General features: G+C 40.4%; 1 protein-coding gene and 1 long non-coding RNA gene across 2 annotated transcripts; both read right to left on the reverse strand.

Moving 5' to 3' along the window:
- Positions 1 to 14,746: 14,746 nt before the first annotated feature.
- LOC137145860 (unconventional myosin-XVI-like) lies at positions 14,747 to 226,765 on the reverse strand. Its single transcript, XM_067536802.1, has 16 exons — positions 226,329 to 226,765; positions 200,653 to 200,913; positions 163,233 to 163,303; positions 157,856 to 157,999; positions 121,568 to 121,676; positions 108,719 to 108,843; positions 103,345 to 103,470; positions 81,546 to 81,621; positions 74,851 to 75,004; positions 60,951 to 61,101; positions 53,300 to 53,410; positions 48,165 to 48,230; positions 43,346 to 43,473; positions 30,247 to 30,352; positions 26,146 to 26,263; positions 14,747 to 15,035 (listed from the first exon to the last, which is right to left on the reverse strand). Exons 1-16 carry the CDS (start codon positions 226,354 to 226,356, stop codon positions 14,884 to 14,886), a joined length of 1,926 nt encoding a protein of 641 aa, XP_067392903.1. The 5' UTR covers positions 226,357 to 226,765; the 3' UTR covers positions 14,747 to 14,883.
- A 23,523-nt stretch (positions 226,766 to 250,288) lies between these two features.
- Positions 250,289 to 252,594, reverse strand: LOC137145861 (uncharacterized). Its single transcript, XR_010917766.1, has 2 exons — positions 252,034 to 252,594; positions 250,289 to 250,966 (listed from the first exon to the last, which is right to left on the reverse strand). It is a non-coding gene; the product is annotated as an uncharacterized lncRNA (long non-coding RNA).
- Positions 252,595 to 288,358: the final 35,764 nt, after the last annotated feature.

Raw genomic sequence — 288,358 nt, forward strand, 5'->3', positions numbered from 1 at the left:
AATTATACAAATATTGGTTATCACTGGAATTCTTCCTGTGTTGTACCCGGGGTCCTTATAACTCACCTGAAGCCTGATTAAGGATACAAACCTCATAATCCTTTAATTAGAGCAATTGGCAAACCTATTACCCTATTCAATAAATTAATAACTATAAAATCAGGCTACACTTGACATATGGAATATTAATTACTGGTAGTCAGATGAGTCAAAGTCTTGCCACTTTCAGGGCCAGATTTTCAAAGTTGGGCACATGGAATTGGGCACATATATTTGTGTGAGAATAATTTAAAAGTATCTGTGAATACACTATGTGCAAGTGCATATCAGGGATCAACTTGTGCATATACTCAGTTAGGAGCATGACTGACCCAGTGCGTGGGTATCTTTGCAAATAAGTTATGTGTGCACACAATGACATATGCTTAATTTTGAAAAGCTGACTCATAATACCTAATGTGAAGTGTTTATGTCTTTCATAATACCTAATGTGAAGTGTTTATGTCTTTCCTCAATAATAAAGTAATGCCATGATTCATCAACATTTCTTCTAGGATTTAATCACTGAAGTGAGTGGGTGTGGCCTCCTTCTGAAACAGACAGGGAGGAACAGGCTGGGCCTGCAGGGGTGGAGCCAGAGAGCGAGAGGATGGGACAGGAAGTATAAAAGAAAGGCCCAGGAAGTCAGTTGGTGATCAGCTCCTGGAGGGGAAGGATGTCCCTCCCTGCTCTGCAGAGCTGCCTGGTACCTGGGTCTGGGCACTGGTGAATGAGTGGTGGGCAGCCTGGGGCCCAGAGATACCCCCGGAGCTGAACACCCTACTGGACCCGGTGATCCAGAGGGGGCAGAACCTGGAGGAGTTGCCAGATGAGGAGGAGGTGATCATAACGAGGCCAGACTTGGAGGAGTTGCCCTTGGAGGAGTGCCAGAGGCTGATGAGGAGGTGTGGGCCCTGATGGGGCTGGACCTGGAGGTGCTTCCCCACGCCAACCTCCCTGACAAGCTGTCCGACCTACCACCCCCCAATGATATCGAGGGGATCTGCAACCTGCCCCGGGGTGACTACCCTGATGAGGTCAACTAGACTGTGGCACACCAGGTACCCAAGGGAAAGGGGGCAGGAAGTAAGTAGCCCAGGGGAGGGGACACATGATCCAGGGACTGGGGGACCGGACAGAGTCAGCGTGTTGCAGTTGGAACCCCGCTGATTCCAGGACATACCCCTCTGCCACAGCTAGGGACCTGGGCCGGAATTCAATGGAGTCGGGTGGGCCTGCATTCCCCTCCCCCTTCCCTGACCACCCTGGGAGTGCCTGAACTATTTGCTGCCCCCCCCGTGGGGCACTGGACTATTGCCTTTGGGCTGCCCTGCCCAAGCCCGGAGACTGTTTCCCTGCCCCAGGCTGGGCCAATCCCTGCCGGATCAGGGTAGTGAGTGGGTGTGGCCTTCCTCTGAAACTGACAGGGAGGGACAGCCATCTGCTCTACAATCACCAATATGTATCTCACTTGAGAAGGTGGCCTAAGGTATATAGAGGATTATTAGGTAAATTTTCAGGGAGATATAGGTTCTTTAATTTTGTACACTAGATATTACTATCTTTTTGTTCTATGTTTGTACAGCACATAGTATAATGGGGTCCTAGTGCTATCATAATACAAATAACAAAGTGATGAGTTTACTGGAAAGTGAGCAGACAGACGGAGTCTGTGCTCATACCTGTTCCTATATAATATGTGCAAGTCATACAGGAAATGTGGGAGACCACTGAAGAAAATAATGGGCCTGCATCTCCTCTCACAGGGCCCGATTATCAGCTTCACTCAGCTGCTCCGCAGTAGCTCAAAGAGAGCCCATTAGCATCTTAGTGTATTGATCATAACTATAGTTTTAACCGCCCAAGGTATTATGCAATAAATATGGCAAACTTGTATTAGTAATGATCTGTGCAGTACTGGAAAAACAAGTTCCAGAGTTTGGTACCTAAATTTGGCACTCCAAAGCACATCCTCAAATTTACCCAGATACTGCAGCACACAAATGGAGGACTGAAAAAAGAAGAGCTGGTTAAATGCCAACTCTTGGTGAAGGTTTGGGAAGTAAATATTAAAATATTTAAACTACTTGTAAAAAAACATGCTGCTTAGGGGGGCCTGCCTGATTCTGCTCACCCTGACATCACTGGGAGTCCTTCCCTAAGACCCTGATTCGGCAAAGCATTTAAGTGTATGTTGAAGAGCTCTGTTGAATCGGAATGGAGTTAAGCACATGCTTAAGTGGGAATTTGGTGAATTGTGCACTTAAAGTAATTGCTTTCCAAAATGTCAGTATTAGGCGTGTAAATTCCAAACTTTGTTAAAATTAGTTATATTTATAGATGTCAATACACATCTAAAAATACTACTGTAAAACATTCATATTTCTGACAAATGCAGATACAATTAGTAGTGTCAATCAATAGCACTTAACGATATGAAGATATTTATTAATACAACATAAAATAGATTTTTATTGCTATATCCCCAACAATGACAAATGAGTTAATCATGATTATTGCTACACTGAATAACAAATAAATCATATCCATTAACCATTTACTTTGAAGCATTGCCTCTTAATTCATGCTTGGTGAAAGATGTAAAGCGGGAGAATCTGAGATGCTTGAGGACTAAACTCCAAGAGGTTAATGGAGACTACATTTTTAAAAAGATTGTGATAAAGAGCTACACTGGGAAAGAGAAAAAATGTTCATGCCAGTTCCATTTTATGCCAATTTTCTGAAATTTCTCTACATATTTTTTTTAAGTAAAGTTTGGCTAAGGTATTCACAAGAGCTAGGAACATATTTTTGTTTTGTTTGTTTGGTCAATCAACAAACATTTTGAGTGAGATTAACAAGGTCATTTGCCTCCTGAGAACCTCCATGTGGCCAACAATGGCTCTCTGATGCCCAGCCTCAGTTTCCATCTTCTTCAGGGCTACTTAATAAATACATTTTTCCCCCAATAATGCTCTTTCCTAGGGTCTGGATTACTTAACAAACAGTTAACCAATCCTCAGAGTAAAGTTTCAAAATAACATACTCTTCACCTTTTCTAGCTGGCCTTCTTTCTCACGGTGTCTCCAGCTCATTCCTAGGGCTTTCCCCTTTTCTTATAAGAGGATCCAAGCTTCATTCTGGTTCTTATCTGCTTTTGGCAGGCCACTCTCAGACCTTCCTGGCTGGAGTCTTTTGGTCCCTAATGTCTGAGGCCCAGATCCATATAGGGATTAAGGTATTTTGATGCTCACTGTTGTAATGCTTAACTTTTAGTTACCTAGAAAAAATTCAGGAACACTGATGCACAAAGCCTGGGTTAGGCACCTAGACTCTCTACAATGAATGGAGAAATACAGGTGCCTCAGAATGTGATCCACAAAAGTCCACACGCATCTATGCTAGCCAATGGGAGATATTAACCGGAGAGCGTAAAGGGTCCCCTGTTGTGGGTGGGGCCTGTGGCTCTCCCTCGCTGTCAGTCACAGAGAGAGGCCGCACCTCTGAGCGCCTGCGCCCTTTGGGGAGTCTACAAACAAAGGGGACCGTCTCCTGCCCATAGCAGGGCGAGTCCTGGTTTCAGGCCCTGGCCCTTAGTAGGGCGAGCCTGCAGTTCAAGGGCCTGACCTGTAGAATGGATGGACTGGCAAACGGGAATGATCTCTAGCCCTTCGTAGGGCGAGTAGGCAGTTCTGAGCCCCTGCCCTTAGGCAAGGTGGGCCTGCCAATGGGAACAGCCTCTAGCCCTTCATAGAGTGAGGAAATAGTCCAAGGCCCAGCCCTCAGGCAAGCCAGGCTGGCAATGGGGAGAACAGTCTCTAACCCCAGCAGGGTGAACAAGCTGTCCCAAAGCACTGGCCGCTAGGCAGGGTGGGGCAGACAGTGGGGAACAGGCTCTGGCCCTCAGCTGGTGATCACCCCTAGGTCAAGGTAGGAAGAGGGGAGGGGGATGCAGGCCTACCTGTCTCCACTGTGTACCAGCCCAGGGCCCTGGTAGTGACGGGGTGTCCCGTCACTGGGTCAGCAGGGCTCCAGCCGAAACATGCTGCCTTAGTATGAGTGCAAGCTCAGCAGGACTGTAGTCAGATACCCCGGGCTACTTCCTCCCATCCTCTATAGTACCTGGTCCTTGAGTCACACCCCGGTTCCTCGGGGTACTCTGTCCAAGGGAAGTTCCAGAAGCCCTCAGCCTCGTCACCTGATGGCAGGTCCGGAAACTCTTTGGAATCATCTGTGGAGGGCAGCTCCTCCAGGTCACAGGCTCCTGGAGTCTCCTCTGGCTCACAGGGGGTTGGTGGCTCAGGTATCTCCTCTAGGTCACAAGGCCCGGGGTCTCCTCCGGCTCACCAGGCTCAGGGAGATCCTCCAGGTCTTCAGGGCCCCAGGAAGTGAGGAGCTCCAGCAGCCTCTCCTCCAGGTAATGGTCAGGTGCAGGCTTAGCACCAAGGGACCTTCACCTTCTCCCCCAGAAGCCTTCCCCTGACTGAGTGGGAAGGCCTGCCTTTTATACTCCTAGCTGTGTCTACCTGCTTCCAGTCAGGTGTTCCTGGGCTCCTCTCCACAGAGGGGGTTTGGCACTCCTCCACTGTCAATTTCTGAGGGAGGCCACACCTCCTGGCTACAGAGGGATATGTCTTAAACTCCCACCCCTCTCTCAGAACTAGGTGCGTAAAGGTATGTCTACACTGCAATGAACTACCCACTACTGACTTTAGCTTGGGCTGCAGGGCTGTATCAATGCACAGTATACTTATGGGCTCCCACTTTGCAGGGTCCCAGAGCCTGGGCTCCAGCCCAAGCACAGAAGTCTCCACAGAAATGAAATAGCTCCTTAGCCTGAGTACCTGAGCCCAAGTCAGCTGTCATGGATCAGCCATGGGTGCCTAGTTGCAGTGCAGATATACCCTAAGTCTTGGTTGCAGGGAGGCACTTATCTTTGTTTGAAAGACACCATCAGGAACCCCTGGTTCTGGAGTCAGGAAGCATAGGCACTTAAGTTATTTCTTGTGAGAATGAGTTTGGCACCTGCCTCACTCCACACAAGATGGGAAATAGGAGAGGAGACCGTGGTGGTGCTGCCCACCTTTTAACTTTTAGCCCAGTGGTTACACCACTCACTTGGGATATGAGACACCCAGGTTCAATTTCCTAGGGGAAGAAACAATTTGAATGGGGGCGGAGGGTTCCCATCTCTCAGGTGAATACTCTAACCACTGAGCTATGTGATATTCTGTGGGGCTCCTTCAACCTCCTTCAACCTCTCCTGTTGAAACTATTTCACTGTGTATAAATTGGGTAATTGGGCCAGAGAGAGAGAGAGAGAGACAATGACTCTGTAGCCTGGTGGTTAGTGCACTTATCAGGGAGATGGGAGACCAATGGTCTAGTCCCCCTGCTACAATGACCCTTCATTTATCTGAAGTAGAGCAGCTTCAGTGGCAGAGATGGAGGGAGCCCTACGTCAGAATCCCAGAGATCAGTGAAAACTTACTCACTGAATGAGTTTTAGCACCTATAGGGTTAGGCGGCAGCCAAGCAGAAGCCTCCCAAGTACACTCCCACCAGCTAGCCTGTGTCACTGCCCTTGCTGCTGCACTGTTGTTACTCAAGCTAACTTTGATCTAGGAAGAACAAATGACATCACAGAATCTGAGATATTATAGTCACCGGTTAAGTACAGGGAGACTATATTTAAGAGATTGTATTTATTAACTAACTTGAAAATCATGACTGATGTAAATAATGCATATACATTGCCACCTACATTTTCATAAGTGACTAATGAATTTTAGATACCTAATCTGAGAAGTCTTAAGAAGGGCTAAGTTTTTAGAAATACACGCTCAACATTTTCTGAAAATCAGGCTCCTTTTAAATGTCTCAAATGGAGGCAACCAAAATCAGTTACTTCCAAAAATGTAGGCTGCAACTTTTAAAAAAAGTTATATTTGAAAAATATTGGTGATTTCAGGCTGTACATCGTTAGTAGCTTAAAACTGAGTTATAATGAGCTCTGTCCGAGAAACGGACTTTTGGGCAACTGGTGTACACAAAAATGCCATTTACAATGTTTTCTTATCTTTCCAGAGAGAGCACACTGCTTAGCTTGGATATGTGCAAATTACACACACCAAAAGATACTGCAAATATTAGAGATGATATGAATGATATAAACAAGTTATATGCATCTAGTACTTTGCTAGTTTTTTCTATTTAGTTAGACAGTAATTTTGCACCTTGAGTAGTATAATCTCTCTTTACATCTTTCTCTCTCTCTCTCTCTCCTTTTTAGTCTTTCCCTGAAAACACCATTACCAAGATCACTTTCCTCTTATGCATTTCTGAATACTTTCCTCCCTTTTCAAGGCTCTGCACTGGTTCCCCCTCTTCTGCATTCAGTTCAAATTTCTCATTCTCATCTATAAAGGTATTACACCATTCTGTTGCCACCTACAACTAACTCTGATCTAAATTCTTCCTTCTCTCTCCTATTATTCCCACTTAAGATGGAACCAAACAAAAACCTGGCAGCGGGAGGAGGGTCATCAGAAAAAATCTGAACTCTTCTGAACTTTGTTCTCATTATAAAGACAAATTTTCCAATGAAAGCTCCAGATCTTAATATCCCCATATGTAAGGGTGCTTGAAATCTGGATCTCGATTTTTTTCCTCTTGACTCGGGGTATGTCTACACAGCACTTGGGAGCTAGCAGGAACAAGCCTCCCTGCCATCTAAAAATAGCTGTATAGACAGCACTTGGAGGTTGCAGCACAGTCTAGAGCTCAGACTTTGAAGCCCACCCTCCTTCCTAGGCTTCAGAGCTAGAGTTCCAGCCTGAACCACAACTTCAAAGCACTGTCTATACAATTATTTTTAGAGTGCTAGCATGAGTCTCTTGAACCAAGCTGGGAGGCTAGTTCCCACTTGCTCCAAAATGTTGCATACACATACCTCTGACTTCTTCCATTGCTATCCCCAACATTTACAACATTTGCCATGCACCCTTTAAGTCATTCTTAAAACCCCACCTGTTGTGCAAAGCTTGTGTGCTAATAAACACACATCACTGTTGTAACTTGTATCACTGCACTGTAGTGTAACTGTTAATGTATTACAAACTCTTTGGGGAGAGGCTGTGTTATATGTATACGAACGATGACTGGGAAAACTCAGTTTGCCTGATTTCAGACAGAAACAAACAACTGGGGGTTTGACAGTTCAGTCAGAATTTGAATGTTTGTATTCCACTTAAGAGAAACTATGAAAAAATATCAGAGCTGGGGAAGAGACAATTCTATCAAAAATAGATGCAGCATGTATATTATATCTAGGACATATGTATATAGTATGTATACTATATATAAAACACTGTGCCAGCCTAACTTAAAGGATGTATCCACCAGCAAAATAGTAGTCTTTAGTGATCAGCAAAAACTCATGTTGCTCCTTAAACTGACCCACACGGAAGGAGAAAGAAAGAAAAAATCTGATTTTCCTTCCCAAAACACCTGTGTAAATCAGGAGTAATTCCACTAAGGACAATGAGGCTACACTGAAATGAAACCAGCATGAGTGAAAATACAGTGAGATCCTGCAGCATTAAGTTATACGAAGGAAGAACTAGCAAATTGTGAACCATATAACAGTCTCATAAAAATATCTAATTCTATGAAATACGGAACTTTCCTCCTTAATTCCACAACTGTAACACATAATGTTCATATGTAGCACTATATAAAACTCCACATAATAACAGTTTGATAAACTAATAAAGCTACATTTGTGATTAGATCCGAGTCTGAAACTCCATTTATATTGGACACAGTCAAGGAGAAGACTTTTCTAGCACAGTGCTCTAAAATAATTCTATTCAAGGTGGAATAATTGTAGAATGATTCCAGTGATACCTTACTTTTTAAATGAAATTTCTAATGGACATTTTATAGATAAAGATGCATGCTGGTTAGGGATAATGGAGGAATGATGTGATTTCAGCAGTTGCTTCTGTACATCTTGCTTACACAAGTTACATTGCTTTAAAAATAATTCTTAGTTTGGTTGAAATGTGCACTTGAGTTTATTCATGCTGTTAGTTCAAGCGAAGCCTACTAAAAGCATTGACCTTAATGGTACACACATCTGAGACAAAGACAAAGATAATAAATAGTATATTGTTGATAAAGTTCTAACGTGGGTAAAATGGCCAATTACCTAAGACTCAAATCAGGGAAGAGGGATGTGACAAATAGTGCAGACATCAATATTGGGTCCAACTGGATCATGGGACATGCAGCAAAATGGAAGAGGACGCAAAACTAGGAGGGCTGGTTGATATTCAAGTGTAGAAAAATGGATTTAAAATAATGTGGATAAAATGGGGTGGGTGAGTGATCAAGTGATTTATGCAATTTAATGCAGGAAAAAGTGGGTTGGAGAAGATTATAAAGGTATTGATTTATTTGTTTACCAAATGCTTAAAGGCAGAGTTATTAGAAAAAAAAAAGATCTTTAAGGGTGGTTCTTTGCTTTCTGTACCCTCAGCAGTTGGAAACTAAAGGATGGCCACTTTTTTTACCCTCAGAGCCCTGCATCATGGAAAGTTGAGTGGCTCCAAAAGCACTGCCTTCTAGAAGATTCCAAACTTGAGTGCCATATGGATGCACTTATCTCTCTTTCTCTGTCACCCCCTCTCCCACCATGAGTAGGGATTCTCCTGGGCAATTCTAGAATAATCACCACTTAACTTCACATTGTTCTATTATTCTTTAGAAAAGAGGAGTGCTAGATACACACAATTTCTGAGACATGAGACTGAATACTTAGTGCCTTCAGTCAGACAAGAAACTGTATTTTGAAAACTCTTTTGTGCTCATTTCTAAGCCACTCACTTTCCTTCACTGCATTTTCACTGTCCTTGTTGACAAATGAAGTTTATCATTTAAATTGGAAGAATGATATTCTTAGTGATCAAGCAAAGAGATTCTGGTCAATTCAGATTTTCATGATTAATCCAATCATTTCATTACAGTAGCTATACATGAGGTTAATGTGAGATTTTCTTACTGGCTGTAAAAAAGGTTTACACTGAAAAATCATAAAAGGAAATATTGGTTAGGCAAATGCCACATAGTGATGTCTTTTCCTGGTAGATGTTAGCCGCATAGTTACTAACGTGAGAGAGTGTAAGTTTATTTTTTCCCTTCTTTAATGCCTGTAAATTGTTTATTGCATGTGTAGTTTTTGCATAAGTAGCATAGTTGATTTTAAAAGATAAATGGTGGGTGAGAGAGCAGAACTCAGAGGGGAAGACTGAAAAACAACAGTCTACTAGACAGTCCACTGAGGCCACCAGCTCATCTCTCACACACTACTAAACAGCCATAAAACTGAAACTAGTATGGACATTACCAACCGTAAGACAGAAGCTGGTGACCTAGAGTTCAATAGCTTCAAAACCTATCATCAGTTCCGCATCCATCCAGTGTCCCTGTAATAGCTCTTCAAACTATGATTCTAATAGACATGTTTAAACTGAATGTCAATTTCTAAATGCTAATATATCTGATCACTTAAAATAGGTTGTTATTAGCATTTAATAACTGTAATAGGAAAATAAATATAATTAACCATAAATCATAGAATATTAAAGTTGGAAGGGACCTCGGGAGGTTATCTAGTCCAATCCCCTGCTCAGAGCAGGACTAACCTCTGCTATATCATCCCAGCCAGGGCTTTGTCAAGCCTCACCTTAAAAACCTCTAAAGACAGAGATTCCACCACCTCCCTAGGTAACCCATTCCAGTGCTTCACCACCCTCCTAGTGAAAAACATTTTCCTAATATCCAACCTAGACCTCCCCCACTGCAACTTGAGACTATTGCTCCTCGTTCTGTCATCTACTACCATTGAGAACAGCCTAGTTCCATCCTCCCTGGAACCCCCTTTCAGGTAGTTAAAGGCTGCTATCAAATCCCCGCCCCCCATTCTTCTCTTTTGCAGACAAAACAAGCCTAGTTCCATCAGCCTCTCCTCATAAGTCATGTGCCCTAGCCCCCTAAATGTTTAACAGTTCTCCTCTTTCTGACCACTGAGCTATAATCAGCTCTGACCCTACCTAAATCATAGTGCATGTCTATCTACACCCTGTTTCAAGCCTTTCCCCTCACCTCTCCTTGATGATTTTTTTTTGTCCATAGTGATCAAAAGACTTCACGCCTTCTTCCACAAAGTCCCTATGCTTGGAACAGTCTCTCACTGTGAGCCAAACTTCCTCCCTTCTCCCCTTAGCATTCATTTCCTTCACCAAAATTTCCCCTGCAGATCAAATACAAGCTGATCTGCCCATGTACCATGTCTTTCTTTGTTCTGCATGTATCCAATGTAGCTTTCAACTTCAAGGAAAGTACCTGTCTTAACTATGAGATTGTATAGGGTCATGCACCTATGGTGCTAGAAAAGAAACCCAGACAATAATTAGTGTATCTTTCTTTTAACTTGCATACAACTCCCTTAATAAATCTAAATTAAATCAATACCCAGCCACAAAACCAAACTCAAAGCAAGAAGACAACCTGAAATTAACCTTTAATAAACAAATTAGCATTTATTTTCATAAAATATCTTAAACTTCTATAGTTCTCTTAAAACACACAAAGCCAATAGAGAGCCTGGAAATTCCAAATACAATCTCTCCTCCCTTAACTCAAATGCATGCAAATGAATTGTTAAGGTCATTCAAACATCCTTTGTGCTACTGGTTGAATAATCTTGAGAATCTCTCTCCACTCTTGACTCTCCCCTCTGTTCAGTCTTGCATCAGCAATACTATTCCCAATATCTGACATTCTGTCCCAGTTCAAAGTTGTGGTTGAAAATTGAATTTATTTTCCCCCTTTTGTTCCTCCCTTTTCTATCACCGTCATTAGTTACACTTTCATCTCCATCTCCTAGGCTCATATTTGCTTCCTCCATTCCTTCTCTGCCCATTTTCAAGCTGTTCCCACAGTTTTGTTTTTTTCATTTCCAGAAATTGTCTTTCAGCATTCTTCCTATACAAAATTGTCCATGCCTTGGTCATCTCTGACATTGATTATGGAAGTCTTCTCAAATCTTGCCTCCCATTTCTCACTAAATTCCCACCCACCCATCCACCAATATGTGAATGCCAAAATCATCTTCCTCACTAGCTGATCAAAGCATCACTCATTTTCTAATATATTCATTAGCTTCCATTCACCTATGCTGGTTCATTCATACCCAATCTCTTCCCTAGTCATTTGGCAATAGATTCTGGCCCAGTTGAAATCAATGGCAAAACTCCCATTGATTTCAGTGGGATCAGGATTTCACCCCATGGTCTCTTGTTTCTTATAAATTAACTTCTCAGAGAAGGGACAACATGTCATCCAAGCCAGATGATGGATCTTAATAAATTACTAACAATAATAATTTTAAATATCTTTAAATAAAGACATTCATTTTTATACTGAAAACTAGGAACAAATAAGAGTTGTTTTTAAGTCTTTCCTACACAGTGTGCTTGATCAAATCTAAATGAGAACAAATATGTACCCAGTCACATTAATAAACAATGTATAATCTTAGTCTGTAACAGTTGCAAGTTTAAACAATTTAAGTTTAAACAATTTAAGAAAGGAACAAAAAATCAGACACAACCATTTCAACTTCATGCATAAAGCAGGTGAGCATGAACCAAAATTCAGTTTCAAAAGTTATTTTACCTAATTCAGTTTACTAGTATCATGCTTATACTTGTTTAAAGAAAACATGGCAGATTTAATCATTGGTCTCACCAGAATGATATGATCTCATCAAAATATTAGCCAGAAAGAAGAAATTGATGATGGGCCAAATCCTGCTTTCCTTACTCATGCAAATAGTCTTATTATGCCAGGATGAATCTGACTAATTGAAGTACTTATGTGTGTGTAAAGAAAGCATAATATGGACCAAAATGTTATTTAACAATGCAAAATACAATCTACTGTATATAACTAAAGCAAAGCATTATCGATAAAAGTAACTTTATGTAAATGTTCAGCTATAAATTATTTCTGGAACTGGAGTTATGATGTACAAGTATCTATTTAGAAATACTACTTTGTTCTTTTTGGCTATTTATCAGATATTTGAGATAATTTCTTTGTTCATATGAATCTAATTATTCAGGTTTTTGCTGAGTTGTTTCCTGTTGGAACTCCTTGCAAAGTAACTTCAAACTGTTTCATTTTCCAAATAAACTCAGTGATTCCAAACAATTTTTACTAAAGAGGAATAAATTAATGCTCTGGAGCTCAATAAAACAATTTTTTTTGTCTTCAAAGGGCTTACCAAAAAAAAAAGGAGAAAAAATTAACTGTTTTCTCCTTTGAAATGATCTTTTTACTGAAGCAATGTAGCCCCAGTTTGTTTCAAAATAGTTACAGTATCTTATTCTATCTGAATTTAAGATATTACCAAACAGAGCTACAGTAAATATTTTTGATTAAAAACAAACAAAACCAAAGCGTAGACACAGATTTTCCACCAAAAGTGAAAATTACAACATCAGCCTCTTTGCAGGCCTGAAAATCAAGGACAGCTGTTTTACTGAAGTGTCAGCCATTATGGAAGATGCATAAGCTGACAGAAAAATCCCAAGGAATCATTCTAATACTAAGACATCAAAGTATCCATTTCTGATCATTTTAATTATTATTGTTCATTTTTTTTGTTTTTATCCATTTGAAGCACTGAACAGGTGACCAATTTAAGAGGAACAAAAGGAACAGTTACTTACTCTAGAATAACTGTAGTTCTTCAAAATGTGTTGTTCACATGGATTCCACTCTTGATGTGCATGTGCCCCTTTTGCTTGAGATCAGATTATTCTGGGCAGCAGTGGTAGCTGGGGCTTTGGCTGTGTCTTAGATGTCTCTGTGCCCACTGCCCTGCCCAAGGGCATAAAGAGTAAAGGAGGCCCAACTGTTCCTCAGCTTCTTCACCAATACAGCCTCCCAGAAGAGTAGGTCTTTGTGGTAATGGAGATGGAGGATGAGTTGTGGGATCCATCTGCACAATACATCTTGATGAACTACAGTTACTGAAAAGTAAGCAATCGTTCTTTCTTCTTTGAGTGTCCACATCGATCTCACTCTTGGTGACTAGGAATCAGTTATCTGCTTCCTTGGAGTGGATATATGAAACATACTTAATGACAGCCCTACCCAAAAAAGGCATCTGATCTGAAATTATCTACTAAAAACTAGCATCTTGTAAATGTGTGGACTTAGTTCCATGTAGGTGCCCTACCAATTTCAGAAATAGGAACCTTCTTAGAACAGGCAGCAGAGGCTGCCTGAGCTGTAGTGGAATGAGCTCTACTATGGGTAGGAGGATCTAACTTGGCGATCTTGTAACGAATTCTTATACAGTGGAGACTTATTCTGGTAATCTCTGTGAGGATACTGCCTGACCCTTAACTCTATCAGCAAAAGCCATAAGCAGTCTAGGTATGTTCCTGAATATTTTTGTCCTGTTAAGGTAATCTGACAATACCCTTACTACAACAAGTGTACGAAGGTTAGCTTCCATTGAGGTTGAGTGAGGCTTGGGGAAGGAAGCTGGGAGATGAATAAATGTGTTCAAATGGGATTCTGTAACAACTTTGAGATGGAGCTTGGAATGAGGCCTGAGTGACGCTGTCTCTATGAAACACAATAGAAAGGAGACACTGCCATGAGGGCCTGAATCTCTCTTACCCCTTTGGGCTGATGTAATGGCTACTAAAAAGGCACTCTTCACTGATAGGTGATAGAGGGAATAGGTTTGCTAAGGACTCAAAGGGGGGGATCCATCAATCCTGTTAATACTATATTAAGGCGCCAAGAAGAAGGGGAATCCCAAACGGGGGGTGGAGGGGAAATCATGAATAAAGTCTGTAAGGAACCTAGTCACTGAAGATTAAGGAAAAACATATTGTGGTTCTGGATAGGAGGGGCAATGTGCAGATGTTGCTGTCAAATGACCTTAGGAACTAGCTAAGTGCAGATTGTTTTAGGGCTAAAAAAAAATAGTCCAGTATGGCTAAAATGGGTGTTATTGAGGGTAACAGATGATACTAAGATGCTCACCTGCCTATGGCTTCTCTACAAGTCAGGTTACTGCATGGCAAGACAAAATGTGACTCTACAGTGCACCAGCTTGCTGCACAATAACTTTCCCTGTGGACACTGCTACAGTGCACGAAAAGTCTTGAAGTGCAATCTGGCTTGCCACTGCACTCTGGGATGTTCAGTTGGGCAGAACAGGCAAAATGTTCAGGGTCTGTGCTGAGGGGTTCACCAGATCTGAATATCATAACTGCCTGGCACATGCTGGGACTATCATGTTCATCGAACCTGCATCTTGCCTCAGCTTCTTCAGAATTCTCGGTATCACGGGAAGGCATACATCAGTCCCAGTGTCCAGGGGATGAGAAAGGCATCTGACAGGGAGCCCTGACTGGCGGCCTCGCTGGAGCAGAACACTAGCATTTCTTGTTATGGTCTATGACAAACAGGTCTATAGATAGCTATCCCCTTTATCAAAAAATATAAGGCACAGGCTTTGCCTCCACAGAAACTTCTGACAAAAGAATTTGATCTTGTATGCATGGGTTGCAAGTACACAGAGAATGAAATCCATGTGGACAATCACTTGAGGAAGAACAGTGATTTTAGTCAAACATTTCAAAATTAGGAACTTGTGTTCAATTGAATTTGAAGGTGCTCAGTCCCTCAGAGGATCAGGCCATTAAAAAGAAAAAGAGATAGTAGTCCCATAGCAAACATGAAATTGGTCTCCTACCTGTGTGCAGACAAATTACTGAGGTACAGGCCGTACTTTTCTTCAGCAGACAGCCCATCCATCAACAAGTAAAAAACAAGAAAATTGCTCTGGTTGAGAGGCTGCATGACAAGACGGGACTTCTCCAGCATGTACATATAAATTCTTGCTGATTAAAACACAAATAAACAAGTGAATCATTAAACGGATTAGTTTAGACTTAGATTAAAAACCATTAGATATCACAAAAATGGAAGACAGACATTTACACCTTATAAAAGGATCTAATAGTACATGATGAAAGACAAACAAATCTAATGCAAGAGCCAAAGTAGAATCACTGCCAGTAAAAACCCAAAAGGTTATTTGTATAATGGATGAAATCCTGGCTCCATTGAGAGTTAATGGCAAAACTCTCTATTGGTGAGATTGGTAATATTGTTAGAGTGACCATCCATCCCTAATTGGGTGGGAAAGTCCCAAAATGTACATGTCACATCCCAGTCCCAGGCTGAATAACTCAGACAGCATTTGTCCCAGAGTCCCTGTGGTGCCACTCCACACTTGCCCAAGGCTCAGGTGCGACACCAGCCTTTTCCTGGTGGGGTGAAGGCAGGGAGGTTAAGATGGATCTTAAACCCCCCCCCCCTCGTCATAAAGCACTGCCCCTCTTCCTCCTATCCCCTCTGAGGCCCCACTCCTGGCCAGGCCAGAAGCCAGAGCCCATCCGTGTAAGAACTGCCCAGGGAACCCAGGCCGTTGTCACGGCAGGTGGATGGTCCAGGGCTCCCCACAGCAACCTGGACTCCCTGTGTGGCTCTTATCACTGCCCAGCTCCAGCTTTAGGCCTAGCCAGGGATGGGACCTCGAGGGGGGTGGGGGGGAAGAGAAGGAGCAGTGGGCTCAGAGTGCCACAGAGTGGGGCAGGACTCTTGCATGTGTCCTGTTTTTGAATTTTGAAAAGGTGGTCATCTTAAATATTGGTGGTCTTATAATGTTTGGTTTTACTGATCAGGGGAAGCAGTTGTCAAATCCTTGCAAAAGGGAGAAAGACCAACCATAATATAAACCTAACCCTTCCCTGAAACAAGAAAAACAAAAACAAAAAAAAACCCTGAAGTTAAAAATAAAATGCAGATATTAATTTTTTTTATTGATTATGCACTCAAAGGAAATACACTCAAAACCCTTAACTCTAAATTAAACATGTTTTGTACAGTATGCAGCCACTTTCAACAAAAACTTCAGTGCAGCATGAGCATTTAATAACTACTGGTAAAGTGTTTATCATAGATGGTATGGATCTCTGTCCCTAATTAACAGTTCACAACAACAGAAATTTATCATGTAAATGTGCGGTTGGAAGTTGTACTGAAGAAAACCCCATTCTGTTTGCTTGAAAAGATGGTATAGAAATTGGCTGGGGGAAAGGCACACAGACTGCTCTGTAAAATTCAGCACCTGGGCTGGATTGTTGAATCTTTAGAGGACAGCCAATGGGCATCATTAAGGGTCTTTGTGTCCTTGCTGATCCATCTCCTGGATGAACCAAGACCCTAGTGTGCATATACATAACTGGATAAGACTGGTATGGGGGCAGGTGGCAGACTTGGATGAAAGGCATCATAACTGGACACGCAAGCAGACCCAGAAGGATAGATTAGATAAAACACATGGTATCCGGTCAGCAAGCGGGCTGACTAAAGAGTGGTCAGAGGAGAGAACTGCTTTTATGAGATGTTAACTATTCATTCACTTCTGTGTCTTCTCTGTAACTAACTTGAGAATGCCTATTGATTTTGCTCATTAGAAGTGAAAACCTAGACACATTAAGCATTGTTTCTTATCTTTTAATTCCATTTGCTCTGTTTTTAATAAATCTTGTCTTGGATATGCTTAGTGGTGTATGGGTAGTTGGTTCCACACAGACATCCTTGAAGAATCTTGAAAGAGAGGTCCAGAAGAGTAAAGCTCTTTTGGAAACTACATCTCCTTCTCAGTCTCAATGAAGGGGCATAGACAGAGGTGTCTGCTCCCAGTGAGTTGGTTTGCCATTAGTCTGCAGTAGGTGAACGCATGGGTAGAAGTCAAAGGAGATGAGTTGATGGGGGTTTTGGTCACAGTGCACATTGTAGCAGATTTAAAGCTATGTATGTAACTGTTCTGACTGTTTTTTGGGGGTACTGCACTTTTACATTTCTGGAAATCTTCTGTCTCCTAGAAGCAGCCACCATTTTCTGTTCTGTTTAGATTCAACCTGTTACAGAAGATATACACATTGGACTAGTTCCTGCACTGTCTTGCACCATGTGCAGTCATTTAGTTATAAAATGCTTCCATTCTGATTTGGAAGAATTTTACACCCATTTTGCATAAGTGTAAATGACTGGAAAAAGTGAAAGGCAGTAGAGAACTGGGCCCACTGTTCTCTCATGGAAACTCCCCTCCCTCCCCCTTTGTGTTGGTTTCCTTTAATTTAACATCATTTACACTGAAAGTTTCTCACTGTATATATAAAACTTAATAGTTATAATGGTAAAGATTTTAGTGAAAAAAAATTCCCACAGGTAGTGACAGCCTTTGACCTCATCCCTAACACTGTCACTAGCAATCAAAATCATTATCACAATTTTCTTCCTAAGTAGAGAGACTGGGATAGATACATTAGGGCTGTATGGCTGCTTTGTGCCACACTTGTGACCTAATCTGGCTCTAAAGCCATTTTTACCATTCCCCAGAGGATGAACCCACTGGTGTCATACAGCCAATGCAGGACATAGAGCCAATGTGTCAGTCATCTAGGCTGCTGTTGGTAAAGCAAGAAAAACGGGACAATGCGGGAAGAAAGATGTTTCTGGGAAACTATTACGGTGATCCTGGGCTGTGTTTTGGTCCCCCTTTTGGCTGTTGCTGCACAGCATTCGTTTCAGCACTGCTACTCTAACATAGCACAGGGAAACTGGCCTGAAACAGTGCTGCCCCAGAAACAGAGTCATTACTTGATTGCTGTTCCATCAAAGTGGAATAGATAATATGAATCTGATGGATTAATAAGTTTAACATTCAGTGATGCACAACACTGGTACATGCCAACACTATCAGGCCTTATTTATGCAGACAAAACTAAAATCAACCCCATTCAACTACTTTAAGATATCCACTTAACTAAGAATGAAGTGCCTATTAATCATCTTGGTTTGCTCTTCTCCGGATATGGGAAGAATGGTTAAGAACTATCAGGTTTCTGATCAGCAGGAATCAAAAATATCATCCTCAACATTGCTTAACAGAACTCAGAAACAAAACTAACAGTGCACTATTCTTCTACAATGTGAAATGATTTTTTTTTTAAATTGGTGCATGAAATAAAATTTATAATGCTAAGAAATATAATAGAGTTCTAAACCAAAGATTTATTATTTTTGTCCAGTGGAAATTATGCCTACACACAGCAAGGAAATTTTTACTTCCCTTCATAGATCACTTGACCTACTCAGCACTTACAAAGTCAGCAAGCAGACTCTATATTGTAAGTGTGGGCAGTGGGTCCTTTTTTCAACAATTTATTCTTTGAAAATACATCTCTTTCTCAAAGACCATGCTGTCTTCAGCAGAGCTGTTGCAAAAGACAAAATAATGTTTGACAGTTTAAAGCTGAACCATTGTATGGGAATATATCAAAGAGCTGTTTTTCTTCAGTCTCTTCACTCTTCATATAACAAAAAATACTCTGAAAAGTGGTTGAGATATGAAACTTTTTTTTTAGTTAATCACCAGTACTTGTAACACACGATGTTTCCTATGCTGTATGACAAACATTTAGGGGAAAATAAATTCTTCTTCATTTCATGAATCAGGGCGTGTCTTTGTGCTTTAATACTATGGAACTTTTTCTGAGAAATGAGGGCTCTCCTTTTTGAAAGTGAGGCTTGGGAGCCGGGAGATAGGAAACTCAGAGGAAAATGAGACTGTCAGACTTGATTTCCTTTGGGCTTAACTGCTGACTTTCTTTTCAGATATTTGAGAAGCTGAATGACCTGACTTATTTCCTTATATCCATATTTCCTTATTTCCTTATATGTCAACTGACTCAAAAAAGTGGATTTCACTTTTTCCTCCAACATACTAAAATGCCCAGGTGGGTCTCAATTTACTGAAATCATCCGGTGTCCTTTTTGTGGCATCAGTCTCTTCAGTGACTGAGGAGTAAATATAAACAACTACCATAGTCTATCAGGCCAGCTGCAACTTCAACTGAACATTTAACATTTGATTTACTAGAAACTGTTGTTCTCTGAGAGTCACGTCTATGCATTCCCACATGTGGGAGTTGCCCACTGGTGGCAAATTTGCCGCCAAGTGGGAATTCTGAGGCCATTGAAGAAGAAATAGCAGTTGCTTCAGATTATAGTTAATATGCTCCCAGGAAGGTAACAGACAGAATGATGCTCTGAGAAACAACAGCAGGCCATGAGAAAAATTCAGACCTTCTCAAGATAGAGATTGAAGGGGGCAAGAAGTCTTCTCTGCAAACATTTTGGGATTGCATTTCTTTGGGGAGGTGGAATTCAGACTGAGGTCCATTAGGCAGCGATGGAATTTCAGGAGCTCAAACTGTAGTTTAAGAGTGATCCTGTACTTCTTGCTTACACTCAACTCTCACACAGAAGCATCCAGGAGTAACATTTTTTTACCATTTCCTCATGACTAGTAGACTGCTTACCATCCTGGAGGACGATGACCTGACCTTGGTTATACATGCCTGGCTGGATTGGAGCAATTCAATACACATGGCATGACCCATTAATCATTCAGAAACTCCAATGACTGCATAATGCTACAGCACATCTCCTCAACAACATGGGCTACCACGAGCACATCAAACCTGTCCTCTGCTCTTTATACTGGTTTTCTGTTGAGTCATGTTCAAGCTCTTGGTCTTTATCTTCAAGACACTCTATGGCCCAGTATATCTAAAAGATCACCTAAAACTTCGAATAACAGCCAGCATGGGTTTGTCAAGCACAAATCCTGCCAAACAAACCTAATTTCTTTCTTTGACAGAGTTACTGGCCTAGTGGATAGAGAGGAAGCAGTAGATGTGATATATTTTGATTTTAATAAAGCTTTTGACAGTCCCAAAAGATGTTCTCATAAGCAAAGTAGGGAAATATGACCTAGTTGAAATTACTATAAGGTGAGTGCACAACTGTTGAAAAACTGAACCCAAAGAGTAGCTATCAAGGGTTTGTTATCAAATTGGGAAAATGTATATAATAGGGTGCTGTCATGGTTTGTCCTGGGTCTGGTATATTCAATATGTTCATTAATAATTTGAATAATGGATTGAAGAGTATGCTTATAAAATTTGTGGATGATATCAAGCTGAGAGGGGTTGCAAGCACTTTGGAGGACAGAATAAGAATTTTAAACAATCATGGCACATTGGAGAATTGGTCTGAATTCAGAAAGTTTCTATATCATGGAACATGGGTCATTTGCAGGTTTAAACTAGTGTAAATGGTAGAATCTCTGTAACTTCTGGTCTTTAAATCATGATTTGAGGACTCCAGTAACTCAGTCAGAGGTTATGGGTTTATTACAGGAGTGGGTGGATGAGGTTCTGTAGCCAGCAATGTGCAGGAGGTCAGAGTAGATGATCATGATGATACTTTCTGGCCTTAAAGACTATGACAGGAAATGTTAAAAAAAACAGGCATGTTTAAGCTTGAGAAATGAAGACTGAATAATAGTTTTCAAATATGTTAAGGTTTGTTACAAAGAGAACGGTTATCAATTGTTCTCCATTTCCATTGGAGGTAGGACAAGAAGTAATTGGCTTAATCTGCAGCAAGAGAGATTTAGGTTAGATATTAGGAATTTTTTTCTAAATATCAGGATAATTAAGTACCAGAATAGGTTACTAAGGGAGGTTGTGGAATCCCCATTATAGGAGGTTTTTAAGGACAGGTTAGACAATCACCTGTCAGGGATGGTTTAGGTATACTTGGTCCTAGCTCAGTACTGGGGGAGGACTAAATGACCTCTCAAGGTCCCTTCCAGTCATACTTTCTATGATTCTATGTAGACTGTGGCTGACAACTCCACTTCTCAGGCAAAATGGAACTTCCTACTATAAGGGTAAACCTCATCTGTAAGCAGATGGAGCTCTTTCAGGGGCTGGCTGGTAGCTGTGGATGTTTGGATTGGATAGGGTTATTTATTATGTACATACTATGTGTTTATATTGGAGAAAGCAAGATCAAAGAAATGCACCTTGCTTTTGGAGCAGAAAGTGATGAGGTTTGTTATGGTCCTTGAATTTCCACTAAAACTAAAAACCATTACAAATCTCACCACCTTCTGCTCCAAAAGCAAAATGCATTTCTTTGGCCTGCTTTCTCTAATACAAACATATAGCAGTGTGCACATAAAAAAAGATACATTGCCTACCATACCCAAACACTCAACCACATACACCATTCTTCCCTTGGAGAGAGAATGAGAGAAAGAATAAACCACGTGTGACAGATGTTAGTCACATTGCTTAATGAACTACAAGAAGGCCATCAGATACTATGGTGATGAAGGTGGTATAAGAACCTACAAAGAAGATGAGAGGAGAAGAGAAGAGAAATCTCTTTTCTAATGTATTGTGACAAAGCTCTTTCTCTACCTCAGTGGGTCTAAGCACTTCCTTCTAGCAGTAGGTCAGAGAACTGCTTCACCACTTAGTGTTCTTCCACCCTCTAGTGGTGGGTGAGTGTAATACAGCCACTCTAAGATGGCAACTCTCTATTGGCTCCCAGGCCTGCTTCTGGTTCTTGTAGGCCCTTGCCTCTTTGCTGGGGCTCTTGCCCCTCCAGTGAATGGCCAGTGGGGTGGAGGGGGCCTGGTTCCACCCTCAACTCCTGGCCCCAACCCAGGGACCCTACAAGTAGCAGCTTCACACTGTGGCTTCAGGAAAGCTGCTAGCTTCCCCGGGACCCTTGACTTGCCAGGGAAAGCTCTTGACCTCTGACAGCCCCACTGGGTGTGGTAGTGCCAAACCCCAATGTCCAGTTTGATCTTTCCCTTCTGGCAGGGTCTCTTCCCTTAAGCCTTCTCCAGGCCTGGGAAAGGTCTTTTGCCCTCTTTGGGCAGGATTTTTCCCTACCCTAGTCTTTGTACCTGCAGGGTTCTCCCTTGCCAGCGTTCTGCTCCTTCTCCTAAACCCTTCTGGCTTCTGACAGCATGTTGCCTGCTCTCACACTCAGGTAGCTCACCTCACTCTCACAACTCCAGCCACTATTTCTCTGGAGAGGAGGCTTTTAACAGGTGGGAGGGGGGGCTTGATTGGCTTCAGGTGTGAATTAACCTGGAGTAATCCCTGCTCAGCTACCAAGGGAAAAGAGACTTGCTGAGCCTGGTGCTGATATATTGGCCTTCTAGCTCTCTCTGGTAGCCATCTAGTCTGACTCTGTTACAATATATACTTATTTTATTCACATTCAAGGAAGGAACATGAAGTAGCCTTAAAATTTGTTTCCTAGAATATTTGGTGCATGGAAACGAACAAGTTAATCCTGTTTCTTTTGTACAAAGCATAAGTGTATTAAGCAGCCAAAATGAACTTCATGTTTTACATGAACACATGCAATTCCCACCATCCAAAAGATCCAACATGGATAAGAGACATTACTGCTTGATGTAAAATTTAGGTCCTTTCTCACATGCTGAATCACTTGTGATAAACTGCAGGAAGGCTGAATATTACTTCAAAGGCTCTTACTCACTTCCTTCACATTGAATTATTTGCTATAATTTTGCAAGCATTCTGAGTTCTTGTTGCATCTTAGGGTGCATCTTCTGCGTTAAATTGTCCTGAGTCAGACCTCTGAACAAAACACCTTTTGTTGACATTTCTAAACAACCTAAAATCTTGCTGGAGGTGACCTAATATCATTTTAAGTTTTGTTTACAAACCAGCTGCATTTGGCCCCGTTTGCATAAATGCCAGTCATAAACTCACATCTCAAGAGAATCTGGTGCTTTTAATATTTACACTGTTCATTCATGTTTAAACAGTGCAAGAGACAGTAAATATTGCTGCAAATGTTCATCCACAGAGATACACAAAATCACTGAGTGGGTTTTAATCTACAGTTTAATACAATGGGCCTAATCCTCTTCTCATAGTGGTGTAAACCAGTCTAACTTCACTGCAAAAAACTGCAGTAGGCTGGCCTATTTTAGCTTATAGCTACTAATAACAATATGTTAGCCACTTTTCCTGTTACACTTCCTGTCTTCTGGCTCCTTGACATGTAAATGATGACATCTTAAACTCCCTCAGGCACAGTAAAAGTCACTGGGCCAAATTCAGAGGTGATGTGTAAATTACATATTGGTATATGTTAATGGACCTGATTCATCACTATATTATTCCAGTTACTGAAAGCTACCTTAGTGATTCAAGCGTGAATCAGAACCTGGGAGTTTAGCTGCATTAAATTTCATGTAATTCACAGGCAGAGAAAGCTGGAAAAGGTGCACATTCAATCAGCTAAGAATGTATAAAATATTCTGTGTGTCACTGTACTATCCCCATCTACAGCATCTTTCTTGTCTTGGCTGGTTGATATCTGTCAGTCCCATGAAACCTGTCTAACTGTCCTTTCCAAAAGGCTTCCATCAGAGGTTGTAGGTCTGGCCCATGCTCCACATGTTTCAGCTCCTGGGAACTTGTCCTGTCAACTAGTTCCCTCTTCCCCTTATCTGTGTAGTAGCCATTGGCCTGGCATTTCTTGGACTCTGAATCCTATAGCTGTTCCAGCTGCACTACTCTCACCTCTAAAGTAGGGAGGTTAGAGCTGTATTTGGACACCATCATATCTCCTATCTGCCTTAAACCTATATTTGTTTTCCTGAACCGGTAATACTCATTCATGCTATTGCTATGCCTCTCTTTGATTTGATCTACCCCAATCTCTGAGTCCTACTTCCTTTCTAAAATCAGAGTTCCGTGGCCTTATGTATTGGACACTCCTGTGATGGTCCCTCCTGGTCAGATGTTGTCTGGCCATTGACACCTTGTTCAGGTGTACAGTCGTTCAAAGCATGGTTTATTTTAATATCATCTGCCCTTGCAGGTGCTAGAGCTGCACTCTTAACTGTTGGCACTAACACTGGCTTTTTCCTGAGGAAGACTCTGATCCCTTTTGAACACCTCAACCAGTCCGTGCATTTGAGATCTGATTAAGTGATTTCTCTTGCCATCTGCTACTAGCCCAATTTGCCCGTTAGATAGTTGCTGGGTTTGCTTCCCTTGCTTGAATAATATTACCAGGAAAGTCCACATTTACAAAATGCAGCTCCTTTTATTTTGGCCTGCCAGGCCTAGACTGGCTTTTAGAGGACCAGATCTCAATAGCTCCCAAAATGCCTCTCTATGAAAGTATGGAGATCGAATACTAGATTTTCTTTTTCTCTCAGAGAACTATTTCCTGAGGTGGGGTGCAGCAGGGCATTGGGACCTTCAGCAGGGGCCAACAAAAGCCTGGTATACTCTGTCTCAGATCATATAGTTAAAGACTGTATTGTATAATGCACAGGCAATCTTAAGTCTGGCATTTTCTAACTTATGAGTACTTGACTTTGCAACCTAAATAATGTTATTTTAATCTAGTTGTATTTGTGCGCGTGGGTGGGTGAGTGGGTGTGGAGTAGCTCCACTGACTTCAATTAACGATATATGAAATACATCATTTTTAAAAACTGAACTCTACAGTCTTTAGCTTTAATGTTACCACGTAAAGTCAAAATGTGGTTTTGGCCCACATTGATGTTTAAATCACCTCTTTTCTTCACATCATCCTGCAGTGATTTATAAATAAAAAATCTTGCCTTACCCTTCTCAATTTTAAATAATCTTCATCAGTATCATATTCTTAATGGAAAAAAATTCTTTTGGTTACAAACATCATGATATTTTCATCATGAAGGCAAAAGAACAAACCATCTAATTTTACTAAGGTGTAATAAGCACCCCAAATGAGATGTTTGCTTATTTCTATTTACTGAAATACATCCGGAGTACATACTTAGAGTACTTCTCTGAAAGCACAAACCAATTTAGAATGTTTTAAAAAATGGATAATTTTTGAAACATGAGGACAATTCAATCTAATTTGCTCAGAAGATAGACTATAGCTTTGCCACATAGCTGTGGCATCCCAGAAGCAGTGCAAGGAATTGTGCCTCTGAGAGAGACAATTCCCTCCATGCTTACCACTTGTTCTAGCACATAGAATTTGCTGATGGCCTGTACTGCTACCAAATTACAAAACCCCCTTGATAGCCTAGCTGTGTTGGCCAATGTATTGAGAGTGAGGCCAAAATTATGCCCACTCTCCACACCCCTCACCAACCAAATCTGTGGGCAAATTAGCAAGTTCCCACTTATACGTGTGCACCCAGACATACAGTCCAAGAACCTGTAAAAGATTGAGTGGACTCTTACTTCCCATTATAACCTAAGTTAAAATCTAGTCCCAATGCTGGGGTAGTGATTTTTTGTTCAATACAAACAATTGAACTGAAAATAAAGTTCTGAAAATAAAGACTGAAAATAAAGTTCACATTATCAAAGTAAATTCATGGAGCTAATTTCTGCCAGCAGAAGAATGAATCCAGTTCCAAATGCACACAATGGGAGCCCCACAACGCCCTCTGAGATAAAGTTTAGCCCATGACGTTCACTGTGGCTCACACTTCTTCACAAATATTTAATACTTTTCTGCTCTGAAACTCTCTGTATAAAAGGAAGCCCTAAAGGGAGAGTTTTATGGGTTTAGGAGATATTAAAGTATACACTATAACCTGATTACCAATGTCGTAATCTACATTAATGATCTTTTACTTATTTTTAATTTCATAGAAAAGTAACATATCTTATTTTTTTAAAACCATAAACATATATAGAAATATAGTTTCCTTTGAAATAGAGGCTGTATTCCACAATTTTCCTTGTGTTTATCTGCCCTCTAGTGGTTAAATACAACAGATAGCTTCTTTTTAATTCTGTAATTATGCTTCTTGCTCCTGATTGCCTAAGAATTACTCACATGCTATTATTTTTATGATTTTTATCTCCCTGGCCTCGTACCACAACCCAGCTTGTCTCATCTGCCTATTACATCAGATGGTTTAGCTGATTAGCTCTTTGGGTCAGAGGCTGTCATTTTTTATATGCCTAGTGGTACGCCTCTAGATGCTACCATAATATAAATAATACTTACCTCCAGTTAATATTTTTTTCTTCTCACAGAACTGCAGCTCAAAGTATTTTATAAAACGACTGGATAAATCATTCAGGGTTGTTTTAGCATGTCCAAAAGCCTCCAAGATACAGTTTACCTGCAATAAAATATAAAGGTTGTGAAGTGACAATATGACAGAAATTAAACTGGAAAGAGTTTAAATGGGTTTCAGTGGCAACTGCTGGGTGCACAGTACTTGAAACCAGGCCATTTATTTGTGTGCCTAAATATAGCTTTTATTTCTGAAACTCTTTGCCAAGGCGCTTAGGGAAATAAGGACAGCTCAAAGGACAAAACCCTTGTTAGAGAGACTAGTTGGGTAAGGTGATATCTTTTATTGGTGAAAGAGACAAACTCAAAGGATACCTGCACAACACCTTCAAAAGATGAACTTGGAAGATTAAAATAATAACTTTGTTAGACACTAAAAATCATGGACTCAATAAAGACACTGGATTTATGGCTCATTATAACAATCTGTAACCCACTAAACCTCCTTTGTCGTAGAACTGCAGATATATTAACTGCCCACTTCACCCTCAATGGTCTCTTGCAACATGCATTAACTCCTTATGCTTAACAATCTGTTCCATCTTGTGGTTAGCTGCAAGTACCTTTCCCTGACCTGAAGAAGAGCTCAAAGGTCAAAATCTTGTCTCTCACCAACAGAAGTTGGTCCAATACAAGATATTGCCTCATCCACCTTGTTTCTCTAATATCCTTGCATCAACAAGGCTACAACACTGTAAAAAGCCTTTGTTGACAGAGAGTGGTAGAGGTAAGGAGGTAGAGCCACATCCTAGAAATAAAAAGTCAGAGGGCTTGACTCTCACCCTAGTTTTATACTAACACAACTCCATTGGGTCAGGTTTTCTGATGTACCTGGTATCTGTTGGTTGTGGCTTCCTGATCCACAGCCCAGATGTGGCCCTGGCATACTTTATAGCAGCCCAGAGCTGATCTAAAGAACACCAGCAGGCTATGGCTCCCTATGCATTAACATTTCAGCTATGTCCCCTCCCACCCCTGACATGATTGTTTAGGGGCTGCAGTAGGGGTACCACAGAAATCAGCTATGCTGGCTATGTGCCAGTTGGGGACCTCCCCAAATGGGGAAATCTAGCAGCTTCATGGCCCCTGTGCACCATTAGATTATCACAAAAGGGCTGGAATGAGGGAGAGGATCCAGGTTATTGAAGTCAAATAGAATTATTCCTGATTTATACCAGTCTAAGACAGAGATGAATCCAGCTCAGCATCTTTTTGGCAGCTCGCTCTGAAAATGCATTTCCTTGATTCAACTTACTGGGCAAATTATTTTTTTAAAGAACATATTTTGCAAAAAGAAAGCAAATTTCAGTTTCTCTCACTCAAATGAATGATTGGTACACATATATCATGCAGTGACCTTTTCAATGTGCCATTTTAACACATTTTTTACATTTATTTTTTTAAAAAGTCTTACAATAAAAGTGTATTTTCTCATTTGGTTGAGCAGGGATTTGTGTGACTCCCTGTGAATTTAGATGACTATATATAATATATTTTAGGATGGATTTTTTTTAATACACCAAGAGCCTGATTTAGCACTAACTTGTACCTTGCATTGTCATTTGCACCTTGCAAAACTTTGGTATAATACATGACTATTTTGCTATGGTAACTTTTTACACCTGCTCTGTACAGCTATAAATGACTACGCAAAAATGCAAGGCTGTAGAAAAGCATGCCCATGAAATATTAGAAATTTGATTATCTATTTGTCCAGTAGATGGCAGCAGAAAATTGGCTAATTTAGTTCTCGTGTAACTTCAGTAGAATTATATCAAGGATGAAATTGGTCCAATGAGACTAATTCAGTACTTATGTAAAAAGATACAAGTCTACTGATTTTAATGGAGTTATGCATAGCTGCAGCAGGAATTAATTTAGGTCATCATGTTTACCAATACTTCCTAAAAAGTAAATCAAAGTGAAAACCAGATTTACTCTCCTGTTTCTACATGTACTTTCATTTACTTTTTATGGAAAGCATCTTAAGTGATATGTAATGCACTTGCCTGGTTGTAGATAGATGTTTGTCCAATGACAGAGAACAAGTCAGTGATGGAGTCAGTTTAATGTTCCCTGACTCCAAAGTTTCCTGACTCCAATGCCAGTTCCTTACCCACTGGACCATATTGTCTCACTATCACCCAGCATGAATGCTGGTCATTTTCCCATTTATTTATTCTCTGATTAAATAATAAGTAAGAAGAACTGAAGTTATCTGAACTTTAGAAAAGATAAAAACCTTAGAAGATCCGATCTGGATTTTGAAATGATAACTGATTAAAAAACGCAGGAGTTGGATTTATAGGCCAGATGCTCAGCTGGAGTAAATCAGTGTTGGTTCATTGAAGCCAACAGAGCTATGTTGATGTACACCAGCTTTAGATCTGGCCCATCGTGTTTAACACAATGAACTAAGGCTTTGTTACTTGTATGTAACGAGGCTAATACAACATTAAATTGGAGAATTTAAACACACAAGACAAAAATGAAGTTACAGTTTCCACTGTAACATAAACACAGTTTCATGGATCATGTATATTAAAGTACATATTTTAAAAAGTATCACCAGTCATTCAGACCTCTCTCTGTAGTATCAGTGCAATGCAGTAAAGTTAACACTGATCTGGGAACTTTAATATTTGCATGTCCAGACTGCAGCTTTGTTTGAACGTATAGTGTCTGAAGTAAATTCAGCTGTGCTTATTTCAGTGTAATCAGATTTCAATACACATTTATAGAAATATAAATGCAGCTGTGTTTTCCAATAGACAACTAGACATCAGCAGGACTCTTAACTCATTGGCAATTTGAATGTGCACAAGATATGAATCTGCACATCTGTGGCCTCTCATCTCCAAATAATCACTGATGGAGAGATTGTCTATTTGGCCAGTGTTTTTCTATCTAGAATGTAGCATGAATATTTCAGAAAGAAAATGGCGTGTTTTGAATAACCAGTGCATCAGTTTCAAATGCTATTACATAAAAAAAGTATTTAAAATGAGCAAAGATATAATTTCTTAATGAGGATTATGCATATGACAAGTTTAAGTTCCAAAACAAGGAGAGTTCTGAGTTCAGTATAAATGGTAGTGGTGGGCGAGGGATGGACTGACAAGTTTTTAAAATCAGAACATTCAGAAATCAGAAATGGCTGCATGGATTTTTTTAAAACATTCCAAACGTTCTTACTATTACGATTTGAATTCCCATAGTGCATAGGAACCCTCATCACAGACCAGGACCCCATTGTGCTAGGGACAGTACAAACACAGAACAAAATGTCAGTCCCTGGCTGGCTCAAAGAGCTTACAATCTAAGTATAAGAGAAGAGACAACAGGTGGACACAGACAGATAAATGGGGGCATACAAGTAAACAATGAGACAATATGGGTCAGTATGGTGTCAGTGGAGCTGAGAGCAAGCATGACACGTTCAGTCCAAAAGGTAATTTTGGAAACAGTTATGAAAGTCCAAAAAGAGTCACTTAGACTGGACCAGATTTGGTTAGGAAGCATGGGAATTGGCCTGGGTATCCAATGCTAGCAGAATTTATTTCCATGACAGTAAATACTAAATAAAAAGGTGTTGCTCAGTTGGGCAGCATAACTGTTACAGCAGGAACACTACATATAAGGAACACCACAGATCTTATTTAGTTATCAGAGGCAGTTGGATGATTTTAAGACATAGACATTTCCTATATATAGAAGAAAGGATGAAAATCAAAATGACTAAACTGACTTCCACATTTTGGACCACTTTCTTTAGCTTAATATGGGCTTGATCCTGCTCCCATTCAAGTCAGTGGAAAAACTCCCATTGACTTGAATATGCAAGGCTTCAAGAAGCCTTTCATCGGTATTTTATGCAAAGCATCTACAATATTTCAGTAGCTAGGGCAGGATCAAGCCCTATGTGAGTATACCTGTGGAATTCACAATTTCTCTAGAAGTAAAAATATCTTTCCTTGGCCAAAATACATATTTATGCCACGTTCTAAAACAGCTCAAAATGCGACTTACGTGTTTTATCTTTGAATCAAAGGTACATCTGCTGGCACTGGATCTACATGTCAGGTGCTTCACTATTTGTTTGCAGGCTTCACTTTTCCCAGAACCACTTTCTCCACTGCAGAACGGGGGTGGGGGAGAGGGAGAAAAAGGCCACTGTTTAATTTTTTGTCTCACAGTTTTATACATTATTTACATCCTTTGTTATCCCTACTGGAGTGGACACTCCAGAGAAATGTTAATTCCTAATAAAGGTATTATTAGGAAATAATATTATTATTAAATAATCTGGATATTAAATAATCATGAACACAACATAAAAGACATATTGGCTTATAGTATATGATTATGGACACTGGCAGATATATGCATGATTTCTGCTTGTCCCAAGATTAGTGCAGAGACAATCAAAAGTTAAAGCTCTTATCATTTCTAGTGTCCTAATAGTAATGCTGTTACCTTCCCTTTTAATGAGCCCAACAAGGTGATAACTCCAAGTTATCTGGTGCTTTGTGTTTGAGGGGGGATGGGAGTGGCAAAGGTGAGAAGAAAAGAAAGATGGAAAATTAAAAGGAGAGTGAGGAATGGAAGAGAAAGAGAATGAAGGAAAAGAGAGCACAGCATGTAGTTAGCTGACATATGGCATTCTGACATGCCAGCACTTTTCCTTTTGCTGTGTTGCCCTGCTCTGTATGCAAGCTGCAGAGTAAAATTTACAAGCTTCCCAGTCTCTGAAGTGCTATATACTCAGACTTCAGAGATTATGACTCTTGCTTCATTTCATTCCGTGCACATGGAGAGTAAAAAACAAAGAATGAGAGGCTCTGAGGGGAGGAGGGGGCAAAGAAAACAGGCAATGGGAGGTAGGAACAAGAAGGTGGGGAGGAGACAGAAGAGAAGGGGGAGAGGAAGTGACAGCACAATATCAGCAAGGAAAGGGACACAACAGAAATAAAGGAGGTGGAAAGGAGAAAGAACAGGAGAAGAAAAACAATACAGAATTAAAAATCATTAGCTTCCATAGAATCACTAATACACCTGGACACTTAGGCAAGCCTCATTTGAAAATCTATGAAGGGACCAGTGGCATACCGAGCGGGGGGCCATGCTCCCGGGTACCAGCCTGCGGGGGGGCACTGGCTGGGCCCTCCTTCTCAGAGTGGACCCTGTTGTTGCAGGTGGCCATGAGCTGCTGGTCTTTGACATCCCTGGTGGCTGCGCCGACCCCAGCTCAGGCTTGCCAGCGGCTGAGGGCTCCCGCTGTGGAGGGAGCAGGCGTCCTCCCGGCCCCTTCCCCCCTCCCCCACTGGGTGCAACAACCAGGGGTGCCATTTAGGTAGGACGAGGGGCTTTTCCTTCACCCTGATTTTCCTAACAACAACTGGGAGTGACATTGCTTGCTTGGCTCCTTTAACCCCCTCCCCTTCCCTCACCTGCCAGGACTCAGAGCAATGCAATGACCTTACTTATTCCTCTTCCCCGCACCCTCCCCACCCTCCCTGGCCTAGTCTTTGATCAGAATGCAGCGTGGGGCAGAGCCAATAGCTGGGCTGGGAGCTTCTGCAGCACTTTTTCTATCTTGAAACAAACAGGCTCAGCTGGGTGGAAGCAAGGCAAGCTTCAGGCAGGCTCCGTGCTTTGCTTAGTCTGAAGATGCTGCAGATTTCATCATGATCTGCCCCTCACCTTCATATGTTGACATGTTACAAAGGTAGGAGCAAGCTCCTTGTGACGCCAGTAGACACAGGACTGCTCAGGTGGGTGAGGGGCTGCTGCCCCAGGCACATTCAAGGGATGATTATTCTCACAGACAGCTCAGCTTTTGGAAGTTTAATGACACCAGGGAGCCGCAGGGACCCTGGCCGTGCAGGGGACAGGCAGCCAACCCAACGGCAGGGCTTCCCCGCTGGGGCATAACCCGTTATTATCCCCCCGACCCCCATCGCTGGGTGGCTCGGGGGCATCTGCCCCAACATTCCTGCTCCCAGCCACACCCACTGCCCCCACAACGCGGGCGAGACTGGGGGAGAGCGGGAAATGGGCCTGCAGACCCCTTCTCCCCCTGCTGCCAATGGGGGGGGGCACAAATGCAATTATTGGGCTCCAGGCACCAGAGACCCACGTAAAGGACCATGTAGATCACACATTTCTCAATAGGCAATTGAATCAAGCAAAGTTCAGTGATGAGTATAGCAAGGAGAGCATCCACATATACCCTCCCGCTTTATTTATCTACCAAGCTAACTTTAAAAGACCGTTTCCAAAACAGCCTGTGAAACTTTCACAACTATTATGGTCATGGCAGATGATGAGCCTCTTACCTGTAGAGGAAACCATGTGCCCTTCAGTCTAGTTTCTTGTGTCAATGGGAGATTAACAGAGTGGATCATCAGTCAGAGGAAGTTTTTGGTATATATTACTTTTCTGTAGAATACAACCCTTCCCCCTGCTGCCAATTCAAGCCGGGAGGAGACAAGGATACAAAATGAGTGCAGAGGAAGAAGCAAGGGAGGAAGGGATAAAAGGGCTTTATAAACAGTCAGGAACTTTGATAGTGGCCTCTCAGCCAGTCTTTATGGTGCATGCACCCAGCTCTTATAAATCTGACAATCTTTGCTTGGTGAACTGCTGTCTTAGATGGCAAGATTCTATTCAGAATGAGACTGTCTTTGCTATTTATGGTTTTTGACTGATTTAAATTATTGTTGTTTTAATCTTGGAAGTTTCTATCATCATCTAGAATCTGATCCTGCATTCCTTGTATACACAACACTCCTACTGTAGTGGATGGGAGTTTTGGGTTGTGCAAGGGTTTCAGAAGCATTTACTCCATGTATATTTCATGCAAAGCACCAAAAATACTTCAATAGCTAGCATTTAAAAAAAAAATCACCATTGACATCAAGGAGTTCGCCGGCATAGTTAATTTGAGTTTAACATCCCAATGGGACAGTCTAAGAGTTGCAACATAAATGTACTACACAAGGTTCCAGTCATCAGCATTTGGTTTCCTTGAAAGTTTTTCCTGGAAAATCTGATGCTACTCAAGGCTGTTTTCTGTAATCTGCCTAGTCCCAGATAACTTAATACCTTGCAAAGGTAATAATTTCTGCATTCACTAATGCATTTGTTAGCAAGGAGGGGGACACAGAAAGTTCCTTAATCAGACAGCACTGTCTTAATTTTAATTATCTTAAAAAATCAGTCCTGCAAAAGGTTGGTGAATTTGAGCTAGTGGCACAGGCTGTATGGAAAGGTCAAAGTAGCTGCGGTGCTAAGGACATGGCAACTCATGCTTGATTACCAAGTAGTAGAAAGTAGAAAGACCAGCATGGATAGTCACTTAAATGTTTCAGTGAGACTAAATTCAACAACATGTATTCCCGTTAAAATAATAAATATCACACAAAGGGATTTTCCCTTTGCAGAAATCTCTGTAGGGGTGGAAGGGTTAACCACTGCATAAACATGTAACTGACAGAGAACAGATGAAACTTTACTATTTTTTAACTGAAAGATAGCAATAGGTGGAGCTAGTAGAACTCCAAGCTGTAGCAGGAACTGGTTCTGCAGGACAAAGCGACAAGCACAGCAGCAATAACGGCAATTTTGAAACTACATTTGCTTCAGAAGATGGGGACGAGAAGTTGCACCCAGCACCACATACAGTAGGGTATCTGGAAGCACAAAAGGTCTACAGGGAGTAAGAAAACCCCCAAACCTCTCTTTCTCCCTACACAAACACTTCCTCACAACAAAGTTCTGCCTCCTTTGAAAAAGCTCCAAAATAATCCAGACTGTTTATTTTATTTCCGTAGTGCCTAAAATGAGCTAGATGCCATACAGGCATACAAGTGACAAACGCTACCCAACCTAAAGAGCAAGGACAAATGTGGGGGAAATTATACAAAACCCTGTATAACCAAAGCAATCAGGGGGACATCTGACATGTCTTGTTAGTTTTCTACATCTATATCTATATATAAAACCCATCTCTTACTAGTGATGGTTATTTTATTCCCCCTTTCCTCTGCCTCTTTATTTGCTCCCTCTGCCATCTGTCTCTAAATCAGTCCTGTTTCACAAACTGAACTCTTCTTCTCCGATCCTTTCCCCATCCCCCCATCACAGATCTATAGCTGACCGTAAGAGGCTATCATTAGAGAACCAAAGCAACTACTCAATTAGAAGACAACCTCAATGGTTACAAACATCTATCTAAATTGTCTAAAGATACTGATGGGTTTGCTTGGGATTGGGGCAGAGCCCTCAACAGGCATGCTTGAACAATTTTTATAGTTGTGGTGCTGAGGATGCAAACAATGGAAACCATTTATTTGGTTTTTATCATTACAACTTCAAGCCAGGGAGTGTTCAAGCACCTCTGGCCCTCATGTCTTTTCCTGCCTGTCTTCCTGGAGCCCTTCAGGCTCTTCCTGCTGGTGATGGAATGTTAGTACATCATGATTCCTTTAGCCTCATCTTTGTAATAGGCATTTTCCAGCGGGTCTGTATCAGTGCTGTATCACAGTGTTCCTATGGGGTAAGAAGCAGCAGGGAGGGGTAGTGGAAAATTCTGTTTTATATTAGTCACAATTACATAGAACTGTGTGTACCTGCTGTTAGTTAGAATAGAAACCTACTTATCATAACAGTCACTTCTTTGTAAAGTTTGTTACAGAACAGGCATCACAATTTAGTGTATATGAGCACATTTAGTGCATGCTCCCCAACAGCAAAATAAAGAGACTGTGAAGTCTGGATCTGGAAGGAATCTATTCCAGTACAGAAAGATCCAGTATTTCACAATCACCATTTCTTGCTGAGGAAAGTGAGAGTAGTGGAGGGCATGCTTAGTACAGTATCTCACCCTTTTTCTCCTCCATGTCATCCTTCCATTTCTGCCTTCTTTCTTAAGAAGTAACACTATCATTCTGTCTTTATAACAGCATTACTGCCCAAATCCTCTGTCCTCCTCAATGCTATAGCCACTGGCATAAAAAACAACAACAAACCTTAGGCATTACTTGTCCTCTGTTACTATCATCTTGTTATTCTCTCCTATCAAGACAAAATACAGATCTTTTCACTTTACCGCACAGAAGATCAATCAGGTTATTGGACACTCTGCAGCCTTTTCAATAGCGGGGGACACTAGCGATCAGAGAGGTTTTCAGAAGTTCTAAACAATCATAAATCAAGTCAAGCAAAACTTCAAGTGTTAGTACCTCTGAAAATCAGGCTCCAAGTAATCTGTAATCCATCTAATCCCAAATCCTTTTTTAGGGTAATCTGGCAGCCAAATATTTGCACTCAGCAACATTTAATTCTGTCCTGACATTCGTATACACTATTCTATGAAATTATTATTGATGTTCTTTAACCTCAGAGTTCATTTCTTAATAGTAATTTCTTTGCAGAAGGGCTTTCCAAGATCAGTGGGTTTTTTCACAAAGTCTTTATTACAACTGGAGAATTCTAATAAATGTTCAAATGTAACTAACAAATACTCCACATATATTTTTCAGTTTTTACAAAAGAACCATTACAAGTCTCTGTGAATGTTTCCATGCAAGCAGTACAAAATTGCATAGTGAAGACGTTCATCATAATGATATAAGACCACAAATATATCATCCTCTAACCTTTCATACAAAAGCAGGAATGAACAGATAACCTTTGCACCATGCCCTGAAAGTTAACTAAATCAGGCTATGATGAACCTACCATCTGGTCTACAAATGTATATCCAATAGGAAGGTCTAAAGAAGAAGGGATGAATATATCAGTGTATGCACAATGTGCCCAGACATTTGATGGCGTCATCATCAGCCAGATGGAGAACCAGTAGCCCATCACTGAAATAAGTCAGTGGGCACTTATGTGGAATATGTGACATAGTCTGAAGTTGACAGCAACTGCATCACAGGTCATTAGAAAAACCCCATTTTAAAAGATTGGCTGAACAGTTGCCCCATCCTGTTCAAAAACAGTTCATAGATGACCACAGGTGCCTTGGCAGATCAAAATCTGGTGGACAGATGGTTGGGTGATGAAAGAGTGATTAACGACTGTTGTCTCTGACCACTCGTTGCGCCAAGCATATTCCTCTGTCATGTCCTGTCATGGCATAAATGACCATAAAGGGCATCTAAAGGACAGATGAGCTGGCGGGTTGTTGAAGAAGTCTGTATACAAAGGCAGGCTGCTATTCTCATGGATCTTGGCCAGCAGCCTGACAGAGGCCTTCTTATGGTGAATATGGGGTAGTGCTATATTACTAAATATCAATAGCCATGGCAATGAAGTTTCCCATAAACTCCCAGTAACAATATTCATAGCTTTGTTAAACTCTACATTCACCAGCCTCAAGTGAGATGAGTGACACCACACAGGAGCACAGTACTCTGCTATTGAATATCAGAGGGTATGGGCTGATGTTCTTAGTGGCCGGGTGCTCACACCCCAGGTTGAACCAGCCAGTTTTCAGAGCAGATTGTTCCTAGTGCTGACTTTGGCAGCTGTCTTCCTCAAGTGGTCACAGTATGTTAATGACCTATCCAGTGTCACCCTGAGGTAAACTGGGTTTGATCATTCTGCAGGGCATTGAGAAAAATATTTAACTCCTGGCTTCCACTTGCAGTCTTGGAAAAGCTTGGCTGCAGGCACCCCATTGACTACAATTGTCTGCCATGAGCTTCATATCATCATTCAAGACCTTGTCAATTTCTGAGATGGACTGAGCTTGGTAGCTGCAGCAGATGTCATCGGCATAGATAAACTTGTGCGAAAGTGTAGCTGGAAGGTCATTAATTGAACAGTATTGGTGAAAGAACTGAGCCTTGCTTGATCTGACACTTTCAAGAGCTACAGCAGTTGCCCATTGAACTCTAAACCACTTGTTCCGGAGAAAGAGCTCTACTACTATGATCACCCAATGTGGGGTGACTCGAGAGAGTTTAAACAAAAGGCCTCTGTGCCAAACTGTGTTGTATGCGGTGGTCAAATCCAAGAAGATGGCACCCATCTTTAAATTTTGTTGAAAAACTGGGCAATGGAGTAGTATTCACATCATGCTCCCCGTCAGTACCCATCCTGGGTCAGGGAAGCTAATGATCCAACCAGCAGACCAAATTCGGCAACAAATCCTAGCCACATGCTTTCTGACTGCGACCCCAATGTATCACCATCCTTTGACTTTCAAGCCATTGGACTGGCACTCCAAATTCTTCATCTTAATGTTGAGGGCCTGTCAGCAGCCAAACACAGCATCATTAGTGCCTTAGCCACTCGTCACAGTATCAATGTAATTTGTTTGAAAGAAACTCATGTTGCAATTAGTATAGCAGGATGCTATGGTATTAATGGCTTTGACCTCTTTTCACACCCCAGATGCCAAATATGGCCCTGCAACATATGTGCACTCTGACATATCCGATGTTGTTCCTTTCTCCTTCTCTAGTTTTTATGATGTGATCCAGCTTGGTGGCTTTCGGATTGCCAATGTATATAAGCCACCGAGTGTGCCCTGGGACCAGCAGGTCTTTCCAACACTTGATCATCCAGCCATCTTTGTTGGTGATTTTAACAGCCACCACTCTGAGTGGGGGGTATGCTGATTTTGATGACAATGGTGATTGGTTGATAGACAGGATGACTAACAACTTCATGCTGATTCACAATGCAAACCAATGTGACATATTTCTTTCAGCCAGATGGTTGAAAGAGTACTCACCCAACCTTTGCTGGGTCGGTTTGCTAGACTGCCGTTAACAACCAGTGAGCCATATAGTACCTGATAACTTCCCTCAGACAACATATACCATCACTTATTCGCTTTGGGATCCAGCTAACCATCATTTGAAGCTCAGTCAAGTGATGATGGAATCTGTGCAAGGCAGACTGGAAAAATTTTTGTGACACACTGGAACATAGTGTTATTACCATTCTATCACATTGTATCCCAGTGGATGAAGCCTACTGCTGATTCCAAGCAACCATTTATAAAGCCACATGCTCAGCTATACCATGGGCTGTTGACTAATTTACAATCTCTGCCTTAGTGCCGAATGCCAATCCTTGCTCAGGAAATTCTAATTATCTGGAGACTCGGACATCCCTGGCCACTTGATTGAGTCTCTGGATGTCACCAGGCTCACTTGGTGGAAGGAATCTACAAAGAAATTTGACCTCACTTATTCCAGCCAGAAGTGCGGCTGGGTGCTGCCTAAAAAATCTCCAGGTCAAAATCGCCCACTGGTTAAGTCCAGTGAGGTTGCAAGCTGTCTACTGTGGGCAGCAAAGCCCTGATGAAGAAGCAATTCAAACGCAAAGTATATGATGAATGGAGCCAACTTTGACATCAGAATGTGAGTAGGAGTCAACTAGAGCCATTCACAGTCGATGAGCTAGATAAGGCCTTTAATTCCATCAAGACCAGGCTGGGTTATGATAACATCTTGCCAGAATTTCTCAAGCATGTTGAACCAAAGGCATCACAGTGGCTTACTAACTTCTACATAGGATCATTAATGAGAAGATGTTAACACGTTCTTGGCACCAAGCAAAGATTATAGCCATTCCTAAACGGTGCAAGGACCCTTACAACGTGTTGAGTTACCACTCAATATCCTTGCTGTGAATGTGTTTCAAGGTGTTTGAGCATTTGATCCTCCAATGAATCTCTCCGGATTTGGATTATGTTTTGCAAGATCGAGCAGGCAGGGTTCAGGAAAGGATGCAGCACCTATGATCAAATCCTGGCCTTGACTACCTGTATCAAAGGGGGGAATTCTAGCCCTGATAGTTAATTTCTGTGCAAGCAGTATACTAGATACTAGCAAATCAAGAGAGTCTCTTTTAGGCCATGTGAAGCAGTTTGTTTATGTTCACAGGGATGTCCCTTGAATCCTACTGAAAGATCTTGATGAAACTTCCATGGAAGTACTCTGCAATTCTCCCCAAAGGTTTCTAGGGATGGCAGCCATATCTCTCTTCCATGAGAGAACACTTTTCCCCACTAGTCAGTGATAACTTCAGCGTGAGGGTAATATAAATTAGCCTTAGCATAAATGCAAACCAGGCCCACAATTTCTACCCATAGAGTAAAATTTGGACACAGGGTGGTATTGGATTTTTTGGTTGGTTGGTTTTTGTGGGCAGAGGTGGTAGGCAGTAGATCTCTGATTATATGGATCCACAAATTTCTCCTCTCTAGGGAGGTCAGAGGGCAGGCGCCTTGGGAGCTGCTGAAGCCTGCTGTTTACCCTCAGGCTGGATGGTAGATCCCTTTCCTCTCCATTTTATTTATTATTATGTATTTATAATATGGTATTAGTTAGAGGTTCCAGCCCCATCAAAGCTGTACAGACATATAATGAAGAGAGAGTCCCTGCTTTCAAGAGCTTGCAATCTAAATGTAAGATTAGAGACAACAGAGGATACAGTAAAGTGACATGGCTGAGGAGAAAGGGGCATTGATACACCGGGAAATATATTGGCAGTAATCTGCAATATTAAGATAATTAAGCTATCTAGAGTAAGGCTAGATTCCATTTTTGCATCCACAGCGCTCTCTGGAAGAGGTCTGGTTAAATGCAAGGCAGCAACCTTCCAGAAAGCACATCTTGAAGTGCTCGACTCCACCAGCCTGGGAGAGAATGCACCATATACTTTTGTCTGTGCGCCTCACTGGTTGTATTAGCTCACATACACAGGATGGGGTGAAGAGATAGGAGGCCATCATGCTCTGCCTGCATCCCTCTCAGAGCAAACTAGAGTAGCACACACAAGGGCACTAGTAGGGAGCAAGAATTGTACTCTTTGGGCTCGACCTTACTCTAGCCCTGAGCCAGCAAAATATTTAAACATGTGCTTAACTTTATACATGTGAACAATCCCACTGAAGTCACTGGGACAACTCATATCCAGAAAGTTAAGCACATTCTTAAGTGGTGAAAATAAAATAAGATGAAACACATTTTTAACATAATGCTAATACCAAAATGCACGCTACCTGAATGTGGCACTTGGTCATTACTATTTCTTGGGCAAACATGGAAGGAAAAACTGTATATATCAGCTCAGAAAAACTGTACCATTAATAGTTACACTGCATGCAGAATTCATTAGCTACAGTATGTGTGTCCAATGACAGAGTAATTAATGAGTCATTACTAATAGCCACTAAACCCATGGGAAATGCCTTCTTTCAAGTAATCTTTAGGCAGCACACAAATAAAAGTTGAACTAAAAAACACTACTAATAGAAGATAAACACTAACTTCACTAATAAAACAAGATGACACGCTTGATGAGCGTGATGAGGATGAGAGAGTATATAGAATGTAACATTATTTCCAGATTTCCTTAGTCTTTTAGTAGTAGGTTGTTTGATGTACTGCAGACTAAATAAAGCATTTCTGTAGAATGTGTAGTGTATTTCTTGCTTTCCATTCAGATTCCTCAGGAGGAATTCAAAAACAGGGTGATTTGGTCACAATGGTAGTGTCGCTTTATTGTTGTTTAATAGTAAGCAGTTAATGTGAGTACAACGTATTGACGATTGAAAATGCAAAGCAAAATCTAAGTGCTAAGTATTAATACTGTGGGGACTGACTAATTGTCTTATCTACACATCCCACAATTTGAACTCAAAAACAGAAGCCTCTCTTCACTTCTTAGTAAAGATTTTTATAAGAAGACCTATTACTAAAACGCCATTATTTTTATAAAACCTGTTACAAAGTTCTGTACTGACAGTATAAAGCATTGACATCAGTAATTAAAACTAGACTAGACTTATCAAACAAATGAATAGCTGTGCTTGTTTTTCTTAATACATTTCACTTCCTCATTAATTCCCTTTGCATGCGGAGACTCTTGTGCCAGCATGGAGTACCATTTAACTTCAAGAGGACTCCACATGGTGACACAGTCCATCCACGTGGATTACTTTACAGGCTCAGGGTCTAGTGTAATTTGCAATAGCTCTCCAGCTCAGTACATATTAGCAAGATTTTACTGTATTAAGCAATTACTAAAAACAGACCGAACTATGAGTAACAAGATCAACACACTCCAGACCCTGAGCTAACCACTTGCTTGTGTGGAGGGCTGATACTTTATTCTCCACTGCTACCCTGGTAGGTTGGATAGTTCAGACTAGCTATCTGAACCAGCACTATAAGAAAATATCACAGAGAGAGCAAATAAAGGATTCCTGTTACCTCAGAAGCCACTGTCTGGGTCATTTTAGAACCATATCATTGATTGTTTATTGTTATTAGTAATGTTAATGAGACTAACACAGGGATTTCTCATGACTGCCAGGAGAAACGGCCTTACAGCAACTGTGTTTAGCTTTGGTTTTGGTTTATATAAAAATAGGCATTAATCAGTCTGTGAATCTGAGCATTCAAACCGGGCTAATGATTCATAATGGGAGTTTATTACAGTTTCACATAACAGAATGTAAACTAATTTCATACAGGAGACCACTTTTGAAGTTCTCTTCAAGCACTTCAGAAAATTCTCAGTTCCCCCTAGGTCTTTCAGGGTATGTCAGCTCTGCAATTACACACTTGCAGCTGGCCCATGACACTTGATTTGGGCTTGCAGGGCTCAGATTAAGGGGGCTTTTAACTGCAGTGTAGACATTTGGGACTTTCCCACCTTGCAGGGCCCTAAAGACCAGGCTCCAACCCAAGCCAGACTGTCCACACTACAATTAAACAGCCCCTTAGCCAGAGCCCCATGAGACTGAGTCAGCTGGCACAAGCCAGCCATGGGTGTCTAATTGCAGTGTAGCCATACCCTCAGTTATTGTTACAAATAAATAAATAAATAAATAAAATAAAGAGAGAGAGAGAGAGAATTATCCAAGGACTTTAGCTTTTGATGTTAGGTTATCAAGTAAATTGCAGCTTTACAAATTCTTTTTCTCTGACCCATCAAATCTTTCTCTTCTCAACTTCCTGTTCCATACTAAACTTTGGATCCAATTACAGTCCAACTAAAAAAGGCCTGGAATATGCATATCTGTGGATTGCCTTGGAGATAACATACAGACATCTGTATGGGGCATGCTCTGCCCCACACACTATTATTGCCACCCCCCCAAAGATATTAATCTACCAGTTATGTCCCAAATGGATATGAAGTAAGAGTCCATTTTCTGTGGAACTCTTGAGTCTAAAATACTGAATGTCAGGAAATTTCTTATTTTTATCAAAATTAATTATTTCAACTGAATAAAAAATATCAGTGAAGAGAATGTGAACATAGGATAATGGTTTTCTGCTCCATGATTTGCTCTTGATCCATGGTTTGTTTCGGTCCATCAGCAGTCAGTTTTCCATAAAAATACAGGTTTTTTAAAAGTACACTGTTTTTTAAATGAACACATATTACACAAATATTTACTTACTATATTCAGTGACGCTCAGGGAATATATAGTGCTTCTACTGATCAGAAAAACCTTTATCTATTAAAGTACAATTTGATGAAAATGTATGCATGTGATTACAGTATATCTAACAACTTACCTCAACTTTCATAACCATGAGGCACTTTGGTTGGCTAGTTCTATCTCATATAAGAATGTATATGGCCCCTAGTGCCATAGCAGCAGAGAGCCCAACAATCTATAAAATGTTAATCACTACATAACCCCTGAAAAGTATTACTATCCCCATTTTACAGATGGGGAACAGAGGAACAAAAAGAAGTCTGCGGCAAAGCATGGACTTCAGCTCATGTCTTCTAAGTCCTAAGCTATGTCTGATCCTTTGGACCATCCCTCTTCTCTAGTTTGGATCCTAGTTCAGATTCAGTTTGATATGACAAAAATAAATTAGGATTGTGGCCAAATCTTTGTTATTGAAGATCAGTTGAATGAAGTTGACATTTCCCCAACAAAATGAATAACCCTTAGATTGAATGAAATCTTTTCTTTTACACTGTTATGCTGCAACGTATGAGACAGATGAGTAAATAAGAACAAATCAATTGGAGGAAAAAAATAAAAAGGAAACCTTGTCTGCAGAGTCCTTGGGGAAACATTTCAAAGGCATGAGTTATAAATCATTTAATAGAAAGATAGATTTTCACCTGAGAATAAAGCACTGAGGACGTCGCTCCTGGAAAAGCATGTGGTAAGCTCTTTCAGCACAGGAGAATATATGTGGAGGAAGTGAGGAACACAGTTTGCCAGAGTCACTTAGGTAAAGCTGCGTGACCTGAAAAAGAACTGAACCATTAACACAGGTGGCAAATTCTAAACCAATATTGTTTCATCTCTTCAATATGGGTCTTCTGTTGGGCTCCCTATATGTTATAAACATACTATTTGGGTACCTTAAACAATTTGTAAAGCATTTAATTAAGGTAAAAATATATATAAATATCATAACAAAAGTCCTATTTAAGATATACTATTTTAATAATTATACTAATAGTGGCAAATCGTGCAGATCTGGCCAATTTTTAAAAACAGATAACATATTAAGTTATATTGTTTGTACTTCATATGATAATCCTTCAATGTCCTGGTTTGAAAATGTTAAATAAAAATAGCATGGACGCCCTCTGAAACAATAAGACAGAGATCAATGAAATGAGGTTACAAGTTAATTAATTTATTATATGACACAGCAGTCCCCACTAATATTTTATTTGCAATTTAGAAACACTTCTGTAATACACATAATTAGCAGCATGCTTTATTCTCATTGGCTAAAAATGGCAAAAATCAGTAACCCTACTGTTAGCCTACATTCCTCTGAGACAAACCTGACATTTAAGTTCTGTTAACTAATTAAAATCATAGCCTTCAGCAAAATTGGCTTATAAATATCCATAGTTTAGCTCATTTAAAAATTGCTGAGCCTGGCTTAAGTAATATTGTTATTCAGTAACTGTATCTCTGTATTAGATGAGACAACACAGATCTACTCACTTACCCAAGAAAGTGAATATTTCCATACATACCCTAGGTTTTTTTTTTTTTTTTTGGTCATGAATAGCAGAATATTTCAACAAGTTACAAATTACGGACTCGCTCTTACAAAAACTTAACATGCATGAGTATTCCCATTGAACTGATGTTTTAAATATTTGCAAGGTCAGATTCCTGATTAATGAATGAGACTTTTTATTATTTCTATCCTGTCCTGGTCTTAAAGAAAAACTGCATATAGGTAACAAGATGGGACTATTATAGTACATGCTGTTATAGTACAAGGGGAATTACATACCACCCAAATGATACCTGTAGCAGCTATTATTGCTTCATTATTATAAATTGACACTGGCACCAAGTACAACAACAGAATTCTATGTTCATTGGAATGTGTTTTGAATCATCTGAGAAAGAAAAGTTTCCCATAAAATGATTTATTTTCAGTAATTAGAAGGTTACTAGAAATAAATATTGGAGGTGACTGGAGTATTTTTAAAGCTAAAGGCTTTAAAAGATAATGAAAAGTGATTTTTAAAAAGTACATCTGAAGTATTGCTGTTGTTGAGTGATACGTGTGATCATTTTTTCCATAGTTCCTCAGTGGCTATAAAAAAATACTGTCACCCCCAATGTTTCTTTCTATTTTTGACTGATGATAGTTGAAAAAATAAGGGAGCAAACTAATTAGTCACATTGTGTGGCATGCCAGCATATATAGTGGCTTATGGATTTACACAATCTATTTTCATTAAATTAATACCAACCACATTTAACAGTTATGGGATTCAATGTAATATAAGCTAAGGAGATACAGGGCATTTCACTAATCAATGCCAAACAATCATGTCGTCTTGAAATGCAATGACAAAGAATCAGAATTCGCCACTCAAAATCACCACAGTAATCATCATAAGAAAATATTTTCTCCATATTTTTAGATAAACAATGACCCCATATTTCTTGGGATTTTGAGCTCAGAAACAAGCAAACTTCAAAGACATAGCATTTGCTACTTTATTATTATTATTTATTAATTGTATTGTGGTAGTGCCTAATAGCCCCACATCAGGGATCAGAGCTCCATTGTGCTAGGTGCAGTACAAACACAAAACAAAAAGACAGTTCCTGCCTCATGAAGCTCACAGTCTAAGTAGTTATTCACCCAAACCTAATCCATAGATATTTTTATAAGGGTTAATCTTTCACGTTTTTTTTTTTATTACAGCTATCACCATGGTATTTATGAGCAAGGTCAGATCTTTCTAATGTCCTGTTTGCTCAAATGCTTTTCCTTATTTTTCTTATTGATAACAAATCCTTTTTTAAAAGGATTTATTGTCTCAAAAATTTTTGAATAATTGGTAATTTCACTTACTCCTTTATTACTGGGCCAGCTTTTTCTCTATTAATTTGTTTTTCATTGATATATTTGTAAAAGTTCTTTTTATTTCCATATGTTTGCAATTAACATGCTCTACTTTTTGACTGTCCTCCTCTTTTCCCTGAGTAGTATCCATTTTGATTGTCTTGTTCTTCTTCAGTATACCATATAGGATCTTAGAGTATTCCACCATCTGCATCAGCTACTTCTTGTTTCACACCTGACTCTTTGTTAGGGGAACTGTAGCTTGTTGCACCTGTAGTCTGCCAGGATTTCCCAGCTTTCTTTTACAGTGGTGGATTTTAATACTTCCTCCTATCTGACCTTACTCAGTAGGCTCACAATCCAAAGCCCATCAAAGCCTATGGAAAGATAGCCATTAACTTCAATGGGCTTTGGAACTGACTCCAACCAACTCCTACTGAAGTCAACTGAATAGCTCCCATTATCTGCAAAGAGAGCAATATTGGGCCTTGATTTCTTAATTCCTCCATATTTGCTTTCTTAATCCCTAATATACTGACGATGGTGCTTTCTAGTTCCTAACTGCTGAATTACAGTACTTTGTGGTCAATGATTTCCAGCTTCCTTCTTATTCTCACAATTTCAGAAAGTGTCTCTTTTGCAGGTCAGAAGTAGATCCAGGCTTCTTTCTCCTCTATGAGGAAGAGACTAGTTTATGTTATAGAACAATGTGGTTGGTTCGTACAGTTCGAGTACCGATTGTCTGAATGATTAAATCCTTTATGATAATTTTGATATCAAGGGCCAAAATCAGCTCCTGTTCATTTTTCCCTCAAAACCAGGGACAAAATAGCTCCAGCAGTGTATTTTGCCATTGTATTCTGACCAAACAAAAAATACCCGCATCATAAACAACGAACATGCAGATAGCTTACTATGGAAGTAATCCCAGTGGAAGGGTCAGAAGAGATCAGAGAGGTAGGTGCTAAAATAGACAGGCTAAACCCTGACCCCAGACCACACTCCATAATTCCAGCAGTGTGAACGTTGCAGGTTGGGGGAGAAGAGGCAGAAGATGAGGCCTGGTGTACAAATTCAATACATAACTATGGCAATGCATATGATCTTGGACATAGATGGGCAAACACTGGCCAGATTGCCGCATCTGGCCTGCCCGATCATTTTATTTGGCCCACAAACAGTTAACATGGAGGTGCAATGAAGGGGGTTGGGGGGAGCCCAATGCCATGGATACTACTACAAATTCACAGTCATGGTCTCTCCAGTGGGAGCAGAGGGGAGGGGAGAGGTCCTGGACCTGGCTTCCCGCTTCCCAGAATCCCCACCATCTTCTCATGCTTCTTCCTCTACCTCTTCTGTTTTCAGGCCCACTCTAGAAGGAGAGATGGCGGCTCAGCAAGGACATATGCAGCAATGTGACGTAGGGAGAAGAGAACCCGATGCACATGCACGTGCCTCCTGGAATGCAACTCATGCATAAAGCAGGATTCCACTCACAAGGAAATTGGAAATGAAGTGCATGCTGAGTACCTGTTTAATACCTGTGTAAGTATACGTTAACATCCACTATTGTTGCAAACATTTCTGAGTTACACAATATGTAGCCTCTAAAAACAACACATGGTCCACCAAAGGGTTTTTGTGGATTTTTTGCCCTTTTAGTACCTTAAGATTGCCCATTCTTGCTGTACAAGGAAAGGGCTTGAGGAATTCCATATTCAGACCAGGTGGGAGATTTCTAATTTAAGCACCCAACTTTTAATCTACTGCTCATGCCACCTGTATTTTGCACCATTTGTTTCCCCTAGTTTACTACTAATTCATACGTGTGACATTTTAAACAGTCATAACTACAGTCTGCTAATCATGATTCTGAATCCTACAAACTCTCTGCAAGCTCTGCAAACAAAATTACTGGGTTTTGATACAGTGCCTAGCACAAGGGCCCCCTCTCAATATAACACAAATATAATATTATAATAATAGGAAAAATTCAGTGCTTCACACTGACACTGCATACCTAAAATGCTTGGGCTAGGCTGAAGCATGTAAAAAACAATGTGAATTTATGTTATGCCCACATTGCAAGACTTCTTTTAATTTAATACCAGTGCATTGGTACTGAAGTGACAGACACCTTATGTAAAAGTCGATTGGATTTGATAAAATAAGATTAGCTTGCCCAGGCCTAATTGAACCATCACTTTTAGGTACTTTTGTTCTTTTTTATTTTTTGGGAACCAAATAATCCATGAATGAAGTATTGTTCTGCTTGTTGTCACCTCTAGCATGATTGCTGTTTCACACTAGTAGCACTCAAGGAGAACAAGATAAGTAACAGGCAACATAATAAAACAAAATAAATATGTTTGTAGCCTGAAGGAAACATTCATAAAGATATGAACAAGACACTGTGTCCCTTAGGCCAAATTAAAGTTATTGTTACTAAAAGCAAAATTCAGCTGAGATGTTCCTACTATGAAAAGGGAAGAGGTGCTTTTTATTCATTTATTTTTAGTGCTTTGGGATCCCAAATATGCTGTATGGATGAAACTCCATGGAAACAGATCTATATCATAACATTTTAAGAAGAAAATGCTTACCATAGTGGAATAAATTGGAAGTTCTTTAAATGGGTTAACAAGCAACAGTATATCTCCAAGGTAGGTCTGGAAAAAAGTTATAATTGGTTTATTAAGTGATAAATGAGATATTTCAGGAGGTTAATGATTTTTCTCCAGGAAAGATTTTTGGTGAAAACATCTGAAATGCAGCAATCAACAAACAAAATAGAAGTTCACAGTTTCACAATTCAGAACCTTTTAAATTCCTTACTCTTAAAAACTAAGATCCAAATTTACAATTCAGATTGTATTATTATAAAAAGTGTAATTAATACTAAGTGCTTCAGAAAGTAAATGATTAGCAAAAGAACTGCATTGCACATATTACTATAAGATGATCTGTTAAATAATTCAGCATTTATTAAACTTAACAAAAATGACTGACATTCCTACCACACAACCCTATTCCTCCACTACCTTATTATGGGATAGTCCCTGCTAGTAATGCTAGCAGATTTAGATAAATTGAATGGATATTTAAAAAATTGTTATTGGAATAAGAGAGAGCAATCAACATAATTATGATACAATCTATATCCATATAATTAAAATACAAAATATTGGCTCTACTAAAGTCAATGACAATTCCCAATTACTACAATGGGCCCAGGATTTCACCTGCAATATCGAAACACACACTGTATGAATCCACCCGGATGCATTCCTATCCTTACTATTTTTTGCCTCACTTCTTACTCACCTCCCAATGGGCTAGAGCTAATGTCTCCACACATATCCTGGTTCCTGGCATAGGAGGCCTGGTCAGGTTGTCTATATATTGGATTGCAATATCAGCTCTTTGAGGCCATAGACAGCCAGTACAAAGCTACTCTAGTGTGTATCAGAGAGGAGACCAGTGATGGGATGGTCTCAGGAACCAGAAAATGTAAAGGTGACTTTAAACCACCTGTCCCACCCACCTCCATCCCAGTTTTTCAGCCAGCAAAGATTGCCCATAACATAGAATCTTGACCCTTGATTTCCTGGTATTTCCTTGGTATTTCGTGTCTAACTTTGTTCAGACATGGGGACAGTTGAAGAGTAGTTTCTACTAAGAATAATAATAAAAGAACCTAAGAGCAAGCCAACTGAAACACATATTGGCCCTGAGTATTATTTTGCACTTGTGACACTGGGCCAGAAAGGGTTAAGAACAAGCAGGCTGAAATAACCTAAAATCAATCTTTAAGGATATGTTAAGAAAGTACTGAAATGGTAATTAGAGCCCTTCCTTGTTGATAGTTAGCCAAGCAATGTTAAGTAAAGCCAAGAGTTTGAAATGCAAGTGTATTGTTAGAAGTTATTTGATGTTGTTTACCTACATCTTGTTAGAGGTTAACACTGTAGATAAACTGCTTTCCTGTCTTTTACCATTGTTCTATTGATTCAGAGATTAAAATGGAATATTAACAATTAGATGAAACTTGGGTGTAATATCATCTACATTTATTTTTGAAGTTTAAGTAAACTGCCTATTAACTGCTCAATGAATAATTAACAATGTGGCCCTAGAAATATGTTACTTCAAAGCTACAATGCACCCAAGGATTACCTGCTATAATATCTGCTGTTACCTGGCTGTCATAAGCCTGCTAAAAGACTATAAAAAAAGCCTCAGACCCAATCCTGTTTATTTTAGGACTGCTTAAGCTTTGACAGGGAAGGTTTGAGTCACAAGTCTGCTTGTTCTGGTCCACCCTGCTATTTTTCATGGAAGAAATTATACAGACTCTATATATGGACTTATCTATTGGACTATAATGTGGAAACTGATCCTGAAAGAACCTTGCAACACAGTTTATCATATCTATTCTGAAACTGATCTAGGGACATTAATTTCATCTGTATGTATATGAACTTTTAACCAATATTCTCACTTTTATTTTCTTTTTTTTTAAATAAATATTAGTTTAGTTAATAAGTATTGGCTTTAAGTATTGTAATAAGTAATAAGTATTGGCTTTAAACATGAAATATTCATTGACCTGGTTGATAATGTATCCAATCCTTTGGAATTGGTAGAACATTTTTACCTATGATGGACAAAGATTTTCAGCAATCTCTATAATATTTGACTTGGCTGCCTGGCTAGAAGCCAGAGGGCTGGATGGCTTTAAAGGAACTGTAGTTTTCTCTTCTGGATAACCAATGAGGTGATAACAAGCTGTGTGTTGCTGGGTTGGTATATCTTATGGAAGAATGACCACCAGTGTGGGGTTTTGCCTGCCCCATTCTTTGCAGTTTTGCCCTAAATAAGGGATCTCAGTGTGACTTCCCTAGAGGCCAACATCACAGCATTATAGAAAAAAAAATTGAAGAATTTTTTGGTGGCAAGTGTTTTTCCAATTGGTTTATAAAATTCTAATACCGTGAGGTGCTTTGTGAAATTGGTAATGACTGAAATTATAGCAGTCGTCTTTGAGGAAAAGTAGAGTTTTGTAATACTTTTTCCCACATAGTAAAAGTAATGTGAACTTCTGTTGTTGGTTTTACATTGTTTTAGAACTGAAAAAAGTGTTTTTCAACATGCTCTACAGTTATTATCTATTCAGTTATTATTGTGCTTCAAAAAGATTCTGCTCACAAACACTGGCTTACTTCAAGAAAAATGCATTACCAAAACAAACTCACAAAACAAAACAAAGTAAACAAACAAACAAAAAAAACCCACTAATGAAAAGACAAAGAAAACAAAGAATGGCCTGAGAGAGAATTCTTCTCTACTCTCTCAGTGTCGTTTGTGTTGTCTGCTGGTGGAAAGGACCATGCCATCTTCCGTGTCTTGTACAGCACAACGGACAATCACTGCACTTAGTTTCAGTTCAGAAAGCTTTACTTTTGCATAAAAAATTAGTACATAAGAGTTTATTTTCATGGGAATATTTATCTTTCAGAACACAATCCTAGAGTTGCTTTTTATAATATTTAGATGCCTAAAGAACACAAAAACATTATTTATGTCAACTCACTGGACCCAATCCCCTGGAGTCATTCTGTGTCACTTTCTTTGTGGAAAACTGTGTTGGCAGTGTCTTAGCCAATCACCTAAGGATTCTCTCCACATAGGGTAATCCTCTGATGCTGTAGAAATGCCATAGTGTGTCCTATGCCACCCCATTACTAGCTTCCAACTGTAAGATGATGATGTTCCCAGTCAATCCCAGGACCTGGAGAGTACATGGGAGGGTTAAGGACACCTTTGCACCCATCCTTCCTCCCCCCACACAAGCTTTGCAGTGTTCCTTGACTCTAAAGCCCAGTGATTTGAAATTTTCATTGTATTAATGTTCCATATAATTGTTGATTCTTTAAAAATATTGTTTGAAGACACCTATGATTAAGCTCATTCTAAAATCTATTTACATAAATATTTTAGGTTTATCAAGGTATCCATAAAGGAATCAGTTATTCCTTTTCAAATATTCCTTACAAAGCAGCTACATTCACCCAATGTTGAGCATGGGAGTGTATAAGGTGTTTACGAAATAAAAAACTAGGCAGCACAAACCAGCGACTTGATGATATGCTGATTTAGCGTATCCCTTGAGCAACCATCACAGATGGGACTTCTGTGTTGCAACAATAAAATAAAATCTACCCTTCTACCCACCTGCCCTGCCCCACTTCACCAAACATCCTTAGGGAGCGGAGGTAGAATAAAACCACCTGCCCTCAGAGTGAAGCACTGCTTGGATCCTTTGTTGGATAGGGCAGATGTAGTTTATGCCTTTCTGCAACAGTTTCAGTGAGTATGTCAGTGTGTGTGCTGTGGTGAGGAAGATCTGGGTTTTGGAAATGGCCTCCAGGGTCTTTTCCCTTCTGAGATGGTGGAGCTCAGATAAATAAGGGATGAGAGTTTTTTCAGTTCTGATGGTGATATCAGCTCATTGCACAAATGACTGCAGTTAACCAGAACGACACTGATCAATGGCTACAACATCACCATTGTGCTCTTGAACAAAACAAAACAAAAAGATGAAATTAGGCAAGAAGGATAAATGAGAGATGGGAGCCTTAGCATCACAGGAGCAATCCTGAGAAGGAGAAGTCAGGAGAACTATTTTAAGTGTAAACCAACACTTGGCTCTGATTTTCATAGATGCTGAGCATCTTTGGCTACCATTGACTTACGTGAGAGTTGTGCATGCTCAGTACCTCTGAAAATGAGATAAAAAGAAGGATACACATAAAACAAAAAAGGCAGAAACATAAATATAATCTTAGCATCCAAACAGCATTGTTACTACCAGGCAATGTCATAGTACCTATGAATGTAGCTTCTGTATTTAATTTCAGATGTATTTAGAATAGTTAGTTTGTGACATTCTGAATCTCTGTATTTCTCTAGTCTAGCAAGACTCTGTCGATTCATTAGATTAAAGCAGATTCACTCATTTCACATTTACATGCAAATTACCTAATCAGCTGTTCAATAAACTAGAAAAGGGAAAGTAGTTATGAATAAGGATGCCAGAAATGTGAATATGCTGATTTTACTTTTGAAATAATCTACACCTGACTTGATTCTCCCTTAGTTTAACATGGTAAGAACAGAAAAATCTGATGCATATAAATCATCTTGTAATTATTTTACTGTGTCTAAATCATTAACATAACAATAGCAAGAGAATTATTCATGTAAATTATAGGAAAAAGTAATGGAAATCAAACACTGTATACTGATTTCTGAGGTTGTTATCCAAATCTCTATTCCAGTTATTGTAATAAGAAGACTACATAAAAATTATGATTACATAAGGTTAAAGAAAGAAATCTCTTGATAGTTTATGAGGAAAGAGTTCATGTGCCCTATCACATTTTACCAACACATATTTTCTGGTAAATATACATATAGGCATACCGGTGCTTTTTCCCTCTCCCCCAAATTTCAGACTTTCCCAATTAAATTTGAGTAGTTGTAGATTTAACACACACATACTCCTTAATTCATTTTAATATTAGTCAGAAATATTTGCCAGTCTATTTTCTAGTATTTTTGCTTAGCTGGAATTACTAATAGTCCAAAACCTATTTTCTTTAATTGCTCATCACTGAAAGTTGACTGTAGGTAATTGAATAAAAAAGCTGCAGTAAGCAATTTCAAACCCACTCACATATATCTGATTGTTACTGAAACGTTTCTGAATCTCATAGAGCAGACTGCTGTCTGTTAGCTCACTCAGAGTAGCCAGGTCATCATTTGGCGCTGGAGGCATTAACTTGACCTGGAAAATACAAATAATACATTCAAATAATCTAACTTCATAGCCACTCACTCTGCAGTGTAATGCCCTAGCTTCAATTATAATCTCCAAACAGTACAATTGATATAAATGTTTATTGTGCATTAGAAAACCTGAAAGTTGTCTATACTTTCCAATAACTCCTAAACCTTTATTTTAAGCAATAGAAGTAAATTAGAAAGATTATCAATTTTAAGGCATATATTCTGTATGGCTTTAAGGGGCTCTAAAGTATACAGAAATGTACTTGTATGCTATTTTGCAATCCCTAAACCTGTCAAGACTCCCAGTTCAAGTGGAACACTCTTGCTCTCTTCATTAACTGTTTATGATGAAGATGATCAAAAATTGAAAAGTAAATGCACTCGTAAATCATATATTAGCTGCCACCAAACAGAGCTCTCATATTACTGCAGCTTCATCCTTCTCAGTATATGGAAGTTAATATGCTATTGGAATTCAGCTGCACGGAACATAAGGGAGGAAAGTCAATGAGAGCATGGAGTTAAATTGTCAATGGGAGCGGAAGGTGCTCAGCATCTAATGAATGACTCATAATATTTTATTATTATTTATATCACAGTAGCACCCAAAATGAGCTTGTTTGCTTTCCAAACACAAAGGAGATACAGTACAAGGCCTAAAGAATGTACAATCTAAATACTATAGAAAAAAAATCTGTTACCAAGAAGAAAATTGCTTACATGTGATAAAAGTACAAGAAGTCAATAATAAGAGAACTGCTATAAAATAAGATAAAGACTGATATTTTGTGCAGTGAGTTCCACTATGCTCAGAGCACAGGCTGAATCATTGCTAATATCAGCTGGTAAGTTTAATGCTTCTAGATGCTATGTAAAAACAGGTAATAGACACCTGGAAGAAGTGTATTTGAAGTGAACAACTGGCAAATCTACATTTTAACAAAAATAAAAGACATTTATAATGTTATTTCATCAAGTAATTGACCAGTGTGACCAGTGCAGGAACATTGAGGGTCCAATCTTTAGAGCCCTGCAAATCTGCAGATATCTGCTTTATATCCATGGACCATGTTTGCAGATTGCAGGTTGGATAAGGATACAAATTTTGTATCAGCGCAGGGCTCTACCAGTCTTGTACCACTGAAGTCAATGGCAATTTTGCCAATTACTTTAATAGGTGCAGTGACTGGCACTGGGAGTCCAGAGTTTTGGGTTCTTTTCCTAAATTTATCACTGATTCATTGTGTAACCTTGAGTAAACCAGTTAATCTCTGTGTGCCTCAGTCTCTTAATTTGTGAAATGGGAATAATATTACTTATCTGCCTTTGTGATCATTGACCGAAAGGTACTGTCATTATATAGATACCCACACAAATATATATATCTTTCCCCAGATGTAAACCTTTGGAAATAACAGAACATTTTTTTTTTTCAATAAAAATATAAATAAACAGAAGCACTTCATAATAGATTTAAGATACCCAAAACAAGCACAAAAAGAGTAGTTGAAGGCACTCAGCCTTCATCTTTACCCCAAGCAAAAAAAAAAAAAAAAAAAAAAAACCAACTAGCTGTTGTGGTATTAGACAGGCCTACCAAATCCTGTTGGATCTTACTGTTTAAATAATTTGTCAGCTTTACTGGAAAAAAAAATACATCTGTTGGTATAATGCAACTGAACTTAAAAATATGCATCCCTTTTCTAGCATCACAAATAATTTCAGGATTATAGAATAGCAACTATGTAGCTTTTTACACTTCAGTTCACCCTAAAGATTCTCACAGGTTCAAGATTTGTGTCAAGAATGAGTGCTCTCAAGGCATCAGCACAAAAAGGAGTGACAGTTCTCTAAGTCTGGATTTAATAATAAAAGCTTTTTCTATTTTCCTCTTTATGCACTGCCGTTACTGCTTGCTTGAATCAGGACATGCCACTTATGAAAATTTTTCCTATTTTTCAAACTTATTATGCCTTTAAATATCATACCACACAATCACATGCGGTACATACAAATTACTCAAAGTAAGCTGCTCTGTTCAGTTCCTGGCCAATTCCACAACCAATCCTATTATTATCTTCACTGAAGTCCAGTTCTATTCCTAATGAATAAAGAGCCACCAATTTAAATCATACACACACTTGACAGAAACCACGAGGCAAAGCAAAAAAATAAATAAATCTGAGAAATGTTAATTAGGAAGTATTAAAGATCAGAAGGAAATAGGTACTGGGGATAATTTCATTTCAAATTAATTTTTTTTTATCATTTCCTAAAATTAAACTACTTACATTATAGAGCTCTCAAATAGAAGTATTCATATACATTTAGCTGCATGTGTGCTACATGATGACTATCATGACTTTTATAGAATGAACCAATGTAAAATTAGTAAAGATAAGTCCATATTTTCAGGGTCACTGCTGAGTAGAACTTATGACAAAATGTGACCCCAAAAATGGACACATTGTTTTTGAGCTAAACTATGCCTTTAGGAACAGTTCTGTATAAAGGGCAGTGCATAAGGTGCATGTCCCCCACAAGTAGCCCTGGGAGGGTTTATGATTCAGCGATTCACCGTTTTTTCCCTGCTTTGCTCCCCTGGGTGAGATGGGGAGAGGAGTGGAATAATGTATAGCTGCCCACAGGATTGCAGCTTAATTCCCTGCACACCATACTAGCTCTGTAGGCTGACATGTGGGAAAGGACAAAGCCATGGCTCCACCCACTCTGTCACTCCCTGGGCAGCAGACAGCAGGGTGATTTACAGGGCAGGGTGGGAGGGGTATAATGCCTCTGAGCAACCACTTTAGTACTAGTCTCACTCTGCTTCCTCATCATTTTCCCTCCATTCTTCAAAATAAAACTGTATGTGACAAGTAATATTCCAAATTTAAACATCTTTTGATGAGAAAAGAGACAATATTTCCACAAAAATGTACCTTTTTTTTTTTACCAGCATTAATAACAAACCATCAATACTGACCAATGGAACAGATTACGTCTACATCACACCCTTCTGATGACAGCACATAAGGTAAGTGTAGCCACACACAGCAATGAAAAGTAGGCTGCATCCACACTGCAGTATGTAGCTACACGTCAGTGAAAGGCTCTGACAGGGAGAGGCAGCGGTAAAGGCTCCAGGATGCAAGCGGAACACTACACTGCTAACAATAGCAGTATAGATGGGGCAGGCATTGCTTGGGAGTGCAGAGAGCTGTGTAGGCTATGTACCTACAGGTTTCAGGTGTGTCTTTACACATGTAAGCAGTCCTTACCATCTATGCTGCCATTCATGCCCATGCTAGAAGGTGTGTAGTGTATGTATGGCCAGAAGCAGCGTATAGTGTAAATATACCCATAGGCAAACCATCAGCTGCACACGATGGCATGAATTGAACCAATAGCTTTTCAACACTTGTTTCACCCAACCTAAAAGAGAAATTGCAGATATCTCACAGGTATTCTTAAAGATCTAATACAACTATTGAGCTAAATAAAATAGTTTCAAGGAAACCATACACAGTAGTAAGTCACTAAAATATACATTCTGGATAGACCAAACAAAGACACCTCAATCAAATTTTGTTGTCACATTTAACATTTTAAGATGTACATGTTAGTTATTGAACAGGGCCTGTAGGCTGTGCAACTGTTGGACCAGTTTTAACCTGCTGAGTAGAAAAAACCCTCTTATACATATGGAGCTTTAGTAAGAAATTAGACATCTGGGAGATCATCACCATTGTGGTGGGGAAAATAGACCTTGAAAAACTGTTCTCTCTTGGCCTCAGAGTCTATTTAAAATCATATGAAGACTAGAGACAGCAGATTTAATTCATTCATTCACTCTCTGCAGCCTATGGTATAATAAGGTTTAAGAATTTTTTTAAAAGCCAAATGATCTGCCAGAAAGTTTGTAGTTATCTTATATTGTGTTCCCAGAACCACAGACAGGTCATCCTTTTCTCTTATAATTGTGGAGATCAGATTCCAGAGTAAGTGTTTGATATACTTTTTCAAGTTCTTATATTTTTATATCATGATTTTGGGATTCTATGTTAGGACCTAGTTTATTTTTTCACAATGATGAGAATTCAGTAGTGTCCAACTTATTTTTAAATTATGCTTCCTGCTTTCTCTGTAAAACTTTTCAATAGATGCCTATCATCTTATTCATATCAGAACCCATTATGATCTGACATATGTCTAGGAAGAGATGACTGGCAGTGAAGAGAAAGTACCAATTTTAAAGAAGTTTTTTAAAGACTGAATTTACCAGTTTTGGCTTATATATTGAACTTCAAACAATCTCTCTCTCTACAAACACACATACATATACACACAGTTAATACATGGGAGTGATATCCATCTGCTAACTTTCAAAAACATGTGATAATCTATCTTGTACCTTTGACCAGTCACCTGCATTCTGCTCAGTGATCCATCATCCCTGGGACTTATTCTAATATTGCAAAGCTCTGAAAAACATCAAACTTATGCCATTATTATTCCCTATTTCCCCATTCTTTCGAAAAGGTGGAAATTTTCCCCTTAAACTACTTATTCTTGAGCCCAGGACAGACAATATTCAGTTTTGTATAAGTGGTACATAAAAGATTGGATATCTTGCAACCCCTCAAGTCAAGAAATGGGACTTTTACAACCCTGAAAAGAAAAGACTACCAGCTTCCTAATTGGATAAACAGCAGTTACTTCTAGCCCTGGAATGTCCCAAGGTATCAAATTATAAGGTAGTGACTGTTTTATGTGTAGAAAAGCTATTAAGACATTATCAAAGGTTTCTAAAAAATTATATATTATAACTTTTCTCTCCCAATAAGGCATATAGTATGGTAGGCAGTCTGTCTTCACGGGTGGAGGAATAAAAAAATAGAAATTCTGAAAAAACAATTCTAAGATAGTTTTATGTTAAATGTGCAGCATATAGGGCCAATTCCTGTTCCCAGTAATGTCAGTGTTTGTACCCATACAGAATAAAATGATGTTGTGGTATTTGCTCTCATTCAGGATGCCACGCATAAGTAGTGCAGCCATCCCATATTCATGCTGATAATGCTTTTATGCCATAGTACATCATCATGTACATGCATAAGCTATATATCCAGCACACTTGTGCACTGTTTTCAAAAGTAATCAAAAGTGTGTGAGGGGAAAAAAAGGATGCACCTCCCTAGAATATATCATCCAGCCAAGGTCAAGCAGAAGAATGTGATGATGTTGGCCCATTAAGCAAATACATGCTCTAAAAGCTAGATTTAAACTCTAGTAAAAAAAGATGTACATACAAGAAATTCCAGATGCATTAAGCTCACAAATGAATTGAGCTAGGTGTGAACACTGTTTACATTATTAATATCTCATTCCAGGGCACTTTCGATTTTATTTTGTTCACCTCCTTTTTCTGAGCATACAGATGAGTTTACTCTAATTTTTCCTCCCTGTCAATTGTTTCTGACTGTCAAAGTGACTTTATAGAATATTTTTTTATTATGGTACTCAATACCGTAAAATAAGGAAACAGCATTCTCAAAACTAATAATTTGAACAGTCACTGAACATTCTCAGACATGGATATATTAGAAGCTGAATGCTATATTATTTTTAATATTAACAATGAAGTTTTCTATTTGCTCATTTGACAATGTGTGTGTGTGTTTTGGGATATAATTGTTTATAATCTGTTAATATAATAACATATTATAATAACAAATCTTCAGTAATTTTCACTATGTCACCAAAAGACATTTCATTTGTACCATTTATAAAACAATACACATTCTATTTTCCATGCACAATGTTTTTCCAAACACTACTGTACTCTCCATGTGTTATCTAACGTTACATCAATAAAGAAGAAACCACAGAATGTAGTACATTAGCAGTCCACATCCCATTTTGTGGCTAGCAATATGTGGCACAAAAGTTCTATGCCAAATCTATTTTCAAAAGAAATGACTTAATCAAACAAAAAGAATATTTAACCAGTTTCGCTTGTGGAATTTAATACACAACTCCATTTCATGCCCACAGCATCAATCATATACTGGGAAAAATATCCTCTCAACTGATATGAACAGAAATTGCCAACTATGTCAAAATTCTGGTGATTATTCATACTGTCTTCTTGATCTGGCATATGGGGTACAGGAAATTAGTTGAGATAAAAAAACATATTTCACCTAGAAAAAATAATGAACGAAGAGCCCCCAAATGCTCATCTGACCCCCATTCTTAGATTTCATGACATATGAATTTTATTTTATTGGCCATGGTATTTTGTTATTTTTATATTAACATTTTATGTTATGTGTAAATCTGAGCTATTATCATTTTTTTATTCAAAACCAAAAAATAGTTTTATATCTTTTTATATTAAAAATATATGTTCCAAACCTAATACATTCAAAATCTTTCTAAGATCCCATGGGGAATGCCTAATCTATGTGCTACATTGCCTGTGAATGCATGATATCGTTGACACGCATCATATGAAATATCATGCTGATCCATTTTAATAATATATGAAGATAAAATCTGAGTAATGACTCCACATATTGTAATGAAAAATTAAACAGAACATGATTACTTCCCGTATAGGTTAGAATACAATCACTAAGGATAAATTATACTGAATCCTTGTTAGATGTATCATACATACTTACAGTCCTATGTTCAAAGCTTTTATTTTTAATGCAAATCATTCTGTCTGTTATGGAAACATTTTGCCAAGATTCCTTCAAAGCAACAGCATTCGACAGAAATTTCGGTTCTCAAGTTACACAATAATAAAAATTATGTTATTCAGAAGGGTTAGCGTTGAGTACACTATAGAAGTCATAACTACTTCATAAATACAAAGGCTTCTTTAAAATTAGTTGTGATCTATATGATGGAGACATTATTGGCAACAAATAGTTTGGAATGTACAATAAATGGCAAGAGATTCTGAACAAACTCTCTCTGTCTCTCAAGTGTGTCATGGGCAGCCCTCATTGTATTAATAAAGGAAGTAAAACCAGCTGCAGTCATATTAATGCTAATATTCAGAGTAGATACAAATTTGGTTACACAGATTTTCACAATATTGTTATGAGCTGGGTGAAACCTTGTTATGGAATGTTAAACTGTGAACTCTTCGAAAAGAAAATGTGTAGTTTATGTGTTAATAAAGCACTGTAATTATAGCAAGAGAGAGGAGAAAATATATAGTTTCTTTCTTTATCTATTATTATTATTTGCACTTTGACTCCATGCGGAGGCCCCATCTGTGAACAGGTTTTGAGTTCCCTACCAATTATTTAAAATTTCAAAACCAAATACATCTTCTGATCACAGCTGTGGTCTTTCAGGTAGGCTGGTCCCAAGACACTTAGATAAAATAATGTTGAGAATTATTACTGGAAAATGACAGTAGCAAAACTTATAGCATCAAATTGATTACATTCCTGTGTTTTCTTGTTCATCAAATTTTAAATTTCCAGACCAAGACATTTAAGAAAGTTGACATGTACCTGTTCAAGTTTGGTTGTGTCACTCATTGTGACATTGTCAGATGCGATGTCTTGAGACTGCTGCTTACATAAACCTTTTGTTGCATCTTTGAACATGGTGTCTTTCTCCAGCAAACTGTCTTGCTTGGCAATCGGCAAAGCCAGAGGATTGCTACAGAGAGAATCAATAAAGCAATTAGAGTCCTTTTGAAGATGCCTGACAAACAGAAGATTGCCAAGACTGAGAGGTATGAATGTGGAACAAAAATATAATTCATGTCTGAGACAGTTGTTCCTGAGCCAAGAAGAAAGATAAATTGGATGAGAACTGCAGACTCTTCACTCATCTTGGTTTATGCCAAAGATACATTGGTCTTGGCAAAGCACTTTGATTTCAAATTCACTTTTATGCAAGTCTGCTTCAGAAGAAAGCTAAACAACCCAAATAGAATATGCATGAGGTTGTATTTGATAGTGCTAGGTTGGCAAATCAATAAGCAATCTGAAAGCTGAATTTAAATGTATGATTAACCTCCACAATAGTATGTTGACAAATAATATATTTTAAAACAATTCAATACACAGATACTGTCATTGCATTAAATAAAATAAAAATGTATAGTTTTTAGATAAGCAGGTGCACTATATTTAATTTTATATATGCTGTTCCATAATCATAGAATCATAGAATATTAGAGTTGAAAGGGATCTCAGGAGATCATCTAGTCTAACCCCCTGCTCAAAGCAGGACTAACCTCAGCTAAATCATTGCAGCCAGGGCTTTGTCAAGCTGCAACTTAAACACCTCTAAAGATGGAGATTCCACCACCTCCCTAGGTAACCCTCATCACCCTCCTAGGGAAAATGTTTTTCCTAATATCCAACCTAGACCTCCCCCACAGCAACTTGAGTCCATTGCTCCTAGTTCTGTCATCTACTATCACTGAGAACAACCTAGTTCCATCCTCCCTGGAATCCTCTTTCAGATAATTAAAGGCTGCTATCAAATCCCCCCTCATTCTTCTCTTCTGCCGACTAAACAAGCCCAGTTCCCTCAGCCTCTCCTCATATGTCGTGTGCTCCACCCCCCTAATCATTTTTGTTGCCCTCCTCTGGACTCTTTCCAACTTGTCCACATCCTTTCTGTAGTGGGGGGCCCAAAACTGGATCTCCAATGTGGCCTCATCAGTGCCGAATAGAAGGGAATAATCACTTCCTTCAATCTGCTGGCAATGCTCTTACTAATTCAGCCCAATATGCCCTTAGTCTTCTTGGCAATAAGAGCACACTGTTGACTCAAGATAGATGAAAAGAAACTGATTGGGGTGGCAAATAGAAGCTGGCTAGAGCAGACACCTTCAGGCAGCAAAGTGAAAAACTCATTGGAGGTTAAAAAGAAAGTATTGCAATAAATTGCAAAGAACATTTTTAATTATAAGTATATACTTTGATAATTCAACACACATAAGTAGTAAGTAACCACAGGCTAGGTTCTTAAACAAAAGAGGTGTAAAATGTATTGATTTATGGTTGCAGGTGACAGAAACTTATTGGTATTTAAGAGACTTTAAAAAGTCTTTAGATAATAAAAGTGCTAGAATATAACTTGTATTTCACCAAGAACATGACATGAACTCCAACAAAGAAAAGACAGAATAACACACCGTACAAACAAATCTCTTTGATTTAGGTTCAGAAAGATACTGAGAACATTAAAACAGATAGGCATCTTAGACAGAAATACGATCTTTACAGCAAACAATGGCTTATAGTAAAATGCCTCTATGAAAATTCATTGCACAAGGTGAAATCCTATGTTAAAAAGAGTGTCACTGAAAATCCAATTATAGCACAGTGCAAAGAAGATCTTATGTTAATGCAGGTATGTGGTTTAGCATGAGCAGTCATCTCCAGCATTATCTGCTACCAGATAATTAACCACATAGGGAGTTATGTGACTTGAGGCAAAAGTGAAGACGCATACTGGACACAAAGGTCAGTTATCAAGGTTAATCTACTTGAACTAGGTAGGACTATTGTTACTGCACACATTAATGGAAAAATTCTAGTGTGCTATACAAGTAATAGTCACCTTATTTTTTTATTACATGAGCCATCTGTGTATTAAATTAATTTGCTGATTTTTATTTTTAAAATGTGCTGAAAAATATCACCCAAGTTACCAATTTCTAGTATTTTTACACAGAAAATTGTTATGTGGAGGGAAGTTTTGGAGGCTGACATTCATAGTGACATACATAATAGTGGTCTTATAGTGAGTGTCTAAATTGGTATCGCTGCTAACTATGCAGAAAGCTGTCAAGGGAGAAAACTTTCTTTAAACACAGATTTAAATGCAGAAACAGATTCTGAACTGAAATCTCTATGCTCTTATAGCTTATAACTTCTGAGGTTTGTGAGGCAATATGGCCCAAAGGCGACAGTCAGTACCACTGCTCGGGGATTGCGAGGCAGTATGGCCTCATGGCCAGAGTCAATAGTTGCCCGGGCCCTAGAGCTGACAACCCAGGCCTGCCCATAGGCACAGTCCATGTATGGACAGTTTCTATGGAAGTGCCCTCCTTGGTCACATTCCCAACACATGTCCCAGGCTCCCCTGGTTCCTGGGTCAGGCTTTGATGCGTTAGGCCCCCCGGCAGGTCTCCCTCTTTCCAAGCTTGCATCTGGCCAGTGTTTGGAGGGCTGTCCACTGGTGTTTGGAGGGCTGCGGAAGGCAGGATAGGCCCTCTGGCACCATTGAGCGGTGGCTCACTCCAGTTGACCTGTCTTTACAGCTTGGGTTTCCAGGCCTGCGAGGCCTTGGTCCAGGCCCATCCATGGCCAAGTCGTCATCTATTAAGTCTATGGCCTCCGTCACAATGGTCCGCTGGAGTCATTGTATCCATTCCTTCCCCCCGGCTGGGCACAACAATTTCTGCCACTATGCCTCTGAATTCTGGTCTGGCTCCAGCCACCACCAGGTGTTATCCCATAGGCATTGTGCCACTGCTCGTGGTCTGGCCCATGGGGGGTATTTCTCCTGATGGAACCTTTGGTGGTATGTGTCTGCATTGATACTGGTTCGGTTCAGGATGGTGGCCTTTCTGGTAATCCGAGGCACTGTGGGGGTCAAGGCTCCATATGCCGCTTGCTCCAGCCCTGTCAGATAGGGCAAACAGGCCCAATGTTCCACGGACCATCAAGTCACAGTGGCTGCCCGTTCAAAGGTTATTATGAATGCCTCTGGATCATCTCTGGGTCCCATTTTTGTTAGTCATATTGGGAGTCCGACGAGTAATGCCCCTGTGTCTTGTCCTGGAGACCGGGGGTTGGCACCCTAGCTGGTCACATCAGATCGGCCACTGGCTGCACCAGGCATTCTTGTTGGGCCTGTTGCTATGTGGCCATCTCCCTCATCATTTGTTGCTGCTGGGCCATAATTTGCTGCAGCAGCTGCATCTGGTGCTGCTGTTGCCTCCCTGTACTATTTGTAACCTGGGAAGTGGTTACAAACACCGACCAGATGCAACCTTGGAGAGAGGGAGACCTGCCAGGGGACCTAATGGTTACCTGCGCCCGCCCACTGCTAAAGGCCCCTCCCCCAGCCTAAGGAGAGGAGTCACTGAGCCCGGGATACAACTGATTATGGGGGACAACTAATGAAAAAAAACAGGAAGGGGCATGGGGGTCACAGGTTTAAACGAAGGGAACCAGAAAGGGACACCAAGCAGAGAACCCTGGACAGCGCCCACTGCTCCCGGAAGGTGTCAAGGGAGCCAGCGGATGCTGTCCAGAGGAACTTTGCCCAGATGTGTGAGCACACAAGGGAACGAAGCCTGGGCCCAAGGAAGGGTCTCGGCACCACCGCTGGGCAGAACAGGACCCTACAGGCCAAACTGCCCAGCAACAGAGGAGCAGAGCCATGGCAGGAAGAGGAACTATAAAAGACTGGCCTAGCAGCTCAGTAGGGAGGAAGCTGCTGCTGGAGGCAGATGTGTCTTCCCGGAGGCTGCGTCCTAGGCCTGACTCAGCCCTAGCAGCTGTTTGAAGTAACCACTCCACCAAGTGGAGCATCCAAAACCTGCCAGGATTGCTGGGCCCAACTAACTGGTCAGGGCCACTGAGCCCTAGTGATTGGGTGGGGCTGCCAGGGCCTAGTAGGTGGAATGAGCCACCCAAGACTCCTCAGTAGGAAATACCCCGAGGCCGGCCCTGACCTGGAGGAGCTGCCTGACGCCGGGGACTCCGGGAGCTGATGGAACCCTGTGGACCAAAGGAACCCATGGGACACTGTGACCAGAGGGACCTGCCCTCTGCTGACGACTCAGAGGAGTTCCTGGACCTGCCGCTGGTCGATGGGGAGGGACTTGTGGGACTGTGGCTCTGCTTCTACCCCAGTGACCTGGAAAGAGACTGCTTCCTGGAGGTACCTGGGGATAGGGTGGGAGGAAGTGGCCCAGGGACAGCCAACTGGCAAGTGGTTGAGTCAGGGGTTAAACCCCGTCAGCGTATTGCGGCTGGAGCCCCGCTGACTCAGTGGCAAACGGCTTTGCCACTGTTAGGGCCCTGGGCTGGGACGCAGTGGAGTCAGGGGGGGGTCGCATCCCCCTCCCTCCTTCCCTAAGCACCCCAGGAGGGAGTGCTACCCTCTGTGTGTGGGAGACAGAGGATCCCAAGCTCTACAGACCCTGCCTGCCTGCAAGGCTGCGGGCCCCAGATTATTTTACTAGCCCGCTCTGTGGGAAGGCTGGAGGCTGCTGACTGCCCACCAGCCCTGCCTGGCTTGTGGGCCAGGGACTGTAGACTGCTTGCCTGCCCCGCCCTGCCTGAGGTCCGGGGGCACCAGACTGCTTTACCAGCCGCCCCTGTGGGAAGACTGGGGTCTATAGGCTGCTTGCTTGCCCCACCTTGCCTGAGGGCCGGGGGCACCAGACTGCTTTACCAGCCCCGTCTGTGGGAAGGCTGGGGGCAACAGACTGCTTTGCCTGCCCGCCCTGCCTGAGGGCCAGGGGCACCAGACCACTTGTTAGCCCGCTCTGCTGGGGGTCAGGGCTAAAGACTTATAAATGGGCACTGGTTATTCCCCTAAAGGAAGGCGCTGTGGCCTTCCTCGGAGCCTGGGCCCAAGGAAGGGTCACAACGCCCCGGCATCCACTTTAGCAACTTGTCAGTGTCCATCTCAAGTAATGGGTCTGTAGTAGGGGAGGGGACAGGCCACTTGTCCTCATCACTCCCTTCCCCTTGGGCCCTTCAGCAAGGCCTGGTTGATGCCTGAATTCTCCACCATGTGTTGGGGTGTAGGCACTCCCATCCCTTCTTGGGGGTCTAATTGCTCAGGGAAAACAAGATAGTAAGGCCCAACAACTAGATTGAACATGACTGCCCGGGAGCTGCAGAGCAGTGTGCCCCAATGGCCAGAGTCAATAACTGTCCTGGGGTCAGGGCTACGCGGCCTAGTGGCCAGAGTCAATGGCTGCCCTGGGTTCAGGGCTACGAACAAGCAGTCTAATGCTATTGCTGGGGTTGGCGAACATCTGCGACCTGGCGCTCAAGTATGGGTTTGCTGTCACCCCATAGAGAGTGGCAGAGAGGATAAGGGAACGAGGGCCCCCCCGACTTCACCGTGTCCCAGCCCAGGGCCCTGTCCATGATGGGAGTGGTCACCACACTGGTCAGCAGGGATCCTACTGCAACACGCTGACCTGTATCAAACGGAAGATATTGTCTCTGTCTCCCTGGGCTACTTCCTACCATTTCATCAGTGGTGACACTCCACTTGCTAGGTCGATGGAAGAATTCTTCTATCAAACTAGTACTATCTAGACAGGGACGTAGGTAGGCTTAACTACGTCACTCAGGGGTGAGGATTTTTCACACCTTTGACTAATGTAGTTAAACCAACCTAATTTTCTACTATAGACCATGCTGTAATAAGAGCTTGTGACTGGGGTCCCTGAAGAGGGAATGGGGAAGGAGGATGAGAAGGAGGGAGACAGGAAAAGTGGATGGTGTAGAGCCCATTGCTATTACTTCAAATATCAATTCATCCCAGGTGATATGTTCCCAAACTTGTTGCAAATGGGAGAGGCAGTCACCAGACGGGTGGAGGTGAGCAAATAATTGCAGATGACAGTCTAGAGAAAGGGGAGGGTTTGAACTGTCAACCATCCTGTCAAACTGACGTTTTTAAGAAGAAGACTGCTGTGAATTAGTGTCATATGGGTTAAAAGTTCTCTTTCTCTGGAACCCTCGTCTCTTTCTTGGAGGATCCAAAGGCCTCTGAAACCCAGAGAATTGCATTGGGCAGCATCTGTGGGCCATTTCCTATCTACTGAATTTCCTTTTATTTCCAGGGGTGTAGATGCCCAATGAATGCAGTGTGGCTCCAGAGTCTTTTAATGTGTGGAGTGATTTATCAGTACTCTCCCCGAACAACTTCAGTCCATCAAATGGGAGATCCTCTACCATATTCTGGATTTCTCCAGGAAAACCAGACAACTGGAGCCAGGATGCCCTACACATCACCATTGCTGTGGAGACAGAACAAGCCGCAGTATCTGCAGCTTCTAAGGACACTTGAACGGCTGTCCTGGCCAGTAATGTCCCTCAGTAATAATGGCCTGGAACTGTTCCCTTTGGTCTGGAGAAAATTGTTGAATAAAAGAATAAAACCTTATATAATTTGTAAATTTGATGATTAGCATCTGGTTTTCTGATGCAGAATTGTAGGGTTGCAGATGAGTGAGTTTTTCTGGTGTCTGTCATTGGGGGTGGACTTATGTCTGTGTTATTTACCCTGTTTATTCACGTAATGGCATGGCACCCACCTCTTGTGAGTGCCCCTTCTGTTCAGCTGTGTTTGCAGTCTTTAAACAGTCCCAGCCCTGGTATCAGACTGTACTCCCAGGGCTTCCTTCCTGGAAGCAATGGTTTTTGCTCTCTAGGCCCTTCTGGCCCCAGCTCTCCAGATAGGCACCTAAATAGTTCAGCTCCCCTACTGGGGGTTTATCACTGCCCAATTGCAGGCCACTGGGAGGACCAAGGTCTGCCCCCTACTCCAAGCTCCAGCCTAGGGACCCTAAGAATAGCAGCCACACACTGCCATGTCCCTTTAATGAAACTGCTTTCAGTTCCCTTGGCCACTTCCCCACATCCCCAGACTTTACTTATGCCCTTAGCTCAGGTCTCTTCTGCATTGGGGCCAGTAGCCAGCCAAGAGCTCATTTTCACTCCCAACCATCACTGAGCTATCCATAGTGCTGAAGTTTCCTTTGGCAAGCCAGCAGCACCACTGAACTCCCCTGGCTCCAGCAAGGAACTGACTGTCTCTGGCTCTGCAGCTCCTTTGCATATGGCCCTCCTGGGCCCTGACTGGCTGCTCTCTGCAGATTCTTTGATTGGCTAGCCCTTTGTGGCTTCCCCCTGATTGGCTGCTTCCTGCGCAGACTCTCTAGGCTGCTTGGAGGACTTTGCTCCACTGTTTCTTTCCTGGGATGAGTGTGGCAGAACCCTGAGGCCTCCCGCAGGTGGCCTCTGGACCTAGCCCTCCCTGTCACAGATCACTGAGTCAAACACCAAAGAGTTGGGTGGAGGGTGGGAGAACAGGAACTCAGAGTTCTTCTGGGGAACATAATCGTCCCTTTAAACACAAGTGGTATTGTGGTCAAGGTCTGCCAAATGGTTTTTGCAGGTTCCAGTAGATCCTCATTGACAGGGACAGCAACTGGATGGAGTTGTAGAGTGAAGAATATCTGGCAATTTGTGCTGTGATTCTTTGACCTCGAGAGGTATCTGTAAGGAGTCATCCAGCCATTTGATGAGTTCTTGTTGGAACTGCTGAAAATTATCAGCCATAGAAAGAGAAGCAGGCAGTATCACCTCATCAGGTGATGGTGAGGAGATGGTAGTTTGAGAGGTAGCATCTTTGTCTGCCCTAGCTTCCTGTATCCTCCTATTGAGTGTGCATCAGGAAGGAGAAGTTTGTGTCTCCCTATCATCCCCATAGGAGAGGGCTGGGGTCCTGGAGTATTCATGGCAATAAGCTGCCATAGACACCAATATGGCCACTGAGGTCCATACAGGGAAGAAGGTGTTCTCACCAAGGATGATGTGCTCCCCAAAAACAATTCCTGTCTTTTTGGGACAGTTGATTCTTGTAATGATGTGTTGAGGAACCCTTGTTTAGATATTGAGGAGACCAAAGGAAGATCTCCATCATCATCCTCTTTTCTCTCTCACGGAGGAGCTCCAACTGAAGAGAGTGGTGAATCAGGTGGTACCGGAGGGGTGTAAGGTCTGAAGACTGAGTGGTTCTCAGTAATGGGTCATTCTCAGGACCAGCAAGCAATGGAGACTCTGGCTCAGCAGTTGCCAGTATGTCCTTTGGATACCTAAAGTCTTGTAGTACCCATGGAGATGAAACACTGAACGGACAGTATGCTGGTCCCTGCCAGCAGTAACAAATGTTTTCAGTGCTCTGAGGTAGTTACTGATGCGGATAGGGGCTTGGTCACCCATGGTACTAAAATGCCCATTAGAGGAGGTGCCAGGAGAGTGGTTATGCCTGACAGTATCAATCTTCTATGTTTATTCTGTGCATCTCTTCCAGATGGTACCGGTGCAGTCTCAGAGTCTCTTTTGCTCTTAGAGTTATGGGTCTCTCTCTGCCCCAGGACTGGAGGAACCCTTAGCCTCCTCAGTACCATGCTTCAAGATGGAATCTTCCACTGTTGACTTGTTTCGACAGTGAGTTATGTTTTCAATATAGACTCCTTAAGAAGGGAGATAGAGCTCCCCCTTGCAACCTTTATAGAAGGCCTCTGAAGCATTTCCTTTCTGGAGATATGTGAACTGAGATAAAAGTGGCAGAGACTGATGTAAAGGGGGGTTCTCTTTACCTGACCCCAAAGAAGCACAAAGGGAGTACTCCATCATTAAGTCACAGCTTGATTTCCCAGTTCTGTCTGGCCCTGGATTTGAGGGATAAACAGAAGTTACACTTCTGTGGGATGCATGACTCTGCTAAACAGTGAATGTACTTAGAATGTCCATTGATGATCAGGATGGCTTCCCAGCATGTGAGTCAGAGTTTAAAATGCAGTGAACTGGGCATGTTCCTTTCAGGGAGGAAGGGCTCCCATGAGGGAGGAAATAACAAACAATTGTCCAAATAAAAGTCAGCTAACTAATTAACTAACTGATAAAACTAAACTAATTTAAATTAAACTAAACTAAGTCAAACTGAAGTCACCAAAGGCAAAGTAACCAAGACACACTCGATGAGGATACACTAAACTCTGTCTCAGGCTGAGGTGGTTGAGAAGGAACTGAGAGCAGTTCACCTGTGCAACCCTAGATAGCCTTGGTGTGAGGCATGAGAATGTCTAGGGTACAAGCGCAAGGCGAAAGTGTACTGCTAATGAATATCTCTGATCAAAGATACATGGGGCATACACACACCTGAAGTGGAGCATCCATAGAGACTCTACTTGAAGAAGAAAAATTGGATTTCTTCTTAAGAGAACTTCACTGGTAAGATTTTTATTTTTTTAGTAAAATGGTATCAAGTATTATAAGCTATCTTGTGCCTTTTAGATAAAACAAGTAAGGATAAATATTGGACATATAAAAGTCTGACCTACAATGTGAAGTCAGCTTTTTTGGGGGGGTTATGCTCCACCGTTCTTTTTCATATTTATTCATGAGTGCTAATGCTTTATCAAAGCAATGAGAAAAACTCAGATCAAATGATAATGCAAACAGTAAAGATATACCACAAACACATTTTGTAAATCCTGAACTACCTGAGGTTCCACTTATGATCTGAAAATATGGAGAAGGAAAGAACACTTATGTATAATCGTTATTGACATTTCTTGTAATTTAGCTTCCTAATATATCTCTCGTAAGTCAGATATAATAAAGCTACTCAGTGGAAGAACAAGAAAAGAAACATATTCTAGTAAAGGAATTATTGCTTCACAATCCCAGGAGTTTAGCCAGCTGAGGCAAATGATTGCTCAACAAAATCATGTCTGCTTGGTAACCTAGCATAATACAAGCACACTGACAATGAAACTTTTTTCTTTAATTGAGCAGCACATATTGACCATCAATTCATCTGTGCATGCTGTTCTGGATGAAATCAATGCTGTAATTGAAACCAAAATGGGACAAATTGAGTTCTGTTGATAGAGCGGGAACAATTGAAAATAGGTTTTTAACATTTTTACAACTCTTTTTTTATATTGTTCAAAATGTGAATTTAACAGCTCTATTCAAGTGCACACTCTTCACCTTTTACAACAGGAGAAATATCTGTGCATTACAATTACAAAGTATAATTTCAGTTAACTCTTACAGACCACTCATCTCAATCATACTACGTTTCCTCGTATCAGAACAGCAAAAATCAATAAGGTGCAGAATTAAGCAAGCAACAAAAGGTGGAAGAGAAAGATAACATTCACCCACCTTGACTAAAGGAACAATGGCCCAGATTATTATTTATTACTTGTATTGTGGTAGCACTGAGGATATGTCTATGCAACAAAGAAAAACCCATGGCTGGTCCATGCCAGCCGACTAGGGCTCGCAGGGCTCTGGCTGTGGGGCTGTTTCTTTGCTGTGTAGACTTCCGGACTTGGGCTGCTGGCTCTGGGACCCTCCCACCCTGCAGGATCCTAGAGGCAGGGCTCCAGCCAGAGCCCAAAAGTCTACACAGCTATGAAACAGCCCCGCGAGCCCGTCAGCTGGCACAGGCCAGTTGTGCTGGTTTTTTTGCTACATACCCTGAGAGGCCTCAATCATAGATCAGGGCCATACTTGGTGTTGTACAAGCAGCCAATATCCACTCAGCATGCAAGAAGGGAGGAGGGGATATGAGAGTCAGTTACATTTCCCTGATTCTGATGGCACATATGTTCTGGTCTTGGATTTAGCACAGGTTAGGGCAATCTGGGTTCTTCTGTAACTTATGCCATCTGACAACGATTTCTTAAGGGATTGCACAGGAGGAGGTGGGGAAAGGATCTGGGTGGGCTGTGCTGCACCCTAATATGCCAGAGCCAATTGGTGCAAGGTCCAGATACCCTGATTCTGTGCCTGCTGAGAGATCTCCCCCATGAGGGGAATTCTCAGCTAGCCAGTTCCAGCTGCTTCCCTGCCCCTTTGTTCTGCAGTAGAGAATCTGACACTACTTGTGTTTGTAAATGCTGGTTTAATCCTGTGAATTTCTACCACACCAACCAAGCTATGGTATCTGGGCAAAGAATGTAGTGAGAGAACATAGGACAAACAAAAGTGTGATGTGCTGGGTCCTTCTGGGGTTTGCTTTGTTGTATTTTTGTTTAGATAAATGTAATTATCCTCATGGCTCCTGTTACTGTGGCTTGGCTTTTGCCAAAAGGTAGGTTTTGCACTGAGCTCTGAAGGAAACAGTCTAGAGCGCTATCCTCTGGTTGGGTACTTCACAGCGTAGACCACGATACCAAAAAGGACCAGCCTCTACTTCCTGTTAATTATTATTAGATCTGCTCAGAGTGAGCCTCTCAGAGTAAACATAGAGAAAGGAGGAAAGAGACTGTAAAGTCAGACAGCTTCATCTTCCACGGATGGTTCATCTTCAGAATCCGTTATTTACATTTTTCAATTAGTTTTTCCAGGTGTTTTTGGATGAAGGTCACATTCCACAACAGTTATTTTAATTATCATCATGTAAATGGTAACCACTAGAAATTTCTCAAAGAGTCGTTCTCTTCTTATACCTATTAGGAAGCAAGGGATGCAGCGAGGAGATCTCACAGCCTCTGTGCTGTGTCCCAAATACCTCTTTCAAATGTTGATAGTTTTGGAGAGCAGACTGCAATCTGTGACACATAGTCCCAGAGTAGAGGAAATTTGAAATGTATGCATAATCTAATGATTAAGCATAACAAAAACACTATTAGGAGGATAAAGAATAGGAGGATGCTGGTCGAGGGGCAGGAAGAGTCCAGGTCAAAGAGGAAAAGCTAAATTTCTGGTTCTAGTTTGCCTGTTTTTAAAAGTGCAGCTGGCCAGAAAAAGCTCAGTTCACATGCATGCACCTAGGTAGAAAAGGTAACTTCAGAATTTAACAATATACCTTCTTCTGCGTGCTCAGAATGACAATTTTTTTTCTAAAGCATTGCTCCCTTCTAATTTAGCACATCCTGCACTCCTTGTTAGAGACTATGTATGTAAGAAGTCCCAAATTTTTGTGTGTTAAGTTTTAAAATTCAGCTATTGTTCAGTTTCAGATAATCCAAATTATTATACACTGCATTTTGAGATCCTTTGGCAACTCTAGAAATTATTTGGAAAACCAAACAGCAAACACAATGCTTTGTTATCTTACAAACCTGCCTCTTTTTTTAACAAAGCAACTCCATTTTACTGTTTTTGAGAATTATACATTACATAAAACTGCAGGATCTATGTTGAAAATTGTTTGATAAAAATAATTGGTACACTTTCACTCCAGTTCTGTGTTTATTGAGGATCATTAAAGATAAAAACATCACTGGGTACCATAATAGAGTTATTAATGTTTTCACGGAAAACAAAAAAGCCTATCTTAAATTCATGGGTTTGTAATGCAAAACCCATGTTTGACTTTTGAATGGCTTTATTATTTTAAGATTTTTAAGATTACCTACTTATTGAAGACAATGTACATTTTGTATAAGAACATTTGCTTATTCAGATTATCTTCACAATGAGGATTAGACCGGATTGGTGTTCATTCCAAAGAATCAAGACTGTCCAGCATCCACTTACACTAGTGATTACTACAGACACATTCCCAAACTGGAACAAGCACTCCAGATCTACCAGGTACTAAATATACTAACTTCCCTAAATGTGAATGTGTAACATGGAACCCTGAATTTAAAGGATTAACCATTTTCTGGCAATTGTCTGTTCCTTCCTTATTCTTATATAGTCTTATGAACTCTTTATAGAAAGTAAATTGTAACTACTACTAAACACCAGTGACAATACATATATATCTAAACCTTTATTTATTTGTATTAGTCTTTGCAGAAGTGTTTTAGTTGTTTTGTGTAGGGAAAAAAATGAAAAGATTATATAAACACACAGACAAAAGTGTGTTTCAATGGAATCCTGCTAGCAACAAGAAATAATCTTACACTTTTCTTTATAAATGATCTGCACCTTTTAAAAATTCCAGACATTACATCCAGAAATGACCAATTAAGGGACCCAGCCTGCTGCTTATTGCTAAACCCCCTCACACACCACCCAGTTTACACCACCTTTCCCAAATTTAAGATTGCTCCCTCCTAACATTTGCAAGACTACACACAAATATCAAAATCCAACTTTCTGTCAAGAGAGAGAACTGAATCTCTTTTCCACCCAGTCACTGAACTCTGAGTTCATTTTATGAAATCCTACCATTCTCTCCACTTCATACCTGAACTCCCATATGCGGTTCAATTCAGACTACAAACTGTAACTACCTGAAGCCATCTTCACTTCTGTCCATAGGTAGTTCTGTTATTCTCACTCTTACGACATGACCTTTCTCCCATTGACGTCAATGATAGTTTTACCAATTCATTCCCATCTACCTTAATGGGAGTATGATTGAGTCTAAAATGGTACCTCTCAGTAATTCTGCTAAAACAACCCAGGAAGTTTTACTGACCACCATAACAATATATTCTGCTATTCTTAGCATACTTTATAGCCTATATTAATTTGCAGAATTAAAGCTAACTTAGTAGAGATTGGGGCCAAAACCAGAGAAACATACAGCAACTTTCTAAAATAAGAAATCCAATTAGCCTATCAGTTGTGTGTACAATCAACAGGATAATCTTGCCTCAGCGCTTGATCATTTTAATATTGCACTCTTAACAATAAAAACACTTACAGTTTATTGGAAAGTGCAGGCAGCTCATGGATGATCTCTTCATATGGCTCTTCTTGTGACAAAATAGAAACAGATAACGGGTCTTTCATTTTTTCCTCCCAGACAGTTTCAGCCTTCAGCAGCAGTTCCTCAATAAATTCAGAAGCTGCAATATCTAGATATTGATACAAGAAGAATATAAGGCAAAAGAAAGTAGAACAGCATTTGACTCAAAACTCCAGATCAGATTAAGATTTAACAACAGTTTATAGCAACATTTTGTCAAAAGGACAAGCATTGCTCCTGACATTTATCACAAAATAGTGTACCAGGTTATTGGGAAAAAATAAACATATGATGCTTTCAGTATGAAATTACATCATCATTGTTTACAAAACTTCAAAGCCAGTCTCATTCTACCAGGAATTAAACTATTATTCAATATTATGTGAACTGGAGGAAGAAAATAATATTTAATGCCATAGTTGAAGAATTAGAGAGACAGAGTGAGAGAGGTAATATCTTTTATTGGACCAACCTCTGTTGGTGAAAGGGACAAACTTTAGAGCTACACAGAGAAAGATACTACTTCACTCACCTTTTCTCACTAATAGCCCTGAACGAGCCCGGCTACAACAACATTGCAAACAATAATAAAACAATGTATTTGAATGAAAGTGAGCATTGAAAGCTCTTGTTATTATTTTTTATTTTCACAAACTAGTCTGACACTTAAAATTGTATATTGATTTGCACAAATTGAAGTGCTGAAAGCAACTGTGTTTGCTAGTTATTTAACCATATTGTTTTTTGTGCAATGAGGATAGTCTCAGTCAAGGTTTAAGGTTTCAGCTAGAAGACTGGCATATGTTCACTCATTGTATACTTTTCTCAAAAGGTAAGGTATTGCACTTTCACAGAAGGATTTTTAATATGAAGAACATAACAGCCATACTAGGTCTAGCCCCATATCCCGTCTTCCGACAGTGGCTAATGCCAGTTGCTACAGTGGGAATGAACAGTACAGGTAATCATCAAGTGATCCATCTTGTCGGCCATTCCCAGTCTCTGGCAAACAGCAATCCCTGCCAATCTTGGCTAATAGCCATTGATGGTCCTATCCTCCATGAACTTATTTAGTTTTTTTTTTTTGAACCCCATTATAGTCTTTGCCTTCACAACATCGTCTAGCAAGGTTCCATAGGTTGACTGTGCATTGCGTGAAGAAATACTTCCTTTTGTTCATTTTAAGCCTACTGAGTATTAATTTCATTTGGTGACCCCTAGTTTTTGTGTTAAGAGAAGGAGTAAGTAACACTTCATTATTTACTTTCTCCACACCAGTCATGATTTTATAGACCTCTATCATGTCCCCCCTTTTTTCGAAACTGAAAAATTCCAGTCTTACTAATCTCTCCTCATATGAAAGCTTTTCCATACTTTTAAATATTTTAGTTGCCCGTTTTGTACCTTTTCCAATTCCAATATATCTTTTCTGAGATGGGGCAACCAGAGCTGCATGCAGTATTCAAGATGTGGGTGTACCATGGATTTATAAAGAGGCAAAATTATATTTTCTGTCTTATTATCTATCCCTTTCCTACTGATTCCCAACATTCTGTTAGCTTTTTTGACTGATGCTGCACATTGAGTGGATGTTTTCAGAGAACTATCCACAATGACTCCAAGATCTTTCTTGAGTGGTAACAGATAATTTAGATCCCATCATTTTATATATATAGTTGGGATTATGTTTTCCAATGTGAATTACTTTGCATTTATCAATACTGAATTTCATCTGCCATTTTGTTGCCCAGTCACCTAGTTTTGTGAGATCGCTGTGTAACTCGTCTCAGGCTGCTTTGGACTTAACTATCTTGAGTAGTTTTGGATCATCTGCAAAGTTTGCCATGCCAATGTTTATCCCCTTTTCCAGATCATTTAGAAATAGGATGAACACTACTGGTTCCAGTACAGACCCCTAGGGGACACCACTATTTACTTCTCTCCATTCTGAAAATTGACCATTTATTCCTACCCTTTGTTTCCTATCTTTTAACCAGTTACTGATCCAGGAGAGAACCCTCCCTCTTATGCCATGACAGCTTATTTGCTTAAGAGCCATTGGTGAGGAACCTTGTCAAAGGCTTTCTGAAAATCTAAGTAAACCTTTACATGTGGACCACCCTTGTTCACATGCTTGTTGACCTCCTCAAAGAATTCTAGTAGACTGGTGAGGCATGATTTCCTTTTACAAAAACCATGCTGACTCTTCGCCAACAAATCGTATTCCTCTATGTGTCTGATAATTCTGTTTTTTTACTATAGTTTCAACCAGTTTTCCTGGTACTGAAGTTAGCCTTACCAGCCTGTAATTGTTGGGATTGCCTTTGGAGCCTTTTTTAAAAATTGGTGTTACATTAGCTATCCTCCAGTCATCTGCTACAGAAGCTGATTTAAATGATAGGTTACGTACCACAGTTAGTAGTTCTGCAATTTCACATTTTGAATTCCTTCAGAATTCTTATGTGGATACCATCTGATCTTGGTGACTTATTACTGTTTAATTTATCAATTTGTTTCAAAACCTCTTCTAATGACATCTCAATCTGGGACAGTTCCTCATATTTGTCACCTAAAAAGAATGACTTAGGTTTGGGAATCTCCCTCAGATCATCAACCGTGAAGACCGTTGCAAAGAATTCATTTAGTTTCTGCGCAATAGTCTTATCATCCTTTAGCATCCCAGTTGTCCAGTGGTCCAATTTGTTGTTTAGCGGGCTTCCTGCTTCTGATGTACTTAAAATTTTTTCACTGTTACTTTATGAGTCCTTGGCTAGCTGTTCTTTTTTGGCCTTCCTTAATTATATTTTTACACTTTATTTGCCAGAATTTTTGCTCCTTTCTATTTTCCTCATGAGGGTTTTACTTCCACTTTTTATAGGATGCCTTTTTGCCTCTAACTGCTTCTTTTATTTTGTTGTTTAGCCACAGTGACACTTTTTTGGGCCTCTTATTATGTTTTTTACTTCGGGGTATACATTTAAATTGAGCCTCTATTATGGTGTTTTTTAAAAGTTTCCATGCAGCTTGCAGAGATTTCACCTTTGACTCTGTACCTTTTAAACTCTGTTTAACTAACTTCCTCATTTTTGTGTAGCTCCCCTTTCTGAAATTAAAAGCTACTGTGGTGGGCTGCTTTGGTGTCCATCTGTCCCCACAGGGATGTTAAATTTTATTATGTTATGGTTACTACTACCAAGCGGTTCAGCTGAATTCAACTCTTGTACCAAATGCTGTGCTCCACTTAAGACTAAACCAAGAATTGCCTCTCCTCGTGTGGGTTCCAGACTAGCTGCTCCAATAAGCAGTCATTTAAGGTGTAAAGAAACTTTATCTCTGCATCGTGTCCTGACGTGACATGTACTGTCAATATGGGGATAGTTGAAATCCCCCATTATTATTGAGTTTTTTATTTTTATAACCTCTCTAATCTCCCTGAGCATTTCAAGGTCACTGTCATCATCCTTGTCAGGTGTTCGGTATTATATCCACACTGCTATATTCTTATTATTCAAGCATGGAATTACTATCCATAGAGATTCTACTGCACATTTGGTTCATCTAAGATTTTTATTTCATTTGATTCTATGCTTTCTTTCACATATAGTGCCACTCCCCCACCAGTCTGACCTATTCTGTCCTTCTGATATATTTTGTACCTGCTATTACTGTGGTGGTTATCCTCATTCCACCAAGTTTCTGTGATGCCTATTATATCAATATCTCATTTAATGCGAGGCACTCAAGTTCACCCACCTTAGTATTAAGACTTCTAGCATTTGTATATAAGCACTTAAAATTTGTCATTTTTTAGCTATCTGTCATTATGTGATGTAATTTAATGGGACTCTTTCATTGACTCTCTCATCAGATCCTACCCATATTTTATCTTCTTCCATCCTCTCCTCCTTACTAGGATATAGAGAATATCCATTAATAGATCCTCCCTAAGGGATGTCTCTGTCTGAATCATGTGCTTCTCCATACCTGTCGGCTTTCACCGAGGCCTTAGTTTAAAAATTGCTCTATGATCTCTTTAATTTTACGTGCCAGCAATCTGGTTCCATTTGGTTTAGGTGAAGCCCATCCTTCCTGTATAGGATTCCCCTTTCCCAAAAGGTTCCCCAGTTCCTAATAAATCTAAACTTCTCCTCCCTGCACCATCATCTTATCCATTCATTGAGACCCTGCAGTTGTGCCTGTTTAACTGGCCTGGCACATGGAACTGGAATCATTTCAGAGAATGCTACCATGGAGGTCCTGGACTTCAATCTCTTACCCAGCAGTCTAAATTTGTCCTCCACGAGATTTCTCCTATCATTCCCTACGTCATAGGGACCTACATGTACCATGACAACCAACACCTCCTCATAAGTCTGTCTGGATGTCTTGAGAGATCTGTAACCTTTGCACCTGGCAGGAAAATCACCATGCGGTTCTCCTGGTCATCACAAACCCAGCTATCTATATTTCTAATGATTGAGTCCCCCAGTACTATTACCTGCCTTTTCCTAATAACTGGAGTTCCCTCCCCCAGAAAGGTATCTGGTGCAAGAGAATACCATGATATCATCTGGAAGGATGGTCCCAATTATGTAATCCTTTCTCTTCTCTCCAGTTTGATGTTCTTCTTCCCTAAGACTTTTATCCTCCTCAACAGTACAGAGACTGTCATACCAGGGGTGGGACTGTTCTACCGTGTCTCATCTATCTACCTCTCTGTCTTCCTTAGCATCTCCAGTTCAGCCTCCCTGGTTTCCAAAGCCTGTATTTGGTCTCTGAGGCCAGGCTCTCCCTGCTACAAATGCACACATACATCACCCGCCCATAGGGCATCTAAACATACATGTTGCATTCAGTGCAATAAACTGGAGAGCCCCCACTCTGTAGCTGGACTTCTGCCTGCATTCTCTTTTTATTCTTGCAGCTCTTTCTCTTATTGTTGTTTGTTTTTTATTGGGGTGGTTATTGTCTTTAGTTTACAGAATGTTAATAAAGTGTTTCTACTACCCCACTCTCCTGCTCCCCCTCTAAATTCCCTCACAAAACTCCCCTGTTAGCTGCCACTGGTTGCTTAGGAATGGGCTTTTTAAATCCTGGTTCTCCCTGAGTAGCCTTGCCCCTGGTTAAGGGTTGATGAGTGCTAAAGGGCTTGGGGATCAAAGCCTTATTAAGATGCTTTCAACTCTGCCTCCCAGTACACGGTCCCCCAAACAAACAGACCACACAATATATTTCAGTCAAGCAGCAAGCACACCACAAACACAAACATACACACACTACAGACAACAAACTCACCCCAAGGGTCACATAATCGTTCCTCCTTCACCTGGAGAATTCCCTCGCAAAACTCCCGTTAGCTACCTCTGGTTGCTGATGCTTCATTTAATGTACTACACATTTCTTTGGTTGCTTCTCTTTTCCAAGGTATCTGCCTTCTTCACCTCTAATATTTTATTTATAAGGTGAATTATGCTGAGGAAACTCCTTCTCCTAGACTGCCAGTAAGACTGCTCAGTTTTCTATATTGCTAGAATTCCATTTCCAATTTTTATATTCAACATACAGCCCAATTTCAAAATCATTTATTTCCTCTTTTCTGCTCTGAGGAAATTTCCTTCTGAGACAATGACAATGGTGCTCTTTCAGCCTGGTGGGCTAGAGAGGTGCTTCAAAGCAGCAGTACTGTACTGTACTGGAGCAGAGTGAACTACATTTGGGACATGATTAAACAGCCAGGGTTCATCTAGCAGTTACTGCTGTGCCAAGCTATAGGAAGAGCAGCAACAGCATGCAGCCACGTACCCTCGAGGAGCAATGGGCTGGTCAGTGGGTGGAGGAAGAAGTAGTTAAAAAGGCAGACCTGCAGAGGAAGAGCAGAGGCAGTTATTGCAAAGGAGCTGCAGAGCTGACCAGGGATGGCCATCTCCACAGAAAGGAAGGACTGCAGCATATTGCATGATGTCCTGATCAGGGCTCAAAGAGTTATAGCCTGCCAATCCTCAGCATCTCTGAAAATCAGGGAAATGTGCATACAACATTGTAGTATCTAATCCTGGATATAGGGTGGTGGTAGAAAAAGACAGGAACCACTAAAACCAAGTCTCCAAAGGAATAAGAAAATCAAATAGAACTAGAAGTTATAGAAAAGTCACTTGATGCATAGATCTTTTTATATGATGTTCTTAGGTTTTTTGGATGACTTTCCATAAGAGAAAGCCCAATTACATAAAATATACAAGAAACAGTATTCTATTAAAATACATATTCTTGACTAAATCATCAGCCTGTTCTATAACTTTAAGAAGGTCCTTTAAGGCATTGGTTCTTGCATGATGCCACAGCTTCAGAATCCAGAGACAAGAAATGAAAAGCACCCTAACTGCAACAGTATCTTCTGAACACATAAGCTCTCATAACTTCTTGAATAAGTCACTTTAAAATTACATGATGAGTTCTTGTGGTAGAATTATGCAAGGGAATTTCCTTTGAGGCATTCATATGCCTCTATACAAAACAACTTGCTCTTTGCATGTTGGGCTAAGCCAACAGTCTACTGATGATGAGTAAAGGATAGCACCATTTGTGGAGGGGAAAATAAAGGACTATCACTTTTATTAGCCCATAAATAATATAAATGGGTCATCACCCACCTGAGGGCTTTTCATCATTGCAGTTGAAAAGACTGGGGTTTGCCTGATGCATCAACAGCAGTTTCACAAGGTTTGTCTAGAAAAGGACAAAAAATACTTTTGAAGTAACAGAAGTATGACATGAATTACAGTTACAATTCAGTTTAAAAGGCCCCTTTAGTCAGTACTTCCATATTATGGGAAGCCGTATGGTGATATGGTCCACCTGCTCCAACCAACCCCACAACCATTGTATAAATCTCTAAACTAAGAGGTGCACACAATGTATAATTCTTACACAAGCCTAGGATTTCTTCTACAAGTTTCAGTGTGTCCCAGGCACACATACTCTCTGCACATGCAGAGGCAATCCCCATCGGCAATGATAGATTAACAGCCCCACCAGGCATGGCCCAGATCCCAAATGTTCTTCACATTTAACCATCAGCTTCTCTACCCAGGGGTGTTAAAACAGATGAAACTGGGGAAGCTCTCGTGGCCAGTCATCGGAACAAAGCCCTTTTTCTGGACATTGCCAGACAGATGTGTAGAGAGGCACCAATCAGGATACTGACCAGTGCTACACAACGAGCAAGGGGCTCAGCAGTAAACACACTAATACGAGGCACGGAAAGAGGCCAATTTGGCACCATGTGACCTGTCCATTTCATGATGAGCTGGACAGGATCCTACACAATTACAGCATAACTCATCCAAGACAACCTATGGAGTAGGGATGTAAAAGTGTAACCACGTTTAAACGTTTAAATGGTAATCAGCTGTTTAAACTAAACAGTTTTAAAAGTTTTAAACAGCTGATTACCGTTTAAACTTGAGGGGGAGGGAAGCAGCAGCCAGGCTCAGCTCCCCACTGGTGAGAGCGTTTAAATGGATTTTTAATTACACTAATTTTTACATCCCTAATATGGAGCCTGCTGGCCGCATTTCCCCCCATAGAGGAAGACTGGAAATTCCCACCAGAAGATGAGCAGGAGGATGCTGGACAAGAGCAGCCCTCTGAGAGCTAGGATCTTTTTGGGATCCAGACCCTGTTGCAGGCCAGCTGCTGTCATATCTTGCTGCAATGCATCCTGATTCCTACCCTGTATCAGCTGAACTTGAGTCTCAGCCAGAAACCCAGACAGGAATCAAAGAGGCAGATTCCTCTACAGATTCCCCTGCATGTAAATACATAGCCTTACAATTTATTATTTTGATGCTATATTGCAGAGGTTCCCAACCTTTTTGGCTCGAGGGCCACAGATATCATTTTCATAACCCTGAAGGGCCACCAGTTTCCACCAACAGCGCCTCGCCCCACTGCAGCCAGACGGAAGGAGTCCTCGATGATTTCCCATCTCCCTGACTTCAGCAGGGAAACTGCACGTGTCCTGTAGCCCTGTGCACTCCACCTGGATCCCTAGGCAATGGCTCCCTTCTGCAGCCAGGGGGACGAGAGATCAGTGCTTCCCTCCCTCTGGCTCCAGCAGGGACCCCAACACCTAGGGACCCAGGCAGAGCGCTTTGCCATGCTCCCTGCTTCAGCCAGGGCGAGGGGAGTGCTGATCTCCCATCCCCTTGGCTGCAGCAAGGAGCCTGCACTGTTTTGTAGCCCTGTGGCAACATGCTCCACCTGGGTCTTTAGTCAGTGGCTCCCTTCTTCAGTCAGTGGGAGCGGAGCAGTGGGCCACTTTGAAAGCTCCCACGGGCCAATTTTGGCCCCCGGGCCATAGGTTGGGAATCACTGCTGTATTGTCATTCTCTCTTCTATGCCAGGTGCCCCATGGCTGCAGTCATTTTAGATGAAAGTGCACTAGGAGGCCTTCTGAGTTTCCAGCCCCCACTTGCCACCCTACATCCAATGGCCCACGCTGCCTGTTCAGCCCCCCAGTACATTTCCTAAAATGACGGCTGCTCTGTTCAGTCAATTGGCCTCTGTTTCATGCTAATGTCACGACTATCAACAGTTTTCAGGACTGTGGCATAGAGGGCATTTGCCCATCTGCCTATTTTCCTTTCCTTTTTCCTGGTCTGTCCTACCTAATGAACAAACCCAGGCCCCAACACCATTCACCAGCCCAATATGGTGGCTGGCATATGACACAGCTACAACCTCATCCCTACCCCTCATCCTGAGGCACATTCAAATAATGAAAAAAAAAAAAAACCCAGTGGCTACAGGAAAAGATGTTTGGTTCGTGTCCATATCTCCTCTATGAGGTAGACATGGACAGTGCATGTTTGGTAAAAGTACCAGTTCCCTGCTGAGGTTGAAATGCCCTGTAACACACATTCAAGTTGGCTATCTTTTTTTTTTTTTTTTTTTTTTTTTTTTGTATATTTTCTGCAGGAGAGATAAAACAGAACTTAAGACTGAAGAATTGCTCGATTTTGGTTCGCACATGGTAGGGAGTAGCCACATACCCATTCCACCCCAGTATAACTTGAAAGCCCCTTTCACCCTGCAGCACTTCTGGAGAGACTATCCTGTTGAATAACTTCACAGCATGTCTCACTGGTCTGTCTTCTGCCTTTTTAAATAAGACCATTCTCTGCCTCCTAGTCACCTGCCTCACCATAAAGTCATTGAGAGTCAGGACAGCCTAAAGGGATACAGAGGGGATAACTGTTCAGCTCATCCTTGATGTCTTCCCATTATGCCCTCACCCCCTCTGACACCATAGAATTGCCTGAAATGCACAAACAAAACTGAAAAACCAAAATGGGAGCATGATTCCAGTCCACCCCTGTCCTCCAAGCTACTAAATCACAGCAGCAAATAGCATGTACAGCAGACAGAAATCCCAGGGTACCCTGTATCAACTCACACACAGACTACTTACCATCTCTGAAGTTCCCCAAGACTGGGAAGAACCTTAGGGAGGTATAGTCACAGGTTTATACTAAAAAGTATGCTATCATGGCTTGTCTGGAAGGTGAACAATAAGCAACTTCTCTTCACCCCATATTCCCACAGCCACAAGGGCAAGGCCTCTATTTACTGCTGACAGGCTGGTCAGACTGAAGGGGGTGAAAAATGAAAGACTCAGGATGAAATCTTTGGAGAACTCATGGTAGAATCCTAGAAAAAGACTGAACTGACTGAGAGGTGGAGGCAGTACATGATGACTTAGGGAGAAAGAAATTCAGCTGTCCCAGGAGTGGCATAAAAAAGACAGAGAGATGCAGAAGCAACTCATGGATGCTATCTTGAGCCAGGATGCTCTATTACAAAACATGTTCCTGCTAGGACAGCAGGTCAAGGAGTCTTGTAAGCCAGGACCCAGCCATATCCTTTAGCCCCTAGACAAGACTGGCTACTGGGGCCAGCCGCAACTCCTCTGCATTGTACCCATGCAGCACTTGTCCCAGAGGCCATTCCCCACTCAGCTCCAACATTTTCCCACCAAGAACACTGGCTCCTGGGCGTCCAGGACTTTTGAGCTCTGTGAAACACGTGAAAATTCTGAACTGCTGCACTCAGCCCCAGAACTTCCTGTAAGAGGATAGGCAGAGGGAAGGCTTATATGCAGCTGTAACTTTAAGCCTATCCTACACAACCTTGTGATTTTTGCACTGTTTGCATTGTGGTACTTTCCGTTTGGTTTGCATTGTTCTTCTGTTCAAAGGTTTGCTTTTTGTTGGTTAGTCAGTGGATTGTTTTGGTAAATGTATTTTCAAAAAAAACAAAAACAATGTATTGTTTTGTATCCATCAGTTCAATTCAAAAACTTTTTTTTTTGTTATTGTTTTATAATAAAAACCATTTAAAATCAATTTTGGTCCATTATGACTCATCATTGCACGTAACACATAAAATCTTTTAATAAAGCTAAAATAATTCATACAATTTTACTATATAGGCAACATTCCGCTTCCATCACCCATAAACAATACTGCACTGCTCACAGTCTATCCCAACCCCCCACGCCATGGATTAGCAACAGGATGTAGCTAGACATGTTCAAGCATAAGACTCAAAATGTGAACAATAGGTCTCCCTGACAATATTCTCCCAGGTGTTAGCATTCCCTAAGAGATGCCTTGCTGGATGCTTGAACTGCTGAGCAAGTCTCTGCCCTCAGCCTCTCTCCCGTTTTAAAGGCTTTCTTCCTTGGGCTCACAAATACAGCATGCAGCTATAATGTCAAGATGGGGTTTTTTTTTGCTGCTTTCAAACATGCCATAAGCCTCCCCACCTGCCTTTGAAACAACCAAATGCACACTTGACCACCATTAGGCAACTACTCAGGCAATGATTTAAATGTTTCTTCCTTCCGTCCCAGAGGCCTGCCCCTCCACCCCCTCATTAACCAGAGCATCAAAGGATAAGTGGGGGCACCCAGAATAACCAGACCAAACATCACATTCTTAATGTCCATAGTGGTTCTGGGGGCAAACAGTCCTTTCTCCGTTAATTTAAATAGAAATGAGTTCTGAAAGATCCTCAGATGGACCCTTCCAGACCACCCTGCATTTTTGTCTCTCAACTGTTGGGGTGGTCAACCACTCCTTTGAGCACCAGCAAGCAATACCATTTTCAGTTTATAAATTCTGCACCCTGGCAGGGGCAAATGATAGGCATGGGTTCCATCAGCTTCCTCAATACAGTTTGGGAATCCCATGGGTGCAAAGCCATCAATAATCTCCTGAGCATTTATTACCCAGCTTTATAACAGAGCTAGAGAGCACCTTACTGATGACACAGCAGACCTGCACAAGAATGGCCCCTGTAGTTGATCTCCTCATGCTGAATGAGTTGGCTGCAGACAGGTAACATTCTGGCATGATCAGCTTCCAGATGGCAAAGACAAACATAAGGCTCTATAAGCACGGGCCACCATATGTTGGTATGCTATTGCTGCAGCAATAGGGGAAGCTCTGTACAGATCTCAAAAAAGGTATCCCTCCCCAACCTGAGATCCTTTTGCTACTGCTGGTCGTCTGCAGAACAATCCTCTCCTACCATTGCACACTGGTTTGCCGGGCCCATAAATAGCACTGCACACCATGTAGCTGATCCAGGAACTGGTCCTCTTGTTCCAACAGCGCAGCATCCTCATCTTGCTGCAACAGCCTCACAGCGTTCTCCTGCTGCTGGAAGAGCTGCTGATGCTGCCATTGAATATTCTCCCGCACCTGCACCATATCCTGGGCGTTGCAACAGGCAAAGGCCAATGCCGAATGTATTCAGGTCTTAATGTTGTAAAACAGCCCAAGCAGCCTTTGCCTATTCATGGTTGCCATAGTGGGGCAGTGCATTTCTAGGTCCATGGTGGCAGACAGCAATTCGAAAATAGCACTGGCCCTCCCAGAAAGGAAGCATGGGGCAGAGACAGCAGAAACTTTTTTTTTTTTAAATTGAACCCACATGGCTTCCGCTTTGCATCCACAATTCACAGAGAAAACAGTTCCATGATGCACATTGCTCAGCCATGAACCAAAGCACCATGGGAAAACACCTGAGAACTCTACTCCCTCAGCTCACATAAACTACCACCGTGTGTTCACATGATGCAAAGTGAAAGTGGATACAGGGATCCCATGTGCACGCTATTGGTGTGACTTGCATACTATGAGTTACCAGATGCACATCAAGAAGCTTCCTATTAAACCCTCTGTGCAGACATACCTTAGCTCATTCTCTGCTGTCACTGCCAAACTAGGGAATTGAATCATGGCCACTACAAAACAAGAACTGTTCTCTATAGCTCAAAGAAATTGGGATATTTGTCTTACATTTATCAGCTATCTATTGATAGCAATAGTAAAAATTATCTTGACACAATATCATACTGTCAATATAATAATTTTTCCATTCCTCTTGCAAGAATGGCATACACAAATATTTTTTGCAGTTCTTGTGGTTGTACTGTACTGTAGCCTCTTGAGATATTTGTAAAACAAACACTGTTTTTACATTGTCTGTTCTGATAAATGGAATAATTAGAAAGCAAGAAGTAAGAAATGGCACTAAGAAGGGTTGGGAATAGAGAAAGCACATGGATACTCACTGAAAAAAAGAAGAGAGATCTTTTGGGCAGTGTGAAATATATGGTAAACAGCACAATGTTTATAACATAAACACAAACAGGCAGCTGAGGACTAAAGAGCAAAGGTAGACCAGACAGAAAAGAAAACATTCTTTAGACCAAACTAAGAAGAGATCTAATGAAAAATGAGACCTGAATAGAATGCCAGTAGAGAGCTAGTAGCATAGATGCAACTTGGCACAGAAGGAACTGTATGATAGTAAAAAAGGCTAGAGATAGGGAAATTGTTCCAAAAGAAATAATACAAATACTAGGAAGACAACATTCAAAACACAGACAAAAAATAGTCTATAAAAAAAAAATAGAACAATGGGGAATTACTTGATAAATGCAAAAGTGAAATACACTGTCTATTCATACAAATCAGGCAAATATTGTTTGTGGAATACTGCTAAAATAATTTCTTTCTAAAACTACTTCAAGCTCCTCAGCTTCCTAATTCTGATTTTCCTTTCTGGTAGCAGCAGCGGGGAGTTTGATATACTGTGGCAATGGGAAGGGCAATTCTAATTGCTAATTCCAAATCCTGTTAGCCCTGCTCACCAGTTGGAACTCCTAACAAATATTTATGTGTTTTTCCATTTCAAATGACATCTAATATGCTTAGTCACTGAGCAGACTAAATCAGCAGCAATTGCATAATCTCTTGAACAGTGATTCCGGAAAGAAGTAGTGATGATACCAAAACATTTATTTTATCCTCTTTCAATTCAGAAAGAATAGGCAGCTTTTGGGGCTAGACTACATTTTGGTCTTGGGCCAGGAGAGGTTTGTTCCATGCTGTAATGTCACTGCTTCCTGCTGCTGAAATAATTCCAGCTGGAAATCCTTGATGCACATCATTAAAGCTAAGGTATTCAGGTCACTGCTAATTTCAATTATTTTATAGCTCCTACTTCTGGATAGTGAATGCCTGGGTGCTTTAGTTTTAAACTAATTTTGTTTACATGCATTAGAAACAGGAGATTAAAATCCATCTGGCAAATCTCTTCGTAGAATAAGGCTGCATCATACAATGGAAAGGATTTCTACAATAGCTACAGTATGCCAATCCTAGGTAATACAATCTTCAGAAAATGACTTTTTCTACCGGTGTGTCAATTCTATAGAGACTTATGACAAAAGTAGAGGTAATTAAGGTAACGTGAATTGTAATGTCTCATAATACATTATAAATGCTACAGACAAAAAGACAGATAACTGTGGATCTGTCCTTAGCAAATCAAATAATTTTATCTGTTGTTTTTCCAAATGTAGGCTGTGCCAAATACTATATGTGAAAAGAATAGCTGCATAAAGAATGGTTGCTAATAAATATTATTAGTAGTAAAAAGCCAGAAGTTCCTCAAGGGCATCCTCAAGTTCCTACAGGGAGGTAGCATAGAGGGTTGCTTCATTTGCTTTTGTTGGCAAATTCAGTCGGTTTTTCATTTGTCCAGAACACACCACATTTGAAAATTGCTAGCATACATTCTTATCTTACTGAATAATTGCAATATTGCATAAATGAATCACAGACACGTACTCCTGCACAGAGCCAACGTGAACAGGCTTTATGCAGGTGAATTACACATGCATGTATGTGAAACAAAATACATTCTTCAATCAGCAGTCAGGACACTTGGTAGTCCTATGACTCCAATTCCTGGACAGAAACAAGTGTAACAATCCTTGTGCAACCCTTTGTGGCCATTTGGCTACTGAATCTGAATGTAAATGTGGATTCAGTGGCCACATCCCCTAACTTTTCTCCTTGTCCACCCTCAACCCCCCACTTCATGTTAGTTTATGCACAACTAGCACAAATCTCACTTCGAGTACACAGACTGTGCATAAAGTCACCCTGTGTGCTTGCTCTACAGTGACACCTCCCTTCCCAGTACAGCGGAACAATGGGATTTCTGTTCTGCTGGGGGCCTTTATATTGATGGGCAAATTCCACCCCTTCAATAAAACCAGTTTCCAGTATCCACAGTCTTTGACCACTGCTTTGTTAAATATTACAAATGTTAAAGCCAGATTTACTCTTTTAATAATCAGCTATCACTACATACATAAAAGAACTACCAATTATATCAATGTATAACGGTATGTACATAGAGGGAAATCAGAATACCTGAGTATAGATTCATGCTGTAGATCTGAATGGATAACATTTTTCCTAAATGACTGAATATAAATATTATGGTCTTATCTATTCAGTGAATTACTCTTGTAACTGTTAGCTAGGTTGTAAATCTCCAGCCCACCAGCTTGCTGTGCAGTAACTCGCTATCTGGATACTGATACAGCACAGTGAAAGTCACTGAGTGTGGCTTAGCGTACTATGCTTTCAAGTGCTATGCTTTGTCTGAAACAGCAGTAAGTCAAAACTCACTATGGAATTTTAAATGTGCAGTCGCAGGATCCACATGGTGACTTAGGGTACGTCTACATAGAATCATAGGACTGGAAGGGACCTTGAGAGGTCATCTAGCCCAGTCCCCTGCATTTATGGTAGAATGGAGGGCTGGTCTACACTGGCGGCAGTGGTCGACGTAATATAGCTTGCATATCTCCCATTGACCTACTTACATTAACTTACCATGGCATCTTCACGGCGCTGCGTCGACAGGAGACACCCTTTGACACAGCCTTCCGCCTTTCAGAGAAGTGGACTAATTGAGTCGACCGTTGAGCGCTCTCCCATCAACTGTGCAGGTCTACACAGACCCACTCAATCGATGCTGCTGCATCGATGCTTGTCGCCACGGCAGTATAAACATAACCTAAGTAGACCATCCCTGACTGGTGTTTGTCTAACCTGCTCTTAAAAATCTCCATTGATGGAGATTCCACAACCTCCTTAGGTAATTTATTCCAGTGATTAACTATCCTGACAGTTAAGAAGTTTTTCCTAATGTTCAATCTAAACATTCCTTGCTGCAGTTTAAGCCCATTACTTCTTGTCATGGGGCTTGGGCTGTGGGGCTAAAAATTGCTGTGTTGATGTTTAGGCTTGGGCTGGAGCCCAAGCTCTGGGACCCTATACTCTCGCAAGGCCGTAGAGCTCAGGCTCTAGCCTGAGCCCAAATATCTAAAAAAACAAGCTCACGAGCTCAAATCAGCTGACCCAGGCCAGCCACAGGTTTTTTATCCCAGTGTAGGCATATCCTGCATGCATAGCAGGTTAATGTACTGTAGATTATATCTCAGCTTGATGCACACTAACTCTCCATACAGACAAGCCCTTAAAACACTTTGGAAACAATGCTGGTCCCAGAAATACTTGTTTTGTAATGGTCAGGTCTGTTCTGAAGTCCTTTGCTGGCTAAATTCTCACATAAGCATTTTTGACATTTGACAGGACTGCTGCAGTCCACTGAGTACAGATTTCATATCTATATAATATCATCTAAAACCACAGCACAGACAAGTTATATACAGAATGATTGAGAAGAGGTCTATTATTACTATTCAGATTACAATTGTGCCTAATTTCTCAAATGAAATTGGGACCTCAATGTGCTATGCACCAAACATATACATATTCCCAATGAATTTACAATCTAATCTAAATCGACCTGTCAGACAAAATGTGGAAGAAAGAAATTACTATTATCCCCATTTTAAGGATGAAGAATTGTGGCACAGAGTTTAAAAAAGTTACCCAAGGTCATACAGAAAGTTTATGGCAGTGCTGGTATTAAACCCAGATCTCCTGGATCCTAACTTTAAAACCATCCTTCCACTCAATTAAGAAAAAAAATTATTTTATTTTATTGAAAAAAGTTTCTAGGCCCACTCCACCCAATTTTTACCATATAAGACAAATCAATGAAGTACATCAGCAATCAGACCAGCTCAGCACAGACAATGATATAATTATGTTTGTAGCCAGCCCAACGTGGCATATAATATTACATTCTATTATATGAGAACACAGTATCAATGTCATTGGCTCTACTTGAAACAATTACTTGAAATATATTTATATCTTTGGTGGTGAAAAGCCTCATAGGTTAACAAGAAAATCTTTAAATAAATTCTGTATGCTAAATGTGACTTGTGCAGTGACACTGTAGTATATTTGTACTTAACCTGCATGAAAAAAACCTAGGCAACATAGTCTGGTACAGTTTAGTAATTAGTCTGCTTCACAAATCAGTAAGTAAAGCATTAAAAGAATCTAATCCAGGAGTGATAAAGGAAATAATCAACTTCTCAGTATGAGGCAGGGATAAGCACAGCATAGCAAAAGTCAAATGATATGTTTTAATCAGTTGCATGGTGAACAAAAAAAAAAACAATTATAAGAAGTCTGACAGGAGCTGAGAATAACTAAATGAATGTAATTGAAAAAAGTCCATTCTTATCTGTGACTTTAAATCCTGTCAATACAATAGTATTAAGTTATATGTAACTTAGAAGACAAACAAATCTATTATAGAAATAAAATTGAAAACCCAGTATAATGCCTATGAACAATTTCATTTCAAGGTTCCTCTAGGTCTGGATAAAGATATCAAAGGGATACTGTAATTTACAATAGTTCAGGCCTGAATTTTATGTAAAAAGTGGGAAACATTTTGAAAACCTAATACATTCATAGACATATTTAATTTGTATTGTTAATTGGAAATAGATATTCCCCTGTAGTACTTGCAATTCAAACACTATAGTAAGATGCTAGGGCTTGAATACATATTTACATAAGGAATAATTAACCTGAGGAATTCATTACTACAACATATAACTGAACCCAAGAGCTTAATCAGATTAAAAATATATATATTCCCTTATGCTTCAGGGCATAAACCAACGACCAAATTGTTGGGACTAGAACAAAGCTCCTCATGTGGGTTGGTTATTCCATAATTATCTAGCATGGGGCTTCTTGCACCTTTCTCCTTTGATCTAGCTCTAGCCTCTCTTAGGCCTGGTCGACACTAGAAAATTAGGTTGGCATAACAATGTCACTCAGGGGTGTTAAGCTGATTAAAATTCCCACGTAGACAGTGCTAGGATGATGGAAGAATTCTAGCTACCGCCTCTCAGGAGGTGGATTAACTACACTGATGGGAGAACCGTTCCTGTTGGTACAGGTAGTGTCTACATTGAAGTGCTACAGCTGTGCTGCTGTAGAGTTTTAACCTAGGCAACCTCCCTAGGCAATTTATTCCAGTACTTAACTACCCTGACAGTTAGGAATTTTTTCCTAATGTCCTGCCTAAACCGACCGTGGTGCAATTTAAGCCCGTTGCTTCTTGTCCTATCCTCAGAGGTTAACAAGAACAATTTACCTCCTTCTTCCTTATAACAACCTTTTATGTACTTGAAAACTGTTATCATATCCCCCATCAGTCTTCTCTTCTCCAGACTAATCAAGCTCAATTTTTTCAACCTTCCCTCATAGGTTATGTTTTCTAGACTTTAATCATTTTTGTTGCTCTTTTCTGTACTTTCTCCAATTTGTCTACATCTTTCCTGAAATGTGGCGCCCAGAACTGGACACAATATTACAGTTGGGGCCTAATCAGCACAAAACAGAGTGGAAGAATTAATTACTTCTTGTGCCTTGCTTGTAGAAGACAAACTTAAAATGACGTGTCACAAATGTATTATTTAGCACCAAGGCTTGGGATGAACAAGATAGAAACTACCATTTGATATGCAAACAGGCTGACTGAATCCTCATAGTAGAAAAAACATGTACTTGAAGAATTAAAGGTCCTGTAGAACTAAACTATCTGTTCTTCTAGAGTTACTATGCATCTTGTTTAATCAAAATTTATAAAGATATTGCTCTCAGGTACAGCTGGCCGGAACATTTCTGATTCAATGAAATTATGTAAAAATATGCTGTTTCTATGAAGTTTTCATTGGGACAGTTGACAGTGAGAGAGAAAACTCCCACCCTCTAGGGAGACTCAGATTCAACTCCCCGCTCTGCCTGATGCAGAGGAGAGGTTTTCATCCCAGATCATTCTGAATTAGAAAGAGCAGCCCAGGGCCCTACAACACCTGGACAGACAGCCAGTTCTTCTCTCAGGTCCATCTTCAAGGAAGGCAGCCAGGACTTCTGTTGTCCTAGATATGTGCCCTGTCCTGGGAACAGGGTGAGGAGGCTCCTGATTAGAATGAGCAGGCTCTTGTTGGAGCTGCTTTGTAATACATAGAAGAAGAACTCTCTGTAAGCTCAAAAACTCATCTCTCTCACCAACAGAAGTTGGTCCATTGAAAGATATTAGCTCACCCACCTGGTTTCTGTAATGCACAGAGACAGCAGCAAAGGAGTCAGAGAAACTACTTCCAAATGCCGACTTAGTATGTCATGGGCTCCTCCATAGTCAGACCCTTCTGCTTTCCCTTGCCTGTCAGGCCACATATAGAAGGGCCAGCACACAGCAGACTGAACCAGGGTCTGAATTCAAATGCTATCAATAATACCAAGCCAGCCTTCACCTGATGATCAAAGCCTCTATAGTTAAGGATAGAGGCTATACACACAGGTAAACTACTACATCTTGGCACACTGGCTCCCTATTGAGAGTGCAGAGCCTTCACCTGGAAAACAGTTTGCAAATTGTGAATGGAGACATTAGTCCTCCCAGGAAACTTTACAAAGAAGTCAAAAGTGACTCACTGATGGGAGAGATGTTTATGATCTAAGGAGCCAAGAAAACAGGCACACCTGGACAGGAAAAGCACAGAAGGTGGGTTGTTCACACTAAACAGCTTTACTTACAACTATGAAACAAGGGGTGAGAAACTGAAAACAGACAGTTGAAGAATAAGGCTGGATAAACAAATGAAATGTAACAAACTAATATTATAAAGCCCACCACACATTAAAAGTTAGCTGTTACATAAAGTTACATAAACCTCAGGTTATGGTGCACAAATATTGTTCAGCGTGTAGACAGGAAAGCCTGTTGCCACAGATAAGAGATTCCAATGACAGGATAGGAGACAGGATGAATGAAGCAGTGGTGGAAGGAAATTCCTTGGGTGACGTTGTGAAGTCTGCTCCAAACTGTTATCAGATCATGTTTTGGTTTCTTTGCTCTCAGCCAGGGCACTTCTGAAGAGACCAGGTTCAACTATCCTGGTAAGTGTCTCCCCTCTTCTGGTCTCTGGTCTGGTATTTTCTCAGAAAGTAGTATATGGGATCTTAAATCTCTGTGGGTATGTCTACACTGGAGGTGACAGCAAGCAGCCTGGCAAGGGTAGACAGACTCACACTACCTTAGTGCGCTAAAAATAGCACTGTGGATGTTGTGGCTGAGGCAGCAGCTCAGGCTCTCAAGCCCACTCAGCCCCTTGGCTCTGAGCTCGGGTGGCTAGCCTGAATCTTTGCCAGAACAGCAACATCCACCCTGCTGCTTTTAGGTTGAGCCCCATTAGCAGGAGTCGTGTCAACTTGAGTTGGGAGGGTCACTCCCAGCTTCAGTGTATACATATCTTCTGCAGCTGGTGACACAGGGTAAGTTACTAGCTCTGGCTGAGCCCTTTTTTTCCCACAGAGCTCCCTTACTGACTCTCCCAAGCTTTAGTGTTATTCTCCTGCAGAACTTTTTTTTCCCTCCCCCTTTGGGACTCACTTGTTAAAGCTGTAAATTCAGAAAGCTGGAGATTTCATGCAAATGATAAAATGTACTAGCTTGCATACTCAATGGGTATGCATTACCTAATTTAAATATATTCCCAACTATCAAATCCTTCCGTTCCTCACTCCTCCTCCGCATCCAAATCCAGACATCCTCCCTGTCAAACCCAACATTTTGCCCTACCCCTCTCTTTCTGACTCCCTGTTTCAAGTTTCTTCTAAGTTCCTTTGAATTCATGAATATATATTATACTATAAAATGTTAGGGACTCTGAAAACTCAGGTTCTAGATGTCTCAAACTGGGTACCCAAAATTAGTGAACACTTTTGCTTAATTTTTCTGTGCCTGAGATCTCCGTATGCAAAATAGGGATATCACCGTCCCTTCACTTCACAGGGTTTTGTGAAAATAAATTAATTAAAGTCTGTGAAATCCTCAGATACTATAATGGTGAGCTCCATAGAAAAGACAATGGAAAAAAATTGTCATCAGAGCAGGGTTGAATACCGTGCTGTAAATTAGACATGGGGCTGCCCATTGAACACTTAATAGAAAACAAAATATTGAATAATTACTCATTAAGTGAACACCATCTATTCTGTGCCCTGAATGAAGCAGGGTATCCTGTGGGAAAAATAGTATGTGATCATGTAATTAAAGTCTGTATCATAATACATAGTCCAAAGGCATTGAACAAGGAACCTTAATTTTGAAATATCCAAAATTCTGAGTGCTTGACTTTCCTAGCTTCATAATGTTCTTTTAACTGTGTGTGTGTGTGTGTGTAGGTAATTAATACATATATGTTGAAGTAGGAGTTATTATATTGAGCATAGCTCTCTTATATTGATCACTGAGATACTGTGATGGTCAAACAGCAATGTACAATGCAACCTGTGTGCTTGATAATTTAATGTCACAGAAATTAACATATTTAGTTGAAAGCCTTAAATTATTTCTTTAAAACTGTGCCTGAACATAGTCTGAATTTAAAGCACAGAAATGTATGTCTGTTTCATTGTCATCTTGTATTGTGTTAATCCCATTTTGCCTGTTTTAGTATTATATGTCTACAATTAGCATTTGAAATATGTATTGAAATCTTTTGAAAAATAGTAAAAATGAAGGAGAGAGAGAGAGAGAGAGAGAGAGAAAAAAAACAGAAACCGAACAGTGGTTTTCTTGCTTGAGGGAAATCAGTGGAATTTAATATGAAGGGAAATGCTGACACTGTATCTGAGAATCATCATGTGTGCTGAAAAGAAAAGACCAAAGGGAAGAGGGTGATCTATAGCTGGGTAAAACATTCTCTAAAAGATTTCTGACCATAAATGAAAAAGTCCAACTGCTTGACAAGGAAAATATCTATTACCTGACTGACTATACTCTTTTCAGTTTGAAATACTGAACAATTCCACCCCTGTAGGTTCAGTTCAATGAAAAATGTCTTGGAATATGTTTGCAGAAACCCTGAAATTGAATATGGGGAAAACTCTGTGGCGATATGCCAGTTTGTGGCTGTGTGAAACTGAGTATATCTTTTCCTCTTTTTTTTTTTTTAATCTGAGTCAGGTCTACTGTTACAATGTTGAAATAGGATAATTTAATGATCCATGTACATTTATTTCAATGTAGAGGTTAGCATAGAATTTAAGCAAATAGAATGAAACTACAGTTCACAGTGAAGTAGGATGATAAATCTGTATTCAGACAAAAGTAAACGTGAGCAGGTAGTACAGCAATCTGTATGGTCAGAAGTCAGTGAAAGGGATACAGTCCCTGTTGTGACCCAAAAGAAATGTTGATTTGAAAAGACTAAGTGGCAGTTCAACTTATGCAATTAGGCTAATTAATGGAAATTAATCAAAAAAAGATTTGTAGATGCAAATATACAGGAAGCAATATTTGACTCAGTAGCTTGGTGGCTAGCAGTACTCTTAATTGTTTTGCCTGGCATCTTCAAAGGTAGAAGATGGGACAGGAGCTAGATGGCACACCATGAAAGGGAGAGGACTAATAGGCCAGGAGGCAGCAGCGGGGCAAAGAGGTGGAGATCATTTAACTTTTCTGAAGAAGGTAACAATACATAGCAGATTCCAGGGGCTGGTCAGAAGTAACAGAGGAGGAGATGAAATGTTCCCTTGAGGGTTTTAGTATTTGAAACCTTAACTGTTATGTAAGCCTGCAGGGGCTAGTTTACTGCCAATCTCTCTTGAACCACCCCACAGAGTTCAGTTCACAAACACCACTGTGGAGAAAACTGCAGGATTCTCATACAGAGGTCTAGTCCTGAATTACTAAATTCTATCTTGTCAGGAAAAAAAATCTAGGTCATAATAAAGATGTCCATTCAAGGTACAGCATAGTGGTCCAAAAAGTGGAGTGAGCGATAGAAAATGATTCAGGATATATTCAAAATATTATATTAATTGACAGTGCTTCCTAATTTTTAATATGCAACTCAATTTTGGTCACTGGATCTAAAAAAAATAGAATAGGTATGGAAAAGATTATGTAGAAATAATAATAAAAAAACCAAACCAATGAATGAGAGAATAGAGCACTCCAATTTACCCTATCTCATAAAACAGGGTGAAAATTAAATTAAAAATCTACATATTTAAAAATACAAAATACTTTTAAAATAAAATGTTCAGTTAACTTGTGGAACTCACTGCTGCAGAACATTATGGAATTAAACTGCTTAGTAGCATTTAAAGATAGATTATATTGTTTTATGAATAAGAATAGCATTTGCAACCACAACAGCAAGGACAAAATTTGACAGGCTGTCAAACATTGTGACTCAAGGAATCCTATCATGACTGGATGGGGTCAGGATGATAGTCTACCATAGTAGGGTACTGCGAAATGTTGATGTTTTGTAGAGGTTTAAGGTGTTATTCTGAAGCATCCATCATTGTCCATTATCAAAGAGAGGATATGGAACTAGAAGGGCCATCTGTCTGTTCTAATATGTTACTAGAAGGCACAGTGGAAAGAAGCCTGTAAGAAGAACTTCCAAGGTAACCAGTCTATGTTGGCCTAATCCAGGTAAAAATCACATTGACTTATGCAAACATTTTTCAAAAGAGGAGAGAATCATAAATACAGAACATTGTGGACTTTTATGTGCACAGCAAAGGCATTAAAGGATTAATTGTGCACGTTGAGACTACATTTCCATATTTCAAGGCTTTTTTTTCCCCTCATTTCTAAATTGAACTGACTCATCCATTTAGATTTTAGGGTGCTATAAAATTAACTTATCACCCCCTGGAATGATACTCTCATTCTCATTGTCAACACAAATGGCAATAAACATGCATCAAGCCAGGACCAAATGTGTTTGTGCACAGATCATAAAAGAGCAGTAAGCTGCTAACACACAAAGATGTATTACTCGCATGAGTTTTCTAAGTGAGAGTTTTAAACAAAACTAAACACTCACATGTATTACAGAGCTCATTCCAAGAGGGTGGAGTTATCAAGGGCACATTTTAAAATTCATTCAGCTCATTCCAGGAAATTCCATTAATACATTTCATTGCAAATCATAAATTACTTTCCCCTCAAAATTATTTGTTGTTGAGGCATATTGATCATGGAATGCATCTTAACTGGCATAATCTGTAAACTGATATATACCTCAAAATGATATCAATGCTCATGAAGCATCACATATACAGAAGACAAACCACATTTATTTATAATAAAACACTCAGTATAGACTCTAAATATCACATGCATATAAATTCATACTGAGGGTAAAAGATGTTTCAAAATATCATTATAAGAATAAATTTTTGTTTTAAATACCCTGATTGCTTATCTACTGGATGAAATATATTCCTCCACATCTAATGAGACTTTCTTGACAAAACAATTTAAGGGTGATTTACTTATAATCTCTTATGAACGGAACCCACACTTGAAATCACCGTTATCTGTTAAGTCAAAATGGTAAGTTGTTTTATTCAGTAACCATACATGAAAAAAGTGAATGCGTTTTATTTGTTAACAGCAGTGAGTGTCTGTGCAGTATTACCTCATTTCTTCTTGTTCACAGATATCTGGGGGTGAGGACTGTTTTTTGTCATCTGTTTGGACAGTACGTAGTACAATGGGGTCTCTGGCCCCTGACTGAGACTGCTGGATGCTACAGCAATAAATAATAATAATAATAATAATTTTTTTGGCGTTTGAATGGGAATATACTGTTCCATCATCAGTGCAACTTAGAAAGAAAAAGAATCATACGGAACAGGAGGAAAAAGGAGGCCACTTGAGCTTCTAGATGGAATACCATCAGCATCAGCTATTTACAGTGATAAAATCTGCACCTGCGATCAAATTGCATGTACAAAACTATCTGATAGCAGAAAAGGTATTTAGAGACACATGTAGGCATTTTTGCAAACCGTACCCACAGAAAGATTCTTTCCTCTGCCCTTTGAAAAATAAAGCCTTCTTTTTTATTTTAACTTTTCAGGAAAAACAGCATTTAGACCCCAGGCTAGCAGAGCATTTAAACACATGCTTAATGTTAAGCATGTGACTAATCCCATTCAACAAATCACTTCATTTAAGTACATGTTAACTTTAGGCACATGCTTATGTCTCATTACATGGGACTTAAGCATGTGCTTAAAGTTAAGCATGCATGTAAATGAAGTGCTTTGCTGAACAGGAATAAGATTATTTTTGTACTTAAGTGATTTCCTGTATTGGAGCCTTAGAAACCTACCATGAAGATAGGCGTGGTATAACACCTAGTTAGATTAGATGGATAAACTCTGGGGACAAAACTTTCAAAAACATGCACATGAGTTAAGTGTGCAAAAAAGAGATTTGTGTGAGTAATTTCACCTACACATCTACATTTTTTAATTAGACCCTCTTAAGATGGTAACACCTATGCAGAGGTAGTCAATTATTTTTTGTCAAGATCTGAATTTCTTGGTCAAGGTATAGTTAAGGTCCAGACTCCAGAGAAAATATTTTTAAAAATAACAAAAATTACGATAATAAGTAAATAAAAAGATTTCAGGGTCTGTTCCAAAGCATCCAGCGGTCTGGATTTGGCCTGGAGTCCGTCTAATGACTATTCCTGATTTATGGCATCTTTAAATTTGAATGCAAATATATGTGGGCAGATTGGAGTTCCTTCCAACATGCTGTGTGTGTTCTTAAAGTTAAACAATTCATTCCCCACTTTAAGAAATTCTGGAAAACTGTTATGTTTGCATTTCTTTTCGCTGCAATGCCTCTAAATTAAATTACTGTGAGATGTATTTGACTAGTACACATTTAGAACTTGATGCCATCCACTGTACACAGCCTAAACAAATGGGCTGTGAGCTGCAGTGATCTAGACAGGGTAGAATTCTCCACCCCAGGCTGTGGGGCGGAAGTGGAGCTGCTCTGTGACTGAAGCCAACCTTCTCCCCTGAACTTCAGAGTCCGAGCGCCATCCTGAGCTTGAACATCTACACATCTGTTTTTAGCACCGGAGCATGAGTTCTTGCTGCCACGGGTTTTAAAATACAGTGTAGATGTAGCCAGGGATGCAGTAGCCGCCATAGCTGCTCCACAATGCCCTCAGTACCCTGTGCAATGCTGTTGTGTGTATACAGCGATGTAGATCAAAGGACATGCCCATCAAATTCATCTGTACGTTGGGCTTCACGGAGCCTCTGCAGAGCACTGCTTTGTGGTAAACTGGTGCGTTTCCCACAGCTAGCTCCACTCCTTCTCCCCCATGGCAGACTCCAACCATATCTAGCATGGTGGCAACTTTCTGTGACCTTTACTTGAACTGCATGATTTCTGCTTTAGAAAGGGTTCTCATTGCTTTTTCTGCACAACATCCATTAAAGCCTGGGCAAATTAAAGCACCCGAAAACACTAAATAATACAAAATGAGACAAATCAAAACTAGCACACACATCTGTCACACAAAATTCTCATTCATGCCCCATTTACTAACAAATACTTATTCAGGTGAAAAATGGCTTATTTTGAGAGTGAACATTTGACTATGAATTTACCTTACAAAAATATTCAAACATACGGCCAGCCTAGGTTCAAAGATCATTGGGATTTATGTACAGAAGTATTGAACAAAACTATCCAACTAGCAATATATATGGCCACAGAGGTGCAAGTATAATATATTTCAGAAGCAAAGGTTAATATTTTAAATTAAAAAATTAATTAGTCTCAAGTTCATTATTTTACCTGACTATTAATTTGCTTCTTTCCATAAAGGATATTTTTTGTTTGAACAAAGAACAACGAAGGAAAAGGAGATGCTAGAAGCTATTTGCATAGTGAAAATGAGAACACAAACATGCACTGTATGTTAATAAGCAACAGAATTTTAACCGCTGTGTAATTCTGAGTACCAAATTTTCTCTCTGAATGTTTCTGGAAATCTGAAGATAGATTATATATGCGAGTGGGGGCACTAATATAGGTGCACCATCTGTCAGATCAGATCTTTTATATATTTGTGATAAGTACTTGAACTGCATTTATAAAAATAATCCTGTCTTTGTAACTTTTTGGACTTGGGTAGGTGCTTAAAATGCAGTCTTAAAATCTAGTTCTGGATGTGAGGAATACTGAAACAGAAAGGGCTTTTTTAAATTAAATAGGTATCATATTCTTTCAGGCTATCTTATCTAGCTTTCCTAGCCTAGAAACCAGAAGAATATTTTTAAATACATTGAACCCATAGTAAACAGTCTTATGTCCTAAATAGTCATCTGTCCACCTTTCATATCTCATCATGTACATCTCATCACTCATAAGCCTAGCTATGTAATTACCTACAAATAATCAACATACTCATATAACTGAAACAGAAAAAAAGAGTTTACTGCTTCTATCAAACACTGGATAGAGGTTGAACTGTACTTGATGCACTGAATTATCTGCATTGACTTTTAGTAATACAATACTTGGTTTCTTTTTTTAGATTTTATATACTGCTTTATATTTTCAGTTTCTTCTACATATTTTTTGTATTAATCCTCACAATATTACCATGAGACACTTGAGTAACATTATCTCCATTTTACAGCTTGGGTAGCTGAAGAAAATTTCAAAAGTGTCTGTGAAGTACAAGCACCCAAACTAAGAGACACTTAGGTATCACAGATTGGGCTTCTATCATTAGTGGACGTTTTTGAAAATTTGGACCTAAATGTCTTTGCCAATAGTCACACAATGACTCAGTGTCTGAACCAAGATTAGAATTCAGAAGTTTCTGACTCCTAGTAGGCCATATGGATTTTTATTTATTGTTATTGAATAAATGTTATAAAAATAATAATCAGAAATTTAAACACTTCTAACTCCTGATTTATGTATGTATGTGCATGGCTCTCTCCAACCCAAAGTGATGGAACTGGACATTAGAAATGGGATAAAATATAGAAAAGAAATCTGGTTTTGCAGCTATATTTCAAACCATAATCTGACAGGCCACACCTCCCCTTTTTCCCTCTCCCCCACCCCAGACACTGCTACTACCAAGATTGCTCCACCAGAAGCAAAGTAATCTGAACAGGGATAGATGTATAGGAGTTGGCCAGGAGGATTTACACTATAAGACAGAAGACACTTCCCATGAGTCCTAAATCCAGCACAGAACACCCTTCCACATCTCAATACGTGTAGGGCTCACTGAATGTCAATTTTTGAGGCTTTGGGGAAGCCAGGCTTGGAATGCATCAATTGTGTGATTGGTCCTCTCATGCTCCTTTACTATGTTCCTTTGTCTTGACTAAACTTTAGTCCATGGCATCCAAGTAAGATATTTGCAATGAAATATAAAGCAAAAATGTATGGTTTTGGTCCCCGTCCCCCTCCCCCCCAAAAAAGGTAGTGTAAATATAATTTTTGCTGTAAACAAATACGTTATTGAAGACACAAGTTGTTTTTTAATGACCTGTATCAGGGTCAACAGTTGTATGATATTTATTTCCAAGTGATGCCTGGATTATTGTATTATTTTTGTTATTTTATGCTCTATTTACCTAACCAAGACTATGTGCTTCTTTAATATACTAAAAATATTCCAATCCCCCTGATTTTGAAATGCTCACTACTGCAAGATGAGGCTACAACATACACTGAAAAAGACATGCAGGAGGAAAAATTGAACTTTACCTGTCCATATTTTGCAGCTAAATGCAGAGGGGTCCAGTACTGATTATCCACAACATTGACATCAGCACCATGATCCAGTACCAGAGATGCCACATCCTTGTACCCATTTGCACAGGCAATGTGCAGCTGTGAGTAGTACAAAAGCAGTGTATTATTTTAAAGACTTTCACAAGACATATGCGATTAGCATGCATTTTAACTTGCCCAAAGGTCTAACTGGTGAGGAGGAGGGAATGCCCTTCTTTCAAAACAGGACAAATTATGAGAATGAAAAATACAAAACTAGTATTTGAGAACCATATGCCAAACTATGCAGAAAATCAGTTTGACGAGGTTTTCAGCGTTTAGAAATTAAAGCAGGAAAAATCAGAAGAAAGGAGAATTCCAGCCTATCATCAAGTGTTTCATTAATGATCTAGTTTGACCCAGACTCTGGTCTTATAATTTATAATTCTCACCCTTCCTTTCCTGTTTACTTCACCTTTCCTGTCCCTGCCCTCAATCCTATGGACCTGCACAGGTTCCGTGAGACTAAGCAAATTCATCCGTTTCAACAGAGTTCAGTCCATGGTCTAATTTACTTTTGACACAGTTTTAAAATCTCAATTGGCAGATGCTGCTACTTTACTGCTTCAAATTTAATTTAACAACACACAATGAAACTAAGCTTATTGGCTTTGCAGAGGTTATGCTGGGGAAATGTAGTCACAGAAGAGAACCTCTACAATTTTACTCCACTGTAATTTTTTCTTTTTCTGGTGTCACCTTAGTGCAGGTTTCATTGTTTAAAAGATTAAGACTGGGACTCTTGACCGGCCAGCTCCATGATATATTAAAGAATAAAAATTATACCTGAGCTGAGAGATGGGGATGCTAGTGAAATCACTGTTACCTTGAGCAGCCAGGAGGGTATGGGATGAGGTGTTAAAGAACGGGGAAGAAGAGGAGAGAAGCAGCTCAGAAAATAGCCTTATTTGTTAAAGGTTAATTTTGGAAACTAGAAGTTAAACTGTGCAGATTATTGTTTCAGTGCCTGGCTCCTGCATGTGTTCTGCATTTATATCTGTAAATTATTTTCATGACAGATGGAGAACAGTCATTAAAAATAATAATACAATACAAAACCAAACAAGATTTGTATATAAGGACGCACAAAAGCTAACCAACATGAAAGAGGCTGTAGGATAATACAAATACTACAAACTAAATAGATGAATAGACAAAAGTACAATAGAAGGTATTGTATCAGGGATAATCTGCCATTAGGGATTCCTCTTGAAAACTCAGTTTTTATTCATGGAGAATAACATGCATTATCATGAAGGATACACTTCAAATGTCCCAAACGATTCAGGTTAGGAAATGGTTCAGACTACAGATCAGCGATATTTGTTCTCTAGCTGATATTTTCTATGGGTTCAAACATCCACCTATGTTTACATAAGCAAATGTCAGAAATTGGAGGGCTGTCTCCAGAAGATGCATGAGGAGCAGTACATAATAACTTTCCTTTCCGCAGTCACAAGGAATAATTTCTGCCAGGCCTCTATGGAACCAGGATTTCAAAAGGTTCTGGGGAGAAAGGACTAAGAAGAAAAGGAGAGAAACTGCTATATGTTACCTTCTCCTCTCCTTAGGCAATAGATATTCAGCTGTTATATTTTTCTGAGTTATTTCTGCCTGAAGCAGCATTAAATAGGAGGAGGGGGCAGAGAGATGAGGGCTTCTCCCAGGATCAGGATGGCTGCCTACTGGCAAAAAGGCTCCTGCAGTTACCCTGGTGCTAGGGACAAGCGGGCTCAGGATAGCTGGACAGAGAGGTCAACCCTTAGAAGGGCTGGGAGTGGGTGCTCTCTTTCTCACTTATTTCTTCTTCAGCTGTGTCTATAATTTATATTGATAATTTCCATTTAAACCATTATAGTTATAGAGGTATATCAGAGCTTTTCTGTGGCAAGGTCTCCCATCAAAAAACACAGTTTTGTCAGAACAGAGGGTTTTTTTTTTTTTTTTTTTTTTTGTGGGAAAATGTCAATTCCAATGAAAAATTTTGATTTCCCCAGGGGAAATTTGAAAACAATTTAAATTTTGTTTTGGTTTAAAATATGGTTTTGACCTTTTGGTTAAAACAAAACAAAGTCATATTATATGTCAAAATGTCAATTAAGAATGAAAACTTATCATTCTGAATTGGTTTAAAACTTCATTAGGGAAAACCAACACTTTTTGACTGAAACATTTTAAGCAAAGTTTTTTCATTAGAAATTTCTCACAAGAGAAATTTCATTTTGCCAACCAGAATGCTCTTTCTCTACATATGTGAAGAAACATAGATATCTATATACCTCTATATCTATGTGGTTTGAGTCACTCCACAGAAGCCCCACCTGTGCAGACTGCCAGAGATGTGCCAAATCAGGAATTAAGTATTCAATTAATGAATATGCAGAACTACACATTATTTCTGAACGTACTAAGGTTTGCCCAGAACTTTTTTCCAGGCTTGTAGTTTTTAGATTGCTGCTGAGAAGTGTAGACTGAATATTTAAAAGAAAGTTATATCACTCTTGGGATGCTTTTATACTGGGTTGCTCTGATAAATTGGCCATGGATTTGATGGCCTGTCATCCTGGTGATAGGTTTATCTCCTTGATACGCCTAACTGTTCTGGAACAGGGAATTTATTTGTGCCCAGTTTCTAACTATGACTGACATTACAACTCCAGGCATGAAAACCATTCATTGAACATAAAATTTATTCAGTTGCTTATACACAGGAAAAAGTGAGAGCATGGGAAACAACAAAATTATAAAAAAAAAGACTTGCTGCAATCTTATTAATTCACATCCTGTAAAAGCTGTTCAGTTTTTCCTTGCATTTCATTTCCTTGCACTTCTTAGCCCTGAAATACAGAGACTTTGGATAATATCACCATGAAACAGGCTTCCTTTTGCTAGCTTGAAATGGGATTTTTGTGTTGTCTCTGTATAGATAGGTTTATCAGGTATTGCAAAAATCCCATTGCCAGAATCCTTTGAGACAGACTGACTGACTCCATGTCAATGAATGGGGAGGAAATCAGTCGAAAAAAGTCTGTTGCTGAAACGTACCTTTTGGATATTTTTTCTCTCAAATCACAAAACAAAGTCTTTGCATAACATAAATCCCCAACAAAAGGAAAATGATCCACTCTGTATCTAATTGCTGTCAGACAACAAATACAGTTCAGTCCAAATTAAAGACAGTCAGACAAAAATATCCCCTTTTGCCAAGTTTCAAGAGCTAACCAGGTTCCAGTATTTGCAACAAACTGAAAGATGTTTTCTCTAAACCTTCCCTTTTTATAGTGCATATTTGTTCTTCATAATAAAATGGAAGTTTGTTACTGTAACTGGAGTTTCTTTGAGATGTGTGGTGCCTATTTGCATTCCACACGTGGGTATGCACCTGAGTCCAGAAGTTCTTCAAAATAGTGTCTCTTGACCCACATGTGCACAGTAGCTTCTCTCGTGTTCCCAACCGAGAGTATAAGAGGTGGTGGGGCTTAACATCTCTCCAGTTCCCCTTTTTACCGCAATCCTATAGGATCTGGAGCAGAGGGGAAGGAGGGTGTGTAGTGAAATACAGACAGGGACCATACATCTCAAAGAATCTCTAGTTACAGAACATAACCTCCATTTCTTCTTCAAGTGCTTGTCCCTATATGTATTCCACATGTGGGTGACTAGCTAGCAGTGTTCAGAGTAAAGTGCGAGGAAGCCCATAGCAGAGATGTTTGTAGTACTGTCACAGCCTCATCCACGGCTGCCGCTTGAGGGAGAGTGTAACGCAAATATGTGGACAGAGGTCCAAGCTGCCACTCTACAGATGTCCTGTAGCAGAACAGCTGATGAGAATGTTGTGGAGGCCACGTGCTCAGGTGGAGTGAGCTGTGATAGCCCCAGGAGGGGGAAGGTGTGCTATTTTGTAGCATTCTAATATGCATCCCAAAACCCACTTAAGAAATCCTCTATGAGATATGGCCTGTCCATGCGACTACTCTGCTATGGCAACAAAGAATTTTGGAGATTTTCCGAACTGTTTGGTTCTTTGTGAACCTTGTTTTATTGTGTAATTGTGTAAGTGTACTTGTGTTTTAATACTTGAAGAGTGCAAATGGCGATTAAAAAAATAACATATTTAATGGAATGCCAGAGATATCTATTGAAAATGCCATTGGCCAGTCTTTGGAGCTCTCTGATATTGTGCTTCAATTCTTGAGGGCAAAGGCAAGAAAAGCAACCTTTTGAACTGAAGGACGAGGGTTAACATTCGAAGGCTGTCACGAAAGCTTAAGCCCGTAGAAATTTGTTAGTCTTTAAGGTGCTACAGGACTCTCATTGTTTTTGCGGCATACAGACTAATACGGCTACCCCTTTGGAAATAAAAAAAAAAGGTATTCAAAAGTTTAACAAATGGGGGGGAGGGAGGGCGCCAAAGACACCCTTAGGATGCTGTTTGGTCTAGGGCCAGCCCTTCTAGCACCCCTGCCAGCAACAGCAAAAGAGGCAATCCCATAACTGCCCTACAATAGCTTTGCAACCCTCTCCATGACCTCCTTTTGGGTTGGGCCCCCCACGGTTACAACACCATGAAATTTCAGATGTAAAGACCTGAAACTGTGAAACTGACTATTTTAAAATCCTATGACTGTGACATTGACCAAAATGGACTGTTAATTAGATAGGGCCCAAATCATTAGAATAATTTACATAGGAATGTGGTGGATTCTCTATCACTTGAAATCTTTAAATCAAGACTGAATATCTTTCTGAAAGACATGCTTTAGCTCAGCCAGAAGTTATGGGTAAACCAGAAGTTAATTCACTGGGTGAAATTCTACGGCCTGTGTTATGCAGCAGGTCAGATAATCATGGTTTTAAAAATCTGTGAAGTACAGTATTTTTCTGCCTCTGAATTTTTAAAGTTCCCATCACTCAACTGTCTAAGGACTGATATAGCTGCATACATGAAGTTTTCAAAATTCTGATTAGGAGTAAGAAACACTTCACTATGAAACAGATGCAATAGTACCCTACTTTGAAAGTCCAAATATTGAACAAACTAATAACAGGATCCTACAATAGCATTCAGGCACACTGATTTCAATGGTGCTTTGTGCAGGAGCATGAGTGGAGCCATCATCTCGCAGCCTGCAACTGTCTCTGTAAAGGCAGACACTTGTGCCTGCACTGAGCACCACTGAAGCCAAAAGCCCTAGACCCCAACTTGAAAATATTTATGTCCTTCATTGGGATTACCCACATGAGAAAATTGAAGCAAATGCATGTTGACAGGATTGGGATCTGAATCAACATTTACTTCCCAGCTTACCAATGTAACTCCTTTATCATTCTTCTGATTCATGCTCCCTCCAGCCAATGTAAGTTGTTTGACATCTGTGAGCATTGTCACAGGTCTCTGAATCTTCATCAGGCGCAATGAGTTCAGATCCACACCTGTGCAGAAGAAAATAAAATGTTTAAAGAAAAAAAGGCTAAAATCTTCCATTTTATTCAGACCTTCAACTATGAAGGCTTATTTTGTTTTTGTCTTTTGATTGGCAGGCACTGAATGAACAGGATGAAGGGCAGGTCTAAATGTGCACTTATAAATGCCTCTGTTGCATAATGTCAGAGAAGATTATTCTCTTCAAGTGCACGGGCCTGACTCTCTTCACATCAGTGTAAATCAGGAATAATGCCACTAAAGACAACTGAGTTGCAAAGTTTTAAAATTGGTGTAAATGAGAGGAGAATAGGCCTGGCTTTTGCCCTGAAGGGCACTCAATAGGAAAAGGACAACATTAGCGTGGAGAAAAGAGGGGAGTGACAAGGGTGAACCAGGCATTTGCTTCCCCTGGCTGGAAGCCCTGCCACTTGACACACCTATCTCAGCATTGTGGGAAAAGAAGTTGTTATTGGCTACATGCCTCTCAAGCCTCAATAAAAGTAGCAATAGTAGCAATAACGATATAACAAAGGTAGTAATCGATAAACTAGAATCACAGAAGATTAAGTTTGGAAGGGACCTCAGGAGGTCATCTAGTCCAACCCCCTTCTCAAAGCAGGACCAACCCCAACTAAATCATCCCAGGCTTTGTCAAGCTGCACCTTAAAAACCTCTAAGGATGGAGATTCCACCACCTCCCTAGGTAACCCATTCCAGTGCTTCACCACCCTCCTAGTGAAAAACTTTTCCTAATATCCAACTTTGACCTCCCCCCTGCAACTTGAGACCATTGCTCCTATTTCTGACATCTACTACCATTGAAAACAGCCTAGCTCCATCCTCCCTGGAACCCCCTTTCATGTAGTTAAAGGCTGCTATCAAATCCCCCCTCATTCTTCTCTTCTGCAGACTAAACAAGCCTAGTTCCCTCAGCCTCTCCTCATAAGGTATGTGTTCCAGCCCCCTAATCATTTTTGTGGCCCTCTTTTCTTCAATTTGTCCACATCTTTTCGGTAGTGGGGGGCCCAAAACTGGACACAATACTCCAAATGTGGCCTCACTAGTGTCGAATAGAGGGGAATAATAATTTCGCTCAATCTGCTGGCAATGCTCCTACTAATGCAGCCCAATATGCTGTTAGCCTTCTTGGCAATAAAGGCACACTGTTGACTCATATCCAGCTTCTTGTCCACTGTAACCCCCAGGTCCTTTTCTGCAGAACTGCTGCCTAGTTAGTCGGTCCCCAGTATATAGCTGTGCATGGGATTCTTCCATCCTCAGTGCAGGACTCTGCACTTGTCCTTGTTGAATCTCATTAGATTTTTTTTGGCCCAATTCACCAATCCAGCAGAATACTTATATCCCAACCACACCACCACCATTAATACTCTTGCCCCCCCCAGGAAAAAAAACATTAAGACAGTCATACTTAATTGCTATAATGCCTTTACAAATTTCATAGCTTATGTAAGGTTCAATAAGCACTAAGAAGGGTTGGAGAAAAGTCATAGAGGTTTTTTTTAATTAACTTTACAAGCACTCAGGTGAGGCTGAGTCTGCTCAGCCTTTGGAAAAACCTAATACACACTTGGCATGCTTGGAGGCTCACCACAGGCATTAGCATTTTCACTTCCATACTAATATCCATACTAATAATGCAATACCTATCCTTACACCTTACAGAGCATGCTTTGAATAATCTTGTATCTTTCATAAGGGTCCTAAGAAGAATCTTGTGGCTGCAATTTTAGCGGTGCTTTGGCTGAGGGAGGAAGCAGGAAAAGAGTACAATGGTTAGTACTGCTATACACTGTTCTATCCTATAGATATCTATATATACACTCACCAACTATACGTATTCCAAAACAGAGACACTGTGACAGACTGTACCCTATGTCCATCCTTCTCCCAAAATTATGATAAATTTGGTACAAAATATACCTTGCAAGGTATCATTTGAAAACTCAATCTGTTCAACATTATTGTTATGATAATATATGTGTGGCAACAGTGTATGCAAAGTTAGAAGATTCTGCTGCATAACATTGCTGTAACATGCTCCAAGTTTAGAAAAGCAGGCACAAACAAAACTACGATGGACGGACGGGGTGTGTGACAAAGGTGTACCAGGCATTTTCTCTGCCCTTGCTGGAAGCCCTGCCACTTTGGCACTCAGAAACAAAAGACAAACCAACACCTCAGGCAGGTGTCAACAAAGTCAAGTGAACCATCACCTAGTTAAGTGGCCATTCTTTGGCAGGAAGAAGGATGTAAACAATAAATGTACATATTTGCAATGGAAAACAGCTGGGGCTTGCCATGTAAACAGACTGGTTGTCACCTGAACTCCAACTGGAGATAATCCTCAAAGAGGGGAGAATAATATATAAATAGGGAACACACACAACAGAAATTACCTCTCTACTCCACACCTCTCTGCTCATGGCAGCAACTCCTGAAGAAACACAGAACTGGAGGAGGGGTCCTGGCTTGGGGGATTCCAGCCAGTAAAGACTGGGAAGAATATGTGGTGAAAAAAACCCTTTGCTTTGAATCCATTTAGCTTGCTAAATTAAATATTAGTTTGCATTTTATCTTTTTTTTGCAACCAATTCTGACTTTCATGCCTCATTACCTTTAATCACTTAAAATCTATCTTTCTGTAGTTAATAAATTTGTTTTATTGTTTTATCTAAACCAGTGTGTTTGGACTGAAGTGTTTGGGAACCTCCACTTGAGATAACAAGGTTTGTGCATATCATTTTCCATTGATGAAATGACAGACTTTCTGTGAGCTTGTATTGTCCAGCAGGGTGCTGGGCAGTACAAAACACACATTGCTGGGAGAAGGTCTGGGACTGGGAAATTGCTGGTGCTGTCCTGTATGTAATTCATGAGTCACTGGCCAGAGCATTCATGTAATTCAGCTGGGAGTGATTTTACACATTAGAGGCTGTGTGTGAATAGGACCAGGAGTGGTTGCTCTAACAGTGAACAGTGTAAAAGACACCCGAAGCTGGAGATTTGAGAGGACACAGCTGTCCATCTGTCCAGATTGTACCCTAGAGAATTTCACAGACACATACACAACGTATCTATTATGTATGTACGTATGGTGAGGCTGAACAGCAAAGATTGTAGTCAGCATGAGTTTGAGATGGCTACATTATAGTCACAATCAGCAAATCCACAAGCAAATTATTAAATCAAGATTGGGTGTTTTTCTAAAATATATGCTCCAGGAAACATTTTGGGAAAGTTCTATGTCTTGTATTATACAGGAAGTCACATTAGATTACCACAATGATCCATTCGAGCCTTGGAATCAATTAATTATGCAGGTTTTCACAAATGGGTATCAAGTAACCACCTGTACTACAACACACCACAATGGATTGTCGGTATATGCCACACATTACTATCTTACAAATGTTTGAGAGTTTTAAAAATGTTATTAGGACTATGGAGTGTCCCCCCAACCCCTTAGGGCCTTTGTTGTCATGAATCTGACTGTACAGAGTTAGGAAGGCTTTATTACAGGAAAAGGAAAGATAACTTACTATAGCATTTTGATTCTTAAAAACTGCAGTTTTAAGGTCCAATATTTTGGTGACTTCCAGGGCTAGGAGTAAATGCTTCCCCAGGGGGAAGCTGGGAATATCCTTTATAAAATGTAGTTGCATACACAATTCTAGGAGGTTGGGGCAATGAGACCCTCAGAGTCAATGCCTATATAAATGAATTGCTCCTCATTGATCAACCTTGTTATACAGGATAAGACTATGGTTTCCCCCTTTCACCTTTCACTTTCTTTTGCTGTGATGCCTGCAAAAAAACTTGACAACAGCTGCTGGTGTGCTGCCTATCAGACTGACCAATATTGTTTCACCATTTCTTTGTACTCCTGTCCCTTTCTGTATCTTTTGTCCATATGTATCCATCTGTTGTCTTCTGTCCAATACTTATGCTGTAAATTTTGGGGGGGTAAGGGCTGTTTTTTTGTTCTGTGTTTATACAGTACCTAGCACAATAGGGTCCTGGTTCATGACTAGGGCTTCTAAGCATTAGGGTAATAAACATAATAAATCAGAATAATAATAAAGGGAAGAACACCTGTATTACTCATACAGTAAGATTTGCTGACTGATTCACTGAATGACCTTCATGGTGCCTTTCACTGGTAAAACACAGTTTAGACATTCAGTTTGGTTGTGATGACAGTCAATGAGATTAAATAAAGGAAGAAAACAAAACTGACATTTATAGTGGAGCCAGATTCTCATCATTAATGGGACAGGTGGAAAGAACACTATACAAAGAAAGATACATCCCCAAACACACTTTTAAAAAGAGAGCTACAGAACACTTTCAATGTTGTCATGAGCTGGGTCCAACCTAGTTATGGGTTGGGTTAAAACCTCTTTCAAATGAATGTATGAATGGGTTCCCCTTTCAAGATTTGTGGCTTAGAACAACAATCTATAACCTACTAACCACCCTCTCCCCAGATTTCTCCATCCATAAAATATAAAATACATATGCATAGTGACAGACACATTCAGAATTTACCAACATTTACCTAGACCACTGCGGAGCTAGGCCTAGGAACTGAGAGAAAAGTGACTGCCTCTCCTATGCTCTGAATGCCCCCTACTCTACTGGTGTCCAGGCTTTGTGAAGAAGAATAGAGTCTGATTTGAAAGCAGAGAGCTGGACTTGAGGGGAAAGGGGGATGGTGATGGAGGGAGCAGATTGAACCAAGAAACCTGAAGGGGGAGACTACAACTGGGAGATGGAGAGTGGAGGAGACTGGGAATGACTGGTTAAGGAGACTTTTATTATTGTTATGTTGGTGGGTATTGCCAGCAACCACGTCTGATCTATGGGCATCACAGACCTCACTGAAGCTGATGGGCATGCTAGCTGTCAGGCTAAATGGAAGAAGCAATTACGCTCCTTTATGGAGTAAGATAGCTGAAACTTTAAAAGCTACTGACCAAGGCACTGGACTTCATGGAACCGGCTGAGCAAAAACTAATTCAGGGACAATAAGAGGGGTTTTCCCTTAGACTCACTGACTGCAATTGCAGGGCTGAGATATTGATTGTGGACCCGTGTGTTCAGAACCAGAAAGTCAGTATAAAGTATTGGTTACATGGCCCTGGGAGGAAGCCAAAAGAGAGAACTTCTTTTGATAAAACTGCCTCCTGTTTGTTCCTACTGCATTCAGGGAAACAGAAATCTGTACATTCTTTGTAAATAGGATTGTATCAAAGAAATAACTGACCCCATCACCAATTTGTCTCCCTAATGTGAACAACCCAGCAAGGCCCTGAATATTGGCTAACTACTTGGGCCAAGGGGCAACATTATTATTTATTATTTGTAATACCTTAGTGTCTAGGAGCCCCAGTCATGGACAAGAGCAAAAAGACTGTCCCTGCTCACAAGAACCTACAAACTAAGTATAAGACAAAAGACAACAAATGAATACAGACAAACACAAAGGAGTGTACAAGGAAACAGTGGGATAGGATTCTTCTGCTGTTAGCAAAAATCTGTGAAATCAGGCAAATCCACAGTGTCTTAGCCCCCTTCAAATGCTATTCCAGACAGAGAATGAGTCCCTACTACTGCTCTCAGTTAAAATGTTAGCTCAAGTGGCAGAGGTATGTGCTGTGGATCTAAAGGTTCTGATCATACTGATGACCCATGTGGATGTCAATATGAATCCATATGATCAAATTTCTGATTTTTTTCATTTGCTTTTTAAACACCTAGGAAATTACACACACACACACACACACACACACACACACACACACTACATTAAAAGACATTAAGGTTGCAAGGTCAAGCACTCAAAAATTAGGAAATGCCAGAATTAATGTTGCCATATCACATGCACAAAGGGGATGAATGTGCATGAACAACTTTAAGTCTAGAATTTTCTAACTTTGGTTTTGCAACCTTAACATTCTTTTAATATAATTTTCTGTTTGTATTATACTTTATACACTCCCACACCCATACACTTGCTATATTTTTTTATTATATACTAAGTGCCAGCTATCTTTATCTGCCCCTGAAGTCATAATTTATTTGCAACAGAATCACAAAAGAGGTAATTCCTGAGGAGAGTCTTGTAGGAGTGAAGTATAGTGGTCTTATTAACCATTTCAGGAGAGGTACACAGATGACTGATGAATTTTATGTGGTTAGAATAATGAACAAGGAAGATTATCTTAATTTCCCCACATAATTTTAATAGGATATTTGAGTGGCTGAGTTCTGCACTGTGGCTTGGTTTACAACACCCCTTATTATTTGCCCTTCACAAACGGGTTTTGGTTCACATAAAAATTTGAGGAATGGGCTGTCCTTAATTTAAATACTGGACCTTACATATAAACAAGGAAATTCACATGTGCGGTGTATCTTTTATTCATTATTCACTAATCATTAAATGTTAACCTCTTGTCTGGGAAGTTTTTCATCCAGTTAGAGAGCAGAAACAATACCATGTGACTTAAGTACCAATCACACACTACAAAGAACAATTAAAGTGAAGAGTTCAAGAACAACCCCATAGTTGAAAACTTTTCAGCCAAAATATTTGTGCAGAACAAATACATGATCAGAAACAAGGATCAGTTTGCAAATGATTCTCACAGAAAAAATAACCTAAATTATTAGAGACTCCATTTACAACTATGAGTCATAGTACTAATGTGGTGACATTTTACTCACTTCTAATGTATCCCAGGGAGTATTGTTAGGATTCATTTTTGTTTATAAAAAGCTCTTCAAAAGCCTCAAATGAAAGGAGCTAGAGCAGTATTATTATCAGCTGCTGAATTGCTCAACTAAATTTCTTTTCATGAAAACACTTGAGGTAATATTCTGTTTACTTTTTCTCCATATTTGAATTGCAGGAACAGGGCTTTCCAATGAGATACATTTCAGTGTTAGAACATATTGACCAGCATGACTATTTTGTTTTAAGACAACAGTTTTGAATAAAACAATATTTATTAATTAATCTATTTATCTTGAAAATGTTGTTCATAACTGGGGCTTTTGTGTGGTATCTTTCCCATAGAAGTCTTCCAGGGCTTTCAGCACAGACATCTCCATTTTTCATGAATGATTTTAAAGATCTTATTTTTGACCTTTTTCACTGTGTAAAATTGTCTCCTTTCATACTAGAGCATTTTCTAAGTCTTATGGTTCATCTGTCTTTTCTCTATTACCTTCTTCACTTCTTAACTCACTTTTCCCTGTTTATAGTACTTGCCGTGCTTTGTTCACTGCTAGTTTTAAAGAAGCCTTAATGCTTAACATGGTTATTTGTGGCTTCGCTTTTTCTGTCTGATGTCACATAGTGTCTTCAGTTTAAGTTTATATACTAACCATCAGCTTCTCTCTTTAGCATTCTACCTGCTGCTGCAAAGCAGAAAAAGAAAATAGTTCTATCTTGTCTTCTTCCTGAGGAATGGAGTTGTAAACGAATTACTACTCCAGTTTGCTAGCATAAATTTTGACAGATTATACTCTATTTTTGCAAAAACAGGACCTTATTTAGAGTTGGTGTCAGTAGAGTTAAATTATTTAAATGGAGTAGCGCTCCCAGCAGAATTTAGCCGTATACTTTTTACATTGTGATCTTTAGTGGCCTTTATTTCCAGAGTTCAGGCAGGACTTTAAACACCATCACCATAACATTCAAAGTACAAGATATATGCATTATTCACACATCTGGAGTAATAATAAAAGCCTTATTAGGTACATTAAATATCTAATGTTGGCCAAAGGCCAATATACTCAACCAATTTCTTTTAGTTTACTAACCGCATAGAAAGTTCTGTTAAAAATAAGAAAAATTTACATCATGAGACTAAAACATTTATTTTGCACAAGTACTGTGTGGAGAGGTATAAAGCAACAATAGTTTTGTCTTGAGGTAGATAAACCAATAATATAAATGTAGATATTTCTTTAAAAAAAATTCACAACAAATCCTTTCCTTTTTTGTTATATCAACTTTACTATATGTAAACTCTTCCCACTTCCCACTTATTATAAACTCTATGTACTTATTATAAACTCTCATTATACTATAAGCAGAAAGATACAAGTTTGTTTTCAGATATACAAGACAGAGTTTAAATTTGTCTTGCCAGTTCCAACAAACCAGGGCTTTGTTTTCCAAGTTTAAAGGATGATGATGATGATGATGCATTTTGGATGCACAATTCTCCTAAAGGCTCAAGTCCAAGACAGAGAAATATAAAAAGAACTCTCCTATTTTCAGAAATTACACAGCAAATGTGTAACTGTCTGCCATGTGTCAAAGATGGAACCAGCAAGTTGTGTAATAATTTGCTACTCAGTTCTAGTTTCATTTAATTGACAATGCAACAATATATCATGAAAGGAAGTAAGAAATGCAGCACTTGCCATGGTATTAATATATTTAATTCAGTCTAAGGAAGAAAATAAACATAAGGTTCATACACCATATCAGAGTTTTTCTGTCACAAATTTTACTGCAAAACATTGTATCTAAATAAACAGAAGGACCTGTATGTGCAATGTAAGTCATAATTCTGTCCCTTTGAAATCTGTGTTATCAATTAACTTTAAACCAGATATTTTTAATGTGTCACTGAAACACAAAGCTTTGCTTTAAAATCAAATGTTGACTTAATTCTTGATGAAGGTTGTGCTCAAGAAAGGGGACATATTGGCATTCCCAAAGACGGAAGTCCTCTCTCACTATAAAACAAAATGGGACATACAGTCACAGTGAAAGCTTTCACACACTTCCTAACCATGACACCTCAAACCTGTTCTGGAGTGACAGGGTAGTTCTGTCTCTGTCAGAACACACAAGCACCTCACAGACTTGTTAGCCTGTCATTCACCCTGTGCCTCAATCCTAAAAAATCAACCTGGCAATCCAACCGGCCTGGCAGTGACCGATGCTCCAAGCCACCTGTGACAGGACACAACAGCACTCCTTGGCCCAGACCCTAAGGAGTTAATGCTGCAACCAATTAAACCTGAACTACTAGATGGAGCAAGGCTATAAAGGGCTGCTATGAGGCAGCAAGGGGGAAACATCTGAATGTGAGCTGGAGCCCTGCTCACAGTTCTGTAGGTGGAAACTGCTGGTTGTAGTTGATGTTTGTGTTTTGTTATGGCTGGTTTTATTCTGTTTGGACTCTTCATAAATTCTCATACAGGAGTTCCTGAGAAGAAGGGCCTACAGCTAACCAAAGGCTGCCTGCCTGTTTTATTTCATGGGCTGGGAAATCAGTTCACCAGCCCACCCCACCAAAACCCTCATGAAGCCCCCACTGCTGAATGACATGCTTAATCCCCCTCTTAGATGACAAAGCCATCTTAAGCCTCCCTAGCTACCAAACCTTCCCTAACACCCACATATACTATCATGCTTACAGAAGTCTGCCTCAGGCCCATACATCTTGGTCTTCACTGAGAGCCCTGTAAATCTTAAGGCTGCTCTGGAATGCACCACATCCTCAATGTCACAGATGCACATTACCAAGACAGACAGCAACTAAAAGAGCTTTAATGAGAAGACAAGCAGAGAAATCAAATTATTACAGTATGTGCAAAGAACAACTGCAGCTGATACAGATGAAATAGAGGGGAACTGATGTGAACCAAGCACAGATTGTGAATGAAAAGAGAAGCAGATGGAAGGGATCTACAGAGATGACTGTAACAAGGCAACAAAATGATATAAACAGGATGAACATTTAAAGATGTGTTAGATTGCATTCATTCTTATCAGAATTGTTATATATTTTAATGACTGCTAGTGATTCATGACATTGTGCCTGGATTTTCTTCCACCACTCATGATCCTCTCCTTCCCACTTCTTATTTTTCTCCAAATCCCTCGTCAATTTCCTAAAGTGCCACAATTTTTTTCTGATTATTGTGAGAGGAGATAGAAGTCTAAGATGCACTGTACAAAAGATACAGTGATGCAGAACAAATATAGCACTGCTGATATATTACTAGGACAAGTTTCACTGGCATGCCAGGAATGGTCAAGAACACAAAGAGCTTATTGGTCTGAATTTTGTGTGGGGACAAGACACAGTGGCAGTCTCCAATCTCTCCTGAACACAAGGACTTCACAGAAGGATGGCCTCTAGGGTACTAGCTTCCCCAAATAGTCAGACTGGATGGAAAGATCATGGCCCTGTCAGTCACTATACACTAACTAATGATGGTTGCCAGACTTCAAAGAGAGCAGACATTGCACTTTCTTCAAGGATGACACAGAGTCCACATCCCACCTATGATTTTGGAGGCACTGTGCCCACTTAAATGTTTTTATCATGTTTCATTGCTTTATATGTTGTCATCACTCAATAAACTGCTATGGAGATTCTCTGAAAGCCATCCTAACTGGTTTCTCTAGCTTACTGACTACTCCAACTCTCCTGTTCATGTAATTAAGTTTCTTGTTAAAGAAGTTATTTTTTTGTCAACTTCCTCCAGGCCTGAAAAGCGTTATTCCAAAAATAGCCTTTTGTCCAGGGCATGGCGGGGATGAGAGGGATAAACTCATGCACTCTTTTCATACTAATCTTGTCATTTCATAGAAAGAGCAGAACCTGGGATCACTTTCATCTCTGGTGATTGAGCATAACTCATAGTTCCCAGATAACACTCTATCTTTTCTTGAACGTTTCCTTTTTCAGTTGTCATTTTGATAAAGCCATTGGACTGTTTATTTAGTTTGAGATGGCAATTAAAAATAAAAGATACCTAAGTGCAGAATGAGTGCACCTTGCAATTCATATATCAAAGACTGGGGCTATGTACACACTACAGGTTAAGTCGGTATAAATTATGTCGCTCAAGGGTAGGAATAATCCACACCCCTGAACGACAAATTATGCCAACCTAGGTGCCGGGGTGGACAGTGCTATGTTGGTGGGAGAGCTTCTCCTGCCAGAATAGCCATCGTTGCTCGTGGGGACTGGAGTAATTAAGTCAACAGGAGAGCTCTCTCTCCTGTCAGCTTAGAGCATCTTCACTAGCAGTGCTTCAGTGGCGTAGCTGTAAGCTCTGTAGCATAGCCATAGCCATAGATGGAGAAGCCCCATTCAAATCAATAGGAGTTTTGATTTCAGGGGGGCCAGGATTTCATCAAGAGTTGCAATCAGAGCCACATGTATCACTGTTTAATTTTCTTTTCTACAACAACCTCCCACCACTCATCCAGAACCATGGCCTTTATGATAAACACTGCCCCAGCTCTACATTTTGAAATAAAAAGACAACACTGAAATCCCTAAAGTCATACAAAGACACTATTCCATATATTTTCCTTGAATCTAGAAAAATTGTGATGCAGCTAGCAAACCTCTGAAATGAGCACCAAAATATTAACCATTTATATTCATATGTTTCCCTTTTACAAGCAAAATCACACATAACCTGACTGGGGGCAAGAGAACTTTTTAAATGAAGATCCATTGGAGCTGGTAGTATAATAAGTAGAATTCATTCTACTGTATAATATGCATGCTGAATGCAACTTTAACCAAAGTTCTTGCAGCCCCAACTGTTTGCATATTGCAGTGCAATGAGGCTTTGAGCGGCTCATGCAACTGGCAAACATGCATTAATCTAATTTTCCAACAAGAAAGTTCTAGAAATGTGAAAAATTCTCCAAGCTGCAGGCAAACAAGATGATGGAAAATATCAGGATAGGTGAGCCACTGGACACACCGCTGATTATATGTGTATAACCATGCACTGGATATCATCTTATTGTCAGTTTAACTCAGCTTTTCTCCCACATGTCCATTAGCTATGATGTATTTCTTAGTTTAAGATCAGGTTTAAGTAATGTATCTTCACATTACTTCCTTTTATTTATTTCTGTTTATCAAAAGTGTCTTATACTTTATGGCATGTCACATACAATAAATTGCTTTATACCTCACTGCAATGTGAATGAATGTAAGTAGAACAGAATTGACATATTCCAGCCAAAATGTAATGTTACAAATATCGTTGCAGATCTGATATCTAAGTTTGGAATTAAACTAGTGAATAACAAATGTCCCTGAGATACGATTGCTGTCATCTAGCATTAAAGAATACAAATCCATGAATGATATTCTATCAATGCAAAATGAAAGGTTTTGAAAATAGTAAAATTTCATATATATTATTTCCATTGAGAATAGGTGCACAATCAATATTTTACAATATGTAAAAAGGAGACAATCACAATAGCATAAAGCTATGCTCTTCGTATCTGAAATGGAAGCATAGCAACTTCAGGTAGATACTGCTGAACTTTGTATATTCAGACTGTATCTGGCCTTGACATTCCAAAACTGTTTATTTATATGGAGACACCAGAATGCTAATTCAGTGCAGAGAAGCAGCCCAGAGTACTTTAGTAGATAAACTATTTAAATAGACAAAAGATCTCAGATGGTTACCATAGGAAAAAAATCTATTGGTTTTCCAATTTCTATATACATTAATGAGATGCTGGGTGAGATTCAAACCTAGTCAGGATTATTGTGATTCCGCCCACACCCACTTCCCCTCTCCAAAAAGCTCCTTTGACTTTAGTGCTGACTTACATCAGCAGAAGATCTGGCTTCTTATGCCCTTCCTTACTCCTAAAGAAAGGGAAAAAAATCCAAAAAAAGAGCTACCTACCATTTTCCTCAAGGTATGTGAGAAGGATGCAGCTGGATTCCGTCCCTTCCATGGCATAATCAAGAGCAATGTTTCCGTTAACATCCTGCAGCAGCACATTGGCCCCAGCCTAAAAGCAAGAATTAAGAACATTTTATCTCTTTATTTCTAAAAGCTACACGTAAAGAGTTTGCAAAAGTTGTGACTACTGAGATATTAGGGTCAATTTACTGTTTTTATAGGTAACTATGTAAAACTCAAGAGGGTTGGATAGTTTCAAGAAGAAGTTAGGCAAATTTCTTTTGTTATAGACAGCATTTTATTTCAAATTGTGGGTTCATTTGAATTAGAAGCTCCACATGAAAAGTGAAGACAAAAACAAAAAATTTGTCACAATGTCCCTGTTGCACAGCGCTGTCGCCTTCCTTGGAGCCTGGGCCCTACAGGCCAAACTGCCTGGCAACAGAGGGGCGGAGCCAAGGCAGGAAGAGAAACTATAAAAGGCCGGCCTAGCAGCTCAGTAAGGGGGAAGCTGCTTCTGGAGGCAGATGTGTCTTCCTGGAGGTTGTGGCCTAGGCCTGATCCAGACACAACGGCTTTTTGGAGCAACCGCCCTACTGAGCGGAGCATCCAAAACCTGCCTGGATTAGTGACTGGAGAGAGCCACCGAGCCCTAGTGTTTGGACAAGGCTGCAAAGACCTAGTGATTGGGTGGGGCAGCTGAGCCCTAGTAGCTGGAATGAACCATCCAAGACTCCTGGGTGGGAAATACCCCGAGGCCAGCTGTGACCTGGAGGAGCTGCCTGATGCTGGGGAACCCAAGGAGCTGACTGAACCCTGTGGACCGGAGGAACCCCTGGGACCCTGGGACCTGCCCTCCGTTGGTGACACAGAGGAGTTCCCGGACCTGCCGCCAGTCGATGGGGAAGGACTTGTGGGTCTGCCACTCGCCTTCTACCCCAGCGACCCAGAGGGAGACTAATGCCTACAGGTACCCAGGGACAGGGTGGGAGGAAGTGGCCCAAGGGCAGCCGACTAGTAAGTGGCTGAGTCGGGGCTAAACCCCGTCAGCATGTTATGGTTGGATCCCTGCTGACTCAGTGGCAAACTGCCCTGCCACTGATAGGGCCCTGGGCTAGGACACAGTGGAGTCGGGTGGGCCTGCATCCCCCTTCCCGCTTCCCTAGCCACCCCAGGAGTGCCTTGACACCCTCTGAGTTTGGGAGATGGAGGATCCCAAGCTCTACCTGCCCTGCCTGCCTGCCTGCAAAGCCGGGGGCTCTAGACTATTTTACTCACCCCTCCTGTGGGAAGGCTGGGGGCTATTGACTGCCCGATCAGCCCTGCCCAGCTTGTGGGCCAGGGGCTGCAAACTGCTTGCCTGCCCCGTCCTGCTTGAGGGCGCAGGGGACCAGACTGCTTTACCAACCCCGCCTGGGGGAAGGCCGGGGGCTATAGACTGCTTGCTTGCCCCACCCTGCCTGAGGGCTAGGGGAACCAGATCTTGCCCCACCCCGCCTGTGGGAAGGCCGGGACTACAGACCCTGCATCAGCCCTGCCCTACAGGAGTGCTGGAAGGCTACAGACTAGGAAGGAAGCCTGCCCCGCTGGGGGGACGGGACTAGAGACTTGTAAATGGGCACTGTTTATTCCCCCAAAGGAAGGCGCTGTGGCCTTCCTCGGAACCTGGGCCCGAGGAAGGGTCGTGATGCACCAGCTGGGCTATGCCACCGACTTACAGTCCCAAAAAAAGTGACTTTGATGGTTTATATTGCAGTCCCTACAGGACCCATGTCCATATTACTACAAATCCCCCTCAAAATTTGGCAAAAAATTCAAACAGATTGCTTAAGAGAGGCCAGGACTGATTATCTTGGTGGTGTATGGGAAAATTATGCCAGGACCGTGAAACCACACACTTCTTAAGTATGGTAAGAACCATGGGAGAATTTCATATTCTCCATGTTAAGGAGGATTACTCACAAGTTGCAATATGGTGGCCACTCTTGTCCTATTTTTACAAGATATCTGTCCATGAAAAAATTATAATTCTATCACTTAGGAAAGTCTGATTGCAGTAAAGAATCATGTATCTTCTTTTAGAAAATATTGCTTCTACTCCGTTTAAGTATTTCTCCCAGTGGCTTTATATATAAGGCAATTGCAAAACAAGAGTGACTTCTATTACATTTAATTACTTTTCCTTGCAGCTTTCATAGAGTTTAAGGGCAGAAGGGGACCATTAGGTCATCCAGTCTGATCTTCTTTATATCACAGACATACAGAACTTCATTCAGATAATCCTATATTTAGTCCAGTGTTTTAGTTAGACTAAAACATTTCAGTCCTCAGGAAACTAAATTATTGTGTGCCACAGGCAGAGAACAGAAGAGGCCAAGGTGCCAACAATCCCTCAGGCACATGAAATGGCAGGAAATTGATGAGGTGAGAGATGCCCCGATGATGCTAGCAAGCACTCCATGCCCAACCATCGAAGATTGCTGCCAAAATGACCTGGTGGAAAATTCCTTCCCAATTCCAAATGTGGTAATCAGTTTGACCTTGAGCAAGACACACCACCCAGGCATCTAAGAAAAAGGATTTTCCACACCACCTCAGAGCACTAGTACACCCGTCTTGATATTCTATTTCCAGCTGTAGCCAATCCCTGACGTTTCAGAGGAAGGCAAACATAAAAAATAAACAGCCCAGAATACATCTGGTCAATTGTGCATCAAGGGGAAAAAATCCTTCCTTATCCCTGCAGATGACCAGCTGAAGCCTGTGTGATAAGGGTGTGGCTTATTCTTACTCTTATTAGAGCAATGGCTGCAAACTAAAGACAGCCTCTCTTAAAACCTGAATGGCAAAGGTGCCCTACTAATGAGGGATTATTATTACTAGAAGACATGATGTATGCTCTGAGGAGCTTACATGCCAAGGACCTGATTCAATGCCTGCTGAAGTGAATGGAAAAAAAAATTGACTTCAATAGACATTGGGGATCAGCTCCTGCATTAGGATAAAACATGCATGATACAAGCAAAGGCGACATTAGTTTAGTGGGTGGGAATGGTAGGGAGGTTTATACAGCATGAAATGTTTTGAGCTTTGTATACATTGGTTCTGTTAAAATCTGTATTTATATTAAACTGTCCAAAAAGTGAGAGTCAGCCCAAGAGATGCTGAAAAGGCATTCTGATGATGGATTTGAAGAACAGGATTACTTAAAAAGATTGGCTAACCATTATTTTGCTGTACTTGTTCCATTATTCAGAATAATTTTGTATTTATCACATTAGTATTGGATGGATTGTGAAGTGGGGGGGGGGTGTTGTTTTTTGGTAGAACTAATACAGGCTCTCTTATCTAAAGGATTTATTTACTACTAAAAGCACAATTTAAAGCCTGAAAGTACATATCGTTTTCTGCACAACACTAACCTCCAAACAATGTCATGCAACATTGACAAGAAAAAGAACAAACCTATGCACATTTTCTTCCTCGCTGGAACTATTAAACCAACAGCCTTCTACATATTACAATTTAGGAAATAAAGGGCACTTAAGTTAGTCTGCAGAATGTATTTCATTCCCTCTGTAAAGTGTAATTTCACAGCCTGGAGGGATAGAACATGGAATTCCTCAGATCCTAGTAAATTTTATGGGATGCACTCCATTAGTTCACCAAGTTAAGAAATGTTTCTGATAAGCCAGTCACAAACAGGAGGTCAAGCTTGGTCAAACCTGCAACTAGACAGATAAGATATGCTTCAGAACTTGGTAATGAAGTAATTCTGAATGGCAGTGCACATTTTTTAAATATGAATTTGACACAGATGTACTTTAAAAAAAAGTATTTGGATTACTGAACAATTAACATGTTTAATATAAAAATATTTATAATCTTACATTATTCCTCTGATTAGACACATTTTTATTTTATTGTAACAGCACCTTCAGCTCTGAAGGGAAGAGAAGGAGAAGGAGGTTGGGGGTGGAGAGACCAAGAGAAGCATCAATTACTGTTACCATGGTTATTATGATTGTTGCAAACCAATAAGGAAGTAGCTGCTAAAATTAGATTTAACAGTGAAGGGTTTTGCAATATAGTTTTCAAGCTAAAGACCAGAAAAATTCTAGTTGCTGCAATTTCCTAGACAATATTTTTTCTTTCAATAATCATAAGTTGTGGAAGTTTTAAACTTTAGTAAAAAATAAACCCACAGTGCACCTACTCTCATTCCTCATCTTTCATGTTTCCTTCTGCAAATGTAGGCCCCCAGTCCTGCAACTGAATCCCCTAGCATAGACCCTTATGCCAGTGCACAGTCCCATTAACTAGCAGATCTGATTACAGGATCAATTTCCACGAGGTTCTGCACTAGCACATGGGTCTGTGCTAGCAGAACCAATTGCAGGTTCAGGGACTTAAATGGTAAGCTCTCCAGAATAGAACTCATATTCCTACTTTTTCTGGTATTGCCAACAAAGTCACTTACTCGTACAGTAACTGTCGTTCTTCAAGATGTGTTATGCATGTATATACATTCCACTGCACTCAAGTCAGACTTTTTCCAACAGTACCACTAGGAGTACATGTGCCCATGCTCTCCTTGTGCTCTGAAGTGAAGGCATAAAAGGTGTGTGGCTGCCATCTTCTTCTCAGTCCCTTTGCACTGCTGCACATAATGTCCAAAATAACGGGGAAGGTGTTAGCACCATATAATGTATATACATGCACAACACATCTTGAAGAACAACAGTCACTGTATAGGGGTAAGTAACATTTTCTCCTTTGAGTGGCTGTGCACATATACATTTAATTGCAGGTGACTCATCAGCAGTTCCCTTACTGGTGGAGGGACTTCAGATCATCTAAGCAGAGATTATTTCATCAACTTGCCAAAGTTGGCATTATCACAAGAAGTTTGGGTGATGAGCAGAAAAAGTACATATAGATGACCACATTGCTGCCTTGTAGCTCTCAGCTATTGGAACGTGACTCAGAAATCCTGATGAAGTGAACTGAGCCCTGCTGCAGTAAGCCATTATTTTCAATGGAGGAGAGACCTTAGCAAGGTTGTAGCAGAACTTAATGCAGTCAGAAATCCAATGTGAGGTTGGCTGAATTGGCACTGATTGTCCTTTAACTATCTCAGCACAGACTATGAAAAGCCTGGAAGACGTTCTAGATGGTCCAAGAAGAACACCAAAGTCTAAGAACATCCAATGTGTAAAGTGTTTCTTCAGCTTTAGAAGACTGGGGTTTAGGGGAAAACACCAGCAAATTAATAGATTTATTCCGATGGAAATCTGACACTACCTTAGGCATAAATTTAGGGTGTGGCCTACAGGAAACCTCCTCTTTGTGGAAGACCATGAAAGGAGCATCAGCCAGAAGAACTTAAAGTTCAGAAACACTTCTTGCAAAAGTCATCACCACCAGAATAATGGCAATGAAGTTGTAGGGCTTGAAGGGGGTGGTCTTATGAGTTTGGAAAGAACTAGACTGAGATCCCATATAGGTACAGGATCAGACACAGGAGGGTAAATGTTGAGTAGACTTCAAAAATTGAGAAAATGAGAGCATGAGAGAAAATGCAAAATCCTTCTACGTGTGGAGGTAGGACAGAAATAGAAGCCAGATGAACTCTCACAGAACTAATTGCAAGTCCTGAGGATTTCAGATGCAACAGATAGTCCAACACATGAGACCTCTGTGTGATGAAGTGATAAATGTTGAGACTCTGCCCAAATTGAAAAATCTCTTCCACTTTGCTGTGTACATGGCTCTAGTGGATTTCTTTCTGCTGCTCACAAAAATGTTCTGAACCTCTCAAGAACATGATTTATCATGAGAATTCAGCCAAAGATCATCCATACCATGAAGTGGAGAGATTGATGTTTAGAGATTTGTCAAGATTCTGAGACATGAGATCCTCAACTAAGCTAAAGTTATCTGAGACCAGAAAGAGATGCTGGCCATGCAGGTGCTCCTGTGAAAGTTATGTGCTGTGACAGCTGTAACTGTGATTCATCCAAATTTAGTTTCAGACCTAGACCCAGAGGAGAGAACAGAGGGGAGAACAGTCTGATGATTAGAATACTCTTTTGGACCTGGTTATAGTAAAGAAAGACCTGAAGCCTGAACCTAAGTCAGGCCATACTGTCAACCAAAGTCAGGCCATGTGTCAATGCAAATGCTTTCAAGTTCATTGTCTGGTACATGAACTTGGCAACAGTATTAGTAGTGTTGCTAAAACATCAGATCTCCTTTCTGGGAAATGGTAAAGGAACACATCAACCCCAAGTAAGTCCTATGAAATTTTGAAGTCCTTCGGGGTTCAGAGGGGAACAAGGACTATGGAGCGATGGTCTCAACTGGTGAAGCCAAAGAAACATGATGAGGAAAATCTAAGGGTTCCTCCACTAATTCCCTTTCATGGGGTCCAGATCAGCAGGTTGAGGGTGATAGCAGGATGCTGAATAGAGGTTTCCTGTAGTGGATGAGTAGGAGACTTCCTCCTAGAGTGTGAGTGTGATGCAACTCTGGAGTCTGTTGGAGTAGCTCAAGACCAATAAGGTCATGGAGGTACTGCATAGACTGAGCCATACACGGCAGTGGACCCCATGCTGGGATTTCCCATTCTAGAAAGTCCAGTCCTGAACTTTAGGTCTCATAGTGATAGAAGAGTTCCAGAAGGGTAGCCATGTTAGTCTGTATACAGCAAAAACAACAAGAGTTCTGTAGCACTTTAAAGACTAACAAATTTAATTTCAGCAGGCATAAGCTTTTGTGGGCTTCAGCCCACTTCCTCAGATGCAGTTGGTAGAAATAATACAGCAAATAGTGGCAACATATATAGGAGGCAACATATACATATCGAAAGGCATAGACAACAATGGGGTTGGTGGATGAAAGCTGGGTACTTGAGACCTAATGACAACCATTGAGTAGGAGGTGAGAATGGGTGATCAGAGCAAATTACTTCTTGTAATGAGATAGCCATTCCAAATCCCTGTTTAAACCCAGTTTGAAGGTGTCAAGTCTGTAGATAATTTCTAACTCAGTGGTTTCTCTTTGAAGTCTGTTTTTGAAATTTTTTTGTAGAAGTACAGCAACTTTCAGGTCAGAGACAGTGTCCTGGGAGATTGAAGTGTTCTCCGACTGGTTTATGGATGTTATTAGATAAATATTAGTCGCCGCCATCAGATCGATTTCTCTGGATCGACTGAGCGGTCAGTGAAGACCCACTCAGGCGATCCAGAAATCGACGTACTAAGACCACCATCACAAGTGGCGTAGCGCTGCGTCTACAGGAATGCGGTTCCCGTCGGTACAGTGCAGTGAAGACAGCGCACAGAAGAGAAGCAGAGAAGTCGACGGGAGTTACGTAAGTTTTTTGCATAGCTTGCGTAACTCCCATCAACTGCCGCTGAATCTAGGAGGTAAGTGTAGACACAGTCTTAGACTTCAAGACTTTATCAGAATCGAAATGTCTGGGTCGCTTTGAGGCTGACAGGGATGATGAAGCATGACATTTGTCACTGGACTTGCATTTCAAAACAGAAAGAGTTGGAGGGCACTTCAAACTTTTCTTTGGAACAATGACTAGAACATTGTTTTAAAATGAAAGCATTCTGATGTATTCACCTGCCTCCAGGAGAATTATAATTACAGCACCCACTATGAAGCTACAGCCCTGTGAGAAGCACCATCTGCCCATGCAGATGCCTTTGCAGGATTAAGTTTGTACCTGTAATCAGGCCCTAACATTTGCTAAGCTTGGTTGCTGCTGGAGATGGCTGTTGGTTTTGTTTCTATGTTTACCTGTTCTTTTAAATAACTACCAGGGTGTGAGAGATGCACCTGTTTTGTCAATGTCTTATAAATCTAAATAAAACAAATACAAATCTCTAGTCTAGTTGATTAATTGTGTTTCAATGGTGCCTTTTCAGCTGACTGTATGGAATAACGGTTGAAACTAAGGCACACTGGGATATGAATATTCAATTTTTTTTAAATAGTAATTTTCTTTCAACTTCTCTTCTTCCCTCCACCCCCTTACATGATGTTCTGGAGGGTAAGCCCTTCTTGATAGCTGTCTGAAAACAACTGTTGCCTAATGAATGACTTTCATCAAGGAACTAAAATTAATCAATATTATATATTCCAAATCAGGTTCAGCTCATCAGCTAAATCCTAGAGCTGATGATTGAAGAGCCCTTATCAGCCTTTATTTAGTATTTGCCTTTATAATTTGAACCTTTAGACTATACTACTGCAAAGCATATCCATCTAACCATGTACATATGAGGTACTGGATATGAGTAACATTTTATAATCTTTGTTCCCAAATATCCATTACATTTAGATTTAGTAAAACAGCTATTAAATTACATAGGAATGAATATAGGATTTGCTGGATGAATCTGGTCATTGATCAAATCAAGCACTCCTCCACCAGTGGATACTGTTTGATTGCTCCAAAGGAAAATAAGTCATAATACGCCCTTCATGGCAATCAAGGGGTTTATACTGAGAACTGAAAAATTGGAAAACAAAAGGCTGACAGCTGAGATCTCATCTCTGACTCCTTCATTCCTCCACATAGGAGCTGCTACATAGGTGTTACTGTAGCTTTAGAGGTGTAGTAATTTCAGTACATGAACAGGGGGAGGAAGATGATCATCAAGAAGTCCCACATGTCCCCGGAGGGCTTGGAGACCATTTGCATGAGCTATCTAGACTCTCCAAGGTGAATCCATAGCCCCAGACCCGTCCTGTCCTTCTTCAGTATTGGTCATCCCATTGCAGAGCTGTTTTATAAAGTGGTGCAGGCATGTTAAAAAAAGACATGGGGCAAGGACGACTGGTGTAAAACCGTATTAATCCTGCACCCATACTGATGGGAAATCTATATAGCAGAAGTTGGAGGAGACAAGGCCGCTTCATTTCCCCAGTTGTGCCTTTGATTTGACAGCTGCCTGAGAATTGCATGCATCCCTCATGACTGTGTGGGTCCAGACACCTCAGGGGAAAACAGGGGGTCTGAATTCCAAAGAGTAAGTAAACTGAATCAACTGGTCGTATACAATGTTACCATATATCAACAAATTTCAGCTAAGGTCTTTTATGAAAGCTTGTAATGTTCTGAACTTGATGGTCATTATGAGATGTATACAGACTTTATTTATGAATCTATATATAATACTATGTTCATGATTTGTACTACAATTTCAAATATATCTCACATCTTGGGACACCTCCCAAACCAGATGTTTATACAAAACCAAATGCAGGTATCAATCCAAGAAAAGGCAAATGATGGCAAAGGGATAATTTAGTTGGGGTTGGTCCTGCTTTGAGCAGGGGGTTGGACTAGATAACCTCCTAAGGTCATTCCAACCCTAATATGTGAAGTGAAGGGGACAATGTTGCACTATCTATTCTCATGTTGCAGGTCACTGGTATCAAAAATCATTCTTCACTGACTCACGATGCAAAACAGAGCACTTAAAGGAATTTTCCCATGTTGATAAATCACAGTCAAAGAAAGAAAATTAAATAAAAATTACTGAGCAGCTGCCTTTCCTTTGAGTGCATGTTTTACTTCCAACACATTTCAACAACAGACTTTGGGGAGGCAGAATATTTCACAGTTATCCTTTCGTTATGAGATAGTCTGATAAAATCTACACTTTAGTGTTTACTATTTATAGAGTATTCCATTAAGATGGTACATTATAGTGACTGCCTTCTCTTTTAACCCACGTTTCCTTTCTATCAACAATAGGTTAAAATTTAACATATACTTGTGCTTTGGCAACTGTAGCCACAGTGCTTCTAATAATGTTTTTGATTTGATCTATAAAATATTTCTGTTGAAGATGGCAGAGGCTGCATCTAGTTAACATGTATTTTCCTGAAATACAGTAACTTGACCTTTTAAAATGTCTGTTGCATTTAGATTCCAATTTACATATTTATAGTTTGATGTTTTTTTTCTTTACCTCTATAGTGGTGCCCCATTTTTGTGACACTCCAGATCCTCAGAATATCATGGATACTGATAATCCCCAATTTCAGGAAAGAGAGAGCTGGTGCTTTCTCAAGTCTGATTGGTTCAGGGGAGGTGCTTGCCAGGAGCACAGAGAGACAGCTATCGTCTTCCCCAAAGCTGGCTCATCTGATATGGAACTAGCACAGTGGTCTTCAACTTGTGGTCTGCAGACCCCAGGGGTCTGAAGACCATGTCTAAGGGCTCTGTGAAAGCTTGTCATTACCATAGAACAGTGATTTTCAACCTGGGGTCCGCAACTATGTCTAAGATTTCCGAAGAAGTCCACATCTCCACATTCAAAACATTTTTAGGGGTCTCCAAATGAAAAAAAGGTTGAAAGCCATTGCACTAGAGGACTGCAATGGAGTTTCAAGTCTGCTAAATTCCACTGCTGTAATTCTCAATCTTTTCTTTCCTGGCCTTGACACAGGAACAGAACAGGTTGAAGGTTGCAAAGATGTTTATAAGCCACCTTTGAACAATTTGAATTGTCACCTTAGCCCCTGGTATAAATTACAGTAGCTCAGGGATGCTCGAATAGGCTCCTCAGCACTGTATGGCAGCCAAGAGTAGCCTGAGTATATCATGCTCTAGTCATGCTTCCCATGCTGAGGACTGGCTCTGCACCAGTTCCCTTCCATTCTTACAGCTCTACATCAGTTGGGGATATCTGTTATATAGGATGCTGTTTCCTCCCCTTTTATGCCATCAGAGTGGCATAAAAGGACTGGGGAAGAAGAGAGTATCCGGGTCTGGAGGAAACAGCTGCACAGAGGGGCCTCAGCAGTACAGATGCTTCCATCGCTGCCACCCTGGGGGGGTCTGCCTGGCCTTTGATTACCAAGGAATGTCAGTTAATCAAGTTGGATCACTGGGGCTCCAAGCTATTATATTTCATGAACAATAATTAGAATTTATTTCAGAAATGTGAATAAATATTAATGCTTTTAAACAAAATACACAGTAGCTTTCATTGTCATTCACAAGTAGTTAAACATTCCATATTAAAATAAATTATATATATATATATATATATATATATATATATATATATATATATGAAACAGCAAGGTGGGCGCACACCCCTAGAGAATAATTTCACGATCTTATTAGTCACCCTAGGCCTTCCATTACCCATTCTCCCGATTGTCACTGTCATCTATGCCAAGTCTAAAATCAGGCCTGCAAAGACATAAGAACATGAGTAATCCCATGGACTTCAATGGGACTATATGCATGCATAATAGAGTTAAGCAAGCATACAACCTTTTGTAGGTCTGGGGCCTTCGGCTGATAGCTATTTGTGGCAGAGGCCAGGTCATTTTTATTTGGTCTATAAGGGATCTAGCACCTTTGGGGGAAAATATGAATTATAAACAACCCCAGTAATATAGTGCTTGTCATATGGATATTGGTCACTGTATAGAATAGATTGTCACTAAAAAAAATAATTTTTCTACTGAATGTCAATGAGCAAGCAAAGAAAATCACTCATGGCAATGGAAGTACCATACAAAATTGTTCTTATATAATTAAAATAAAGGCATTTGGCTCATTTTTAGTTGACTAATATGTAGTTTAAAAGCTTCTATTTGCATCTGTAGTAATTTTTGAAAAAACAGCTATATTAAGAATGCCCAGTTTATTGTGTCATTGAATCAAATCCCATAAATACACTGAAAATATCAAGCAAATTATTTATTCCAGATGTGGTGCAACCTTGTATTCACAACTGTGAAAGAGGAATTCATCATGAGATAGCTCATACATAAGTACAGAATTGCCAAATTATCTAGTATCTGAGATTTTGAATTATTTTGTTTTTTTAATTGATCCCTATGCAAATCTACTGCTGTAAACAGGCTGTTTAATTCAGACATGTGTATTATGGTTCAGCTTATCAGTTTCCTATAACACTCCAAACATATTTGTCCCTTGTGATGTTTCTTCACCTTGTTTGTATTGGTATAGAAACTGCTGAGTGGAATGATGGAAAAATCTTTTCTAACTGTCTCCCTTTACATCACTTCTTACTGGAATCAAACATTTTCTTTTTTTTAAACAATGTTCACCCATAAAAAGCTCTTACAACTGATAACCTATAGCTGTCTTCAGGATAACTTAGTATGTAGTATAGGTTCCCAGACATATTACAAAGATAAGGAATGCGATTTTCATTTACCCTAAGGCCATTTTACACTACTGTGGCAGGATAAAGAGAGCCTTACAGTGGGAAGAAATAGTTAAACCCTCTTTAAAACCTCTTTCTACTACCAGGATGGCATAAAGGGAAGCCTGAATATAAATGAGAATCTGGCCTAAGTATTGACCCTGGGAAATTTTCAAGAGATGTGAGAGGATTGTGGGTTTTTTCCCCCTCTTTTTTATTGCAAATAAACAATTATATAAATAAATATAAATATGGTGTCCATTATTATATGGCATTTGTAGAATTCAGGCATCCTTTTCTTCTTCTTTTTTTTTTTTTTTTTTTCCACTTTTGAGTCCCTTTACCAAATGTAAGCTTGATTGTAAAAGTTCAGATCTTACATACCTGTTAAACAGAATTAAAATCTAGAGCATAGCTAATTAAAAACATAATCTAAAAAGATTTATAAATGTTTTCCTTGTCATTTGCTTTATAAACATAGCATAGCCCAGTTGGTGTGGTATAAAAGCATCTTATACGAGCATAACTTATCCCCCTTTCTGCTGCTTTGCCCATCTTTTCTCTCTTTATCATATCAAACATAAGCTACTTGTCTTCACTTTCAAGGCCCATCAGAGCCTGTCCCTCCTGCCTCTGATCAGTCCATGAAGTCAGCCTGCATCGCCAACTTGTTAAATTTTCAAACTAGCATCTTCGTGCTTTCGTCTATGCTGCTGTCCTGCTTGGGAGAAGCTCCCCCCAAACATCTGTCAAACTAACTCATTATCTTCCTTAAAACTCTACTTTCCTCTAAGGCCTACAAAGAAACTTGACAACAGTTAACTGCTGGTGTGTTGAGACCACTGTCTGTCATGGGTGACAAATATTGTCTCACAGTTCCCTTGTATTCCCCTGTCTGTCTATATCCATACGTTGTCTCATCTTAAAATTAGAGTGTAAGCTTTTGGGGGCAGGGGATGTCTTTTTTTCCTATGTTTATATAGTACGTAGCACAATGGGGTCTTGGTCCATGACTAGAGCTCATGGGCACTACGATAATACAAATAATAAAAATAAATCATTATAATACTGGCATTTTAAAGCAGTACAACTTTTGTGATTAGACAAGGCCTATAACTCTGTAGTACCCTTAGGTAGTACATTAAGGGAGAGAGAAGGGGAGCCAGGCATCTAATAAGATCTGCTTTAGCAATAATTTATTTTAAAAGCAAGGAAATTAACAGAAAAATCTTTGTCACCTTTAAGTTAAGATCCACATGTATATCTGTGTACGTATTGCAAAGAACATTACAGTTCAACAAACCAAAGCTTTGACAAGTATGAATCAGGACAGGTAAGAATAGATATATAAATGTTCAAATATAATAACTGTTCATACAATCTCTCCAGTAGGTATATAGGTATGTAAAATTATATTTATCTATAGAAATACCCAATTTTATTTGAAGGCACACTTCCTTTGAACTTTCTGTGGTATTAATTCCAACTAATAAAATATATTTTAAAAATAATTATTTTAAGATTGTCATTGTCCCCTTAATTTATAGGAAAGGCATTTTAAAATAAATTAATTGTAAGCAATTCCATGCATGGGAAGGATTTTGAATAGAGTGTAAAAAAAAAAAAAAAAAGACTGTCATGGCACATCCTACAGCTAGCTTGACAGGCATGGTCTGTTCCACTAATGCAGTCAAAAGATAAAAGAATTAGCACTGATGTCTGAAAACTAAAGACCAACATTTCCCCATCTGCTCAAACACCATGGGGACTTAAACTCTCCCCATCAGCTGGATTTGTACAAAAGACACAATTATGGCACTGAACTCTTCTGATAACAGTGCAGAAGCACACTGTCTTTTCAATAACAACCTTGATGGTAAAATATACATATAATAAAACTAATCACAGACACAGGGGATGCAAAGTGAACGCAAGCTATCCTAGGTGGAGAAAGAAATAATCATTTAAAAAATAATGTAAACTCCAAAAATATAGGTTTGCCAAGTGATTGAAGTTTTAGTGTACCAGCACCACTGCATCCAGGGGAATTCATGAACACCCTATTAATTCAGTATGCATATAGATATATATGTGGGACATAACTAGTACTAAGTGGGCTTTAATTACTGCACTTAATATTTAGGCACCTAAAACAGATACTTTAGATACCAGTTAATATAAACTCTTCACTATTTTCAGAACTAAATGAAAAACAGATTTCCTTGACTTAGCTTTCCCTCAATTAGTTCTCCTCCTTCCTCTCTCTTTCTCTCTTACACACACAAAATTCTAAAACCCTATAAACTAATCCAGTTATTCTGCTTACATGCTGGAAAAGGAGAAAAAGAGATAGTTTTGTTATTCAGTAGAAATCCAATTTTACAAACACCAAACTTATGAACCAGTTCTATAAACCATTTTTCCCCAACAGGGAAAAATTTTAAATCACATAATGAAAAGATGTCGATGAACAATAAGTTGTCATCCCTTCATATTCTAATATGTTCAATACATTGTAAATTGCTTTGCATGGTTTGAAGGACAGGAAGCAATACAGGAAGCATTCTGCAACTTATGTGCTATACATACTGTAATTTTGAGACGTTAATTTTATTAACTTTTGATGTTATGAGCTCCTCAATTCCCAATTAGTTTGTAAAATAGGGGTTCTACTGTATATAGATTTTTTATTTTCTTACTTACATGTGTCTCCATTTTAGGGCTGTCCAAAACCTTAAATAGAGTCTGACCTTTACCATAATCCTTAGCTAGAATCCATACTTCAAAAAAATTCATCTTTTCATTCATTCAAGAAGTTACCTCAGGTTTTACCACTCTTTCCTCATATGCAAGCTATTTCATTCCTTTTATCACTGGAGAGTACATATTCAGTGCCAAAAAAGATGAGTTCTTAATATGGGGTGGACAATCCACGTTAGCTAACTTGGGTTAAAATAGTAGTGATGAGACAGCAACTCAGCTTGGGTTAGCAGCTCAAGTTCAACCCCAGACTCCTCTATAGGTGTCATCTCGAGTTGCTAACCCAAGTTAAAAACTTAGCTGCAGAGTCTTCCCTGCTATTTTAACATGAGTTTGTTAACTCAAATTAAGAACACACTTTTCTTGTTATTTGGCAGTGAAGACATACCCTTAGATGCCCAATTCTGTACTCTCCACCTTAACAATAATTTTGTTCAAATATAAGGACCAAAGCTGCCCATTATATGCCAAATGCTGTCTAAACAATGTGTTACAAGAGCCTGGGACTTTACACCTGTCTTGATACGAGTCAACATTCTGTTAGCCTTTGCTAATACTGCGGATATAAATAAATGAGCATTTCTAAAGTCAAAAGGTGTTATGGAGCAGTGCTAGTGAAGGATTAAAGTCATTTCACATTATAAACCTGATTTTCAATTGCCACATCCATGTTTGAGAAGACGAATCAATACCCTGAATTTTTTACAAGCCACATTTCAGGATAAAATAGATTTTTTTTCCTGTGATGTTTGGGGTAAAAACAATAGAAAAGGAGTTTTGAAGTTATGTTATTTCAAAAATTCTTTTGTCATTCATTTTTTGAAACATTTGCTAAAAGATTTTAAATCATCATATCTCCAAAATGGATTGCCATACATACTCTTTTTTGTTGGTTTCACTGGCCATGCTGAGAAAGCTTTTGGGGGAGGGAGAGATGGTGGTGGGTGGGGAGGAGGATTTAAGATTCATACCTTGCAAGGCTAGAAGGGACCACAGTGATCATCTAGACTTACTTGAACAACATAGACCACAGAACTTCCTCAAAATAATTCCTATAGCATATCTTTTAGAAAAACATCCACACTTGATTTAAATACTGCCAATGATGGAGAATCAGCCACAACCCTTGGTATATTGTTCCAATGGTTAATTACTCTCATGGTTAAAATTTACACCTTATTTCCAGTATGAAGTTGTCTAACTTCAACTCCTAGCCACTGGATGGTGTTATACCTTTCTCTGCTAGACTTAAGAGTCCATTATTAAATTTTTTTTTGCTATGTAGGTACTTAAGACTGTAATCAAGTCACCCCTTAACCTTCTCTTTGTTAGATTCAATGAGCTCAGTTTATTTAGCTTATCATTATGAGGCATGTTTTCTAATCCTTTAATCATTCTTGTGGCTCTGCTCTGAACCCTCTCCAATTTATCAGCATCCTTCTTGAATTGTGGGCATCAAAAATGGACACAGTATTCCAGCAGCGGTCACACAAGTGCCAAATACAGCAGTAAAATAATCTCTCTACTCCTAATCAAGATTCCCCCGTTTATGCATCCAAGGATCACATTAGTGCTTTTGGCCACCGCATCACACAAGAAGCTCACATTCAACTAAATATCCACCATTACCCCCAAATCTTTTTCAGAGTCACTGCTTCCTGGGATAGAGTCCTCCATCATGTAAGTATGGACTACATTCTTTATTCCTAGATTTATACATTTATATGTAGCTATATTAAAATATATAGTCTTTGCCTGCACACAGCTTACCAAGCGAGCCAGATTGCCCTGCATCAATGACTTGTCCTCTTCATTATTTACCACTCCCCTAATTTTTGGATCATCTAAAAACTTTCTGAGGGATGATTTTATGTATTCCAGGTCATTGATAAAAATATGAAATAGTTTAGAGCCAAGAACCAGTCCCTGTGGGACCCCATTAGAAATACACCCATTCAGTGATGATGATTCCCTGTTTACAATGGCACTTGAGACCTATCAGTTAGACAGCTTTTAAACCATTTAATGGAGGAGAAGAATGTTAGTGGGGGAAATACAGAGATATAGTAATATAAAGAGCGTGTAATGGTGTGCACATGCCCATCATTATAGTGCCACTTCATAGGCTCACAACTCCAAAGGGAGGAGGAGAATATCAGGAAACGTGCCTCAGCAACTCCTATCTGAGGACATTTCTTCTAGTGTTCTTCAGGAGTGTGTGCTGGGGGCGGGGAAGTTTAAGGTAAGGTGCTGCAGACCTTAAAAGGATGTGCCATTGCCCACCTTATGCAATCAGCTAACTCTACCCCTTCCTGCAGTTTGGAAAACCTGGTTGGAAAACCACAGCCGCACTAACAAAATTACAGGCAGCACTGACACACAAGTGGATGCAGAGGCCTCATTCCGCTCTACAGCCATGTTAGACCAGGACACATCCTGGCCCTCAGGAAGGTGGATGAAAAGGGTTAATGCCTTGCGAAGGAAATTAGGCAAAGTGCTTTTCCCACACCAGAGAAGCAGCTCAAACTTTCTGCGAACTTTTTGTGAAGGGAGAATTCCTACATGTGCAGAATAAAAAAGTGATATAAAGAGGAGATAGCAGGAAACTGGGTGAGACCTGGGTGAATGTGGAAGCTTTTTCTCTTTCCATCCTTTTCTATTATAAAGGCAAACAAGTAGGTTAAGTTAAGTTTCGGTAGTGATTTAAGGGGTGGAGTGATGGTCACTGCTGAGGGATTATATGGCAGGGGGAAACAGTGTAAGATCCACAACAGAGCAGACCCAGCTGGCTTCTTTAACAGCTTATTTCCACACTTCTTTTTTTTAAATGATGTAAAACTTTTGTAAATGGTGTAAATATCTCGAGAGTGTTAGCTGGACTGGACTAACGCACACTTTCTTTCTGAACTCTTTAAACTGATTTTTTTCAGAGTACTGTCAGAATACTTGGGAATAGCTCAAGAACGTTTTTAGCCATTGTGCAACAGTTAAACAAATGGGATGCTGAAATGCACTGAAGAAGGGATAGAAAAACAGTGCATAAAATATTATAATGATATTACATCAAACATTACACTCTGAGAATTGCATTCAATTTTATTCACTTATCCTTTAGATATTACAGCAGAAATTTAAAAGGTGAGGAGAAGGGCAATAAATATGGTTGATGTATAGCAGGATGTTTGTATGACAAGAGATTATAAACCTTAGAATTATTTGGCAAGGAAAGGAGAAGAATTAGAAGGGGACCCTCAAAGCACCATTGGTGACTGAAACAAAATTCTAGTATTTCCCCATCTGCTTGTGCACCTGGGATTTAAGCTGCAAATCTTATAGAAAAACTGAACAATTCCAGCACCGAACTCTTCTGATAACAGTGCAGAAGCACACATTCTTTTAAAATTTAATTTAATTTTAATGATTCAAAATTATGAATGATACAGTAAAAAAAAAAAGATCAGTCATAATGTGAGAAGAAAAGGTCACTTGATGAAATTAATGCATGCTAATTTTAGAACAAAAAGGGTACTTCTACTCTGCATAGGAGTAACATTCCACTTCGCACAGAGTAGTCAGTCCATTGAATTCATTGCCACAAAAAGTCATTGAGCCAAATACAGTAGTTGGATTTAAAACCAGGGTGGGTTATTTTATAATCATTGTTTGTAAGCATGCAAACTAAGGTCAAGCATAAATCATGTTGTAGGGCATAAAATGATCACCTGGAGGGTCAAAAAGGATGGTCATTCATGCACAGCACTGCAAAGTTAATGAGAAGCATTACTGCAGGAAAAGTGAGGGTGGGAAACCTCCTCTGAAGATCAGCTTTGGCCTATTGCCATAGAAGGAGGACAGAAAGTCTGACCTAATGTGGTATATCATAGGTTTTTAGCTACACGTTTTCTTCAGGGTGTCCATATTTTGGACTCCAAACAATACAATGGAATATCATCAGTAAGAGGATTAAGACAATTTTCTTCCCCTGCTAGCAGGGGTGAGTCCTTCCCTTCCTGTTTGAGTCAGGCAGGGTGATTAACAAGGTGGCCAGACAGAGCTCTAAAGAAGGAAAGCTGCTTCTAAGCAGTTTCTAGTTTGTAGGGTCAAGCAACTAAATTAACTGGGTGAATAACTGAGTTGTAGAAAAATCTGAGCGATTGTTTAGCAACCTGGATTCCTCCCCATTCACCCTCACGTTGCTGGTGGGTAGGCAGGAAGGTGAGGAAGCCATGTCCCCATCCCAAACTACAATTGCTAAGGAGTTAAGATGTAGTGGTGGTACATCTCCAGTGTATATTCTGCTTCTCATTGATTCTTCATCGTATTACTTCTGTATTATAAAATGGGGATAAATGACAATTTCATGTATATGATTGGATACTTCCACTTTGATACTGGCATGTAGGTGTCAACATCTAAATAAATAGATACATGTGGATGGTATACGTAAAGAAAAGGATGCATGATGTCTCCCTGTGCGTGGAAAATGCTGAGAGGTTAAATGGTCTGTAGGAAGTGATTACTATATACAGTATCTAGTAGCTGTCAACGTAAGTGCATTATGCTGCTGCAAGCAGCTCACAGTTCCAAAACACGAAGTCAACTAATTTGCATTTTTGCAATGTGGCAGATTCACAGGGGTAATTAATAACCTTGAGATACTTCAAGAGTACAAGCTATGTGCTGTACAGTAGGTTAATATGCAGCCTGAGTAACACTCTCCTGATGGATGGTAATTAAATCTAAACACTCTACAAACAAGCCATTGTGTGAAATACCACTGTGCTTACAAAGCTTAGAATGCCAGTCATTTTAACTAAAAAGGAAACTGGATTCCAGAACAACATAGTGTAATTAGAGAACTGGCCCATCGAAGCAGACTCTGCACTCTGAAGTTACTGTGTCAGGGTAATGCACGAAGTACAGTACACTCAAAAGATTTTCTAGCCACGGAATGCAATGACATATTTCTGTCACCACAATATCCCAATCCTGCCAGACAAAAATGATCATCAATTATTTTCTTATTGATCAAATTGGATAGAGAATATGCTCCTATAATGAATAGCACTCAACCAGTATGCATATATTTTATATATTAAACAGCTACATGATTGTCATTTGCATGAAAAAAAAGAATTAGTCAACTAATATATAGGCATGTAAATGTCCACACTTTTTTTCTGTCTCAAAAGGCCAACAAAGTATTTTATAGGAAAAAATAGAACACACATACTTAAAGGAGATAAGAATACCATATGGCCTATAAAGGTCGTTATCCCTAATTATGCATTTTTAATAGGTTAATTTGTTGTTTTCTTGGGTTTTGTCAAATCTGCTCATATACTGCGATCTTAGCACCACATGGTTGGTGGACATATACAAGTTAATTCCCATCTCCAAAGTATGTCTAGTTCCCTCTTTTGTTTACAGTAAGCTGCTTCTTCTCCTGAACATAAAGCTTTATTGCTCATTCTCCCAACAGTTCTGTCTTTTAAACACTTTTTCCAAACATAAATTCAACCTGTCCTGTGCATTGGCTAGTCCTTTCTTCTCCCTCATGAGGCTCACTGAAACTGAGCTGTTCTATTCCATTTATAAACCTGAACACATTGCTGCTGCTTAAAAGGGTAATAGGTTCATGCCAAAAAATCATTGACTAGAATAGATGCCTAATTTGCACACTGTGGATCATGGATCAAGGAAATAGTCTTAAATATAATCAGGTCGCCTCCAGATCAAGAACTCTACAAAAAAGTTGTAAAACTGGTGTCAGCAATTATTTTTGCTGTGTCTTAATGTAACAGTGTAAGTACTGCAAGTATTTTAATGACTCTCCAGTCTCTACCACAGTGGAATACATAGTTACCACCTTTTAACTATGTTGGTGTGTGGGTGTGGGTGTTTAGCTGATGTGTGTTGTATATGGAAAAGGATCTCTAAGGTCACACAGTAACTCTGAGTAAATATTTCTCTAGAACATCTGAACAGGTTTTGAGTCCTTGGGGTAAAAGTTTCATTTATGTTTTGATCAGAAATCCTTAGATTCCGTGTTAGTTTTGGTCTAGATTTGGTAGTTTTTCCAAAGCTCACTAGCTTTCTGGATCTTCTCAACTATTTCCATAGATGCTTCTCATATTTTTCCATGTTGCCTTGGAACAATCGATTGTTTCTTCAGACCCTTAATGCTGTACTAGCCTTGAAGGACACTTTTTCAGTGCTTCTTCGGTCTTCTTCAACACTCAACATCATCCCTCCTGCCACCGTGGTTGTGTGGAGCTATCTCAGAGCTTCCTTGTCCCCAGAAAACTGAGTATTATTGCTAGGTTAATAATGTTCCTTAAAAATTCCAATATTTTTTTTTCCAAACTTTGAATAAATTATTCTACATGCATTATTCAAATAACTCCGTTTCATATCATATCTTCTAAAGAGATGCAATTGTTGAGATGAGGCCTGTGCATCATTTTAGACACTTGTTCTTACACCATTACTGATGCATCTGCTACTCATGAATCTTTTTTGAAGCCAAACCATTTCTGAAGCTTTCTACTCCACCTACTAGATACACTTTCCAAGACCCTTTTAAACTTTCTTTTCTGCTGACACAAATCACATCTAGCTGAAATTCATTATCCCACACAAAAAATCGTACTTACAGGTCTCCATTTTCAATTTAAATCTTTAATCCCTATGCTTCATTTTGTATCCCAGTCTCATCATTTTACATTGTTGTCCACTGAATTGAAATAGCTCCTCATTCTCAGAGACACCACCAATTATTCCAAATGTAGGATTTCTGTTCCACTATATGTGTCTCCCCTCCTGTTATTTTAAATGAAGAAACTTCAAAGCTACATGCAAACATGAGTTTTGACTGACCCTTCTGTCACCTCCTTTATTAATTCCATTAATCCCGAACTGTTACCCTTTACCAAAACCATCCGCTTTCAATACATAAGCCAGTTTTTGCTGCAGCAGTTCTCTTCTCACTGGCTTTACACATCAATCTTTAGGGTGGCACATCATGACAAGCTGCCCTTGGATTTTTGATAAATTATGTCATGGCTGTTTTTTCCTCTACTCACTCACTCATGAGCTCAAAAATTCATGAAGATTCATTTGACTTCCCTCTTCCAAGAATCCATCATCACTCCATACTAAATGATGCATTTCAAAATATTCTGTAGTAACATTCTATTTCAATGTTCTCAAACAAATCCACCAAAATTATTTTTGAAGGCCAGTAATTTGAACATAACAGAGCAGCTTTATGTAAATAAATTGCTTGGGACCTACTTATTTGAAAGACCATAAAATCACAGAAGATTAGGGTTGGAATGAACCTCAGAAGGTCATCTAGTCTAACCCCCTGTTCAAAGCCTTTTTTCAACTGTCCAGGACCTCCCCCGAGCGTCACAAGTTTTAAAAGATAATGGCCAATGGCTCTACAATCACATCAGCCAACTCCCTCAGCACCTTCGGATGCATTGCATCTGGCCCCATGGACTTGTGCATGTCCAGCCTTTCAGAATAGAAAAATCTCATCTATCATCTATTTCCCCCACTTGAATCAGGAACAGGGGGCAGCTGGAAAGACATTCTCTGTGAGAGCCCCTCAGCTTTGGATCTGGCTTCCCATTGCTCCTAGCAATGAGTGGATTGGAAGACAATGATGAGAGATCTTAAAAGCCTTAATCATAGTGGGTGTTTGTTTGTTTATTGCTGCTGAGTTATAGGTGATTGCTGTGTATATCTTGATTAATGGTTCAGAGGAGAGGGGGAGGTGAGGGAAAAGGAAGAAGTACAATCTATGCTTGCACATTTAAGAAATTTCTAGGATTGCCAATAACAAAGAATGTGTTCCTTTTTTATGGTAGTATTTATAAGTCAAGGTAACTAAAGGCCAGTGTATAGATGCACAAGGCATCTAATTTTTGGTCCCACTTTTTCAGCACCTCATGATTTCTAGCACTGAGGATCTCACTCAACTTACTGTCCATGGTAACTCCAAATTGAAAATTCCTTGAACAATTTAGTTGCAAAGATGTCTTTAAAGAGGTGTTGTTTTCAATAAAAACATAAATAATAAGAATCAGGACCTCTAGATCTCTTCAAAACTAAATGAAACCACAAATTGCTGCAAGAGACACATCTTGCAAATGAGATATATGAGAAGCTGACAAAAATAAGGTTGGCTAAGTTCTTGTGAGAATTCTGCAATACAAAAAGTAAGGGCATAGCATTCCTTCTTCACAGTGATTTCCCCTTTCCGACATCAGTGGTGAAAATCAATTCCCAGGAGCTTTACACTTTGCCTGAGGCTCTTTCCACACGAACAACCTACTTAATGCTCATGTCCTAAACTGTCAAGACACAGTAGTTTTCTATCCAAATGAAATATTTAGTGCCTTATTTTTGGTATTCTGAGCTTCTTATATACAAAGGGGGGGTTGGTTTACAAGTTTTCAAGCCTTAAAAGTCTTCAAGTATTTGTCTATATAAGATATTTACATCCCCCTCCTGTTTTACAGATGAAGAACTAAGGTGCAGGGATACTAAGTGAGTTAACCAGTCCCCACACATGAAGTTCATGGCAGAGCAAGGAACTGAACCTACAACTCGCAGGCTAGTGCCCTACCCACTAGAGCACCCAATATTCAAATCACTGAGTATTCTGATCTCTTACATATTTGTACAGAGCCTAGCACAATGTGAGTGCCTCTAGAAGCAATATACAATAACTTGTTATGCTTTTCAAAAAACAGAATTAAAAGCAAACTGTACCAAAAGATAGACTGGTAGCCCCCAATTTCCCTTTGTAATATTTATTCAGTTTGTCAGTGATTAATTACACCACATTCTCCATTGGCACAATTGAACAACATTTAATATTTCACACTTACGTCTCCCTTCCCATGTCTATTACAAGAAGACTTCCTACCCAGTTAATGGACCACAATCACCAGCTTCTCTCACAAATGCTGCTGAGGCAAATAATTATCTCAGCCTCTAAATGTCATTCTCAGGTTACTATCAATTACTTTCTATTCTTGACCTTCAGTGGTCCTACTGACTCCTGTACTTTAACTTCCTCTATGTTTGAAAATTATTTGTTTCTTACTTGTATTCTTTTCTTTTGATTTCATACGATTGTTTGTTATGAGGTTATTTCTTTTAATATTACTTGCTAATATTCTTCTTAGAGTTGATATTTCTAACAAGCTCCTCATTTTTTATAATCACCTTTTTTCATGCATTTTTAATCCCTGATCCTATGACATGGAAACTTACGTTCAATCATTGCATATCTGGTATTCCATCTGATTTCATTCACTATATTATACAAATAATGAGAATTCTTAACATCTGCAATACATTATTGTATAAATATGAAACGCGTAGAGTAATTATATCCACCCAGCCCTATGATTACATCATATATCCTGCAACTTTTTCATATAAGTTTTATACAGCAGCAAATTTTGTAGCCCAAGAAAGTACAAAGTATGTGCTAAAGAACTCTTTGTTTTCCTCTTACTTCTATTTTATCTTTCATTTAATCCTAAAGCAAACAATATTATGATTACTGATCATTGTTTGCCAGGATCCATCCTATTTTGGTGCTTTTAGTCAGATCCATAACAACACAACTGTCCAAACTATGCTCTTCGTCACATAAAAATCAAAAGGGTTGCATATGTGAGTTGCAGAATTTGGTCTTCTGTACGTAATATAAAATGCTATTTCCAAATACGTGGGAAATTGACATGGAAGTGCTCATTTACGAGCAACATGGGAACAAAATAGCACAAATGAAACATGGAGTCAGTTTTAAAATGCTCAACCAATATTATTATGACAGCCAAATCTGGACAGCTAAATACACTACATTATTATGGTGTTTGCCAGTGTGAGAATGATTTTTAAAAAAATATTTCCAGTCTACCTAAACAGGAGTATAAACCTGTCGGATCTCACAAGATAAGCAAAGTTGGGGCCGGGCCATCAAAGATATCCATGACCTGCTTAGAGGGTGAAGGTAATGGTAATTCAGGAGACAACATTCTGCCTTTTTAATCAGTATTGCATCAATATTCCAGCAAAGTGCTCAGAATAATGTGCTTCTGGAGATGTTATCTTTCAGACGAGATGTAAGACAGGACCATTAATGGTCATTAAATATCCCATAATACTTTTTTTTAAGAGTGAGACTCTTAAGCTCAAAGTGCTGGCCAAATTTCAACTTCTGCCTAACTAAATCACATTCTGCCAACTAAATTTCTTCTATATTCCTATATTCCTTCTATTTCAGTTACATATGGTATAATTTACTTACTGTTTTAACCTGTTGTGTAATGTTCCTGTTGTGAAGTTGTTGAGTTTCACTGCACAGGTAGCTAAGTTTTGATAATGGGCTAGATGATTCCTATATTTATAGTCCGTGAGTCTGATTCTCATTTAAAACTAATGTCCATTTTCATCACTCCAGCTGTTAAGATGATCTAAAATTGGGTGTAAATGTATGGCCCCTTTACTGTACCAAAGTGGTAAACAAATGGTGAGCCTTAATGTAAGGGCTTAAAACAGAAACGTTTTACAAGTGTAACTATGTTGTTGTTGTTGCTGTGTGGGGGTGAAGGGGATTGCCACTTTAACAATACCAGTATAGTTAAAGTGTCAACACTTTCTAGTGTAGACCAGCCTTTAAGTGAAATCAGCCCATGTATAATTGCTTGGTAATTTGTAAAGAGCTTTTGATCCATTTGGATAAGAAGTGCTTTATAAACATCAGTTTGTTCTCAATGTAATCAATGAGAGTTGCACTCATTCATACCAGGGATGGATTTGGCCCAGTGTCTATACATCTATTTTATAAGAGAAAATGCCAAATCTGGTCATGGGCTGGCTTTAGTCTTATGCAAACACAAATGTAATGCCCAATCTTTTTGGTTCATTTCTACATATATGTAGGTTCACAGTTCTGTAAAAAAATATCCTTGATACTGAGGGATTGTGCAGCAAATAATAATATATCAAAGTCTTCTCTTCAGAGGATAAATCATATTCCAGTCTCACTGAAGCCTAAAAAGTACTTGATATTCTCTTTATACCATTCCTTCCATTTGCTTTTCAATGCTGCATTCTTCATAAGTCAAATGGTCTGTTCTCATGGCAGAAACAAGAAATCTGCAGAGCAGGAGGTCAGCAAAGTTAGAAGTTTGCCTATTGATTCCGGTAGCCCTTCAAAAATGCCCAAATTACCTGAAGTGTTTTTTGGTGATACACAACTCAGATAGCTTGTCTAATATTGCTGATCTACTGCTGGGGCTTGTCAAACTAATGCCAGAATTCCCTCTTACATACTCACAAGAATCTCAGTCTTTCCAAGCTCTTTTTAAAAAGATATCGAGCCAAATACAGCCCCAGTACAACTCCTTTAAAGAAAACAGAATCTTAGGCTTGGTCTACACTACAGAGTTAGGTCGATGTTGCTCCTGCCAATGTAAGTCATCCACTACACTACACTATGTAAGTCATACACTATGTATGGCTATGTACACTATGTATGGCTATGTACACTATGTAAGTCATACACTACACAATGTAAGTCATCCATATCCACTACACTAACCTAATAACTCCACCTCTGCAAAAGGCGTAGTGCTTAGGTTGATATAGTTAGGTCGACACAGTGTCCGTGTAGACATTGCATTACTTACATCACCTTTGGCAGCCTGAACTGTCTGCCATGCCCTGGGCTGACTGTTGGAGGCCCACCACTGGATTCAGGGGCTCCAGATGTCAGGCTGGGATGGCGGGGGCTTTAGCGGTCAGCTCCCCCGTTATGCCCCACTTAAGTTGGTGAAAGCACTCCTGGTGAGGATGTGCACTACTGGAAGCAGGACGATAGTGTGGATATGAACAGCCGATTTAATTACTACGGTGGCTGTGGCTATGTCTTCACGGTCAGCGGCAAATTCACCCCCATGAGATCGATTTTTCCGGTTTGATTGAGCGGCAATGAAGACATGCTCAATCAATCCGGAAGTTGATGTAATAAAAACCTCCTGAAAAAGCGTAGCTCTGCGTCGACGGGTACGCATTTCCTGTCAGTGCAGCGCAGTGGGGATGGCACGCTAAAGAGAAGTTATGAAGTCGACGGGAGTTACGCAAGCTACTCTGCCTAGCTTGCGTAAGTCCTGTCAACTGCCGCCGAATTTCGCCGGCAGTGTAAACAAGGCCTTTAGGTCTTACTAACTTAGGTCGACCTAATTTAACTCAACCACTTAAACCAGGACTGAATTTTGTCCATCAATTCTAAGTAACATAACCCATCTGAACAAAAGCAACATTCATTCAGCTGCCAGATAGTGATTAAATTCCTGTTTTTTCTAGTAAGGTCAGAAAAGGAAACTATGAGAAATTGGTTTCTGCAATACACAACTATTTTCATGTGCCTATAAATGAAGATTCATGCCCAACCTACTACTATTGGTACCATTCCAATTAGTTATTAATCATGTTTATCATGGACCATAGGGGCAAATCAAGTTTGAAGCTCCATTGCGCTAGACACTGTATAAACCCTGTGGTAGACAATGCCTGCCCTGAAGAGCTTTTGATCTAAATAGACAAGTCAGATGTAGGGGAAGGGAAAAGGGTGTATCACCAGCAGACCCTCAATACTGCCTCTGGGTGGCAGAATGAACTGAATAACATCATCATCACAGTATGGCAATTGATTTCTCTTTCTGCTGCACTCCTCTCTACATGAAACTGGCTGTTTAAACATCCTGCAACTTGCTTTCAAAAAAAAAAAATATATATATATATAGCGTGAAATACAGATTGTGAATGCATTAAAAGAAGTAGTAGGTGTAGCGCTCTTTTGGGGTGACCTATGATGGAGCTGAATGGTGAGTTATCAGTAACACTAGAAAACAAGGAGGAACAGTCAGCCCTAATGACATCCGTAATCCATAAAACAATCCATGTTGAGTTGTAGGAAAATAATGGTAGTTTTTACAAGTAAAAACCATCAAAGCTTAATATGTCTGTGTTCCCTTCCTAAGTATCTAATAACTATGAGACCCTTAAAAGGAAAGACAAGACACTGGTTCAGATTCAGACTCCTGGCATCATGAAGTTGCATTTGTGTCAGGTCAAAATTTGGTTCTTTTTGTTTTTCCAGCTCATTTATCGATATATTGAGTTTTGGCAGGCCTAAACCTCTTTGCCTTTTCAAACGAACCATCACTGATCCTTATTTCTACAGTCTGCATGAAGGTAAAAAAGGACCTCAGTATGAAGAAAAATGACCTGAAGGCAGAAGCATATATATACAAAAAAAACTCTCTACTTACTTCTCCTATTGTACAAAGATAGGTTAATTTACTAAATTCCAACAGTGTTACTACTGTTATTGTATATTACTCAAGCAAAATGATGGTCCAGGGAATCAAATATATGGAGGGAAAAATACTTGGAGCTAAAATGGGCAAGACTATGAAGAAAAACATTATGCTATAGTCAAGGGTACAAATTTAATGTTACAACTATTTAAAGTAGTGATACCCAGATTGAGGCTCAGGAGCCACTTGTGGCTCTTTAATGTGTCTCCTATGGCTCTTTGCAATACAAGATGTTAAAACACTGTGTGATTTAATTATTAACCAATCTAAGTTATTAACCAATCTGGATGCTTTTCTTATGTTATTAACCAATTGTAGTTGACAATATGAAGAAACTACCTATTTCCCATCATATTGTTTAAATATGAATATATAGTATTATAGTAAATGAAACAATGAATTCATCCTACCGTGGCTCTTTTTGGTAATGTTGATCACTAATTTGGATCCTCAATCACTGAGGTCCATCACTGATTTAAAGCAATACAGAATACATCGGACACATTTCTCCAGCTAAGAAAACACAAGCAAGACCCAAGCACAATGTCTGGAGCATTTTACAATTTTTTTTTTCCTAATTGGAAGACACTTCACAAAATGTGGGGAAAACTGCAGTAATAATAGAAAAGTATTTTAGACATTATGTTACATATTGTTGTATGTTGTTATATGTACAATCATACATATTGTAACATATGTTACATACATTAGTGGGTGATGTTTCCAATTTAAATAAAAATTAGTGACAAAAACCTATGCCAAATCTAACATATAATATGTGCTGAACACAAACTCCAGAGACATTGCAAAAGGGATACAGCCTTCATGGCAGAAAGGCTGTCAATGATGTCTAGTTGTGTAGCATTCAGAAGGAGTAGGCGAAACAGAACAAATACTCCTGATGATATCATTTAGATATCCTTCATTATCTTCAGCTGCTGAAGATTTCAGGTACCTGTAGTCATAAGGTATACATCGCTACTTAATTCTATGGGGCTTTGTTCTTAAAGTTGCTGAGGCTGAAATGGAACTTTAGGTCTCTCTTCAGTCCACAGCTGCCTTGGTGCCTGCTGCTCCATGAAAGATCTGTGAACCTCCTTCATACAACATTGTGCAAAAGCTTTTCCCTATCCCAAGGGAAAATTCCCACATCTGAAACTGGCAGGTAAATCTTTATAAAGCTGCCCAATCCCAACCTTTTCCCACATATGGCAAACTGAGTGTTAGGGATTACACTGATCTGTGCATCTGCTTGTGTGCTAGCCATGAGTCTGGGGCACAGTTCTTTATTAACTAACTCTTTAATAGCTAGGAAAAATTATTTGGGACTGTGTTGTCCAAAGCTCCTTCTTAGATGACAGATCCAAAACGGAGAATACATGAGGCCTATGGCTGGAACATTACCCTGCTGTGGGAACTGAGGGGCAAGAGGAAACTAACTGCAGGTTAGTATTTTTCTTTTTAGTCATTCTCTCCTCCTTCTACCGCTGCAGCTTCAGAGGGTGGGCAGTGGGAAGAAAGGAATGTGCCAACACTTAGGAGTTGAGACTCTGTGCAGATAGGATTTTCATGCACACCCAATTACCTAAAGGTCTGCACTTTCTACCTGCAGAACTTTGGGAGCCCCCCCCCATCTCCACATTGTCTGACCTAGTCCCAGAATAGGTCAGCCTGGTGCACAGTCCAGGAATTTTCTGATGAAACTTTTTTTGTTAGAAAATGCCAATTTGTCAAAACTGAAACTGCAGGAAAGGGTCAGTTTCACCAAAATATCCCAATTCAAAAAACTGGGGGGAAGGGGGGACGGAAATAGAACAGTTTTGAAATTTTGAACATCTTGTTTTGAAATTTTTGAAAAAGTTTAATTTTTTTCAGTTCTAGCCATCTTTTCATATCAAAATTTTAGTTAATTTATATTAAAAGTTAAAACAATAAAAAGGGTCAAAAATCTAAATGAAACATTTCAAAATTATAGAAATGTTTTGATTAACCCAATCCAAAAATTTGCAGATTATGAGTTCACAAAAATGTTCAAGATTTCAACGTTATCCTGGTTCAGGATAGGAAAAAAATTCAAAGTATCAAAAACTCATGGGATGAGAAAACCATTTCCTGCCCTGATCTACTTCTAGGATTTACATGGTCCACAAGGTTGTACACAGTATGTAGTGTACTAGATAGGGGGCTTGAGAAACTTAAGCAGAATGATGAAAATTGTTGGCCCTCTTTCCTTCTGTTTTCTTTTTTAGGACCCAGTTTTGAAGTCCTTACTCAGACAAGTCTCCCATTGACCTCTATTATGTTTTTGCATAAGACACAATTTCAGGATTTGGCCCACTGTAAGGAAGGATTGGGCTATTATCTTTGAATTTACCACTGGTAGATGTTCTGTACAGTGAATCTTTGAGAGAGAAAATGTTGCATCGTTTTTCTTATTAAAATAAATTAACAGAGAATTTTACAAAATAAAAGAAAGTGAAGGAATTCATGGAGGTTTTTGAAGCGTTATGTACTCTTTTAACTGTGTTGTAAATTTGTGGCATAACAGGAGCTACCTGCAGCTCACATAGACATTATCCAATCCCGCACTACACATTAGACACAGCCCATGAAACACTACGACCTCAAGGCAAAGTAATTATTAATATCAGAAGCTCACATGAAGATGATTTGGGGATGTGAAATAAAAGTTTCCCTACAATTTATATTTCCATTTTCACTTGGATGAAATGTTACTAAACATGTTATTTATGTTACAGTACAGAAACTATTGCTCATCTAACAATTTCCTCCCACAAGATTAGATTTACTATTCCCAACCCAGTAAGAAAACTAAGTGATTTATGTAGTGTGGGGCCAAATTCTGCCTTGAGGAATGCTGAGTGCATAAGAAGAGGGCAGAATTTGCCAAGGTATGTTTATTTATAATTACAGAAATACTCTTGCTATGTGGAACTATAGTACACATAGGACAGCCTCATACAGTGTAAGGTTTCAGAAGACGTTCAAAACCTTTTGAAAAGCAAGGTGTGCAATAAATAGGGATCAAAGAACACAGATGGTGTGGGATGCAAAATAACTTTGGTGATAGCCTGGGATTGAAATAACAGGGTTGTATTCTATTGCAGTTCTAGGCAAAATCCTAGGGTGCAGGGGTGAGATTTTCAAAACTGCTGAGCACTGCCATAACTCTGCTTCCTCTGAAGTCATTAGGAGTATACAAAACTGAGCATTTTGGAAAACCCCACCCCGGGAGCAATGGCAGACTTGAATAAGGACAATATTGCCCTGCTTCAAAAAGACATTATTTTCTCTAATGAAATAGATTGAGAATAGGAAAATTTTAGAATTTTTTTATCCCATTTCATAACAGAATAGATGCTCTTGATCGTTTGTGTCTCAGATTTCCTTACCTATACTGAAAATTAGTTATAAAGAAAAGAAAATACATATCTATTATTCGTATGGCAGTCCAATGTGCTCACAATGTCCTAGGCCATGAGACCAACACAACAGGTTATGGAGAAAGGGTGAACATTAGATACAAACAAAGTTTGGTTTTGTGTTAATAAATGATTGAAGATCATGAATCACCTCAGTGCTTCTGCAGCATGAGCATCTCATTTTTAACCAATGTATTGGTCTTCTCAAACTCTAAAGGATGCTCAGTCCTCAAGGAGGTATATACAATAAACAGTACTATTATACACCAGTTAAGGTGGAGTGAACTTGGTCCAAAAAGGTGCAAATGCCATCTGCCAGAGATTTCTCAGTATTTGGCAAATACTCAGTGACAATGTTTATAGTGACTAACTCCCACTCTATCATATCTGGCAGCTGTGATTTAAAAACATAATAATATTGTCAAAACAGCATACATAATACACGTTGCACTTAATGGGACCAATCACAAACAGATGTCATTGATAACTTGAGGAAAACAGCAATCATAAATGAATTCAGAAATGACAAAAGGCTAAGACTCACCAAGATTGTACGAAATAAAATGGTGAGATCCAGATCAGTGAGAGGCAACACTGGTGTGTTGGTGAAAGCAACTGGAAGGAGTAACAGCAGTTATTTCAGCTCCCTAATTAGGGGAGTGTGCCCACTTTTATCACTCAGGATTGATTGGATCCCCTGCTAGTTCTGGAAGCTCAGGTAGTAGGCGAGGAGTGCATTATTCCCTCTGAGCCTTGAAAGAATATTACAATAATTTTGTTTGGATGCAGTTCACTTTGTTTAGATTACAGTTATTCATACTGCTGTCACCTGAAGACATGATTACTATCATACTCTGTATTAGGAGTGTGTCAGAAGACCAATGTAAGTTTCAGCAGCCTACTTACTTCGACATGCTGTTCTCATAGAATGTATTATATCTGTACATCATAATCTGCATTTTTTCCAAATCTAAATCAATATGCTGACTTTGACCTATAAAGTTCTAAATATAATAGGTCATGGTTATATAAGAAACTACCTTCTTCCTCCTCAGAAGGCACCATAGCAGTTGAGATCAGAAGAGTCACTCAAACTAATGTACCATAATTTAAATGGCAGGGTCTGATGGCAGGGTATTTTCATTGAGAGTCTCCCAGCACTCAAGAACTCTTTCCACCTTGGCCTGACAGATCCAACTCATCTGTCCTCCTGGCTTTCAAGAAGGGCGCTGATCTGAGGAAGCAGGTGAACTAAAGGGGAGTTAATGGGTTAGTTTACTATTGGTTATTCTCTATGTTAAAACAGTGATATTCTTTGTAGAGCGTTTCTGGTAGTGTGGGGCATGTCCCCCAGATGGCATCATGAAACTAATTAGGTACAGAAACAGATCTCTTAATTGTTCTTCAGCGTATCAGATTTGAGTTAAGAATGCTAAGACATTTTTCAAAATTGCCTCAAGAGTAACTGATAGAGAGATGCTGCCTGAGTTTGCAGAGAGTCTGCAACAATAGGTGTAAACTATCCAATATATTTCAGTAGGTTCTAACTCAGATGCTGATGTCAGTTATTTAAAAGTCAACACTGTTAACTATTTCACTGCTTATCAATGCATATATGACAGGAGAGGCAATATATTATGAAAATCTACATCAGCATTTCCAAAGGATGGGTGAGAGTGTGAGAGATTAGCCAGTGGGATCAAAAAACATGTGAATTAGGATGGGTACACACATGTAGGGCTATAGGGTGGGCATTACTGGTTTCATTTTTCTTAAGTGAGAATCAGCTTTCAACAGTTTGTGAAACTCTTCTCTAGAGTAAGTTTTGTAGTGATATTTATACTAGGCATAGCCTAGAGCAAGGAATAAGTGCATTTCAAAAGGGTCTAAATAAACATTCCTGTTATATAAAATTAACGATTTTGTGCCAACGAACTGATAGAGTAACAAATCTTAGACCCATAGAACTCAATAGGAGCTGACATCTGTCTTCATTGGGGCCTGGAATTGGCCATTAAAACAGTACTTTTTTCTTGCTGAGTGTAAGCGTTTCTGGTTCCGCGGGAGGCCACAGCGGCTTCCTACAAACAGGGAATAGCTCGCGTTTGGCGAGTGAGTAATCCTACTAGTCCGCCCTTAGGCAGGGTGAGCAGCAGTTACTCGCTCCGGCCCCCGGTCAGGGCGGGCGAGCCAAGAGTCAGTGGCTCCAACCCCTAGGCGGGGTGAGCAGGCAGATCGCTCAGGCCCTCAGGCAGGGCGAGCGAACCAGGAGTCAGTTGCTCCAACCCTTAGGCAGGGTGAGCAGAGGCAGATCGCTCAGGCCCTCAGGCAGGGCGAGCGAACCAGGAGTCAGTTGCTCCAACCCTTAGGCAGGGTGAGCAGAGGCAGATCGCTCAGGCCCTCCGGCAGGGTGAGCGAACAAGGAGTCAGTTGCTCCAACCCTTAGGCAGGGTGAGCAAAGGCAGATCGCTCAGGCCCTCAGGCAGGGTGAGCGAACAAGGAGTCAGTTGCTCCAACCCTTAGGCAGGGTGAGCAAAGGCAGATCGCTCAGGCCCTCAGGCAGGGTGAGCGAACAAGGAGTCAGTTGCTCCAACCCTTAGGCAGGGTGAGCAGAGGAGGCAACAGCTTCAGGCGGGGTCAGGAGAGCAATTCTCCTGGGGTGGCCAGGGAACGGGGGAAGGGGAGGGGGACGCAGGCCCACCCGTCTCCACTGCGTCCCAGCCCAGGGCCCTAGCAGTGGCAGAAGCGGCTGCCACTGTGCCGGCGGGGCTCCCGCCGCAACACACCGGCTATGATGCAGCTCCAGCCACAGGCCGTGGCTGTCCCTGGGCTACTTCCTCCCCACTGCCCCTAGTACCTGCTTCCTCCGTGGCACGGGGATAGTCCACCTGGTCTAATGCCGTCAGTCCTTCCTCGTCAATGGGGGGTAAGGCCGGAAGCTCCTCTTCCGGGGGCAACTCCTCCAGGTCGTTGGAGGTGGGGACTGGCTCGGCCTCGGGCAGCTCCTCCAAATCCTGTCCCACTGCAGGGAGGGGCTCGGCGGCCGGCAGCTCCTCCAAATCCGGCCCAGCCTCCGGGGGTGCTCGCCACTCGGACTGCTCGGGGGTTTCAGCCCAGCCCGGCGTCCCGAGCACGGCCCCGGGCTCGGGGTGGGGGTAACTCGGCCCAGTCGTCCTGGCCGGGTTGCCTTGTCCAGCTCCTTGAGGGCCCAATCCAATCCCCGGGCCCAGGTGGGGCCGGGGTTCGCCGTCGGCAGCTAGGCTCCGGCCTAGGCCTCTGCTGGCGGGGCAGCACGTCTGCCTCTGGCAACAGTCTGGGGCTTACTGAGCTCAGGAACCGGGCTTTTGTACTTCCCCTTCCTGTTGGGGCTCCGCCCGGGGCTGCCAATTGGCCTGGCCGGGTGGCCCTATCACGGCCCGGGTCCCCTGTTGCCGGGCAGACTCCAGGGCAGGGTGTGGGTTGGACCAATCAGGGCTCTCGGGCCCTTCCCCAGGCTCTGGTTCCGTGGGAGGCCACAGCGGCTTCCTACACTGAGGTTTATAATAACTTGGAAGCTGAAAACTAAATATGTTGCCTTGCTAAAATTTTCCTCCCCTCCTTCACTGCCTGTAAACATGGGGTGGCCATTATAGGGATAATGATGAATGCAGGGGTGCTTGCAGTGACATGTTAGATAAAACAGAATTAAATCATTTACGCTAGGAAAAATATGGAGAGAAATCATAAATAGATATAAGCAAGTAAAAAAAGTTAGGTCACACTTTGGGAAATATCGACTTTGTCCCTTTAAACTACACTGTAAAATAAACAGGGACCAATATCCACACAAAACCATGTGCCAAGATTAAAGCTTGGGCCCTTAGAAATAGAAAAGGCTTAAACAAGAATAAAGTGTTCTTCTATCATAGACGGAATGTAGTATCTGTTATACTTACTATACATAACATTCTTTCTTTCACAGATTCAAAGTTGGCTAGATCAATCTTAAATTTCTCTTACTTTCATCAGATTCACAGATATTTCTTCATGAATACTGAGTGTAACTGAATACCAAGAATACTTCTTGCTTTTAAGAAATAATTTTGATAGGACTGTCTGCCAACTTGGCCTTTAGCAGCAAGCAACGGGGAGAAGGGAAAGGAAATCATCTGACTGTCCCATTTGGGATTGACCTATTATCTTGATACATCATCTCCTAATAAAAAAAAATCAACAACTTGACATGACATTTACACTGTAGTCACTTCACAGTCCTGAAACATTTCTTACCATAGAGACTCTAAACATCCTGGACTAAGGAAAAAAATAATAAAGAAAACCATGACATACGGATATATACTTTTCACTGATCTGATTAGTTATGTTCTATTTTGCATTCGCATACCCATTTCAGAGCTCATGTTTTTGCATACTATGTCTCATTTTCAAGAACACAATGCACTGAATTGTTTTACTTACCAATAACAGTAACAGGACAATATCAGGATTATCACATGCACAGGCTACATGCACTGATGTCCAAAAATCCTCATCCTGATGATTTACATTGACTCCTCTGTCAATTAGAATTTCTGCAGCAAAGGTGTTATCGTAACGAGCACACTGGAAGAGAGAAGCAAAGGTTAGATAGAGGGCTTAGCTCAAGGTACAATTGAATTCATCAACATACTTTTTCCAGTTTGTGGGTTTTCTCTACCTAATATAGAAATTGATCAGATAATGTATTGAAGGTTAAGCTTCTATTTCTGCAGGAGGCTGACGGATCTGTGACATGCAGGGGTACACACTCTCTGTGTAGGATCCTATTGCCCATGGAATCGAACTACACCAAATTTGCTGAGGGCAGGACCTTCCACAACCATAGAGGGAGCAGGATTTACTCTTGATTAAATTACATCATTACAAACCAGGCCTCTGATCTTTCTTAAGAATTTTCACATGGAACAAATTACAGCTGGGACTGCACAGCTCCAGGCATTAATTATGGGTTACAAAGCCTTTTGGCTCTACTTCATCACGGTTTGAAAACAGCCCAGATGTGTAGTGACAAAAATAAAATAATTGCTGCTCTCTGATGTTTGTTCAATGGCCTTTGTGAAATGAATTGGCAATCTTAGTCCCCTTCACACAGCAAAAGTTACCGATCGTAATTAGCTTCCTCATTAGACAGAGTGGTTGACTGACTGGGAATGCCAAAGAAACAATTCCGTGCCTTCCAAATAAGTGGACACTCCAGTTGGTAATTTGAAAAAAAAACACAGGGACTGAATTGTCGTCAATGGGAGTCAGGTCAAAACTTAGTGCTTCTGAAAGTCCCACCCTCTACTGCAGCTTTAAAGCACATATGTATGGCCGTCTGGAGAAATCTGAATAGTGCTTTTAATTCAGCTTTTAATTCAGCACCTTCCACAACCTTTTTGAAATAGTGGGGAGAAGACATGGAGAAAGAAGAAAAAACAAATCAGTTTTATATTTTGAGTCATTTTTGAATGACCTTTTATGGTAAATATATTTATAGTTCACTTCTTGAGTGAGCAGATTTCTCATGCTCATGGCAAAGAATTCACAATGATCATCCTTTTCCCCTGAATATAGCAGATTATAGCCTGTTAAATTTTTAAAAACTGCAATGTAAAGGATCTGAGTGAGCAATTTTTAAAAAATAAACGCCAAATTACTATTTTAAAAAAATCTTGAAATAAGGATAGCTGCTCTATTTGTAGCATGACTGCTCCCTCGATGTATTTGAACTGTGTTTAACCAAGGGTCAAATCTGGGTCACACTAAAGTCAATGTGCATTTTGTCATTGTCTCCAATGGGATCAGGATTTGGCTGAAAATGAATTAACACTCACTAAACCAAGTCAGTAGCTTACATCCTCTGCAGTATATCATATTTCTCACTGCATGAAGTTTTCACTTCTCTTGGAATTGTGTGTTAACTTAGGTAGAGAGAGGTCCCAGTGGAGACCTACTGAATGTAATGGGGTATGACACATTCAGCTAAAAAACCTAAGAGAGTTCACTTGAAAACTGCAGTTAAAAAATGAGCGTTCCAGTTGCCACAAAGAGTATCTTAAAATCCTTAGAGAAGGTTCTTTTTTGGTTTTAAAATGTGAGTGGGACAGCTCACTTAGAAGCCACACTGTCTTTGAGCTGTTGACTCGAACCAAGAGTTTCAGGTATGATTAGCAATTTGAGATACTCAGTTTTTTGGGTGCCCAACTCAACACACATTAAAAGTGTGTCATTTTCAGAGGGCAGTTTCTCAGCAGTTTACAAATGTCATGCCCCTTTAAGATGACTCAGGTTGGAAACTCCAAAACACTCATCGCTTTCGAAAATCTTGGCCTAGAGCTTTTGTTGGTGGCTCCTAAATCACACAGGGGGTGAGTAGGGAAAACAACAGTATTACAAGGCTAGAAAAGAGAATGAATTTTTTTCTTGTCCTTTTTATTCTGGCCTTCTGAGAGATAGAATGCAAGAACAACCTGTATGAATGGTGTGAAGACGGGCAGCACTCGCTTTGTATCCATGCTGTCCATGGACCAATAAACAGCATACAGGAATGGCTAAAAATTGTAGAAGTATGTTGGGAAGGGAGTTTGAATTCCATACACAGAGTCAGAGTCTTGAGTCTAATAGGGTTACACTGTACCTGTAATATGTCCACGTGATAATGCTGCTGTGCAAGTTTGCATTGTCAACTGAATAAATTCCAGTCAAACAAATGACAGTGGCACTGGAACATTCAACAGATGGAAAAAAAGGCAGCTGAACTAAGAAAGTGTCTCGGAATAACAGAATGATATATAGTACAGAAAAAAACAATGCTCAGCAATTTATAACTGTAAAATGGGAAACATATGTTTCCCTAAACCAAAGTGAAATAATAGTATACTTTTAGGGGGCCAAATTCTGCTTTCTGTAATACTCATGAAGCCATATTGAATTCATCAGGGTTACATTCGTTTAACAAAGTTGAGCCCAAGCATCTAAAATTAGCCTATTTTAGAACTAAGCCTAACAGCCAACAGCTATGGTAGATGATCTGGATTTACTCACAGCCTTCAAGAAAAAGGGAACTTGAAGCTTGGATACCAATGGTGACATTCCTGACCCCCCTGAAGTCAATGGAAATTTTGCAACTGACTTTAAAGAAGGCAAGATCTTTTTCCCTAGAAAGAAGTACTGTACCATATTTACTGAACTCTCTTGATTTACTACAGAGATTACAAATTAACTTTGGGAAACCTTGTAATTTTTCAGTAATCTTTTTCTTATACTGAAAATGATGTTTTTGGAAACGTCTGTCACACCAACCTGCGACACAGCAAGATGCACGTTGGCTGAAATTTTGGCTAACACTTCATGGAGCTCACATTTGAAAATTGCAAACATTAAGGAGTAATATTGTCTGTCTACACTCATATCTCCCCCTTAAAACACTCTTCTTCTGTAAGGCCTTACAGTGATAACCTATCATTTATTCAGAATACTCCTAAAAAACAAAGCCAAAGCTTTAAGTTGTCCCTTTGTCCTGCACATCAAGTTTGGACTGTGCCATTTGTGTATAACAAAGGGGTAGATCACACTTTCTTACTCCCAGAAGTAGAACCACTCCTTATAAAGGGATAATTTGCACATGCAGGATTTGGCCCATAAACTGTGAACTTTGTGAGGGGCACACAGAGGCATGCCTTCCTCTATGTCAACAAAGCAAATATTGTCAACACTCAAATAAATACAAAAATATTTTCAAATCCAGCATAAATTTGAAACGTTTAATGCCACTTTGGTTTTGCAGAGCTCCCTGAAGCAGAAATATCATACGAAGATGGTTTGTTGTAGCACAAGTCACCTTCAGTCCCTGCTCCACCAAAGGTCCTGCTTCCTGCTGGCACCAAAGTGAATGGTGCTGGCCAGGGAACAAAGGGGTGTGGGCTGTATAAGTAACCGTTGTCACCACTAGACCTGGTTGGAAATTATCTGTCAAAATGTGTTTTTGACAGAAAATGTAGTTTCCACAAAAATCAAATTTTTCTGTGGGAAAATTTCAATTTTACTGAAATTTTTCAAATTTCTGTTGGGAAAATCTGAACAAACTATTTTGTTTTGGGTTGGTTCATTTGGAATATTTCAATTTCTTGAGCTGACCCAAAATGTTTTGAGTCAATTCATCATTAAGCTGCATTTCCTATTGTGGCTAATGGCCTCATGGCCATTGTAATTAAGGCCTCCATTTTCTCTTATGGGTTGGGCTGCCTAGTCACACCACATTTGCCATGGTTCACTGCAGATCCCCCTATGACTAAGCTGGGTGGTGCACCATTGGAGACACATGGCTGTGGAAGCATCATAGGAGACATAGTCCTGCCAGGGAGCCTGGCTCACTGAAGAGGATGAGGAGGATGTCAGATTCCCAAACTACAACTCCCATGAGGCAATGCATCCCAATAGGAAAACACAGGTTCATGTTGAACTGATTCCAAATGAAATATTTCACTGTTTCCACATTGAATTTTTTCTGAATATTCCATTCCTTGAAACATTTTGACAAATTCAACTTTTTACGCAGGGTTGGGACAAAAACAAAAGTTGCAATAATGGAATTGTGCACTAGACACAAATTCTGATTTTCACTTAGCTGTAAGCATCAGGACTCTGTAGAGTCAGAGATACAACCTATAGCTGCATCCCAGAAACAGAACCCCCATGGAGTTTAAAGGCAACTGCATATGCAGGGATGAATCAAGTCTATTCTGCAAAATAGAAGAAGATGAATACAATTTATTTTGGTATTGGAGACACTAGTTATTAACTTCCTTGTCTGAATATAAATGGGTAGGAGCAGTAGTCATGGGATTGCTTCCATTGGATTTATTTTGATTGCTTGCACTAGAACTGTGTGATTAAACTCTGATTTTCAATTAAATTACCCTTAACGTAGGTGCATGGGTTTTGCTGGCTTTTTTAAACACACTAGAAAACCAGGTCTGACTTACACGAACAGTTCACTAATGTTTGTGAACCTTCTGAAAGAATCTGGGCATATTAATAGGTTTGTATCCAAAGCAGGCAAAACTGGGTATACTTTCCTGAGCATTTGGGACATTTGACCCAATCCTTAAAGCAAAACACAGGTGCCCTGAAAACACATGAGTCAAAATTGAAAACATGGTATGTATGATGGGGCCCAGCAAAGTAAAACAACAGAGTTCTTACAACTCTGCTGTGGGTCCCCAATTGCCATCTTGAACTTCACAGTAATGACAAGTGACACAACACCAGTATATTTGCTGTATTTCTCTCTCTCACTTAGTTACAAGGTACACACAAGCCTGCTCCATTTCCCTTTTGTCACTTAATCGGATATACAAACAACTATAGTGACCTAAATGCAGATACTGTATTAGATTTCATTTGTAAGAGATCAACACTGAAAAAAATCAAAAGGAAGGAATGACATCAGTTAAACTGAAGGTTTCATTGTCTTTTTTCTAGTAAGTGAAGGTCTTTGAAACATTACATTTCTCCATCTTGGGAAGCAGGCAATTTTTCCTTTGCTCTTACTGTGAAGGTAATTTAAAAATAAAACATCTCACCGGATTTTGCTAGTAACTGTCCTTACTACATGATGCATCCCTACATAAGCCTTTTGAATGCAACCATGTATTTCACGTGCACAGCTGGATGCATATATAATCACCATGGAGCTCAGTGTAGATAAAAAATTATTGCTATGCCTTTCTTGTTGTTAATATGCCCAATATGCTACTCAGAATCCTGCCATATTTATCCACTGTCACTAACACTAATCTTCAATCACTCTTACCAGATGGAGCAAGGAGCCTCCTGAGGAAATAAGAGTGTGAGGGTCCGCACCATCCTTTAGTAGTCGTAGCACTGAAATATCAAAGAAAAGAGAAGGAGAAAGAATTAATGCAGCAATGCATCCAGTCCTAAGCTCTTAATAGCCTGATTTTTCATCATCTTCATTAACAGATTTAATAATATATGCAAACCTCTGAGATAATATTTGTAAAACTAACGTATCAGCATTTCCTGTCTCATTAATTTTAATGGCTAGATCTGGCAGGTCAGGACCTTCGATAACGATGCTAACTATGAGCAATAGCAAGGACTTCTCTAGAGTACAGTTGTATATCTGTAGTTCTGAACATGGGATATTCCGTAACAAGGTCAAAGTCACCTGATTAGACGATGTACAGAACACAGCTAACCGATTTTATTGTATTTTGCAGAGTTCCCAGGAGACCTAGAGGCTTTTTCACTAAATGACTGAGACTGGTGTTCATAACTTATATTGCCTGAAATTAATCTTCATGCCACAGCTAAGAGAAGTGCACTCCATTCAACCTTTACAGCGCATTGTCTGAACACTGACATAGCATAATTCCTGAAAAGATATTTGGGGCCACATTCTGCTCAGTTACATGTGACAAACTCCTTTGAAATGAACACAGGCATTTAACTGAGAGCAGAAGATAGACCTGCATATTGGTGCTTGGTCAGGTATGATAACTCTTTATTCTTTTTCTTTGGTCTCTACGGCTTTTATAACCTTTTCACTTGGAATTCAGGAATTGACTAACTCACTCTATCAGTGTTCATTCCTGGGCAGAACTGAATAATGAAAAGGCCAGACATTATCAGGGGAATTCACCCCTGCACTGCAAACCCTCTGCACTAACTAACTGGCATAAAAAGTCCACAATGCCCTCAGACCTGGGAAACACCCCCAGCACAGAGGCCCTCTATAGAAGCACAGCTGGTTCCACAGCCTCATCAGGAGGCCAGGGTGCAGGAGAAGTTCTATGGGTATGATGGGGCCTCAATTCTGTGCCACTCCAATGGCTCGTAGTAGAGGAGCACACAAGTTAAGATGGCTCTTAGGGCTCTCAGCCCCTGAACAGGGAAGTTGCAAACCTTTCCCCCCTCTTGCTCTGCATTAGTACAAGTGCCTTAATCAATATAATAATTGTGAATTGCATAGAAATATTAAAAGCCATCACTGAAAGAGGCTGTCACAGTTCAGGGCAACTGCATCTGTATTCTCTCTCTTTGTGGTCCAGTAAGGACATCCACTCTAGGCTCCCAGTTCCCCAGCAGATACCTCTTTTGGGTGGAAACCTTCATCTCTCTCTGACTGGGGTTTTTCCAGACTGCACAGGCCCTTCCTAAACTGTGTTATTCCCAGCAAGCCAAACTGCCTAACCAGGCCAAGGTCTGTGCACTGCTAACTCTTTAAAGGTTATGAATAATATGATTGTCAGCTGTTATGAGTTACCAGACAGAACTTTCTAAGCAAGCACATTTATTCTTAAGGTGAAAGCAACACAAAGAAAACATATTTAAAAAAAATAAAAGCGCCTACACACAAGCTAAATAGTTTAACAGAGGTCACCTCAACTCCAACTACTCCGATTCCTGGATTCTAGGGAAGGGTTGGAAGGACTGATACCCTTAGACAGAAGGTCCTGTCCATTTGCTGGATCAGAAAGAAGGCTCTTTGTCAGTTTAAAGTCAGTTGCCACCTCAGTCACAGAGTCAAGATTTGAACTCATGGTGTCCTGGTTCAGTGTACTTTCCACAAGGCAAGAGATGTTGATACAGGTAGGTAAGCAAGGCCAGGGAGCATGCCAAGTGCATTGGAGCATTCACAAAACTAACAGGCCAGTGATGGACCTGTTCTACAGCACAAGGGCATAGGATGTTTTTCCAGTGGTTTATAACTTGGCCTGATCTTAGTGGATTTCCATGGGACACCTATGCCTCAGCATTCACAATTGGTAATTTGAAGTTCCTGCTACAAACCACAGAAGCACTAGAGGTACTCAAAAATTGTCAGATGTTTTTTGTTTGGTTGGTAGATTTTCTTAAACATTAGCAGTTTTCACTAGCTTTGTTTTCTGAAATGGCTGACCCATTCTTGATCAAATTTTCCAGAAAAAAAAAATCTGAGACAAACATCAAACAGAAAATTTCAGCTAAAACAGTTAAGTTCAATAACTTTATAACGAAAACAGGGGTTATAGTGGGAAGGGACAGGCAACCTTAAATATAAGAGCTGCTACATGCTCCACCTATAATCACACATAGAGGTATATATTTTGGAAGAATCCAAAAATAACAATTACAACAATAAATTCAGCTCCATATTTCATTTCAGGCACTGAAAATCAACAGACAATCTAAACCCTTATATAAATTCACACCTGAAGAATAACCCCATGATACTTCATCATTTGCTCTTTTATTTGTTTTTGCTCCATTTAATTTACATAATTGCAAAAGGGCTTTGCTTTTTGGCAAACATGATTTTGTAAGCTAAATAGTCAGACCCTATTATTATTCTTGGCACTGCCACTGAATTGGGAATCAGAACACTGAATAATACGGATTAAATGGACTGTGTTACAATTGCCAGGCAAAATGGAGACTATAAGGGGAGCATATTTATACTTGCCATAAACTTGGCAAAAGTAGACGAATGAAGGGAAAAAACCCACACACTATTTCTTCCTCCTCTCATTTATAGAAGCCAGTGATTAAAGATACTGTTCCTCTCCCTCAGAAAAATCCCATTATGGGCTAAAGCTAAACACCTGGACTTCTTGTCCCTACCACTGCTAATGAACATTACAGAGTGTCCTCAAAGCGGGATAGGGGCATGCTGTTCCCCTTAGGTTACAGCTGCTAGAGTACTGGACTCCCCAACACACACACACACACACACACTTTGTATAGCTTGTTCAGAAACCTTGCAATAGCTACACCACCAAAACCTCCTGGCACCCTCCCCACTCCTATGCTCTGCACAGTTTCTTCCTTCACCTCTTCAGTCTCTAAGCCATCTAACAGCTGCCCTTATATTGCAATTTCTATCAGAGGAACTTTACAAATATGAATGGAAACCGACTACAGGCCTTGGATATAGGTATAATCCTCATTTCCAAATGAGGAGTGTGAGGTACATGGTCCTTACAAATAGGATGTTCAAAAAGTGCTCACTGTTGGCTTAGCTCTGCTCTCATTGACATCAAGGGGAGTTTTACCTCTGACTTCAAAGGGAGCCGAACTAGGCCAGAGCCAAACACTTTTTGGAAATCACATTGTGACTCTGGCAGACCAGATGGCAGCTCATGCCAAGGCCCAGAGCTTCACCGCACCCTGACAAATGCATAGCTGAAAACCAATCTAGCTCACTGGTGGGTCAGCATAGTTAAAATAGATATCAGTGTGAGGAGAGAGATATTAGTGTGAGAAGACTTTATGGAACGCATGTAGGACGCTGCATGTACTCATAACATCCGTATCCATGGTATAAAGTTATATTGAGTGTTTCCATTGCAAACCTCTGTAACTGTGTAACTCATCAAACAGGAAAAGAAGCACTAATTAAGGAAAAGTACTCGTCTTGCACACAAGATAGCCCACTGAAGGCAAACGAGGCTCTGTGTAGCATCGAAGGCCAGAGAGCTTGTTGACCGCATTCCTAACTCCCTCCAGGAAGAGGAGGCCTATGCATGAGCTCATGCTGTCAGCTTGCATTCGGAGTTGAGGGGGGATAAAAATCAATGACAAGGAGAAACTGGGTGTCTGTACACTGTGTGGACTCTAACAGACAAAGATTCCTAGTCATAAGCAAGAGATCCCCCTGCTGCTTGGCGTGGGTTAGCCCTAAAGAACATATAGAGCTGCTTATTATAGAAACATTTATTATCTTTTTAAATCTAAGATTAACTCATTTGTGTGTGTATGTTTCCTGCTTTTACCTTGTAAATAACTCTCATTTCTTTTCTTAGTTAATAAACCTGTAATTTATTGCAGGATTGACTAAAGATGTTGTTTTTGGTGTGAGATCTGAGTACAAATGACCTAGGGTAAGTGACTGGTCCTTCAGGACTAAAGTAAACTGAATATTGCTGTGATTTTTGGTGTAAAGTGACCATTTATCACATAGTCCAGCTTGCCTGGGTGGGAAGATAGACTGGAATATCCAAGGGGACTGTCTGTGAGTCCATGGTAAGGCTGTTACAGTGCTTTAGGAGTTCGGATTTGTTACTGGGTTGGTGAAATCTAATTATAGAACATAGAACTAGTTTGCGGTTTCTGTCCTGCTTTTTGACTGTCTGCCCTGTGGTTGGCACTCATGGTCGGGAGTTTCTCCAGACAGCGAGACGCACACGCTAAGTGATTATTCCAATATTACACATGAAGTATGTCACAGAGGCTGAAAGAGTATCCAAGTGACAAACCATCACTGTGTTTCCTTATTATTTGAAGTAAATCTGGGTTCTCAAGGCTCTCCCCATCCCTCATGACAAGCTCTAGCAGCCCAAGCAATTAAGTGTGTGGAAAAATCGAGTGAAACAAGGTAATGACTTCTCAGCTCAATTTATCAATGACTTATTGCTGAAGGCAAAAATGGCAGCCTTTTCTAACACGTGATTCTCATTCCTGGCAGTGAGTCAAAATACAGAAGCAGTTTGAAACATCTGTGATTTTTGTGACCACAAAGTGAGTTGAATTCTCTTCAGAGATAATGACAATGGCTGTCATTGCTTTTTCAGTAGAAACCAACTTCAGAGATTATTCCACAAACAACATATACCTCTGTTGCAAACATAAACCCAGTATAAAAATATACATTAAGCAGACCATGTTCATAAATATATGGATGATTAATGTACAAAAATGAGATTAGATGGATAAAAACTTGAAGTAATTTTCTTCATCTTGCTTTCTTTTTCTTCATTATTGCTCTGTAGATTCAGCAGTACTACAGGGATTTCACATCACAAAGACTGTGAGGGCACTAGATGTGAATTCTCATGTAGTTTAGGTCAATGTTCTTTGTCCCACAACACACAAAAGCAACTTACAAGCCTTTACTTTTCTTGAAAAGGCAACAGGACTTACCTCACCGTAAAGGAGAATAAAAATCCCAATGCAGTTCAATTCAACCCTATTAGACCATTCGACAGTGACATTTTACCTTATATATCAGTAGAATTTAGTGTTTTGACAGGAAATATTGAAAAGTGAATTTTAACAAGTAGCTCTAACAAGAAAATGTTCATAGATAAAAGTATTCCCAAGTACCATAGGAACCAATATCCCAAAATACTAAATTTCATGTGGATTTACATTAAAGTGTCTTATTTTTAAAAATGGAAATTTTCACAAGAACTAGTCTGAAAACTTTATACACACACACACACACACACACACACACACACACACACACACACACACACACACAGAAAGAAAAGGCCATTAATTAGAGAGGGGTAGTACACAAATCCTGACACTTTGTTATGCAGGAATACGTGGTACACGATGCCAACCTTACTGATCATCATGACGGAAATCCTATTGAAACTACTGGGGATATTACTTGACTAAGGATGAAATGAACAGACCCTAAAACAAGAAGTTGAAAGTCACCTGAAAAGAAATATATAGATACATATATAGTCAACCAAACATATTTGAACCACAATCAAGATTTTATAAGAATTTTAAATTAAAACTGAGGTTGTTTCTTATTTGTCCAAAGAAGTCCATCCAGACCTCCTATAGATGTAATTAAGCTATGGTGCACTGTATTATTAAAATACACTAAACATATGAATCCATAACCACTATTATCATGTCCTATCCATACCCCTACCACTACCCCTCACTTCTGCCCACTTCCACCTCTGCTTCTATCCATACCTCCCCACGCTGCTCCCTGACCCCATGTCTCCTAGCTCTGGCCCTTCTCCCCTTCTGTTTCTATCCACTCCCCCTCCACTGGCTCTGTGCCCCCTCCCTTTTTGTGCCTAACCCCTCCCCCCCATACACACATTCCTCATTCTTTGTATTTGCTGTTTCTTCCTTCTCCTCCACACTGGCTGGATACCAGCCAGGGCATCAATGAGATCACGAGAGAGAGTCTCCCTGCTCTCTGTTTTGGTGCCTTATCCTGTACAAGAAAGTCCTGCTCAGCCCCTGGAGCATGCTCAGTGCAGATGGTACCTTTGAGAATTTAGCTGCCAAACAAACAAGTCTCAGCTAAGGATGTCTGAACTGAAATTTTTCATTTAGTTTATAACTGAGACAAATTTGGGTGGATTTTCATGAGAACAACAAAAGGCCCAACCCTGACACCAAGATGGACCCCCCCACACACCCTCCGTTTGCTAAATTTCAAGTCTCTGCTCCAAAGCATAAAGGATGGTGCTGGAGCTTTTCAATGACAAGATTGCTGTTTTTTTTAACATGGGCAAAACAATATATTTTCCCCTGATCTCATTCTTGGAAATGGCTGAAGCACTGTAGTTGAAACTTAAAAAAACAAAACAAAAAAACAAAAAAACAGTTTGAGACAGACACCTGTCATGGAAAATTTCAACCTGAAAGATTTGAAGTCTGGCACAGTTATAAGGAAATGAAAGCAGAGTCTTTTAATGAAAAGTGTTAGCCATCCTTAACTATAGGTGGCGTTCTCAGCTGTAATATGAACCACCAATCGTTATTTGTGAGACAATCCTGTGTAGAATCCTTTAAACATGTGGTAGGACTGAAGACTACTGTTTTAGCTAGGTGAAACCTCATTGAAGATTGTGGGTATAACCACCACCTTTTATTTAAGGTCATTATAAGAAGCCATTAAACTCCTCGATGGCAACAGGTAGTTGAAAATACAAGCACTGCCCAAAACAAAGACATCTGCAATACAGCCATGTGGGCAGAGGGGTTTTGCTGGGTATTGTTTTACTAGAGCTATGTGTGCCTGTATGTGTGACAGAAGAAGAAGAAATACTAGAGAAGCAGGGAGACAAGCAGCAGAAAGCCAAGGACAAAGCCAGAACTACCTCTGGGAACTGGGTGCTGAGAAAAAATAAGCTAAATAGTGATTAGAAATGGGTTCAGAACAGTGAGCACAGACGGGGTCTCCTGTTGCTTGATTCCTACTGTGTTCAGGGAAACAGGACTTTGTCCATTCATTGTAAATCAACAGGATTGCATGAAAGAAATTCCTGATTCCATCTCAATTACTATTGCTGACTGAAACAATTCCCTCAAACCTACCTTTTGTCTAATAGCTTGGTGCAAAAAGGGGCAACCCTGCTTTTATTATTTATGGGTGGAGTTTTCTGTCATGTAAGTGAGCATAGTTCAAATGACTTCAAGGGAGTTTCTCCCAGGAGATAATCTGATTCTATGTTTATTATTTGTTTTACAGTAGTGCCTGAAGATCCCAAACAGTTTAAAACCTCATTGTGGCTGATGCTGGAGAAAGAGTACATGTTTTTTGAAAAACATTTAAATAAAATAATTTGAATTTGGGTTTCCCTATACAACACAACATGTCCATCACCTTTCAGAAAGGCAGTTGTCAATGCTGATCCAAGTTATAAAATGAATGTCCTTCAATTTCCCTTGATTACAAAGGAGCTTTCCAGAAGTGGTCAGTAGTGTCAATCTCCCATTTCCTCCCTAAGTACCTGGCTCAAAACTTAGATTTGGGTTAGGTGTTTGTTTGCTTGTTTGTTTGTTTTGTGCAGTGGAGAAACATACAGAAATAAAGGATAACAACAACAAGCTTTACAATGTCAGGAAACATTAATTTCATATGCACAATCCTACTCTTATGCATTGAGACCTCATTGTTTGAGTCCATTGGACTTTACTGATAATGTTATTGTATGGTTCTTGCCTCAGCTGATACTAATATTCTTTTTCATTGGAAAATGTAATTTTCCTAGATATAAACAATGTCTCTTTCATGTTCTGTAATAACTGCAATCCACATGTACTCATTATGGATGAAATACACTCGAGTACACAGGGTCAACCCCAATTCTAGGCACTCTTTCAGCCTCTGCAAAGAGAATTTCACTCTTTAGATATAGAGGGATATTTTGCTTGCTAACTTCAATAATACATCTTTTAAAAATACTGTAAAACACTTTCATTTTCCTGAGTATGTCATAACTACGAGGATAATTTTGGTAAAACAAGATTTCTCCTCCAAGCCTTCCAAATATCTTCAAGATCAAAAGCAATCTGTTCTTTCCTTCCATAGTGACTCATTTTCCCACATGCCTATTTAAGTTTCATTGTGATTCCTGTTAAATAATGTAACATTTGTTAATATAGGCATGTCCTCAAAACTGGCTTTAAGGACACCTGAAACGGTCACAAGAGACACCAAGGCAGAAGGAGCGCTTGAGATTATAAGGATGCTGTGGTCTCATTTTCCATAGACACTTTTCAAATTCGAAACAGCTGATTGGCAGTCTTCTTCCAACATCATTTTTTCTTCTCAATGATTAAAATAGAAACTCTGCACACAAATGTATCAAGGAGAAAGTGTCCATGTGGAACTGAAATATTCCCTTTTTCTCATGCAAATCTCTAAAATATCATATCTGATCTCTTGGACACCAGAAGGTCTGTCCAATCATATGTACATTGTAAGATCCATACGGTGTGCTGAATGTACAATAGCTATAAAGCCTTTTACGAACAATTTCTGTGGGAAAGACAACAGCCATTTTGTTGCTAGAATTGCTGCAGCCTGTACAGAGGAAACACGCACACTGTGCTTTCTAATGGAGACTTTGTTTTAACTCTTCTTGTTGTTCTCCTTAAGTTTATAGAAAGTAATTCAAACCCTCAAACCTTCTGTATAGTACACAGTTCCTTCTGGGGACCCTCAACAGTCAGAAACAACACTCTCTCATCCCCAATAGCCAAGCAAGCAGCACACACAGCCATAAGGCTTTGGCTGCCAGGCTGGTATCTTAAGAACTCACTTCCTGTGACTGTTCCACCCTCAGGCAGAATCAGTATTCTCTTTGCACTCATGCCACCTCAGCATTATTTCTGTGCCCTAGCACACCACTCCATTTTCACTTGGTACCAATGATATATAAGATGAACCTGCTATGTGCTCCGGTGCAGATGAATGCCAATTTCATACATTATTCTTAGGCTCTGAAAAGCCAAGGAAAATCAAGCCAGAATTGTTGTAAATCTTTAATGAGTGTGGTCCTAAAACTGCACTGAATTGATTTTTTTTTTTTACCTTGGCATCTTTGCCGTGATAGGTTTTAGAGAAACCTTAAGATTCAGACAGCATTATCAGTGCATTTAATCATCCAAACCATCCCTCTCATTTGTCTAACATACATTCTCCAGCAGCAGTACTTCTAGCAGATTGCCACTAGCGATATTGCTGATAGTTTCTTTCAAAGTTCTACTTCTTGGTTTCGATTATTTATTCGCGGCAAACATTAACACACTTACTCTAAGAATGAGTTTCTCAAAAATGGTGTTATGCTTATACTAGAAACGTAAGGCGACCTATATTAGGTCGACTTACTGCGGTGGTGCATGGCCACACTACCCTCCTGAGGTCAGTGGTGCACATAACTCACCAGGAACGCTTCCACCGACCTAAGAGGCGTAGTGTGGGGAGTGGAGAGTCCCAGCTCTCAATTCAGCTGGCAGCTCCCTATTGTGAGCCTGGCTGCTCAACAGGTTCCTGGACTCCTTTGGCGGATGCCCTCCCCCACTCCCTGTTCCCCACCGGCAGTGAAGGAAGCCCAGGACTTTTCACCTCCCTATTCCTCACTGGGAGCAGGGGGAAGCTGCCTGGGGCTTCTCGCCCTGAGGGAGCAGGGTCCAGGTGACCCAGCTTCTCAGCCCCTCCCCTGGTTGCCCAGCTGCCAGTGGGAGTGGGCAGGGCGGCAGCCCAGGATTCTTGCCCTGGCTCCCAGGATGGGGTCCGGCCACCCGGGCTTCTTGCTCTGGTTCCCAGCTGGGAGTGGGGTCTAGCTGCCAAGCTCTCCAGAAGAGCAGAACGCAGCTGGGCTCTAGCTGCCTGGTTTTCTTATCAATTTTACAGCTCCTGCCATGAACTTGGCAAGACAACCAACAGCCTAGATAAGGGAGGCGTTGTCTACACAAACACTGCATCACTCTAAGTACACCAATATAAGCCTGATGCCTCTCATGGAGGTGGAGTTATTTTGCCAGTGTAGTAGAGCACTTACATTGGGGGGAGGAAGGCTGTAGTGTAGACACTGACATAATTAGGTTGACGTAAATTTCCTTATGTCAACCTAGTATAGACCAGCCCTTAATCTCTTGTTATTGCAGTCCTGGGACTGAGATATGATTTCCACAGTGATGTATGGCAATGTCTGTCAAACTTTCTCAAACCAAGAACTTTCTTTTAATTTTTGAAGAATACCAAAAAAACTCCAAACCACCTTCCTTAATCAAACGCATTTATAAATGAAAGAAAATGATCAATGAAAAAAACTACATGAAACAAGAGTTAGACATCTAGGAATTACGATCCTCCTGGAGAATGGTGGAAATGAAAGGAAGGAAAAAATGGTTTTCCAACTACGTGTTTACGGTCTTTGAGAAATTTTACCCTGGAAAGTAGAAGTAACATTGATCTCTGCTAGGATACGGCCTGGGACAATGCTTATCACTTGTAAATCCCATGCAGACAGAAGAAAGATGCTGATGGCCTCAGTGAATCTGAGACATTGATTTTTGCAGAATTTAAAATTGCAATGTAACCTGTTGGACTGAATCAGGAGAAATAACAGTTGCAGTTAGCATGGTGTTTCCCTTGTTCTTTTATAACAATCAAATTAATTATTTTAAAAAAGAATAATTTCACTGCCTTGGGGTCCAACCCCATTTTACAACCCCTCCAGGTGGAGTTCTTCCTTCAAGGTCATTCGCTCTCCTCTATTTCCCAAGCAGCGATTGAGAGCCTTTCCCCTGAGCACTTACGCAAGCAGAGTGAGAAGCTGAGCTAGAAGTAACCTATGCCATACTCATCACAGACCAGGTAGTGCCCCTGTGATTAGAGAGTGCACTCCATAACGTCTGGAGGCGGGGGGAGGGGAGACCGATTAGCTGATCTCCTACAAAGAGATAACAAGATTGGGCTTTACTTTGCAAAGTTGAGTTCTCTTATAGTGGTCAAAGTCCCCTCTCAGAATGTAGAAGAGGTATTCATACAACAACAGAAACTGGCAATTTCAAATATGGATTCTGGGTACGTCTCTGAGAAACAGGAGTTAAAAGCAAGCAGATGCATATTGATTTACTATCTAAATGGACTCAAACAATTTGCATTTGAGACTTACAGCAGACATATACTCTAAATGGTTTGTCTGAATATTTTCCATATTTTTCCCTTTCAGATCTCTAACTCTTTTCTGGGTGTTTATTGTATTCTGTTTTATAGCTGATTTTTAAAAAGTAATTAGAAAAACTAATCTCTTTTCTGTGTGTCTACATATATGGGCCCTAGATTTAAAATTACCTGAGCTACTTCCAGATTGAGGTGGAGAGGAAGAAATATAAATCACATTTATCTCAGGCAAAGTTAATGCACATGTGTACATACAGAGTTCTCTTTGCAAAGGACATGGTCACTTATTGTGTCTCTCTTTTTGGATTAGCTGCCTCACTGACGGAGCTCTGGCCAGAACAATTATGGGGAGAGAATGGGTGAAACTGTTATATTAGATATCTCATCCCATATACCAACTACTATTTTATCTTTGTGCATTGACTGAATGAATGGGTCTTCCTTTTTCTGCTATCATATGTTACCATCTCCAACTCTATAGTGACTAGATAAGCATTTCTATCACAATTACACTTAATTAAGTGCAAATAGAATTTTATATAAAGCTTCAGATATTCATAGAATTTTGCCATGTTTGTTCAATTTACTTTAAATAGAATAAGCTCTCCTTTTCATATTCATTAAATGATGGGCAATAAAACATGTCTATCTTAGACAACCATAAGATATCAGAACAACCCATTCTCTACATCAGCATTTTCCCCACCTTGTTCCAGCATAAATTCCAATCTACAGCCATCTCCTTCGCTACCCATAGAAGGTTTTCCATGAGTTTCCAAGATAAATTCAGCTATCAGTACTGGATTATTTTGCCAGCTCTTTCTATAACAGCTGAAGTTAAAACAATTGTTCACACTATTCAAGTTTTCAGCTGAAGGGATCATACACTGTCTGATTCTCCATTCACACAGTTTCTCCACCAATATAACTCCGTTGGCTTCCATAGAATTATTCCTGATTTACTCCAATGTGAATTGAGTCCTTCTTTTAGCTCCCATATCATACAAAGCACACCTGGTGTAAAGTGTATACCAATTGGTTTAGAAAAAGTGCAAGCAATCCATTAGTGTTTGTATTAAAGATTTTTAAGGGTAACAGCCTATTGCCCTATCTGCTAGGTGGTGCTAATTGTCAGCATAGACCACAGGCTGTGTGGATTTTGTGCATACAAATAGAATTTACAGTGTGTATTGAAGGAAACAAAACTACACTGGATGGTATGGAAAAACATTTGGAACTTTGTCTATTTATGTATTAATCCAAAACAATTTGATTTGTAAATCTGTGTCCAAGGCTATCAAGAAAGTTATTGGTGCTGGGAACATTAGTAAGACCGTGAGCCCTTGACACATCCACTCAGACACTATCTTTTCTCCTACATAGTTTATGTTTCTTTTAAGAAAAAAATCCAAAGATTTTTCTCACTGGGATAGTTGTGTGATACTGTGAATATCTTGTCTTTGAGAGAGTTTTAGGGAGATCCAGGAAGTGTTATGTGATTGTCCCAGACTTAGGCCTGGTCTACACACAGATTTCGTATTGGCATAACTATTCTGGTTAGGGATATGATTTTTTACTGAAACAATTATATCAGTACATCCCCTGCTGTGGACATAGTTATAGCAGTATAAACGTTCTTTACACTGTATAGATTATTCCTCATACAGGAATACTAGTATGAGCATTTTGATACTGGCATAACAGCACATAAGTATAGCTAAAGTGGTACAACTTTTATATGTAGACAATTCCTTACTCCAACATATTGTACATTGGTAGAATATAACTAATATAGCACCATCTGGCACATTGTAACGTATCAGACAATAGCACTAATTGTTTTTTGCATCTTTTGGTCTGCTAAATGCATAGGTTTTTGGAATTTTAAGTGCCCCAAATATTAAGACTATCAACATTTCCCATGGGAACAGAACAACATAATAAGATCTCATTGTCCAAGAGTTTCTTTTCCTTGTGACATCCAACATAAATGTTCCCTTAAATTGTACTTATTTATGTCTTATTATATTTACTTGTTCCACTCAGAATAATTCCTTCCCACTCTTCATATTTATGTATTTCAAATAATTTGTAGATTTATTGGGCTACAGCCTACTTCCCCACTAAAGTCAATGGAAGCTTTTGATTTGACAATTCAATGGGAGTAGGATAGAACCCATCAAGTCAACTCTTACTCATATAAAAACCTGACCTTGTCACTTAGAATGCTTATTATAGCTCTTAATTTTGCACTCACAAGCCATTTCCATCCAACCCACTGATCATACAATATTTCAATTTATTTCCAGTAATTATGTGAAGATGTTCACTAAAAGTAGGTCTAATCCCTGCCACCAGTACGTCCAATAGCCACCTTCCCCAGATTCAATATATTGCTGTTCATTGCTATCCTTCATTTACAACTCAGTCTCTGCAAGAATGCTCAGATCCATTTTGGACAACTTTGAGAGTTGAATTTCAGACAACTATCAAATACTTGACTAAAATGAAACATATTATATCTATCACGATCACTTCATCCACTTCTTTGGATTCAGACCTTGCACCCATTGGAGGCAACATCAAAACTTCCAACGATTTCGGTTGGAACAGAACTGTGCCTTAAATTCATGCACGCATCGAATACACAGGTAAACAAGTTAGTCTTTCCTCTAGCTGTTTTGCCATATTTCTCTCAATAATTTGTAGAATTCTTTTATAAGGGATAGAAATTTGATTTAGGAATACCTGTCAGGCTCATTCTTATTTTGTTTTTCAAAGACTGCTAACCCATATAAGATATTTTTCAATTTCTTCCCAGCACTGAATGATTTTTCAAAAACAATTGTAAATAGTATCTTAAGTGTATATGTTTTGGGTCTATCTTACCCCAACGTGTACAAAAATGTAAATGAAGAATTTTCATCTCTCTTCATAGGTTAAGTATTCACAAACTAGTATAAGGTCAATCTTTCTCCATTAGTTTTATCATCCTACCTGCTCTGGTTTAAAAAAAAAAGTTACTAAAAAGAGAATGGGGCCAGTTAGACCCCTCAGTGTCAGTCAATGGAAAAAATGAAACTACTACACTTCCAAGGTCCTTGGGGGTCTTTTGAATGCCAAATACATACAAAATTTTAAATAAAACATGATAGGCAAATCATTACCTCTTCTTTCTTTAAGTATTCTCAAACTATGACGAAGACAGCCTGTTAGTGTGGAGTTTGTCTGCATATCTGTTGTGCTGTTACTGTAGTAAAAAAGTCACTCAAAAGGTATTGGGGTCACTAAGACCCCAAATTAATTATACAGGTATTCCAGCATTAGAATCACAGAATCATAAGTTTAAAAGGGGCCGCAAGGTCACCTAGTCTAACCCCTGGCCAAAGTGCAGGATTTGTTGGGTCTAAATCATTCAAGACAGATGGTTTTCCAGCTTCCTTTTGAAAACCTCCAACATAGGAGCTTCCACAACCTCAATAGGCAGTCTGTTCCATTGTCTTACTGTTCTTACAGTTAGGAAGTTTTTCCTGAGATTTAATCTAAATCTTCTATGCTGTAGTTTGAACCCTCTGTGGCAAGAGAGAACATCTTTTCTCCATCTATTTTTATGGCAGCCTCCCAAATATTTGAAGACCACTATCACATCCCCCTCATTCTCCTCTTTTCCAAACTAAACATACTCAGTTCCTTCAGCCTTTGCTCGTATGGCTTATATTTCATCCCTTTGATCATCTTTGTCACTTGCCTATGGATCCTTTCCAGGTTCTCCACATCCTTTCTATCCATTGGTGACCAAAAGTAGACACAATACTTCATCTGAAGCCTAACCAGCACAGAGCAGAGCAGTACAATCACCTTTCATGACTTGCATGCTATGCCTCTGTTAATGCAACCTAAAATTGCATTTGTTTTTTTGTAACAGCATCGCATTGCTGACCCATAAGAACAGCCAAACTGGGTCAGACCTATGGTCCATCTAGCCCTCTGAAAGTGGCCAATGCCAGGTGCTTCAGATGGAATGAATCCTCAAGTGTTCCATCCTATCGGCTATTTCCAGCTCCTGGCAAACAGCAATCCCTGCCTACCCTGGCTAATAGCCATTGATGGACTGATCCAACATGAACTTATCTAGTTCTTTTTTGAACACCATTATAGTCTTGGCCTGGCATGGAGTTCCAGTCTAGCAAGGAGTTCCACAGGTTGACTGTGTTGTGTGAAGAAATACTTCCTTTTATTCATTTTAAACCTTCTGCCTATTAATTTAATTTGGTGTCCCATAGTTCTTGTGTTTGAGAAGGAATAAATAACACTTGCTTATTTCCTTTCTCCATACCAGTCATGATTGTATAGACCTGTATTATATCCCCCCATTAACTATCTCTCTGAAAAATCCCAATTTTATTAATCTCTCCTCATAGTCATGGTCATGGACATAGCTATGTCAGTCAGGGATGGGAAGAAGTGTGATCAAGTGTGTGTAAGAGCACAGCATTGGCAGTATAAGATGGATCCACATTAGGAATATTTTTCTGGTATAGTACACCAATATACCTATATTAATAAAGCACTCCTAGTGTAGACTTGGCTCAAGTAATCTTTTTCATACTTGGGAATGCATATCATTTGGTTTGTATTATCTTGTATAAGTATTTTCTTAGATCTGTATTCTCAACAGATTTTTGTTTTAACCTGCTAGTTGTGTTAAATATTTTTTTGGTTTTCTTGCTAAAAACAGAAATAAAACATTCAGTACCTCAGTCATTTTAAGTCATCTTTCAAATCATCCCCTTCATCAGAAATTAACAGGTGTACTTAATTTCTAATACTCTTTGCTCCTGGATTTTATTTGTAAGAGTTACCCATAGCTCTTCTCAAAAAGCCTTCATGTCATTTTTGTTTGGTTGCTCCCTGCCATTTATTATTATCAACACAGGATTTTATATTTTAACACACAAAGTTACAAGAAATCTCTCATTAACCAGATAGAATTTGAGAGCCTTACTCACTGAAGAGTGCATTGTTCCATTAGTCATTCCACTGAGGTTAACGGGAGTATAATGAACTAAGGTGCTATTCAAGATGAGTAAGGGTAAATAATAGGTCCCTACGTCATGGAAATCATTCTTTGCATTCTTCCTCCTTGAAATCATTGAAAGTCTAGTACTCCTTAATTATAGACTCTTTTTGGGATTTCCCAGCATTTGTCTAACCTGGTAGATTTCTACACTTTCCATCTATGCACTTCACTCATTAGATTACTTTATTCCCATTAATTTGTTTTCCTAAACTATAATATAATTGTACTATTTTTTTTCTTAGAAAGTATTCCTTTTCTTAAGGGAGTATTAAACAATTCAAACAGTTCATGTTCACTGGTCCCAACCTTCCCTATTATCTCATTTCCAGTCAGTTCCTCCCCATTAGTAAAAAAGTATTGGTAGGTTCAACACTTCCCTCCTCATACAAAGGTGGAAGAGACCAAAATAAGGTGGTCATGGCATGGGGAGGAGCTCCTTGAAAGCGCCTTCCACCTCTTGCCCATTCCCAGGCATCTGTAGACAACTTTCTGCCACTGTTCCATTGCTCACAGGTGGGGGCTAATCCAAAGACTGAAAAGTGATTCTAGGAACAGCTGCTCTTCAAGGCATGTCTCCCTTGGGAACTAATAGACAGATAGGAAAATACCTTCATGGAACTTAATGTGGTTACTAAGAGAATTTAACTTCCACTTCAATGCATTTTACTTCCTGCCTAGATGCAAAAAGCTATTAGCAGCACATCATCTCACAAAGCTATGCTACCGTTTGGGAAAAGAAGACTAGGTGACACCATAGAGGGTCAGTATCCACATGGTAGATGCATCCATCCAGATCCCCGGGATTTTCAGGGTTTGGAGACTGTGGCCCCTGCTTCCTCCCACGCCAACCCTTCAAAGGAACATTTTCAGAACCTCTGCAAGTTAATTGGCCCTCTATCCATTCTCATTGGTTTAGCTGGGTTATTAATAGAATTTAAAAGTAAGTGGTAAATTTTAAAATCTAAAATGTATTTGCCTCTTCCAAGTAGATATACAGTTAGAACCATACAGAGAGACAGGCTTAAGTAAGCCTCATTGGAACTATATATGCTTCTATTTGCTTTGAATTTGTCCCTGGCTCTCTACAGTTCTATTTATGCGCATCTAGGTTTCTTTAAACAAATTGGGCAATTCCATCCCATGTGTAAATGTACTGAAGTCAATGGAGTTAAACCAGAGATGAATCTGGCTTACTGTGCTAAAATACATTGCAGTGTGCTGAAGGCACCAGATTTACTCTCCTTTGTATCACCTTACTAGCGAATACAGGCACAGAACAGCAGCTCATGTCTCCAGCAGATGCTTCTGTTTTTAGGAAAATTGCAAGTCATATTTTTCCTACTCTCTATGGGCAAATGTTGAGATTCAAAAACCTATAACTATACACCAACTGTATCTGTGTTTGCTAAATTTGAAGCACAGACCTTAGCTGCAGCATTAAACTACTAAGCTGTCTTGTTTGCCTTTTGAGTCTGAATTTAATCAAAACCCCCAAACAATGCACAGCATGAGAAATTACCTTTCACAACCATTTCATTATTCCTCATGTATAACCACGGTATCTACTACTTCAAGGTCATATATACTATACTGTAATATTATAGTCAGTAGAATGAAACTGTAAAAAAGGGACATGCAGCCTCAGGCTGACTGGCTTGATACAAGAGATATTTCAACTGCTCTATTCTGTGTGAGGAATACAACACTAAGAGCAATTGCCCTGCCCCCACTAGCTGAAGCAAGGGAAAAGATTGAAATTAAACTTATTTAAATTAGCAAAATTGGAGTGGTAATAGTGAATCAATGTTAGGGCACAAAAATATGTAATTGTTTATAGTTAAAAAGGTTTTAATAATAGTTAATAGAGATAGTTTTGAGTGGTTATGGCTAGGAAAAACAAGATGGCCGTTGAAGGCAAACGTAACCAGAAAAACTAAAATGGTGGACTTGGAGTAATTCATCCAATAGCAGGCTAAGGTGAAATAAAAGTGACCCAAAAAAACTGAAGGGAGAGGTCAGTCAAGCATAGTGCAGGTTTTCAAACAGGTCCAGCTTGATTGACAGATGAGTTTAGCAGCTGTGATTGCTCCATAAGAACAAACACGTCAGAAAAAAATTAAAGCTGATTGGTGGAAAGGTACTAAGGATTGAGAAAGGTACCAATGAGAATAGGCCAAAATCTGTATATAAGACTGAGAGCTGACAGGCTTGAGTCAGTGCCAGTGGAAGTTACCGGTGTGGGTGAGCAAATGTGGGGACATCAGGATAAAAGTAGCGGCAAAAGAGTCATTAGAAGATCAGAAACTGAAACAAGCTAAAATCACTGAAGCAGAAAACTCCAATCAAAGAAGACAAGCTAAAATCACTGAAACAAAGAAACAAAGTAGCAAGGACAGAGCAGAAGAACCAGCAGAGAGGAGGAGGATTACAGAAGGTAAGTATGATGACAATTCTATAAGAAACAAATAGGACATATGAATGGGTATGTCTGAGATAATAAAGCTGGATATTTGTATGTGTTTGTTATGTATACTGTTTTAATGTGTAGGTAAGAACGTGCTGTCAGCATCGTACATATGACTGATTACCACATGCAGAATGTAACCGTATTTCCTATTATATAATGCAACATTAGGTACTTTAATGTGTGTGTGTGTCAAATAAATTTTACTTTTGATGTATGTCTTTTGAAAGAGAATTTATGACGCTTTTAGATTTATTGTATTAGGGAATATTGTTAAAATAAAAGTTATTTTGTTTTCAAAGATTATTGCCTGAGTGCCAATCCTTCGAGTAGAAGACTGTATCCATGTCTTTCCAAGGGTTAACAGTTAGTCTATTCTGGGGAGTTTTCCAAAGGTCAGAGGGAAACCCCTGGTAAAACCCTGGTAATTCCTCTGGGGCAGATCACTCACTTTCACCTACCAAAAATAGACAAATTGATGATTGAGGCAGGCCATTGTAGGGGTGCCTTGGGTCTGATTTTGGGGTACCAGGTTGAATCCTTCCTTCAACTGTGTATATGAGGCTTGTGTGTGTAAATGGGGACATTTAGAATAATAGTCAATGTCATCCTAACTACTGACCTCTCCAGCTCATGGCCCAAATTCAATTCATGTAAAAATTAAGCTAAATTACCCCTTCTTTTAGATTAATTAATAGAATGTTTACCAATCTCAGGTTCCTTCACTGCAACTATAATGACTGGGAATAGCAATAATCAAGAAAAGTCAGTAGTCTATTTATTATGCCATGTAGCCAACATATTCAGTCCTGACTCATAGCTGTAAATGTCAACTTGACGCGCAAACAGCTTTAACAGCTACAGCTTTTCCACACAAAATTAAGGACATACCCCAATGGCTTAAGAAGAAAATATTCTTCAGCTGAAGTGACAAGAAAGAGGAAGATGACTAAAATATTGGCATGTTTGTTTTGCCATGTCTTTTTTTTCTGTTTGCAATTGCTATTGGGGAACAAAATGTAGACAAGATAAATAGAAGGAGCTAAAGAAACCCCTCAAAACACTGTCCATGTAGTCCTAGGTCTTTTCCTCTGATTCACCAGTGCTTCCTCGCCATCCCTGGAGGAAGTACTGCATTTCAGGCTCAGGGAAAAAGCAGAACAGCAGCAAAAGCCCTGAGAGGAAGGGGTTAACTTTCTTTTTTAAAGTAATGTATATCATTCCATTGATTCTAACTTGTGTTAATTTAGTTCTAAGTTCATAGCTTCCAGGGGAAGACCTCCCACCTCCAACGGCCTGTAAGCAAATTCTGACCCACATTTTGCCATGAACTCAATGCTGGTGAACCCCAGCATTCACACAGAGCGTATTCCAGGATCAGACTCCAGTCCTCCCCATATTATTTCTGCTTAACCACTCCATCTAACTGTTATTCACCCAAATCACTCTGCGTGCCTGCCCTATAAAACCTAATTGAAAAATTGAAACCTTTTAAAAGAATTTTAAAAGTCGTCCTATAGCATTTAATAAAGAGCTATAGTCCTTCTTTAAAAATCCCTGGTAAAAATAGAGTCATTGCTATAGTTTTCCAGAGTCATTTAAAAGAACTATGATGAAGCAATTCACCACTGATGTGGAGAAACCTCCAGGGGAGAACAATTAAAGTATGAATACAGACAAGTATCTCCATTACATTAAAACACTTCATTGGAAACCAGTATGAAGTCCCAAAAGGAAAAATATTGCAGAAGAATCCAATGGCAAGGCACATGATGAGCTGGTTTCCTCCTTTCACCTATTCTTATGTTACAAAAGTACAAATGTGGGCACTCTGCTTTCAGGGGATTTAAAAAAAAATAATTCTCGCTTTTCTCATTGCCAGCAATAACTGTGGGTGCATCTTCAATCAACTTTGTAAATTAGGTGCAAGCATACAATATGCAATTTAAAATGACTAAAAGTCAATGTATACATCTAAGAACAAAGAATATAAGTATATTTACAGAATGAGGTACTCTATCCTGGGAAGCAGTGAGTCTGAAAAAGATTGGGAGTGTAAAATGGATAATCTGATGAATGTGAACTCCCAGTGTGATGCTGTGGCCGAAAGGGTTCATGCAATCTTTGGATGTATGAACAGGGGAAATTCAAGTACGAGTAGATAGGTTTTTTTATCTCTGTATTTGGCCCTGGTGTGACCAGGGCTGGAACATTCTTTAAAAAGTGGAAGTTAAATCCTATTGAGGAAAATAGAAAGCAGCATAAACTCTGGCAAATGAAATGTAAAAATATAATTATTAAGGCCAAAAAAGAATTTGAAGAACAGTTATCCAAAGACTCCAAAAGTAACAGCAAAAATATGTTGCAGTATATCAGGAGTAGGAAGCCAGATAAACAACCAATGGGGTCACTGGACAATCAACATGCTAAAGAAGCACACAAAGGCTATTGCAGAAAAACTAAATTAATTCTTCGAATCAGTCTTCATAGCTGAGGATGTGAGGGAGATTCCCAAACTGAGCCATTCTTTTTAGGTGACAAATCTGAGCAACTGTTCCAGATTGAGGTGGCATTAGAGGAGATTATGGAACACATTGATAAATTAAACAGTAATAAGTCACCAGGACCAGACGGGATTCACCCAAGTTTTCTGAAGGAACTCAAACGTGAAATTGCAGAACTACTAACTGTGCTAGGTAACCTATCTATCATGTAAATCAACTTCTGTACCAGATGACTGGAGCATAGCTAATGTGACGCCAATTTTTTTTAAAAGGTTCCAGAGGCATTCCCAGCAATTACAGGCTGGTAAACCTAACTTCAGTACCAGGCAAATTGGTTGAAACTATTTATCAGACACACAGATTTGTTGCGGAAGAGTCAACATGGCTTTTGCAAAGAGAAATCATGCCTCACCAATTCTAGAATTCTTTGAGGGGGTCAAAAAGCATGTGGACAAGTGTGATCCAGTAGATATAATGTACTAAGATTTTCAGAAAGCCTTTGACAAGGTCCCTCACCGAAGGCTCTTAAACAAAGTACATGATTATGGGATAAGAGGGAAGGTACTCTCCTGGATCAGTAACTGGTTAAAAGATAGGAAACAGACTGCAAAGAGTTACAAAGGGATCTCACAAAACTTGGTGACTGGGCAACAAAATGACAGATGAAATTTAATGTTGATAAATTCAAAATAATGCACATGTAAAACATAATCCCAACTACACATATAAAATGATGGCATCTATATTAACTTACCACTCAAGAAAAAGATATTTGAGTCATTGTGGATAGTTCTCTGAAAACATCCATTCAATGTCCAGTGGCAGCCAAAAAAGCTAACAGAATGTTGGGAATCATTAGAAAAGGGATAGATAATGACACTGAAAATATCATATTGCCCCTTTATAAATCCATGGTACACCCACATCTTGAATACTACATGCAGATCTGATCACCACTTCTCAAAAAAGATATGTTGGAATTGGAAAAGGTACAGAAAAGGGCAACAAAAATAATTAGGGGTATGGAACAGCTTCTGTATGAGGAGAGATTAATAAGACTGGGACTTTTCATCTTGGAAAAGAGATGACTAAGGGGCGATATGGCAGAGGTCTACAAAATTTTGACTGGTGTGGAGAAAGTAAATAAGTAAGTGACATCAGTTCAGGTCAGGCTATACCTCTAACAAACTGGATCCCTAGATGGGCTAATAATTGTCTTAATGGATGGTACTTGTATTTTTGTAAGTAGAACCAAACAACTGTTAAAGGGAAATTAAAAAATTATTTTTAAAAAGTATGGGTATGTCTACACTGCACCTGGGAAGTGAGATTCCCAACATGGGTGGACAGACTCATGCAAGCTCAGCTCAAGATAGAATCATAGACATGTAGGGCTGGAAAGGACCTCGAGAAATCATCAAGTCCAGCCCCTTTCACTACGTCAGGGCCAAGTGAACCTAGACTATCATAGAATCATAGAATATTAGAGTTGGAAGGGACCTCAGGAGGTCATCTAGTCCAACCCCCTGCTCAAAGCAGGACTAACCTCAACTATATCATCTGACAGGGTGTTTGTCCAACTTGCTTTTAAAAGCTTCCAATGATGGAGACTCCATGAACTCCCTCGGAAGCCCATTCCAGAGCTCAACTACCCTTATAGTTAGAAAGTTTTTCCTAATATCTAACTTAAATCTTCCTTGCTGCAGATTAAGCCCATTACTTCTTGTCCTACCTTCGGTGAACATGGAGAACAATTGATCACCATTGATAGCACACTAAAACATACTAGTGTAGACACCGCGGCAGTGGCTTGAGTTAGCTGCCCAAACTCAAACTAGGGATTCAGAATATCTTGGACTCACACCACCCAAGGAGGCGCACCCCAAGTTTGGGGACCTCTCAATCTAAAATTTTAGAATCTAAAATGTGCGCTTTTCATATACATTTAACTTCATAAATATACATCTCCCATCTTCTGATTAAATAATAACTTTTAAATTTTACATTGCAAAACAAGAAAGTATCTTCTTGTATAGTGTGCCTCTTGCACATTTTTAATATATTTATAGTACATAAAACATGCAGAGAGCACAAAAAGCACATATGGAATCCTATAGAAATTCAAATATATTCAGATTTCATCTCCCTGTGATTTTATGATTGCTTTTTAAATGGATTGCTTTGATTACCTAACATCTGTTATCCAATAACTAAAGGCTTTATGTTTTTCAGTGTTCTAACAAAAAGATGCCCTGAGTTGTTTAATTCAGCACACACGATTCCAGACAAGGTTAACAACCATACTGAACCTACAAGATTGAAGGATTGCTCTGGCTTGAAATGTGTATCTGCCTTCTGTGCCTTTGTGCCAGCCCCTTTGTCAATGGGTGGATCAAGCTGGTTGATGAAATGCTTCATTTTTCCACATGCACAGAGGATTAAAGTTATTAACATCTTCTCTGACTGACAGTCTGCTATTTTAGTCTTACATAAAAGTATGGTTTTCTAATGCAGAATGCATTTGTTTCAACAGTCTCAGATTTATTCAATTACAGTATAACTTTGCTTTTTCCTTTTTATGACCCAAATTCTGCAAAGATTTACGTACATCCATAACTTTATGTGCCATGAGAAGTCCCATATACTTCATTACTCACAGTGTGTGAAATGTAGCATGTACTCAATTTTGTTGTTGTTGCAGGACTGCAGCCATGTATGTCACATTGTATGTGTATATGTATATCAATCACATTTGCGCTTACAGTGGTTCCTCTTAAAATCAACATTTGCCAGTGGTTACCAAATAATGGTGTCACACAATTTTCTCCTCTTACTGGAAAAGAAGCTAAATGTGATATCTCAAATACCACTGTATAGTTATAGCAGACAAACGCTGGTGTTTCAGTGGCTACTACTGCATGCATACAGTTAATTCCATATATATTCCCAAACAAAAAATATATTAAAATGGAGTTACGGTTGAGAATATATAACAGTAAATTAAGACAAACACATACAGGGATATTGTAATTATACCAAAACAAAGCATTATCAAGCCAAGAAATTCAGAGTTAAGGTTGAATTTAAAGAAATCCAAACATGCTAAGGTATGAAAATGCACAATTAGGACACCCAGATAAACTTAACGCTGCCCTGTGTGACACAATGCAAAAAATATATGATTCTGATCAATATCTTTCAGCATCTGTGATCTTTTCTTTCCTTTCATGGCATCACTACAGAATAAATTACTAACATAAATACAATTATTCCAAGTGTAGCAGGTTCATATAGGGCCCTCCTGCTTCTCAGATCCTCTGCTCCCACAAACCACTCACAGACTTCAGCTTCGTGCTCCCACCGGGTGCTTTACTTACAGCTTGTTGCCCACTACCATCTACTGATGCACAGTCCAGTCTAACAGCCTCAGGAGCCTCACAGCTACAGCCACTGACCAAGGGGAGCTCACCCTCATCCTGTGGCTTGTAGCTTCTCCCTTCAGACTGCTTGCTCCCCTCTCTGCCCCTGCACTTCCCTGCACCAGGGAGTGATGGTCGACGATCTCCCTGAGGACGTCCGCAGTGGCCTGGCACTGCTCGGTCCCCGTGTGATCCCTTTCCTTGAGGATGGTGTTAAAATCCTCGCCCAGGACCAGGCATTCATGAGGATCCAGGGTGCCGGGGAAGGTGGACACCTGCTTGAAGAAATGCACCTGTTCCGAGCCCAATGTTGGGGCATAGAAATTGACCAGGTACAATGCCAGAACCCCCATGTGGACCTGGAGGTGCAGCAGGCAGCCCGGCGTGATCTTGGCAACCCCCAGCACCTTGGGCTGTAGGTTGGAGGAGAACAGGGTGGCCACTCCAGTCGCACAAGTGGAGAGATGGCTAAAGAACACCCTGTCCCCCGACTCCAGCCACCAGTTGGCCTCGGTGGCTGGATCCGTATGGGTCTCCTGCAGGAACGCCAACGCGTACCCTTCCTCCCAAAGGAAGGAGAGCACTTAGTATCTGGCACCTGCGGAGACCCATCCTACACCCCCAGGTGTTCAAGGTGGCAACGATGACCGGCATTATGAGGAAGGCTGGAGTGCTAGTGGCTCCCATCGGGCCCCACAGCAATCCATGGCCAGTCCTGAAGGCTACCAGGGCATCACAGAAGCTGCGGATCCACTGGTAGGCCACAGCCTCCTGCCTCCAGGTTCCTTTCCCCTCCTTCAGTGTGGCCCTCACGGCCAGAAGTGTCCCCCAGAGTGTGTTCCAGAGAAAGGAGCACAGCTTGTCCCACAGCATATCGTGGGGGGTTGTCCTCCAGCCTGGCCCCCGCAATGGCCCCCCGGCCTGCTGGGACGGGAACTAAGATCAGCAGCAGAGGGAAAACAGCAGCCCCTGGTGGGCTGGGAGAGGCAAACAAAAGTCACCCCCTTTGAGCCTGAAAGGGGAAAGGAGACGACTCCGGAGGGGGGCAGAAACACAGGAGGCAGGGGAAAGAGGGGAAGGGTTGGTGACAGGGATAGGAGCTGGACTGGGATCAGGAGCAGGAAGGGGTGTGGGAGCTGGGGCAGGGGAAGGGTCAGGGCAAGGAGCAGCAGAAGGGTCGGGATCAGGATTGGGGGTCGGATCCACAACCCCAGCAACCAGGCCGGTGGGGCGCAGTGCCTCCTGATTGGGGCCAGGAACTAGATAGGTGGGTGGCGTCCTCCATGGGGCTTGGCTCAGGTGCCTCACTGCCACCGGCCTCGGCCCCAGGTGAAGGGGCAGCCGGACCAGCACTCTCAGGTGGTAAGAGGGGTGTTTGCCCCACAGGAGAGGAAGGGACTCCCCAAGGCTCGGAGCCCGGGAACTTGGCCCCAGCCATCTCCAGAAAGGGTTCGGCGGCCCCAATTGGGTTGCCACCATCTGCTGGGAGGCAGAGGAGCCCAAGGGTGCCCCGGGGATGGGAGCAGGGACAGCAGCCTGGGAAGGGAGGGATGGAAGAGGAAGGGGCGGCTGGGTGCTTCCCAGAATGAGGCCCTCCATAGGGGGAGGCAAGCCAGGGTCAGACCCAGGACATCGATCTCATCAAAGATGGATGAGAGGTCCCCTCCCACCACCACGAACTCCTCCGCACCAGCGGCCAAGGCAGCAGTTGCCTTGGCACCGGCGAGGGGGAAACATATGGCAAGGGGGCGGGAGGGCTTCTTGCTGGGGCCCCCTCGAGAAGGGACTCCAGGAGGGAGATGGTGGAGCCCACATTCGCTGCCATGGCTGGTGCCGCCCTCTGGGCTCCAACAGGGGGCACGGTGGAAGGCTCAGCTTCAGCAGCCCCCTTCATGGTCTTACAGGAGCTCTCTGCTCCTTCGGCTTGCCCTGCACGAGCAGCCAGTCCTCCAAGGCAAGGGGGAGCAAAGGCACTGGGGTCGGGGCTTGGGGAGACAGGCGGGAAAATGGGGGAAGGAGAGGCCTCCCTCCTGGGGCAAACCCTCTCCGGTGCCTGACGGGGGCGGCCCTGGCTCCCGCTCCTCCCCATGTCCCACCTGACTGTGCCTGGCATTGGTGGGGCCCCCACCCATTTGCTTGAGCATTCTAGGGGGTCACCCCTGGGTCCTGAGCAGAGATGATGTCGTGCAATGGAGGAGAAGGGGAAGCCACAGGGACCGGATGGCTAGGGTCACTGGCGCTGTCCTGGCTGGCGCTCTCCTGGGTCTCAGGGGTCTGGGGTATCCCTCCTTGCCAGGCCAGGGAGCAGTGCCTCTGGACATGCCTCATCGCCTGGCAGAGGTAGCACCTGTGGAGTAGTGGACCCAGTACCAGGCCCCTTGATGGGGCACCAGGAACGACCCCTTGAGCACCTCCCTGCCACCCGCTGCTGGTGGTAGCTGGAGCTGTACCTGCCGGCAGAATGAGAAGACCTGGCTGAGGGCAGGGTCTCTGCAGCCGAGGGGAAGCAGGCTGATCTTGGAGAGGGGCTTCCCCAGGGTGGAGAGGAGAGGCAGAAGGGAGGTGTCTGCTCTTGCCCTTCTTTTTCCCCCCGGCCCTTCTTACTGCCCGAGGGCTGCCCCCACCCGAAGCAGGGGGGACGGAAGCCATGGCAGCAGCAGAGTCCCCAGCGTCCCTACTTGAGCTTGCCACCACCATCGTCCCAATAGGGGCAATGCTGGGTGTCCCAGCAGCGGCAGCCGAGCCAGCCACCATGGGCAGGAACGGGTGATCAGGGAAGTGGGGGGATCCAAGTGGGGAGTTCCAGCCCCAGGCACACCCGCCATCCCGGGGCTTGGGTAGGAACAGATTTTTTGGGGGGAGAAGGGACGGAAGAAGGGGAGGGGAGTGTGGAGGAAGGGGGTGTGGATAGGAAGAGAAGTGGGGGGCCAACCACTCCTCCCCACTAGGCAGGAAGCAGGAGAGGAGGACGCTGACACAAGGGAATACAGGGACGCCGAACTATGCAGGGAAGCAGGGGCGACACACTCACTAGCCCAAGGCAGAACACCAGCTCCTCTGGTTGCACGGGGAGGGCAGGGGCTAAACCAATGTAGGAGAGTGCAGTGTGCAGGGGGTTCAACTAAAAGGGGAAGTCACAAGCGCTGCGGGGGAGAGGCAGGGACACAGTGGTTAGAAGGGACCGGGTGATGGGGAAGCAGCAGTAGGCAGGGGAAGAGGGGAGATAGGTGCGGGTCTGGAGTGGGGATAGGAAAGCTCGGAGGCAAACTGCAAAGGCCGGGGTGGGGCAGTGAACAAACTAACACCAGGGACTAGGGCGGGGCAAACAAACTGACCAGAAAGTCGTACAGGGAGCCAAAGCAAGAAGGGTGCGGCAAACCAATAAACCAACAAACAGTGTGGGTGATAGCAAAGGGGGGAAGAGGGGCCAGTGGTCAGGGCAGAAGGGGATCCCACTGGTCAAAGGCAGCTACAGCGAAGGGGGTAAGGCCAGAGAAGGGGAAGGATGGGTGTACCCACAAGCACTTGGGATGAAGGGGAGAGGCAGCAGCAGGGAAGGAGCACTCAGCAGCAGTTGCAGTGGGAATCAGCAGCAGCCAAACCAGGAGAGACCCCAGGAAAGATGGTGGAGGTGGCAGGAGCCTCTCACTCCTTTCCTTGTTGGAGGGTGGACGAGCAGGCCCCCCCCCCCCCAGGCAGTAACTGCCCGGGGGGGGGAGACTGCCGGGAAGCAGGGTAGCAGGAGGGGCAGGGGCCTGGCTGGTGTGGGGAAGAGGACCTGTTGAGAAAAACTGCTGCTGCAGGGGCAAGAGCAGAAGCAGGGATGGGGCAGGGGTGGCAAGACCTGCATGCCGGCCTGCCTAGCAGGGACCTTACTGCTCCAGCCACTGTTCAAGGGAAGCTCACACTCCTGTGGCTGTGGCTTCTCCCCTTCAGGCTGTTTGTCCCCCTCATAGAACTTCAGTGGCAGAGGGCTGACTCAGCCTGCTTTCTCCCAGCACCCTGTAACAAAGACTTGCCTCCATTTTAATGCAGTTTTTGTCTGGGAATTTCCTTTTCTTTTAAATTAAAAGTTAAACATGAACAGTAACCAAGAGACTGAGACTTCATTGGTATGCTCTGATTGTTTTACCTTACTCTAAAGCAGCACAAATCATTCAGAGAATATTGACCAGTTAAAGCTGCAGTAATAAATCCAGTTTGTTTCACTACAGCAGCACAAAATAGACTGAAAGTGTACAGCCAAATTTTCCCGTTTCCTGTCTTCCAAATTTCCCCCTGCCTCTTGCACTTCCTTACATTCCCAGCACACACATCTCAAAATACCTTTCCCTCTCATTACACACACACACACACACACACACACACACACACACACACACACCCTTCTCTTTCCACACTCCACCCTCTTCCCCCTCCCACCACCACTACTCCGTTGAGAAGAGATAGTACAACAGGTAGCTTTTGTAAAGAAATATTTAGGATTAATGTTCACTTTGTCATTTTTTTCATAACAGCAAGTTATCTGTCAGCAGAGGCTGGTATATAAAATCATCTCCTTCAGAAAAACTTTAAAAGAATTTCCCTTTTTCAAAATGGCCACCATTTCCCCTTGTTCTCAGTAAGAATAAGAGACAGTGAAGCCAGTTTCCCCTCAGGGAAGATAGGTACCCCTATGCTGTCAGGAGGCAGAAATACTCAGTATTATTGAGAACAGTGGGAGGAGAGTTGCCATTTTAAAATGCTCACCAACTGAAGGCTACTGAGTGTGGCTTTAGTCCATTGAGAACCTCAGGAGATGGCAGTCATGTTGGAGAAGAGAGATTTTTTGTGGAATTCTCTGTAACAGAATATTCCTCAGTCCCTGATGGAGGAAAACTTTCAGTCATGAACAGTATTGGGAAAACATGACCATTATTCCTTTACAAATGTCTTCAACTGGAGACAACAAGCAATAAATGAGATTTCACTGAGCTTTAACATTATGGGTGATTTTATGAGTGTGTTCCATTGTTAAGATCACTTGAGACAAAAAAATGGTCTGACACTGGATGCTAAATTTCTTAAATGATCCGTTTTAAAATTAATTTTAGCTCAAAGAAATTAAGAGTTACCTGTATAAAGTCTCAGGAAATTAATTCTGTGCCCAAAAAGCAAGTGCTGTAATTTTGGGGAGGATATGCTCCATTCTTCCCAGATAATAAGTGGTTGAATCCCTATTCTAAGTGCAAAGCTCGTCTCAGCCTTAAATATACATCCATGTGCACTGCTTCCACAATATCCATAGAATCATACAGGTTACAGATGGGGATAAAAAAAATCATGTAATCTAACCCATCCTCTCTACTAGTAAAGGATTATTCTGCATAATGTGCTTTCCAGTCTAGCTTTAAATGCTTTTGAGAAGGAACTTCATATTTCCATTGGCAGACTATTTCACAATCCAACAGCTTTTATTGTCAGAAAGCTTTAGCTGATATTAAACCTACATTTTCTTTCTTTCTTTCTTTCTTTCATCATCTTATTCCAAACTACACTGCCTTATATCATTCTAAAAATTCCTGTCTGTCTTTGGTGTTTATGTCCATATACTTGCTGTTACTGGAATCAGAGTTCAAATACATATAAATTATTAACACTTGGTCAATATCACATCTCCCCCAGAGTCCAACCTTTACCTCATTGTGGTGGCGGGGTGTAAGATCTGAAGTAGGGGATTGCTCATTGGAGCTACGCCATCAGCGATGCTGGCTGGTCCGAAATAACACCTTGGGCATTATGCGAGGTGGACAGGTCCAATGAGAACCGTAAAAATGATGGCTAACACAGATGGTGAAGACACAGGGCAGCAGCTGCACCTAACTACACGAGGTTGCTGAGAAAGACTCAATGGCACAGGTCACATAGCGTGAAGCCAGTACTGGTAGACCAGGAAAAGGTTCATGTTACTGCACCTCCATCTAATCCCAGTGGTACAAGGTATTCTTTGGGACAATTGTTTGCTCTTGCTTTTGACAACATGAACGACTTAGTGCTCTGAGATTCATAGACTCTAAGATTAGAAGGGACCAGTATGATCATCTAAATTCCTTCCCAACCCCAATATAGCAATCAGTTACAACCTTGAGCATGTGGGCAAGACTCACCAGCCAGACACCCAGAAAAATGTCTCTGTAATAATTCAGACCCCACCCCATCTAACATCCCTTCACAGGCCATTGGAATATCTAACACCAATATTCAAAGATCAGTCAATTGCCAAACTAGGCTGTCCCATCAACCATCCCATATACATTTATCAAGCTAAGTTTTGAAGCCAGCTAGGTTTTTTGCTCCACTGCTCCCCTTGGAAGGCTATTCCAGAAGTTCACTCCTCTGATGGTTAGAAACCTGCGTCTAATTTCAAGTCTAAATTTCCTGATGGCCAGTTTATATCCATTAGTTTTTGTGTCCACATTGGCACTGAACTTAAATAATTCCTCTCCCTCCCTGGTATTTATCCCTCTGCTGTATATAGAGAGCAATCATATCTCCCCTCAACCTTCTTTTGGTTAGACTAAACAAGCCAAGCTCTTTGTGTCTCCGCTCATGAGGCAGGTTTTCCATTCTGCAGATCATCCTATTTGCCCTTCTCTGCGTCTGTTCCAGTTTGAATTCATCTTTCCTATACATGGGGGACCAGAATGGCAAACAGTATTCCAGAGGAGGTCTCACCAGTGCCTCGTAAATGGTACTAACACCTTCCTATCTTTACCGGAAATACCTTGTCTGATGCATCCAAGGAAATTTAGCTTTTTACACAGCCACATCACATTGGCGGTTCATAGTCATCCTGTGATCAATCAATATGCCCTGGTCCTTCTCCTCCATTCCACTTCCCCAACTAATTCCCTTAATTTTTTTAAATTAGCCCTTTTGAAGTCAGAGACCCTAGTCACAGATCTAGTTTTATTTATCCTTCCATTTAGTTTGAACTGAATTAGTTCATGCTCGCTTGAACCAAGGTTGTCCCCTACAACCCAGTTCTTCTATGAGGTCCTCATTATTCACCAATACCAAACCTAAAATGGCATCCTCTCTTGTTGGTTCAGTAACTATTTGGTGAAGGAATCCGTCAGCTATCACATCCAGGAAAATCTAGGCCCCATTATTACTACTAGCACTTGTCCTCCAGTCTATATACGGGAAGTTAAGGTCTCCCATAATCACACAGTTCCTAATAGAATTTACTTCATTAAAAGCCGTAAGGAGGTCTCGATCGATGTCCAGATCAGATCCTGGTGGTCTGTAGCACACCCCAAGCACTATCCCATGGGAAACTAGTAGTTTTCTTCCCCAATGTGATTTTTACCCAGACAGACTCGGTCTTATCAATTTCATCACTTCTAATTTCTTTACAGTCTATCTCATCACTAATATACAATGCTACTCCGCCACCTTTGCCTTTATATCGGTCTTTCCTAAACAGCACATACCCTTCAATACTCGTACACTAGTCGTGACTACTATTCCACCATGTTTCTGTTATTCCTATAGTATCTGGTTTCACTTCCTCTACCAGTAGCTCCAGTTCCTCCATTTTGTTACCCAGGCTCCTCGCACTGGTATACAAACATCTTAATTTTTGCTCTTTGGCTTCGCTCATGTTCCTTACCTGATTTGGTACAGTATCTACACTACCCTTCCTCTTAATGTCTATTCTGCTCCCCATTTTCCTCCATCTCAATGCTAAAATCAGGTGTGGAGATTACCTGGCCATCTCCCCCAACTCCCTAGTTTAAAGCTCTCTTAATCAGTTGTGTCAGCCTCCATCCTAGAATTGCATTTCCCTCTCTACTCAGATAAAGTCCATCCCAAGAGAACAGTCCTCTGTCCATGAATGCCTCCCAGTGACCATACATCCCAAAGCCCTCCTTAGAGCACCACTGCCCAAGTCATCTGTTGATCATCAGAATCTTGTCATGCCTTTGTTGTCCTCCTCTAGGGACAGGCAGAATCCCACTGAAGACCACCTGAGCCTCAATTTCCTTAAGAGTCTTCCCCAGCCTGACATAATCTCCTTTGATAAGTTCCATCAAGAATCTAGCTATATCATTTGTACCCACATGAAGGACAATCAGTGGATTCTTTCCCACTCCTGTTAGGATCCTCTTCAGCCTCAGGTCCACATCCTGTATCTTAGCATCCAACAGACAGCACATCCTTCTATTCTCCTCATCAGCTCTCGTTACAGGCTTGTTTGTTCTTCTCACAAGGGAGTCCCCAATCATGTAGACCTGCCTTTTCCTGGTGATGGTGCAAGTCTCCAGCCTATCCCCTGTTCTTTCTGGCTGCAAGTCATCACGTCTACTATTCTCCTTTGCAATCCTCTGCAACCGTTCCTGTATCCTCCTGGGACTATTATTTGGTGGTATCTCCATTGGCTCATCCACTCTTCGTATAGGACTAGCTGCTCTTCTTTTCTTCCTTGCCCTCTCACTTTCAGTAACCACCTGCTGTGCCCCTTCTTGTATATTTGGAATAAAGTGGAATGACCTCATTTATAATGCACATATTTATGGTTGCTCCTTTCTACAGACTAGTGAGGCCGCTGTCCACAGCCAGCCTCCTACACTTTTCAGACAGGTCGCCAGAATGCCGCAAGAAGTTCTGGTGAATGCCATTCTCTGAGTGGCTTGTAACATCCAGGATAAAATTCCACCAACTGAGGAGTGGAGGTTGCTCAGAGGCAGACCCCCATTACCTCATTGCATCAAGTTTGTTCCAAGGTTGGACTTTCAGTCCATCAAGCCCTTGCAGATGCACAGGAATGGACCAAATGGCAAACGATCATTATGGCTGACTGTTTGGCTAAGTGAAGGAGGAAGAGAAGACGATCACATCTAGCTCTGATCCTCTTCCCTATTGAATCAGCCCTTCCAGCCCCCTAATTGTTTTTGCTGCTCTTCCATGAACTCTATTCATTTTATCCACATATGCTCAATTTATAAATATTAAAGCTGTGTGACCTTTTCATAATGAAATCCAAACCCATATAAAGCTAGCTCTTGGGTTTCCTTACCAACCTGAAACCCAGCCCCCATTTGCGTAAAAAGATTCATCAAAACTTGTGTGAACTTCTATGACTCTGGATACTGTTTTAAGCCTGATAATGAAGCATGCAGCCATTACTACAGTTGTTGTGGAGGCTTTTGGATGCCACAATTCCTTGCACGATTCCCAAATAGGGCAGTGCATTCTGGGAAACATCAGATCTCAAAATTAGGATAATAGCCACTGTCACAACAGCAGAACTCAGTCGATAGTGGGCAAGATCTATATAGGTGTCACTCTCCAATCCCACTGATAGGCAATGGGGGGACAAGATGATCCCTGTGAAGAGTGTGAGTGTAGACAAGAACAGCTAACTACCACTACCTTTCAGGAAAGTGTGTTTGTGTGTGGTGGGCACTTGCAAATCGTAGACCTTCCAGCTTCTGGAGATGGAAGCAAAATGTAGAAAGAATACTTGGCTTGTTGAGGGCAAAGGTGTCCTTGGGAAGAGGAACAGTGTCTCCTGAATTATTAGTTTCAGGTGAAAAAAATATACAAAACTCAGCAGTTTTGCTTTGAGTTTTTCTGGTTCATTTAAAAAAAAATGTAGTTAGACGGATTCTAGTTCACCCAAACTGAAACAAAAGAAGGTTTCTATTAACTCCTCAAGTGAAGCTGATGCATTTTGTGAGCCTTTAATATAGAAACTTTCAGCACAATATGGGCGCATGTATGATTACCCTGCTTAATTTAAAAGCATGCACACTGCGTTGCCCTCTCCATGGGCATACTGCAATGAGCTCTGCGTGGACACTCAGGCATAGCCAGGTGTGATCGGAAAAAATGACCTCAGGAAATGCAACAGCAATAGGTTCCTCCTGCTGAGGAAATGTGCTAAACTTGACCTCCTCATCACCAACAGTCTTCCGCCTGTCAAACCGTAACAAGACGTCTTGGATGTATCCACACTCCAAGCACTGGCATCTCACCGAATATGTCATCAGGAGAAGAGACGGACAGGATGTTCGAGTGACAAAGGTCACGAGAAGTGCAGAAGTCTGGACTGATCATAGGCTTATAGCCTCCAGGCTGAATATTTGGATACATCCTAGTAGATGACCACAAGTTAAAAAAACATTCAAAAAGCTTAATATCTCCAAATTGAAACAGGAGAATGTGAAACAGGCTTTTGTTGAAGAAGTGTGTAATCAATTTGTAACAATTGATGCGAACTCCAATAACATCGAGGAAAATTGGGCATCCTTTAGAAACTGTGTACTCAGCTGCATCCAATACCCTTGCTTCCATTAAGATTGGTTCGATGAAAATGATACTGATACAGGGAGACTATTGAACAAGAAACATTGGGTACATAAAGCCTGTTTGGGAGGCAGCGCTTCAACATCTAAGAAGGCAGCCTTCAACAACAGCAAGAGGACAGTCAAACACACACTTAAAGAGATGAAAAACTCAAGGCTGAGCAACAAGACAAATGTGATTCAGTGTTATGCAGACAGGAATGATATGAAGAACTTCTATGATGCCCTGAGGACAATCTATGGACCATGATCATCAGGAACATCTCCAATACTGAGGGCCAATGGCACCACACTTCTCATTGACAAAGAAAAGATACTGCAGAGGTGGGCAGAACACTTTAACATCCTCAATCAAAAATCATTTATTAGCAAGGAGGCAATTGTTTGGCTGTCCCAGATTGAATCAACGTATCTCTTCCCAATCCCCCAACACTGACTGACACTGCAAAAGCGATTGGCCTGCTGCCAAATGGTAAAGTACCTGGAACAGGTGCTATACCAGCAGAAGTCTAAGTCTATCAGGATCATTCTATTTGGCGAAGTCTCATCCATACTGGAACCACGTTCTATGAGCAGAGGAAAACTACTGAAGTAGAGCAGAAGCACCAGCAAAGTAAGTCTCTGTTAACAGCATGTCCGCTGTTAATCAAGTAACCCATAGTGGCATCTCTTATTCAGTGTGCCCCAGACAGTTCAAAGTTCAAATTGGCCTGATCAGTCTCACACACGTGTTCACAGAAACCAAGCCAATCAGTGATGTCATGGTCATCTTCGAACTCGAGGGTCAAACAACATTTCTGGTTCTTCCTGCTTATTCCACTTCCATATGACGTTAGTATACAGACTTCTAAGATACTGATTTGATTTCCCCTCCAGTCTCTCCTTTGTCTCTATGACCATGCTTCCCCCAGATTCCGACCCTTCTCCTGGGTCTCCATATTCTTTACATACAGGTGTGTATCCCCCCCCCCCCCCACACACACACACACACTCTCTCCAGCAGTGCAGAGCACCCAAACACACATCTCAGGATCTGTGCAATTATGCTGTCAGGAGGTTATATCAAATCACTAGCTCAGTGGATCCAGAAGCAGACAGAGCCAATGTTTTAATGTCAATGTTTCATAAAGCCGTGTCACTATACATAAACGCTGTCATATCACAACAATCACCACCATCACTTTGGGATCAGGGTTCATCAAACACTATCAAGCCCATCTTCTTAAGAATCACCAATTCCTAATAACTATTTCATTGCCCCCAGCCAGAGTCACATATTTGAAGTAATCTTATTTATTTCACAGCTTTGTTTAAACACAGGGAAAACATTTTTTAAAACATCACTAAACAACTGGGTGCAATTCTATGGCTGTAGTATGCAGGTCAGACTATATGATCACAATGGTCCCTTCTAGCCTTAAAATCTATTACTCTTGTGGCAGACAGCCGAGTCCACCCTAGTGGGCCTCACACTTCCATTGCTTGTAGTGGATCAGGGCGTCTTCAGTCACCCCGTCTTCCCTGAGGAGGGGATTGGGACCCGGGCCCACCCACTCCTCCAGGTCCCAGCCCAGGGGCCCTGTGAGAAGCAGCTATGTGCTGTTGGCACCGTGTTCCCAACTGCAAATTCTCTTCCCCTGGGCTAATTGTCCCCCTCCTTCTGGCTTCTTGAGCCTGGTACCTTCCGCCAGTCCGCTCCTCCTCACAACTCAGCACTCCTACAATCTGGCACAGCACAGCACTCCTCTCAGCTTGTGCCCTGTCTGTTTGGGTCAGAGGGTTTTTATGGAGCACCTGGCTGGTCCCTAATTGGCCCCAGCTGCTCCTAATTGCCCCCTAACGACTCTCAGCTAAACTGCAGGGAACAGAGCCCGGAGCATTCTGAGGCTTACATATCTTCCCTCAATCACTTTTCCACAGCCTTCTGCCTTCGCTATATCACACTCTGTAAACACATTTATCCCACAGTGACATCCTAAGGCCTCCAAAGTGCAATTTTCTTTCATCAAGGACATGTTATATTCCAGAATATGTTTTATATTATATAATACACATTTATCCACTCTGTGGATGTTAATTGGAAAGTACATAGTGCTTAATAGGTATAAATAGCTACTGTTGTTTGAAATTAAGTCTAAAAATTGCCCCAAGACACAAGATAGTTGCTACTCTGGAACTTTTAGCCACACAAAGGAATAAACCATGAGATTACTGCTAAATGCCTGTGGTACCTTCTTTGTCATCATGATGTATGATTGCATCCTGTATCATATCGGCAAGGTTGAAATGAACTCGATTTTTTCCATGTTTCTGCTTTTTCACATGTCCTTCCTGTTTCTGAAAAGCTTTTTCTCTTTCATAATATGCCTTTATTTGATCATAGCGCATACGCTTCACCAACCGCTGTCGCTGGCCTAAAGGGAGGGACTCCAGCAAGCACTGGTCAATTTCCATGTCATGTGTTCGAAAAACATTACATAGCTGGAAACAGCCTGGAAGAAATGAAAGAAACAAATTAAATTTATGTAACACTGAACTTTGAATGTTTAATGAAATTCCCACCAAACTTGGAAGTTCCTATTTAACTGTTTAGAAATATGTGTTATGTGAGCTTCACCTAATTGACTAATGCCATTTGGGAAGCACATGTTTTGCTATCATCTGCTTTATGGAAACATGTAATTAATTCCATGTTCAAAATATTTTTACTTTTAATGCATGCTTTAAAAGCCAACTATGATTCACATACACAAAAATTAATAGAAAGAGGTCAGAGTTCAAATATGTGAGACGGATGAGACAAATAATTCAGTGTAGTATAAGTGGTTACCATTTGCTTACAAACAAGACTACATTATATATTGCAATGTCAGTCTGATGTTTGTGCCTCCATCTTTGCATTTTGATCTTGCTTTGGGTTAGCAAATTCCTGTTACTCAGTGAGAAGAAAAAACATGGAATAATAATTATAATGATTTAATTAGCACAATGTGAGTAATCAGACAAATGTATATCTATTAAAACCAGAAAAATCATTATAGATTCATAACTATGTGAATGCGTTTTTTGCATTGTATTTAGCTGTCCAAGTGGAATCTTCCGAGAAAGTTAGATATCAGAAACTGAAGATGAAACAAATTGAAAATTTAACTATGTTTCAGTCAGTCACTCTCAGTATTATTCAACAATATTCAGGGAATGCACCCTGAAGTAGGATTCCTTCCCCACCCCCATCCCCACTCCCCACCAGTGTTAAATCTGGCATTTTTACTTATGTGGAAGTGATGGAAGTTACCACTGCTTGCCCAATATGGCTCTCTTTCCCACACTGTGGCCAGCCCTCATAGAAGCTTGTGGGTCTGCCAGTAGTGTGGATTAACAGGGCTTGTTTAGCTCTGGCATCAATGACGCATGGTTTTAAGTCCAGAGTTCAGTCCTTACTGCTGACAGCCAGCCCAGGTGCATACGTTACAGTAACATCAAGCATACAAAAAGTACCTTGTAGTACTCTTATTTATAAGTGCTTGCTCACTCATATTTGCAATCACTTCAGTTAAAATGGAATGTCATGACAGTGCTCAAAGCTTGACATATGAGCTGACAAATATCAGGAAACACAAAGAATAAAATATAGCTGCAAGAGGAGACTGGTGAAAGTGAACACCAGTTGGCAAACTGAAATTTTCATGAACATCTGAAATATTTATATAATACTTCGGATGGAAGGAAAGTGGAAACAAAGTAGGAGACAGGCAGCAAAATTTTCAAATGCATCACTACTTTTGTTTGCCTCAGTTTTTCATTTGCCCAGCTTCAGACACCTTGGGCTAAACCTTTAACATGGTCTGCAATAGAAGAGAAATAAGGTCTAAGAGGGAAGAGAACTAGTGCTGAAAATCATGCTCCAAAGCTAATTAAATAAGACTAAGAATTATTGTCCGTCCATCGCAGAAACTGAACTTCAGAATTATTCCACTTTATTGATATCCCAGTGAATATGATTGGCTCTGACTGTATATAAATTCAATTTTTGTTGTTGTTGTAAATTTTGTCTGCTTCATGTGTAGGATCTATCTACTTTGGACCAGATGGTTGCTTCCATGAGGCACAAATCTGCACCAAAATAACAAGTACAGTATCTTTTTCTATTGAGTTTCAGATAGTTTTACTGAGAGCAGTTCCAGAGGCCTTTGGGAAACTATGGGATATAACCTGTGATTTGGATCTGTGCCCCTCTTTGTTGATTAAATCTAGCAGGAAGACTCAGGAGAAGACTTCAGGTGGTATAAACTGTCATAGTTTCATTGCATCAGTTGAACTATGACAATTTACATCAGCTGAGGATCTATCCATGTAGGTTCACAAGTGGCAAAGACAGCCATCTCACTCCAAGATAAAAAGCTATGTTGGTTAGCTCAGAGAAACATTCACAGAGTTGACATCTCCCTCTCACTTGAAGGGCTTGCCTAACCTTTTGAAAGTAAGGTAAGTAAATCTAGAAGCTCTCTTTGATCCCCTACTGGTTTTAGATAGCTAAGTGGCAAGAGTATCCAAGAGTGGTCTCCCACATCCATCTCCATTTGAAAAAAAGAGACTGATAACTGAATGAATACTTGCAACCTCCTTGTCATTTCCAGTCTAGATTACTCCGGTAAAATGGGGTGTAAACATGTAGTCCATCCCCAAGTGCCCTTTTGCAACCAGGTATGGCACTGCAAGTGTGCTCTGTCTTAATTTCTCCTGTCTGGGGCAGCAGCAGGTTCACTTTAACAGCCTGAGGCAAGAACAAGTCAACACACACTAACAAAATACTATTTTGGAATCTTCAGAGAATTTAAGAGAAGCTAAGCTCTAAGAAGTCTTTACTCAGCCTGCGCTAACTGAATTTTCACAAAAACACATTTCTGACACAAAAGCCATTCCCCTGCCACACAGAGTCCCTGCACCAAAGCATGAGGGTGCTAAGCAACTGAACACAGGATCTTATAATGGCACATGCCAGGAAGATGTAATAGATGCTGCTACGAGCCCTGCCTCTAATCATTTCTGTCCAGAAGAGTTTACAATCTAAATAGATGAGACAAAGGAGGTATGGTTCCCATAGTGGCTCTGAGGCACAGATTTAAAGTGACTTGCCCAAGGTTACTCTTCACCCTCTCTGACTCAGTTTCTCCATCTAGAAAATGGAAATGTTAAGATTTAGCTACCTCCCGAGGTATTGTACGGATTAATTAACTAAATGCCTCTATAACACTTTGAAGTTGAGTACACTATATAAATGCTACACATCTACAATGTTTTAACAGCTTTCCCTTTGACATCTGTTAAAGCGATCTTTGGAATAATACGTCAAATTGTTATTTAATATTTGTACTGAAATCGCATTCAGAAGTTTCCATCAGAATCAGGGCCTTCTTGTGCTAAGTGCTCTAAAAACATATTAAGATATTGGGTAAAATTTTTCAAAAGCTATATTTTTAAAAAGATTCACACAGGCACCTTCAGTGCATCTGCCACTACTTCATCTGGCCCAGGCACCATCTTTTTCATTTCCCAAATGCCTCTTCAACCTCTTCCTCCTTTATGCAATCTATTACGCCCCATTTCAACTTACACATTCCTCGTTCACATCTCTCATCATTTTCTCTCTTGCCTGTGCAAGTTCGTACATGGTCTTTTCTTCCTCATATCAAGGCCCAGTTATCAGCAGACCTTAGATAGACCAATTTGCATGACAACCAGAGAGAAGATGACAACAACAATGACTTAGGCACTTAGGGGGTCAAAATTTCATTGAACATCAATAGAATTTGGGCTCCTTAGTGTTTAAAGTCACTTTTGAAAATGAGACTTAAAGTCTAAGTCAAGTAGGCACTTTTGAAAATTTTACCCATGGGCCTGTACCAAAAATTTTACAAACTAAGGCTATGTCTACTTTATGAGCTGGGGGTCTGAGTCCCAATTCATGTACACATACTCAGACTAGTTATTATCTGAGCTAGCATGCTGGCATTGGGTAGCCGCCCTGAGCACAAATCCACTTTAACCTTCTGGGTATGTACTTGGGGCAGGTAGTCTGTGCTGCCACTTCTACACTACTATTTTTAGTGTGCTAGCTCAGATGAGAGTTACTGTGAGTAACTGTGTGTGAGCTGGGGATCACACCCCTAGCTTACAGTGTAGACATACCCCAAGAAGACAAGTGCCATGTAAGTACATAAAAGGTTGTTACAAGGAGGAGGGGAAAAATTGTTCTCGTTATCCTCTGAGGACAGGACAAGAGGCAATGGGCTTAAATTGCAACAATTAGGACATTAGGAAGAACATCCTGTCAGGGCAGTTAAGCATTGGAATAAATTGCCTATGGAGGTTGTTGCATCTCTGTCATTGGAGATTGTACCAGAAATCTCATTAATAATGAGCTGACAATATTTCCTGCTATCAAATCCTATTAGAAAAAGCTTATTAGGCATGATATATTTACGCAGATGCACTGTGCCAAAGTCACTAGAGTGCACAATGGTTTTCAGTTTGTACCCATCATAAAAGTATTATATGTCCCTTATGAATTTAAGTGTGAAAAACCATGGAATATGAAAAACCAAAAAAAGCTCAAGATTATATATATAATTGCATGTTTTTTAGGAACTAGAATAGGACAAAAGAAAACCACTGTTATTCTAAAGCAATTTCAATGGTATTCATTATTACAGAACTACTTCACTGGACATGGACTAAATAAAATCATTGTGAAGAGTGTAATTATGACTATAAAACAAGCTGTTGATATAATTGTAGCAATTTTCTCACAAAAGCCTGAATACCAATTTTAAATACATATTATTGGCATGATCATGTACAAACAAGAAATTCCTGAGTAAATAGGATTTGCTCACTTTAAATTGTGCTATAACCTTTATTATGAGATTGAGGGAAGGAACGCTTAGTCCCAGTAGGCGTTGCAGGTTTAGGGCTAGCTCACAGATGACTAACATAGGATACATAAGGCACAGTGAAGAAAGAGCAAGCTAGCTAGATTTTGTTATCAGATTCAGGCCATGCTCTGCATAATTCCATGCTTTGCATAAAATCACTGCCCATACCTCTCTTTGTGAATGATAGGCAAACATGTCTGCTTCTAAATTCCTGTTTCTTTGTGGAGACAATCAGCACAAGACACTTTTGTGATTTGCAGTGGTATGCAGAATCTCCCTGTCTAGAGGTATATTGTAGATTGGACCTCAAGCATAACAGAAAACAGTGTCCCACTGATGTTTGCACCTTCTACATCTAGATTTTCATCTTGTTACCACAAATTTGCTGCTGTGATCCAAAGAAATAAATGGTGTATGCAGTAAAAAAGCATTATTCCCAGAGCAGTACACAAGGATAGCAAAGTTGTCTCCACTTCCCTCCCCTGCAAAAACCTCTGGAATGAACTTCTGCTTACTGTAACAAGTATCTGAATTTCATTGTGACGCAAGATAAGAATGCAGTATGTTGAAAGGTAAAAAAGCAATTGAAAATTCCTCTACTATTAAAGTCAGGGGCACTAGTCACTTTAATGGGAGAAAAATTAAGCATGTTGGTAAGTGTTGGCAGGACTGGAGTCTTAAGATACAAATTGACAATGGTCTGTGTTTATATTGGAAAATGTTACAATATTTGAAGAAAGATTATCTTTTAAACATAGAACAGAAGTCAGAAAAAAGTATATATAGTCTGTAACAAATCAGGAACGCCTGTTATTTGGAATGCATCTAAACTTAATTTTTCTAAGCAGACTTTCGAAAAATCCAGTTACTTGTGGAAAAAAAAAAACACCCAGTAGAAGATTCACTGGGTGCAATTACCTTTTTCCCCTTAAAAGCTGTAGTCCTTAAGTTTAATAGTGTTGTGTTAACCTGTGTGACTCCAGTACAGCACAGGTCAGAAAGGTGTAATTTACAAAGCCTTGCTTTATTATCTCTGATCGGTCTTTGTTTACACATTGCTTTGTTATCCTCTGTTACCTCTGTACATTTTGAAAATCACAAAATCATAGCCAATCAGCAGCAGAAGCTTCCTCTCAATAAATCTACTCACAGTAGCAGTGGCTTTGAAATTAGAAGATAAGTGGTTGCAGCTGTTGATTAGACTTTCTTTTACATTGTTTGCAGTGTTGTTGTAGCTGTGTTGGTCCCAGGGAATGAGAGAGACAAGGTAGGTGAGGAAATATCTTTTATTAGCCCAATATCGGTTGCTGGAAGGAACGAACTTCCAAGCTTCACAGAGTTCTTCTTCATGTCTTGGGAGGGTAACCAGAGTGTCTAAGCTAACACAAAAATGAGGACAGATTATTAAGCAGGAGGGGCTCACACATGCTGCAGGAAACCACTTAATTTTAAGTGGGCAGTTGAGAGTTAGATTGTTAAGCATAAGGAGTTCCCTCCCGACTCCTGGGAGTTAGGGGACTCCTATTCTATGTGAAATCTCCAGAGAATATCATGAGCCACTGGGGCCATGTGTTGCATCCATGGGCTATTTGGAGAGGGCAACTCACTCGTCTTTCTTGCCCCATGTAGTATCTGCCTGGGGTGGTAGCTGCACCACTGGAGCTAGAGCTGGGGCAGAGGGGGTGTCCAGTTCAGCTCTCTTTCTCCTCCTGCTTCACATGGCGCGCACAGAGTGGGGCATGGATCACTGAGGTTATATGCTGTGCCACTGCTACAGCTGTGCAGGAAAACTCCTGTGTGTTCCAATACAGTGTGTGCTGAGGATGATTTGGCAGTGCTGTTAGCCCAGCTTCAGAATGCTTTTGTCTAGTTATTATTTTGACACACTGCCAAAATTTTCCTCAGAAATGCCAGTGAGAAAAGGAAAATCATGACTTTGACTATACCTCCGCAAAAGCTGAATGGAGTTCACCGAACAAAGAAAAGGCACTTTCATTGCCTGGGGGATATCCCTCTGCTACATTCCAAGACCTGCTGCTAACAGTGGATGCAGGAATGCTTCTAAAAGAAAAGGTCACAAGAATCTGTACAATGGAAAATGTTAGGCAACTTCAGTATAGGGGTCCCTATCAGGTTCACCCAAAATACATAGGTCAGAATTTTCAAATTTGAGAGCCTAAAATTAGGCACCTCAATCCATATCTAGGCACCTAAACTGGGGGTTCTCAAACTTTTTGTTCTGGGACCCCCTTTGAAAATATTTCAGGCTGTGATGACGCCCCAAAAAAATGAAGACCCCCCCCCCCCATGCTCTGCCACCCACCACCCCATGCCACCCGTAGTGCCGCTGCTGGGGGCGATGCTGCCTTCAGAGCACCCGGTCAGCAGCCGCTGCTCTCCAGCCACCCAGCTCCGGCGGTTAGCCATGCACGGTATGTTCAGGGGCTGGCAGCTCACAATCTCCCATAATAACCTTGAAACTCCTTGAGGGGTCCTGACCCCCAGTTGGAGAACCCTTGACTGAAATTAAAGTGGCCTGATTTTCAAAGGGATCGAGCCCCTGTAACGTCAATGTACTGTCAACAATAGCTTTTCATTTAAAAAAATAGCAACTAATCAAACCTAGACTTCAATAGTGCTATTAATTTTGGGGAATATAATATCCATCTATGCCCAAAATGTGGCTAGCAAAACACTTAAGATGAATGTGAGAAAATCATGGGCTAATCCATAAATGACATAGTAAGTACTGGATCAAGTATGCAACTGGTGCAAATCAATGTAGCTCCCTCTAATTCAATGGAACTGTGCTAATTCACAGCAGCTGGCCCCTTGATAACATAGATTGGTGATGATCCTTGTCAGAGAACAGATTCTGGCCATACGATCAATGAACTCACTTTTTCAGCAATGCATATTATTTCTATACCTGGTTTCTTCACTGCAGGCATTTGTTGTAACAGTGATTTGCTGTTACCAAAAAGAAATTATTAAAAGTTCATTTATCATTGTTGCTGCAGTTAAAGTCAATTTACCTGCTGCATGAGAAATGAGTAATATGTATGCAACAGCCCAATTGAAGTTACAGCACCTGCTCTGTAAAATAATTCATTTGATTATAGGTGTCCTCTTTATAAATCAAAAGTTATTATCCATCATCCTCATATCCTTTCAGTATGAAAAAATGCTTCTTAGCAACAGAAGAGGCAAGATTACTTTAAATCCATCTCAAATTGCACTGTTAAAGTCAGTATCAAAATTCTTATATTTAAAAATCCTTTGGTCAATCTAGGGAAAAATTACAATTTCAAGAGCAATTCTGTTATATCGGTAAGGCTTTTGCTGAAGCACACTGCTCTTAATCACTCACCTCACTTCAACAGCAGAAGTATTTTGGTTAGATCAGCAGCATTGTGTTCAGTTTAGAGAGATGTCTTTATTCCTTTTTCAAAGCAGATAAACAAGGAGTTATAAATAAGCGTTATTTACCTTCATGCAAAGAATTCAATTAATGCCATGTCTTCGGAGCAATAAATTGTATCTCAGTAAAGAAGCTGATCTGACTCCTTGGTTCTACAGAGCTCTTGTAGATGCAATTACAAAGTTAGGCCCCTTCAATGACTTAATATATAAAGCTTCCTGATTTTCTGCTAAACACATTTCTCTTTGCTGAAGAGGAATACTGAGCATGTTCAAGCGACCAGCCCCTTATAAAACCCTATTCCTGTATGCTGTTCTTCAGAAGCCCTTTGATGTGACTAGACTGGTAAGCAGGAACTGCAATCAATTTCCAGCTTAATACCAGGGAAAATAGTTACTTATCAGACACTATTAATCAACTCTACATGCTCTCTAATAGACTCTATTATCTATCAGCAATTTAATGATGCTACTGCAACATTTTATAAAAAATTATTACATATTTAAATCACCGAGTCAACCATTTGGGTTCTAGCTTTGTAGGGATAGAAGGCAATCTGAATAATAGAGAACCAAATATAATGGTGGGCTCTGTCCTGCCCTTTACAAGTTATGTCATGTAACGCTCTGAAACATATGGATCTTGTGTGTACTAGGGAAGAATCGTTAACTGCCTATTAGCCAACCCAACAATATAATCATGTACTGGCCTTAAATGTAATGAAATATGGATTTCACATATGTGCAAAGGGAATCTCTCTCTCTCTCTCTCTATCTAGGAGAATGTGTGTGCATGCATGTGCATGTATATATATATATATTTTACAATATATATGCACAAGCACATATACAGACACGTACGATATGGAAACAGGAGGAGGTCTAGATTCAAACTGCTTGTTTCACATGATTCATATCCTAAAATAGGAGGCCCTATCGCAGCGGGCAGTGCCCGGAAACAGTGTGAATGCATGGGAAACTAATAGGCACAATCTGCTCATGCTGACACTGCTTGATCTGGTGACTGGAAAGCTGCTGTCTCCACATGCACTCTGCTGCAGTTGTTCTTGCACAGTCTTTTAGAAGATCAGACAAGGGCACACCCTGGATTCTCTGAATGAGCATAATCAATCTCAAGTGCTCCCTCCCGCAAATACAAAAACCTCCACAAAAGGGAAACAAGCACCGTGGGCTGTTTGATGGCGCTGGAGTTTCTAATAGAAAGCTATTCCATAGTTGCCCAGTGACAGGATAAAGAGGTACTAGACCATTTGTCTCTCCCCCGGCACCTAACCTGTGTACCTGAGCTGTGTGCAAGGGACAAGGCAGGACGGAATTAATTCTCCAGTCCACAGGCAACCTGCAAGACTATAATGTAGCCCCCTCTGCCAGTGTTCTTTCAGACTATAGCTGTTGCCTTTCCGATCTCACATGCAGGGGGCGTTGGGTGGCTGGACTGATGAAATTAGGGATCCTGTAGTACCCCAAGCACCTCTCCAATAGCCCAGATCTAATTAGCCTATTTGGGAAAAATGCAGAAGCCTCTTAGGATATGTCTACACTGCATTGTAAACCCAAGTCTGTAGGACCTGGTTTGTGTAACTGGCATTTCCAAGCCCATGCTTGAGCGTCCACACTGCATTGTAAACCTGAGTTTACAACTGCTGGACCTGGATCTCACTTCACTACACAAACCTTTTGACTCAGGTCTGAAGCTTGACCTGCATCCACACTGCAAAGTGACAGGGTTTGGACCCCAGTCACTGCAGGACTCAGGCTCTAACCTAGCACCCCAGCAGGGTCCTAGGACCCAGGTTCTGACGACTTGCTGGCCCAAGTCAGAATAATGCGTGTGTGGACAGAAGGGGGGCTTGGGTTCAAATGTGACCAGGTTTAAGTGCAGTATAGACATAGCCTAATACAGCATGCAAGACTGTGAGGGTCCTGCAACATAGCCATTCCACCTGTGTCTCCACCCTTCTCTCCGAACAGTGAGATTGAAGTGGTGCACAGAACTGTGCTCCAGGTTAATATATTTCACCCAGAGAGGAGGGAATTTTCTTACAAATATATTTAGGAGTAATTATCGGCTAACTGACATGAAGGGAATTTAATGGTTATTAATCTAATTCCCAGTGGTCCGGTATCTGGATGACAAAAAACACCACAATCCCTTCTTGCTGGATTTATATCCATATTTACAGCACTCAGATACCAGTGGCAAGCATGGTATATCAATAGACAATAGCATGTCCAGATTTCCAAATATTAGGGGCTTTGTCTGATAGGCAACTTATCACCCCTGCCCCATCCCAATTTCTCACATTTGCTATCTGGTCACACTAGCAGACAGGCAGGCAGAGAAAAATTAATAAAAAAGAAAAACCTAGCTGATCTCAAAGGAAAAAATGTTTGTGCCTAAAAGAGTTACAAAATTTTTAAAAGAACAGTATGTTCATGATTAAATACTAAGACTTTCACAGTGTCCTGGTTGTGACAACTTCAGGTTATCTGATCAGAAAATAATGATCACGTGGAACTGCATTTACAGTGCAACCACTGTAATTTCTCTCCTCAATTTTTACAAAATGTTGGTTTTAAAAAAATGTTAGAAGAAAGAAAGTGACCTGGCTCTGTGAGGTAGGTTTTCATCTTTTACAGCTTTCTTTAGTTACTCTTGGGCAAGTTCACCCTGTCACAGGAGTAAACTGGATTCCAAGAGGTAACTAGTGGACTATACACACGCAACTTATTAGGTTAGCGCACTGTGCTCCATAATGTTTGCGGTGACTCTCAAAGCCTCTGCTGAAAGGTGGTTTGGAGCTCTGGATGGATTTTACTGTTTTAAACCTCTGAAAACTAATTACATCAACAGCAAGTAAAAATTGAGAAGCTCAAAGCTTGAATTTCCAGTGAAAGCACAAAGGACCTGGGCTTGCAGTAAGAAATCTCAAAGGGTAAGAAAGAAGGGGGAAAACGTGACTGCTGGGAAGTTATATAGCTGGCCTTTTTTTTTTTTCTTCCCGTTGCTCACACTGGGAAAACTATGAAGTTGTAACTAAACTGAGTATACAGATTACTTCCTTGCATTCAGTAAATGGAAAAGACTTAACACATTCATTTGTAATGCACACTGTCAGATGCAGAAACAGATCCCTCATGCATTGCAGAAATATTCCCAGGCATTTCAGAATGTTACATATGAATGGTTTATAACACAGGCTCAAGACAGTCAGAACTCAACATTTATCAGTAACCAGGCTGAAACACTGAGATAGGTGGCTGCTATGGGTGAATTTGGAATTTTAAAGGATGAATTAATATAGGACTGAACCGTGATGGGAACCGCAAATGCTGTTGCCATGCTAAGATGCTGAGTGAACTGACACTAAAGTAAGGAAATTATAAAAGTTGAACTGAGAAGGGAAAATGCTGGCCAGTAAGAGGCAGAAACAGTATCTGCTTCTTAGCAAAGAAACAACTGAACAAACAAAAACAGTAGAATTCAAAACCAGCACAGAGACACTTCATCATAAAGCTTCTCAGGTGCCACTATTGAGACAGCAAGCATGGTAGGAATGAAGAGAAATGTCCAGCACATGGAAAATGCTGCAGAAAATGTAAGGAGGAGGAAAAAAAGAAACTTTTTTTTTTTAACAAAAGCCTGAAAGCAGCAAAATAAGGTACATGTGGTTGAAGACAAAGAAGATGTTCTGCATCATACATTATATAAGGGCAGTGAAAAGCAAAAGGAAAACAGTGGTTCCTAATTCTGAACATGAGTACTGGCAAGCACCTAGGAAAGGAAACCCTATGTCAAATGGATTGTGGTTCTATACACAATCTAATCTTTTAGCGAGATTATTGCAAAGTAAAACCAGGATAAATGCAAAAGTCTAGTTAATAGAACAGTAGACGTAGGCAAAAATTCAGTGACAATTCTAACATGCAGGCCTGATCAATGTACTGGGTAAGACAGTCTGTTTGGGCCAAAATCACATTGAGGAAGAAAGCTACTGCAGGTTCCCCTGATATAATGCTTGGGGTGTGCTACAGACCACCAGGATCGGATTTGGATATGGATGGAAGCCTCTTTAATGTTTTTAATTAAATAAATACTACTGGGAATTATGGGAGATTTTAACTTCCCAGCTATAGATTGGAGGAGAAGTGTTACTAATAATAGTAGGGCCCAAATTTTCCTGTGTGTGATAGCTGACAGATTTCTTTACCCAATAGTCACTGAACCAACAAGAAGTGATGCCATTTTAGATTTGGTATTAGTGAGTAGTGATGACCTCATAGGACAACTGGTTGTAGAGGTCAATCATGAGTTGATTCAATTTAAACAAAATGGAAGGATAAACAAAAATAGATCTGCAACAAGGATCCTTGATTTCAAAAGAGCTAACCTTAAAAAAATGAAGGGAATTAGCTAGGGAAGTGGACGGACTGAACAACTCAAGGATCTGAATATGGAGGAAGCATGGAATTACTTTAAATCAAAGTTGCAAAAACTATCTGAAACTTGCATCCCAAGCAAGGGGGAAAAATCCTAGGGAAGAGCTGCAGACCTCGCTGGATGAGGAAGATGGGAGGGATCAGTAAGGAAAACTACCTCTTGGAGGAGGTTAGAAAGTGTATGGATAAAGTGAGAATTGCCAAAAGCCAAGCAGAGTTGGACCTTACAAAGGGAATTAAAACCAATAGTAAAAGGTTTGATAGTCATATAAATAAGAAGAAAATAAGGAAAGAAGAAGTGAGACCACAAAGCACTAAGGATGAGGTGGAGATTAAAGATTACCTAGGCATGGCCCAACACCCAACCAAATACTTTGCCTCAGTTTTCAATGAGGCTAATGAAGAGCTTAGGGGTAGTTGCAGGGTGGCTAATGGCAACAAGGATATGGAGGTAGAAATTACCACATCGGACGGGGAAATCAAACTCAAACAGCTTAATGGGACTAAATCGGGGGGCCTGGATAATCTCCATCCAAGAATATTAAAGGAACTGGCACATGAAATTGCAAGTCCATTAGCAAGGATTTTAAAGAAATATGTAAACTTGGGAGTCATACCCTATGACTGGAGAACTGCTAATATAGTTCCTATTTTTAAGAAAGGGTAAAAAGTGATCTGGGAAACTACAGGTCTGCTAGTTTGACTTCAATTGTATGCAAGGAATTGGAACAAATTTTAAAAGAGAAAGTAGTTAAGGATATAGAAGTGAACGGTAATTGGGATAAAATATAACATAGTTTTACAAAAGGTATATTGTGCCACACCAACCTAATATCCTTCTTCAGAAGATAATTAAGGTTTTTTTAGACAAAGGAAATGCAGTAGATCTAATCTACTTGGATTTCAAGAAGGCATTTGATACAGTTCCACATGGGAAATTATTAGTTAAATTGGAGAAGATGGGGGTTAATATGAGAATTGAAAGGTGGATAAGTAACTGGTTAAAGGGGAGACTATAGAGGATCATAATGAAGGGTGAACTGTCAGGCTGGAGTCAGGTTACTAGTGGAGTTCCTCAGGGATTGGTTTTGGGACCAGTCTTAATTAACATTTCTGTTACTGACCTTGGCACAAAAAGTGGGAGTGTGCTAATAAGATCTGTAAATGACACAAAAGGAGGGGAAGTATTGCCAATACAGAGGAGGACCTGAATATCATACAAGAAGATCTAGATGATCTTTAAAATTGAGTAATAGAAATGGTATGAAATTCAATAGTGCAATGTGCAAGATAGTGCATTTAGGGACTAATAACAAGAATTTCTGCTATAAGCTGGGGCTCATCTGTTGGAAGCGACAGAGGAGAAGAAAGACCTGCACGTATTGGTTTATCACAGGATGATTATGAGCCACTAATGTGATGCAGCCATGAAAAAGGCTAATGCAGTCTTAGGATGCATCAGGTGAGGTATTTCTAGTAGAGACAGGGAAGTATTAGTGCCATTATACAAGGCACTGATGTGACCTCATCTGGAATATTATGTGCAGTTCTGATCTCCCATGTTTAAGATAGATAAATTCAAACTGGAACAGATGCAGAGAAAAGCTATTAGGATGATCCAAAGAATAGAAAATCTATCCTATGAGAGGAGACTGAAAGATCTTAGCTTGTTTAGCCTAACCAAAAGAAGGATGAGGGGAGATATGATTGCTCTCTATAAATACATCAGAGGGATAAATACAAGGGAAGGAGATGAGTTATTTAAGTTAATCATCAATCTAACTGATCATCTTGACTTGAAGTTTTTAAACCCTGATTTGAGGACTTCAGCAACTCATCCAGAGGTTAGGAGTCTGTTACAGGAGTGGATGGGTGAGATTCTGAGATCTGAAAGGTGCAGGAAATCAGGCTAGAAGATCACGATAGCACCTTCTGACCTTAAAGTCTATGAGTCTAAGATTTATCTGGAATATGGTGTTCAGTTCTAGGCAGCAGTTTACCAAACTGGAGGCAGTTCAAAAGAACAGCACAAATAGTTATGGGGCCTTTGGGACTGATTTATGGAGAAAGATGAAAATAAATATGTATAGTTTCAGTAAGCATTAGCTAAAGAGGGACATAGCAGATATTTGAAGGCTGTCAACAGCAAGGAGGAGAGAAGTCATTTAGCATAACGAAAAGGAATAGAGTTAGGAGTAATGGGCTGAATTTAATGGAGTGAAATTTGAAGCAGAGTGTGAGGGGAAAAAAAACTTCTATGGAGTGAGATTTCTTAGCCTATTGAATAATCTCTCATGGAAAGGGGTGAAAGCCTCTTTGCTTGGCACATTTAAAAGAAGACTGGATAAAAATATTAATAAAGGTACACTAGGAAATGATGGGCTGGTGGGTTGCTGGGCAAAGTGATCTCCTAGTTTTCAGTCTCTAGATTCTTTTAAACTGGTTCTCATCTGCTGTGACCCTATAATGCCACTATACCTCAGGTGGAGCTGGCCCCTGGGGCATAAGGGAATTCTCCACTTGGCATTCAACAAGAGGAAGAATTCTACTCTCTACCCATGGGTTTTTATGAATGAGTGTAAATTATAGTAACCTTAAGATGCTCTAATTTAAATCAGGAGGTTGGGCAGGCTTCCAGATGCCCTGATAATAGAAAGTACAAAAAATGGCTTAAAAACACCTTCCCAAATGTGTGGTTGTGCAAATGGGCATATGATTCAACAGCATGAGAGGAAATGATCCTCTCTGCAATGCACACAGATGATCTCTATGTGACAATTCATAGTGATATGTAACAATACATCAGGTATTCAGGACATAACAGCAATAACTATGTGAACTATCAGCCCTCTGAGAAAAAGATGAAGCAAAAAAAAAGATTGAAGATCCTCATGGGGAGGAAGGTTTATTGAAAAAAGACCAAGCAACGGCATCCGTGAAGTGCTGATACCTTCATTGTGCAAGTAAATAGACAATGTACAGATGACTCCTCAAAGCTACCAAAGAAATAATAGCAGAGAAAATTGATCCTGCTCCCAATATCAGATGGTTCCTCAGATTCATTATCTGTCAAAAGCCAAATAAATTAATATAATCTGAAGCTCAGATCTTGTGCAAAGTAACACTGCATAAAGAGACTGATTAATAGGATCTCTAGTAAGATTGTCAAGCCCAAAATGTAGCCTCTGTCTAAAACAACATTTTCTGTTTTAAAAGTGATCTCTGATGGTAGAAAAATCACACATTCCAAAAGGAGGATGGAACAAATCCTCACATCCAAGCCCCTCGGCTAGGGAAACCCGACAATAAACCCTGTGCTATGCCATCCCGTCCACATTTCCTGCCAGTTCAATTCTTGTAAGACAGCACGAGATCAAAACTGAACAAATTCCCAGCTCTTTGAATCACCTTAGAGAGCAGGGGTCCTGTCAAATTTAGACCCCTACCACCGTGCAAGAATAGAACTGGCAGACAGCATGGATGTGATGGCTCAATGTGCACATGTACATCTACAAATCACAACCAATCAAACATTCTGGCTTTTCCATTGTCACGCCAAGCAGCTGGAATTTTAAGACAGTAACAAATTTTCTTTTGAGGGAAATATTTTGTTATTTGGACTATTGGAGAGTGGGCATTTAAAATTATATATATAAATTGTGGAAGAACCCAAACTCAGGGGTCCTTACTAACATGTCTGTTGCCTAGCGGATGCTCCAGAATAAGCCAAACAACAGATTAGCAAAGTCAAAGTTTATTCTTTACGTAAAGAAGGTGGTCCCTTCAATGTAAGGGGCGACAACTTAATATTTTATGTTAACAGCTTATATAGCCTCACACAAACAAGTTTTTATACGTCACAGTTTCCATGATCATACATACTAAAAAAACTACTTATCTAGAAAATACTGAGCTAAGAAAATTCCAACTTTCCTTATCTAAGTTACAAGGTCTTTCTCTGCATTCCATCCCTGCTAGCGCCCAGGTTCCATAACTATCTTGTTAACCCTTAACATTCTAAGATTTAAACTTCTGCTAGAAAGGCACTTTCAATCTCAGGCTTTTGCAGCCATTTCTAAAAATCAGTTCTCAGCAGAAACAGAGACCCCATCTTCTTTTCCCTTCACAGTCCCCCCCTTGTTCCTATTCATTCTACTACTAGGAACACAATCATGATATATTCCTTCATTGCCCTTGCCAATATACCAATACCGTATTAATGTTTGCACCATTTGTCTCCTAGGGGTTTTGAACCTTTTTTTGCTGAAATAATAAATAGTAACATTGCATACAACAAAACATTAACATCATCATAAACACTATTATAGCTACAAACAATTTTTTAAGTCATGATAAGTCTGGTAACCAAAAAGTCAGAGCATTCCAGATGGATGACCATGAGATATCAATGCCAGACGGTGGCATTGGAGGGTTAGCAAATTCATGGAGAAATCTGCTGACATTCCAAATTTTGTGTACATCCATATTGATTTTGACCTGATTCATTTTTATAAAACAACAGGTTTGATTCAACATTACACAAACTCCTCCTTGTTGAGCTAATAATTGGTCTAGGGATAACCTTTTCCCTTCACAACACATAATATACAATTTTAAATGCCCACTAATAGTCCAAATGTATAAAGTGATATATACATATATCACGTTAAGGGAAGACCAAATATGGAAGCTATCAACTTTGACAGGGTTCTTTTATAGGTATGTGTGTAATCATAAAACATCAATCAGGGTGGCCATATATTTTGTTTCTGACTGTGACATGGTGCACTTGCCCTGCACTGGCCCAGCAGACGTTAACTCCATCCTGTTGGGCATATTCTGACTGGAACCCAGGTATAAAAGGGAGTTCCGCAGCTCACTAAGGGCTGACCACTGAAAGGGTAGGATGCAAGTTGCGGATCCAACCCAGGAGTCACTGAATCTCCAAACTGCAGGAGTTAGCCACACCGAGACCAAGGAATAAGCCTGGATGATGGAAGGTGCCCAAGAGGGGTAGGAGTCATTGGGAGCTGCTCAAGCCGGGGGTCCTGGAGACTCTGGGGATACCCAGACCGCCACCTGAGAGGATGAGGTAGAAAGTAGCCCAGGAGGATGACCCAATGGGTTTGGCACTGTCAGTGTGTTGTGGTCGGATCCCCACTGACCCCAGTGTTGGGACCCTCTGCACTGTTCGGGCCCTGGGCTGGGATCCGGTGGAGTAGGCTGGGCTCAGGTCCCCCAGCTGCTAGCCCCAATCTTGGGGTGGCAACCTCCCCACCTTAGGCTTGATGGCTTATGTTTGCAGTTCTGCCCTGCATGAGTGCCTGAGCTCTTAGACTGTTGGTGGGTCTGTTTGTCCTACCTGAAGGCTCAGGAGTATCATATAGGCCCAGCCGGGGGACTAAGGACATCTGAGCCGATTCAGCCACAGGTCAATAGCCACCCTCACCCCACGCCCAAATGGGGATGCAGCGCACTGGCTCTGCTATATGGATCAAACTAAACCTGCCTAGTTCAGTATAGACACAAATGCTATTTTCTTTGGAACCACTACACAATCATTTTCACTGTATAAGTTGTCTTACATATTTGGATCACACCACAGAAACTTTTTTATACCATGGTTCACATTCTAAGTTTATAGCTAATTCTCCTCTGGTTTTAAGGTGGATCTGCTGTGTAATGGGAAGTCCCATTTATAGATTTCAGTTGACAGATTTGGGAAAAACAGGATTGATCAGTGCCTTATTTTAGGCATGCAAAAAATAAAATCCCAAACTTGATTTAACATTGTAATGAAAATGGATTATGCTTGTACCATTTCACATTCAGAAGCATGGAGATATGCTATGCCATTTTTTGTTCTTGCAATAGTAATCTTTGTCTCAAAAATGTGAAATCAGAATCTTAATGTTTCATGCATGCTGTGCAGTATGGTGAGAAAATATGTTACTTTGACCTTTACAATCTTCTTTCATTTTATCTTTTGGATAGTCATATTTCTTTGCTGTCTACAGAATCACTACCCTGCAAAAAAGATATAAGTAGCCTGAATACCAAAAAATATAAGGTTTATGGGGTTTTAAGCATATTAAAAATACATGGTATTTTCACAGAAAATGCTGATGCCTCACTCACATTACATATTTTACAATGAGAATACAAAATGACAATGATAGAATAGAAATATATTCTGGGGAGGATTGTAGTTCGCATGACAAGTGTTATATATAGAACCTATTCTTATTACAGTATGAAATCTGAAATCTTGTGATCCTCAGATGTTTACCTAGTGGAAATTGCTTCCCTTGCTGTTTACTCCATCCTGTATTTAGCCTAATAAAAATGTAATAAATATCTTCGCTTTATAATCTGCAAATGCTTTTCTAAGCAATGTATTGCAATTGTAGCCAGAGAGTGTTATATACACATACATGCTCTCTGGGCGGGGAGGGGGGAAGGAAAGCTCAGATTCTTTCAGTCACAGAAATCCAAGAGCTGGAGAAATAATTTAACGTTGTGAGAGTCATAATAAAATTGTGAGAACTGGCAACACTAAATACCTCCACCTAGTTGGGTTGCAGTAGTGCTGGAGTTAGTGGGAGAAAGTGGATAATGGGTGTAGTGCTGCCAGTAGCCAGGGCTAGGGGAGAAAGGAATTTTTGTGTTTGACTCTGTTGAATTTAAACACAATGTGGTCTTGCCTTGTTCAATCAGATACCCCTAATGCTACCATAATGCTAGTACTGATGAAAGCTTTCCCCTCTTTTAAGCCACTGTTTTACACCTCTTATAAACTTACATTTCATTAGCTGTCAAAGTGGCATGAGAAGCCCTCTGTGTTGTATTGTTATCTCTTTTCTGTGTTTTTCATTTATGGTATGCTCAGAGCATTAGCTGGGAACCCAAAGGCTTTTTTAATAAATATAAAACAAACAGCCAGTATTTCCTCAACTTCCTAACCCTCACCATAATTGGTGGGCAGACCTAACCAATAATTTGCAATTAATAGTTTACTCCAGTATTGTGAAGATGAAGATTCAAACATCATGAGTCAAATCCGACAAAATAATGAATTTAAAAAAAAAAAAAAACAACTTTGGGATTCATTTTATTGGTGTCCTGGTTTCTGAGTCTTCAGGGTGCTCTCAAGTTCATATCTTCAAGTTTCCTCTTCATCCATAAGGGCTAGTAATTTGCCTTATTTTTAAATGGAAGCAGAGTCTTTTCTTTCTTTTCTGGTGCCTTTACAGACACGCACATGGTGGAAAACTACACACAACTGAACCTCTCTTAATTTTCTTATTGGACCGTCCTGGAGAGGAATCACCTTCCACCTCTCCCTCTTGCAGCAGCAGCCGACAGATTCTCTCAATCCTGCTAGCTATCTCATTTCAATAATACTTCTAACCTTATTCCAAGGGTTACACTGTCACAAGTATATATAAGGAAAAGTAAATTGTATACTGTATACATTACTTAGCTGTTTTATTGTGGAAATATGCTGCAGCACTATAATTAGCTGACACCATAATGATATTGTAGGCTACACTGAAGAGAGGTCTAGTGGATAATGCCCTAGGCTTAAAGCTAGGAGACCTGGCTTCTATTCACAGCTCTGCCATTGACCAGCTGTATGACTTTGGGCAAGTAATTTTATTTTCACGTGCCTAGTTTCCCCATCAGTGGTATAAAAATGCAGAACATGCCATTTTTGTGGCACATCAGATGTAATAGAGTACATGAATGAAATATTGACTCTGGCTCAACCCTGGAAAAAGAAATCACATTACTAGGAATTAGGGGAAAAAATCCTGAAGAATTTGCCAATTATTTAACCTCACCATGAGCAAGGGTATCAGATCACAGATTGTCAGCACAGACTGAAGTCCTTGGTTATCATTGCTCATGGACACACAGATTGGTCGTTAGGAATGCCTTCTTCCATTTTAGACTAACCAGGAAGCCACACTCTGCCTTTTCAGATCAATCTATCATGAATCACACTTTTTTATTCAAATTAAGACATTACAACTCACTCTACTGAATGGAATCACACACACACACACACAAAAGCTGACATTGCAGCATGTAGCAGCACACCTTCTAAGTAATAACAGCTGACAGGAACATCTCCAACACCTGTGCTTCAGAAACTGCACTGGCTTCCCATTCACTTCAGAGCCAAATTCAAAGCTCTCAACCTAATCTACAAGAATTAGGCTCTCTTAGAGACCATCTCACCTTCCACAGCCTTCCAACATGGCTAAGATCCAGAGGTACAATACAGCTAGAGACATACAAGTTTGCACTGTCAGGTGCCAGGGCTAGGAGAGCATTCTTGGTGAGGATAGCCGCTGTGGAATTCCTTTGCAAAGGAGATTACACTGAGTCTAAGACTGATGTGTTGAGATCAAAATATAAGACACTTTTCTGATAAAGCCCTTATTTCCTCAACAACAGCACCCATAATTAATGTTAGCCCTATTGTACACTACAAACTTATGTCAATGTAACTACATCGCTCAGAGCGATGCAATTATAACTGACCGAACTTCTGGTATAGATAGCACCATGTCGAGATGAGGGCTTCCCCAGTCAACATAGTTACTGCCTCTTGGGGAGAAGCTCTCCCATCAGTGTAGCTAATGTCTTCACTAAGCGCTTCAGTTGCACCACTGCAGCACTTTACAAATTATTTGTAATTTGCCCTCACAAATAATCACTCTTCACATATTAAAGTTCACACACCTCTGCAACCCAGGAGTAATGGAAAAACAAAATAGCCTGGGTAAAATACTGATCACATTAAGATTAGTGAGAGTTTTGCTATTGACTTCAGTGTGGTCCAGATAGTATTCCTGCTGGATGTGCCACCACTCAATGTAGAATTTGCACAGAATTAATGTTCCCCACAGAATTTATTTTTTCCTGGAGGATTTGTGATTTTCCCCAGCAGCCCTGCCCATGCCTGGCACGGGAGACTGGGGCTCCCGCTAACAGAGTGGGCTGACAGCAAGAGCCCAAGCCACCTAGATCTGACAGAGGGAGCATAATTATATTGTGTTATTCTGACAAATAAAATATTCAGAATTTTTCATAATTTTAAAATATTGTTCACAGAATTTTTAATTTTTTGATGTAGAATTCCCCCACGAGTAGGATATGACCTTATGTTTTTGGATGCTTATTGATCATATACATAGAAGAATCCTTACCCATCATAGTTATTTTTGTTATTTAGATATTAAGTGATAGGTGCATAAAAATATGCTAGTCATTAACAAGGCAAACAAAAAATGCAGAAGAAGCGGGAACAAAAAAAAGAAAGAAAACCCAGTGATTATGCTTTTCGTTCAGTGAAGTTAAGAATGACAAAATTAAGGAAAAACACAGTAAAAATAAATGAAATGGAAGTCATTATAGCAATTCACAGCCTTTTCTCATATAGATGTCGATGGTTTTTTTTTCTAAAATGTCCTGTGATCCAGTGGAGAAAATGCTTTGGTCAAGTCCTATAAATAAAATTACTTAAACTCTCGTAATTTGGTGTTTCCTTTCTCAAATAAAATAAATATTAGCTTTAACTCTAGTCTGCACTGCTGGGAACTTAACTGTATATTTTTATATGTTGAAAAGTTGTGTGTATTTTTTTTTTTTTTTTTTTACATATTTAAAGGCCAAATATTTTATATTGTAATTAATTTTCTCCAGCTGAAGCTTGTTTCTACTTTTTCAGATAGTATATGGTAACTGGAGGCTAGATGTCACAGGCAGTTACTGGTTACTGGACTAACTTTGCACCTTTGGAAAGGTGGGTTCAGATCCTGATTTAAGTCACCAGTAAAATGAATCAGGTGTTCTCTTACAGTTCCTGACATGATTCAAAATGAAGGGAAGTCTCTCTCTCTCCTGCACATGCACACCTAGGTGAGATCAAAGATTAGAACAACAGTGATGTTCCAGTAAGGGTGTGACTAAGGTTATGAGATTCATATCTGATGGTCCCAATATTTGCATATATTGATTTGGGCCAGATCCTTAGATGGTGTAAATCAACATAGCTCCATTGACTTCACTGGTATTTGGGAAAAAAAGTTAAATGTATATTATGAGATTTATGTCCAAAATATGATATCTGAGAGAGGGTAACAGCTAGATGCTGCATAATTTGCAAAATTATATTAATTTGGACAATTGTATGTCAGACCATTGAGCATGAGAGAAGAATGACATCCAGCAGAGGGGAGATGCCATGTAGTATTCCCATTGTAATACTGTTCTCGCCACCAGGGATAGAATGTGGCTCACACTAGCTGATAGCCAAGGAGAAGATGGTACAGCAACTGTCAGGAGGAACAGTGACAGCTCTAAGCGGCAAAGTGTTTGGCTACAAAATGAGAAGGCCACTAGTAGTGGCAGTATGAGCTGGATATGGGTCTTAGGGTATGGTTTGTTTTTTTTTCATTTTGCTTTTGTTGGCGCTTGTGTGAATTATATTTAAAGTATTGACTATGTGCTCCCTACCCTATGGGGCTCACGATAGTTAAGCTGAAAACAGCATGATGGCAGGCAACAATCAGGCGCCAGTAACTGCAGTGGCAGGGATCAGCATTGGCAGCCCTAGGCACAATCTGGGCAGAATGCAGCGATAAGGTGGTGGAGTGAATGTCCCATCTAGTGCGTGTTTGGGATTAAACCATGTACAGTACATCTCATTTTCACAGTTTCCCAATGACAACAGTGCATTCAAAGAATGTAAGATTAGCCAGTAAAAAAAATCACTAATGCTACTACTTCAGTCCAGTAAGAGCAGAACAGCAGTTGCCCTTCTCCTCTCTTTCTACCACCTTTCAGTCTGCAAGAGGATTATGGCATTTAGTTCAGAAATATAAACTACAAACAAAATGCTAGAGCCAAACAAACAGCACAAGCAGCTGGCAATGTGTTGGCTTTGCTGTAGCTGCATTTTTTAAACATTTCCCCATTTTTCTGCCCCCTCTCACCCAGACACTCTGTACAAACATGTTCTGTCTAGTTCTCTCTCACTTACAGAAACCAGCAGCATGATGGATAAAACACAAGTCACAGAGTAAAAGGTCAGATTTTAACCACTGATTGGTTAGGATGCTTTCCTAGGACCAGCAAATGTTTGCCTCACCAGTGCTGCCACCCTGTCCTTTCATCTACCCCAAGCCCATACTTGTGCTCTGTTCCCAATTGTCTCCCAGTCCAAAAAAAAAGGGAGGGGGGAGGAGGAAACCAGCAATAGCATTTGGGATATTAGGCCGCAGAGTGATTACATTTGTCTCCTCCTCTCCATTTGCAGGCAGAGATGAAGGTGCATGGCTAAAGCTCTGTGGAGAAGCTGATGCAGTCAAAGGCATCATGACTGGCTCCAGGCAGCACCCATCACTTTCAAAAGTCAAATATTTAGAAGGAAAATTCAAAACTCTGTGTGGTAAAATATGGATTTAGTAAGAAAGTTTATTAACACAACTAGGCATTCAAAATAATAGAAAATAAACAGTACTTTCAAAACTGCACTGTTGTGCATTTCCCCCCTTGTATTTTCTAGTCCTTCATTCTTCTCCCCCTAATCAGTACACCGAAGCTTCCAAGAATCCATTATTTGCCTCCTTTCCTCTATAAAAAAAACCCTATTGTCTTCCTTGCTTTCTTCTATTTACAGAACCTAGAAGTCTACATTCAGAACTCTTCCATAGAGATATAAACCATAAATTTCATTGTAGATAATAATTCCGTTACAGATTATAGCCACAGCTATATCATTAGTAAAGTAATATCAGTGAATAAAGGCAGAAAAACAAGACCCTTCTGTCATCTTACAAGTAATTTGTTATGTTGCAAAATCCTCATTATTAAGCCCCATGTCAAAACCCACAAACTGATTCTTAGAATGCTTTATTAGAGTTATACAGAAAGAGTAAGTGATCTGTGGTCATGTGGATGTGCAGGGAATTTAAGTTTGTAACTCAACAGGGGCCATACACACAAATGCCACCTGAATCCACATTAGAAGAGATCCTAATATTAATTTCTCCTGGTTACAAAAAATACTTTCAAGGTACCTTAATTCCATACCAAGAACACTGAACAACATTCTTCAGTTCTTAACAATAATACACTATTTTAAAAATAGTTCCAGGAATGGCCTTCAGTGCACTTGTGTCAACAAAGACAATAATTCAAGGAGAAAACCTCTTTCAACAATATCCCATTTGTCATTACAAGACAGTGACATTAACACGAGAAGAAGTCTAAAGTTTTCAAATCCACAGATAGAAAAGCAATTGTAGTTGTTTGGAACAAAACTTAAAATGATAATTTCTTAGTCTGCTGTGACACCTACAATTTCCATTCACAGATTGGATTTTTTTTTAAAGGAAAGTAATTAGACAGCTCATAAAATACTATCAAATATGCAGCTATTAAAAAAGCACACCCTTGTTAGAGACACCAGAAAAAGCTGGTAAGAATTTGCTCTGCATTGATCCAATACACTTAGATCTGAATCAGAGTCTTTTAGACCTGCAGCATGCATGATTCATGGGTAAAAGTTTATTTTTTGAGTCTATCCCACAGAATGGTTGCGTTTTGTAGATGTAATTCTAGTGAGGGACATAGAGGATTGATGTATAGTAGATGATGAGAGAGTTTTAATAATGGCTATTAATTCTGTTGAATATCAGAGACAGGTCCTGTGTCCTTGAAGGTACCCTTAACACAGACCTATATATGAGATGTCTCCTTTCCTTGGGTGTTTTGTTCAATGACTTTTTAAATAAATAAATAAATACATTTAAAAAAAGTTTGAAAAGCTATTAATATGGGCTTTAGAATCAGAGCTGAGTCAGACAGCAAAGTTCTCCGTACACAAGAGAAAGGAAGAACATTATACACTGCCTGCATAGATTCACATGCAAAGGAACAACTCCCTTCCATGACTATCAAACTGACATCATGCAGTATCTGCCTTGATACTTTTTGCATAGGCAGAAAACACAGACACCTCAGAAAATAAAATAAAGGGACAATTTTAAAATCAAAATAACCATTTTGTTACTTACAGCACTTGATAAAATGGTAATGAGACATTTTTCATCTCAGACTGTAGTCTTCCTACAGGTTTCTCTTCTGCTACAACTGTCGTCCCTATGAAATGCATTATTTAGAGCCTTTCCTCAGGTATCCAGTTTACTTCATAATACATTATTTAATGTAGCTTCTGTTCCAAGATCTTGCAGAGGCTTCCAAGTCATTCTCATCCAGCTGCTGGAATTAAGATAAACCTCTGTGTGTCTTGAACCATGACTATTGCACGTGCTATTGTAGCACACTTGATTGACACAGCTTCTAATCCCACGTCCCCAGGAATAGTAAAATTTAATTGGCGTGCACTTGCAGCCACATTCTTCCAGCACTGAGGTGTGCTGCTGCACTGCGGCTCTCACAGTCCTGTCAGCTAATGGCTTTTCAATAGCTTTCAAACGGCAGCTTGATGAAACTAAGCTTGATGAGTGGGCTCGACTGAAGTAGCAGAACAAGGGATCTTAAATCTTATTTGTGCATGTTGTCTATGAACCAAATGTGACCAGATTCTTAGCTGGTGTTCAAATGGGATTATTTTTAGTTGCCACCAGTTGCTGTGTGAATAGGAAATTGATATAGGTTACCAAAAATAACCTTTTAGCAACACAGATCATTGTCAGTTTGTTCTAAGGTGAAAATGAGGACGTAGCTCACAGACACCTCCAGACTTTCCGGGTTTGTCCGGGGACTAGTTTTAAATAAGATTTAAAATGTTAGTGTTTGTATTCTGTAACCTGCTCTTATTTTGCCACTTCTCTGAAGACTGTAAAGAATTGAATCAGTAATTATGGTTGGACTATTTCTGACTGAACTGGAATTCAGAAGAAAGGAACTGTAGCTTTAAATAATGAATTCATAACAAATGTATTTTTTTCTAATAATTATTTTAACCATTAAAATTCTAACATAAGAAAATATGTCTGACTAAGAAAATATAGTCAGATATAAATATACAATAAATTGCATTAAGTGCAAGTTAATATCTGTATATTTAGTTCTGACCTCTGAATAACATGTTGATGCATACTGATGTATTTTGCATGTCCATGGTTGTTTAAGGGCATACAAAAGGCAGACCTGCATTGTATTTTAAATAAACACTCAGACTCCACCATTGCTTTTACAAGCAAAATGTGGGGGCATCTGGCTACTACTACTTAGAGAATACTGTAGCAGCAAAACTAGTCAACTAGTTGAATAGCAATTTTAAGAAAATTATGTTTGGAAATTATCAAGGTACATGAAGATGAGGACAATACACTTTTGCTTCCTATGTGCAATAAACCACCATTACTATTTCACTGAGCAAGCATATTGCAAAATCAATATGATTGGTTAGTCACAAATAGAATTACTGTTTGCCTGAAACATAGTTACCTGGCCTTATGCACACATACCATTTTTAACAGATAAGTAAAAGTAGCAGCAGGTCCACTTCATCAGTAATGATTACTAATTCAGATTTTATTAGCTCTCCTGTAAAGTTCTAATATGAGAGGACTGTTATATATTCAAACATCCAGTGATCAATTAGCAAACCCCTTAGGTGAAATCTCAGTTCCTGACTAATGGCTAGCTATTGCACTTGAGCTTTTAGGTGTGATCAGCATTAACAATTGCTTTCCATGAGTTACTGTAATTTCTTTGTTCCAAAATACGATTCTTTAAAATAAAATACAGGAATAACCAGAGGAAATTATAAATCCAATAAAAATAATACAGAAATTGCATTACCGTGCAATCTGTCCTTCTAAAACTCAAAAATAGACCGAAGGAATCAAATTAATTCATTCTTCAGTGTCTCTCTTTCTCCCATTCAGGACCTGGACATTTTTGGTCCATATCTGTTTATAAAATAAATTATCTATCCTATCTAAGAGAGAGTGTTAGTCATAGTCCATGAGCAAAAGCACCAAATCTGAAAAAAGAGCCCTTTCAACAAGTATTATAGTGGTGATGTTCCTGATAGGTTCAAGCAGGGTGGTATTGTTAAGTAGAAAGATTGTCTTTTCTAATAGCATCATGTTTCCACCAATCCACACTGGCTAAAAGCAGTAATATTCTGTGTAAATCCTTCAGCAAGATGGATGGGAGCAGTGCCAAAAAAGGTCTTTGTCTTGAGATAGAAGAATTAGAGATGTAAAAACACATCAGATTCGGCTTGACCCAAATGTGGCAAAATATTAGTTGGATCTTGTTCATTTGTGAGTCCATCATGTTTATATAAATATTGTGTTTCCCAAGCCAGAAAAATAGGTAGTGCAATTCACTATTATCTGCTAAGCATAGACAGTGTACTCAGTGCTGTAATAAAAAAAAGGGAGGCACAGTCTCTGCCCCAAAGAGAATACAATGTGGAGACCAGATTCAGAACTCAGTCACCCTGCAAACAACTGAATGACTCCAGATTTACATCCAAATCACTTGAAGCAGAATCTTGCATTTTACAGAGACATGCAAGATGCATTAACTTCCACAAAAGAAATTTCCATCTTAGAACATCATATATATTTTTTGCTTTTAGTGTACTAGGTGCTTACTGAGTGGTTATCATTGATGGACTTTATGAAAGTAGTAAGTTATAAGGAAATATTTAAACTGAGAGGTTGTTTGCTTTCCACATTGCTGTGGAGGAGGAGTGACAGATGTGAGAGTAGCATGGAAGGCGGCACAAAAATGACAGTGAAATAAGGATCCCAAAGAAGTGGTGAGATGAGTGTCAAGGCATAGTGAAGAGCTTCAGAGGGAAAATGGGGAGAAAGGAGAACAGAGATATAGACCTGTGTAGAGATGTGAAGAGCCTTGAGAGTGAAAAGTGGAAGCTAAAATTGAGACAGAAGGTCAAAGGAACCCAGTGTAGGAATTTTTAAAAGGGAAGTGACTCTCCACTTGTTGAGTAAGAAGCTGGACTTTAGCTGTAGCACTTTGGATAGATTGGAAAGTAAAGCTACTTGGGAATTTTTCAACAAAATGTTTGTAGTCAGAAAATACCGATTCATCAAAACCAAAACTTTTCACAGAAACACATCATTTTTGATGAAACTTTCATCACAAAAGTTTCTCAGGGCCACAATGGAATTTCTGGATTTGTCTGGGATGTTGCAGACCAAGGTTCAAGTCCTTGCTTTGCCTGATTCAGAACAGGGACTTGTTTTTGGTTCTTCAACATCCCAGGCAAGTGCCCTAGGCTCTGGGCTACTTGAAGATTTCTCTCTCTTTGAGGTATTCCAAAAAGTCTTGTTCTGGTGAAGAATGAAAATAAGTTTCAAAGCCTCAAAATTTTTCTCAAAAACAGAATTCTTGTTTTCAAGCCCTATTGGAGAGAGGCTTTTCAAGCCCTAATGGAATGGTCGGAGAGAAGTAGTTACAGTATTCATGGTAGAAAATGATCAATGCATAAACAAGGATTTAAAATATTAAAACAAAGAGGAAGAATTATGATTTTTGAGATGCAGTGAAGAAAGAACCAATGGGCAGGGTGTTGAAACTTGGCAAATTTCAGGTAATACTAATGAGTTTGCAAAACTATTCATTTGGTTGACAAAGGAAGAGGTGTATTGGTTAGCTTGGATTTTTTTCTTTTCTAGACAAATTAGGCAGTGAAAAAAGGGAAATTCTGGAGACAGGGAGAAAAAGATGAACAATAGTTAGTGCTCCACCATGTGAACCACCACAGCAGACATAGGTCAACTCTAAATGCACTGGCAGTTTCTGAATATCAAGGACATTGATACAGTGTTACTAAACACAGGCCCTGATGAGCAAGGCTCTACAGAACATGCTGATTTCAACAGGACTAGTCACTTGCTTGAAGCTGAGCACATGCTTAACTGCTTTGCTGGACTGAGCTCACACACTGAACTGAAATCAAACCTGATTTCAAGTGTTTTGGAGGTTCAAATGTTCTATTTTGGACAGTTTCATGAAAATTCTTATAACTAACTCAAATGTAGAAAACAAGATTTATGTTAAGAATCCATTCACTGGGTTTAACACTCCTGGAAAAAAAATATTGCTGCATTGAGAGCAGTGGTTAGAATAATAGCAAATTCCATGTCATGTGCAGATTTACAAGATTTGATAATGCACTGCAGATTTTTTTTTAAATCTTTTACCTTTGAAATATTTTCTGACTGGTGAAACTAGCACAGATATTTGACTTACGATATACTCTTTTATAGCAAAATCAGATATTTGTATCAGATTTACACAATTATCTCCTCTTTTTCAGAGCAGGAGTTGCAGGGTCACAGTTTCCTTGTCTTATAAAAAATACATTTGAAATATTTCACAGAATAGGGTAGTAAAGAAAAACATTGTCCAAAATGATGCTTTGTTACCTTCTGTTGTGCTAAAGCATTGATATACTGTACTGTAGTAATGAGGTATATGTATTTTGTTATCCTTTTAGTTTTTTCTGTTGTCACCAACAATTGACCTTTAAATACTGTTAGCATGAGAGTATTTTTATACTCTGTGTAGAATTGTAAAAATTAATGGATACATGCAGACCTATCTTGAAAGCAGTTTGAATAATGAGAAAACACCATAGCTGCTGTCTTAGAAACATGACAGATGTTCACTCTCTGCACCATTTCCAGTCTGCACAACAAAGTTTGATATTTTCCTTCACATGTTACAATCGCACTGCATTACGTATTTGCATAAGGCTGCATTGCTTCACCTGGCAAGAAAATGAAAATTGCTTATGTGTTTTGACAAATGACACTACTTGGCAATCAGTCTTTGGCCACACTATCCATCCATTGGTGATCACACCACAGATAATCTTTCATGGGACTATGCTACCCAGTGGAGAATTGTTCTGTGGATAAGTCACACCACCTATAGGCACTTGCCAGGAATTACTCCACAGACAGTCTCTAACTGCATGGCCTACCTGATGAAGAAACAAACCACATACAATATTTTGTGCAATGTTTCTCAACTAGGTTTGACCAAATCCTAGAGGATTTGGCATATGTGTGTTATATGAAACTGACTCCAAAGGGTCTCTTGAAAAGGACTGGGAACAAGCCAGCCACTGTGGCCTAGCTGAAGGTTTGACATCCAAGAGGAATTCTCTTCTCCTCCTCCTGCCTTCATCCACTCCTCTCCCTTCCTGTCTTACCAATAACACTGCTTTATTCAGTGAAGTGGTGATCTTCCTTCTGCTCCTCTCTCCCAAGGCTGAGTCCCCAAAGGGAAACAGATATGGGGAAATGCTTTTGCTTCTGCTCCCAGTGCTGCTAACCTTAGCTACAGGAGCAGACAGGATCTGGTAAGGCTTGGTGTGATAGCCAAAAGACTCAAGTGCATAATGCCTAGGGGGCATTGTTTCCTTTTGTTCCTTAGTATAGCAATTCTAGCAGCAGCAGCAGTGATGTTTCTCCTTTCTGCCTTTTGGGGGAGATAAGGTGCTGGCTGTCCTGGGATGCTGCCTTCCAGCATTCCCCCCTTGTTGCCCTTCATGGCTTTGCAACCGCACATCACTTAGCACCCCCTCACGTTCTTTCAATCAGTTATCCAAACTAGATTGGTTTGAAACATATTCCCCGTTCCTAGGGTCTGAGTTAAGTCTTTCTGCAAAGTTTAACTCACTTTGTTAGTCACCCCAGTTCACAGCCACTGTGGATCCATATAAGAGACCCAGTCTGCTCTCTTGCCCCTTTAGGAGCCCCCGGCCCCTGAATCCTCTTCCTGGAGCTGGGGTTGCCCTTTAAACCATCACTCTCTCTTCAACTAGATGTCACCAATTCCCCTCTCGAGAGCTAGGTTGTAACTTAGGCCAGCTGCAGAACCTTAGCCAGCTTCTCCTTCAGCTGGCTCCTTCTCCGCCCCACATTGCTCCTCAGGCTCAGAGGGTTCACCAGGTAGCCTTTCCCTTCTGCTGTCTGCCCTGTTATGAGGAAGGAGGCAGCAGATGTGCTTGTCCCTTCTCCCAGTTCATTCCCAGTTGATTGGGTGCATGGGGACCCTTATCCCACTCATTCTGCAGGGCTTCTGGTCCCAGGCCCTTAAGGAAACACTAATTGATGTTCTCCCAAACATTACTTATGCCAGGACCACTTCCTCTCTACTCAAACCTCTTATTTCCTAGGTGTTTGCATACATGGAATCCTCCCAAAATCTTAAAGGACCATGCCACATGACAGGGATGAGTGGGCTGACCCATAGATGCCACCATCCTTAAGAGGGGAGACTACCCTGTCATATCTGCAAGGACATGATTAGATGAAAGCGAAGGGGAAGGGGAGACACCAGCTCCTCAAATAGACAAGAGCACAGGAGGAAGTCATAGAAAGCCAGGCCAACAGTACCTGGAGACACCAAATGGAAGCAGGAGATCCCATGACCTGGGGGTTGAAATGGCATGAGAGCCACCATTGTACAAACTGCATCGTCCCAGCCCTGCAGTTGGTCTGACTTCATGGATCCCAAGATTCTAGCCATGCCTTTGGCTTTTTTTTTTTTTTTGGGTTTTGCTTCTACCTGAAGAAATTAGTTATTCGTGCATGTGTACAAATTCCCTTGTGTTCTGTAAGAGGATTTGCAGGGTTTTCGTACAGGAAGAGCACATGATGATGGAGACTAAAAAAAATGAGTTCAGACATACCTCAAGAACTCCTATCGGAAACAAAACACCAGACATCAACACTACTTGGCATCTGGGGAAAAGAACAAAATCTTCCATATAGATGACTGCCTATGCCAAGAAAAGATACCCTGATTTCTTGGAGACCATAAGATGCTGTTCTTCCCTTATGAAACAGGGTGTGGGAGGGGGGACAGAAAAAAAGGTGCAGACATGAATTTTGATATGGTATGTTATTATCATTGTCCTGTAATCTTTGTAACTTAATTTTCATGACCCACAGTGGTGTCCGCCTCATTGCAACAATTAATTATTTTCTCTATGTTTTATTAGAAAGCCAGGATAAAAGTTTTGAATTAGATTAGGAGATGGACAGAAAACCAGTGATGGTGATGGAAAGCAGGGGTGATATTGTCTGCTCTGAGCTAGACAATAGCATTACCACAGCAGTCTGAAATATAGGGAGTAGAGATTTGAAAAAACTATAGCAGTTGTTAAGATGGAAAGTGATTAAAGCAGGAACAATTATTTCAAAACCCAGCAAGGGTTTTAGTAAGTTAAGAAAGATTTGATATGATCATCAGTCTCTTCAGGGACCTGGAAAGAGAACTGAAGATGGGATTAATACAGTTAATTTCAGATATACTACTTGTGCTAAGCACAAACAAAGAAAAGAGAAGATTGATATTGAAAATACTACTGGTGCAGGGATTGACAGAACACTGGAACATTTTATGATGACATCCTGCTGAATCTGACAGATTTCACTTAAGCAGGAGAGGTTCCAACACCTGGATTCAAAAATAGCAGGGCTTGTTAGGCAGGCTTTAAACTGTCTAAGAAAAGTGGAGAAAAATAATTTTGCATTAACTCAAATAACTCAGTGAGTACTTCCAACAGACAAAGTAAGGCAGTAGAGGGAGTTGTGCTGAAACAAAGAAGAAAATTCATGTTCTTAAGGCCTGTACACAAAGACAAAAGGTGTGAGAAACCCCCAAGAGGAAACTAGAAATGCTGTTAAATGGGTGGTGACTGGCATTCAGTGACATTATTGAAACATCATGGGATAATTCACATACCTGGAATGTCAATACAGATGAAAATAGCCAGAATAGGAAAGAAGCAGAAGAGAAGATGGAGGGGTAGCATTATATATCAAAAGAATTTACAGCACCAGGAAACTACCTTTTAACAATGAAAAGTGTGGAGATGAAAATATTTTCATGTAAGATGCAAGGACTGAAAAAGATGTCTGTGCACATCTGGTACAGTTCAAGAATGAAAAATTCCTAGGTCAATTCTTGGGGTAATTAACATCACAGGATATCATTTTCATGGAGAACTTTAACTGTCTGAATATCTGTGGGTTATATTATCTATAGAAATAAGATGCCAAGATTGTCACTCCATCTGTGTCACTAGGAAGCCTAGAATACCTGTAGAGTCAACGTAAAGCAATAAAAACAGCTACCGTCATGGGCCAGTTGAGCACTCTTTGTTCAGAATATCACAAGTTCAATTATCACCAGTCCTCCAGATGGAATGTTGGAGTCCAAAGATTCTGTGGCAGTTGGAATTCAACAGTTGAGCTGAGAAGGTGGGAATAAGAGCTACATGGGTAACGAAGAGGTGGTTGTGCCTTCAGCTGGGGCCAGCTCTGTGCACAAACTTTGGGGAACATTTTGTGTGTGTGTGTAAAAACATACACAACTTTACAAATTACATCTGTGCAACAGCACAGGCTTTCGCCTACTAGTATATTCTATTATAATAAATGTAACCCACACATATATGGGTTTCATTCATATATATACAAAAATAAAATCTCCAGGAAGGTTATTCTTAAATTATGTAGAACACAAATATATAATCTGAAGAGCAAGGAATAGAACTAGCCAACAACCTAACCTGGGTCTATTTTGTTCTTTCTGAATCCTTCCAGTTAATTCCTTTTGATCTCTGTATCAGATGCAAACATCTCAGTCTCTCTTTCAAGACCCTGCTTACATCTCAGCTCCATTTGTTATCATATGCCCTTTCATCACCTTTGCTCTAATAAAGCCCATCTCCACCATTCCTTCTGCCTCCTTCCCTTACTCTCCTTTTTAGACATTTTTCCATGCTGCAACTCTTCCCATGTGCCTGTGCTCACTCCTCTTTTCCTTCAAATCTCTTCTCAAATTCACCTTTCTCAAGGTCTGCCACATTGATAAAATGCTGTACCGAATAGCTCTCACAATCCTTTACTAAAATATTATTTTAAAAAATCAGTCTAGGCTAGCACTTTCTGAGTCTCCTATGGTAGTTTTGTTATTGTCCATCTATTTAGATTGTAATCTCCCTGGGGAAGAACCCAAGTTTTCTGTCTTTCAGACAAATATCCTGTCAGCACTTAAATAACATATGATGAAGCAACACCCTATAACACTATAAATACTTGAAGGAAATATTTGGGATGGTCAGTATCGATATAACTAGGAGCGATTAAATTAAAAGGAAGATTTAGGCTGAATATCAGTCAAAACTTCCTGGAATGACTATGAAAAAGTGTAACAAAACAACTCCTTCTGGAGACCCTCCTACAGCAGACCATAACATGACAGGGGTGCCTGCCTCAATTTCCCCTTGGTCTGGCTATAAAAAGAACACATTCTCTCTGTGTCAAATTCAAAAGCCCAACTCTAGGCTTAATTTATTTCTGTATATGTTCAATAGACCCTCATGATAAAGCCATTCTCCCCAAAATCCCAGAGTACAAGAGGTTTACAGTAGTTTTCCATTCCCCGTCCTGGAGCCTCATTTCCAACTCATCCTCCAAAAGTCCCTCTCCAGTCTGTTCTCAGACTCTCTTTGCCCTGGTTCCAGGACTCCATTCTCCAGGCCACCCACCTGAGAGCGCCAAGATTTGCTTATTTCCTGCTACTCTTCTCCAGTAGCCCCAAGTCAGGTCTCACACAAGAGAACTCTCAAGTGTTCCACTCAGCCAGGCATCCCTGCCTATGAGTCACACCCCTACTCAGGGAACATCCCTTCAGGACCATCCCTCAGTTCTGGGCTTAGCTTCCCACAGCTCTCCACTCAGGCTTAGTACACGCCAGGAAATTCAGTGGCAGTCGACGGGACTTACGCAAGCTACACAGAGTAGCTTGCGTAACTGCCATTGACTTCCTAACTTCCCTTTAGCACACCCTCTCCACTGCACTGCACCTTCTGAGGAGGTGGTTTAATTGAATTGACTTCCAGATCGATTGAGCAGGTCTTCACTGCCACTCAATCAATCCGGATAGATCGATCTGACGGTGGCGAAGGGTCTTCCCACAGTGTTCCACTCACCTAGCTTTTCCTGCCTGTGAGGTCTATCCCTCCCTGCTCCTGGGACTCACCCTGTAACATCAACCATCCTATTTTGAGCTCAGCTGCCTCTAACTATGCTGCTTGGAACCACCCCATAGTATCAACCCTCTTGTTCTGGGCTCAGCTTCATCTTACCAACTTGTTTTTCCCCCCTTGTTCTTAGGGAACCTCTGCACAAGCTCTCCTGTTACTCAGCAAGAGTTCCCCAGTTCTAATAAGGCCTCACCAGCAACATGCTTCACCTTTTATTCTTCCCAATGGCTCTCTTCATCAGCTCTTCTCTTCTGCTCCTTTTTCTTGCTGGTCCTCTCTTTTCTTTCTTAGGCAGTTCTCACTGTCCTCCTCTGTCTCTCTCTCACAAAGCTCTGACCTGACCTTACTCCTGGATGACTCTCCCACAGTCCCATTTAAATTGCCCAGGTGCTGTCCTTACGCCTAACTGTGACACAGCTGATGAGTCATAGGTGGCAGCAGACCCAGCTCCTCTTAAAGGGGACAATCACCTTGTGACAGAGAGTCTTCCAAAAGATAGTTAGGGAATTCCCTTTTTTCTTTTGTCCATTTAAAACTGGACTGGACAAAAGGCTATCAAATATATTGGAGAACTTTCCTGCACTGACAGGAAGATGAACTGGATATCCTACTAACTTGTTTCCAACTCTAATTTCTATGATCCAACACAGACTGACTCTTGGTCCGTATCTATTCCAGCATTATTCTTGTACTGGAGATAAGCAGTTTTACAAAGTTCATGTGTGAGGGAAAATACACAAAATACAGTAAATGTGACAGAAAAGAAAAATATCAGTGGGTATGAAAGGTTTCATTATGATTAGCTTCAGAGGCTTTATTTGCCTTTCCTTACATAGGAACATGGGCTCCCTCAAGAATTGAAGGGATTAATGTGACATAGCACCTTGGAATCATGCAGGGTGACCAGACGTCCTATTTTATAGGGACAGTCCTGATATTTGGGGCTTTATAGTCATCTATTACCCCCACTCCCATCCCGATTTTTTACATTTGCTATCTAGTCACCCTCAAGTCATGATAGGGAGCATGTAAATTATTCCCCCCAGCCAAATTACACAATGCTGAGATCTTCAAAGACTGTCACTGGATGCTGAAAATCCTCAAATGAGGAGGATGCCACACAACAACATGGCATCTACTGGACACTGAACCTCAAACTGTGAATAAGTGTTCTTAGATTTGTACCACAAAACTCAGGGGGAGTTTTGCCATTTACTTTAATAGGAACAAGACCAGCCCTTTAAAATGAATGAGCTGTGATTATTGGGTAATGACTCAAGCTATATTTAAAAAGAAGCAAAAACCACACAGTACATCAATGGCAATTTGTATGCCATTTTTCATGTGTGTGGAACTTGGGTGTGAACTCAGGAACTGCACTGATCAACTGCTGTAGAACTTCTTTGTTCTAAAAACAATTTCCCCTGTCATTATCAATATATTTCTGTCACATGCAGAGACAATATAGGATCTTGTAATGTTAACTTGACACATTTGTCTGTATAAATTCAAGGGAGCCTTAATTTTTTCCATTTCCTGACTTTGGTTCTAATCCTGTAAAATACTGAGTGGCCTTGTCTGAAGTCAAGGAGATCTGGGTGCGCTGAGCACCTTCCTGGATTGGTCTTTTTGTGATTTTAACTATGCATATTTAACACTGCATTAACACAAGTCATGTATCTATTTCCCTAGGTTACTTTTAAAGAGAAAAAAATATCACCTATATAGTACTAAGTCATGTCAGCACTTGATGATCTTAATTATAAGCTTTGAAGCTAATACTTCATTAAGGGTTCTTCTTTGGAAAAGGGTGCCTTGCCCAGAGACAGTTTCATGCTAGGCTGAATGCAAAAGTCAGCAGTACAATTCAAACTGAACTGATAAACTTCTTTTAAACAAAAGAACTCATAAAAGATTAAACTATTCCGGAAGCAGACACAATTATAGAGAGATTAAAACCGTGGGTTATGGGATATTCTGTGTGTACCCACAATTTCTCCTCTTTCTAGTTCTGGAGCAGTAATGGCTCCCTAAGTAAGGTTGTAGCTGGGTTTCTGTGTAAAGCTGAATTTTCAAACCTCTTTAAAACACATGTGCGGTATTATATTGAAAATTAGCATATGAGGCCAAGGCATGAGGTAAAGTTTGTGGTGTAAATTTGTGGTCATTTGGTCAAGGGCTTTCTGCTATGCAAGCTGTCCAAAATGACCTGGTTTTAAAATTCAAGCCCTGTAATGCTTTTGTGCACAAAGATAGGGAAAAAGATGGATCTGGAGGGATATGAAACCAAAACATGGCAAGCTCTAAAATTTAAAAAGAAAATGTTAAGGCTTTTTTTTTTTTTTTTTTTGACGCTGTGGAGTGAGCCTTCACATGACTCCTCACTCAGAGCCACACTGGGCAAACTCCTCAGATGAGCTGGTCACTGCCGGCTTCCTTCTTCTCCCTGCCACCTCCAAAGCCTGAGCCCTGCAGCTCTCAGCTCTTCTGCCTGGTATGTTTGACGGGTAGGTGGAGGAGCAGAGTTGACAGCTATAGGCCTCTCAGGAGTGAAGTTCCCAGCCCACCCCCATCCGTCTTCAGCTGCCCTTGCCTATGAACCACAGGGAGATGATTAGCTGGGGCAGCAGCAATTAGAGTGGGACGGAGAGCTGCGCTCCTGTGAGCAAGTGTCATGGAGGGAACAGGCAGAGCTAAGACCTGCAAGGGCCTAAGAGAAGTTACTATGTTCTATATTTCCTGTGACACACAGAAACCAGCTCACAGTAGGAGTAGGAGCATTGGGAGCTGCTTTCATCAAAGCCATTCAGCTACCAACTTCCCTTCCTCTCCACTTGGATTCCCTCATCTCCCAAACCTAACAGAGAAACAAATGGACCAAAAAGAAACAGTATTGCCAAAGTCAAAACTCATGAGTCAGGCCCCAATTGTTTTGCTTAAAAATCATGAGATTAAAAAGATAATAAAAATGTAGGGTTATTTTTATTTGCCCTTGGTTTGATAGCCTTTAGGGTGTGCTCTGGTCACATTTTCATGCTTTTCTGAATAATAATGAGGACTAGGAACTTACTTTTTACCTTTTTTAAAAAAGGAAATCTGAGATTCTCACATTCACATGACTCCAGGAGCTGGGTTTTTTTTTTTTTTTTTTTTTTTTTTTTTTTTTTTTAAAAGAACACAAAAAAAATCACGTGAGTTGGCAACTGATGAATGGGGGGAGCTATAGGTGTAGGGCTATAAGGTGCACACCTCCCAAACATGCTTTGGTTGCTACCCCCTCACCTGATCTGGGTGCAGGAGAAAGGGATCTAGAATCTTTGTTCCCAAGAGCTCTGCAGCCCTTCTTTACTGCTCCCCCAAATTGACCAGTGGGTAAAGGGGGGGGAGAGATGACAGCTACAAGGCTCTCAGAGATGCAGCTGTCAGCCCTACTCCAATTACTGCTGCTCAGCTGGCAAGCTCCCTGTGGCTCAGAAGGTGGGGCAGCTGCAGGCAGAGCAGGACTGAGAACTTTGCTCCTGAGAGTCTTCAACGGTAATCTCTGCCCCTCTGCCAAGCTCCCAAATGTATTAGGGGCATGAAAAGGTTGGGCAGAGAAGAGAGCTACAGAGCTCCCAGCTCCATTCCTGTAGATTCATAGATTCCAAGGCCAAGTGATTCCAAGTGAATATTGTGGTCTAGTCAATCCTCCTGTGTAACAGAAGACAGAGAACTTCCCCACAATAATTCCTAGAGTATAGCTTTTAGAAAAACATCCACTCTTGATTTAAAAGCTGTCAGTGGTGGAGAATCCACCACTACTTTGGGTAAATTGTTCCAATGGTTAATTACTCTCACTGTTAAAAAATATATGCCTTATTTCCAGTCTGAATTTGTCTATTCAGTTTCAACTTCCAGCCATTGAATCACGTTATACCTTTCTCTGCTAAATTGAAGAGCTGATTGTTAAATATTTGGTCCCCAAATTGGTATTTGTAGATTGTAATCAAGTCACCTCTTAATCTCCTCTTTGTTAAATTAAATAGATTGAGCTCCTTTAGTTTATCACTATAGGGTATGTTTTCTAATACTTTAATCATTCTTGCTGCTCTTCTCTGAACCATTTCCAATTTCTTGAACTGTGGGCACCAGAACCTGACACCGTATTCCAGCAGCAGTTGCTAAAATAACCTCTCTAATCCTCCTCAAAATGCCCCTGTTTATGCATTCCAGGATCAAATTAGCTCTTTTGGCCACAATGTCACATTGGGAGCTTATGTTCAGCTGACTAACCACCACCACTCCCAAATCTTTTTCAGTCACTGCTATGCAGGATAGAGTCCCCCATCCTCTAAGTATGGTCTACATTCTTTGTTCCTAGATATATACATTTACGTTTAGCTATATTTAAATGCATATTGTACCTAGTTTATCAAGTGATCTAGATCATTGCGTAGCAGTGACTTGTCTTCTTCATTATTTACCTCTCCCCCAATTTGTGTGTCATCTGCAAGATTTATCTGTGATGATTGTGGGTTTTTTTTCCAGATCATTAATACAAATGTTAAATAGCATAGGACCAAGAACCAATCCTTGATAATTTTCAACCCATAGTGGCTTGCCGCTTTCCTCCAGCCAGCTGCAGAAGGGAGCCACTGCCTGAGGACCCAGGCAGAGCACTGCTGTGGGGCTACAAAACTGGTGCAGGCTCCTTGCTGCAGCCAAGGGGACAGGAGATCAGCATTTCCCTTCCCCTGGCTGTAGCAGGGAGCACGGCAAAGCACTCCATCTGGGCCCATAGGCGCTGGGGTCCCTGCTGGAGCCAGAGGGAGTGCCAAACTATCTTGATTACCTCCTATTTGCAGGAAAGTTAGGGTCAGGCAATTGCATCTACCTACTGAGGGTGTTTATGATTTGGCTGAGTCCCTTGGTGTCTCTCCCCCTTGCCACTGAAAAAATGGAAGGCCCTACAAAGGACAACGTGTACTTGGGAATGGAACTGGACACAATTCAGAGTGTCTCTCAGCTACCCAGAGAGAAATTACATATTGTTAAGGCATTGATTAGGGCAATCAAAAGGACTCAAAAGAGTACACTGAAAGAGTTGCAGCTGTTCATGGTCCATTTAAGCTTCGAATGCCAGGTGGCTGCCCGTAGTAGGGCATTTTGTGCTCATCTGGCAGCAGCCCCTTCTGGAGTGAAAGAACCTCACCCTTTTGTCAGAGAGACCAAGGAGATAAAGGCAGATGCAGAAGTAAGGGAGAAATTTCTTGAAATTTCTCTGTCCCCCTTGAAAGGGTGCGGATGGTAAGACTCAGAAGCAAGCTGAGTGTAATGGGTAGGCTGAGGCGAGTCTACCCTGAATTAAGGGTTCTATGGGAGGAGCCTTGTAACCCCCCCCCCCCCCCCACACACACACACACACACACACAGTGGAACAACTTAAAATGCCTGATAGATGAGAGTATGGGTGACAGAGCAGTAGCGCCTCTCCCCTGTATTCAATTTAATAAATTACAGCCTGTCACTAAAAATCTATTCCTGTGTTTGTCCTTATTCATTGCCATGTCTATATCAATCCAACTCCTTGCCCCAGTAATGTCTAAAATGCCTTTCAAGCTTAAAGAAGCACGTAAGCTGCAGTATAAGGCTTCTTTATGTTGCTATGCTGCTCTAACAGATAATGCAGAATAAAAGAAGAGGTCCAGGAGGAATGGCTTCTATTTAGCTTTGGTTTAAGAAGCTTTGCAAACAGACTTCAGAATTTTAAAAACACAGCCAAAGAAACCATCGAAGAAAGATTTAGAAAAGAGATGCAATGATTAAAAATTTAGCTACCACACTCCATGAATTTCAAAATAGTTTATAAATGTTCACAGGGAAGGACATGTGAAATGAAATTGCACAGCCACCATCATCACTGGCCATGCTGTTAGAAACACGATCCTCATTCTTGATAAGATTTTTTTATGTGGTTCAAAGAGCAATGAGATCTGAGTTCAAGGAAATATAATAGCTGCTACGTGCAAAACAAGATCTATGTTTAGCTAGCTTTTCACACATCCTCTAAACCAAAACAATTAACCAAAAACAAAAGCACCATACAAATACCCTGTCCCGCAAAGTACAACCTACCAAAAAACCACAATACTTAAAATTCGGACTAGTTAATCACAAGCAAAGGTGCTTGTATTAATGATTGGGGAAGTTCATAATAATTACTATAACAAACTATAGTTATAATGGGTTAGAGAGTTCATCTTTTAATGCAAATCAAGCCTGTTAATAAATATAAATGTACCATAATGCCGCATACTTAAACCATCTCATTTTTACACATTTGAAAAATATTTCTTATTTGTATTTGACCCTGGTGAAGCTTACTTTTAAAGTGTTGCCCATTCAATTGAAAATTTTTGGAGCCCAGAAATTTTGTAAAATGAGATTTTTCCCCCCCCCCCCCCAATTCCATCTTGTAACCTCCATTTCCAGCAGGAAATTTTGCAGGCGATATTAAGAACAGCAAAATTCCAATCATCAGAGGTGGGTCACTTTTATTACATGGGCATATTCTTGCTGATGGTGTGATGTGTAATGATGAAAATGGCCTTTTAGCCAATCCACACTTGGTGCAAAGCTAGTGCAGATGGTCCATAGTGCCACCTTCATACTGCCCTCATCTTATGGTGACTGGAGTCTTGTACAGGATTTGAGGCTAACTTGCACTTAGCTGCCCCAAGGAAGGATTATCACCAAATAATGCTCCCGGGCAGGGTGACTTATGAGTGCTCCACGTCAGGTGCAGCCCAAATCCATCTGGGGATCTGGCCTCAAGTATGAGTAAATAACTGTCAAAAGACATTATCACAGTAACATACATTTATCATCTCTTGAGCTTCCACACTCAAGGCCAAAAAAAGAAGAGAAAAAAACCCACAAAATCTCAGAAAAATGGTTAAAAAAATAGATTTCTGCTTGCTATACCATTCACTCAGTCAGTCTAGGAACCTGAATCTAACACATGTGGATCTGACTAATTGTTTATTTTGTATATAGTTTCTATTCATGCTATCCTGGACCTGAGAAATCTTTTCAACAATTTTTTTCTCAGCCAGATCCAGTAAACAATGATAAATGACATTTTAAGCAGCTTGGCTATGATTTCCAAAATGGATGCCTAAAGTTACGATCATTAAAGCCTATTGAAGTGCCTAATTAAGTGGTTGATTTTTAAAAGGATGGTACATTTGAAAATTTCACTGCCTAAATATAGCTTTAGGAGCCTAACATTAGGCATCCATTTTGAAATATTGTAGCTCCTCCCCACCCATAAAATTTAAAGAGACAAATACAAATGCCCAACCCTGCCACTCTTTATTGGGCAAATAAAGAGTGCTTGCCTGAGCAAGAGGCAGGCTTGGATTCTTGTACAATGTAACAACAACAAATACAATCTCACTGACTTCAGCTGAATCAGTGTAAATTAGAGCCGCATTTGGCCATAAATATTTAGATACTTATGTTTCATTTGAAAGACAGTAGGATTTAGCCCACTATTTTTAAACTTTAGTTTCTATTAAGGAACTAAAAAGGATTAAAAATCTGCTTCATGAAATTTCAATCTTTCTGATTTGTAAGCCCCTTGTGGCAGGGACCGTCTTTTTGTTCTGTGTTTGTGTAGTGCCCAGCACAAATGGGTCCTGGTCTACAACAAGGGCTCTTAGATACTATTGTAATATAAATAAATAGTAGACTGCAACATTCTTCTGCCCCTGCTCCCTTCTTCCAAAAGTCCGGTGTGGGTGAGAGGAAGAATTGCATGAAGGCTCTCTCTTTCTCTAGGATACAAAAGAAAAGGCAGTCCTGTTCAAAACAGGTAGATTACAAGTTTTTCTTCCTATTTAGATTTTTCTCAATCACACTGAAGTGCAATTTACCACAAAAATGTGGGTAGTATTCAGCTTAAGCCTGTATTTATCTTAGAGCTTTGGAACAAAGGAAAAAAAGATGTTGCTTGGGCCCAGACAGACGTCAAAACATACTTTCTTGATTTCATAGATCCCATTGATTTTAATATGGTTTTAAATAAGACAATATTATTCTTTTACAGAAACATGCTAAAATGCAAAAATATACTACAGTACTGATGGCAAGTCTGAAGCATATCATCATCATTCCCAATCAAGGATAAAAGCTTCAGTGCAGTAGTTCTGTAAACATACATAATAAGATAGCTCTTTGGGGCAAAGACTAACAATCTAAGCATACAATGAAAGACACCAGGATGGGTAGGACAAACAAGGCAGCGGTGAAGAAAAACATGTTGAGTATAGTAAACTGGAGTCATAGCACACCAGCTGCCTATGACTGCTATACCCAAACTCATTAAATCTGGGCTTTTGCCAAACACTTTTTCCACCACTCTTCAGTTAGCGAACAATGCAATGCCAAATTCTAACTAGTGGGAGCAGAAGAATGTAGCCATGAGAGGAGAATGTGGGATCTTCTGAGTCTAACACAATCACTCATTCGTAAAAATTTAATTTTAGGTACCAGGATCTGCTGCCAGCGATCTGCTGTTTCATCCCCATGACACAGCTGGTCTCCAAACAGCTGTCCCAGTGTAATGCTCGGGAAGCTAAAAATTACAAGTATTTTCAAAATGTAGGAGGAGAGATTTAAAGTATGCATAATGCATGAACACACACTCTTAAAGTCTTGCGTTAGCATTGGGATCATGGCGATTCTCGGATACTTGAAGGAACCTTAGATCAGCAGCTATATCAAGTTATGTCATTAGCTTTTCCGATCTTTATTTCTACATGATGATAGATCTTGATTGTCAGGTGGCTTACTGACTATTTTCCACATTACGGTTTTTTGCTAAATTACAATACAATTCCCATCCACATTAATTCTACATGAACATTAATGGCAAATGAGTTAATCATCATGAAACCTTTTACTGTTGGTCTGCTGGGTTACCTGCTGTGAGGATATCAATATTATATTAATGTTTCATTCAAATCAAAGGCATGTTAAAGCATATCTAGTAGATTCAGCTTCAGAGACGATGACTTCTGCTGAACATACCTAGAACAATCAACAGCAGCCTACGGGGTGTAAAGGCCCCAAACAAGAGGACAGCCCACAAATATGCTTTCCCTCATCCCCCCAAAAAACCTGCCAGGGTTACCTTATGAAAATGTGCTTAATATCACAAAGACAAATCCAGCTCATGAGGAAAATCTTTCAAATTGTCTTACTATCAAAAGGACAAGTTGCATTACTGTAAAATTGGATTAACAACGCTGGCTACTAATAACTTCACTTACTCTGCATTTGTACTGTTGCAGACGTAGACAGAATTTGACCCACTACTTTTATTCTACACAGCCTAAGCACAATAGGCCCAATTCTCTGTTCTGGTCAAGTTGTGCTTATGGGCAGGGAAAAAAAAAAAAAGATGGGGGCAAAGATATATGTATATACTTCTCCTAGTCTGGTTTGATTGGAGATCTACCACACTGTAAATTAAAGTAGCCTCACAGCTACTGTTACTTATTTGACTAATTTGATTCAGGCAACTGGAAAACAAGAACCAAAAACCAGAGTGCTGCAAGGTTCTGGCATGCTTCTTTTTGCCAATCGTTCTGTTTACGCCTTGGGCTGCAAGTGAGCGGGTTGCAGAGAGACTTTACCTCGGCTTTATGTCACCTGAGGAATTTCCCCTAGTGGCCAAATCCACTGCAAGAAGGGTGGCCATAGCACTATGGGCTTGACTATCCAATATATTTGGACCTATTAAATTCTTCTTCTTGTGTCACTCCTTCTGGGAAAGTGAGGGAATGTTTTCCCCTATCAGTGTCTACTCAATCAAGATATTATATATCAACAAGCCTGCATTATAACAGTGCAAGAAAAGGAGCAAATGTAGTAGGTAAGTACCAGGGCATTTGATTAATCTCTTCTTAAATAGAAATTCAGTACCAGAATGAGACTCTAATAAGAATGGACCTGTTTGGAGGTGGCAGACTTCTCCCCCCCCCCCCCCCGCCCCGCCCCAAGGCCGGGCTTTTAAAACAGTTTTACAGGCAATGTGGAGTAACTTGTATGAGTCCACTGAAATCTTCTCACCATCCTGAAAAAGAAACTAGACTACAAGTGACCCACTTACTGTGTTCTGGGAGAATAGGTTTAAACAGAACACAAATATACCCTTTGGGAACCACTTTCCTGGCTTGGCTTGAAAGGGCGTTGTGCCTGGACCTTGGTTTTTTCTCTCTCTTTTTTTTTTTTTTTAAAGTGGGGTCAAGACAAAAGAAAATGGTATTTTAAAAAAAGCTCAGCTTGACCCATAGACTGACCAAGTGCCAGTTTCATAGCACTCAGCAAACTTTTTGTCACAGATTTCTAATTGTGCTATTTAATTAGCAAGAAGTTACTATTCCTATAACATCATGCCAGATAAGAGAAAGACAGTTCTGCCTTTTGAAAGTATTGCTGTGATTCCTAGACCAAATCCTACACAAAGAATGCTGCTAACGTAATATAAGCGTTCAGAGAAACTACACTGAACTAGCAGATGTGGTGTTATTTTAATATCACTGTAATGAAAAGAAGAGCACAAAGGGTAAATAAAGTAATATGACTGGCCCAAAAGTTGCAACACTGATTTAAAATAACTATTTTTCCCCCACAAAAAAATCTATTCTCTGTCCAATGGCAGAACACTTATTCCACAGATGTGTTGACAATATCAATATTGTCATTTATTGTATTGTAGCATACCAACGCTGTATAAAAACATGTTTTACAGATACTTATTGTACTCACTGGTGATATCTTAAGTATCTAGAGAGACAGCTGTAAAAGTAGACAAAGTCTCTTCTTCTATAATCTACTGAAATAACATTGTTGCAATTAGCGTGCATCACAAACCGAAACTGAAAAAGAAAATATGTTGACCTGTTGTCTATAAAAAACTCTCAAAAGGGGGGGGGAGGGGGGGAGAAGCATTTGCCAAATGAAAAAACATTGAAAATATAAGGCATTACTTTTCTTTCCTATCTGCTAAGATAGTGTCACAGATGGAGAGAGAGATTGAAAAACAAAAAAACTGAAGATCTTTAAAAATACCAATTAGCATCTATTTAGTAAATTTTGCGTTGTATAGCACTTTCAAAACAAAATTTCAGCACAAGGCTGTCAGAGTAAGAGTTCAAAGGGCCAATTTAAATTTTTCTATTAGCCGATGAAGTTCTGCTGAAAGTGCCCATAGGCAAGCTGATGGAAAGCACCTTTAATTCTGGTTTTCCTGCCTTCCCACCACCACTGCCATGTCCTTTTGAACTGTGCATCAAGTAAGGTGCACACTCAGAGACACAGAAAGAGCCTTTTTGGCCACTTTTAGTGCTGACTATAGCTAATTCCCCCACCCTATGAGACCCTACTCCCATTCCCTCCCAGGAGCTTCTGCCCTTGAGGGAGATCACCTATCATTCCCTCCCAGGAGCCCCTGACTTTCCCACCCTGCTCTATACCCCTCCCTGCTGGTGGGCCTCAGGTCCATCGCACTTCCTGGTCCTCAGCATGGAGAGAAGTTACCATGGTTTCAGCAGGTTGAAGGCCTAGCATGCAGAGTTGGTCCACCCAATTGCCAGCTGTACTCCCAGTCATGTGATAGTAGTTACAAGATCACTGCATGGCCATACACATGCATAGTTACAGGGAGCATTGGCTTCAAATGTGAAAAGATTTAATGTGTGATTCTCTCCCCCCGCCACCACCGCAGCAACCACCAATGCAGTACAAAAACCAGCCAGGCTGGTTAAAAAATGGCCTGCACCAAACTCCTATGATCAGCAATGCAATACTTGGAGTTTTGGGCCCTTTTCAACTTTCTGCTTCTGTTAAAAAAATATATTTGGGAAGCATTAGATGACTCCTAATACAGCTTTAAAAGCCTCCTATGAATTTCACAGAAATGCATGAAGTGAGATATATTTCAGCTGAAAACATAATGAGAGGTATGAGCACAGAACAGGTTTTAGGCTGTATTTCATAAAATCTGTCATGTGCATGTGAAAAAGAATCCTAAGAGTAATAGACAAAATGTTTTTACCACCATTTTTCTACACAGGTCATTTACATAATACATATCCAGATAACTGGATATCTACTACCTAACTAAAAATGATATACTGATAAGGCTGTTGATGTATTCCCTTCATCTGTGCTCTAGAATTATTCATAGGGATGGCAATAGGGAGGTGGTCTAGTAACTACATCACTGGACTGGGACCCAGGAGATCTCAGTTTAATTCCTGGCTCTGCTAAAAAACTTCCTGTGTGATAGTGGGCAAGTCATTTCTCTGTGCAATTCCTGCATCTATAAAATACAGACAATTATACTACCTTTCCTCATGTGGAGTGGGAGGTTATAAAGAGAAATTCATTAATGTTGCTCAGTAGAGATGGTTGAAAATTTTCCACTGAAACTGTTTTGACATAAAATTTAGTTTTGAACAAAAAAATTTCCATCAAAGGTGTTCTCTGTGGAATTTTTCAATTTTTAAATTACAAAATTTTTGGTTGTTAGACATTTGTTAAACCAGAAAATCAAAATCACCCTGCAGTGCAACCTGGGAGCTGTGGTTCAGTTTTCTCATATCCCCATTTACCTATACAGGCAGGGCTCCACACCTAGATTGCATCTTCCATAATGCACCATAACCATTGACTCCCATGATGCAACTCTCTCATTATTAGAGGAGATTAGGGTGGATGGAGTACCATCAATGAGCCTAGCCTCTAGAGGAGAATGGGAAACTAAGACACCCAAAACTAAACTCCTGTAAGGCTCTACAGTATTTCCAAATCATAGTATTTCAGTTTTGGGCCAAAACATTTCAATTTTTGGTTTTGCACCAAAATGTCAAACATTTCTCTAGGAAAATTTTGATGCAAACAATTTTTCCATCAAAATTTTCTGGGGATAAAAAACTCCCACTTTCTGACCAGGTCTGTTTCTGAGGTGTTCAGATATTATGCTAATAAGGTCCATACAATTATCTGGATTTACAGATTGGAAAGTGCCCCAATTGGCATTTGGCCTGGGGGGGGTGGCGGGGGGGGGGGGGGAAAGATATATCAGGGTTCTGATGAACCCTGTCATTTAGCAAATGTAATGTATTGCATTTAATGCTCAAACCCTGGTGGGGATGAGAGAGGACGAGAATGTGACCCAAAAGCTCCCAAACCCAGAGTTAATGGAAATGCAGAAATCCTTTGCAAGACCGGTACCTTGTAGTACCACTAGTGTCCTAGTTTTAATCTATGTATGCATTAATGATATTTTATGTGGCAGGTACCCTGTTGACCCCCAAGCTGGTCCAGCTGTCTTGGGCTCAGGCTGTGGGGCTATAAATCTGCCGTATAGACATTCAGGCTTACTGTGAAGCCCAGGCTCTAGGACCCCACAAGGAGGGAGGGTCCCAGAGCCTGAACTGGCCAATCATCTATACTGCACTTAAAGCCCTGCAGCCCCAGCCTGGTGAGCCCAAGTCAGTTGACATGGACTATCCATGGCTGTTTTATTGCTGTGTAGACAGATCCTCTTCAATAGTGGAAAATGTGTGTGCAGCATTGGATGTTCATCCAGCTACAATTTCATCAGATAGGATCCTCCCACAACATTAAGGGGTAAAATTGTCAGACTTGCCTAACTGACTGTTCAGTGTCCTAAGTCACTTTTAAATTGGATTTAAAGCATTTGTAATAGATTTGGGCTAGATTGAGCATACCCCTGAGTTAAGGATTCAATGGAGCCATGTTGCCCCAAAAGAAGCTCAAGGAGACCCAGTATTTTCTCATGCTTCCCAACATGAAGACAATGCCATTCTTTAGGATGGCTGCCTCACTTTGTGATGGTAGATTTGAGATGTCTATTGTCCCCTCCCCAGCCCCTGTAGGGCAGTGTATCCCCCTGAGGATACACAGAACCAGTACTCCCTGCGCTCCCCACACCATAGAAATGTTTCTTCTTGGCCCTGCACAAGAGGCTAAAGTGGGGTCCTGCGATAGCTTCTGCCAATCCTGCCCGATATACATTCCACATCCCCACGTCATAGCAGGTCAGGTCTTCTACACCTGCAGAGGTGGAATAGAATTTGCATGTTTTTGTAGCAAGCCAATGGACTTTTCTCACTATCAAAAAGTAACTATTTTAGTTTTATTTTGAAGTAAGTGGCTGAGACATGGATCTAAAGTCTAAGAAAAATATGCATGCCTCATTTATGTGAAGCCCAGTCTTACAGAAATTGAGACTTTGTTTAGTTTAAACACAAAATAAAATCAAAGAGAAAAAAGTCAAGCCATTTCACCATTGCATCAACTTCAGCAATGACATATAAGCACCATTTGTCGAAACAAGAACTTCTTTACTTGTCAGCTAAGATGAAGGATTCTGGAGCTCCTAGATTCAACTGAAACAGCTCCCAGGCAGTTTGTAATAAAAACTGAAACTTGCTATCTGGTCATGCCATGCTCGGAGTGTTGGGAAAATAAATGCTTCTGAAGGAAAGATAAGGAGAGTCTGCATTTCTGTGCTGATGAAGTTGTAGATCACAGCTGTGTTGGGAAGGGGTGGGAATCCTGGGAAGTGAGGAAGGCAATGTAGATGAGCATAATACACAAAATTAGCAAAAATGTACAGGGGATGGAAGACAGATGGTTAGAAGATGAGATTTTTCTAGTGTAAAAAACTTGGTTTAATAAAAAAAATCAAAAATAAGAAATTTTGATTCAGAAATGTCATCATGGTGCCTCACCAAAATTCATATCCTCATTCTCTTCTATGGGCCAGGCTCCTTGACCAGACCAAATCTCCCATGTTGCACAATGGTCTTTCCTCTTGGTTAGCCACTGCAGTACATCATGGGAGCAGTACATTGTGGGAGATACTGTCTAGGTGGGGAACCTGACCCCTGGAGAATGGGAGCATGAAGAATGTAAACTACAAATCCCAGGAGACTCTGTGGCAGCATTTCTGAATTAACTTTTGTTTTTTTCAGACAAACTTTCAGTTTCAGGTGATTAGTTTTTAAATAAAAAAAGTGAAGTTTTCCACAGAGCAGACAGCTTTCACAAAAAAAATCATTTAATTGAAAACCAAATTTTCTATTGAAAAACAGTTTGATGGACAATTTGAGCAGGCCTAACAATAGTACGTGTATAGTTCTTAGTTGGTCAGCAGTAGTGATTACAACTCTCCCCCTGCCTAATCATTTGTTACTAGATTATTGGTTTCTTTGGCAAAACCCACAAGAGGGGCTTAGTTGCTTCAAATATTGAGTTGCCAACAGAAGTTTATTCCAATACCTGAATGCTTAAATGAAAAGGCTACTATTATTTATACAATTGTTGCAATAGTCATGCACTCAGTATTTTAGAGATGGGCCCAAACTGGAATAAAAGAACCAACAACCTCCACAAATTTGTGGAAGTTGGGATTTAGATCTAATTCTGAATTCAAGCTTTGTGACTCAGACCCATATCTTCAATTACAGGCCCCAAGCTGCAATCATATCTGCTTTGGTAGACCCTTGCACCTGTAGAGAACCCCATAGATTTCAGTGGGGCTCTACACAGGTTATGTGAATATGACTGCAGGACTGAGGCTTTAGTTATATCCCAAGATCTATACAAGGTAAGATACTCACCACTCATAGCACCCACTTCTGTCAGGCTGCAAGGCACCCTTGTATCCAGCACCTGCTGCAAGCTGTCTGCCTCTCACTAGATATTCCACAGGTTGGCCCTCCAGCCAAGTCACAAAAAGTTCAGTCCTCTTTTGAGGTAACGAAGGGCCAAAAGTTCACAGAAAACATTCTAACACAAAAAAAAGCCTTTGTCCTCTCTTCCCCAGTTTGGCTATTTTTCAGCACATCCTTTGGGGGTAATTCTTCAGCCCCACTATAGACTCTATATGCCTTTCATTGGGCTTGCCCTCCCCTTCCTCAGGGGCTGGTAGGGGGATCCAGGCCCACTCTCTACTCTGGGTTCTAATACAAGACCTGTAGTATGCAGTTGGGTCTGCTTCTTCAGATGTGCAGCTTCCTACCTCCAAGACCCCTTGTGCTCCTTCCCCATACAGCCACCCTTTGAGGTTCTTACGCGTCTGGCTTCTCCCATAAGCATCCCAGCTACTCTTTTCTCTGCTGAACTAACCCCTGCTGAACTGCTCTCTCTAAGTTTCTCACTACAGGAGATTGCTCTTTTGTATTCTAGTCTCCCCTCTGATGAGTTCCCTTAGCTTCTTTTTAAGGGCCAGGTGTCTAATGACTCTTACCTAGCTCTCCCCCTCTGGCCAGGAGTCAATCAATCAATCACAGGTGAATTAATTGTTTGCTGAGCCTCCTGTTTAACAGGTGATATGAGTAAGCCACCTCAAACTCCTCCATCTATTTCATACTATTCCTTAGTACTTATCATTCTGTGTTTTAATTTAAATCATTTACTTTGATCACACTTTTAGCTTGAATACATATGGATAGATAGAAATAAGGGTTTACATTTTATTAGATGTGTGTGTAGAAAGAGAGAAAGAGAGAGACTGTCATGACAAAAATTAAGGTATTAAATCAGTATTTTCTTTCCTCAGACACACTCTCAAATTCACTACACAACCAAAGATAACTTAGACCATTTTAAATAACCTACAACTCCTCCCCCATCCAGGAAATTCATAGCACACCAGAAAACTAAGCAGTATGAAATCATACTCACCCTAGTCTTGCAACCTTCTCAATTCCAGAATAAATTGATAAAAGTTTATGTCACCTACATGCCAAAAAATTGTATAAATTCCCAACAGAACTGTTATCCTGTGAGATTCTTATCTCACTAAAGATATGAAACTTAAGGAAGTGGCTGCACAGATTTTTATCCTATGACTTCCAAGCCAAATTGTTTAGTGTGCACTCAGTTTAACATTGTTCACATACTGTGCCTCTCAAAAACAGAATATTTTCTTGACTGCAATACTTCAGGTTCTCTACTACATTACATTACACACTCCAGATTGTCTGGGTCAGGGTGGTCATTTTCCTAAAGTTCTTGCTCTATTCCTATGCTGTTTTTAGGCATGTTCACCTCCAAATTTTCATCTGACTTTCATCTGAGTTTCTGTGTGTATTCACTTTGGATCATTGCTGGATACCAAATTTAAAGAGGACTCTGTTCTCCCTGCCTTCCTTGTCAATCTGACCCTCATTCTCCTTCTTTCTATCTAAGGTCAGAATTTTCAAAAGAGCTCAGTTCCCACTTAGGCATCAATATAAGTGATCAGTTTTTCAAAGGAGCTAAGCAGCACTGTGATGGGGTTTACAGACCCAGCACCAAACCAGAGCGAGGTATAGAGCAACACTGGGCCAGGGAGGCCTGCCCCACAACAGCTGCAGGGAATGCTCCAAGTGAAGGGACCATTTAAAAAGGGCACTGGTAGCCCAGTGAGGAAGGGGAGTTGGAGTCTGATGCCTGGAACTCTGGGCAGAACAACTGCAGCCTTGGTAAGGCCACTCTGGGAACAATGATTTATATGTGCCCCCTCCCCTTCGGCGCTGAGAACCCACAAGAGGCCCTGAAGAATGGGATGAAGTGGATACTACTAAGACTATTACCATGCCCCAAATGGAGTAGTCACAGCCAAATAGGAAGTGACCCAGGGGGGAATGTAACTCGGGGTGGACCAATGAATGGCCACTGCAACACCCTTTAGAGCCCTAGGTCAGCACCCAGTGGAGCGCCAGGGCCCAGATTCCCCTCCCCTCTTTTGTGACAGAACCCAAGGGGGGAAGAGGAGACACATAAGAGAGACTGAGACCCGCTGTATATGACCCAGTAGAATCCCATCCAGGACGGGCAAACTGAAAAGAACTGTGAAGCCATTGCCTGAACACTTAGCCAGCTGGCTATTGGACTGACCCGCTACAAACACTCAACACATTGCTTTTTTGAATATCTAGTCATATATGTCACAATAAGGCCTGCTGGATGCTGAACACTTTTTTGAAAATCTGGTCCCTGGTCACTGACTCTCATTACCACAATATCTGAGCATCTCACAGACAGAAATGAATTTATCTTCACAACATCCATGTGAGGTAGGGAAGTATTGTTATTCCTATTTTAAAGATGGAAACTAAGGCACAAAAAGATTAAGTGACTTTATAATAACAATAAATAACAAGAACATCTAGCTCTTCAATAGCACGTTTCATTTTTAGATCTGAAAATGCTGTACAAAGGAGGTTGGTATCATTATCCCCCTTTTATAGATGGGGAAAGATGCACAGAGAGGGAATGACCTGCTCAGTTCACAGAAGAAGACAGTGGCAGAGTGGAGAACTGATGCTATGTCCCACTCCCAGTGTCTCAACTAAAAGACTTCCTTCCTTTTCAGCCTCTCCCCATTTTCCCTTTGGTTCATCAAAACATCCAGAGAGAATTTAGAATTCTGTGCATGAGAGATTAAATCTCAGGTACTTAAGGAAATACAGGAAATACAAAAGTGTGAGGAAAGGAGTTGAAAGAATGCACTGTAATATGGTTTATGTAATAAAACAATGTTCTTCCTCAACAGCAAAGAATCACAGAGTGTAACTTTATCGCCTGATAATTCCAGGCTACTGTCAACTTCAACTGCTGACATAACATATTGGTTACTTGATCTCTTCAGCTGCACTGCTGCTGGCCTTATTTTCCCCAGTCACTGCCCCCAGAACCAGACCTACATTTGGGACATACTGAATGACTCATGTTCTTGGGCACAGCAGCTGTCTGAATCACTGGACCACCAGCCTAAACATCCAAAATTTGTTTCACAGCATTGTTGTCATAGATTCACTCTCCCATCCCTGAGCTAAACTAAGGGATGAGGACACTGGTAGGACAAATGAGGTTACATAGTTTTAAAAACTGCAAACAGCAATAGTTCTCATTAATAGAGCTGGGTGCATTTTTTTGGACAAAAGTTTTTTCAGTGAAAAATGCAGATTCTGCAACAAGGAGAGTACTGCCTAGTGGTTAAAGTCCATGGGCAACCCCACCCAGAGGTAAGGAGTAGGAGAACCTGGATCCTCTGTAACATCCTGTTATTGGTACCCCAAGATGTGAGCCACTCTGTTACCTCTTTGCCTCAGCAAGAGTGAGCTTTGCTGGGGATTAGACTGGGTCAGTTCCCTGTCCCACCGGCCTGTCTTCCTTGCCAGCAAACTCATCAAACCTTACTTAGCAGGTAAAAATCAGTGAACTCCAGTCCCTAAACTCCTCAGAGATGTTTCTCTGAAATGCACAGCCCCTACCACTGTATGTTCACAGAAGATATCAAATTCACTGCTCTTTTATAGAGCCAGTACATCACAGCTTATTAACTTCACTGGTGTAAACACACCTTTCCATTCAAGCACAGCATTAAGATGGTTTATAGAAAATTTAAACAAGTATATTAGCAAAAGGACATAGGTTAAGTGATACCAAGTATAAGCATAAAGGTAGAGATGGTTACAAGCAAATAAAAGTGAATACATGCATCTAAAGAATGAAAAAACTTAATCTGGCAGGATACTGTCTTCGTTCGAGGTGGTTTCTCTCACCTACACTCTTCTTTTCAGCTTTTGCTGGCCAGGATACATCATGGAGATCAAATTGCTTGGTTCTTTTGTCTCTTAAGTGAAGGATAATCCAGAGGTTCTTTGCCCCTCTTCTTTATAGTCCAGGGAATATTTGAAATGTATTCTTCTGAAGGGCACCCCCACTTCATGCTGAATAAAGGAGCCATGAGGTCTGGATGCGGGTTACTCTCCTGCTGCTGATTACTACAACGGAAACTGACCTGTTTCTGCAACCTTTAATATGCAAATGAATAACCAGTAGACTGTGATTGCACCTAGATGGAGGCATCAGCCTTTCCTTTGTCTGTGAAAAACCTGTTTTACCAGGTTTGAACACATTTCAGTTCCATATTTTCAGCACAACTGTACAGTGCATTGTGGGTTTACCACACATACAATATGCAAGAATATTAATAATCAGTGTTTTATTAGTTTTCCAATGATACCTTTCGTGACATCTATTAGATATAGGTTATGACACTAGTGAGTTGGGGTACACTGAACGGGTTTGGTCAGCTGAAACTCACTGCCACACACTAGGGAGCCCCTTGGCTCCTGTCACTGGGATGCTCTTAGGGTCATACCCTTCCACTCCACCAGGTTCTTACCCAGGGCATCTTAAGGATTGCAGATAGTGAAGACCAACACCCTCCTGTGAGTCTCTGCCTTCTACTCTGTCACTCTTCATGGTGTGTCGTGGCCTGTTGTTGTCCCTTGCAATTCAATGCATGGGCTTCTGCAGGTCAGCGGTCCCAGGTGTGTGCAGCTGTCCTCCCCCTGGAGATGAATTCTCCTGGCGTAGTCTTTCCATAAGAGCAGCAAATACAGGTCTGTCTCTCTCCACTGCCCACCCAGCTAGACTTTTAAGCCTCACTTTTAAGCCCCTCCTCCAACTGGAGCATGCCCAGAAGGCGTGCCCGGGGGTGGAGCGGTGCTTTCCGAGCACAGAATTGTTCCTGCCCCTCTATCTCCCTCGTGTGGGGTTTGTCCACCCCATCACAGTGACACTATAATATTCTAGGAATTTGTGTCAAAGTTACTGAATTATTTGGTTAAAAACACTTTTTAACAATTCTGGGAAAAAAAAGACATTTTAAAATTTAGATTTTGTTTGATTCAAAATGACTTTTTCTTTAGAATTTTTCTTTTCTTTTTATTTTAAAATTTTTTTTTAAATTAAAAAATGAAATGTAACATTTTATTTTGGGTCAAACAAAATGTTTTGTTCAACCCAAAATTATTTTTTTTTAAAAAAATGTAAAAGACCAGCAAACTGAAAAATCCCTCATTAATATATGTTTATTAAATGAATAAGGGTCCAATTGTGTGTTCTTCAGACACGCAAAAATCCCTTTTAGGTGCACAAGGAATGCAGGATTGTGCCCAAAATTATTTGAACAAATGGGGGAATTCCAGTTCCTTGGTACACAGGACAGCATAGAATTAATTTAACACTCCAAGTTGCCATCACTATTCCATTACAGCAGCCAAATGAACATGACAGTGAACATCTATAGACACCCATGGCAACCTAACGTTTAATTATAGTAAAATGCTCACAGCACAGTAGTGAAATTTGTTTCAAACCTTTGCAAACCAGTTATTTGCCAGAGGTTTATAGTTCACTTAAAACATTCCTGTTTGGTTAAAACTTTGTATATGAATCTGAACCCAGAAATTACATTTGATAAAAAGCAGTTAGAATAGATAGTGTTTTGTTACAGAGCAAAATTAAGGTTTCTGCTTACTGTCATTTATATTTAAGAAAATACACATCCACCCACTCACATGTATACATATTTGTGGACAATTTTGACCACTGTCAGCATGCTTTGTTCTTTATTGACACAGATGAAGACATTTAATGTACTTAAAATAAATTCTTCTTAAAATATGCCTGACATTTTTTACATATGAAAAGTAAATATTTCTTCAAAACCCTGTTACATAAATTGGCTTTAGCCTTATGTAGCTAAACATTTCCTTTGTTTCCCTTCAGAGTTCAAATGTGATTTTATCCCAACTGAATCCCAGTATCAATAAATAATAATGATACAGTTCTATAGCATCTTTCATCCCATGATCACAAATACATTGTAAATTTTCTGTGGTCCTGAATTATGTGGTGCTACCAATGAGAGTTTTCTTCAATTTAGGACCACAAAATTTGGCTATAAGTATTTAAGTCCTGCAGTTCCCTGAAAAATAAGTTTAATCACTTCACCCAACCAATGAAGTACAACATAACAGGTGTTTAATACCACAGAACAACATGACGTAATAGTAGAACACAAAAAGTACAGTCTGTTGTACCCAACTGAAACAACAGGGGGAAAGCAATTAGGAAGAATGTAATTACATGGTTTGAGATTTGCCCAGGACAGCATGGTTAAGACTCCTACTCTTACAAAAAGTGCCATGGTAATTTTAACTAGAACAAGCGGTCAGATTCTCTTTTATGCCTGATTCAAAAGAGAACAAAAGGTCCTCTAATACCATGTTGGGCCACTGATTTAGTGCAAGCTCTAAAAGGTTAAACTGCAATCCTGACATATCTAGGGGCTCTTTGTGGTGCTGGCACAGCTAATCCTGATTTACAAAATTGGGGAGCACCACGGTATACAGTGCTAATACACTACATCTGCTGTAAGGTCTTGATCCTGCGTTGAAGTCAATGGCAAAACTTCCAACGACATGAATGCTGCAATCCAGGGCATGTGCACACTAGAAATGTAAGCTGACCTACGTTAGGTCGACTTACAGCCACTGCACTACTGCAGTGGTTCAAGTCCACATTGCCCGTCTCCTGTCATTAGAACATGTCCTCACCAGGAGCGCTTCCACTGACTTAAGAGAGGCAGTGTGGGGGGCTGAGAGCCTGGGCTATCATTTCCGTGCACAGCTCCTGCTGGGATCCCGGGAGCTGCCTCCCAGCTCCCCTCTCCCCACCAGGAGCATAGCTACCTGCCCCCACCCTACTGGCTCTTGGTTCCTTTCTCCCTTCTGAGGGGCTTCTGTGCTCCCAGTGGGGAGCTGGGAGCCTTGGAGCAGCAGGGACTGGGAAGCTGAGAGCCTCAGTGCAGCCAGGCTCCTAGCGAGAAAAGGGTAGCCAAGAGCCTGGGGTGGAAGTCTGGCTGGGAGAGGGAGCTGGGAACCTGGCTGGGAGCTGGGAGACTGGGGGGGCAGCCTGGCTGGGAGGCGGGAGCCCGGGGGCAGCTGGGCTCTAGCTGAATTCCCCCACCCATCCGGCTTTCTTGTCAATTTCACAACTCAAGCATGGAGCTGTTAAATTGACAAGAATGACAGCTAATAGCCGATGTAAGTAATTCACAGTAAGTAACTGGGTATCTCTAACTACACCGACTTAAGCCCTACACCTCTTGTGGAAGTGGAGTTATTGTGTCAGTGTAGAAGGGCACTTACATCAGTGGGAGCAGTACCGTAGTGTGTACACTGACATAATTAGGTCTATGTAAGGTGACTTATGTCAACTTAATGCTGTAGTGTAGACCAAGCTTCAAACTGTAACTATCTTTGAAAGAGTGGATGTGACTCAAAGGGTCTACACTACAGAGTTAGTGCCTTACATCAAACTAATTATGTCAGTGCCTACACTACAACACTGGTTTCGCCCAAGTAAGTGGCCCACTACACCAACATAACAACTTCACCTCCACAAGAAGTGTAGTGCTTATGTCAATATAGTTAGGGAGACACAGTGTCTGTGTAGACATTGTGTTATTTACATCGGCTGTTGGCTGTCAGCCTCAAGAGGTGGGGTGGGGTGGAGAGTGAAAGCCGGGAACCCGGCTGGCCACTAGGGCTGTCGGAGAAGAAGTGCCCCAGTTGTAAGCCGGCACCCACCTGATATCCGGGGATGGAGCCAGCTGTCAGCCCCAAGGCTGCCAAGCTCCAACTGTCAGCGTCCCACAATGCCCCACTTCAGTTGTTGGAAGTGCTCCTGATAAGGACGTGCACCACCAACAAAAGGAGCAAGTGTAGACACGAACCACCTCTTTAATTACTGCAGTGGCTGTATGTTGACTTAACTGAAGTCGACTTAATTTTGTAGTATAGACAAGCCCAGACACAATGCCAAGCACAAGCATTCAAAAACATGAGTCAGGCCTCAAAAATAATGAAATTACCTTCAAAATAATAAGTTTCACTGAGAGTTAGGCACCTAAATACCTTTGAGGTTGTGAGTGTGGGTGTCATAGGGTAGGTGGCCCCTTAAAGGTTTAGTCTCACCTGCAACGAAATAGGGTTTGATTCTTTTACTGGCACTTCCACATTATTACCTCACAAGGGCACTCACAACATGCACAAGGTTCCCTAGAACTAGATGGGAGGGGAAAAAAATCCCACTTCACAGCATAAAACATCCTGAAATACAAAGACAAACCTAAGAGATCATACCAAAGAATCTGCACAGCTTCTGCCACTGCTACATCGGTATGGTGGTGTCCCAGTGTAATCCTGTGAGGGAAGCAGGCTTAGCCTCCTACCTGTAGTAAGGGGTTTGAGGCAAGGGATCAGGTTACTTGGTTCTCAGATGAAAGGCCAGCAAGCACCTTGGGTAGAGAAAAAGACTTGCAGAGAGGAGTCATGCGCCTACAGGAGACCCCAGGTCAGGGAAAGGATTTGGTTTATCTGCTTCATTTATATTGGATTGTTTTGGGTTTTGAGAAATAAACCCTTCCCCAAAGAAAGGTATGAACATGGTGCCACTTTATTTGAGGCATTGACCTATGAGTGTTTCCAGAGGCTTATCCTGGGTTTTTAAGAAAAAGCATCAAATATTGTGGAACTTGTGATACAATCACAGAAGTTGTCAACACTGTTGTTGGACACTTGTCTTTTAGCACTGCATATTTAAAAGTTCCTCCTTGTGATGGGGTGTGCTCCCCACACTTACCGTGAAGGGGTTAACATAGGCCAGATGGGAAAAAATTAGGCTGAAAGGAGAGCCCTAATTAAGGCAAGTTCACCTGTGCAGGAATAGGCAGGCTGCTATGAAACCCAGGAGCTGGTAGCAGAAAAGAAGCTGCAGGGAGAAGGGCTGTACACTCTCTCCCTGGAACAAGGGAGAGAAGGAGATTTACACCCAAGAGGAAGGTTTGCTTAGCAGACCCACAGCAAAGGGGTTTAGCTAGAAGGGTGAATGAGAACCTGGGTCAGGAACGGTAGGAAGTAGTCCAAGAGAGTGTCAGGAAGATTTGTAGTTGCCCAGATCTTTGCAGCTGGAGATAGGGCCCTGGACTGGAACCCAGAGTAGAGGGTGGGTCTGGGTTTCCCTACAAGCTACTGAATGAGTGGTACAATCTGGTCAGGGATCATCAAGATTGTCCCTCACTGTTTCAGTCAAGGGAGTGCCTTAGCTAGGGCAGTGGACTTAGGGACTGCCTCTGATGCTGTGGAAGACTTTGATAGTACACTGGAAGGGAAGGACTCATATGACTTGGCTGGAGAGCTAAGCCACAATGACAAGGTGCGGCAGTTCCTGAGGAGCAAGAGAGGGGCTGCTTAAGAACCGAAGGGGGGCTGAAGAAGAGTGGGAAGGGGGCACTGGGCTGTCAGAGCTAATCCCCAGATGCAACCAGGAGAGGGCTCCACTTAGTAGTGAGTAGAGGCACGGTGTGACATTCCCCATTGTAATTTTGTGGGGGGGGGTTCACATTCAAAGCAGTTGCTAGGCAACAAAAACAAAGATGCTGGTTGAGTGATCAACTGCCATAGTCTGATCCAAAGCTAATTATCCAGCCAACTATTGCCCCCCAGCTACCCATTGTCTGTCTAATGCGTAATGATAATGTAAGGTAATATCTATTCCACTGTTAATTATTTTAGCAGAAATATCCAGCTCATGGGTTTATCAGTCATATTTGGATAAAGTGGCAGATATTAGGGCAGGGTACTGGAGAGCAGATGCTTTCAAGGGTTGTTGGGGTATAATTAAGTTAATCCCCTTCTGCATGTACAAAGTGGGGAAGGACAGAAGGGATATCATTCATTGTTTGTTTGTGCCATTAATTTCATATCAGATTTGCCCAGTTTACAGGAAGATTTTTTCTTCTGATGGCTAGTTATTTTTAGCATGCTAGCATGAGTCAATCTGTCTACCTGGGCTGAGAGAGTCACTCCTAGCTCCAGTGTAGACATACCCATCAGGTTCCTGTTTCTCCCATGCTCCAGGGGAAAATTAATCTGTGCCCACCCTTTTACTAGTGCAGATTCTGTTGTGGGGGCCAACCTGATGGTGTCTGAGTAAGGCTGTACTGATTCCCCTACCCACTCCAAGCCTACATGGGGAAGTAGCAGCCTGGTTGCAGCTGCTCTTTCTTCTTCCCCCATGCAGGATTTGGTGACCAAAGGTGCCTAGGTTCAGGCCTGACTCCTCAATACTGTGATTAATAAGTGATGTCTAGGGTTGAAATGACCATGCTGACAAATAAAGAGAGCCAAACTTTCTTACATGCATGGTGTATAGAGTATAGCACAAACTACATTCTGGCTTACAATATTTCTTTTCGTATCTGTTTAACCTTGATTTGTCAAGGTGAATTAATTCTTTTTCTTTTTTCATTTTTTTTTTTTTGGACTCTGTTCAAATTTAAAACAAACAAATCAATCAATCTCCAGAGACCCAGCTGCTTTTCAACATCAACCCAGTTCAGAAATATTTCACTACTCCACTCTTGCCAAGGAGCTCAGGAAAATTTCTGAGTGGAAGACTTTTAAGAATGTTATTTTGCCAAATGTTGGGATAATTTTACTCTTACTCAACCCCATCCCCCAAGAAACCCACAAAATAACGTCAGTTAAAATAATAGTAAAGATAAAGTCTACACTCTGTTTCTGTTAGATAGATTCATCATACCACTCCCCTATAAAACATGCTCAGTCAGCAAGTTATTTGCCAGTAATCTGGCAAATGTTGCTCTCTAAGTAAATGAAAGCAAATATTGGTTTCTGTTCTGTAAACAAATTGGGTTATTCTGTTTTGTGAGTTGAACTAAGTAGGGAACCAGACCACTAGCACAGCTGACTTGGTATATAACATATTAATACTTAGACAAACCAATTTAGTCCTCAGATTATTGGTTATACTTGATAAGACCATACCAAATTTTAAATCATTTTAAAATGTAAGTCAGTGTTGTCTCATTTAGTTTTAGTATTCTTCAAATTTATTTTCTTTTTGCTACCATTTTGCGTAAAACCATTGGGTACACAAAATACACACTGCCAATGGACCAAAACAAAAACAAACAAAAAAATCACAGCAAAGCACATTCACTGTATCAGCTTTTTCCAAGCAAGATGGCAAATTAATCATTTATCAAAAACTACAGCAATGAACCATTTACAAACACCCTTCCCACCCACAACTAGCACTGATAGCCCAAGAAATATATTCTAAAAAACAGATTCCATTATCCTTTACACAAGCAAATAAATTCAACTTGAAAACAATAAAGAGTCCTCTTCAAATAGAAATGCTGTCCTTGCAGTCCATTTGCAACAGCACTTTCCCCAAGACTAACAGTCTTTATCACCCTTTGATGTTCCAATTGAATTAAGTTGAATTAGAAAAAAAGAAATCCTAATCAAAAGGCTGCTTGTCTGATATTTATTTCCTTTTCCATACTTAACAGAAACGTCCTGCTGGTAGCACATCTTGTGTGTAATATTTTAATCATTCTTTTCGCAGGATATTTTTAAAATAATTTTAAAAAGAGAGAGATCCTGTCCTGAAATGTGCCAGATACTATCACTCACACAAAGATCACAGCATAGTGCACTGAAGCACATTCAACCTCAAGATGATCAGAATATAAAGAGAGATTTCCCTTTCCTTACATCAGTATGCTAAATATAAACCTGTTTTTTAAAACATGACCTGTACTGGGGAAATCTTTGTGGATGATGTTACTGCTTATTCACATTTAGTAGTAATCAGCAAGTTTTAGACTGGTATATAAAAGCATGTTTTCAAATATAACTTTTGCAAATATTAGCTTAAAGCTGATGACAGAATAAGGATCCTATGTCAGAACTCATTGTCTAGTTACTTTATTCAATGTAGATTTTATATTATTAACAAATTATAATAATCTATATTTCTTTCAGAGATCTACATAGAAAGTATTGCCTTAAAATAAAACATTTAAATGTGTTCATTATCGTATATTTACATTTCTTAAATACCTTGCATATGTTGAAATATACCATCAGTGTTAGTTGAAGAACACAGAGTTTATAGTGGGGGTAAAAAAATTACCTCCAGTGCTATTTAACTCAAATACATTTAAATTTAAGGAATCTTTCTAGTAAAATCTTGAAAGTAAGAAACAATGTACAAAGAAATACAATTTCCTACCAGAAATTTTATCCTGACAAATTTGGCTCCCACATATTCCTGTGTTCAACTGAATCAATTTCACACTTACTCACCTCCTTGTCTCTGTGATGTGGTTTATTCATTGGTTTGATATTGCCATAGCAACTCCGCAACATGGTAACATGTTAGCCAAGCTAGCTATTCACCTCCAAGTGTATGGTGAACAGCTGTCTGCTGTACATGCAGCATACTATTTGTATATATGTTGATTTCTGTTTCCTGCTATTAACCTACTATTTTAGCATCACCATTTGAAACTCTGTAGTTAAGGATCTTTCATCATAACCATGAGAGCAGTCAATTTCCCCTAGTAATAGCTCACTTAACAAAATCAGCACCTACATCAAATTTACCATAGGAGATTTAAAACCAGGGTATACTGTGTGTGAATTTGAAGCTAACTCATTTGACCATTTTCAAATACTGGAAAAAATAAAATGCACTCAACCACCCCATCTCTCAACTCTGCCCCCTTGCAAATTTCACAGTTTCTGTGTGTTTTTTTAATATTGCTGTCCCAGAAAAACAAATAAATACAGGTCAGATTGTGGCTGGCACTTGTATGGACATGTGCATGTGTGTGTGTGTGGCCTGCACAAGGAGAGCCAGACATATTTGTAGTCCCTGTGCTCAGAGGAGTGCAGAGACTGCTCCCTTTGTGCCCTCCTGTAGACTGGCCAGAAAACTGACTGGCCCGTCATGGTGAAGGGGTCTTATGCTACCTCCCCTGAAGTGGAGCAAGAGTAGTGAGCTATTCCTGTGTTACTGGGGAGCAGGGGACATTCAGGGATGATTCTGTCTTCCTGGCTACAAAAGAACAATGTGACACTACACCACCCCCTAATTATGAACTGGGTGCAGTTTGCCGAATCCAGCCCTAAATAACACAAACGTCTTGACCAAAACACTCTTTCCTGCAGCACACAGACGAGACCTTAAAGCTACAACAAAGTCTGTTACATCAGGACATCCCCAAATTTGGACCTGAATTATTGTAAAAAGCCTAGGCAATTATCCAGGGCACTAGCAAAAGTGGGTGTTGAAAACATCTCACTTACTGAGCGCCTATCCGCACAAGCCAAGCTACCATGTTACTCAAATACATTTAAACACAGTTTAAAAATACTTGTGTTTGAACTCGGTTCTATAAGAGAATATAGCCAGCCAGTTTGTTTCTAAATGGCCCAGTTCTACTCTCAGATCCACCTATGCAACTCCCACTGAAGTGAATAGGAGCGATGTGTAAATATATAAGGGGAGAATAGAAGCCAATGCCTCCTGGGGGCTAAAAACACATCTTTAAATTCAGTAGCAGTGTAGCTCTGACTATACTGCCTGCCCAAACCAAATTACAACTGTCGCAGTCCAAACCATATTTAAACCATGCCTAGGTAAAGTTGTTAAATACTATTGTTTGCCTCAGGCTAAGTGTAGGATTGCATTTGCGGGATAATGATACTATCTCGATTGAAATTCAAGTTACTGTCACTTTGCTCTGAAGTGATGAGGTTTCTGTGTTCTAAGATGACCCATCAAAACATTGCCACACAGACTGGACACAAAGAGCTTTAATGTGCTTTACCAGCAGAGCAGAAAACTGCATTTTTCTGTGTAGTTTATCTAGACTATAGTCTTCCCCCTCCCCCGCAAAAAAAAATCTGAGTAAAAGCTGCTTTAGCTGATGAATCTGTTTCCCACCAGACACACAAAAGCACTGTATCAACTGTCTTTTTTTTTAAAAAAGGAAATCCCTGCTTCCCTCCAGTGCAACCTCACCCGGGAGCGCAACAACAGAAACATTTAGTGTAGAAAGGGCATTAGAGTTTCTATTACCATTTCCTTGAACCCTGCTTGGATCAATTCTAGACAATAGGGTGTCCAAAATGCCAGCAATCACCAGTGCACTGTGTACACTAGTTATCCTACATTTGCTCTTACCAGGGGAGCTGCACATTTTTTGCCCTAAAAAAAGCAATGCATTCATGTGGCCTGCACTTGGTCTTGGGAACCAGGAACTCCTAAATTCTAGTGTTGGCTGAGTATTTGGGCATGAACTCATGACTACAGCTGGGTGAAATTTTTTGGACAGATACTTTATTTGTCCAAAAAAAATGCACTTTTTGATAGATAAAAAACTATTCACAAAATTGGGTCAATTTCAACGAATAATTTTGGCCAAAAGAAAAAACTCAAAACATGTGGTTCTGAAATTTTTTAACTGAAATGTTTTAACTTTCCATTTTGCAATGATGTTTCATTTCAAAATTTAGCTGATTTCGTTAAGAAAATGAGGAAAAACAAAAATGAAATTAAAAAAACTGAAAATTTTCATGTCAAATCAAACAAAACATTTGACCCAGAATGAAACATTCTGAGTTTTCATTTCAGCGAGAAATACTGAAAAAAAATCTGTTTTCAGTTAATCAAAATGAATGTTTTTTCCCAGATTTTTTCAGTTTGACCACAAAAAAATAAATTATTCACTCAGCTCTACTGCTGAGTTCCAGTGTTGCTTATTTCTTTGGCTTTGGCACCCCTTTTAATCTTTCTGTTCATATGTAAAGGGACAGATTTTGCCTTCCGCCTCTCCAATTCATGTGGAGTACTCCCAGAGTGGTCTCTTTGACGCCAGGAGTAAAGTACTACTCAGAATGAGCAAAAATGGAAGAATCAAGCCCTAATTTATGGAACGTTATAAGGATTAGTTAATTAGTAGAATGCTGCTCAACTTCAACACTGCTGCTGTTCCTCACTATGGATGTAATGTATGGGCATGCACACACACTTCCCATTATACAGGACACAATCTGTGAATTTATATACTTGCAGGCTCAATCCAAGAAGAAATCATTAGAAGTTAGTGCAGCTATGATAACTTACACCAGTTGAGGATCTAGCACTTTCTCCAAAGTTACTGCTTGACAGATAAGGAAATATTGAGGGGATCAGCTACTACTTCAGTCTGCTTCCACTCCCCAGCCATAGTCTCCACTCTGAAATCAAATTTATCTACAGTCTGACTCAAATCCTTTTTATAGAGAGAGAAAGAGAGACTAAATGGGATTAAATGTTGGAGAAATTGTGGTGAAAAAGGAGATTTTATGCATATATGGTGAACATGTCCAGTCATTATACTAGTGGGATGCAATTTGTGACCAAATATCACATGATTGGATATTTATTACCAAATGATTCTCTGGTAATCCTCCTGGGGCTTCCTTATGCAAATAGTCACACAAGAAAATTAAGAATTAATCTCTTATCTGCTGGTAGCCTCTCTCTAGAAAAAATGGCCCAACTATTGAGGAATGGTTCAAAAAATATGGGAGGCTGTGGTTACGGAAAAATTAACACACCAATTACGTACTTAGCAAAATAGACAGAGGACTTAGATATTTGCTTATCTTTTATTCAGTATTCAGACAAAGCACATTCACCTGCAAAAACACCAGCACACCTATCCAATGTTTTTGAATATTAACAGTTAAAAGACATACCTCACCTGTTAAATATGTTCCTATAGAGATTTCACTCAATTTAATCAAATCATTAGAAATGACATAGGTGTTGTAATGATGCTCACTGTGGAATATAGCAAAAACAACAAGAGTCCTATAGCACTTTAAAGACTAACAAATTTAATTTCTGCAGGCATAAGCTTTCGTGGGCTGTAACCCACTTCATCAGATGTAAGGAATAGAAATCACATAGGAGTTATATAGATACATATCCAAGGGTAAGTAACAACAATGAGGAAGGTAGATAAAAGCAAAGTCCATTCAGTTAGAGTAGTTGAGGCCTATTCACAACCATTGATTAGGAGGTGAGAATGTGTGAACAGTGACAATTATTTCTTGTAATGAGAGAACCGTTCCAAGTCCCAATTCAGACCCAGTTTGATTGTATCGAGTTTGCAAATGATTTCTAGCTCAGCAGTTTCTCTTTGAAGTCTGTTTTTGAAGTTTTTTTGTAGAAGTATGGCAACTTTCAAGTCAGGGACACAGTGTCCTGGGAGATTGAAGTGTTCTCTGACTGGTTTATGGATGTTATTATTTTTATGTCTGATTTGTGTCCATTTATTCTTTTGTGTTGTGACAGTCCGATTTGGCCAATGTACATGGCAGAGGGGCATTGCTGGCACATGATGGCGTATATTACATTAGTAGATGTGCAGATGAATGAGCCCTTTAGTTGTGGCTGATGTGGTTAGGACCAGTGATGGTGTCACTAGAGTCGATGTGTGGGCAGAGCTGGCAACGGGGTTTGTTGCAGGGGTAGGTTCCTGGATTGGTCTAACCTTGCTTACAGACAGCCCCCCCCCAACCTGAAGCAAATACTCACAGGACTCTTGTTGTTTTTGCTGTATACAGACTAACACCGCTACCCCTCTGGAACTATGGAATATGGTGACATCCTGTTAAATAGAAAGATCTGATGACTACATTCCTATATAATGTCTCTTTAAACAAAAGCTAATTGTTGTAATGATTGTTTTGTTTTTGATACTTATGTGGCAAGGATTTGTAAACTTGTTAAAATTTCTAATAAACAGTGTTTAAAAACAAAACCCCAACCCTAATGAATCAGCGCTATTAAGCACATTGATGCTACAAGCATTGAAGTAATTGGGGTTTCCTTTCAACTAAAGTTACAGGGCTGCCAAGCTGCCAGCCAGTGTGCAATATATTACATCTCTCATTGAACAAATTTCATTTTCAATTTATATGCACTCTCTTTTTTCTTTCCAAAATTTACAACTTTTAAAATGTTGCATAAATGGCATATTTTGCCTAATCTGACAGTTCTGCCTAAACTCATGATAGCTGATGGGAATGCACCTAATTTACAATTTACAATGAACTTTCATGAAGACATAGGAACACACAAGCAGTGCAAAGCAGAAGTGTGGCATGACTAACTTGTCAGGAGATTGCACTTGTCCTTATCATTGGCATGGAAGTGTAGCTAATGGAGACTACTGATCCCAGAACGCAATCCCCTACCTTCATCCAAGGGGCCACAGACAAGAGTGAAATGGTTGATCTCCATGTGCCACATTAGGCCTTTAGCCAAATAGTGAGTGATTGCTGGATTTTATAGGTATATGGCTCTGGGGAGGGAAGGGGCTGGATAAAAGGATTCCAACACTTGATAGCTTCATATACAGCAATTTATTTTTAACGTTCGCAGAAGAGAAATTTGTGTTGTTCGTGAACACTTTATCTGTTAAATAATCCTGTGAAAGGGATAAAAACATGCAAAAAAAGCCACAGGAATGGATTCCAGATGACAATAGTGGTCTAACTTAGTTACATGAAGATTCAGAAATAACACTGAAACTCGACCCTTCACCTCCCCTTCATGCCTAAGGTCCTCAACATGAATGAAAGCTGAGTCAATCCAAGAACTAATTAGAAGGCAAAATGCTAATAAGGAAGATTAAGAGAAAAAAAAAAAAAAGGGAATGAGTGTGATTCCACAGTCTCTTTAAGGTTCTCATCCTGTCCAGAGATGACATAGGTCTATTTTAGTAACATGGAATCCAGAAGGAGGAATATTGTCACTACACTTCAAAGCGTCAATCTTGCAATCGGATCTTCTAGTGTAGTCCTGGAGCTTGTGCAGAGCCCCAGTGACTTTCTGTGACACCTTGTACCCCATGTTCACTACTTTTGTATGGTTTTGGTTATATTTTGGTTATATTTTGTACAACGTATGCCTTGTGAGATATCATTTGAAAACCCATAATCTGCAGTGTAAGGTTGGGACTGAGAGATATGCGAGTGTCACCCTGTACCTATTCATGAGGAGCTGGGAGAACATTGATGTAACTTTGCTGGCATTCATGTGACTTTACATGCTAATGGCTTTGTGTGAGCAGAGAGAGAGGCTGCTTTTCATCAGCAGAGCAGTGCAAGACACCCTGGGCTAGAGAATTAAGGGGGCACCTTGGTTCAAAAGTCCAGCTTGTGCTCTGGGTGATGTCACACTTTCCTTAGGCTTGTCTACATGGTCTGTTAGTACACAGCAAGCCAGGTGTAAATCAGCAGTGCACTAGCCTGCCCCACGCTAACAATCCATGTGGATCCTGCTTCCATGCACTCAGAGCTCCACACTGCACTCTGTCGCACTGCCCAGCCGGAACAGGGCCCACACTGCCAGTTTGTGCACAGCAGGTTAGAGGACTGTAGATTTACACAGCAGCTTGCTGTGCACAAAGACTTTGCAGACAAGCCCTTACTTTTCTAACTTTTGAGACAGTGTCTTCGCAACCTTAAAATTCTTTCCTCTTCCCCTTGCTCCCCCGCCTTTATTTTGTGTCAGTCTTTTTAAAAGGTACCATAAAATGGTTGTACTATTTCTGGGAAAAAAAAGCCAATTTTCAGAGTTATTTATCAGACTGCTCCACTGGCTTAAAGTCTCAAGAGCCCAAAACAAATATTAATGATAACAGGGTATTCAAAATAAGATGCCTGACTTTAATGTCTTTTATTTGATAGTTTATATACAAGGATAGAATGAGAGCTCTGATTTTCAAGATATAGAGGTGAGTCTCAGATCTGTTTTGTACATGCTGAGTTTTGACTCCCTGCTAGTACTTTCCAACTTCTCACTGCGACTTCTGAAACACATACTAGAATTGACAAGAATATGCCAGCCAAAAACCAGCACCTATTTTACGAGCGATGCGCTCACTAGCTGGTGATATACATTGCAAAAACCGGAAATTAGCATGAGGCAGATGAGTAACTCAACCAGACAAAATGGGTCTGACAGTAAGTAAACTGATGATAATCTAAGTAATCAGGACATACCAGGAAATCTCTGAAAGAAGAAAGAGAGGGAACTCCAAGCCATTCCTTAGCCAACACGGACAATCAGAAAGGCCCTGATTTCCATGGAGATGCTACTTTACGCCTGGAATGTATTAACATGATGTAGCTGTTATTTTGATTGATTGCACTGTGTTCATTGAGATCAACCAATGTAGCTGTCATAGATAGCAAACAGGTATTTGTCTGTGATTATTTGCCTATGAGAATCACTGCATAATCTGGTCCTTTTTAGTTCTTAACAAAAATGATTTTTGGAAAATTGCAGTCTCTCTGGGCAAGCATAAACCATTGTTGAAATTTCAAAAATATTTTGAAGTATAAACAAAATTAAACAATGTAAATCAGAACTGACCCTCTGCAATGAAATATTAACATATATAATAAGAGTATTAGGGAATGCAACACAGATTTATTATTTTTTAACATATCTTCCTATGGGCTCAATCCAGCAAAATGCTGAACATCTCCTGATAGGAGTGCATCATCTTCAACTCTCTAAGTTTAAGCGGGTCAAAATACCCATCACGTAACTAGTTTTAATGCATGCTTTAATCATATATGCTTTACTTGAGTTTACTCACTTACAGAATAAGATTTTTTTTTAAAATACTTGTTTGGGGCCCAATCCTGCAAATTGTGAAGCATATGTCTAACATTTATGCAAGTAGACTCACTGACTTCAGTTCTGTTGCATAATGTTTATTCTTGTATTTCAAATTACTGTATAATCATGTTCTGGAAATTGACACATGTAAAGTTAAGTGTTTGCAGGATCAGGCCCTACTTAGTTTGTTTTCACAGTTGTATTTGTACTTAGATGCTAATGCTGTTAACAAAAATCAAAGAGAAAACACCTTTTTTTCCAAAACCCTTTAAGTAGTAACATTTATGTTTAGCAACTGATCATGTTAAAATATATTTTGAAAAGGAGAATATTTTATCTAGATGAAAACAATAATTTCATAGATATGTGTATCTGGAAATAATAAATGCAAAGTAATTCTGAGACGTGTGTGTCCTAAACTGTTTAAATTTGACATGAATGATTAGTTGAGTATATTTAGCATCTACTGCAGCCTAAATAAACACAGAAGAATTATCAGTTACTATAACAACTATGAAAACATCCATGAAGAATAACTACCGTCATCAGGCATAATTTCCTCTAAAAAGCATTTATTTGTACAAGGGTTCAAAAACATAATGAACCAGAAAAGAAATAGGATTTTTGGCATGTATTATCACTGGTTTCCCGACAGCTTTATTCTTTGTATTTCTAGCAAAGAGGCCTAGTGTCCATTATCAACTACAACAATGCCCATTTTGATTTGTGCCTTGGATTTGACAGAGCTATTACCTTGCTTAGTCGAAAATATCAATATAATCTTTGCTATAGAACATCTTGCTGAAGTCATCTGATTTGAAAAATAATGGATTACGGGTCCAATCCTGCAGGGCTTGATTGCCCTCTCGGAGAGACATAACACCTCAGCTGCCCAATGGGTTGATAGGTTCTCAGTATCTTGAAATAGCCATTCAGCAACTTCCAGAATCAGGTGCTACAACACTACACCAGAATAATTTTTTCTGCATACTCCACTGCACAACAATTTACACTTTACTAGAATGAAACGACTACTTAGTGACTGGGGTTTAATCTGAGACCTATGGCTAGAGTGTGCTATATAAGTATTACTACTGAGAGCACACACAGAAAACCCCCACAGCTACCAGCCTCTCTCTCATGAATCGCTCATTACTCTGTGGGTAATTCCATTGAATGCAGTGGCTTAACTTGTGAAATAAATACCAGATGTGAGTAAAGACGGAAGAATCCAGACCTTTTTCTTTTCCCACCAATTCATTCAATTTTACCCCAGGAAACAGATTTAGTCATTGACGAAAGAGGGCTGCACTATTATGCGTTTATTGTTTGTGTTTTGAAAATGCTTTACATGTTATTTAAATGTATTCTGATAGTGTAATTCCCTTTGTAGTCACTTTCAGGAAATGTACAAATTGCTACTTCTATTATACAATTCCTACTTATACATTATATTGTTAGGCAGCCAAAGCTGAAAGACTCAGCAACCAAAATTCTGTCAAACCATACAAAGTGAATCATGAACACTGTCTAAGAATTAATAATAAAACATGTAGGAGAAATCCAGTGATCTGAGGGGCTGGTAAGTCTCAAGCAGGCAAATTAATGCAATCTAACTCCCCGCTTCAAAACTTAGTATCCTCATCGCAAAGTGAATATATATAAATATTTTTCAGAAAGGAGACAATGTATGAATTGTTTATTAATTTGCATGTGGTTCAGATAATTTGTTTCTATCCTCATTATTCTCTTTCATATCTTAAAGTTTGATTCATCCTTAAGTTAAAAAACAAAACAACCCTCCACCCCCCCATAACACTCTGGCTGCATCTCTGTGTGCTATAATGGCAGCACAACTTCTATTGCACAGTACAATTTTTGTTTGGACAGTGATATGTATTGGGGTCTGGCTGTTAGCAGTTTCCATATCTGTGCTTGGCAAACACAGTCAGTGTTTAAAGCAAACCTTAGGTGGGTCTTTATTTACAATAAGCATTTTTAGTTTAACCTGTGTCCAACTATAGCAGACCAATCCTGAACAAAATTGCAAGCTATATCTTCACAGGACACAGAGACCAACAAAACAATTCAGATTTAATGGGCCTGATTCTCTGTACCTGAAGAATCTCATTGATCCAGGCCTCACCTGGTGCATATAAATACCTAAAATTGATTAGATTGATAAATGCAAGTCCTTCATGCTGAGCAGCTACAGAATCAGACTATTCATTTGGACTGAAACGTCAGGTTCCAGAAAGATAATCCAATACATTTATGACCAAGAAACACAATACATCTATCTTTGCATAGTGATTGAGACTTGCTTGTCAACTGACATATCTTATTTATGTGTTGTTAATACAAAGAGATTATTCTTTTTTCTTTCTCCCCTCAATATTCTAATACAATAGAAGTATTTATTTATTTATTGTTGATTTTGGATTGTAATTTACCTCTGTCCTTCTAATTAACAAAAGAGCTCTGAGAAGGGAAAGGAAATTCCCAAGAATTCCCATGCAGAAAGTTATGGTGCTCTTTATATTAAGGCAAAAAACCCAACCCCCTCATTTAATTATTACATTCTTTTATTTATATGTGACATACCTCTAACAGTAAAAACCAGAGCCTTCTATTAGCAGCAGCCCACCACAGCCCGTTTATCCCTGTAACCCATTGCTCCACCGTCCAATAAGAAGGATGACCTTTTTAACCTCTGAGACCACTCCCCACATCCTTACACAACAACAGCAGTCCCCGATGTAGAAGTTTCTTCTGAATTAGTCTAATGCAAGGGGGTGGAGAAGTCTTTCCTGTGAAAGAGTCGGCCCTCTAAGCTTCTGAAGCTACATCGACACTTAGGGCAGAGTGCAGAGTACATACACTGCAGGCTCCCCAGCACAAGTTTAAATAGCAATGCAGACAATGAAGCACTGCTTACATCAGTAAAAAACACACATGATAGAACCTTAACGTATATACCCTGGTCTACATGGTTCTCTGCACACCCAAGCAGTGCCTCCCATGTCCAAACTGCTATTTTTTAGCAGCATAGTGTCTCACTGCTGCAGCCTTTTCCCACCACAGGTAAAGTCTCTGGCAGGGGGGAAAGACTCCAGCAGCTCCCCCCCTGCTGAAGCCTTTCCCTGCTGCAGGGAGCTGCCATAACCTTTCCCCACCACAGGGAAAGGCTCCAGCAGCAAGGAGCCGGCAGAGCCTCCCCCCAGAGCCTTTCACTACTGTGTGTAGCTGCACGTGCCCTAGATGCCATTGCAACTGTAGTCAAGGCTTTAGTTGCTGGACTTCTGTGGAGATCAGAGACATCCACATAAAAGCCCGGTATCTGCACTGCTTCTTGTTGCCTCTCTCATCCTACAGAGTAGAAGAATTACTTTTCCAGGAGTCATGCAACTGTTTCATGTACCTGCACCCTGTGTTCCTCCCCTCAAGTTCCATGCAGGTTGCTACAGCTGCCACTGCCTCCCTAGTGGTATCTGCTTCTGAAACTCCACTTTAGAAGGGATTTTGCCATGTGATGGGAGACACATGAGGTAATGCTGTCCTGGTAAGTATGGTCTCCTGCAGGATTACCACAGGGGTTCAGTGGAAGAAATAATTATGTTGCAAAAGGTGGCTTTGAGCTGGACTCCATCATTGCATCTGTTCCTCATCCGTGAAGTCTGATCCCCCTGGTGCAAGCACAAGAGGCTCTTTCAGAATGTGACAAAGGAAAAGAAAATGCTGTTTAGTTCACAGTTCTCCCTTCTGCACCCACCCCCCAGACCAGATCAACTAGGTCTTGGTTCACTCAGTTTCCAGAAGACAAGGTGATGATTTAGCTTTTTATTTAACAGTCACGTGTGGTTTCTACCTTTTTTTTCCCACTAGGGCTAAATACTACTTCCAGTGAAGTGACAAAATTTTCATTGACTTTAATGGGATCAGAAACAAACATCAGGATAGCAGTTATTTATTGGCTACTTGGTGCATCAAAAGAACTGCGGCTGGAATTTGATGAGCAGGGAATTGATTTGTCTGCAATTCCAACTTCTTTTGTTTTTCATTTTTAAAGCTATCCTCAAGACTCTTGATTTGGAGGCAAGCGGATTACCAAAGCAACTCAGTCATGAGGCCTGGTCTACACTGGTGACTTAGGTTGACTTAAAGTCACTTAAGTCAACCTACTTACACCCGCGTCTACACTGGCACAATTGTTAATTTGAATTAAGGTGCCTGGAAAATCGACTTAAGACCAACTTTGCAAGTGGCGTAGCGCCTAAATCAAATTTGTTAAATCGATTTAGTGTCAGTGTAGACACAACATCACTTAAATTGAATTAATTGACCTCTGGAATGTATCCCACAATGCCCCATTTTGACCGCTCTGGACAGTCACACTGTGCTGCTCAGTGGTCATGCTACCAGGAAAAGTCCCCTCCCCTCAAGCCCCAAGAAGATTTGAATTTTCATTTTCTGTGCTGCCAGCATGGAGAGAGCTTTGTCACTGTTCTCCGCATGGCTACTGCAAAGCCCAAATGCGCTCCAGCATGGAGTCGACCAGAGGTCTTAGATCTCATTGGTCTGTGGGACGAGGAGTCCATTCTGGCTCAGCTCAGAGCCAGCAAAAGGAATCTGGACATTTATGGGAAGATATCCCAGGGCATGCTGGAGAAGGGACACAAGAGGGACGTTCAGCAGTGCCATATGAAGATCAAGGAGCTGTGTCAGTCTTATCAGAAAGCCAGGGAAGCTAACAGCCGTTCTGGCTCCCCGCCCAAAACATGCCACTTCTATGATGAGGTGCATGCAATTCTCAGTGGCGATCCCACCACAGTGCCGCCCCGCAGCATCGATACCTCTGCTATGTCACAGTCCGTGGTCAATGACGAGGAATCTGTGGAGGAGGAGGCTGAGGAGAGCAAGGTGCAGGAGAGTGGGATGTCTGTTCTCCCAGAAAGTCAGGACATATTCCTGACCCCCAAGCAGTCCAGCAGCACACAGGACAGGACTAATGATCCCAGGGAAGACATCTGGTGAGTTTTTTTTCTTCTTAACATTTCTGTCCTTTTACATTGGGTGGGGGGGCAGGAAGGGGATTTCAGGTGTTTCGGTGACTGTACTGTGGGGTTACCCAAGGAATAGTTGATTTATGTAAAGAGAAATGCTATGTTTATCATCTGTTGATATCTCACGGAAACTTTAATGTATGTAATCTGTTATCATTTGCAAAACTTTTCAGGGGAGGGCTGCCTTTTTCCTCCCTCCCTGGTAGGATACTTTGCTGCAATCAAGAGATCCTACATCATGGCAGAACATTGCTGGTACCCTGCTGCATCCAGCAAATCTGTGTTTTAAGCTTAGACATCCCCCCTGCCCACACTCTCTGCAGTTCTTCTCTGTAAGGGTTTAAAGACCAGCAGAGTTCCACCACCACCACCACCACGCTGTCCTCTGATCCTCTCTGTAATGGCACAGCGAGCAGACCCTTCTGGGACGTCAGGAATGGAATGAGGCTCTGTGTTTGCCCGGTGCACTGCATGGCCATTATTGTCTATATTGTAGCAGGGGATCATTGTCTACATTGTATCAGAGGATCATTAACTACATTGTTACAGTTCTATCATTTTCTTCACTATGCTAACAGTGGCTACCTTGTTATTTTTTTCCATTCTGTAGACACCTCGGCATTGGACTGAGCCTCAAGAAATACTGCGGAAAGACAAGCTCAGATTAGAAAAAGGAAAAAAAAAAAAAAAAGATGACATGTTTGGCGAGCTCATGAACGCCTCAGCTGCCGCAGAGACAGAGCAAAGAGCGTGGAGGCTGACCTTGTCCCAGAATATGGACATGGACAGGGAGAGTCGCAGAGAAATGATGGAGCATGATTGCAGTACCACGCAGGAGATGCTGCGAATCATGCTAGACCAGGCAGACATGCTCCGGCAGCTTGTGGAGTTTCAGGAGGAGTGGAGGCAAGACAGAGTCCCGCTGCAGCCCCTCCATAATGCTCCTCAACCGAGGGCTTTGCTGCCCTCTCCCTCCCCCGCCCCCAAGAAGTCTCAGAGGAGATTGTCCAGGCTGCAGTATGCGCTCGCCTCCACCCCGATGGAGGCGAGCAGAAAGCAGCGGCGGTCACGCTAATAGCTGGCCAGCAAGCTACCACCTTACCCCTTGAGACAATGAATGAACACTCCCCCTTTTCCCCATGACTTGACTGTTCAGAAATAAAGTTTTGCATCATTTCAACACGTTTCTTTATTAAATCATATCTTGTTCAGGAGGGATTTGGTGGGCACAGATATTGACGGGGGGTGGAGGGTCACCAAAGGCAAACAACATACAGGAACAGAAATCACTCCTGCATCTCATTGCAGAACCTGGTTTTCAAAGCTTCCCTAATGCAAAACGCTCCATGGTTAGCTCTCAGCGTAGTGCTGGCATCTGGCTGCTCATAATTGGTGGCCAGTCTTTCTGCCTCTACAGCCCAAAGTGGGGGAACCTCTCACCCTTCACTTCACACACATTATGAAGAACACAGCAAGCAGATATCACTGAAGGGAGGTTCTTTTCATTCATGTCCAGCCTTGTGAGGAGACTCCTCCATCTACCTTTTAAACGCCCAAAGGAACATTCTACAACCATTCTGCAAGTGCTTAACCTCTTTTTAAAAACACTCCGTGTCGCTGTCCAGGTGACCAGTGTACGGCTTCATTAGCCAAGGGAGCAAAGGGTAAGCAGGATCCCTCAGGATCATTATGGCCATTTCCACACACCCCGATGTGAATTTTTTGGTCAGGAAAGAAAGTGCCCGCCTGCATCTTAGAGAACAGCCCCGAATTACGAAATACACGAGTGTCATGCACCTTCCCAGACCCCACATAGATGTCTGTGAAATGACCCCTGTGATCCACAAGGAACTGTAGGACCATGGAAAAGTACCCCTTGTGGTTTATGTACTCGGTTGGTATGTGGGCAGGTGCTAAGATAGGGATGTGCGTCCCATCAATGCCCCCCCTGCAGTTTGGGAAGCCCATTGTGGCAAAACCCCTCCACTATATCCTGCACATTTCCCAAAGTCACTAGCCTTCGTAGTAGAAGTCTATTTATGGCACTGCATACTTGATTCACGGCAGCGTCCACTGTAGATTTACTGACTCGGAATTGATTCCCAACCGAGCGGTAACAGTCGGGGGTTGCCAGCTTCCACAGAGTGATGGCGACTCTCTTCTCCACAGTCAGAGCTTGTCTCAAGTGAGCATTCATGTGCTTCAGGGACAGGGCCAGCTCCGAGCACAGTTTGCGGAAAGTTGCCTTTCGCCTACAAAAGTTTAAAAGCTCCTGATCATCATCCCACAGCTGCATAATGATGCAGTCCCACCAGTCTGTGCTTGTTTCCCTGCACCAGAACCAGCACTCCGTGGAGTGCAGATGACTCATTACAGCCTGCAGCAACCGGGAATTGTGCTCCTTGATGGCTTGTAGTAGGGCAGCCTCGATGGCATTGTCTGTGCTTCGGCTTCTTGCTCTATTTAGAAAATAATCAATGACAAGCCATGATGTATTTGTCACACTCACAATAATAGTGCAGAATTGAGCTGGCTCCATGTCTCTGCAGCAATGGCGATCATGGGGAGTAAAAAAACAGCACAAAAATACTTTTCCTGTTTGTTGGGGGGGAGGGGGAAGAAGGGTGGGGGAAGCAGTGTTACATCATGGGACAATGACAGTCGTCCCAACAGCCACCTTGGCTAGTTGCACTGTGGGATAGCTACCCACATTGCACTGCTTTGCAACTCAAATTAAGGCTGGTCAGTGTAAATGCAGGAGACCTGCGCAAACAGCGTAGTGTAGACACGCTGATGCGATTTCTAAAAATCGGCTGCTGAAAGTCGACTTCAAGTAAGTCGACTTCTCTCGGCAGTGTAGACATAGCCTCAGTTGATCATTAGCTACAGCTCATTATCAGACATTGAATTGTGGATGATTTTTCATTGGCTAAATTTCCCTGTTCAGTCCATACCCTAATTTTAATATTATTTTCCAAGCTCTACCAGTCAAATCTTTATTTCATTGATTCACGAAGCCAAATAAAACACTATGAAAGTTTACAAATAAAGTATGTCGACAGGCTTTAAGGAATGAATATATGATATAATGGAAATACCCATATAAAATTGTAACAGAAATATTAGAAATCAAATAAAAAATGTTAATGTGGGGAAACAGAATAACTTCGGGTTTGCAGGAAAATATTCTGTTATTTCAGTACATGTTTACAAAGGGTAACTACATAAATAAATATGTTGGGAAGATGCCCCTTTCGAACCTAGACAGTTGGTTTCTTTCCTGTGGAGATATTCTACATAGATTTTAAAGGCTGTTGTCTATTGATACTGATGTGCAAGACTCCCACTGTAATGTGATAGTAATATGGTAAGCAACAAGTAACAACTGGAAAAAAAAATAACGCTGATTCTGAGTCCAGCTGGAATTACCATAAATTTTAAGGTGTGCAAGTGCAGAATTACTTAAACAGAGCATACCGAAACAATGAAATATACTTGTTCTTGGAAAAACTTAATAATAGGACAATGTCAAAACGTGATTAAAATTTCAATAGTTCTAGATCCCCTGAAGCATAAATTACTGATGTTCTTTCAGATTTGGGGAAAGATACATTCTGCAGAAGTTTTAATATCAGGTTATTAAGTAAGATGGCCAAACAAATAGCTTATTAATTTTATTCCAACAATCTTCAGAGATTAGAGAGACAATAGGTGAAATCCTGGTGTTGCCAAAGTTAATGGGAGTTTTACTGTTGACTGCAACGGGGACATTTTCCTCAAATTCTTTTTCCAGTTTAAAACTATGAATTGAGACCTACCAAGAGGCTCTATAAAAGATACAATATGTGAAAGTATAGAAACACCTTTACCCAATGTGTTTTTTAATTCAATGAGAGGTCAAAGCAAAGTTTCTCTGCTCCTGCTAACAAAAGGTCTCATTCTAAAGAAGGTTTGCCCACAGCCTATTTTTCTAGAATCCATGAAAGGGGAATAATTTTTTTTTAAGTTAATGGGACAAAAATCAAACCAGGTTTCTTCCCAAGATCATAGTCTACTGGAGTATTTAACACAAAGATCCAAGGTGAACCCAGAATGGATTTTGGAAATGTAATTGTTTTCCAATATGGCAAGTGTGTACAGTTACTGTGATCAAGCATCAAGCCAGGAAATGATAAGTAGTCCTGTCTCACTGACACACACTGATACGGTGCAGTAAAGTGCTAATTGAGGGCCCAATCCTGCAAGGTTCTGAATACCATTGTTATTTATATTACTGTTTCACCTAGTTATGGACCAGGATCACTTTGCAGTAACAGGTGCTCAGTACCTTTCAGGATCCGGTGCTATATGAGGCAAGGCTGCTTGCCTACTGTTGGATGCAGGTTCTGTGCAGGAAGGAGGCAATATTGCTTACTGCATTTTTTCCCCTAAGGTCTGTTTTCCTCCTTACATTCCACCTTTCCAAACCCAGCCATTTTGGGGCTGGAGCTATTAAAAAAATGCAAGAATTATTTTCATTCTCCTCACTCTCAAATATCTTTTTGGAAAGACTGAGTAAAAAAATACCACACCCCTGAACATGCCACAAATCTTGAAATGGAAATGCCTAAACAAATCTAACTATCACCAGGGCTGGTGTTCACTCCACTGTGGATACTTACTGTGGGAGACTGACTGTATGAGTTAGTCTTTTCTTGGAAACAAAAAAAGTTAATGGGAATTCAAATAATAATTGATAAGGATGCCAAGGCATAGCATTGCATGGTGAAAAGAAGCTGTATCTTCCAAGTGACACAGGAAAAGTGAAATCACATTCTTGGGTTATTTAATACTGTACCAAATTCTAACACAGGGTTAGACCATCAGTTTGTGATCTAGCCCATGGCAAGAGGCAGCGCAGTGTTGCACTATCCCTGGAGCTGTCGTTTTGGTGTCAATCCCCTCCTGGTCTCCCTGATACTCTGATAAGAAAATACACCGCTACAAGTCTATAACTATTGCAGTATATACACCCCTTTCACTGGCATAACTACACTTCTGGGTGTGTTTTTGGTGGGTGGAGGGAAAGAGGGGCATTAAATCCAAGCCCCACCTCCTTCTCCCTGTCCCCACCCACCGCTCACATATGACAGGGGATGGAGCAGCTCTGAGATGCTTGCTTCCCCCTGCTTACAGGAAGCTGTGTATGGCATACTGCGCAAGAGAGTAAGGAGGCAGCATGCACTCATGTACAAGATAATAGGTTTTAAAGTTATGTTGCACTAGCTGGAAGATCATATTAAAACTGTATTAGCTAAGCCATTTTCTAACAACCAAGTTTTCCCAGTGTTGACAGAGCCCTAATATAGACACTTTGCACTAATGTAAACACAGCCTTGCCTGGGTGCAGCTTCCCCTGCTCCAATCCCAGTTCACCTTGGTGCAGCATGCCTACAATACGGATTTGAACTGATGGTCTACACCAGCAGTTTACAATTGACAGCAGCGTGGGTGTCATTATTACAGCCCTGCAAATCTATGGACAGCCACTATATATCCGCAGATATCCGCATCTCTGGATGCGGATATCCATGGGCCATTTTTGCAGATGGCAGATCCGATGTGGATACAAATTTTGTAGCCACGTAGGGCTCTACGTATTAACACAGGAGGCACAACATGACAGCATGCAGTGCTTTAATAATTTCTTCCACCTTACCAGCACAGGCACCATAAAATATTTATAAGCTATTTTGGGGGCAATGAATTGAAAATTCAGTATGTTCAGCTGAGGTAGCCAACATTCAGAATAACAGTATGGAAAAGATTACTTTTGAAAATATCACATACCAAGTATTTCCCCTTTAGTTGTTACATCCCGTTATATAAAAAATGCACAGCCCACTTGCTCAGACTACTACCTGAGTTTTATAGAATTAGATACCTCTATGCAACATGAGCATGGATGTGCCTGGAAAATGTGCTAATTTTTAAGTGTCATACTCAAGAGTATAGTTTCAACTCTATGCATGGCTATTTGTACATACACAATCCTGCATAGGAAGATGAGGATATAGCTTTAAGGGTATGAATTCTTTAATACAATGGCAAGCTGAATAAGCAAGACATTCTTTCCCAAGCACTGTATGTTTTGCCATACCAATGATGATTATAAATATTTCTCAGGTGGCCATCAACATGTGTGATCCCTGGTAATATCAGGAAGAACAGAGAAGAAAAGAGTATAGTCTACAGAGTAACTTAACACATAGAAAAAAGGAGTCTACATATATTATAACAAATGTCTTTAAATATTTACATTGATGTCACAGCACAAAACAGAGATGACATCTGAGTAAATTGTAGAACACTCAAGTTCAGATTTTGACATGCAGTAGCCACTATGCACCACTGTGCTAAATGGTTCTGACTCTAGTGCCAGGCTATCTAGCCTAGAGTGATCACTCCTGTGCATGGGAGATCCTCCAGTACCATTAAGCCTGCTTACAGGTTTCCATGCTTCCCACTGATAGAGGCAGGGACCATGGCCAGAGGGAATTGGGACATGGCTGAAACCCTCCCACATTTAACCTGAAGGCCTTCAGAGATGCCCTCGGCTGCTCTAACTTATGACTAGGAACCAGACCTGCACACAGCAGTTCCAGTGTTTGGACAGTGCCATAGTGAACTTTATGCCTCCATACTTGTTTGGTGTGATGGGTAGATATAGGGGGGTTCTGCACAAGGCATCAAACAACGTAGTGAACTTCCTAGAGCCACCTTGCAATCATTTTATATGCACTTCTTTTATCCATTATAGTGGTGTCCTTAAAAATTTACCAATTATACCTAAAATATGAAGGACTTCTTTTTTAAAAACACTTTTACAATATGGCATTTTGCCTGTTCTTCTGCAAATCTTATAATTAGTTTGTACAACAGCAGCTTTTACACTAAATCACCACTATCTACATTAACATTAGTAACTTCACCTGTACAAGTAAAGCAGAATATTGTTATGCAAAATCTTCCAACACCCCAGAATTTCAGCACTTCATTATCATTTTGCACTATCAAACCATTGTGCTAATCCAAAGGGGGCCTTTACTGTTCAGTTTCCTCAGAATACCATTAATCACATGACAAAAGAGAGGCAAGTAAAGATAAATCATTAAAACTTCCCATTATTGGATCTCCCTTCAGTATTTCTGCCATCTGCATTGGCCACTGTGTTACTACATACATCTGAACAGAATACCATGCAGGTCACAGCACACTCCAGCCATTTGTGCCTTCTGTTGTGATTGTCACAGTCCAGTACTTCTGCTTTCAAATGTATGTCTGGAGGGATGACTTTCATTCACATAAATTGGTGGTGGCCAGCTGATCTCCCACTACTACATAAGCCCTTCTCCTAAGGAAATCTTGCTGCTAGTCCATCAGTTCACCCATCACCATGCTTTTATTGTGTAATGCATATACCACATATTTCATTACTTGTGAGTCAACATGTCCTATTCTGAACAGTCTATTTTCTTGGAGAAACTTGTCCTATTAAGTTACTTTAAATGTATACTTGTATGGGTTGTTTCCCTGGCAAATAATACTTTTTTTAAAGAAAGAAATAAGCAGGGAGCTTAAACCATGACAAAGGTTGGGAACATGTAAACTTTTGTCCACTAAAATTAACAGTGGCAAAAGGCAAAATGAAATATTGAGCTATGTTTCTGAACTAGCTCTCTGAGGTCTGCAACCACCTTTCCCTAGCTGTAAACACAACACAACAAAAAAATTGATAGTCACTTACTTTGTGAGCTGAGCTATGTGGATCATTAATGGTTGACTTGTTATTTAAATATGGTAACAGAATTTAAGATTAGCACTTTCTTCGTAAACTCACCATTCATAAACCTGTTTTTCAATTTAAGAATAATCATTTGCACATACAGTAACCATTCTAATATTCCTTTCTAACTATAGTGTTTCATTCATTATTTTGACAGACCACATCTCTTATGCCATCTACAAGATTATATAGTATCAATTTACAAATGGTTGCTCTGGTTTCATGTAGGAGCCACAAATGCACAATTTCTGCTTTCAGTCTTCCGTCCATCATTTTCACAACGGAATAGATGCAGGCAAAAACAAGGCAGTAAGGACAGGCTCTCTGATTCACTGTTATGCATTGGGCTACACAACGTGATTGGAGGCTAAGGAGGAGCAGGGTATTTCTTTAGCCATTCTAATTTTCCTTCATCTCCATTTCTTTCAGACTCTTGAAGCATATAAAATGTGGGAAAACATGTTTATCTAAAATGTTTCAGTGAGGCAACCTAACAAATCCAATACAGTATGTGCTCCTAATCTTTTCATGTTGCAAACTAGCATTTATTTTGTATTACTGATATGGGTGCCTTATTTGTGATGGGTCATGATACCGCAATAATATTGAGACAGTATAGTCCTATTTTCTTTCAAGTATGGGAACCAAGGTCAACACTTGTTCTTTCAAGAACTAGAAAGCAAGTGCCACTGGGAAGAACACTTCCCTTAGAGAAGACTCTGACAATATTTGGCATGTAGAGAATTAACTTCCCTTTTGGAGATTTCCAGCAATACACATCACAAAACTGAAGTAACAGTCACACTGTTTTATATGTAAGCACATCCTAATGATTTAGGAATACAAATTCAGAAGCCTAGAATATGCAGAGGAAAACCAATTTACTTTTGTTCAGAACTGGACAAGTAGTAATCCTGATTTATTTTTAAAAAAACACTAAATGATTATGAAATTGAGGTTCAACCCAGCTTTCATTATATAGGCTAAACTCCCATCCACTTCCCTGGGAGTTTTGTCTTTCTGAGGACTGCCAGAACAGACCTCAAATACTTTCCACAAGTAACTATTAATAATCGTAAGGAATACAGTAAAAGATTGTGAGCTGCTCACGTATTATGGTGATATAGTGGAGGCCATCTAGGCAGACAGATAGCTAATCAGGGGTGAAACTATGAGATTCTTCCCAGAGGTTAGAAATATCTAAAGCAACACCCTCAAATATACTTATCAGTATCATGAATCCTTAATGAGAACTTCACTGTTTCATATTCTTTTAAATATGTAAGGGAAGAAATGAAAAAGTGGTGAGCCGTTAACAACATAGAGGCCAAATTGAGAGCTGGCATGATTCATCACTTCCTTATTCCATTTTTAGACAAATGTGATTCAGTTGAGTTCAGTGGAGTTACTCCTCTGTGATTTACACTCATGTAAATAAGAAGAGAATTAGACCCAGTATGTCTACAGTGAGAAGCTGATATTTAATAGGGCCTTCCTCTGCCTCCATTTTTGAGAGAGCAATTTTGTGCCCACAATCATTATAGGCACAAATGCTATCTCTTAGACCTCCAACTATATGATTTTCTGATCCAGTCAAACGTCAGCTGCAGTTCCAACTCCCTCCTCCACATCTGCTTCTTTTCAAATAATATTTTGTCCTTTGACAATCTATTTTCATAAATTGTTAAGGTGCCTGTCCTTTTACCCCCTCAAAATGTCACTGGGGCAGGTGTATCTCAGGAGCATCATCATCACCTTCCTTATTCAGTGCATTGGATCTGGATTCTGTGTGGGGACAGGGGAGATTTTAACTGTCCAAAAACTGCACCTGTAGAATGCAGCCATTCTACACACACACTTGGGGATTTACAGGGCTCATGGTTACAGTCCAAGTGTTGGAAACCAACAAGAAGAAAACATTTTCCTAAATTATATACGTTTTTTTCAAAGTGAATTTTTTCATTTTTGACTGGAGAACTTGAGAGAAACTGAGATTAAAAATAAATACCATTATGGTAAGTATACTTTCTAGGCTTGTTCCAGATGGCATACATTAATGTAGCCCCCTTGATTTCAATGGAGCTAAGCTAATTTACATCAATGGATAACCTGGCTATTTCACTCCAATTCTGGAGGGTTGTTACAAGCTGTGTTTATCTGGCAACCAACCTGAGAATGAATGGGTTAAATCCCTGCACTTACAAAAAGAAGTGTGTTGGGAGATGTTAAGAGGCAGCTGGAAACAGGATGAAGGTTGGTTGGGCTTGTGGGTTAGTAAAATCAGTCACAGAAGTGACACCTTCTCTGCTATGAAATGTATGACATATCACAAGGTGGTTTTCTGGCTTCAACACGTCATTTATCATATTTTAGTAAGCTACTTCCATTTACTGCATTCTGATGGTACTGAATCAGTTGTGTGTACTTAATTAGCCACAGGTTAATTCAACGCTTTTAAGATATAATAAAAACATTCATTGGGTTACAGTGGTTGTCATTAAGAAGGCAACATTTACCCACAATTACCAAACACAGTGTAGATCGAATTACTGCAGTTTTCATCTCTGTAATTAGAATAGGAAATAACCAATGCATCTCAAATAGCCTGAGTGGCAAAGGAGAGCAAATATTCACTTTCTAACCACCACTTCCTCAGGTCTGGATGACACTAAATAAATAGCTTTTTATTTTGTTAAGGATATACTTAAAATAATATTAAGTATATAAGACTGCATCTAAAACATCGTATATTGATTAGTGTAATTTAATTTATGTATTCATTCATAGATAACATTTTAAGGGAGTTCAAATCCACAAGCTGTCCTTCAAAGATTGGATATTACTTTTAGATTTCAGAGATAGCTGAAAGATGTATAAGAACATAAACTGGCAGAGAATTCCCCATTAACTATATAGCCGAGGAAGCTTCTGTGTGTTCTTTATTCAAATAAGTATATTAAATACTTTGCAATTCATGAAATATAACAAACTAACATTTTTCCCCCCAGGTGAATGTGTGAATAATTTATTTGCAGGATTGAAACTATGTATATTTGCAGAAATGTGCCCCTTTTGGGGGTGTTTTAAACATGCATGTCCTGGAAGATAGAAGAGTATGTCAGTTCAGATATCTTTATAACCAAAGACTACAGCTATTTCTTCATACTCTTACATGGTTCCAATTTAAAGTATGTTCATGTAAATCTCAGCTCAGAATGGAGCAATTAGGCCCCTCATTTTGCCAATCAATTGATTATTCTCCAAAAGTTCTGAAATTTTTGCTAAGGCATCACATGCATGAAATGAATGTAATGTTGCGGTTCTCTAAATTCTTGAAATAAACCTATTTTCCTTTTGAATGCAGTGTGTCATTTCTGTTTACTGAGAAAAAGAAGAAACACTGAGATTCTCTTTTAAATATTTAGCTGTAATTAATTCTTGGCCTCTGGTATGGTTTCAGTGCTTACAGCATTAAACCTTTGAAAGCCAGCAAAAGAAAAAGACACATTCATTTTAATTTTGTGTTTTCCTAAACATTGTAGATCATGAGGCAAATTCACCACAATATTTAATAGAATTATGTCTGCTTTCACTACTCTGTCTATACATTATGAAATATTTCTTCACTAGCATATTTGCCAG

Source organism: Emydura macquarii, unplaced genomic scaffold (assembly GCF_026122565.2).
Source record: "Emydura macquarii macquarii isolate MOO-44397 ecotype Brisbane River unplaced genomic scaffold, CSIRO-AGI_Emac_v2 contig_3671, whole genome shotgun sequence".
Classification (NCBI taxonomy): Eukaryota; Metazoa; Chordata; order Testudines; family Chelidae; genus Emydura; species Emydura macquarii.

What these genes read in the sequence shown, in the direction of transcription:
- LOC137145860 (XM_067536802.1), bottom strand. Translation starts at nt 226,356, where the DNA reads ATGTCTCATTACCATTTTATCAAGTGCT. An exon ending in GAGGCTCCTTGCTCCATCTG is followed by an intron (nt 158,000 to 163,232) that starts GTAAGAGTGATT and finishes TCTCTCTTCCAG; the next exon opens with TGTGCTCGTTACGATAACAC. An exon ending in ATGATAAAGGAGTTACATTG is followed by an intron (nt 103,471 to 108,718) that starts GTAAGCTGGGAA and finishes TACTACTCACAG; the next exon opens with CTGCACATTGCCTGTGCAAA.